Below are 229,762 nucleotides of genomic sequence, written 5' to 3'. Positions count from 1 at the left end.
TAAAAAGGTAAAGCAATAACAGCATGCAGAATATAGTGTTACAGTTACAGAGAAAGTGCAGGCAGACAGACAAATAAGGTGCAAGGGCCACAACAAGGTAGATTGAGAGGGGCAGCACGCAAACAAAGTTTTTCACTGTAGCTCGGCACACGTGACAATAATAAGCCAGTAATAAGAGCTTGGGATCAGACATGTTTTAAGTTGCAGAGAAGGGGCAGAGGTGGGAAGGTCTGAAACAAAACATGTTTGAATTCCAACTCTTCTTAGTTCTGGTGACCTGAGGCATTAACTCTGCTTCTTCTCCCACAGATGCTGCCTGACCTGCTGAGTATTTCCTGCATTTTCCTGAATTTGTTTCACATTTCCAGCATCTGCTTCAAAACTTAGAAGTTTAAGGAGGTTCAGCAGGTCATCAAAGACTCTGACAAACTTCTACAGATGTACAGTGGGAAGCATTCTGACTGGTTGCATCACAGTCTGGTATGGAGGCTCCAATGCTCAGGAACTCAAGAGGTAACAGAGAGTGGCAGGACTCAGCCAGTTCCATCACAGGTACAGCTCCCCCCCATCACCGAGGACATCGACAAGAGGCGATGTCTCAGGAAGGCGACATCCATCATTAAGGCTCTGCCCTCTTCTCATTGCTGCCATCAGGCAGAAGGTACAGGAGCCTGAAGACCCACACCTCAAGGTTCAACAGCTTCCTCCCCACGGCCATCAGGTTCTTCAACTGACCTGAAAAACCCTAATTCTACCTCAGACTATATTTCTCTCAACTTGCACTAATTTTGTTATGTGTATTTTAGTTTACTTTGTCATGTAGGTTATTGGTATTGGTTTATTAGTGTCACTTATACCGAGGTACAGTGAAAAACTTGTCTTGCATACCGATCATACAGATCAGTTCATTACACAGTGCATTGAGGTAGTACAGGGTAAGAACAATAACAGAATACAGAGTAAAGTGTCACAGCTACAGGGAAATGCAGTGCAGGTAGACAATAAGGTGCAAGGTTATAACAAGGTAGATTGTAAGGTCAAGAGTCCATCTCATCGTATAAGGGAACCGTTCAATAGTCTTTTCACAGTGGGATAGAAGCGGCAACGAGAGGTATAGACAGAGTCCATGGAGGGGAGGCTGGTTTCCGTGATGTGCTGAGCTGTGTTCACAACTCTCTGCAGTTTCTTGTGGTCCCAGACAGAGCAGTTGCCATACCAAGCTGTGGTGCATCCAGATAGGATGCTTTCTGTGGTGCATCGATAAAAGTTGGTGAGTGTCAACGGGGACATACCAAATTTCTTTAACCTCCTGAGGAAGTAGAGGCACTGGTGAGCTTCCTTGCCTGTGGCACCTATGTGGTCAGACCAGGACAAGCTATTGGTGATGTTCACTCCAAAGAACTTGAAGCTGTCAACCCTCTCAACCTCAGCACCACCGATGTAGACAGGTGCATGTACACCACCCCCTTTCCTGAAGTCAATGACCAGCTCTTATGTTTGTCAGACATTGAGGGAAAGGTTGTTGTCATGACACCATGTCACTAAGCTCTCTATCTCCTTCCTGTACTCCGTTATTTGAGATCTGGCCCACTGCAGTGGTATCATCTGGAAACATGTAGATGGAGTTAGAGCAGAATCTAGCCATGCAGTCATGAGTGTATAGGGAGTAGAGTAGAGGGCTGAGGATGCAGCCTCGTGGGGCACCAGTGTTGAGAATAATCGTGCCAGAGGTGTTGCTGCATATCCTTACTGATGGCATTCTGTTGGTCAGGAAGTCAAGGATCCAGTTGCAGAGGGAGGTGTTGAGTCTCAGGTCTCGGAGTTTGGTGATGAGTTTGCTTGGAATTATAGTATTGAAGGCAGAGCTGTAGTCAATAAACAATAGTCTAAAGTAGGTGTCTTTACTGTCCAGATGCTCCAGAGCTGAATGTAGGTCCAGCGAGATGGTGTCTGCTGTGGACATGTTATGGCGGTGGGCGAATTGCAGTGGATTGAGGTTGTCGGGAGGCTGCAGTTGATGTGTGCCATGACCAGCCTCTCGAAGCACTTCATGATGGTGGATGTCAGAGCCACCGGTCGGTAATCATTAAGGCACATTACCTTGTTTTTCTTAGATACTGGGATGATAGTGGTCTTCTTAAAACAGGTGGGAGCCTCAGACTGAAGCAGGGAGAGGTTAAATATGTCTGCAAATACCCCGCCAGCTGATCAGCACAATATGTGAGGGACAATATGCCAGGGACACCATCCGGAAGACTGATCTTACGTCCTTGACAGTGACCACGGGTTCAGTTGCATTGGAGGCTGTCAGGGTGGGTGGTGACAAACCAATCCCCTTCTGTTCAAAACGTGCATAGAATGTGTTCAACTCATCGGGAAGGGATTCGCTGTTGTTGGCGATGTTGCCCGACTTCGTTTTGTAGCCTGTTATAGCATGTAAGCCCTGCCACAACTGACGGCTGGTCTGGGACTCTGTTTCGAATTGGCCTTGTCTCTTGCCATCTCTGATAGCTTTACAGAGGTCATAAGGTTATGTATAATTTATATTAATTTCAGTTTATGAAATTTATGTTTGTTCTCATCTTATAATGTACTGTGCTCTGCTGCAAAAGCTCATATTCATGGCGTTTATACCTGGGTGTGTCTGCCCATGACATTAAACCTGAACCTGTCAGCTGCAGATTTCTGTGCTCCATCCACCAGCCAGCGCCTTTACTTTCTCAGAAGGTTAAGGGGGTTCGGCATGTCACCAAACACTCGAACAAACTTCTGCAGATGTACTGTTGAGAGTGTCCTGACTGGTTGCGTCAGGGTCTGGTACAGCAATTTGAATGGACGAGAATGTAAGAAGCTTCAGAGAGTACATCCGTCCCCACCATCGGTAGTATCTACATGAGGTGCTGCCTCAAGAAGGCAGAAGATCTGTCATCAAAGATAGATGGCCCTACCATCTGGGCCGTGCCATCTTCTCACAGCTCCCATCGGGCAGGAGGTACAGAAGCCTGAAGTCCCACACCACCAGGTTCAAGAACAGCTACTTCCCTTCAACCATTCGGTTCTTGAACAAACCGGCACAACCAAAGCACAACCTCAGTATGGCAACACCATGACCACTTAGCACTACAATGGACTTTAATTTTTTTTTGTTTTAATTGGTAATTGGTTTATTATTGTCACATGAACCAATATACAGTGAAGATCTTTGTTTTGTATGCAATCCGTACAGATTACTTCACCACATCAGTACATCAAGGTAGTACAAGGGAAAAGCAATAACAGAATGCAGAATATAGTGTTCTTTCTTGTAAAGACTGTGCATAATTTGTTTAATTTACGTTTTTCTTATGAATGCTGTGTATCTGATGCTATGTGCCTATGATGCTGCTTAAAGTAAGTTTTTCATTGCACCAGTGCACACACGTACTTGTGCACATGACAATAAATTGTACAAAGTCAAAGTTTCGTTTATTGCCATGGGTATAAATGCCATGAAAATGAGTTTCTTCCTGCAGCAGCACAGTACGTTACAAGGACAGACATAAGTTACATGCACTTAAATTAACATAAATTATACAAAGTCAAAGTCGAGTTTATGTTAATTTAAGTGCATGTAATTTATGTCTGTCCTTGTAATGTACTGTGCTGCTGCTGCAAAAAGCTAATCTTCCTGGCATTTATACCCTGGGTATGTGTGCCCACGATATGACCCAAAAAGGTAATCTTTGTGGCATTTATACCTGGGTGTGCATGCCCCCGATAAACCCCTGATATGCCCATCATATACCCACGATAAGCCCATCATATGCCCCCGATATGCCCAACCTATGCCCCCGATAAACCCATCATATGCCCACGATAAACCCCCGATAAACCCATCATATGCCCACGATAAGCCCCCGATAAGCCCCGATATCCCCCGACAGTGCACTTGCTCCGCAGAAGTTGCGGCTCCCTCCACCTCCCCGCCGGCTGTTTCCGGGCGTCCCGGGCATTTCCGGACATGGCCTGCGAGGAGAGCGAGGGCCGGAGCTGCGCCGTCCACGGCTGCACCAACACCCGCGGCGGCCTGAGCGAGTGGCGGGCGGCCGAGTGCGAGCAGCACCGGCCGCTGCGCCACGCCGACTGCCCGTGCCTGGAGCCCTACTGCTTCTACAGCTTCCCGAGCGGCGCGGAGGAGCGCGGCCGCTGGCTGCAGGCGCTGCGGGGCCGCGGGCTGCGGGTGGCGCCGGCACCCGGCCCGGGGGCCGCCGTCTGCTCGCTGCACCTGGAGGAGGGCACGCTGCTGCTCGGCCTCGGGCTCTGCAAGAAGCCGAGGGCCGACCAGGCCTCGCCGCCGCCGGGGCAGCCGCCGGCGCCCGGCCGTGAGACCCGAGCCGCCCGGGCCCGCAAGCGGCGCCACCCCGGCCCGAGGCCGTGGCTGCCCCGGGAGCCGGCGGCCGCCCCCCGCTCCTGGGAGCAGGCGGCCGTGCAGGCCATCATGCGGCTCCGCTGCAGCTCCAGCCAGCGGGTGGCCCGCACCCTGATCGCCTGCCTGAAGGGCGAGAACGACCACCTGCGGCAGCGGAGCCGGCAGCTGGAGGCCGCCCTGAGCGCCACCGCCCGCCGGCTGGAGCGGCTGCAACGCGAGTGCCGCTGCCGCCAGCAGAGGCCCGGCCCGCAGCCCGAGGCCGGAGCGCAGCCCGAGGCCGGGGAACCGCCCGAGCAAGTGCCGGGCAACGAGGTGACGCTGGGCTGAGGGGCTCAGCGCCGGCAGTCGGAGGGGAAGGTCACCCCAGCCGCTGCCTCGGGGCACTGGATGCTCCGCCACCGGGTCGCGTTGCCCCAACTCTCCTGCCAATGATAACAAACAGGATTTGTGCATTTTCACTGCAGCTGCCGTCCGGGATCCTTCCCTCCGCCGGCAAGTCTTCAGCCAGAGAGAAAGTGAAAGGACACCTTGTCCAGACGTGTTTCTGCATCGTGAGGTTGCTCTGGATGCTGGTTCATCTTCCAAAAAAAGAGACGGAGGGGGTTAGGGGCAAACTGACGACCCGGGAGGTGAGGGAGAGATTTCCTCGTCGGGGTGACTGCAGATTTTTTTTTAGCACCAGGTTGTGCTTTCTTCGACACTTGAATGATTCTTGTTGATCTGAATGGACCATGCAAAGCCCAGCAGAACACTTGGTGTACGACAGTTTCCTCCTGAGATTGGAATCCCTGCTATTGCTGGTCCCTTTCACGTCTATAAAATGCATGGCTTTAAGCAGGATGTTTAAAATGAACTTCTTTGAACTTGAATGTTGCAAAGTGATTACAGACATTGGAGAAAAGTTGAACCATCAGAGGTCACAATTACCATCAACTTGTGGTATCTGGATTGGTCACGTACCTTCTTGGTTCATACTGCATCCGTACCTGTCAGCTTAGCTTGTATTAGGTAGGTGATTCCAACTGAGGGGTGCATGTGTTCAGTGTTGGCACTAAACTAAAGCAATGCAGTCAGTACACTAGGAAAATAGCACTTTTATTCTCACGTGGGATACTGGATGTCATTGGTGAGGTTGAATGTCCATTCCTCCAGCCTGTTAAGGTATTTAAATGGTTTCTGTGCAATGCTGTTAATTCAAACCTGCTCACTTGCAGTTCTTCTATCGGTAAAACTCAAATGTTCTTACTTGACATTGAGAATTCAAATGGTATTGTGCCAATTGAGACTAAATTTAATATATTAGGGAGTGCTACCAGGGAAAGAAAAACTAAAGTTCAGTGAAGGAATGGAGTGATTTGGGTCTAGCCTTTAACTCTTGTCCAAAAGCCATGTTGTTGACTCATTCCAGTTCAAATAGGCCTGCAAACTGCTGACTTGTGAAGTAAAACAGAACTGTACCAGTTCTGTAAAGCAGAAGACCAGTGCCTAAGGATGGGCAAGAAATGTTGCTTTGTCAGTGCATTCCTAATTGTGGAGAAAGAATATTTGGAAGGACTAAATCCACACTATTACTGCCGTACTTTCATTGGTTGGGATCCTACCATCAGCCTGAAACCTCAATGACTTCACTAGAACACTTAACACTGAGATGTACATTTTCATGGCTTATTGCATTGAAATCATGATATCAGTGCACAGCAATGCACTATCAAAATGTTCTAATCAGTCTGGGAATAATTCAGCTTTCTTCAAAAATTGAGAAACTGGTTAAAGGTTTTTATAAAATTTGTACTTCTCTCATACTGTAGGACTTGGAGCAGAGGTGTCTTGTATGTTGTTGGGTGATGAGCATTGAGAATGGTGAGGGAGTGGAATAATCTGAAGGCAATGATGAGTAAAAATTGAAATACTTCAGTATACAAAATTGTAAAGTAAATTTTTAGCAGTTTTTGGCAAGAAAGTTTGAACGCTGCAGTGTGCTAAATTAATTTGTTTAAAATGTACAGTAAATTTTATTTGGTTTTGTAAAATCCTGTTGAAATTATTTTTTTAAAAGCTTTCTGTATCAATGAGACCTCATTAAACCTGTGCTGCAATTTTTCATGTGTTCTTGCTTCTGGTTCATGAACTAGTTCAAAATCAAAAATCCCCCAGCCACAAGCTACTTCATTACTGTTATCCAAGGACAGGAGTGGAAGCCCAGTGATCAAAACCAATTCAATAATTGCTTCCAAAAGGAATAGGCAGTATGAAAATGTAAGGATACAGGGAAGCAGTCAATGCAGAGTGATTTGAAAGAATTTGCATTATAAAACAAAAGATGCAAATGAAAACAAGTAAATCAGAACACAGTTCACTTTTTTAATAAAACATAACCATTTACATGATTGTTACACAACTTGATGATTACAAGAATCACACAATTAGCATTTCATCCATTTTGTAGTTCACACACGCCTCAGTTTTCAGCTAACCACTCAAAGCAGCAGTATATAAGTTCTGGAGTGGGCAGGGTACTGCAGAATTGGTACAATGATTATTTAAATACAGTAGATCCAAACTAGGTTACATGTATCAGATATAGATACTGATGGCTTGCATTTTCACAGAGAAACAGTCTTGTCATCAGCAGTACAGAATACAGAAAGCTATGTGCAGTGACTGGGTCAGTTGCTCAAAAGGTTTGATTGTTTAAGAGTTAAAAAAAGGCACCACTCACAATTCCAACCCCCCAAACTGTCAGACAAAGTCAATGACAGCATTTGAAAATAAGGCCATCTTCACCACTCAGGAATGTGCTATTGTAAAGGAAACCTGTGCATGCTTGAACAAAAATCTATAAAACAGCCCGTTTGTTAATTTCAGCAAGCAGCCACCTGAAATACCAATCTCTCTCTCTCCTTTCAGATGCTGACACTCACTCTGTGCAGTTCTAGAATCTTCAATCGCTACACAATACCAGTGTAGGGGGGCTGAATCCATTACCTTGGAAAAATTTCCTGTCCCTATTTACAGTAGAGAACCAAGTGGTTAGTAAACCAAACCTGTCCTATTCCTTTGCAGGAGTCAAATGTACAACTTTGGTGCCTAGGGGAGCACATTTAACAAGGACTTTCAGTAAAAGAAACTAGATATTTCAAGAAAGGTACATAAATGGTAAAAAATGTAAACGCTAATATTTAGGCTAGTTTTGAAAGCATTAATGCACCCTGGCATTCTGTACATCAAAAATATTTTAAGAGTCACATTGTGCTCTCTGTCTAATACTGTTAACTATACATCTACAATCAGGCACTTCCTTATCACTCTGGACCTGGGTTGCCATATTTTACTTCTTACCCCATCACCCCCCCTCTCTCCGCCCCCACCCACCCACTGTCCATGGTCTGGGCTGGCACAGAGAGAACAATCATGACAAGTTTTGTTTATTAAGATCATGGAATTCATGGTGGCCAGCATGGCCTGGGTGGGCTGAAGAGCCTGATTCCATGCTGTATCTCTACGACAAGGAAGTGGTTCGGTAATTAAACTTTATACCAATGGACAGAGCAATAAATGGGGAGGAAAGCTGCCCTTTTATTTTAAACTTACAAAGCTCACTTTGAAAAAGTGGTATGTCCAGCTTAATTAGCATTTCTGCAGAACTCTTGTAGTTAACGTCCTACTGGATTCATTCACAGGCCAATGGCCCTGCAAGTACGCATGCAAATTTTAAACATTCATGCTATAAAATACCATTTATCCTGCTAGGATTTCCATTGCCAACAATTTTGGTAGAGAAGTTTGGAATTCGATAAGTGTGGCAAAGTCTGAAATCCCCATTCCTTAGGTTAGTTCAAACAACCATATATCTTTGCTTAAATGAGACCATGAAAAAAATACTTGAATTCCTAACAAAATAGGTTTGAGAAAAAATCTGAAAGGATTAGCTGCTTATTTGGGTAAGATATTTGAAGTAGTTAGTGAAGTTGGACTGATAGACATGCCCTCTGTGTAGGAAGAGCATTGCTTTGAAAGACAGGAAGTATTTCTTTAGATTCTCATGTTCTGGGATAGCTTTTGGGTTAGAAGCAGGAAATGTGGGTGTGCCACATTTCTGAAAGAACTGGCAAAGCTCTTGAGGGAGGGCATGGGGATGCAGAAGTGTAGTATTGACCTAATGATTCATCATCATGAATAACCATGTCATTCTAGATCCTGCATGACTACCCTGTTGAGTTGGAAAGAGATTTCCCAGAACCTTAACTGCAATTGGTTACATCTTTTGTCCTACCCATGAAGTAGTGTTGCTGGTGATAGAGGGTGGAGATTAAGATTCACTAATTAAAAGCATTTTGGATTATCTTTCAGAATGTCTCAAAGCCAAAGTTATAATTTGGAAGTATTATTGTTGAAATGTAGCAGTCAGTTTGATATAGCAAGATCCCACGACAGCAATGTTGAAACCCTCCTCCCCACAGATTAAGACACAAGAGATTCTGCAGATGCTGGAAATCTGGAGCAACAAATACAAAATGCTGGAGGAACTCAGCAGGTCAGTCAGCATCTGTGGAGGGAAATGAACAGTCGATGATGATGAAGGGTCTCAGCCTGAAATATCAGCTATTTATTTCCCTCCATAGATGCTGCCTGACCAGCTGAGTTCCTCCAGCATTTTGTGTTTGCTTCCCCACAAATTAATGCACTTTAGATACATTGACTGAGAGATAAACAAAGGTCAGCCACCAGAAACAATGCCTCAATTTTTTTCCCAAATAGTGTTATGGGATCTTATACATCCATCCATCCAGAGGGAGATGTGACTTGCTTTAATGTCTCATATGAAAGACAGTGCCAGAAACACAATGCTCCTTTTGCACAATATGGAACTGTCAGCCTAGGTTTTTGTGCTCAAGTTACTGAAGTGTGAGTCTTGAACCTGGCACTCTCTACCTCAGAGGTGAGAGCACTGTTGATTCAGAGCTGGCACTCCAACACATACAGAGTATGGTAAGCACCACATTTTGTTACTCTTTGTCACTTCCCTACTTAAAAATGGAGTAAAATATGTAAGGAGGTTTAAAATAATAAAATTTAGCATCTGGCACATTGAAGTTAACCTGTTTTTAAGTCAACTACATTAAAGCCATATCTCATTGCATAAGAGGGATGTTGAAGTAACAAATCCACACACATTACCTACACCATGTGCTTCATCTATAGCTTAGATGTTTACGGAGTTAGACATAAACACCTTGAAACTATATCAAGTATCCTTACATGGTATAAAATTTCTTTTGCTGCCATTTTAATAAACGTTTTGACCTATCTTAAAATAGGAGCTAAAGGAATTTCATGGAACACATGAACAATATTCAAAGCTTCTGCAAATATAAGTGCCCGAAAAAACACCAACCTTTCCCTATGATCAACATCCTCATGGGGCAGGTCCACAATTGACAAGTAACAACTGGACCAGTGACATAAATTCTTGGCTACACAGTAGATCAGAAGGTAATATTCAATGGCAAGTGACCTCCTTCTCAAATCCCCAAAGCCTGGATGAGTGTAGCTCTAACACCACCAAAGTAACTTGGCACAGTCGAGACATGTCTGTTGCCTCCCAAATGTTCATTCCCTCCACCACTGCCACAAATATGTCCCAGCCACTCACCAAAGCCTCTTCAATAGCATGTCACAAACTTGTGTCCATTACTGCCTGGGTTAAAAGGCAGCGGGTGCATGGGTATACCACCTGCTACAAAGTTCTTTTCCAAGTCGTATACCACAATGATTTGAGAATATAGAGTTGATCCTAATCATCATGGAGGTGAAAATCCTGGAACATCACCTAACAATAAAATGGTACCTTCACCAGACACACAGCAGTGGTTCAAAAAGGCAACTTCTCCAGGACAATTAGCAGTGGGCAAAAAATGCTAGTCCTATCTGCAACATACACATCCCACTTAAGATGACAAAATAGCACAGCAGCAAACTGCTTAAACATGTGGATCAGTTTCTCTACCATAATACTGATTTTTTTTTCAAGTTTTAATACATTAAAATACTTCTTCCCTTAACGTGAGTGCATAATGATAAAAAGATATATTTCAGTAAGGAAATTCTCTCCCTCCTCCCCAAGTGCACAAACACTTCAAAGTACAAAAGCTTGATGGTGACAATGTGCTCTCACCAGGGTGGGAAGGCAATTCAGCATTGTGTGCTTGTTGGTTTACAGCTTCAGTCAGCTCATTGTACTCTGAACTGTGCGTTTATCATGCTGGGCCCAGGCAGCTTCCAAGCCGACCTGTTTCACTATACCCTTTAAGGGGTTGGGGGGGAGGGGGGGAAGATAGTGAAATTCATCTGAAACCATTTGTGCCCTCTGGCTATAGTTTGCACTACACATTCATGTGGGGGTCAACTCAGCTGAAAAGTTCTCAACAAAATTTCAAAGATATTGCCAACAATCAGGTCTTTTCAATCTTCAGTCACCAAGCTGTCTCTAAATCAAACTGTCCCAGACATTAAATAAACAAGCCAAATGATGCACTGTAACAATGCCAGTGTGTTCTTAATAAATGTTTGTTCATTATTATTAAAGATTAACAAGTGTTTTTTTACTGCATTAAAATAAACAGGTACAGGCAGGAGCTGTAAAATCCAATATAAAAATTCCACCACAACAGCACCCTGCTGAGTTTCATTATGTTCGACTAAGGTTTGATGCAATTACAATAAGTAACCGCAAGAAAGGCAGTTTGGAAGATTTGTCTAATTTCTAAAACTGCAATCTTGATCATCAACACACCTAATACAACACCCCTCCACTTTTTATTAACTCCGTCTTTTACCTTGACTTGCCTGATACTATTCATCTTACTTCAGTACAAAGATCAACCCAGGACAATGTTAGGGAGGGCTCCAAGATCTCCACGATTTCAACGAAATTCCTTAACGGAACACCAAAAATCCCACACATGCAAAACAGCAGACATTTCCCCCTTTCATCCAGCAGCCTTACCACGAATTGATGAATTAAGATTACGTTTATTTGACAATCTCTTCTTTGTGCAACTGACCCATTAATGCAATTTGAGCAAAGTGGCTGTAGTTTTTTTTCAAGGCATGATATAGGTAAACACACAAATTGTCATAGCTTCAAGAACAGACATCTGAGAATCCATTTTAAGAGCAAGTTACAGCTTGCTTATGTGCCTAGGGGGAAAAAAAAACAAGCATTTGTTGCTTATCAGAGGCATCACTTTTCAAAACGTAGAAATCTATTACATACACTTTAAATACTGCCATTTACAAAGTTGGAACATTTACAAAAAATTGCACATAAATCCAAATTTGGTGGGGAAGAAAAGGGATTAAGCAGCAGTCAAACAGGTTACTGGAGCTGGAGAAGCTTCACAATATGACTGAGGGATTCTACTGAAGCAAAGGCCAAATACTGACAGCAAAGCCAGACCTCAAGACTAACACTGCATTCAGTGTCTATGGCCTTTTCTGCAAATTTGATCATTAGTAGTGTCCGTTTTAGGTCCAGCCAGTTTTGCAATATGCTATTTCTGTCTGCATTGCTGCTGCACGATTTGAGTGTGTGGACCAGGTCATCTCTTGGTCCCCAAAGGAGGCACTGCAAGTAGACTTTGGCGTCTGAAATAAGGATGCGTTCTGAGGGATTGGGGTGCAGAAGGAGACCGGCCAGCTGCTGAAGCCCCTGGGAGTAGACTGAACGCTTAGGGATGGCTGGAAGGTCTATTCGGGTGTATTCCTTCTCTTTCAGTTCTGGGTTTTCTTCAAACGGATTGGGTAGGTGCAGCATCTCATAAATGAGGATTCCTGTTTGAAACTCGTCACACTTTTTATACTGGGTAATGGTGATGATCTCAGGCGCTAATCTTGACTGATCCCTCAAGACTTCTAGATCTACCACTTGGCTTTTCTGCTTGGCCTGAGAGAAGTTACTAATGATAAGCCTTGGCAATTCTGTGCCTGTATTTGCATTTTCTGATTCACAGTTTCCCAGGGCTCCGTGTCCACATCGCACCAAGAGCAAATTCTCCAATCTCAAGTCACAGTGCGTAACATGATGTGGCTTTAAGTGATTGAGACCAGCACAGAGTTGGAGCAGTAACAAGCACACTTGTCGCTCGTAGATATCCGGGTTTCTTGTGTGCCGAGGAGCTGATTCACGCACAAAGTCAGCAACAGTTTGGTATGGAACCTCTCGAGTAATGACCACCACACGACTTCTGTGTTTGCTGGAAGTTCCCTTGACATTGGAGCTGTTCCTTGTATCATTTGAAACTTCTGACCTATCTTCATCTTCCTCTTCTTCTAATACTGGGGCATTGGGATCCTCCCAGGGAAGCATGCGGACTGGTACCTCGGCTAGGAAGTGCCCGCAGTCTTGTTGGATGTTGAAGTGCACGGCCAGGCTTTGCCTTACAGCTAAACTGTGGTAATAGAGCTGCTGGGAGGCTTTTGCTTGACTTTTACATATCTGTAAAAGAAAAGATGGAAGTAAAAATCTAGGGCACTGTATAGGATACCATTCTTGGTGAGTGCAAGTAGTCTCTCCTGTAACTGCACATTTTCACTACTAGAAAGAGCTTCATGGTTTTCAGAGCAACCAAGCCATACAATAATCACTTGCATCAACCAAGAATTGCACAGAATCTACAACGAAAAAAGGCAGTGATTTCATTCCAGCTAGTCAGTGGCAGTGTTTATATAACACACAAGCCCCCTTTCAGCCATTTATTCTCCTATTCCATTTTTACATATTTATCCAACACCTGCTGAAGTACTCTCATCCTCTTCACCTCAATATCTTCCTGAGGGGGAACATCTGTATTCTAACTATTCTCTGAGTAGGTTTCTTTATTTAATTTATTAGTTACTATCTTATATTTATATCCCATAGCTTGAGATTCACTTTCAAGCTGAAAATTTTAAAGCTTTTGATCAGGCTTTTCAGTTCTGAGGAAAATTACCACTAAATCCACAATCCCACCTCCCCTCCCCAAAACCACCCACCCACACACACACACACACACACACACACACACACACACACACACACACACACACACACACACACACACACACACACACACACACACACACACACACACACACACACACGATTCACTGGGCATTAATCAAGCACAAGGATCCTTGCTGATTTACCAACCGTAACATATTAGTGGCTTTAACAGAGAAACAGAAAAAAAAGGTAGTTTTTCGTCTCATAAAAGGCCGGACAGTTTGGGTCTGTGTTCCTTTCAGTTTAGAAGGATGAGGGGTGACCTTACTCAAACATATAAGATCTTAAGAGGGCTTTACAGGGTAGATGTCGAGATGTTTGCACTAGTGGGAGAGTGACGAACGAGGGTACATACTGCAAAATAAGGCACCAGTCACATGAAACTGAGGTGTGAAATTTTCTAGTAGTAAATCTCAGGAATTCTCTGCCCTCTGAGGGTGGTGGAGGCCGGATCATTAAATATATTTAAGCTGGAGACAGATAAATATTTCAAAGGCGAAGGAATTCAGGGTTATGGGGAACTTGCACAGCAGATGAGTTGAGGCCAGCATAGATCAGCGATCATCACACTGAATGGCGGGATAGATTTGAGGGGCCGAATAGCCGGTTCTGCTCCTATTCTGTGTTCTTGTGGGAAAAAGACCTTTGAGCACTTGAGTGAAAAAGATATTGGGATGTGTAACCAAAAATGTGCTGAAAGATATGTATGGTGTTAAAAGATGAAAGGATTTCAGAGTGGGCATTTCAAATGCTGGGCACTTCCAGCAGAAGGCATGTATGGATAGTGAGCAAAGGGGGCTAGTGGGGGGAGGGGGGGTCACAGTGGTGGGACTTACAAGGGTGATCAGAGAATTCAATGAGAAAGTAGTTGTAGGGCAGGAGAAAGTTAGAGGAATAAGGTCGTGAAGAGATCTAAAAACCAGGATAAAAATTTAAAATTCAATACGCAGCAGGCCAGGTCCCAAAGTAGGCCAGGATTGATGGGTATGTGGCTATGTGGGGTAGAGTACACAACCAGTTGTGGGTGAACATACTTATGGAGGATGAGAATCCACTGTCCTTTTGGCTGGCATGGATTATAATCCAATGCATATGCTGAGAATTGAAAGGTGACAGACAAGATGTACTAAAACGCAAAAGATTGTATTCAGGTAAAGCAGGTGAGCCCCAACAAATGAGCTTTACTTACAAGGATTGTGAGAGGATGGGAGAAACATTTCTTTCTTGTTACAGTACTGCAACCTCACCTTCAACAAGCTTCCTGATGTATGGAACTAATTTACAGGACAAATGGAAAACTGTTCAACCTACGTCAAGCGGTGGCCATTTTGAGAGGGGCTGCTGTCTAGTCAAAGTGCTGCTGGTTGTCTAAGTATGGCTTGGTGAATACTGGGCTTTGATGAGGAGAGCAAGCAAAACTAAGGTAAGGCGAGGGTAGGTTCTTATTCCTTTGTCTCTTTATTTTTCCCTCAAAGCTTTTAGTCATGGCAGGTGAGCTCAGACCCATATCATGCTCCTCCTGCGCAATGTGGGAACTCAGGGAGGCTGCTAGTGTCCTTGATGACTGCATGTGCAGGAGGTGTGTCCAGTTGCAGCTCCTGACAAACCACATGCCGACACTGGAGCTGTGCATGGATTCACTTTGGAGCATCCACGATGCTGAGAATGTTGTAGATAGCACATTTAGTGAGTTGGTCACACCGCCAAGGGAAGGATAGGGAACAGGTGACCCATCAGACAGAGCAGTAGCGGGAAAGTAGTCCAGGAGTCCCCTGTGGTCATCTCCCTCCAAAACAGATGCACCGCTTTGGATACTGTTGGGGGAGATGGCTCATCAGGGGAAGGCAGCAGTAGCCAGGACCATGGCACCGTGAGTGGTTCTGCTGCACAGGAGGGCAGGAAAAAGAGGCAGAGCTATGGTGGTAGGGGATTCCATGGTAAGGGGAATAGACAGGAGTTTCTGTGGCCGCAAACAGGACTTCCAGTTGGTGTGTTGCCTCCCAGGTGCAAGGGTCAGGGATGTCTCGGGGTGGCTGCGGGGCATTCTGGAAGAGGAGAGTGAACAGTCAGTTGTTTTGGTGCATGTAGGTACTAAAGATATAGGAAAAAAGTGGAATGAGGTCCTACAAGCCGAATTTAGGGAGCTAGGAGCTAGACTAAAAAGTAGGATCTCAAAGGTAATAATCTTAGGATTACTACCTCTGCAACGTGCTAGTCAGCATAGGAATAGCAGCATAGTTAGGATGAATATGTGGCTTGAGCAGTGGTGCAGGAGGGAGGGTTCCTGAGGCATTGGAACCGGTTCTATGGGAGGTGGGACCAGTACAAACCAGACGGTCTACACCTGGGCAGGACTGGGATCAATGTCCTTGGGGGATTGTTAGGGAGGGTTTAAACTAATATGGTAGGGGTTGGGAATCCATGCAGAAAGACAGAGGGAAGCAAAGCAGAGACCAGAGTAGAAGTTAGAAAAGAGAAAAGTAAGAGTGGAGTACAGAAAAGTCAAACGCAAAGGACACAACGGTTACTAGATTCTAAAAGGACAATGAGTGTAAGGGCACTTTATCTGAATGCCAGTAGTATTTGAAACAAGGTCATTGAACTTGTGGCATAAATCAGCACAAAGGGGTATGACTTAGTGGCCATTACAGAAATGTGGTTGCAGGGTGGAGATGAGTGGGAATTAAATAACCAAGGGTATCAGGTAATACGGAAGGATAGGCAGGAAGCTAAGGGAGGTGGGGTAGCGCTCAATTAAGAATGAGATCAGGGTGATAGTAACTATGCTGCTATTCCTACTCTGACTAGCATAGTGAGAGACGATATAAGATCTAAGGAACAGAATGCTGAGTCCATCTGGGTAGAGATTAGGAATAGTAAAGGGAAAATGTCATTGGTGGGAGTTGTCTATAGGCCACCGAATAATAAAATTACAGTGACACAGGCAATAAACCAAGAAATATTTGATGCATGTAAGAATAGAACGGCATTTGTCATGGGGGACTTTAACTTCCACATAGATTGGGTGAATCAAGTTGGTCGAGGCAGTCTTGAGGAGGACTTCATAGAATCCATCATGATAGCTTTCTTCAACAGCATGTTAGTGAACCTTCGAGGGAAAATGCTACCTTAGATCTGGTCCTGTGCAAGGAGACAGGTAAAATTAATGATCTTGTAGTTAGGGATCCTCGTGGAAAGAGATACCATAGTATGAGTGAATTTCTCATACAAATGGAGGGTGCAGTAGTTCGATCTAAAACCAGTGTATTATGCCTAAACAAGGGAGATTACATGGGATGAAGAAGGACTTGGCTAGCGTAGACTGGGAACACAGGCTATATGGCGGGACATTTGAGGAACAGTGGAAGACTTTCAAAGAGATTTTTCACAGTGCTCAACAAAAGTATATTCCAATAAAATGCAAGGACAGTAAGGGTGGACAGAGCCAGCCTTGGATAACTAAGGAAATAAAAGAAGGCAGAAGGCGTTCGATAAGGTCCCGCAAAAAAAATTTATCCATAAGGATGTATGGAGTTGGGGGTAATGTACTAGCATGGATAGAGGATTGGTTAACCAATAGAAGGCAGAGAGTTGGGATAAATGGATGTTTCTATGGTTGGCAATCAGTGGTGAGCAGGGTGCCACAGGGGTTGGTGCTGGGCCCGCAACTATTCACGATATACATTAATGATTTGGAAGAGGGGACAGAGTGTAGCATATCTAATTTTGCTGATGACACTAAATTGAGTGGAAAAGCAAATTGTGCAGAGGATGTGGAGAGTCTGCAGAGAAATATAGATAGGTTTAATAAGTCGGCAAAGTCTGGCAGATGGAGTACAATGTTGGTAAATGCGAGGTCATCCACTTTGGAAGGAAAAATAGATCATTATTTAAATGGTGAAAGATTGCAGCATGCTGTTGTGCAGAGGGACTTGGAAGTACTTGTGCATGAATTGAAAAAGGTTGGTTTGCAGGTGCAACAGGTTATCAAGAAGGCAAATGGAATGCTGGCCTTCATTGCCAGAGGGATTGAATTTAAGAGCAGGGAGGTTATGCTGCAACTGTACAGGGTACTGGTGAGGCCGCACCTGGAGTACTGCGTGCAATTCTGGTCTCCTTACTCGAGGAAAGATATACTGGCTTTGGAGGTGGTACAGAGGAGGTTCACCAGGTTGATTCCAGAGATGAGGGGGTTAGCCTGTGAGGAGAGAGAGAGTCGTCTGGGACTATACTCATTGGAATTCAGAAGAATGAGAGGGGATCTTACAGAAACATATAAAATTATGAAAGGGATAGATATGATAGAGGCAGGAAGGTTGTTTCCACTGGTAGGTGAGACTAGAACTAGGGGACATAGCATCAAGATTCGGGGGAGTAGATTTAGGAGAGAGATGAGGAGAAACTGCTTTTCCTAGAGAGTAGTGAATCTGTGGAATTCTCTGCCCAGGGAAGCAGTAGAGGCTACCTCATTAAATATATTTAAGACACAATTAGATACATTTTTGCATAGTAGGGGAATTAAGAGTAGGCCATCTGGCCTGTTGAACCTCAATTCAATAAGATCATGGCTGATCTTAGCTATAATGTCTTTAAGATCATTTGATTTTTGGACAGAGACACAATCAGGCTTGGTTGTACTTCCCCCATTGGTAAGGTATTTACTTAATACAGTGCTTACAGAATTGTAATTCAACGTGACAATGTGTTTTCATAGCAAGTATGAAATTTAGAGATGTTGATAGAGATATGTAATTGATAGCAAGAACACTTTCCCAAACTGATCAATTATTTGACAATTCCTTTGTTGACACTAAGTTGCCAAGTGGGTCATTCCAGTATGGTCCAATAAACCTCCTCTCAACTGCTTCCAAATTGTCTGAATTGTCAGACTGATAGAAATGACTACACACTTTATCCTTCAGTCACTCAAACAGTTATACAGAATGGCAGTAGGCTCTTCAACCCTCTGCAACTGTGCAAACCATCAAGTACCCATCCACACTAATCCTACACCAATCCCAATTTTCCTCTCACATCCCTATCAATACCTCCCACCCCCATTCTCCTGCCATACACTTGCACTTGAGCAACTTACAGCAGTCAACCTACCACCTAGCACGTCTTTAGCAAGTGGTAGGAAGCCAGAGCTCCTTGAAGGAAATCCATGTGGTCACTGGGAGAACACACAAACTCCACCCAGACAGTAACTGAGGTTAGAATCAAGCCTGAGTCTGAGGCAGCAGCAGTCACTGCTGAACAACTGTGCTGCCCTCACAAGAACATAGAGTAGGCCACCAAGCCCCTCACATCTACTCCACCATTCAATATGATCATGGCTGATCTATGTTAACCTCAACTCCTCTTCTATGCCAGTTCCCCATAGCCCTCAATTCCTTGATCTTTCAAATATTTATCTATCTCCACCTTAAGGATTCCTAGTCTCCATCACCCTCTGGGGCAAAGAATTACAAAGATTCACTACCCCGAGAGAGAGGTAGTGTCCCTTTGTTCTCGACTCTCCTGCTAGTGAAAACTATTGAGTCTATAAAGTGTAGGTCTATCCCTTGGGAAGGCACATCACACACTAGACAATCTAGACAGTAACACAATCCTCTTCCTAAGCAATTCCAAGTATTTATGCCTACTATATGATAGGAATGCAAGCTGCGATCTTAACCTGTGGGTCTGTAACAGACCCAATCTCACTGCAGACAGGTGTCAAACAAGGCTGTACCACTGTCCTAACACTTTTCTCAGTATCCTTCTTTGCCACAATGGTGCAACTCACTTCCAACACATTTCATGTTGGAGTGGAGCTAATCTACAGATCAATTGGGAAAGTGAAGTTGGGGTGACCTTGGTTTGAAGTGGAAATTTAACGTTAAATATCACGCTGCACTATGAGGATAATGCTTGTGCATGTGCATATTTGGAGGCTGAGTTCCAAGTCGTTGTCAACTCATTCAATGAAGCATACAAGAGACCAGGTGGAATCTCGTTAAAAGTGTCAGAAAGCCTGAAGAATGATCCTTTGAGTGCGGAGGCCAGTGGGGTGGGAAGTGAGGACTAGGGAACTATAAGGAGCAAGGATAGATGAGATTCCACCTCCAGTCACATCTTCTTCTTCTTTCCCCTCCCTTTTCAACACTCCAAAGGGATGGATCCCTTTGGGACTCCCTGGTCCAATCTTCCATCTCCTCAAACTAAACCCCTTCTCCTGGCTCTTCCCATCCAATGTCGGGAACATGCAACACCAATTATTTCACCTCTTCTCTTCTGGCCATTCAGAGGCAAACAGTCCTTTCAGGTCAAGCAACAATTCACTTTCACTTCTTCCAATCTAGTGTATTGCATTTCAGTCTCACCACATGGTCTCCTCTACCTTGGAGAAACTAAATGCAGATTGGATGACCGCTTTAAAGAGAGCCTACATTTGTTGCAGGAGCAATCCTGAACTTCCAGTTGCCTGTCACTTTAATTCTCCATCACACCTTACCATAACTTATCAGTCTATTGCCTCAGGTATAACACAAGCTTGAGGAATTACACTTCTGGGTGTAATCACCTGGGCATGTCACAGCCTTTCAGACTCAATATTAAATTCAACAATTAGATAACTCACTTTCTCTGTTTGTATCAGAACTGGCCATTTCTGCTGTAAGTCACCCATCTGTAACATTAACTCAGTTTTTCTCTCTTTGCTAACTTTGTCTGATCTGCTGGGGATTTTCTACACCTTTGACCTGCAGTTCACAGATTTTACATATTCCTTTGTTTGTTTTTTTTTCTCTGACCGTCCTTTTTAATCCATCAACAAATGGCTTCACCAGCAGCTGGACTCACCCTATGAGCACTATTCCCTTTTTCCTGTCCATCCCTGCCCAACCCTCTTTGGAAATGCAAACTAACTTGTTTTCTCTGTTCCCCAGTTTTGGTGAAGGGTCTTTGGCCTTAAACTATTTTCTTACCATAGATGCAGCCTGTACCTGCTGAGTGCTTCCAGCAGGTTTCTGCTTTTATTTCAGGTTTCCGCTTTTATTTCAGATTTCCAGCATCTGCAGTTAGTCAGCCTGGGGGAGGGCTTAAAATGGCCCTCAAAGCATTTCTGTGGGTCGCGCCTGCCAGTTTCAGTGGAAGATGGCTGTGCTATGTTGGTCTGCAAAAATTCAGCTGGCAGTCAGCACCCTGAGGGAAAACTGTTCCAGATAAAAGCAAGCTCCAGGATCAGGAGACCAATGAACTCAGGTGGCTCACCAAATTAGCCCAAAATTTAGGTCCTAATTTTCAATGTTTGGGTTGGAATGAGCATTTAGGGGTGAAGGCATGAGCAATCTACAAAATGGACTAAACAAACTTTTTATTCTATATCCCCTGACACATCCTGGCGTGTGAGCTAATTGAAGAACAAGCACTTGATGCATCCCAGTTTGTATCCAACATGCTTTCTACAACATGCTCTAAGCAAAATCTTGTAGGAATAAACAGTCATCAAAATAAAAAAGGTGAAAACTAGAGACTAAGTATTTAAGGCCACCCAAGGCAGATATCCTAATTGAACTGCCAAAGACAATAACTAAGTCAGAACTAATGAGGCTACATTTTTGCTCATTTATTCACAGGGACCTATCCAATGACATGTGTTGTTAATTAGATGTCAGAATTTGAATAATTCAAAAAGAATGTGAATTATCAGGACATATTCTGAGAGAGGAAAAGTCAAACTCTTTAAAGTGCATGTCTGATCTTGAATGGCTACATTCCCAGAGGGACACAACAAACTCCCGGCCTTTTTTCCTCATCCATAAAGCTGTTGAGCAGGAAGTCTCAGATATCACTAATTATATAAATGCTGGTAGCCAGTTAGACATTCCAAAACATACTTGCTGCAGCAGTACTTAAAACCCTCTACACTCTCCTCATTGTGAGATCAGTATGAAATTTTGATGGTACCTTGATCTCCAAGAGCGGCGAGACATAGGCCTTTTATCATATTTAAATTACTGGGATAATTTACAAAATGTAAGTGTAGTGAAAAAGAATGAATGGACTTGCATAGCATTTTACTGATTATACATGTTTCTATCGGGCTAAGTGACAATTAGCTGGATGAAAACACTTCGGAATTTTGAAGTTGACTTGATGTTGATTTTTCTGTTCATCCAATAACCATCATGTTCATAGAGCATAAGTTATGTAGCAATTTTGGGAAAAGCAGAAAGTGACAGAGTAATGATGATTACTATCCCAGCACATTAGTCAGACCAGATAAGGATGGGAGATATTTGTGAACCAGATAGATTTTATAACATTCTCACATGACAATGGTCACCAATCTTGACACTAGCATTTTTTGTTCCAAATTGTCCAATTAACCAAATTTAAATTCCCCAGCTCTCCCAATGGATTTTAACTAGTGTCTCCAGTTCATTACTCAAGTAATTTAATCACAATGGTACTGTTCTTTTCCCCCAAGAGGTGTTAATATATGTAAGGATATGGACCACACATGAATTGAAGAGCACTAGAAATAAGCAATGTGGTTCCAATGCTTACAATCTATGCTTAAGCTCCACAGTGTACAACTATCTAATCCTTTTCCTCTTATTTGTATATTAATCTTTTCTTTAGTAAACTATACTAATTGTCTCTCCCTAGAATTCTGCAATTCTATCCCATTTACCATGAATCCTCCATGATTGCATTTGCTATGACTTTTTGGTGACAAAATTTTGGTACACCAAAGTGAGGTGGGAATCATTGCTCTAGCTTACCTTGATTGCGTATTGATTATGGAGGTCCTTAGCATAGGATGCTGTGTAGTAAACTGCATCACCTGCCTCACAGCAAGGTTTATCACTTGTCAGTCTGAAATCTGACCAGTTATCCAATCCAAAGCGAAGCTGGTTCTTTTGACCCTCCATGAACTTGTCCTCACATTTAGCTGCCAATTTCCTCAGAGAGTCAGTGTGAAGATTTCGAATCTTTATCACCACTTCTTCTTTGTTCTCTATCCCTTTGTACAGTGCATGCCTTTGTGGCTTCTGTATGCTTTTACCAGATCTTTGAGGGAAGCGATTTTTCTCAGATAACGAATCCAAGCTATTTGAGCACCTTTCCTTACTGCTGCTCATGGCGAGGCTACAAATGCTATTGGCTGTTGACGATGCACTTGCTTTTGCAGTTGACTTGCCCACTGCTCTATCCAGTGAATCCCCTGACTCATTGTCACACATCCTGGCATCCGAGCTGATTGAAGAACAAGCACTTGATGCATCCCAGTTTGTATCCCCAAGATATTCTACATCATACAGTGGATTTGCTAAATTTACGTTGTGTCCAGAATTTTTCACTTCTATCATTTTGTGGACATAGTCCTTTGATGCTGGATCAGTATTTGCTCGAATTATGGTCTTCTTTGGAAGAGGGGGTGGTGTTGGCTGTGTCTCAGTCATATTTTCCTGTTCTGTGGATCCCCCAAATGCAATGGCATCATCCGAAGCTCCTTTCACTTGCCTTGGCTGCTTCAGGGGTATCATGTTGGCCCGCGATTGGCCTATGCAATCACAAAAACAGATTTAGAATAATAGTACAGTTAGATACAGCAATTACTGGTGCATTAAAAAGGTGCACTTGGATTAAATATAATTTATGAGAACTAACTTCCAATATATTTGGGAAAAAAAATCAATGTTCAATATAAATGTTGGAATTTCATAGATCAGACCTTTAGAATTGAGACTGCATCAAGACTGCAAGCAAGAATTCTGATTAACAAATTACAAAGACCATAGATGGAGTATACTGGAGCTACACTGCAGTCATAGTCTATTATCCTGCTATAAATACAAAATCGTTGACAGTTCTGATTTACAGTCCTATTGATTCATACATTAGCACTGAGTTAAGTTGCACCACTAACAGTTAAAATCTTTACACCAGCAGACTATTAAGTTCATCAGCTTCATTCTCAGAATTCTTCAATTTTAGTGGGGTTTATCTGAATATTTTTTCAACCCTCCCCTCTGTTGGTAGTTCTTTGATGCTTCTGCAATGCAGCAAATAGATTTTTTTCTAGAAAAAGAAACAAATGTCTTCTGTAGGGGACTGGTTCCAAAATTATCATGGAATTATTGTTCTGATCACAAATTTCAAGATTATTGGGTTACAGATCTAGTGGTGGAATGGAAATGGTTAGTTACAGAGGCAGTTAGTAAAATGCTTATGTATCAACAATGATTTTCTAATATCAGATACGAGTCAGGCTCAATTATAAAGAGATTATAAAGGACGTTTTAAGAGAAACAGTTGACCAGGGATGAAGAGTCAGGAAGGGCTGAGAGATTAAAGAATTGTTGAGAGCAATAAGAATAATTTAATGCCTTAAGCAAGCACTATACTCAAATACAGACTTCAAGTGAAGAGAGAAGCTTTGCAAAGGAAAAATGAAAACCACAATTTAAGTGCCTTTAAAAGAAATAGGTTTCTGAAAAGCTTCATTTAAGAAACAAACATCTGCATAAATGCTCCAATATGCTTGTGTTTCTTGCATTTACTTTTAATTACCAGATGTTTTTCACCACATAGATTTGATATCATGTTTCATTCCCTTATAAAATATTACTGCCCAACATATCTCTCCTCCAGTAACCAGTCTTTAGTGAAGACAGACATTCTCCTCAAATTCAATGTTGCTATTGACAACAATTACATGTCTTGGCTAGTGATATTTAGTATTAACACAAACGTTCTCATAGCATTCCCTGTTAAACAATTACACATGGCTATACAGCACACATTTTCTTTACTGCAAGCAACAAAATGTGATCGTGCACAATGTTACAATGATGATCAAACATTGCAGGACTAGAGACAAACTATTTTCAATAATGATACAGCACTTCTATCCACAGTAAAAATATAGCCAAACCTGGAACTTGTTATATCAAGAATTAAAATTTTGTTAAATCCAAAAATCAGATAATTTAACTTACCAGGAAAAGGTAAGCACAATGTATGAGCTTTATAAAATGTACCAGCAACTGATAGTGATCAAACCTGAACAGATTTTAAAGGAGCTCTGTCTTCAATAGCCACCACAACCCGAGAAAATTTATAATCCTTTTGGGGCAGACTGAGTAAACCAATCCTTCAGAAATACAGGGTACGGTGGATAACTAATTAGTCTGCCTCATCTGAAGGCATAGGCTGTCACTGAAAACTTAGATGTTTTCCCAATTTGTCCAAAATGACAAGTAGGATGATCCCAACTGGACATAGATACCTCACAGTGCACTATAAAGGAATGATAGTTTAACCTGGTTAAATTTTATCAAACCCTACACAAGTTTAATTGTACTCTTAACCTGCCTGCAATAACCTGTCTGGAATTTGTCGAGTACCCTTACTTCTCTGGAAGGGAAGTGCTCTCTGCATTAGACAAACAATTCCACATCAGTGGATCTCTCTCCATTTCGATACTCAAACAAGATTCTCTCATGAAACATGCAGTGATCATGACAAAAGCTTTCAATGCAATTTTTTAAAACAAGGAAAGCAATTAGTGTTACTAGTGTGGTCGATTACTAATCTAACAACTCTTTTTGAAAACCACAAAACATTTAATTAGTACATATCAACAACTCCTTACAGACGTTCAAATGAATTCCAAACCATACCCACTAGAATAATTCCCATGGTTGAGGTGCATTAAACAAACCTGTGGATTTAATTCAAGCAAATAATCTACACTTGAACTTCAGGATTATACCCATGTTGGGTCTAGAACACATACATGTTTAGAACACATGTTTACACATGATGCAAAAGTTTCAAACTTGTGGTCCACTGAACTAACTTCTGGGGAACAAGTGTTTTACCACTGGGATGACATTCATTGAAATAAGGTGGCATATTTTTTGCAAATTAATCTAAAGGGAACTATATTACAAATCAGGGCAAAGATAATTATTCCATGAATGCTGCAAGAAGAATAATGAATGTGTGGAGATGTAATTGGGTGAATGTGTTGGATTCAACTGTTTCAAGTAATTTTTTTTAACGTGTACAGTGTTTAGTACACCTCAAGTGGCTGCACAAGGAATGGCTGTTTCCTAGCTTATTGGTTCATCCATCAGGTGAATAAGTGTTTTCTCATTGGTTGCTTTTGCCACAGGTATCTAATAGGTTTCCTGATTGGACAATTGTTAGCTAAGGCGTACCTCTTATCTCAGGTATAAAAGGTGTCGTTTTTTGTTAATCCCTCTCTTGCCTCTATCTTTCTTGCTCTCTTCCCACCCCGGCCCTAGCACATCTTTAGTTCCTTTTATCTCGGCTCATCTCCTAGTAGTAAAGCTAGTGCCATGTGCTCTATGACTGTTTCTTTGTTTTAAACTTTTCCTATAAAACTTTGTGAAGCACCAAGTTTTCAACTCATTCTTGGACTCCTGAGAGAACCGGCAGATTCGAAAATAACCGGATCCGACAAATCATAGAATCATAGAACAGTACGCACAATACAGGCCCTTCGGCCCCTTTTAAACCTCACCTAAGATTATCTAACCCCTTCCTCCCACATATCCCTCTATTTTAAATTCCTCCATACGCTTATCTAGCAATCTCTTGAACTTGACCAATGTACCTGCCTCCACCACCACCCCAGGCAGCGCATTCCACGCCCCAACCACTCTCTGTGTAAAAAACCTTCCTCTGATATCTCCCTTGAACTTCCCACCCTTTACCTTAAAGCCACGCCCTCTTGTATTGAGCACTGGTGCCCTGGGAAAGAGGCGCTGGCTGTCCACTCTATCTATTCCTCTTAATATTTTGTACACCTCTATCATGTCTCCTCTCATCCTCCTTCTCTCCAGAGAGTAAAGCCCTAGCTCCCTTAGTCTCTCCTCATAATGCATACTCTCTAAACCAGGCAGCATCTTGTGATCCTGGTAAATCTCCTCTGCACCCTTTCCAACACTTCCACATCCTTCTTATAAAGAGGCAACCAGAACTGGACACAGTACTCTAAGTGTGGTCTAACCAGAGACTTGTAGAGCTGCATCATTACCTCGCAGCTCTTAAACCCGATCCCATGACTTATGAATGCTAACGTCCCATAAGCTTTCTTAACTACCCTATCCACCTGTGAGCCAACTTTCAGGGATCCGTGGATATGGACCCCTACGTCCCTCTGCTCCTCCACACTACCCAGAATCCCGCCATTAACTTTGTACTCTGCCTTGGAGTTTGTCCTTCCAAAGTGTACCACCTCACACTTCTCCGGATTGAACTCCATCTGCCACTTCGCAGTCCAGCTCTGCATCCTATCAATGTCCCTCTGCAATCTTTGACAATCCTCCACACTATCCACAACACCACCAACCTTTGTGTCATCTGCAAACTTGCCAACCCACCCTTCTACCCCCATCCAAGTCATCAATAAAAATCACGAAAAGCAGAGGTCCCAGAACCGATCCTTGTGGGACACCACTGGTCACAGACCTTCAATCTGAATGCACTCCCTCCACCACAACCCTCTGCTTTCCACAGGCAAGCCAATTCTGATCCACACGGCCAAGCCTCCCTGGATCCCATGCCCTCTGACCTTCTGAAGAAGCCTACCATGTGGAACCTTGTCAAATGCCTTACTAAAAATCCATTTAGACCACATCAACTGCACTACCCTCATCAATCTGTCTGGTCACCTCCTCAAAGAACACAATCAGGCTTGCGAGACATGATCTGCCCTTCACAAGGCCATGCTGGCTGTCCATGATCAGACCATGATTCTCTAAATGCCCATAGATCCTATATCTAAGAATCCTTTCCAACAGCTTGCTCACCACAGATGTAAGGCTCACTGGTCTATAATTTCCTGGACTACCCCTACTACCTTTTTTGAATAAGGGGACAACATTTGCCACCCTCCAATCCTCGGTACCATTCCTGTGGACAACGAGGACTCAAAGATCCTAGCCAAAAGTTCAGCAATCTCCACCCTCGCCTCGCGGAGCAGCCTGGGGAATATTCTGTCAGGCCCTGGGGATTTATCTGCCCTAATACTTTCTAACAGCTCCAACACATCCTCTCTCTTGATATCAACATGCCCTAGAACATTAACCTTACCAACACCGTCGTCAGGGTCATCAAGGCCTCTCTCCTTGGTGAATACTGAAGAGAAGTATTCATTGAGAACCTCACCCACTTCCACAGCTTCCAGGCACATCCTCCCACCTTTATCCCTAATCGGTCTGACCTTTACTCCCATCATCCTTCTGCTCTTCATATAAGTGAAAAATGCCTTGACGTTTTCCTTAACCCTACACGCCAAGGCCTTTCCATGTCCCCTTCTTGCTCTCCTCAGCCCCTAAGTTCCTTCCTTGCTACCCTTTATTCCTCAAGAGCCCTATCCGATCCTTGCTGCCTAAACCTTATGTATGCTACCTTCTTCCTCCTAACTAGATGTTCCACCTCTCTTGTCACCCATGGTTCCTTCACCCTGCCATTCTTTCTCTGCCTCACCGGGACAAATTTATCCCTAACATCCTGCAAGAGATTCCTGAACAACGACCACATCTTCATAGTACATTTCCCTTCAAAAATGTCATCCCAATTTACACTCGCAAGTTCTAGCCTTATAGTCTCATAATTTGCCCTTCCCCAATTAAATATCTTCCTGTCCTCTTTGTTCCTATTCTTGTCCATGACAATGCTAAAGGTTAGGGAGTGGTGGTCACTGTCTCTCAAATGCTCACCCACTGAGAGATCTGTCACCTGACCCGGTTCATTACCTAATACTAGATCTAGCATGGCATTCCGTCTCGTTGGCCTGTCAACATACTGTGACAGGAATCCGTCCTGGACACACTTAACAAACTCTGCCCCGTCTAAACCTTTGGCACTAAACAGGTGCCAATCAATATTTGGGAAGTTGAAGTCTCCCATGATAACAACCCTGTTATTTTTGTACCTTTCCAAAATCTGCCTCCCGATCTGCTCCTTGGTATCCCTACTGCTACCAGGGGGCCAACAGAATACTCCCAGTAGAGTAACTGCTCATTTCTTGTTCCTAACTTCCACCCGTACTGACTTTAGAGAGGATCCTGCTACATTATCCACCCTTTCTGCTGCTGTAATAGTGTCCCTGACCAGTATCACCACCCCTCCCTATCCCTTTTAAAACACTGAAATCCGGGAATATTCAGCATCCATTCTTGCCCTGGTGACAACCAAGTCTCTGCAAGAGCCACAATATCATAGTTCCATGTATTTATCCAAGCTCTCAGTTCATCACCCTTATTCCTGATGCTTCCTGCATTTAAGTAAATGCACTTTAGCCCATCCACCTTACTACTTTTATACCTTATACTCTGCTTCTTCTTCCTCAAAGCCTCTCTATATGTTAGATCTGACTTTAGATGGTAGATAAAGAAATAAACTAGGTTAGTCAGAAAATGAAAAGAGGCCTAATGAATATTGTTAGAATGACTGGTGAAAATGAATAAAGAGCAAACTGCAGGACTTGTGTACACCTTGGGAAGGATGGGGGTGGGGTGGAAAGGAGGGAATAGAATAGCACAGTGTAATCCGGGGAAATTTACATAATACTGAGGAGGAGAAATATGGAGGTGGGATATTCTCTGGGTGGATCTAAAATTCTTAAGGGAAAATATTAGGAGCATACAAAAATACTTTAAAAAAATGGACTCAAAAAAGACTGTATTGGCAAGTCACATCAGTACACAGGAGAAACTTTAATTCTTTTGATTTATTTAAATAAAATGTAACAAAAAATTAGGGTGTTCAACCCTGATATGTACTAATTAAATATTCAGTTTAAACACTGGAGAAAGAGCTTATCTCAAAAATAAGTTGAGAATTGCAGAGTAAAAATGTCAATAATAAAAAGTACCGTCTTGGAAAAGATTTAGGATAAAGAAAGGTATAACATACTGAACTGCACCAGGAAGCAACATGATGAAAAAGTATAAAAGGCAAAGCAAAGGAAGCATACAAAACTGATGCGGTAGAAAACAGCATAAATACACAGATAAGAATTTATTTTTTTACCCAAATTGGAATCAAGCAACATTAGACCATTTATCATTGGTACTGTGATAATGTGGATGTGACGGAATTTCTAAATTACTACTTTGTGACTTTTAACTGGAGCGGAAATGAGAATAAAAATACTGTATGTGCCTCAGTTGACAGAGGAGTAGAAGGGTACAGAATATGAATATAATTGTGGATATAGAAAAATTCTAAAAATCCTTGGCATCTTTCTAAGATCATTGGTTTGAAAAGTAGCACAAATTATCCTCATGTTTGAAATGGAGATGAGAATGAACTCTTAAACTCCAGATTTTCAGTTTATTTGAAGAACTGCTTGAGAACATGAGAGAGTTATGGAAGAGAATACCATAAGGAATTATAAAAACAAAACCAATTTTAAAAAGGTGGCTGGAAGGGAGACAGAGACCCAGCAGTTCCAGATTACAGGAAGGAAAGAGATGGTGTTATTGGGCAGATGGTCTAACCAAAACAGGCCCTTCGGCCCACCATCTAATTGTCCTTACCTGTCCAAACAAATTATTAAATTTTAAATTACAATTCTTGATACTGATCTGAAAGGACAGTTAGTCCATCAGCATCTCTGTGTGTATTTATTAGATCACAATACAACTATTTAATCTGCACTAATCCTTTAGTTCACATGGTTGGAGAGCAAATGAAACCTTCCAAGTGGGGAAAGTAAAATCCAGCTATGAATGGATAAATATGACAAGGAGCCATTGCTGGACTCCACTGTTTCCTGCATACATTACATTATTTGGAGTCAGGGACAGAGACAAAGCTGTTCACAGATGATATATTCTGAAAGTGGAACTGAGAAAGATAAATAAAAATGGTCTGGCTAGATTAGGCATTTAATGTGGATAAATACATAGTAATGTGACAAGGGCAGTCGAAATACAAAGTAAACACTTTAGGATGAAATTCAGGTAAGGAATCTGGGTAGGAGATTTAACCTCATGGTGCTGTGTGAAAGTGCTATTCTAAACCAAGGGAAGATACTGAGGAATCTGGAATCTTAATCTGAAGACAGCTAGCTGGAGCTACACTAACGATTCTTGATAAATTGACCCCAATAATCTGAAATTGTGATTAATTATTACTTGGAAAAGAAAGGGCACATTTGGAAAGGAATACTCAAAGATGAAACAAAAAAAAATAGGTTGGAACCATTGAAGGGAAGGTTGATACTGAAGAAAAGGATCAATTGATAGATTTTGAAACATGCCTAAAAGAATATGGTGCCTTTTTCTGGTCTTACATCTTATGTTTATACTGTGATCAGTCTGATGTATCCCATCTTCTGGTTCAGTTCAGCAGGTAGATCAAAATCAATGAATTATTGTCTGTATAACAAAAAATAATTTCTAGTTCAAGTAAATCTCCTCTCTCTGCATGTGCCTTTTCACAAATATACATAATTGTTGTAATCAAGATTGATGCATCCACATTTAAAAATTTTACCAATGATGCTTCAAAGATATGCATGCATTTCCCTTTTGATGTTTCCATCCTCTCTTGACAGAGAGTAGAAACTCACTCAGTATTCAGAGAATAGCTCAGGGTCACTTACAGCCAATGTACTCCTCACCTGTGGCCCTCAGAAGAGGTGTTGTTCCGTATGTCTCTGAGCCTCCATCCACAGCCCGCCAGCTCTGGGATTTTACTGGGGCGATTACATACAAATAGAAAGAGAGAAAAATAGAGGAGAGAAGGAAAAGAAAGAAAGATTGGGACTGCCAGAAAGTTAGTGACTCAAATGAACAAATCAGTGCAATTAGATTTTACCACTCATGACTATTGTTTTCTGCACCAGTGCATGGCAAGAAATAATTTTATTTTAAAATTGGATATGAGCAATAACAATAAAATGAATATTTAGGACATAATAGATTGATTTTTAAAAGTGATTAAGAAAGCATACATGGTCATGGGGTTTATAAGTAGGGGCAGAAAGTTCAAAATAAGGTTAAGTTAAACTCTACAAATTAACTTTTGTTTTTGCAACAAGAGACTTGCATCCAGTTCTGGTCACTGTACTACAGGTGGTGCAGAAAAGATTTAGTAGAATGGCCCAGGGTTCAGGAATTTCAATTACATGGAATTCTTCACCTTGGAGCAGAGAAAATTGAACAGTGGTTTGATAGAAGTGTTCAAAAGGGTCTAGATAAATGAATTACAGGAATTGAGAGAAGGACATAGTTTTAAGGTTATTAGCAAAAGAATCAGGGATGACCTGAGGAAAAAAAAGTTTTCACATAGCAAGTAGTCATGATCTGGAATTCATGACTTGAAATGTAGTGGTAGTAGTTCAATCCTTATTTATAAAGGGAATTGAACAAATTCTCGCAGGAGAAAAATCAGCAGGGTGACGAGGGAAAGAGGTAGGGAATGGGACTGGCAGGATTACAGAGAAGTTGTACAAACTCAGTGGGCTGAATGGCCTCTTTCCCTGCTGTGATAATTCTACAATTCTAATCCTGTTCATCTGAGGGAAGCACCTGTGAAGGTGGCTCCAGTACTGGTGCAATCATGAACACATTAGTATTTCATTAAACAATGCATCACTGAAGTAAATTTTTGAAGAAAAAATTTTTAGGAATTGAGTAGCAGCAGCAGCAAAAAAATGATTTGTCACTGAAAAAATGTTACAAGATTACTGCAGGAAAAACTGAGAAAATCTCATATATACAATCCATCAGGGATGAGTGTGAACAGTGATTATTCTGGAATTATTTTAATCTGCAGGATTGAGAGTGATTTGGCATTATTATTCTGTAATTAATTCGCATGTATACAGGATACATGCTGATGGATTCTTGAAACTCTGTAAAAACTCCACCCAGTGACTCAGCATTCATATCACCTACTGTGTTTTTTTCTGTAAGAGTCAGTGAAAATGTTCTTTTCCCTCTGGTACATTTACATTCTGTGCAATGCAACCATCTGACCCGCTGTGTAAGTAAACAATCGCCATTCAGGCTGTTCCATGACGTAGATATGGATAACATATTGGGTGATGTGGACACTCCAGGAGGAACTCATGAAAGAAAGAGGAACTATATCATTAATCATATGAGGGGTAATGTGTGGAGATCAGTGAATGGGTAATCAAAATGGGGAGAATCCAGTTGGATTCTTTTTGGGCTCTTTGGTTTAGTCTACTCAAAGTAACCCATTTGTTCACTGATTTATTAAGATGGTTTCAAGAATACTTGCAATTCATGAAAAAATCAGAATTAACTGTTAAAAAGTTTCAGCATCCCAGTTTAGCATTTAAAAGATGACACTATATTTACCGTGGAGAAAGACATGGAAGCTCGGGGATTCAGCAAAGAGAACAGTGATGTCTTGAAACATACCAACATTACAGGGAAGGTGCTGGCTGTCTTAAAGCACATACAAGTGGATAAATCCCCAGGGCGTGACCAAATGTATTCTAGAACATTGTGGGAAGCTAGGGAAGAAAGTACTGGAGCTCTGACAGAGATATTTGTATTTTCATTAGCCATGGTTGAAGTACCGGAAGGCTGGAAGGTGGCTGATGTGCCTTTATTTAAAAAGGGTCGCAAAGACAAGCCAGGGAACTACAGGCCGGTGAGCATAATATCAGTGGTGGGAAAGTTACTGGAAGGGATTCTAAGAGAGAGGAGCTATCTACATTTGGAAAGGCAATGTTTGATTAGGGATAGTCAACATGGCTTTGTGGGAAATTGTGTCTTACAAATTTGATTGAGATTTTTTGTAAAGAGTTGACCAAGCAGGTTGACAAGGGAAGAGCACTAGACATTGTCTACATGGACTTTAGCAAAGCCTTTGACAAGGTCCCACATGGGAGGCTGGTCTGGAAGGTGATATCACATGGGATCCAGAGTAAGCTAGCCAACTGGATACAAAATTGGCTTGCTATAGGAGTCAGAGGGCAGTAGTGGATGGCTGTTTTTCAGATTGGAAGCATCAGTGCTGAGTCCCCTGTTGTTTGTCATCTATATTAACAATCTGGATGAGAATGTCAGTGGCATGATTAGTAAGTCTGCAGATAACTACAAAATTGCTGGTACAGTGGACAGTGAAGAAAGGTATCTAAGATTACAACATGATCTAGGTCAACTGGGAAAGTGGGCAAAGGAATGACAGATGGAATTTAACTTGGACAGTACAAAGTGTAAAGTTAAACCAGGGTAGGATAGACACAGTAAATGGCAGGGCCCTGAAGAGTGATGTGGAACGGAGAGATCTTGTGATACAAATACATAGTTCTCTTTATGTGGCGACACAGGTAAACAGAATGGTGAAGGCGCTTTTGTCTTCATTGGTCAGGGCACTGAGTACAAGAGTTAGGATATTAAAGCTGTACCAGACATTGGCGAGACTGCACTTGGAGTATTGTGTGCAGTTCTGGTTGCCTAGTTATAGGAGAGATGACATGAAGCTAGAGAGGGTGCAGAAAGGTTCACAACAATGTTGCTAGGACTGGATGGCTTGAGTTATAAGAAGAGCCTTGAAATGCTAGCCTGTTTGGCTTGGAGCATAGATGGCTCAGGGGTGACCTTATAGAGGTATATAAAATCATGAGGGTCATAGATAAGGTGGATGGTGAGTCTTTTTCTCAGGGTATGGGAGTCTAAAACTAGAAGTTATGGGTTTACGGTGATTGGGCAAAGACTTAAAGGAGAGTTGAGGGGCAAGTTTTTCCACAGAGAGAGTATATGGATCAAGCTCCCAGAGGAAGTGATAGAGGTGGGGACAATTACAATGTTTAAAAGATACTTAAACAGGAATATGGATAGGAAACCTTTAGAGGAATGTGGGTCAAATGTAGGAAAATGGGATTAGCTCACATAGGCAACTCGGTCAGCATGGATGAGTTGGGCCAAAGGGCCTGTTTCTGTGCTATATGATTCTGTGACTCTATCCAACAGGTGAGGTGAAGACGATCACAAAGATCCCCATTTTGAAGAACAAAATGATTATAGAGTCATTGACAATGAAAAATGTATATTAGAAAAATTTTTATAGGAGAATCTCTCCTGAATAGCAACAAAAAATATTCTGTGATACTATTTATACAGAAGAGCATCAAAAACTAAACTAAAATTGAATCGAGAAACTGAATGCATGACCAAAATGGTGGAAATATTGGACTGAAAAGATTTTACAGAGATGGAAAATTACAAAGAAAGCTAGGGATAGAAAACTTCTTAGATGGTTCCAAAAAACTGGGAGTGCAGCAAGTCCAGATTCTGTGGCCAGCAACCATGAGGGGTAAGGAAGGCAAGCTACTCAAAGGGCTAGAATTGGGGATTAAAGAATAGAGGAAGATATATGCCTAGTGACAGGATTAGGTTGCAGAGGAAATTGAAGACAAGAATGAAAATTTTGAATTCAATGCATTGGGTGACAAGCAGCCCAGGGATGAAATTATTCAAACTTCACAAACTGGGATCACATTCACACAGAGCAGAAAGTAGATTTAAGGTGGGTCTTGTTAATTCTAACATATATCCCTATCACTATCAAAACTGTGACAGATTATGCAATAGAAACAGCCATCAGCAAGTGTCAAATTTTAAGTTTGTAAGGATTGCATGGAAAGGAAAAAAAAATACCTTATTTTGTGTGGTGCCTTTCCTTTTTAGAACATCCCAAAGTAGTGTACAATCAACTAAGTGTACTCACTGTGTAGGTAATGTGGCAGTCACACTAAACTCTAACAAAGATGACAATATATGATAATATAAATGATAATATATTTTAATAGTGAGTAAGGAAAATATATCCAGCAGGACAAAAAGTTTAACTCTTGTGCCTGTCTTTCAGATTGTGTCGGGGACCATTTAATCCTATTTACGAAGCAAGTGGAATCTCAGTTCAATGTATCATCCAAAAGGCAGCACTTCTGGCAGGAAGGCACTCCCTCAGTACTCCACTGGGGCATCAGCCTAGATTTTAGTGTTAGAGTACGATTTGGACCCACACCTTTCTAACTCAGAAACAAGAGTGTTACATCTCAGCCATGAATGACCCCAATTATCAAACAAAGGTAAAGTCTAACATTTCCAAAGCAATTCCTTTATCTCCTTTGGATGTTCAAAGTTTGTTGATTTTTGCTCGCAATTAGCTTCATTAAGAAGAAAGGAAGCAAAAAAATGAGACTGTATTGAGTTGTCACCAAAATTACATGCAATGGAAGATTGGAACTGATTCAATCTTCCATGGCAGGCAGATGGTTGGGATACCTGAGTGAGGTTTGGGGACCACAGGTCCATTGTTGACAACTGGTTACAGATAACCATAAATATTATAACAAATAGGTTCATCGTAGCTCATGCAGCAGGATTACCTGTGCTCTGTACAGATGCAACTTGATAAGTTCTTCGTTTAATCCTGCCTTTTGCCTATGTGCACTTAAACATTGTTCCCAAAAGAAACGCTATGTACTCCACCAGATAAATAAAAATTCTGCTTGTGACTTTTTCTCCCTACAACATTTGGGGTTCAAGACTTGAGCATTTCAGTTGTTATCAGATACTTACTTGACCGGAGTAAAAAAAAACATTTTTTACACTTAAATATGCATTAGTCACAGGAGACCAAGAATTGCAAATTTCTCAAGACCTCACTTATTAGGGTAAGATATCAAATTTGCTAATGAGCCTAACATTCCAGCATTGTGCAGCTTGAAGAAAAAAATAAATGTTAACCTTGCAAAATCAGTAGATTAAAAAGGAATGGCATTAATGATTTTTGTAAATGTTAGCTTTTCATGATACACATGGAAAGAAGAATGAAAGCAAGCGTGTGCTATGTCTGAACTCGTTTGTTTTTGGTTAAGAAGCAAATTCGTGTAAACTCTTTTCTTAAAATAAAAGGGATCTCCACAGACTGAAAGCAAGACCTCAATTATTTGTGTGTTCCAAAAAACTGGTACACAATGAATGAACACCAAATGTGAAACAATAGAAGTACGCCTACCTTAGCAGTTAATGTGTTAAAACTACGCATTCCTGCCATATCACCCACAGCCTTTCTTTCTTCGCCCCGCCGTTTTAAATTAGATTACAGCATTCAACAGCATTTTTTAAAGAAGCATATTAACAGAATTAAAATGTTGCTGTCCTACCTTTAATGAACAGAGAGGTTGTTGAACAAGGGGACTATGAAAGCTACCGTCATTTTGACCCTTTTTAACACTGTATAGCATTTGATAGGGCGTTTTAAGCTTTAATCTAATCTCTTCCTGCTCGCTCTACCTAAACAGGATTGCCCACATTACAGCCGCATTCCTCACTCTGTAACCTTCAGAGCATATTGGAAATCAGCAGGGACACTCACATCAATTAAACATTTGCCTTACACATATATAGCTAACACTCCAAGACTTGACTGATAAATTTAATAGCTTTGGAAGTTACTAGAAGCCTAGAGCAAAGAGAAAGGAGAAATCAAATCCATTTCCGCCTCCCACACCCATTCTCCTAAAATACGGTAGTGTCTTACCCAAATTGCTGTAGGTAGCGCTGCTGATGCTTTCATCAGCTGACTCACTGCCCGTGTCTTTTTCATCCTGAGATCCCGTGCTGGCCAACACCAGAGTCATTGTGCCAGATGTTTCCTGGCTTGCTGATGCCGATCTTTGAACTTCTGATTCCTGTGGCGACATGTCTTCAATGGTCACCTCACCTGGAAGGTTGCTTTAATGAAAAAAAGTTTACTTCAGTGTTCATCATTCATCAAACATTCATGCAATTCTTGTCTAATAAGACTGGGTCAATTTTATTTAATGTGTGAATCTAAAACTATTTCTTGTTCTAACTCAAAATACTTGAAAACTGTGCAGTTTGGGAGTAGTTGAGTGTCAGTTGAAACGTATTTAGGACTTGCAAGAACTTGTGAGTTTACAAATCCCTGGGCAATTTTAGCTTCATTTTACACAGTCTTCAATTAATCTTGTTCCAAGATAAGATCTGGTAAAACAGGTTTCTCTAAATCTTGGGCATTTACCCTTAAAGAGTTCTGGGGAGACAGAAAGAATGTGAAGTTTATAATTCATTTCAATTTCTACACTGCACCATTCTGCAAACAAGGTTTATAGTTAACTAAGGTGTGTCACAATTGATAACAAGGAAAAGCTGTTTGTGTTTAGATTGCATTTGTCAAAAGGTAAAATGAAAACTTCATTTTAAACTAAAGTTTTCAACCATCTTTTAAGCACTGAGAATAGTATTTTTGAAAGTCACTCCCAAAGCAGTTTATTCCTTTTTACTCCAGCAACTCACTGAGCAATCTACTTAAAAATGTTCCAGTACAAAATGAAAAACAACTTAAAAGTTTCAAGTCAAAATCACTATTGCTTGAGACACAATTTATACTTCCTACCACCTAACTTACCCTACCTTAAAAGAGACACGAAAAGGTTTGACTGTTAACTTACCTGCTCAGATTACTCACACAACTCCCCATTGAAACAAATGTTTTGAATTTGCTCCTCAATTTCATAAACATGTTTTGAAAGTAGCTGATTAACTTCAGAAGTTGCTAGCTCTACGTACAGTGATATCATCAGCTAGACTGTCCTAACTCAGGCTCAGTGCTGAAAATCTGCCAGAGTTGTCTACCTATAGAGTTAGAGGTCACCAACTGAGTCAGATTTGTTAACACTTTGAGTGGCTGCACTCAATTTCATTGACTCAGATTCCATACAGTTAGCGAACAAAGCAAAGGTTTAAATTATTGTCCAACTAGAAAACCTTTGAAACCATCAATCCAACTTTTTAATTTGAAAGCATGTTATGGAAATATTATTCCAAATTCAGTTGTAATTTCTGGAATCTGAATACTGAAAATAATTTTCAATTTTTACAATAAGCAACATTAAAAAGAACTTCAAAAATATGAAAGCATTATTTTCCTCCCTCTCTTTTTATAAGCTGCGTACTTATCTCCCCATGTCTCTTGTCCAAAGCCCACCATAATCTGCTTTAGTTATGGGATAGGGGTCAGGAAAGAGGAGCTAAATTTTCTATGGTCCAGAACAAGTAAAAAAAACATGCGGAGTGATTCATATTTCATACTTTGGGATTAGAGGTGGGGAGGGTAGAATATGTACATCACTTTCTGTCTTTTCAGATAGCTCAACAGAGAAAGGATTAGAAACATCTAACACAGTTAACACTACTGATTGTTCTCTGTAGGTCCCTCTTGGGAAGTATTATGATATCCCTACAACTGAAGCTTTATTAAACTTCCATTTGAAACAATGTATTTTGCTATGTACCCAATAAGCTTCGATTTATAAGTAATTGCGGTTAAAAACAGCATCTGTCAAAGGGGCAGGGAAACAGGGAAAAATGACTAAATCATTTGGGAGAAGATAAGATACCATAATAGCATCAGTATTCTGTGTTTGTCCTGAAGAAAGTTCTTATTTTGAGCAATCTGTTGCAGGGACCTACATTTTTTTTATATGTCACTTGAAGACAGCCCTCTGTTCAGTGATGTCAACAAGCTAGCTGAGTGCCCAAAACACATTTCTCAAAATCAACAAACCAGGAAATAAATTGCTTTAAAAAATATTTTAAAATCTGTTATATTCTGGAATACCCAAGGACATTATAATTGACATTTGTGCATTAATTCTGGTTTAACAGAGTCAAAGAGTTTGCTGATTGGGGTTCAGATTACCATTAAAAACTCTAATCTTATGCACCAAAGCATATCCTAGTATTTACAATAAGAATAGATCACAAGTTACAGAAATATTTGCTATTTCACTGACTTTCAGAGACAATGGAGAAGGCTGCGAAACAGCATAGCCATGGAGGACTCCTGAGGATTCTTGATTGATAAGGGGGGCTAAGTGTTACGGGCAGAAGGCAGGAAAGTGGGGTTTAAAAATAAAATCAGTCATGATTGAATGGCAGAGCAGACTCGATGGGTCAAATGGTCTTATCAATCAATGATAGCCAATTATAATTTCTGCATTAAACTTTGCATATAGGGTGGTCCCAAAGTTGCTGTCCATTTTACATGTTGTCCCTCAACATTACAACCACAAAATCGTCTAGAAACTTATATTTACATAGTCTTTTATAATGAGTAAAGTACTACTGGAAAGTAACCACCGCTTTAAGTTTAGGAATTATGGTACATAACAAGGTCCCACAAACAACAATGAGATAAATAACCACATAATTTCTTTTAGTTATGCTGATTGAAGGACAAATCTTGGCCAGGACATGGGCAGAACATTCCAGACCTTATTTCTCATCTGAGAAACAGCATCCCAAGCAGTGGTAGCCCAGATGAAACTCTGCCTGAAGTAAAGCTTCAACACACAATCTATAGAGCCAGAATGCTCCCAAATGAGTCAATGCTGGCAAGTTCTCAGTTATATGTAATATTTATACATACTATGACCACAGGAAGTTGTGATTTCTCAATTTGTACTGAAAGCTGCAATTGAGGTAGAGAATGCAATTTTCTCAACCTATTGGATCACTCAGTGTTGACATCTTCCATTTTGCTGCCTCCCTTTTTCAATAATTATAATATCCAAACTAAAAAATGGAGAGTTGAGAGCTATAGCTTATACTGCACATTTAACTAACAAACAACTTGTTGTAATTATCCATTAACAAAATTGATAAAGTTTACAGGTTACCATTACCACCAAATGTGCGAACCTATGCAACTTTCCAGTACATGAAATGCATACGTGATATAAGGATTAGTTCACTTTTACTGCATCTTGATGGCTAATGAGTCATGCTGAATACCGATTAAGTTGATGATTAACGTACTAGTCACTACTTCTTTCACATGGATGGTGTGCCCCTCTGAGACTATCTTACAACACAGATTCGGTTCATACTGATGTTGATCATAAATCAGCAATAGGAAGTCACACAGACAAAAAATAAGTCATATATGCATGCATGACATTTCAGGTGGTTTTAAAAATGTAAAGTTTGTAATCGTAATATAAAATCTGACTATTATTCCGCTTAGACACATAAAATGTACTAGCCATGCACTTGCTGTCAAATCAAGTGACCAAAAATATGAAACTATGTTACCAAATCCTTGGTTGGCCTCATTCTACATGTTTTTAAATTCCCCCATGTCTGCAGTTAAAACCATTCAGTAACATGTACTTTATTATAATATTGATTCATGCAAGACATCCTGGAGACACAAAAGTTACAGAATGTAATCATTATGGATTGTACAATTCATAAACCATTGATCAGCTGTGACTGGAGAAAAAGATTTGGATCTATTTCAGACCTGGGCCACATTTAAATAGAACCAGCAGGCCACCAACACCAAATAGATATTCCAGTGAACATTCTCATATTCAATTTGGTCCAACATTAGGTGGCCCATAGCTAAGTTAATCTGCATCTGAGGAGCTGGGGAGCTTTGCTGTTATTGGAGGGGAATAAAGTGTACTAGATTATTTCTGGGGTCTGGAGAAATTCATGATCAACAACAGATTTATAAAGCATCTTTAACAAACTAAAATATCTCAAAACACTTAACAGGCAGTTCCGCTTTCAAAAAATATGGTACACTTTTGAGTCATTTCTTCCAACAATATAATCCCTGCCTAGAACAGTAGCGACCATCCAAATTCCTGGCAGTCTGTACAGTTCAATCGATGGAAGGGATGGAGCAGTGGGGCAACAATATCCTATTAAGAAAATGGGTTGTGTATATTACCACATTTATTTTTGATATTAAAGGCCTTTCATTCCTTCAGGTCTATGCTGGCTCACAAACCAATCCCATTACCCTACTAATTTCCCTGTAAACTATTATCCCCACATTTTCTCCAGATTCTATCACTCACCTACACATTGGGAGCAATTTACAGTGGCTAATTAACCTACAAATTTGCATGTGAGAGGAAACTGGGGTATGGGGGGGTATAAACCAGACAGTCATCTGTGTACAAACTCCACACAAACAGCACCATAGGTCATGGTCATCAGAGCCGTGGGGCCTCAGCTCTCCTATCTGCACCCTTGTGCCTTTCATGTTCCAAGATGTTCCAAAGCACCTTAACGCCACAGAAGTACCTTTAAGGTGTAGTCATTCTAACATATTTTAGCAAATGTGGAAGATAACAGATTACAGCAAAATTCCATAAAATATGTGAATGACCGATCAGTTTTAGTGACATTGAGTGGGTGATGAATATTGGCTCGGACACCGAAGGCAACTCCTCTGCTCTTCACACAAACAGTGTCGTGGGATTTTTTGCATCCAGCTTAGAGAGCCATTGGAATTACACTTTAACATCTTAAACAAAGGATCTCAGCACAACACTCCTCAGGTGGGCACTAGTATCAGCTTAGGTTTTTGTGTTTAGTCTCTGAAACGAAACTTAAACCCAATAGCTTCTGACTCGTGGCAAAAGTCAACCTGCTGAGCCATGACCCCCTTTTCACACATCCTTTGGTAGTCTATATAAATGTTAGTTGGCTAAGTTTATGAAGGCATTGTTTCTTGTAGGCTAATACTATTTCACATATAACATAATTTCACATTTTCTACTACACATTTCAACACATTAGAAGCAAAACAGAAATGGGACTTTATTTCAAAAGCATTCTTCTCAGAAACATTCCTAGTAATTTTAAAAACAATTACTTTTACTTTGTTTATAACTTCTCCCAGGCTGCTGGAGTCCCGCCCCAGAACAACTCACTCAAATTTGTTCAAGATTACAGAGTATATACTATATCCAAGTTTACACAAGTCACTGGGTAGCCCTTTCATATAACATTCCCACAATAGCAATCCACAGTTAAAAAGAGTCAGCAACAGTTTAGGACTGTCTGCTTTTGCCTGATTTAGAAAGGTTGTAGAAAGGCGAAACCCCTTGCCTAAATGGATTGCACCTACACATATTAAAACAAGTTAAAAAAGAAAAGCAAAGTCACTATTACATAATCTTGTATCAAAATCATTAGAAAACGAATTGATACCTACAAATTTATTGGCAACTGGTGCAATGCTTAATTTATAAAGAAAATATTTAAATTAATTGTAGACCAATTAGCTTAAAGACAATGGTCAGGAAAAACTAATGGAATGCTTCCTCAAAATATGGAGCAGAAAATGAGTAGAAACTCAAAGTATAAGAATAGTCAACAGAGATTACAGAAAGAAAGATTATGCTGGTTTTCTATTAATACAGGTAATTTGCTAACGTCAGTAGATAAATTCATTTCTGGGGGGGGAAGGGGGGGAAGCTTGAACCATTTACTCCTTGAAAACTTTATTACCTTGTGAACCTAGTTGCCAATCAGCTGCTGCCCTCCCTTAGCACCAGTCATCACTTCAGCAAAGACCAGGCAGTGGCTGGAGGAGCACCTGGTACTGATGGCACAGAAGAGTTGGGGGGGGGGGCAGGAGGGGAGGGAGGAGGGTAACGATGTGCTTGGCTCCCTTTCACATCTGGATTTGGGGGAAGCACAGCCCTATCAACCTGTTGCCTGCCCCTTCACTAAAGCTCCACAGGTAGGTCACCACCTTTCACACTCTCTGCTGAGACCCCCGCCCATCTTCCCCTCACACTGCTGGCAGAGAGAGAGAGAGAGAAAGAGCAAGACAGAACGAGCAAGAGAGAGAACGAGAGAGAGAGAACAAGAGAGAGAGAGAGAGAACGAGAGAGAGAGAGAGAGAGAACGAGAGCATGTGAGGGGTAGGTAGTATGATAACCAGAATAACAGAGAGCCTGGGCTAGGCCAGAATCTGTAATTTCTGCAAAACGGGAAACTAGGTTAGACCTTCAATATTACTTAATCTTTAATTGCTCCATTGCACAGATAGTGTTGCTAAATTCAAAACAGGGAAATTGCCATACTGATTTAAGTGATAAAAGTTCACAACTGGTTCTCAAGATTTTGTTGGCCCACCTGGTATTCTTAATGAATAGATATTGATTACACTAAGGTTCAGGTCTCTCGGCATTATTAATGGGAATTACAATTTCCCTGCCTGCATTCATTATGACATTACAGAATAAAGAGATCCCATGCAAACAGCCTCTAATCTACGACTTTAAAGAACAAGTCCAGGAGACAAATGTTGATGAGATGCACAGATAATAGATATTCCATTGCATATAAGCTAGAAGGTATATGCAGGCCAATTGAGAATAAACTCTTCTTTTTATCAAAATACCATTGCACAGAAGTTAAAAACGTGGCTAAATTTTACATTTGCTACCAACCTAACCATTTTTTCCCTTTGCAGTATATTCATCAGAGTTATGCATGGAAGTTTATAACTCCATGTTATGACAATGTGGCTTAAAGAGTAGATTATTAATAAAATGATTTGTTCAATTTACTGACAGAATAATTTTATTTTTAAAACTAGACATTACTCCCTAAATCTCTCCATGAACCTTAGCAATCAATAAGTCATTAGTAATCAATACGATCAATAAGTCCTCCAACATCAACATCCACCACAGACCAAAAACCCACCTGAATCAGCATAAATGCTGTGCTGCTACAAGAAGAGTTCAGAGGTTGAGCATTCTGCATAACTCACCCCATTTGAAGAAAACACAGTCTGCTGCAGATGCAATCTATCACTGTAATCATTCAAACCTTCCACCACTAGTGCACTCTGGAGAGAGTACGCACAATCTGCAAAATGTCCTGAAGTTACTTGGAAAGCCTACCCCAAGAGCCAATCCCATAAACTCTACTACTAGAGAGAACAAGGACAGCAAGTCTGTGGGAATGCCCTCATCAGCACTTGCCATCTTGGAATTATATCATCATTCCTTCAATGTAATTGGGTCCAAATCCTGGAACCCTCTCCCCAACAGCACTGTGGAAGTATTTACACAAGGAGGACTGCACCAATTCAAGATGGCTCACTATCACCTTTCAAAGGCAATAAATGTCCTTGCCAGCATAGCCCACATTCTATATAAGGAGTCAAGGATGCTTGAATTGGAAAGGTTAGAGGGATGATCTGAAGCAGATGAAATTTTAAAACAGGTATTGGTTGTCTAGGAGCTTGTAGCAGAGGAATAATATGTTCATGATACTTGGTGTAATTAAGTTCATGAGCAGTTCAACTTTCTGGGAGAAAGGAAAATGAGAGGCTTGCCAGGAGAACATAGGAATAGCAGAATCTGGAGGTGGTGGGGAACAGTAGATGGTTTTAGCCATGTAAAAAATATTCTTGGTTACCAGTGCTGCTTTCACGTGAAAACTGAAAGTTCCAACGTGTTTGGACAGTAAAAATTCCATCCATTCCTGCTGAATACCATTCAATACAAAATAATCTACATATATAACTTCTGTTATATTAGCAGCAAATTCAGACATGCCTTGTAAAGTCTTATAACCTACAAAAATCAATAGTTCACACTGAAACATGATGATTCAATATGGCCTGCTGAAAAATACGAACTTTCAATATCATACTTTGTTTAAAATTTATCATATATAAAAATGGCTTTCTTGCAATAGTTCAACTCCATTTATACCTTGTCATGAGTCATATAATTTCTTTTTGTTTTGCACATGTCACAGCAAGTGATTACATCCTTCTGATGCTGACAATAGGGATGAGGGTAATTAAATAAGCTTAGAAATGCAATGATTACTACATTTCAAACTATCAGACAATTTCACATAAATACAGGTATTGAGAAGTTAAAGATTGCATATCAATTTCATCATTCTCAGAATGAAATTCAGAATTGTCTTCTTTCTTTTACTGTCCAGGCAAAGAAAGCAGGGGAATAGTATTGGATAGTATTCAGCACTGATAAAGCAAATTACAAAGTTCATTAAACCCTAGATCTATGATTGAACCATTAATGCTGTAAATCCCCCTGCCTCCTCTTCCTGTAGAGAATGTCTATCCGTCACTCAGCTTGGGATGACAACTTTGAAATTAGGGAGCTACACAATGAAAAACTAGGATCAGTCTATTGCTCAATGATGTAGTGTATTAAAATGTTTCTTGGAATGAACTCCAAATAACCAAACTGCAATAGTGACTCATAAAAAAATGTTAATGCATACTGAATTCAAAATGTAGAGTCACTGAGCATAGAAGTAGGTCTTCCAATACTCTAAGTTCAGGCCAACTATCAAGCACCCTTTTACACTAATCACACACTAATTTCATTTCATTTTCCCCATATTCCCATCAACTTCTCCCAGATTCTACCACATTTACGGTGGCTAATTAACCTACCAACCCATATATCTTTGAGATGTGGGAGGAAAATTGAGCACACGGAAGAATCCCACTGGGTCACAGGGAGAAGGTATGAACTCCAGAGACCACTGGAGGTCATAATAAAACATGGGTAACTGGAGCTATGAAGCAGAAGCTCCACTAGCTGTGCCACTGTTCCACCCACAGTGCAGGAGTTACTTAGTCTGAAAAGATAAATTGTCAGTCTTATAAAGCCACACAAAGAAAGGAACACACCATCTTTAAGAAACTCAGGCACATTTGCTTGATGGCTTTTCGTTTCCTCCCACAACAATGGAAACTAGCTGAGGAAATCTGGTGTATAATGAACTTGTCAATTCAACAAAGAACAAAGGTGAATGATCCATGTTTCCTCATTTTTAGGATTGTCCACATACTAAGGAAGAATAACCTAAGAATAAATTTAGGAGAAGGTGGCAATTAGCAGGGAAGTCTTTGCAAAAGATATTTATCCCTGAAATTTAATTGAAATATATCTAAACATAAATGCAGTTCTAAAATAGGTTCAAAAGCATACACATACTTGGAAGGAGGATGACGGCAAAAAAGTATTCACTCTAACCTCTGACAAATGCAAGTTATAAATGAATTAAAGACAACACTTACTTATTAAATTTCTTTGGTGGAGGAGGTGGAGGAGAGCTTTGACTGTCCGGACGGCAGTTCTCTTTTCCATTTTCAGGAAGACTTGCTGTTGGCTTTTCATCATCATTCAATCCAGATGCCATGATCTGTGTTTCATTGAGAGTGGGGTGGATCTCAGTATCCACTGTAGCAATTTCTAATTTGCCAGTCTCAGCCTTTATATCATCCAGTCCAAGGTCTGGTTTGTAACTCAACATGGCAGTCAGTTTCTCAGATGGCTCTAATATCTTCTGTTCACTGCACAGTCGTTGTATGGGTGGTGGTGGCAGCATATGTATCACCCGTCCATTCAATCCAATTAACTTGTCTTTGTCTTTTTCTTTCTCCTCCTCTTCCTCAGTCTTACGACGACGGAAGAAGCTCTTGAAAGAGATCCATCGTTTTGGTTTAGACTCTTGTGAGCGTTGGCGACTCTCTGGGTTCAACAATGGACATTCAGTCTCAGTTGTTCGTACAGGACTTGTTGGCTTCCCCCAGTTGCTGAAATGTTTATGCAGTAGGTTGCTTGCATGATAAGGGGATGATGTCGAACGTGGTGGTGGAAATGGAGGCAGCTGTTCATTCTTCGGACTCAGACTAATTGCACCAGGTGATTGTACTGTACCTGGTTTAGATGTGGGAACAGTAACTTGCTTTGTAAGAATACTTTCTTTCTGCCCTTTTGTAACACTGCTGTCCATTACTTTGGAGGCTTCTGTTCCACTGTTTGCCTGTGTGGAGAATAATGACTTTGGCCGAGTATAAGGATCACCATTGCCTTCCGAGATGGCAGGAGGTTGAGAGTATAATTCTTCAGCACTGCTAGATTTTGACTGTGTCTGAGGAGTTTCAGGTGGCAGCTGTGGAGGCTGAATGGATGCAACAATTTGAGAAAGTACAGCATTGGCATTTTCTCTAACTGCTGATGATTTCTGCCTTTCTGGCGTTTCTTCTTTTCTGGATGGTGAATCGTGATTAGATCGCTGAATTCTAGAAGGAGAGCACTGATTGGATCCAAAGCTTTTGTGAGGTGAGGACTGCGACAGGTTTTGTGCTTTGCTTTGTGCATTGTTAAATTCCTGCACTTTCTGTGCAACTGTGCCAAGCACCTTTCGTTCTGTGCTGGTACTTGGAGGTTTTGCTTGTGGTAAACCTGCAGATTTCTTTTCTGCTGATCCAATTTCTTCATATGTATGGTTCATCACATTTTCTGAAGTCTCCTTCTTCATATGTGGTCCACTAGGACCCAAAAAGCTTTTATAAATGGCCAAGTTGTCATAAGCATTTGGATTAATTACTATTGGTACTTTTATAGCCTTGTGCTTTGAGCTCTGTGCATACGTTGGCTCATCATGTATGATGATAGGGAAAGGGGGCATCCCAGCATTGTTGTAACTATTAAACTTGATTTCAGACAGATTTGGCGACTTCACAGGAATAGTTTTGGAAGTAATATTTGTGTTAGTTGGTGAAGTAGGAGCAGATTTATGTGTAATCTGTTTTGGTGGTGGTGTAGGGCCAGAACCACTTGACATTAAAGCAACTCTGGGCATTTTTTGTCGAGGGCTCGTGCTGGAAGTCCATACTTCTTGATATCTAGTGATACTTGACTTTTTCTGGTTGTTCATCTGGCTTGGAGGTGGTGTTGGTGGGTTTGTACTCATCGGTGAAGTCTTTGGACCTTGAAGCAATTCAGGTGGACTGCTGGATTTTTTATTGTTCATTGCTGCTGAGACATCAACTACAGTATATGGTTTGCACATACCTGGTGGTTCCAAGTCTACAACTCTATATGGTTTTGCTTGTTCTTCCCTTGGAATAATATTAATCGTCACAGTTTGCCCAGAACTGTCTGTGGAACTTATATCTAAATCCTGCTTCTCACTTTGTAAGGCTATCTTCCCACCCTTCTCTTCCAACCTCAAAGCAAGAACTGCTTTATGAGTTTCGAGAGACTTTACTGCAGTGCCTCTTGCTGGTTTAAATGGAGCCTGCTTTATTTGGGGAACTTGCTCATTTTCATTAATGCTTTCATAATCTGGTTCAATTGATTTGGTGTTTTTGCAGTCACTTGGTGCAAGATCACCATTGCAAAGCCGTTGGTGTGTAGTTTTTGTCATTCCTGTTTGAGATCCCTCTGTCATCGATGAATCAGGAGATGTTGATTCAGAAGATAAAACACTTGGCAAGCTATCCTGGCCATAAGGAATCAAGGTTTCATCGCCATATCCATTTAGGATGTCATCATAACTGTCATCATAGTCAACAGCACAAATTCTCAGTAGGGACTGCTTTCGTAATGGCACTGTGTTCCACTTTTTGTCACTGCAGAATCTGACAGGAGACAGCGTATTGGCCCTAAAATTAGCAAAACGTGGCTGACCACGCATTCGTATTTCCATTGCCAACAGCTCTTCATCACTTTCATCCCAACTTTCTCGTTCTTCTGTCACATTCTCACTTGAATCATTATCTACTCTGCAATCGCTACTGAAGGAACAGTCTGGGTAGCAGAAGAGACCTCCTTCATTGCTGATAACCTCTGAGCTGTTGCTGAGCACAACATGCTTCCCTGCACTCTCTTTCATACCAGCCACAATACAGCTCGGAGGAAGCTTCCTTTCCAAAGAGCGCTGATAACATTTGTTGATCCTTCCAAGAAAGGTTTCTTTGTCACATTCTTTGTCTTGTAAGTGTGGTTCAGGCTCAAATCCAACAATTTCTTTCAATACATCAGTTAATCCATTATTGTTATTGTTTGGTTTCTTATTACTACTAACTCTGTCTGGACCACAAGGTCTCTGAGAATTGCTGCTGCTCTCTTCATTATTATTATTGTTCACTAATTTTCTGTTGATTACAACACCATTCCTATTCCACCCTACAAACATATGTTTATTTTCACAGCTTTCCATTGTCTCCATTTCTGTACTCACAGTTTGTCCATCTGTGACCATCATCGTGGGCTTCACAGCAATTGTTGGCTTCTTGGCAACAGGAGGTCGAAAGTTACCAGTGCCTGACCTACCCCGCTGGTTGTTACTATGGTTAGCATTAGTTTTTAAATTGTTACATGAACGAGGAGGAGTTTCAGAAGCAGTAGTCAAACAATGCAAACTTTTGGGTTTAAAACAGTTCTTACATTCACCAGGTTTCCATACGTGTTCAGTGAAGGTGTTACAGGCGGACATTTTTCATAGAGCTACTCATGAAACACACCTTGTTCACTGCATTGTTATACAATCATTGATTAACCTCCATCTTATCCACTACAAGGTTCTTAACTGATGCTCTGTGTCAACTCATACCTGCAAATGGAACAAAATATTCATTAAGTAAGAATGCAATAAAGAATGAACTTTTGCTTTAGATACAGGAGTACCAAAATTTAATCAGTTTGATTTTAATTTTAAATCTATCTACAAAAATCTATTTCCTCTCCAGCCCAAATCCCCAGCTGGGAATGTGATATAATTCAGAGTGACCTACACCTCCACAGGGATTCCATAAACTGGGAGACACGGAACAATGTTAGTACTTTTATTCATTTGCAGGTAGAATCCTCCATTATTACACCATACACTGTCAGATAAATTGATCAAACACTCCATCATGTAAGTTATACTGCAGGCTGACTTAAACCTATGGTTATCTGACCTACTAGTTATTTGACCACATGATCCAGAAGTTGAAAACTGTAGATCTGGAGTACTGAAAAGCAAGACTTTTCTTGTTCTTGAATAAAAAGATGTTTATCAGCATTAACATACATGGAATCAAGACTGCAGAGTTTACATTACTAGCAACAGAATACTTTCCTTAAAATGAATCCATTTATAAGGTGATGAAAATGTTTTATTTTGTTGAAATTTGTTTTCATTCAAAGCTACAGGACTAATTTAAAATAATTGTTCTAACGCTAAATATTAAACATAAATTCTCAATCTAACTGATAAGAAGCAAACTTGCTCAAGTGTACCAATTACCAGAATAGTCTGCATGTTTTCATTCGACCAATTGTTGATTGAATGCATATTTTCAAAAATCTATTGCCTCTCATTTTCATTAAATCAATGATTTGAAAAATCTAGAAATTACATTTTCTTCTCATATTAGAGGTTCTCTTCAAATAATTATGTTGCAAATTAACTCTCAGATATGCTATTTTCATTTTTTAACCAGGATTTCACACTGGACATCAAATAGTTAACTGAAATAAGATTAAATATGCAAAGCTTTAAAAAACTTATTGAGTAATGTTGCTAAACACCTGAAAACCGACATTCAATAGGGATCACTTTAGCTCTCAAGCCAAGTAATCCCTAAAATTCACTGAAGGTATCAAATGAAAAACACCTTGAACCAAAAATAACTTTCTTGCAATTACTTTCATAGAATGATCTTAAGTTGTAAAAATCATAGCCTTTATATTTTATGACTAAAAATGTTACCTTCAAAATTAAGAATGTTGCATTTGTGAACGTCTCACATTCAATCCTATGCAACTTTAATCTTACTGATATTTAAATCTGACATACTGCATTTCCTCAGAAGTGGGATAGCCTTTCAATCCATGCTGGACAGATAAAAAGCTATCCATATTAATCCCATTTCCTTGATCTCCCTCTGTAGCCTTGTAGGTTACAGCACTTCAAGTGCACATCCAAGTATTTCTTTTAAAACGCTAAGAGTTTCTGTCTCTATCATTCTTTCATGCAGTGAGTTCCAAAGCTACACCAGTCTCTGGTTTAAAAAAAACAACTCCCCTCTAATCCTTCTACTTGTTGCTTTAAACCTGATTTTTGACCTATTTGCTAAGGAACCATAGTTCTTCCTAACCACTCTATTTAAGCCCCATAGTTTTCAAAATGTCAATCAAATCTCCCTTCAGTGCTCTTTCCTTGCTCAAAGAAAACAAACTGAGACCATCCAATTTTCCCTAATACTGAAAATTCTCCAGTCCTGTTAACATCCTCATATATCCCCATAAAAACAGTAAAGGAACGTTCAATCTCAAAACATACAATTTTCGCCAGTTTCATTTTTTACCCTATTCATTCAGTCATGCCAAGGATAAATTTTGATTCACATCTCCCTGCCAGTAAAGGTAAGCAAGTGAAATTCCAAAGTATCAAAGTATTGGTCCATTCCAAAGGTTCTACCCGGGTGCTCTCCAAATTACATTGACAAGAATCCATATATTCTATAGAACCTGTGATCATTTTTGCAACTCAGTCTTTTGTCCTTCCATGTCCTCTATTACAAATAGCAAAAAGTTCATTTCTCAAGTGAATTAAACCGCATTTCAGAAAATTTAATTCAGCAGACACGCTGCAATGGTTGCATTCTTCTAAATGATAACTTTATAACTGTAACAGAAAATAGCATCAATACATGGTAATTTTAATCTCATCAACAGAGGGCACATCATATTCTTAAAGTACAACATGTCCTTGCATGAATTCATGCAATTTTCAATTGGAGTTCAAACCAACTTCAGAAAGGTCATAACTTTAAGATGAGGCAGAAGAGAGTTACAGACTGTGTCTGTTCTGGAAAGGTAGAAGCTGTACAAATAATATAGGCTTTTTCTAAATGAAACCAGCAATAAATTCCTAACAAAGGTAAACAGAACAACAGAATGAGTGGTTTAAACTGACAAGGCAAGCATTGAAGTGGGTAAAGAGCAAAAGAATAAGCTTTTCACATCCGAATAAGACACAGAGGGAGGTAAAGGAATAAATTTAGAGAAACAGGAACTTTCACTGAGATGGCCCATTAACTAGCAAACAGATGCAGAAGTAGGGAAGCATTTAACAAAATATATTATATCACAAATAGAAATAGTACAATCAGCACAGATCTATTTGATGTTCTGGTAATTACAGAGAATATTTTGAAGCCTGGATGAGACTAGGAGCTAAAAATGCCAAGAAATGTAATCACCTCACAGGACTCCATGGCAAAAAAAAGTGTCACAGCTTTGTGAATTACAACACTGAAAAGGTGATTCAATCAAATTTTCCAAAGTCAAAGAAAAATTCAGAACAAAGGGAATAGATTGAGATTTCCAAGATGGTTACAATGCAAGTCCAAGGAGACATTTTCCAAACAGAAAGTTGTTAAAATATGGAACACAGTGCTCTGGCAGCCATAGATACAAAATTAATTGGATTGAAATGGATATATGTATTTACTTGACAAAACGGAGAAAGGCAGTGAATTAGAATTAAAAACACACAGCCATCTTAACTAACAAAACAATGAATCATGAGACCAAGTCACTGCTTTCCCTAAGCAATCAGAAGAGTGAGACACACCTCAATTTATCTTGCAGATCAACAAACATGACTAACAAAGTAACAACATCCTACAATGCTTCTGTTAATTAATACATTACTAATTACAACAAAACAAAACATAGTCCAAAAGTATCCAACAGTTCACTGTAGATGCAAACATTTGAAAACAAGTATTGAAATTTCCTTAATGCTACACCACATCTGACACTTGTATAATACAGAAGAAAATAGTTTTAACCGTATTATTAATAGAACTACAATGTTGTTCTGGAGGCAGTTCCCAGGAAATTTGAAGCCATAAGCTTCCTTACTATTAGCTGTTTTGCTTGATAGAATACAATTCTTCAATTGCTTCTTTTAAAGAATTAAATTGTCAGAGCTTTTATTAAATACAAACTCTTAGCATGAACCAAATAACAATCAACAATAACAAGCATGCCAACATCTTAGTGAATCAATTTTTATAGTTTGAGCTTGTTAATAAGGGAGAGCCATTTAATTTCTCAAATAAAATAAGCAATTAATGCACATGGAAAAAAGATCAAGATTCGCCTTTCTATGCTTGGGACAAATAAAAACACCAATTATTTACATGTTCCTGATTTAAGATAAAGAAACTGTCAAAGTGAAATACTTTCAAATACTTATTTTCATTATTATATTCTGTAAAATTATCAAACATATTTAAATACTGTAATTTTGATTATGGCTTTCTCAGTCAATGCAAAATAATCCATATTTGATGAATGATGAAGTCAAGAACGGTTGCTTTTTTTTCCATTAAAAAAGATTTAAAATTGAGAAAGATCATTTCCACAGATGAAATTTATGTTCAAATCTAGTTCAAAATGGCAGAATGACCTCCAGTATATCCTAGTCATGCATCAGAGAAACACACCCTTCGGCCCACCAAATCCATGCTGACCATCCCATTTAAACTAGTCATACACTAATGCCATTTTATTCTTCCCACATTTTCTTCAAGTCCTTGTAAAGATATTTGCTACATCATCAGCCACTGAAGTTCCCAAAGGCTGTAAGGTGTCTAATGTTGTTCCGTTGTTTAAGAAGGGTAGCAAGGACAAACCACGGAACTACAGGCCAGTCAGCTTGATGTCAGGAGTGGGGAAGTTACTAAAGGGAATTCTGAGGGACAGGATCTACCAGCATTTGGATAGACAGAGTCTGATTAGGAGGAGTCAGCACGGCTATGTGCATGGAAAGCCATGCTTGATAAACCTTTTAGAGTTTTTTGAAGAGATAACCAAAAAGGTAGATGAGGGTAGGACAGTGGATGTTGTCTATCTGGACTTTAGCAAGGCCTTTGACAAGGTCTCACATGGTAGGCTGGTCCGTAAAGTTAGGTCCCATGGAATCCAGGGAGATCTAGTTAGGTAGATTCGAAATTGTCTAGGAGGTAGGAAGCAGAGGGTGGTGATTGAAGGTTGTTTCTTGGAATGGAGGCTGGTGACTAGTGGTGTGCTGCAGGGGTCGGCGTTGAGACCCATGTTATTCGTTATTTATATAAATGATTTGGATGCGAATGCAGAAGGCTTGATCAGTAAGTTTGTGGACGACATGAAATTAAGAGGTGTTGTTGATAGGGAAGAGGGTTGTCTTACATCAGTTAGGGAAGTGGGCCGAGGAGTGGCAAATGGATTTCAATACAGATAAGTGTGAGGTGATGCACTTTGGAAAGTCAAACCAGTGTAGGATTTGTACTATGAATGGTAGGACAGTTGGGAGTGTAATGAAACAGAGGGACCTAGGAGTACAAGTGCACAGTTCATTGAAAGCGGTGTCACAGGTAGACAGGGTGGTAAAAAAGGCGTTTAGCACACTGGCATTCATCAGTCAGGGCACTGAGTATAGGAGTTAGGACATTATGTTGCAGTTGTATAGGATGTTGGTGAGGCCGCACTTGGAGTATTGTGTACAGTTTTGGTCACTCTGTTATAGGAAAGACGTGGTTAAACTGCAAAGAGTGCAGAAAAGAGTTACGAGGATGTTGCCAGGACTAGAGGGCCGAGTTATAGAGAGAGGTTGGCCAGGCTAGGTCTTTATTCCTTGTAACGTAGGAGAATGAGGGGCGACCTCATAGAAATGTTTGAAATTATGATAAGGTGGATGGTAACAGTCTGTTCCCCAGGGTGGGGGAGTCCAACACTAGGGGGCATAGATTTAGGATGAGAGGGGAAAGATTTAAAAGGGACCTGAGGGGCAACTTTTTCCATGCAGAGGGTGGTGAGTATATGGAACAAGCTGCCAGAGGAAGTGGTTGAGGCAGGTACAATAGTATCATTTAAGAAGCACTTGGATAAGTACATGGAGGGCCAGGGCTTATAGAGGGGTATGGGCCAAACGCAAGAAATTGGGACGAGCTGGGTGGCACCGTGGTCGACATAGACTTGTTGGGCCAAATGGCCTGTATCCATGCTGTATTGCTCTATGAGTCTACACAGATTCTACCACTCGCTAAGGGCAAACTACATTGGATAAATGACCTACTAACCTGCAAGATGTTGGGAAATGGCAGTAAACCAAAGCAGCTGGAGGAAACCCACCACAGTCACAGGGAGTACATACAAATTCTACAGAGACAGCACCAGAAGTCAGTATTGAACCAGAGTCACTGGATCCATGAAGCAGCAGCTCTACTACCTGCATCACAATGAAGTCAGATAGTATAAAGCTGCTCTTAATTTGGTAGTAAATCAGTCATCTCACTCACACAAATTGAAAAGATGGTTCCCTAAAAATTGAAAATTGATATCCAAGTGATTGGGGAGAAAAGAACAATATTCCAGCAGAGTTCAGGGAACTTTATTTTTACATCTATTTAATGCCGCTTGCTTAATTCCAACAGTTGGCGCTTCAATGAAAAACAAAGTTCCAATCAAAATATTTTACTAGACATTAGTTTCTAGAGTTCTGATTTTGAAACAAAAATTATTTTCGCAGCCTTCATATTTCCCATTAGCAATTTCCCTGCTCCTGAAAACAAACATATATTCTCTTTCACCAACAACACTTACATTCTATATTGGTTCAAGAATCAGACTGCATACAAATACTGGTCTTCTGGTAGATATTAGAACTGAGCAGTACAATATCTTTTGTTACAGCAGATTTGACATTGTTATTTCTTTTTTATTGTGACAGTTTGGGATTGTCATGGCTACATTCAGAACTTTTTGCATCTGATTTACTAGTTACTTGAATACCAAAATTTCAGACTGAGTATTTTGCTTGCAGTGTTGTGCTGAAGCATTAATGACAGAAAAAAGAATCAAAATTCCTGTGGGGGAAAGAACGACCCAAATTGTAACGATTCTCAAATGTCAAATGTTATCAAAGAAAGGGGTACGTATTTAAGTCAAATAGCATAGTTGCCTTGGATCCATATAAATACACGAAGGAGAGAGGAAACAAAGGATATGCTGACAGTAAATTTGGAGGAAGCTTGTGTGCAGACAAACCAGTTAGATAGAATGGACCAGCTAGACAGAATGTTCTGTTCTTTGCTGTGAACTCTATGTAATTTATTACAGATATGCAGTAACAATAAATTAAATGAAGATCACAATGATATCTAACTGGTTATAACTCGAATGATGGATTAGGCAACACTATTTGCATTACGTGGGCCACATTGGTTACAGTGCAATCATAATTGGGAAAACCCATTTGAATCTGTGTTTGGAAGGCAGCTAAAGCCTGCTCTGATATAACATGACTTTCTGTACACTAGGTTTCTCAGGAATGTAATTATCTCATTATAGCAGAACTACCTGCATATCCTACCCTGTAAAACTCTCCTGACAGAATGTAGATAAATTGTCATCATACAGTCTCTAATGCTCCAAATCCAGATGCACTTCTATGTTCTTAATTGGCTGGAGTACTTTTTATAGAAGTTAGACTGAATGAGGGACAAAACTGGATTATTTTAGGATGCAGGGAAATTATGTAAAGTTACATACAGTATACATATCTAGTCATTAATGATAAATTAAGTATACTCTTCCTGAGTAAAACTACTTTTTAATTCTCTCCATCTGATGGAGCAATAAGAAATTTAAATATTGTAATTAAAATAGTAGCATACTGAAAAAAATGTCTGTCCTCTGATACAAATATACCATGCTGCAACTGTGATCTTACTATCTGGGTGCACAAACTTAAGTGCCAGTGTAAAACAGAATATAAACAAGGATAGCTGCAATACCATCTATGCTCATTATGTGAAAAGTACAAAGATTGGGTGCATAGGAAAAACCATAAAGTGATTACTATTACACATGAAACTTCAAGTGCATAGAATATACAGTACAGAAACAAGCCTGGATAATGCAGCAAACATTATGGGCATCATAAGCATGTAAATTGCACTTCCTGCCTGCATTTTCCATACAATTTCCATCCAAAAACAATTCTGACTGAATTAAAAGATCAATAAATCATTTTATGAGTAAGTTACATTTAGAATTGGTCAGTACTGCTTAAACCATCATTAACTACAAACAGTTTACTTCAGCTATTGGGATGGTGACACATAGGGTTTTTTCCTCCCAAAACTCCACATAATCATTAGTTCCCTCATATCTCCTCCACTATTTAAAAATTCAAAAGCAGTTCATTTTGTCTTCTGGTAATGCATTCAAGTAACTAAATGAAAATTAAAACATTTTGATAGAACACTCCATAGAAAATGAAGTTACTAAATGAGCTACTTGAAATGTCTTCTCAACTATCACACTTTATAGGAAGTGACCAGAGGCATCTTAGAATCACTTAAAGAGTTAAATGTCAAAGAGTACATTTTGTGTGGCATTTTTCAAATATCCGCTTTAGCACCATTTTGAACTTAATCTGTTTTAAGTACACAGCTGCAGAGGTAATCCAATCACCAGCACAATTTTTCTTACAAACCATTTTTTCAATCAAATAGAAAACATTATGGGGCTGAGATAATCAAATACATTACAACCTCTGTGCATGATTCAAGCATACAGCAAGTTTCAAATGATTATTAAAAGTCTTATGTAATGTGAAATTAAAGTGGATAATGAAGTCTGCATTGGATCATAACTGCTTCTGTAAATTCTTCCATCTGTCAGAAAATGAAAGGTGCCAAAATGTTCTTTTCTCCAGATGAACAGTAAATGGAAAATTCAGGAGAAAAAGACCAGGAGCTAAATAACACTGTGCAATTATACAGAGATTAATGAACACTTGCAAATATGTTCAGTGCTTTAATTGAGGCAGGGAATCTAGTGGATGTGCAAGTGAAAGAACAAGTGATTCAAATCTATCTCCAAGTTCAGACACTAAATTACAAAACATTATTTATCTTCAACCCACTGCCTAGTGTGTTGCAATGCTAATGAGTAGAGAGATCAAGCTATGAGAAAATGCTTCATGATGATTATACTAATCATGGGATGGCCTGCACAAATACAGTGGGCTGAAAAGCCTGTGTTTCCGTGTTGTGAGACTCCAGGACTCTATTAAAATAATCCATGTATTGCATTATAAAAATATTTGCCCACTTGGTACATATTATAATAACATTTAAATGATTGTGAGACAGTTGCACTTTAAGAGGGAAATATTTTGATTAAAGTTATTGGCAGCATCATGTAGCAATGCATGTAAATTCAACCCAGGACTTATTGGTTATCTTTCTATAGTAATTATTTTTAGATAAAATTTAATGCCAGCAATGCTACCATCAATACTACTTTAAATATAGTGAGCAGTGGCCAAACATAAGCAACTTGTTGTCTTCCCATACCAGTTTACTGAGGATATTGGGAAACTTGTCCTTCAGCCACAATTGTGCTGAAGCCAATTCCCTTTCCACCCACATACACACATTCTGCAAATCATCATTTAATCTCAGCACGAAAGACACCCATTTAGCCTACTGGCTATGTGAAGTTGTAACCGAATCTAGCTCATTCCTGTCACCCTATAACTTAGTTCCTTTTATTTACACAGTTACAGGATGTGGACATTGCTAGCAAGGCCAGTGTTTACTTTCCATCCCTTGTCACCACTGAATAGAGAGGGTGGTTAAGTCAGGCATATAGGTGGGTGTGGAGCCATAAACTGTACAGCCAAGGCATGTATTTTTTGGTTTTTGTTTTTAGTTCAGTTCAGGGATATAATTTTCAGTTTTTATTAGTGTTCAGCATAATCAGTTAAGATCACTTGAAAACATCAGTCAATAAGACGCATCAACTTCCAGTCTCTGTAAGCAAAGAAAAGATTGAAATAACAGCCATGAGCTGTTCTGATATGCTTATACATTGATTTTGCAACCATGAGGTGAAGCTATTCCATGGTTTTTACACATTTTTTTTTAAGAGGACAGCACATGCGGGACCTTGTTAAGCAAAGTGATAAAGGAAGAATTAACTCTATTTCTTGTATGGAGGCAGTGGTTTTCTTCATTTATGTTGGTGTTTTACTCAATCATGCATGGAAGCTGAAGCGATTTACTTTGCAATCTGTCAGGGAATGGATTTAGTAATGAAACTGATCCTGTTGGTCACAATGTCTTCTTGGTTTCCTTTTACCAAAGTTACTTGTGCTCAGTTGAACACTGGAGATTGTCCACAGAATTTCTGCCTATCAGTATAACCGCTGAAGATGGGATTAGTTTAATTTGGCATCGTGGTCAGCACAGACATGATGTACTGAAGGGCCTATTCCTGGGCTATATGTTTCTATACAACCTCTCTGACTGAACAACTTTGGCATGTAGTTAAACTTATCTCTGTTGTTTTTTCACTCCACTTCTGCCCTCGTTTACACTCCTAGAATTTTTTTCATCAATGTCACGCCACTAGCCAGCTCTTCATTGAGGATGAGAATGTTTATGGAGCCCCCACCTCCTGCCAGACAAAGAGATTTGTGAAAAAGTCTAGTTTTTATCCTTTGTGTTGGCTTTCCCATAAACTGCCTCAAGCTCAGTCTAGCAGCTATTTTGATAATCAGCCCTCTCGGTCAGTGGTGGTGCTACTGAGCACAAGGATAGTGAAATACCTCATGCAGAGTACATTTTAAGCCTTCAGAGATATTCAACGTGGAGGAGTACTGGTTCACCAAACATGGACCCAAAAGCTGAATTCTAGAAGTCAAGTGAAAGAATGACTGCCATTGACACCAAGGTAGCCATCGACTGAGTGTGGCATCAAGACACCCTGGTGAAATTCAAGTCAATGAACACGAAGAGGGAAAAACACCAGTGGTTGGAGTCATTGAATTTGTGATGGAGAAGTTGAGGCAATAGTTGAAAGGCATGATTCTATGCTTTCACTTAACTGATCAATGAAACAGCTTTCCCAAATTTTACACATCTTCATTTATTTTTGAGGAAGACTTGGCAAGGTGTGGGTTGAGACTGAGCTACTATTGAATATGTGGCATAAATGGTTATGATTATTGAGATTAATTGCGATATATTCAAACATGCTATCTGATTGTTTAATTGCCCATTTCTTTAACCTGGTGCGTCTTTTTGCAATTGTCTTATGCAACTGATAATGATAGGTGTCTGCTGGAGCCTGACATCATTAATACCTCACTGTTGAATTTCAAAACCATTCACCATTGCTTCCATGGAAATGTTTTGATTTCGCTAAAAAAAAGTTCTTTGATGCTGGTCTTAATGATACTTCAAATAACCCCTCTGCAACAATAGGTAGTTGAGAAACTATGAGCTGTCTTTGATCAAAAAGCCTAGAAATGCAGATGCTGGAAAGCTGAAATCAAAAAGAAGGAAACCCTGGAGCTACTCAACAGGTCAGGAAGTATCTGTATTGTCTTGCACAAGATTGCTTTACAAGATGAAAGGTTACTGATTTGAAATGTTAACTCTGTTCCCCTCTGCACAATTGCTGAGTAACCTGCCGAATTATCTTCAGCATTTTCTGTTTCTCTTTCAGCTATCATTGATGTTGCTCGATAGACTAATAACTAACTCTGGCAATTCAAAACTACCTCAAGCACTGTATTAGACATTCTCCGACTGTGAACAGAGGCAGATAAAATGCTAGAGGAATGGACACCAAAATTACCCATTGGTGTAGCAGCATTGCATGATTATTTTACATTGTGGAGTCAAATTATGCTGATGGAAATAAATGAATAAAAATAACTGCTGCTCTACACCTTCATGATGTACATAAGAACCAAGAATTGAATTTTGACAACTTTTTACCCAGTCTTTTGCTTAAATTATCTTTCTAGGACTGAAGTAGCAAATATTTGAAAAATCTGAAAATCCAGTTGAAACTTCAAGGACCATATTATTGTCCAGTCTTTGGGTTACAATATTGTGCAGACAGATACTTGGCAATATAAATGCAAGACTTGTTAGGTCTGTCCATTTACAACAGACCTTACATTTAAAATAGCGATATTTTGGAAATTCGGGCAATACTCGTTTTACATCAGGAAATTAATGAATTAGGAAGCCTTGGAAAGAGATCATTTCAACTTTGGTCTGCAGGAACAGAAATTTGGCAGATATATTCTGTAGTTATGCGTTGGTCGGCCAGTTCAATTGTGCTTGTTTAACTTGCTGCTGTGATTTTCAGGTGTAGCTTTAAATTTGTACAAGTTCAGTACTAATCTCATTAAGGAATCATAGTCTACACATGCAGATTTCACCCATTAACTCCAGGTATAAATGTCTGAATTAATACACACATCAGCAGCATAAAAAACAGGTACATACTAACATCCAACACCTGTTTAGCATTCTCCTTGTTATTTTCTTTCTTCAATGGAGGAGACGCCCAGCTCTTCAAAAGTACTACACAATGGTTGTTCGCAAGAGAAAATGCTCACTATCTTTTACCTGTGTAACTTGAAAAAATCAAGCAACGCTGATTTGTTTTTCTATCTTTCCCTGAAAAGATGCTGCAAAAGAAGCACACAAGGAAGAGCTACTTAAGACAGCACAATGGATGCCTTCATTCTTCAAGTTAGGTATTTAAATAATAAAGATTTAACTTGAAGAAATAAGACATCTGTGTAATGTCCAATTTATATTGACATTAGGCAGCTGTGGTGCTATGAAGGCTTGTGCTCATTCATTACAGGGCATAACTGAAAGAGCAATTAACACCAGGCAAAAAAGGAGTGAACATTCATCAGCAAGTATGACACATGTTGAACATTCAGAAACAATACAGTTTTTCTTTCAAACAACAACTATTTGGCAACCTAAGTGGCTATCATTCTTTGTAGGAGATATTTTCTGCATCTAGATACTTTAGTTGTTAGGAAACTTCACAGTTATTGCTGGTATGTAAAACAACTACTTACATGACCCACATTCTTTTTTGCATGATATTCACTACAAAATTTATAAATGCCTGTGTTCAATTAACTTCAGAATAGAGTCAGCAGGGATTTCACTTTCCGATTAATCCCACCAATGACTTTCACTGCAAGAAAGGCACTTTCTTATAAGAAACGAAGAAACAAAATGAGAGAAACAAGCTCTTATATTGCAGCTAATCTGGTCTTAAAAACATCCAAAAGTGCCTCAAAAACCATGAACTAAACAGTTTAATTACAATCTTGTGGAAAGCTAACAAACCTTGTTCTTTCAGCATACACGACTTGTGCACATAAGAACCATGATGCTTATATGAAAGAGCAGAGAAATGCAAGCTTTAAAATATTTTAAGTGGTAAAAAGATGACATAAAAGTACATTTTACTTGAGACTTGCAGAATCTAAATCTTTTGGTATCACTTAACAAGGTTTTCTTCAGTTACAGCAACATGCATTGCACGCCACATGTGAAATAGATCATCCAGTCATTGAATGGCTGGATTCATATTGGCTGGCGCCTCTCATCCTGCTAACTTTTAAAAAAGCATCAAAGAGCACCTGTTGTCAATTGAAATGCTTCACTAATTTCAGTCCAGTACTAGTATAAAAATAATATAGCCACTTAACCCCTTGGCAACTGCATTTCTTGCATGTTATCTTGCTCAATATCAATACATATCCTTACTTTTTGATTTGATTGTTTTCCCATGCCATCCATTGATATTTCTTCACTGGGTTGGTTTCGTCAAGAACAAAATTGGCACATTACAACATGAATCTAACAATTTCACTTAGGCCACTGTTCTCCAACGATTCACTAGATTTATCTACCTCACTGGTTAGCTAACCACACCTGGAAACGTCTCTTCCTGCTCCTGCAATTTACCTCAAGTTCCCCAAGGAATCCTTTGTTGCCCTTTTTTCTCATTTACGTGCCATCTTTCAGTGACACTACCCAAAAAAACATCAGATTCAAGATGGACACACGTTACCCAGCTCTACCTCATCATCTCTCCCAAACCTTCCATTGCCAGTCAGGTTGCCTGTTCAACATCCAGTACAGGGTGAGCTGAAATTTCTTCCAAATATTCGAAAGGACCAAATAAAATCTCTGCATCCCTGCCTGATTTTTTTTTAGTCAAGCAGCTTGACTAATGTAGTTTGGTCTGGCTACCGAGACACCACTAACCAATGGTAAAGCCATGAAGTAGGCCACAATTATACACCCAGTTTGGTGGGCTATGATCATAGCAAGCTGCCTGTAATGTGGATAAAACAGCAGGCCAACGTAGGTAAAATCTAGAAATTTTGAACAGATTTATTGTTTATACACTTTAGTTTAAAAGTATAAACTAGGTTACATATTAATCCATGGCATAAAATATACACTTTAGAAAAGAAACAAAACCCAAATTTAAAGAACTTTGCAGCACAGAAACCTGCAATGTGCGAGTCTTTGTCACTTTCTTTCCACATAGATTGTCTTCTATCACTCCTACTCATATCTTTGCATCCTTTAATATTCCTCTGTGGCAAAAGTCTAAATCTCATTAAATAAACGTGATTGAACAATGATCTGTGGCATTGAATTCCACATACAGCCCAACTTCTGAATATATGCAACACCTATTTACATCTGTGTCCTTCTATTTGCCACTCATCATTAACATTTATATGATCATAACCCTTTGTCACTTTGAAGACCTCCACTGGAACATCCATTAACAGTCACAGTAAAATCAGCCCTAATTTCACCCTTCATTCCTAGCACTCATTTGAGATTTGATTACCCACTCTATATGGAGTAAAACTCTTGACAATACGGCACCATCAGGATTCTGGTCATGCTGAACTAGCAAATTTTCTGGATCATTGGATATTTTATCCTATTATTACACCAACACAGTTTTAATTAGCTTTTTTTAAAAATGTTACACAGTAGTATGATAAATTTTCCAGTAAACAGGTATATTTAGAGAGAGTGCAGGAAAAAGGGACCCTGGTGCATTTAGAGCAAAGCAAGGGAAATGGGCCCTGGTTAGCTTCGAGGGAGTGTGAGAAACAGGCACAGTGAATTTAGAGGGAGGGCAGGAAACAGAGTTACTGAGTAAAATCAACTGTGGGAAAAAAAGTCCACTTAAAGATAAAATCTGATATCATCACAAAATTATTTTTAATCTTATAACAGAAAGAATATCGGCTTACCATTAAAAAGAACAAGTCAAAGCTACATCAATAGATATTGGGGAACTGGTTCGTTCAAGATCAAAGAACGGCAGAAATATCTTTAAAGAAAATCAACAAACTTTTAAGTACTAACTTAACTCCTCATTTCTCTTGACTATGGATCCCTTGGTTTTATAAAAATTGCATAATACAAAATGAAATTTCAGGGGAATTATAGCATACCTTGCTGAAAAATAAAAAAAAATTTAAGGATGAGTATTTAACCCATCTGACATAGCAGGTTTTTTTTCAATGAAGTCAAACTCATCTTATTTGTAAATGTTAACTCATGCTTTGATCTTCTTCTCAGCATGTGTGGAGCTTACAACACAGAATCAGGATGTTCAAAGATCAACTGGCATCAAACATATATCAAACTGTATATCAACATCATCACTTTCTGTGATTGAATCTCCAATCTGATATTGATGACCCGAGTTACCAATATTATAGTTAAGGAGCCATAATACAGTATTACAGTTTTCCTAAGACTAGCAAAGCAGCACATGTCAATGTTAGACAGAGGAAGATTGGACAAATAAGTTTGTGGTTGAGGCTTTGAGACAAGTCAGCTACAACTTTATTTAAAGGAATCGCCATCCTTTTTGAACTGCTATACCTTTCATGTACATTTCTCTCAATATCATTCAAGAAATGCATTTTGTTATCTAATAATGCAATCTGCATAAAGGGGAAGCCATTTTGCTAAATTCAGTTACAAATACAAAGCACTGTTAACCGAAGGCCGCAGCATAATTATGCTATAAATATCAAGAATTTAATTCAGTAGTAGAACACCAATTATTTGTCAATGGATTATCAGAACTAACTCCTTCTAAAAAATAATTGTGAACCCAACACCAAAGCTTTTGCCTAATCACTTTGAATGAACCTCCAGAATTATTTTTGCTTTCAAACTGAAAATCAGTGGAGTCATGACACGTGGATAGATTAAAAATAAACGTCAATGTAGCTTGGCACATAAAATACTTGCATTCCCACCTCTCAACAATTAACTAAATGATTTATATTTATGAACCTGCGGTCAGTAATGCAAAACTTATTTCCAGAGTAGCTTGGGGTGATGACTTAATGTGGGAGAAATAACAGCATGATTCAGAAAGCTTGCCTGCAGTATTACTGCGCACTTCGAAGTGTGGGAAGATAGTAATGAAATTATTCTGATACACTTCAGGTGAAAAAACTTCTTTTAACCTACATACAGCGACGTGAACTCAGGTCTCATAATCATTTAATTGCTGCATTCTAGAAAAATTAAGAGTGTTCTGCACGTACATTCATTTTTTTTTGGTGGAGTTCCTTCATCTGAAATTTAATGTTTTTACTTCACATGTCAAGTTTTCACTTTATTTCTCTTTAGCACAGTAATGAACCCAAATGCCGCAGATGCAAACTTTATAGGTCTGCTACATCAATGGAAAATATATCAACACTAAATCAACATTCAGTTTTCATACATTGAGGGGCTTTTCAAATTGTAATACTTCAATTCTTGATATAACAACAAATCAGAACCCTAGCTACCCACAGGATGGTCAGGTATTACACCAGATCCATTACTACAGTGCATGCACTATGGAAAGTCATAAATATATATTCCTCCAGCATGAAACAGAACTTTTCACTTCTCTCCATTTTCCTCTTACTGTACATAGCTAACTTTCTATCCACTGTGCTGTAGCCCCTTTTATTCCACAGACTTAATAACAAGCCTATTTATGTGGCACATTATCAAAAAGTTTATAGAAGTTCATATGTACTATAACAAACACATTTTCCTTGTAAACCCTTTCTGTTATACATCCAAAAACTTCTATCAAGATGGTTAGACACAATTTGCCTTTAACAAATTCATGTAGGCTTTCTCTATCTAATCAATCTATTCTTGTCCAAGTAACAGCAACTTCTGCCCTTGATTATTATTTTCAGAACATTCCTTGCCATCAGATCGACCGATCTATACTTAAAGGGTTTTTTGAATTTGCAATTTTCCAGCTCTCAAGCACTACTCCTGAATTAATAGATGTCTGGAATGTCCTCCTATACTTCCCTCAGGAACCTGGGTTGATTCCCAACTTGACCAGCTGGCTTAATCTATTTACATGCAGCTAGTTTCTCTTGTACCTCTACCAATTTTTAGTCCAGTCAGAATTTCAATGACATCCTCCTTTGCTGAGACTCCAGCGGCATCATCTTGTTTAGTAAAGACTGTAATAAAGAACTATAAGACAATTTCCTTTTTGGACTCTTATTTTCTCTTATAATCCTATTCCTGTTCACAAGGCTATAGAGTAAATTATAATACAGTAAAATAATACTATGCCTGATGCAAACAATAAATGACAACCTTTCACATGCTTCCACAGGCTAAGTTTGCAGATGACACCAAGATAGGTGGAGGAGTAGAGAGCATTGAGAAGACAGGAAGGTTGCAAAGAGACCTAGATAGTTTAGGAGAATGGGCAAGGAAATGGCAGATGAGATTCAATGTTGAGAAATGTGCAGTTGTACACTTTGGAAACAGAAATAAACGGGCAGATTATTATCTAGAAGGGGAAAAATTCAAAGTACAGAAGTACAAAGGGACTTGGGGGTACTCGTGCAGGATACCCTAAAGGTTAACCACCAGGTTGGATCGGTGGTAAAGAAAGCGAATGCTATGTTGGCATTCACTTCGAGAGGTATAGTGTATAAAAGTAAGGAAGTGTTGATGAGGCTCTACGGGGCACTAGTGAGGCCTCATTTGGGATACTGTGTACAGTTTTGGGCCCCATATCTTAGGAAGGATGTGCTGATGTTGGAGAGGGTTCAGAGGAGATTTACGAGGATGATTCCCGGAATGAAAAGTCTTACAATATGATGAGCATTTGTCGGCTCTTGGACTGTACTCACTGGAGTACAGAAGGTTGAGAGGGGACCTCATAGAAACATTTAAAAAGTTGAAAGGACTGGACAGAGTAGATGTAGCCAAGCTATTTCCCTTGGTGGGTGAGTCCAGGACCAGAGGGCACAATCTTAGAATTAGAGGGTACAGGTTTAAAACAGAGATGAAGAGAAATTTCTTTAGCCAGAGGGTAGTGAATTTATGGAATTCCTTGCCATGTACAGCAGTGGAGGCCAGATCATTGGATGCGTTTAAGGAGGAGATAGACAGATATCTAATTAGTCAAGGTATCAAGGGATATGGGGATAAGGCCGGAAATTGGGGATAAGGCCGGAAATTGGGGTTAGAATAGTTTTTTTTCCTCATTTGCCCCCCCATTTCTTTTTTTTCCCCTTTTCTTTGGAGCAGACTCGATGGGCCGAATGACCTACATCTGCTCCCTTATCTTGTGATCACCCAATGTGTGCCCCATGCACAACATTAAGCAAAAGTACAAAGCTGATACAAAATGAAAGAAGTAATTTATACATCACACCAGAGAATAGCCTTCAGCCTATTAATATGCCAACTTACATGGAGAAAATAAATAGTAATAATATTTTGATTTGAGTTCATCTATAATAAGAAGTTATTCAATGCATAGGTATCACCATAACATAATCTAACCTGCAGGACAATTTGAAAATCCAGTCATTTAGTTTTGCTAATTCATCAAATAGAACTGTTGCTTTGGAATTTCACTGAGTGTTTGTGAAGTGTAGACTTTAGCTTTTAACTATTAATAAAAGGTAAAAATACAAATCTACATGCAAACCTTTTAAGCAAACTGGTTATGTGTGAAGCAAATATCTGAACTAGATATAGATAGCATTCTTTTTATGAGGATAGGTTGAGGGAAGGCATTGATTGGTAGAGGAAGGTGAAAAAGGATAGGCAGGTGATCAGCATCGCTGCTTTGGAATCAAATGGTCGTAAGTATTATTTAACAATCAGCCAGCCAAGCTAATTAATGGAACCTGTGGTGGTAAAGCTGTCACTGAGATCTGGGATTATTTCACAAAGTCCAAAAATCAATGCCTCATCGAGTAGTAGCCAAACAGACTGCAGGAAGCTCAAGTCATCTGCAATGGCAAGCTGTGCAGTTTTAGCTCACTAAACTCCAGCATATGTCTGTGCACACACAGAGGTCTGGCCAAACTGTACTTAGTACGCTGAACTTAGACAGAGTTCCTAAAGGGAGAGAGCGTAATACCAGGTAAACAAAATTGTTTATTACGGATTAATTATGTTGGTTTGTGTGTTCGAAATTTGGTTGAGTAAAGTAAGCATTTTTACCAATTGGGTGTTGAATTTTCCATTTTGTGGCTCCAAAGTGAATAAGCAAAATGAGAAATACTTTAGCGGTGAAGTTTAAATTAATTTTCTGATTTTTGCAGAAAATTCTTTGTTTCTTTTTTGCCCACTTGACCAAACATTGAAAGAAGCAACCTTTGCAACCTAAAAAGATATAGATGAGCAGTTTAAAACTCGATCAGCTAGATGGTTTATATGTCAATTATGGCTTCTTCCCTAAATGGAAACTTAATATGTACTTTCCTTGCAGCCATTGCAGTTTTAAAATTTACAACATTGTCCCACAGTATAAAGAATAATTCTGTTCTGATATCAACATCACAAATCTAGTCCAGTATATACAATATGCATTTTGATATGAATAAAGTTTAAAATTCAGTTTGAGGCCAGTGTTTAAAGTGCAGCAATGCAGTCTAAATCTTAATCTTTCCTTTCAGCATTTATTGAGCTACCACACACACTGCAAACAGTATGATAATTTCAAGCATAGCTTTTGACCACAACTTAACTGCATCTGTTGTTCATAGACCTACACTTCAATATCATGAAACGCAAATGTAACATTTTCATATAATTTATTACAGCTTTCAATATGCTTGGCTATTATATTGTTTTCCAGTTTCTGGATTGAATGAGTATGTGCATCTGGGATAAACAGTAGTCATAAGGAAAAAATGTACTGTAAAAAGATTCTTGCTGTAGCATACAATTAATGCCATAGCAACATGTATAAAATATTAAGATCATACATTGGAGACTAAAACCACAAGCACATCTTTTCAGCTGTGTCACTTCAGCCAAAGGCAAGAATCTGCCATATCCATAACCAGTTTCAGACACCAATTATAGTTCTTCACAGTTACTCATATGATTTAACTAATGAAAAAAAATGCTCTCCATACAGGTCAGTTTCATGATTATATTGACCCCATGAAACCACGCTCAGCTGTTTGGTTTAATACAAGCCCATACAGCAACTTCACAGATTCAACACTTAGAGATTTGAATATGTTTTAGATTTATTAGATAGTCAATACTAGCCCATTTTGTATCATCGTATTCATTCCTTCTTGCCCCACCCCAATTTTTTTTCACCTATTGAATACACTAAATTCCATCGGTCCTACTTAAGGTTCTCTGCCCATAAATGTCATTTTGTGGGTGAAAACTGTAAATGTTGACAGTCACTTCAGCAAGGAAGACCACTTCAGTCTAATCTTGGTCTCTCCGGAAAACCGTGCAGTTTCCAATGTGGGTCAAATTAATGCACGCACCCTGGCTGACTTTTCCTTCCATTCTCTAATGCAGAAACAATGAGACTCACCTGTGGCTCCAAAATCAGGATCAGCTTGTTCGTAACAAACCACATACCAACCAGACTGTCAACCGAGTCTGTACGACTCATTATGACATCATAGGTTGCATTTAATCAAATAAATCCTTAAGAGCATTGTCATGCTTCAACAAATGTTTCAACTTCAAAAATCAATGCCACATGCCAACAGAAGGCTAAGACAATGAATAAAAGTTTCTTGTTTTGAATTGGAAACCTTTGGACAATTAAAACACTATTAGTCTAGCAGTGAGCATATATAACTGAGCACTCTCAATAAATCTGATTGTACAGTTAAATACCATTGCTTTTAAACCTTCATATAAACACAGGATTGTCATAAATACTTATTTGTCTGTTCAAGAGAGAAACCCATTATCATTACCCTGTCTAACCTATTTCTGACTCTAGAACTCTTGACAAAGGGTCTTCGAACTGAAACTTTAACTTGACTGGCTGAGTCCTTCAGCATTTCTGCTTTTGTTTAGAATAGGAAAATAAGTTGTGGAGAAGCTATAAAGGGATAGAGATGTTAAGAGATTGGCAAAGATCTGGCAAACGGGGAAGTCAATACAAAAGTAACGAAGTTGTGCTTCAGCAATATAGGGCATTGATGAAGTCACATGTGGACTAGTGTGGAAAGTACTGGTCTCTTTAAGGAAGGATATTAATGCATCGGAAACAATCTGAAGGAGGTTTACCAGACTAATACTGGAATGGGTGGGTTGATGCCTCTTATGGGAGAATCTAGAACCAGAAGTCCCCATTTAAAAATAAGGAGTTGCCCATTTAAGACAGATGAGGTTATTAAATGTTTCCTCTCAGTGCTGAGTGACTTTGGAATTCTATTCTTTAAAGGGAATTGAATTGGTTTATTGGAATTAGTTTAATATATCACTTGTACCAAGGTAGAATGAAAAACTTGTCTTGCATACCATTCATACAAATCAATTCATTACATAGTGCAATGAGGTAGTACAAGGTAAAACAATACAGAATGCAGAATAAAGTGTCACAGCTACAGAGAAAGTGCACTGCAGATAGACAATAAGGTGTAAGATCATAAAGGGGTAGATTGTGAGGTCAAGAGTCCAGCTTATTGTACTAAGGAACTGTTCAATAGTCTTATAACAGTGGGATAGAAGCTGTGAGGTGGGGTGGTGCTGGAAGTATCTTTGAATATTGTAAAGGCAGAGATAGATTCTTGATAAGTGGGTAAAAGTTACTGCAGACCGAGTTGAAGTTACAGTTAGATCAGCACAATCTCATCAAGTAGAGCAGGCTTGAGGGGCTGCTCCTAATAGCATGTTCATATGTCCTCCAATTTTTAAACAAAATTAGCAATCAGTTGTGATTAAATATGCAATGTCATTTTCCAAGTTTTCAGGCTGAGGTCATCCAGAATTCACCAATCACGTTGCAATTCACACAAAGTTGCTTTCAATGCAGCATCGGCTGACCTAACAAGCAAAGATTCTGCTTTACAATTTTCATCCTGGTTTCAAGTTCCTTCACGGTTTCACTCAACCATCTCTGTGGTCTTCTTCAATTCATTCTGGTCTATTGACCTGTATCTACACTCCCTCAGCAGTCAGGAACTCCCTCTCTAGGCCTTACTAGTAGTCCTTAAAAATGCTATTCGACCAAGGTTTTGTCATGTGCCCTAACATGATCACATTATTAAGTAGCTTGTTTCAAATTTTGTTTGCTCATACTCCTTTGATCTATTATATAAATGCACTTTATTGTGGTAATTACATGTTGATTTTAAAGAAGAGCCTCAGAATTAAGAGATCATTGTATAAACTCTACTGTGAAATAAATATGCCTAAAATTCGAAAAAAATAACTTTTTTTTTAAATTTTGTGTACCAGTTAAACAGTGGAGGTCACATTCCAAAGCTAAGGTCATTTAAATGTCAAACACATAATTTTATATGTATTCCTTGCAATTTTAATGGAAACCAGATTGAAGAACTCTATTTTCTGCATCAAGTAAAACAATTGCCAAGCACAAACATACCAGCATGTCAGAAAGTATTTGATTTGTACTGCAAAACAAAAGCCATGATTCATTTTTTAGTTCTATAAAATTATTTGTGCAAGAATATGAAATATTCTTATTTTGTGTGATAATGCAATTTTTCATGTGAGCGATATTAAAGAATGCAGTACAAGTAGTCCAGAACCTATGAATTTTTCAGTTTCCTTTTCAAAGGCTTCAGTACATAACTATGCAGAGTCATGTAGAACTGAAATTATATCATGTTACTTAATTCTTTTAAGACAAAACAAATTTTATAATTTTGAAAATATATTTTAATATGGGGGGGGGAGATCTGCAGCATAGCTGACAAGGACAGCATTTATTTCCTATCCATAACTGCCCTTAGAAAAGGTGATGGTGAACCACCACCTTGAACTGCTGCAATCCTTCTGGTGAACGCAATCCACCATATTGTTGGGAAGAGATGAAGAAGGAACAGCAATGTATTTCCAAGTCAAGATGGCATACATTTTAGAGGAGAATATGCCAGGAGTGGTGTTCCTATGAATCTGAAATTCTTGTCCTGATGCAGGGTCTCAAACTGAGAGATTGACCATCCTCCTGCCTCCATAGGTGACCAAGTGTGTCAATGATGGTTGTGCAGTTGAAGTTTACATAGTCTTCTGCAGGGCCTTTGGAAAAAGGTCCCACATGGGATACTGGTCCTTACTAATGGGATCCAGGGCAATTTAGTAAATTGGATATGAAACTAGCTTGGTGATAGAGAGTGATGGTTACAAGTGTGACCTGTGACCTGCCATGCACCACGGAAATAGGTGCTGCAACTCTCAAACACAAGCAGAAGAGATTTAGTTTAATTCGGCATTGTGTTCGGCACAGACATCATGGGCCAAAGGGCCTGTTCCTGCACTTTACTGTTCTGTGTTCTATGTATTATCTGAATGTGACTGTAGGAGATATGATTAGTAGGTTTGCTAAGATCACATGAAAAATGGTGTTTTGATAATGGGGTAGGTAGTCTTCATCTACAGAGCAAAATTAATGAGCTGGTAAAAATGGGCAGAGCAAAGTCAGATGGATTTTCATCCTGAACAATGTGAGGTGATACATTTTAAGAAGATAAATAAGGCCAGGCTATACACAGTGAATGATGGGACCCTAGGAAGTACTGAGGAACCTTGGTGTTCAAGGATCCCTAAAGGCAGCAGCACAGACAGATAAGGTGCTTTTAAAAAAAAGGAATAGATGCCTTCATTAGCTGCAGCAAACAGTACAAGATCAGGATAGTTATACAAAATATTAGCTATACCACAGTTGGAGTACCGTATGAAGCTCTGGATGTCACACTATAACAAGGATGTGATTGCACTGAAGAGATTGCAGAAGAGGTTCACTGGTACAGTGCACCGGATGGAGCATTTTAACTATGAGGAGAGACTGGATAGGCTGGGTTTCTTCTCCTTTAAGTGGGGAAAACTAATTGAGGTATAGGGTTAGGTAGAACGGACAGCGAGAAACCTTTCCCTTTAGCAGAACTGTAGGATGTAGGAAGTATGATTAGCAAGTTTGCGGATGACACGAAAGTTGGTGGTGTTGTGGATAGCGAGGAAAGCTGTCTAAGGATACAGAAAGATGTGGATCAGATATGAAGTTGGGCAGATGGGTTTTGGCAGATGGAATTAAATCCCGACAAGTGCAAGGTAATGTACTCTGGGAAGTCAAGTAGTGGTATGACATATACAATAAATAGTAGAGTGCTAAGGAATGTTGGTGAACTATATCGATCAACTCCATAGTTCCCTGAAAGTGGCAACACAGGTGGATAGAGTGGCAAAGAAGCCATATGGCATGTTTGCCTTCATAGGGCAGAGCATAGAAGGCAGGACTTAAGTTTCTAGAAGGGCTGTGCAGTGGTCACTACCATCAATGCTATCATGAACAGATGCTTTTGCCACAGGTGGACTGGTAAGGACAAGGTCAAGCAGCTTTATCCCTGGTGTTGCTTCTTTTGTTACCCACCACAGAGTCAATCTGGCAGCTCTGTCCTTCAGGACTCAGCCAGGCCATTCTTGGTGATGGATATTGAAGTTCCTCACTCAGAGTATATTCTGTGCTCTTGTTATTTTCAGTGCATCTTCCAAGGTGTTGTGGAATGTCACTGATTCATCAACATAGGGAGGATGATGGATGAACGTAGTTTCCTTGTCCATGTTTGATCTGATACCCTGAGACTATGGGGTCTGCTGTCAATTTTGAGGATCACCAGGACTATTTCCTTCTGCTTGTATTCCACTCCGCCCCCACCTCTGTTGGGTATATTCTGCCACTGAGACAAGACGCTCCCAGGACCTGTGCTGGAAGACATTGTCTGCAAGGTATGATCCTTTTTCACAGTTTACTATGGGCAACAGCCTCCAATTTGTAAGCATAAGTCATGGTGCTCATTCCTATTTTTACCACCTACAGTAAAGGAATACAGGCTTTCAGATATTTGGTTTTTGAAACACAACTGGATAACAACCATGTTTTGTTTATTTGCTGTTACATGTAGCAGTTGAAAAAGCCCGGCTGAGGCGTCCAGGTAATACAGTTTGTGCTGTGTTTGTTCATCATGGGGAACATAGTGGTGTCCATCTGGTGGATTTGCATATGCACTGCTCTGGGATTAAACACAACCCTCTCTGTCTTCAGGGTAAATCCTTAACCCATTCCAGAATCAGGCCTCCAAACATGCAGTCTTTAAATTTAACACTGATGCTGGAGATTTTTCAAATACTAGAGCTCTCTGTTTAAGACTAATGCAAATACCAATTTAATGCCATGAACCATATGTGCCAATCCTGGTCAAGATGTTATAAAAATTTAGCTCATTAAATCCTCTTTTTCTCTTGTTTACTTCAAGAAAGGGCTTGCTTATGCCTGATTGTTTTAAAAGGAGTTTCTATCTACGCAACCCTGCAATAGAAATGGTACGGATGAGGTTAACAGTAGGCAATGGAAGAATAGCATCAGAAAATAGTGCTTTTCTGTAGATACCAGCAGTTAAATGATAAGATCACAAAATTAGCAGTTAGTCATAAAGCCATTTTGAGCCTGCTTTGCCTTTCACAAAGAACATGCATGATCTTTTAACCTTAACTCTGCCTTCCCACTTACACAATTCCCTAATAGTGCTTTTGAGCTACATTCCTTTCTTTTCAACCCAATGTCCCATTCTTTGTTGATTTTCTTTTTAAATCTATTCAAACAGTTGTGGAAATTTGCTGCACAATTCAAATACATCAAATGTGCACTATGTATAAATTTTGCACTTCAATTGTGCTAAAATGTTGAATTGTATTTGTGAAAAAGTGAATTTTTATTGGAATATGTAATTTTGCTTGGTTTAGATGTACTGATCCAGATTTTTATGATTCTGGCCTTTCAAGTACATGCATTTGAGAAACCAATGAGTGCTGATGACATATTTTAAAGTCACTTGATGATGGTGTATTATTAAAAAAAATCTTTGCAAGCCAGTGGTGTAAACCAATATAATGCACATAGCTAATTCAAAATTAGAGTGTCAACAATGAAGCATCAGTCACTAAGTCCACACAATAAATTTGCATAAATGGTGCAACAAATCACCTCACGTATCCAAACTAACATAGACCAACGATACAAGCTACACCATAGTCGTTAATACCTGCCACTGGCCTAAGTAAATAGGAATATGAACGTAATCTTGATCTATTGTAAACAAAAGGCACCAGAAGATGGGTTAAATTACAGATTTTGCCAAAGGGCTTTCTGCCAGATAAAAACAACTCTAATGTTTTATGACACTGAACATTGTCCAATTATCTCATTATTATCACATCCCTTTTATTCTGTACATTACATATTGAAACATGTACAAAGTCTATGATTATTCATACATTTGGTGCATTGTTTCTTCATTGTAATTACCTAATTAATTGTGATATCTAAATCATGAGGTCTTTTATTTGGAGAGATAACCAGGTTGGTGGTCCCCAGAAAGAAACATAAATAAACACATTTAAACTTTGAGATATTTAATGGTTCAATGGTTATTTCCAAGGAAATCCTTTTGCACCTTCAATATTTCCCTTAAAAATGACCTTGCTCTTTTCCTTTTTTTCCAGCATCATAATCTCAATGCAAAGCTATATCATTGTGCTATAACACTCAAGGATTTAAACAGTTACATATGTGTAGATGTAATAAAATAAATTTCTGTGCTCATTGTTCAGTCATTACCAACCATTTCTTAATCACACAAGATGGCCACATGTGCAGGTACTTTCAATTTTTATTGCAATGCTACTGGTTGCAAAAATATTTCCACATAAACGACACAATGGAATGAAGGTTCCACTTACACTTCTGTCACATTTCATCCTTTACAATTTCCACAAAGATTCAATTAAGCCTTCTCTCTGTTTCAAAAATGGTTCTGAATTCTGTTTCACTCAAGAGAATCTTCTCTCTCTTCAATGGCCTCTTTACTGGCAATTATGAAACGAGTGAATGATGCTAACTAAATAGGCCTACGGTCAAATCTTCTTTTACTGAATACAGAAGGCTGATGTTAAAATCGCCAACTGTAGAGAGAGATTTCAAACACAGCACTCTCTGTATATTAGCTGGAACAAGTTACTTGCAGCCCTGTGTGCAGCCTCCTGCTTGATTCATTTCCCCCTTCTTTTCAGATTGCAGATTCATCCATTTGTTTTATGGTACAGGTCAATAGATGTAGTAGAGGTCAACAGCTCCACAAGAAATGAAGACGAGATTCAATCTCATTACTTCAAGTTGAAGAGCAATATTAAACTGAAGAAAAATGCAAGCTCTGTGCAGTAGTATGCACCATTACTTCTCAATAAAATCAACAGTTTAACACCGTCACAGAGATGGAGTGAAGCATTTTCAGCTCAGTTAAACTGACAACAGTTCTTGATGAATGTAGTTATAGGCCACTAGACGTTTCAGCTTGCACTGCTTGTTGACACCATATGGTGTAATCATTGCAATGACTTCGAGTAATAATCTTGAAAATAGCTAAGATTCCATGCAAGAAAACTCACCTAAAAATATGTAATTTAGTCAGGTTTAAAGATCCTGCATTTCCAAATACATTTCCATAGCCTGGAGATAATTACCGAACATTACCTTCACTAACTGGAGAATATTCGTCAAACAATTCCTAGGCATGAACTAATCATGCTTTCACAAAAAATTATGGCTCTATAAAAAGAATTACTTCCTGAAACTTAATTATATAAAGAGCTGTAGAATAGAAAGCAGAGCCACATAAAATTTTAAATTCATGATTTTATGGCATTTCGTAAAGAGTAACAAAAGGGAAGCATTCTTAATTTTATACATGTCGCAATAACTTTCCTGTTTGTGCACTGTGTTAGAGTACCTTATACAAAAGTGAAGAAACAAGATGTGGCTTCTCAATTAACATAGGTGCCATGTTAGAAGCACATTTTCTTACTCAAAACAGCTGTATGAAATTATAATTATCTAAGATTGTTTACATATTACTACATTCAGGTCATTACCTGATGTGACTAAAACACATCAAATTTAAAGGTAAAAATATTTTTGCACATTTCAAAAAATTTCAAAGAATGGACTCAATGGCCGTTTTCTGTTCCATGTTTACAGGCTCTTGCAGAACCTTTTATTGTTTTACTTATTGTTGCTTCTTGTTCTTTTTCTTCTTTGACACTCCCTTAGGATGAAGGACAACTTGTTTCCGCTCCAGTTCTGTGGTTTCTGAGATAACTGATGAAATTAAAGTGGAGCCCACAGACTCCCATCATCGGTGGAGTAGGAGGTGCTTGATGAGGCTGCTGGGTAGTTCAAAAACTTGTAACGAATGAAATATGGCAAAACAATCATTTAAGTGGTGTATTCATTTCATAGCGTTTTATTGCATGGAGTAGCACAGCAATGTTAATGAAAAAAGCTGAAAATGTCTCGATGCCACCCCAATTGCTTATACTTCATTTTGGGGATCTATAGGCCAGGAATTCACATGAGTCAGTGGGTATTTTATATCTTCTCAAGAAGGGTTTGAAAATATCTTTGAGCTATTTCTTTTGTCCATCTGGTAAATCTCTTGCTGTGATACAGCTTGGAAAGTGCCTGCTTCAAGATTCTGGTATCAAACATGCAAACAATGTGACCTGCCCATCAGAGGTGACTGAATATAATTAGGGCTCAATGCTGGACATGTTAATCTGGGAGAAGGCACTGATTTATCCTGCCTGTGGACTTGGAGGATTTTGCAGAGACATAATTAGTAACAAACTCCAGTGCTTAAGGTTGCTAATGTTGGTAAGTCAGTGTCTCAGAAGCATGGGAAGGAAGCATATGTAAGGTTTAGGAAACTAAAATCAAACAGGGCCCTTGAGGATTATAAAGAAGCTCGAAAAGAACTCATGAATTAGGAGAGCCAGGAGGGGCCATGAAAAGCCCCTGGCAGGTAGGATTAAAGAGAATCCCAAGACATTCTACACCTACATTGAGCAAGAGGATAACTACGGAGAAGGTAGGTCCACTCAAAGATGAAGGAGGGAACATGTGCTTGGAGGAGGAGGAGGAGGATGTGGGCGGTCCTAAATGAGTACTTTGTGTCAGGATTTAACAAGGAGAAGGAAGTGGAGGATAGTGAGATTAGTGTGGAGTGTGCTATTATGCTAGTGCATTTTGAGAGAAAGAAAGAGGTAATGTTCTCTTAAAGAACATTAAGGTGGATAAACCCCCAAGGCTTGATGGGATATACCCCAGGTTATTGAGAGAGGCAACAGATCAGATTGCTGGAGCCTTGACCAAGATCTTCTTGTCCTCTCTAACCACAGGCAAGGTCCCAGAGGATCGGTGAGTAGCTAATATTGTTCCATTATTCAAGAAGGGAAATAGGGATAAATCCCAGAAACTATGGACAGATGAGTCTGACATCAGTGGTGAGAAGCTATTGAAGAGGATTCTTAGGGATAGGATTTATGAGCATTTGGAAAACCATGGCATAATTAGGGAATGTCAGTGTGGCTTTGCACAGGGCAAGTCATATCTTACTAACTTGATTGAGTTTTTTTTTGAGGATAATGGTAACTGATAAAAGTAGAGCTGTGGATGTTGTCTGTATGGACTTTAGTGAGGCGTCTGACGGTTCCTCCTGGGAGGCTCATCCAGAAGATTAAGATGCATGGGATCCACAGTGAATTGGCTTGCCCTTAGGAGACATAGGGTAATGGTTGATGGGACTTACTCTGGCTAGAGGTCTGTGATGAATGGTGTTCCGCAGGGATCTGTACTGGGACCTCTGCTGTTTGTGATGTATATAAATTACCTGGAAGAAAATGTGGATGGATAGTAAGTTCACAGATGATACAAAGATTGGTGGTGTTGTGGATAGCGTAGAAGATTGCCAAAGGATACAACGGGATATAGATCAGTTGCAGATATGGGTGGGGAAATGGCAGATGGAGTTTAATCCGACCAAATGCGAGGTATTGCATTTTGGGAGATCAAATGTAAAGGGGCAGTATGCTGTTAATGGCACAACTCTTAACAGTGTTGATGTACAGAAGAATGTTGGGGTTCAAGTCCATAGCTCCCTGTAAGTGGCTGCACAGGTTGATAGGGTGGTAAAGAAGGCATATGACATGTTTAATTATTAGTTGAGGCACTGAGTTCAAGAGTTGGGAAGTTATGTTGCAACTTAATAAAACTCTGGTTAGACCACATCTGGAGTATTGCATTCAGTTCTGGTCACCCTATTATAGGAAAGCTGTGGAGGCCTTGGAGAGGGTGCAAAAGATGCTACCTGAATTAGAGGGAATATGCTACAAGGAGAGATTGGAGAAACTTGGATTGTTTTCTCTGGAGTGGCGAAGGCTGAGGGGAGACCTGATAGAACTTAATAAGGTTATGAGAAGCATAGACAGACAGCTGGTATCTTTTTCCCAGGGCTGAAATGTCTAATACTAGAGGGCATGCATTTAAGGTGAAGGGGACAGGTTGAAAGGAGGTATGTGGGGCAATTTTTTTTTGTTTATTTTTGTTGTTTCTTTTTACTACTCAAAGGGTGGTGGATGCCAGGATTAGTTTGCTTTGTTCAGCACAACATCGTAGGCTGAAGGACCTTTCCTGTGCTGTACTATTCTATAGTAGAAGTCAGGATTCACTGCTGCCTGATGGATCATGATCTTTGAGTCAGGGTTGAGGTCTTGATCTTCAAACACACTGAAGATGATGATGAATTTCGCCATGCTTGGCTGCCATTTTCCAAAATTGAGGAAACAGTCCATGTTTAAAGGTTTCACCATGGATATTGGCAAGTTGGTAGAGAACCTCAGTTTTTCTAAAATTAAAGCATATTAAAAATTAAAACTTGGAGCTCAGCCTCTCTGTACTGAACCTTTAGTGACTCTGGTTTTGGAATGGAGGTGACATAGGTTGAATAGTTCCTTATCTGTCCTGCAGATTAGCACTTCTACAACAGGAGGCTTGTTGGAGGCAAGGTTCAGCCTTGCAGCAAAGAAGATTGAGAAAAGGCCTGGGTCAATGATAGTGCCTTGCTTGACACCAGTCTGCACTCAGATTAGCTCTTTTTGTGCTCATGTTGATCAAGTTCATGGTTTGCGTGCCATTTATACTAACAGCCTGTGGTGTCACTGGTAGTAAACCACATGGGAGAGCAAAGTATTAAACCATGTCCCTATAAAGTTACAAAGTCTAACATATGACAATAAACTACTTTGGAAAAAAAATTCAGACTGGAAAATGATTGTAAATTTCAGGCTCCTCATCAGAATTGTTTATAATTTTTTTGTCAAACATTGCATTTATGATAAGTGTGATGGAAGAAACCATAATCTGACACACTTCCATTGAAGCATATTTTATCTAGTGAGCAATGTAGAAAACCGGATGTTATGGCATGCTACATACAATGTTATCAGGGTGGTCATCTGTGACATTCTGTGCCTGAATGTCAAATTGCTTTTTTAATAAATGGCATGCAATTTTAAATGTATAATTTTAGAGTGAACCAGCTGGCTTAATTTTATGTTCTTTTAGTTTCTATTCATAAATTTGTGCATTCATCTCACATTTAATTATATTTGTTACACTGCAAGATGATGGGAAATATTCAAGAATGGAAGTAAGGAATGGGTAAGGAAACATTCATATCATATAACCAACGACATGAAAGCAAAAGATGAAATAGAAGGCTGGGAGGCTGCAGGCAGGCAGACAGACATGAGGGTGTGTGGATCACACCTTCAAATTGAATGGATGCTTGATGTGGTACTGGGTAGGGGCGTATATCAAATGAAAGGATTCAGAGAAACTGTTCTTAGCCCTTTAACTTCATAAAGAATATTTGACTCTTCAGGTGAAAATTCTCAGGAGTATATAATTGGAATGAATAGATATCTGGGTTAGCTGACCTAAACTGAAGCTGCAGTTGGAATAGAATCAGTCATCAGTGCCAAGTATCTCATTCATTCAGCTTTTCACAATCGCTATTGATACTGAGGCATCAACTGATGGGAACTAACAACAATTTACTTTACCAACATTCCTCCCTGCATATCCATCCCCACCCCCCCCCCCCATGACCCCTCACCAACCCACTCAAGAACTATAGTACAACTACATTTCTGAAACAAAAGGTATTCCGCTGTCACTGAAACTCCAAATTTCTCAAAAGGTGCCTTGCTATATTCAACAGTAAGACAAAACAAACCTTTACTTGCAGTGCTCAGTGTGGCTTCAGAAAACAGAGGAAGCACTCTGACATTTAAATTAAAGAATCTAATTAAATCCTCAATTCTAAGACAATAACTCTATTTTGAATTTAAACCCAGTGCCAATATTTGCCATCCTATTTCAGGAAGACCTGAAAATACCAAGACAAATTAAGGACATGAAGGCAGGCTACTAGGTTGATAACTGTGTGTTGGGGAAAAAGGCTACAGAGCTATGCTTCAGATGATCTTTTTCTTAGGCAATCCCATGGACCAAACATGACTTGTTTCCAAACAGTTGTGTGCTGTTGCATACAAAACAACAAATTTTATGAGAGAAACAAAGGACTGCAAGATGCTGGAATCTACATTAAAAACACTATGATGCTGGAGGAACTCAACAGGTCAGGCAGCATCCGTGGAGAAAAGCAGGCGGTCAATATTTCGGGTCAGGACCCTTCTTCAGGACTGAAGATGGGAAAAAGGGAAGCCCAATATATAGGAGGGAAAAGCAGAGCAGTGATAGGTGGACAAAAGAGGGGAGGCGGGGTGGGCACAGGGTGGTGATAGGTAGATGTAGACAAGAGATAGTGATAGGCAGGTGCTGGGGAGGAGGGGAGATCAGATCCACCAGGGGATGTGTCAAAGGTAAGGAGAGAAAAAAAAGGGGGTTCAAAAAAGATAGGCTAGGAAAGGGAAGAAAAGAAGAGGCATGGTTGGGGGGGGGGGGGGGGTTGACTTAAAGTGGGAGAATTCAATGTTCATGCCGTTAGACTGCAAGGTTCCAAAACGGAAAATGAGGTGCTGTTCCTCCAGTTTGCGCTTGGAATTCTCTTAGCGGTGGAGGAGGCCGAGGACCGACATATCTGTGTTAGTGTAGGAAGGGGAGCTGAAGTGACTGGCAACCGGGAGATGCAGATCCAACAGCGATAGGGTCCTCCTTGTCCTCACATTTCATCCTACCAGCCAACGTATCCAACACATCATTCTCCGCCACTTACGCCATCTCCAACGGGACCCAACTACCAAGCACATCTTCCCCTCCTCACCCCTTTCTGCCTTTCGCAGGGACTGCTCTCTCCATGACTCCTGAGTACACCCCCCCCCCCCCAATCCTGCTCCCACCCCAGGAACTTTCCAGTGCTACACCTGCCGCTACACCACCTCCATCACAGGACCCAAACAGTCCTTTCAGGTGAGACAGAGATTTACCTGCCCGTCCCTTAATATCATCGACTGCATTCAGTGCTCCAAGTGTGGCCTCTTCTACATTGGTGAGACCAAACACAGACTAGGTGACCGTTTTGCAGACCACCTGTACTTTATCCATAACTGTGATCTGCATCTCCCCGTTGCCAGTCACTTCAGCTCCGCCTCCCGCACTATCACAGATATGTTAGTCCTCAGCCTCCTCCACTGCCAGGAGAATTCCAAGTGCAAACTGGAGGAACAGCACCTCATTTTCTGTCTTGGAACCTTGCAGCCTAATGGCACGAACATTGAATTCTCCCACTAAGTAATCCCCACACCCTTGCCCTCTCCATACTCCTCCCCCCCCAACCATGCCTCTTCTTTTCCCTCCTTTCCCAGCCTCTCTCTTTTTTCTACCTTTTTTTTCTCTCCTTACCTTTGACACATCCCCTCCTCCCCCACACCTGCCTATCACTATCCCTTACCTGCATCTACCTATCACCAGCTTGTGCCCACTCCACCTCCCCTCTTTTGTCCACCTATCACTGCTCTGCTTTTCCCTTCTATATATATTGGGCTTCCTCTTTTCCTATCTTCAGTCCTGAAGAAGGGTCCTGACCCGAAACGTCAACTACCTGCTTTTCTCCACGGATGCTGCCTGGCCTGCTGAGTTCCTCCAGCATCATATTGTTTTTCAACAAATTTCACGACATATGTCAGCGATAATAAACCTGACTCTGATCCAAAGTGACGCTTGCAGACTGCTCAGAAGGGGCAGGAAGTGCTTGATAAGGCAGATGGGTGGGTGGTTTGGGAGGCAATTAGATGCTGAATCCCTGGGGTCTGGCAAAATCTTTTAAGAACTAAAGTGCAGCACTAGCATTTTCCATGTCTCTAAATCAGATATGCAAGTTACTCCAAATCCCTTACTCAACACACAATAAACAGTTATGATTTTCAGTAGACCTGTAGAAGTTAGACATAATGGCAAGCATGAAATAATTTTTTTTTAAAAAAGAGAGGAAACAGGGAAGGAAGAAACTAGGAACTCTAATAGGTCAAATTAGCAGGGGATTGCATCTGTCAGGGTCAGTAATGAGCTTCAAGACTGATTATGAACAAAAATACTGCAGCTCTTGCAGAACACAGAGCAGCACAGCACAGGAACATCATTCAGCTCACCATGTCTGTGCAACCATGATGCCAAATTAAACTAATCCCATCCACCTGCACCTGATCCCTCTATTCCCTGCCTGTTCGTGTGTCTATTTAAATGCCTCAAATGTTGCAATCATAGGTTGAGCAGGCTAGGACCTGAGGGGCATAAATAGGGTCAATGCACAGTCTTTTTCTCTGTTGGGGAATCAAGAACTAGAGGGCATAGGTTTAAGGTAAGAAGGAAGAGATTTAATAGGAACCTAAGCTGCAACTTTTTCACCCAGAAGGTAAACTTATATGGAATGAACTGCCAGAGGAACTGATCGAGGCAGGTACATTAACAACATTTAAAAGACACTTGGACAGGTACATGGATAAGAAAGATTTAGAGGGATACGGCCAGGTGCGGAAAAGAGGACTAATATAGATGGGCATCTTCGTCACTGTGGACCAATTGGGTTAAAGGGCCTGCTTCCGTGCTATGTAACTCTACATCTGCCTCTCTTACCTTCCCAGCCAGCACGTTCCAGGCACCTACCACTGTGTAAAAAAAATTGCCTTGCAAGTCTCCTTTAAACTGTCGCCCTCCTCACCTTAAACTTAAGCCCTCTAATATCTGACATTACAACCCTGGGAAAAAGACACTGACCATCTGCCCTATCAATACATCTCACAATTTTAAATATTTCTATCAGGTCACCTTAGCCTCTAAAGCTCCAGAGAAAACAATCCAAGTTTGTCCAACCCCTCCTTACAGCTAATACTCTTTAATCCAGACAGCATCCTGGTGAACCTCTTCTGTATCCCTTCCAAAGTCTCCACATCCTTCTTATAGTATGGTGACCAGACTTGCACACAATACTCCAAATATGGCCTAACCAAAGTTTTATACTGCTGCAACAAGACTTCCCAACTTTTATATTCAATGCCGACCATTGAATACAAGTATACTGTACGCCTTCTTTACCATCCTATCCACTTGTGTTGCCACTCTCAAGGAGCTATGAAGTTGCAACCCAAGATCCCTTTGTACATCAATACTTCTAAGGGTCTTGCCATTAACTTTTCCCTTGCAGATGACCTCCAAAAATGCAACACCTCATACGTCCAGATTAAACACCATCTATCATTTCTCAGCCCAAATTTCCAACTGATCTGTATCCTACTGTATCCACTACAGTACTGTATCCTTTTTCAACCTTCCTCAATATCCACAACCCCACCAAGTTTGGTGGTCTTGCTCTTGCATCTATTTTATCCTGTGAGTAGGAGTCATTCTTCAAAATGTACAATTTTCTTTCCTAAATTATTTCCATGGATGTTTTCTATTTATTTCTAATTATGAACTTTGCACCACATAAGATGATAAATATACAGGCCAAAAGAACTTTTCATGGCAAGGCCATAACGTGGAAGGGTTTTCATCAGACCAACTTCCTGAAGCAGCTCAATACTTACTAACTTGGGTATTACCAGGTTGATTTACAACCCAATGAGACCTTTTGTGCTATGCTCTTACAATTTTTCACAGTCTTTGCTTTAATACCTCATTTACAGCATTAATTTTATGCAAACTACTTTCCTGATACACATCAACACAAAAAAAAGGTACAACTCTGAAGAGTATTAAGCACACCAAAGCTTAAGAAGCCGACCCAAAGGATTGTTTCATTGTGGTTTGAATGCCCAAAGAATTTACCATTATAGTACCGATGTGGTGGCTCTCATAATACATAACTAAAATATTACATATGCTGAAAATCCAAAATAAAAAGACAAAATGCTGAAAATACTCATTGGGACAGGCAGCATACATGGAGCAAGAAACAGAGTTGGCAGAATCAGAATTATTATCACTGACTTAGATGACTTGAAACTCACTGTTTTGTGGCAGCAGTACAGTGCAAAGACATAAAATTACTATAACTTAAAAAAATAAATAGTACAAAAAAAAAACAAGGTAGTTTTCATGGGTTCCTGGATCATTCAGAAATCTGATGGCAAAGGGAAAGAAGCTGTTTCTGAATCATTCAGTATGGGTCTTCAGGCTCCTGTACCTCCTCCCCAATGCTAGTAACGAGAAGAGGGCATATCCTGGATGGCACGGGTCCTTAGTGATGGATGCCACCTTCTTGAGGCACTGTCTCTTGAAGATGTCCTCGATGATTGAGGGTGGGGGGGGTGGGTGCTGGGGGAGTTGTGTCTGTGAAGGAGCTGGCTGAGTCTACAACCCTCTTCAGCCTCTTGCAATCCTGTGCATTGGAGCCTCTATACCAAGCTGTGATGCAACCAGTCAGGATGCATCCAGTCAAAATTCCAACATACATCTACAGAAATTTGTAAGAGTCTTTGGTGACATCCCGAATGTCCTCAAACTCCTCACAAAGTAGAGCCACTGGTGTGCCTTCTTCATGATTACATCCATGTGTTGGGCCCAGGATAGATCCTCTGAGATGTTCACGCCCAGGAACTTGAAGCTGCTCACCCTTTCCACACTGACCCTTCAATGAGGTCTCGTGTGTGTTCTCCTGCCTTCCCCTTCCTGAAGTCCACAATCAATTCCATGGTCTTGCTGACATTGAGTGCGAAGTTGTTATTGCAACGCCACTTAACCAGCCGATCTATCTCACTCCTGTACACCTCCTTGTCGCCATCTGAGATTCTACCAACAACAGTGTCATTGGCGAATTTATAGATGGCGTTTGAACTATGCTTAGATACACAGTCATGTGTAGAGAGAGTAGAGCAGAGTTCTAAGCACACATCCTTGAGGAGTGCCTGTGTTGATTGCCAGCAAGGAAGAGATATTACCACCGATCCACACTGACTGTGGCCTCCCGATAAGGAAGTTGAGGATCCAGTTACAGAGGGAGGTACAGAGGCCCAGATTTTGAAGGTTGGCGATGATTAGTAACCTTTCAGGTCAACAACTTTTCATCTAAGTTGTCTCCAAGACAGCAACTATTCAATACTATTAAATCATTGAATTAAAATCCAATTTTATTTTTTATTCTGACATGTTACTGTGAATTGCAAACATATCAAAACTTCATGTAAAGTGTATTTGTTTCAATGTTCTTTAATCACCAAATTCCAGATCTTCTGGAGCCAGTGAACAATATTAAGTAACAATAAATAAAGCTGCAACTGACAAAATCTGTTGGACTGATGGCCAAAGAAACCACTCTTTTTTCAGGTCTTAGCAATAGACACTAACCTGTGCTTAAAAAAAAGGCTGTAAATGAATAATAGTTTAATCAAGGCACACTTGTTTTCTGTTATCCAACCATGTATTTCCCCCATCTTCATCTTTTGTGCATCAATTGATATCTTGATGCAATTACAATGTGCACATGCAGCAGACAATCTGTCACAACTCATCTACACTGATGTGATTTAGCTGTTGGTAGCCTAATATAAAAGTGATTAAGGGCTGGGCTTCTAACTGTAATAAAAAGGCCCATAAAACATAAGCCAAGGAGTTTCAGTGCACTTAAATGCATGAGGTCAGAGCTTTCAGGTTCATCACACTTATCTGACATGACAGGTTAGGGTCAACATCCCACTAAGCTTATTTCACTGACAATTAAATTCTTTCATAATATGCACTTGCATTAAGGAATTAAATGTACACTAATGGAGACAAATCTAACATTGTGTTCAATGAAAGGGAAACCAAGTAAGAATACAATTCAACTTGGTTGCAAATTCAAATTCCACTCTAAAATTTCAACATAGCGTAAATTGAGGGGATGCTGCATTGTCAGAGGTGCCACATGAGGTTAATTTAATCCAAGTTTCTACCTGTTCTTTTGGTTCAGATGGACATTAGGGATCCCACGGCCTATAAGGAGGCAGAAAATTTTGCACAGCACTCTCCTCTCTATAAGCATCACTAAAACAAAGTTCGACAAGCATTTTATTGCTGTTTGCTATATAATTGACTACATCAAAAGTACTTTATTATAAATGAAATGTCTTGGTATGTATTGCTTCATAAATGCAAATTATTTGTTTTTAAATGGTATGTTGACAAAGAATAACATTTCTCCATTTCCTGCAGCAATTAAGTACAGCTCCCAATAGCGTGAAATGAAGCATTATTCTCTAGACAAAACAGAAGAGAGGCAGATAAAGCAAATAAAGCAATGTTAAAAATACAGGGGAAAAAGCTATCAACTTAGTTTCCAATTTCTTTCCTTGCTAACTTCTTGGTAGTCCACGTAGCAAATCACATCTTTTTATTTTGTCAAAAATCACACTGACAAACCTTTCTCCAGACATAGACTCAGAAATAAAACAAATATTTCAAGTTCTCAGAAGGTTACAGCTTTTATGATAATACACCCACCACTTGCATAGAAGGTTTCAATATGACAGAATTTTAAGGCTACATCTAAAGCTTTATGAAATTAACATAAATTATCTACGTACACCTATCTACTTGCAATTCATCCCATCCAAAATATTTCTTAAGCTTTTCATCTTAATCATCATTTGTGTAGAAGTGTGGTAAAATTGCTTCAAACATTGTTGTAAAAATGAAGCAGTTGTGGGCAGGCATGGTGGCGTAGTGGTCAGAGTAACAGTATTACAGTGCCAGCGACCCGGGTTCAATTCCAGCTGCTGTCTGTAAGGAGTTTGTACGTTCTCCTCATGTTTGCGTGGGTTTCCTCCGGGTGCTCCAGTTTCCTCCCACATTCGGGTTAGGAAGTTGTGGGCATGCTACGTTGGCGCTGGAAGCGTGATGACACTTGCGGGCTGCCCCCAGAACACACTACGCAAAAGATGGATTTCACTGTGTGTTTCAATGTACACATGACTAATGAAGATATCTCAAATTCAAACTCAAATCAAATGATACAAAAAAAAATGAGGGAATTTTGAATTAAAAGCAGAAAACACTGGAAACATCCAGTCAGACAGCCACAATGGAGAGAAACATAATTAACTTTTTAGCGTCAGAACTGAAAAAAAATATTCAAGCAAGTGCAGAAGCAGAGGAAAAGAACAAATAGGAGAGATCTGTAAGGGATTGAGGTGGAGACCAGGAATGCAAGCAAGAGAAAAATCATTATGAAACTAAAGATGAGACCTCATAAGGTATAATTAACTACAACAGAATTGCAGAGATCAGAACCAGAGGGTATAGGATATGGGGGCCAGAGCCTGGGGCAAACAAGCAGCAGACATCCCTCAAAGTTTCAGATTTGTCTAATATACAGTATAATCCCGTTCTATGCTGTGAAACAGAAATATTTGCATAGCACATCTAAACAATGACAAGAAGTTATTTACATTCCTTAACATAACTGGATGAAAACGATTAACAACAGATAAAGAAATCGAAACACTGGCTTGCCCAATCATATCAAATTATATAAATGCTTTGAAAAATATTGACATCTGTTATCCAAGGTATAATTTGGATTTGGACAGTGTGCATGTGATTTTTATTTGAATTTTCAAAAAGATTTGCAGGACTAAAAGCTCCAGACAACATGACAGCTATTGCATAAACTGTAAAGATTCATTATTATAGCCAAGATTGCACTGATGACATGCCTTTATGTACAAAAGGTAAATATCCCATAAAAGTCAGGACTCTTCTTAACATTTCAGAAAAACAAATTTTCCTTCATATACACAGATAACATTAATTAAATCTGACCAATATAAAGGCATTTCAATTTTTAACAAAAAACATTTGGCTTATATTGAAGTATTATCTATATATCTAAATCCTAGCATTGACTATGAAATGGAAAAGGAGCAATGAGCAAACAAATATAACAAAATAGATTACTATGGCTTGTTGACGCAAATATAAATCTGATGGTATCATGATTTACTTTCACTTTCATACTTAAATAACTTTGCAAACCTTGCCATTTTGGTTTCAATTCCACAAGTATAATCAATATTCAGCATTTCAGCATCCAATATGCTACATCATGAATGTATAAATATTCACTCAAACACACAAGCCAACAATAACCAATACCCACATTACCAAAAGCAACATTGTTTTGCCCTGGTAATCATTACTAATATTTTATTTATAATCATGAGGGAAACTTGTTACAGCAGACAAAATGTACCCCAAGCTCAAGCTTGAGTAAGCTTTGTCTATCAAGTTTTGAAGAAATTTAAATAGTTGCCTTCAGAACCTCAGCCAACATCCACCTTTGCTTCCCGAAGGAATTACTGGTTACTCAGCAAGAACCTGCATTCTGCATTTTTGCTGGGTTGTGTACCCATGTTCAATTCAGAGGTAACCATAAATGTTTTCAAGATTTACTTCACTGAAACTACAATGCTGACAAGTTTTAAGTGTTTCAAAATAACACAAATCTGGCACACAGTTCTGGCTATCTTGCCAGATTTTAGAGTATGATCCGAACAATAAATTAGTCCTATTTCTTGGCAATGAACAGTCAAACAAAGGTTGATTAAAAAGAACTGCCCAACTTAAACTGCTCTAGGATTACACACAAACTTTTCAAAACTGCAATATTTTATTAGAAATACCTATCCATAGACCACTTTCAAACTCTTAACAATATTTTAAAAACCTGAAGTCTTAAATATATTTGTAATTAATTAACATAGTGGGATATTCACTTTGTACATATAACTTTTCCCAATGCTGACAGTAAACCAACTATTTTGGGGAACAGATCTTATTTTTATTTGACTGGCAAGATGCAAGCTCAGAACCAATGCCCACTGGCAGCTCACGAATTAAAGAGGTTGAGGAATCTCTGCATGCCCTGGTGGCTTTCAGGATGATGCTGAAATCAAAAAGTAGTTGTCAAGAATATTATTGACCCAGGAAAGCTAGCCTCACAATAACAGAAAAAAAACTGGTGCTGAAGCATTTTATAGGCACTTTTAGGATGGCCAGTGCCTGTCCATTCGTAGACCACTAGCCAATCTACAAAATGACAACTGCCAGTATACAACATTCTGTTAATTTTATCAGGTACCCACAAACAGCATAGTGCCCCATTAATAGTAATCTGAAACTGAAGGACATCTAGCTGTGCCTTTGAAGGACAGATCAAAATGGTGTCAACCATGTCAGCAGTGATACAATGCAGGAAAATGGTGCACAATAATTTTCAGAATTCTATCGCCCCATTCCCAATGCTGACAATAAACATACTCCCTCTGCATCAATTATCATGCATTCCCAATCATTTTCTAACATTCTCCATTGAAGAGTACAGATATTTAATAGTCAATCATAATTACAATACATGTCATCCCTAGGTTACAGCAGGGTTCCAAAGGTAGTTTTCAAGTTGGAAATGCAGCAGCAAACAGAGTTCCCAGGCAGCAGAAGATGTCTTCAGCTCCAGAGCAGCCAGCAAATCCATCCCACTGTTTTCAAAACACTTGCTCATATGTGCACGCTGTACATACGTGGGGCATTCGTAAACTGGGGGAAACTGCAGTGTAATTTCGGAGTTATGCAATTTTTATTGCCCCCTGATGATCCAAATGTTATTAATATAATGTGTTAGCTACAGCCATCAATACTTATACAGCACTACAGTAACATTTGCTATATATAAATGCATACCACAAACGTTTTAAATTTGGACCCCTTGGATGTTTCATAGCTTTTGCCTGTCTGAAGGTTTAACTAAATATCCATTCGACAACAAAAGATTTCAATCTGAGTCACAGACTCACATGCATAATTAATTTAATAGATACTAAAATTCAATGACCATAGAAATGATAAAACAAAGTTTTGGCTAACAACTGTTCAGCATCAAATTACTTGTGTCTAGACAGACCAGAATGTGCTTTAATACTTATTGCAATTTGCATGCCTGCCTAAACAGTCTGATGGCCTGATGCCATTCTATAGTGATACCCGCTACCGATTCAACAGAAATATTAGTAACACATTTATTCTTGCAGTGCCAGTGACATCACATAATAGATTATTTCCCAGTTTTACCAGGTTTCCTTCCATGACACAAAACTAGGAGGCTTAAAAAGACAGGGTGGCAAATTGGTAGATAGGCAGCCAATGAAATTTAATGCTTAGAAGTAGTAAATTTTGATAGGAAAATAAGAGGAAGATAAACTAGATGGCACAATTCTAAAATAGGTACAAGAACAGATTTCAAGAGGCATACATGCATGGCTTTTTGAAGGTGGCAGGCAGGTTGAGACTGATTAAAACAGCATATGGTACTCCTAGGCTTTATAAATAGAATAGGGTATAAGTGCAAGGAAGTCACTATGGACCTTTATAAAACACTGGTTCAGCCACATGGGAAGTACTGTGGCCAAGTATAACTGCCACATTTTAAGAAAGGCTTTATAGAGTGTGCAGAGGAGATATAATAAAATGATTCCAGGAATAAGGGAATTTAGTTATGTAGACAGATGTGAAAACCTGATATTGTTCTCCTTGGAACAGAGAAGATTGCAAGTGGATCTGTTAACGTTATTTAAACTTATACAGGTATTTACATGAGTAGTTTCAGGGAAACTGTTATTGTTGGTAAAAGGGCAGAGAACATGGGACAAAAAAATCCAAATGCAACAGGAGATTTTTTTTAATTCATCAACTAGTCAGAGTCTTGGGTTTGTAGTAGATGTATATTCTAGTCATGGGTTTGTAGTAGATGTATAATCGACTGCAGTGTTCAAAAGGCAGCTGATCAGTTTCTGAAAGGAAACAATTTGCAGAGCATTTTGGAAAAGCTAGGGAGTGGGAACAGCTGAATTTTGTATTAAGCTAGTATGGACTCGACAGGACAACTAGCCTTCTGCTGTGCTGTAACCATCTCGTGATTCTGCAAAAAAAATCAAAAAACTGCAGATGTTGGAAATCAGAAACAAAAACAGATAATGTAGGTCAGGCAGCATTTTGTGGAAGGAGAAACAGAGTTAATGCTTCCAGTCAAAGGCCCTTTATCAGAATGGGAAGGATAGTTAAAAAAAAATTAGTATCAGGATGCAATAAAGCTGATTGGGGGGGTTGGGGAGGGTGTGGGGAAGGGAAGGTGTGCATGTATATGACAGAGGAAATATCTCCAACAGAGTGACTCAGGGTTGCCTTGGGGATAAGCTATAAATTGGGATTCTATTTCTGCCACATTAACTATTCTTGTGAAGTTTCTATAAGGAAGAAATAAGAGCACAAGAGAAAGAAATGAATAGACCATCTGCTTCCTTGAACCTCCTCCATCATTTGATAAGATCATGGATGATCTTTTCCCTCATGTCCATTTCCTGCCTAAAGGGAAAAATCCATGCACCTCAGCCTTTAATATAATGAATGACTGAGCAATGAAAGCCCTCTAGAATAAGAGATTCCAAAGATTTACAACCCCTTGTGTACAGAAATTTCTCATCTTACTCCAAAGTGGTTGACCCCTTATCTAAAACCACCCCTGGTACTGGACTCTCCAGCCTCTCAGTATCAGTCAACAGCAGATGCAATTTCTCTGATTCTTCACTCTGCTCTGAACCATCTGGACAACAGGAAGTCATACATCAGACTGCTGTTCATCGACCACAACTGGGCGTTCAACACAATCATCCCATCCAAATTCATCATCAAGCTTCAAGACCTGGGTCTCCTGTATCTCGCTCTGCAACTCAATACTCAACTTCCTCATTGGCAGACCTCAATCAGTGAGGATTGGTAACAACATCTCCTCCATGTTGATCATCAACACAGGTGCACCTCAAGGCTGCGTGCTTAGCCCCCTGCTCTATTCTCTGTCCACACATGACTGTGTGGCTAAGCATAGCTCCAATGCCATCTTCAAATTTGCCGATGACACTACTGTTGTTGGATGAATCACAGGTGGTGATGAGTCAGCTTACCAGCGCAAGACAGGACACCTGGTTGAGTGGTGCCACAACAACGACCTCTCACTCAACATCAGCAAAACTAAAGAGCTGATTGTTGACTTCAGGAAGGGGAAGGAGGGTGAACATGCGTCAGTCTACGTTGGAGGATTGGCATCAGCTTTAAATTCCTGGGCGTTAACATATCGGATGACCTGTCCTGGGCCCAATACATTGATGCAATCACAAGGAAATCTTTACTTTTTCAGGAGGTTAAGGAGGTTCAGCTTGTCACTGAACACTAACAAACTTCTACAGATGTACTGTTGAAGTATCCTGACTAGTTGCATCATGGCAATGCAAATGCACAGGAATGTAAGAAGCTGCAGAGAGTAGTGGACTCTGCCCAATACATCACAGGCACATCCCTCCCCACCAGCAATAGTATCTACAGGATGCACTGCCTCAACAAGGCAACATCTATCAAAGATCCCACCATTCAGGCCATGCCATCTTTTTACAGCTACTATCGGACAGGAGGTACAGAAGCCTGAAGTCCAACACCTGAAGTTCAAGAACAGCTACTTCCCTTCAACTGTTCGGTTCTTGAACCAATCAGCAAAACCCTAATCACCACTACAGTTTAGCAACACCATGCCCACTCTGATCACTTTGCACTAAAATGGACTTTGTTTTTATTTGTTCTAATTGTTTTTTTCTTGCAAAAATTGTGTATAATTTATGTTTAACATGGTTTTCTTGTGAATGCTGCTTATATTATGCCACGTGCCTATGATGCTGTTGCAAGTAAGTTTTTCATTGCACCTGTGCGTACATTGACTTTGACATTTACCGTCAATCTTTCTAAGATCATCTCCTTTTCTAAATTCCACTGACTATAGATCAATCTTAATAACCTCTCCTAATAGAACAACCTATTCAGTCAGGAATCAAATCTACTGAATTTACACTGCACTGTCTCCCAGCCTAGTAAATCAATCCTTCTGTACATAGCAAAAACTTCACACGGTACTCCAAGTAAAGTCTCTCCAAGGTCCTGTACAATCTCCGCAAAACTTCCGCACCTTTGTACTTTAATCCTCTTCCAATAAAAGCCAACATATCACTTGACTTCCTAAATTATTGCTGTGAACAGCATCCACCACAATTTCTGCCCCATCCCAGCCTCGCAAGACGATGATGTGGCCATCCAATAATAAAGTCTGCAGAACAGATGAAATTCCTGCCAAAGTGCTCTTTTAAAAAAATATGTATTCGTTCATGGGATGTGGACCTCACTGGCAATATCAGTATTTATTTTCTGTCTCTAAATGCTTCTGAACTGAGGAGTCAGCTAAAAGTCAATGGCATTGATGCATCAGGATTAACTAACATTTCTTCCCTGAAGGTCATTAGTGAACTAGATGGTACACATTCTCCCCAGGTTACAAACTTCCCCACTTACGTACAGCCAGTATATACAGAAGAGCATTTGGGAGACTGGCAGGATGGATTTACCAGTTGCTGTGGGGCTGCAGGCATTTTCTGTCACCTGGGAAATTGGTTCAAGACCAACTTGCGAACTGTCTGGGTTATGAAGAATTCACAGAAACGAAACCCTGCCATAACATGGGGTGGACCTGTACTCTCATAGTGCAGTTGGGAATGAATTCCAAGATTTCGACTTGGCAATTATATACTCCCAAGTCAGGGTGGTGTGGGACTTGTCAGAGAACATGCAGGGATTGGTCTTCCCATATGCTGGAACTCTTGTCCTTTCTAATGATAGATTTGGAAGATACTGTTGAAATAGGCCAAGTGAGTAACTGCAGCACATTTTGTATATGGTGCACACTGTAGCCATTGTACGAAGGTGGGAGTGGAAATGAATGTTCAAAGTGGCTTTTGGGGTATCAAACAAGGAGGCTAATTTTCGCTGGATGATGCTGAGCTTCTTTGAGAATCCAGGAGTGTACAGAGTATTCCATTATATTCTTGACTTGTGCCTTATTGATAGTGAAAAGGCTTTGGGGGTGTCAGAGCAGTCATTAATCATAGGAACTGTTCTTGTATTCACTCTATTTATATGGCTGGTTACTGGTGACCCCTCAGAATTTTGATGGTGGGGGATTCAGCAATAGCAGGCTCTTGAATGTCAAGGAGGTTAGACTCTCTCTTACTGGAGACAGAGGTAATATGGAAAATAATGAAAAATCTTTTTCATTTGTTCTTTTTACGGTACTTTTCATACAAAATCTATGAAATGCTTATCGGGAGAAGACAAATCTCTGTTGGTAACTAATAGAATTTTTAAAAAAGTAATTTCAATCAACAATTCCCTTATTATACCAGAACTAATTTAAAATACGCTTAATATAGTTCTACCACCCATAACTAAAATTGTAGTTTCCTTGACACAAAAAATTCTGCAGATGCTGGAATCCGGAGCAATACACAAAATGCTGGAGGAACTCAGGCAGCATCCATGGAAGGAAATAAACAATCGACATTTCAGGCCAAGACCCTTCATTGGGACTGGAAAGGAAGAGGGCAGAAGCCAGAAACAAATTTCCTTTCTGTATGAACCAGAGGAGATATTTTTGCAGGCCACATCATGTCTTTCATAGTGTCAGGGAAAGACAACCTACAAACCTTCTTACTCAACATAATTAATCTATATGATAAAAACTGAACCTAGGCATTCTACTTATTAAATGAAACATACAGTAACCTGAATGGCAGAGTGTATCTATATGTCAAAGTTAAAGGCTTCCCAAGAGTGTACAGAAAAGTTTGTCTAGATTGTTTAACATCTAGGGATTCAGTATTAGTACTGTTTTGCACCATATTTAAGTTTCTAATAATGGATGATTCAGTGATTCTGAATATTCAATTTGTTCTGGGACTTGTTGTCACCAGCTTTATCTAACACTTTGAAATGAAATACAACTTTAAAAAAAATTATCTTGTTCTGATTTAATAGACACTTCACTTACCATGCAACAGGGTTTTTCCAAACTGCTCCCTTCAGACGTCAGCACCTCTACGGACAAACCTATAACCACCAGAGCTTCATTATCATCAGCAGTGAGTAGAGGATATAATTACCATGACAATTATGCAGGCAATTTCCATTATGAATATGAAATTGTCAGTTTTTATAATGAAAATAAAAGTACAGAAAGATACCTTTAAGGTGTGTTTTAAATTTTACCAATGGCTGTTAGGCTTTTCCCTCTAATCTCACATTACCCAAAGGTTGCACATACAGTTAGCTTTTCTGTGACAGACACACTCAACGATTCCAGCACTTAAAAAGAGGACGGAGAATGGAAGAAAAAGCTGACGTAAACAGAAAAATTTAAGATGCAGATGTAATAGGAAAAAGCCCCTTTCAGTCATATGGTGACAGAAATAGGCAGGAAGACTGAAAGTTAGAGACAGCTGTGCACTTTTTTCCTTTTCATAAGCATTAGTACAAATCCATTATGAAATTATAGCTTATATTTCAACTTTCCTGCCATGTCACAGTCATCATTGGGCTGATATTTTTATTCATAAGCAACTGTCTCATGTTCAAATATTTAATTAACCCACTGACATAATTTCTTCAGAGGAAGAGGAGAAGACTAAATAAAAACACTGGCTGAGGGCAAAACTGTATCTCTGGGCAAGATATATTATTAAAGTGAATCCATATCCATATTCAACCTGCCTGGGATCTTGATATAATTTTGTAGCTTATAAAAAATGACTCGCAAACAAATAAATCTCAGTGTCACAGAGAGATAAGGAGTCTGCGCTGACCATCAAGCACCCATTTACACTAATCCTACCCTAACCCACCTAACCCATTTTATTCCCATCAACATTCCACAGACTCTACCACTCACTTACACACTAGGGCAATTTACAGTGGCCAATTAACCTAAAAAACAACACATTTTGAGGATATGGGAGGGAAGCAGAACATGGGGGGGAGGGGGCAGGTGGAACCCATGTAGTCACAAGCAAAAGGTGCAATCTCCACACAGACAGCACGAGAGGTCAGGATTGAACCCAGGTTCACGGAGCTGTGAGGAAGCAGCTCTATCTGCTGTGCCACTGTATTGCCAGGCATAGCAACAAAATTGCCCCTGGTGTGGGCAGGTGGTAGAATCTGGGGCGAGTTGATGGGAATGTGGGGGAGAATAAAATAGGTTTAGTTTTGGATTAATGTCAATGGGTGCTTGACAGTCAGTGCGGATTCTGTAGCCAAGGGACCTGGTTCTGTGCTGCCTCTCTATAACTCCAGGACAAAACAAAAATTCTCGTATATTTTCCAAATTGATCAAGAACAGGGGCAAGGGGAAAGATTTTTAAAGCTGCAATTTTATTATAAAGTTGAAGCTTGGCTGGCATATTATACACATTCACTTGTGATTTGAATTTCAACACGTTTCCTGCTGTTCAGCTCCTCAGTTAGATTCAAAGCATCTGGAAAACATTTCCTTTATTCTCCCAAAATCTGGCAACTATAATCCAATTTTTCAGTTTTCTGGAGCCCCACAGTTTTGAAAACCTTCACATCAACAAAGGCATCCCCTCTCTTTATATGATAAAAGAATATAGTTTGAGAAAAAAAGACTCAGTGTGGAAGCTCCAGTGCCAACTATCCACCAGAAAATACCGGCCTCTCCTCTTCCTAAGCCAAAACCTGACATTTTTCATTTGGATTTGTTGCTCTGCTTAAGCATTTCCTTTACCTACAATTCTGCCAAATTTTCTGCAGTTAGCAGTTCAACTGCTGAAGTTAAAAATCCATTTGAGCGGACTACTCCTCAAACCATTGATAACTCACTTCACCTAGTCAATTAAGCAGGCAGGTATGTAGTACACAAATTTCACTTTCAACCATCACATACAAGCAATGTAAGAGAACAAGTAAATTGCAAATATTATTAATGAACAAGGCATTATAGTTTTTTATGCTTTGCCTAAATAGCCCAGCAAACAAGAAACAAACCATGATTGAGTTAAATTAAAGGAAACCAAACAGCGTAGGGATTTCAAATATTCTCAATGTGATACCTAGTACAGCACTTGAAATAAATTCAGCACAAAAGTACAAAAGAAAAGAGCCATTAGTCATAAATTTTCATTACAATATTGTATCTTGCATGCACTACTGGCTACTTCTTAAAATATCCTTTCTAACATGGATAAAGATAGAATCTACTTTGTTCAAGAACTATAACTTCACTAAAATTGGTTGATCAATTTCTCTATGTTGTAATTTAATTACATTTTTATTCATGAAGTTTGATACCATGGATATATGGAAATAAAGGAAAGCAAGATAAAACTATTTTGCAGTTATCCTGAACAAACATACCACAAAGAATCACTGACAATGTGATCATATCTTGTTTGCCACTGAATGTTAACTTATAATGGAATTGCAAATTTGTCTATACCGAATCATGGTTTAGTTAACTCCAATTAACAATCACAGCTGTAATAATTAAAAGCATTTTTCAAATAATGAAGTGCAAGTCATAGATTATATCAACAACTTAAATTCACTGTTTGAACTTTTGTATAAATCGTATTTACACCTAAAGCACCTCTCAGACTATTTATCAAAACATATTTTAAAAATGATTTAATTAAATTTTCAGCTAAATAGCTCAGTACTTAACATCTCAATCTACTGCAACAGAAGAACTGATTTAAGGTTGCCATAGTTACCACAGTGGATGGCCTTGTACAAGGAATTATGAATTTTGTGTCCTCAATACCAAATCCATGAATAAAGAGAACATGGCAACAAGACCACCTATAGTCATGAATATTTCATAGCTTCTGGATCATATTGCTAGTTTTATGTACGACTCACAATTACAAGATGGAAAATATCAACAACGTAATTTCTGAAAATGGACATTTAGTGTGGTATTTAAAGAACATTTTATTAAGTTACAAAGTCAAACTGGGAATACTGTTTAGTTGGGCACAATTGTACCTGGAACTGAAGGCACTACAAAATACAATAAGTAGTTGACATATTGTGCAGTCAAACAATAAGTCCACAAAGCGACTTTTAGAAGTCCCTATTGAATAACAAACTTCCTGTTATTCAAGCTCCACTCCAAGATTCGAAAACATAATCAATACACCAGTGATCATGTAATACAGGTTTTCAATGAGAACATAATTTGCAGGCTCATTTATTAATGCCCACATACAAAGAGAAGTATCTCAATACAACATAAAATTTTGCAGTCCAACTATTTAGAGAAGTGTAATTATTGCCCTGAGCCATTAGGTCAATTATGCCAATGCTAAATAATGCAAATTGATCTGGATCATTGATTTGAAAGTACCATAAAAAGTAATCTTCTGTACGTTTGCTTAACAAACTTATTTCTCTCACCGGAATTAACATGGCATCTTCAAATTTTTTAAACTGAATATGTACTTTATTTCTTGCATTGCTTCTGTAATTTTGTCATTTTCCAATTATAATCAAGGAAATATAGCACACATTCATATTATGACATTGCCATTCAGCAGTTTTATCAATAAAAAAATTCTCACAATGGACTTTCTTTTCAAAAATCTCTCAAACTAAATTGCAATAAAAATTCTACCTTTCCCAGTTGTCAGAGTCCTATGGGCATAATAGTGTAATTCTATAACAATACATTTCCTGTAACATGCCTTTAGAAGGGTCACTTAGTCAAAAGCCCTCAATTATCAATAAGTGCTTCACATATCAAGTACTTTTCAGGAAATGGATTGAATAAATATTAGATGCAATCAATATGGGCATGAGCCTTTTAAACCTCTAAAGTACATATGTTGGGATCAATATTCTCCTGAAATTTTACAAAATACCATTAGGGCTAATGTTTAGCATATGAATGGGAAGGTTTTGTGTGGGGAGAGACCAGCAACAAGAGTAAAATCACTTCAAATACCTCAGTGGATTCTATAAATGGATGTTGAACTTTCAATGAAAGAAGAATATTTAATTTAAAGAAATGATTTCTGCTTTATTCAAGTCAGGACATTTCAAGGCAGTGCAGAAAGCATCAATGGTGATATGAAGATACATATTCAGTCTCCCCAGAAGCATTGGAATGCACGAGTTAGATCAAATCAATAATAGGATACAATTTATTCTAGGTGGCTGCCTGATAGAAAGCTTTCACTTAGCAATACCCAACTCTTCTACCAGTTTTGTTTTCACCATATATTCAGGCCTGAAATGACCTGACATGACAGAAACTAGGGCAATCGATTTTCACGCCCAATTCACAAATCTCAGTTGAGGATTTATAAAAGATGTGATAATTGCAATAAAGTCTGGAGTTAACAGTTTCACTTCTGCCTCAGCTCTCAACTGTTGATCTGCAAGCTTTTTCTTACATCCATTCATTAACTGCCAGAGGTGAAATCATTCATTTCCCTTCCCGCTGTCCAGAGACATGTCAAATAACATAAAATAAACCATGAGATCAGGACAGTTCCATTTTGGGCAACCATAACTAACATATAAAGAGGATGAATTTCCTAGTCAAAGTATCCCACATGAAGAAATAGATTAGAATTTCATAAACGCTCTACAATACTGTTCTACTCCCAAACATTGACAATAAAAATAAAATTTCATAGTATTCATTTTAAGATATCATTTCACCCTTTGAGTCTACAACAGTCCTCCTGCACCAGATTTTTAAAAATATCCAGACAAAGATTACAAAAGATTACATAGTTTATTCAACACATACTCATGCATCATTTTCTACACTTTGGACTTTAGACACTACCACAAATAAAGGTAAAGGACAGAATGTGATAAGAAATGCAAGTAGACTTTTGGTCAACTGATTACCTGTCTTAAATTAGTCTACAAACCTTTGACCCAGATCCAAATGACAAAACTATATATAGACTTAACAGTGATTTATATTTAATTCAATAGCCTTCTGAACTAACCATATTAAAGACAAGAAAGAAGAGCAACATATCCAAGAATAGATACAACAAAAAAAACCTAAATTTTGCTCTACTTTCCACTACTGCACAGAAACAGGCAAATATATTTAACATTTAAGGTATAGAGTGCAAAAGGCTCAGTGCTCTTGTACAGACAATAGCTTAAATACTAAGCAGATGTACCATGCAAACTAATTGTCCACTTTAAGTCAAGGCTCACATCATTTGTCGTTCTAATGCTGACCTCACAACATGAACTCAACCCTACTCTGATCTGCAATTCAGTACACAAAGCACACCAAGATACAGATAGTCAAAGTAATATCACACCACAGTCAATAATTTTATAAATCAAAAAATAGAGCAGAGCCAATTCCTTAAGCATGTTAAAGGCTAGATTCTTGACTGCAGTGATTTCTCAAACTCAAGAAAATATAATTTTTAAATAACACCAGGAGAACAGAGGCTTTATTTATTAACAGTTTATTAACGGAAGTGACCAAGTTGGCTACATTTAAGGACTCAAATTATATTTGAAACAAAGATATAGCAATTAGTTACATACCTTCCTTCTGCAATCTGTGTCCTGTGCTACATGACACAACAGCTCAGCATAATGCATGAATAAAGTGCCCCATGTAATGGTAGAAGTAGATTCTCCCCAGTGATTCCAAGCCCCATTAACCTTCACTCATATGGAGATGGATTTATTCCGTTACGATTAAAAAAATCTAAATTTAATTTGCTGTGATTTCCTCTTAACCATAAACCCAATTTTATATGTTCATATTAGTTTGTAATCTTTTGATCACATAACTGGCTCTAAAATGCATCTTTCAGAATTTTTACATGGATTCTACAAAGGGGAATTGCCAATCACAGAAAAGCTTCTGAAAGAAGCTGTTCTTTAAAAATAATTTTTAAAAATGAAGTCAAAGCAACAAATATCAAAACTCACCCAACTTTATTGCCTTACCAACGGTTTTGATTTTATTTCCCTTTGTATATATTAACCTGATTCATGTGACTTCTTTTATTCTGATTAAACCAGACAGTATCGGCTAGGCAACCCATAATATCCCACAATTCCAAGTAATCATACCAACAAAAATGACATGCCAGGCAATTAGCAAATACAGAAAACTTAAGAAATCAGAAGATCTGTTGAAATCCTGAAAGTATCTGACTTGAAAATGCATGACAAAACTGGATCCAGCACATCTCAAATAAATGACTACTTGTTTTTTGGTGTTTGAGATGCACATTTACTTTTCTTCTGAGGTGTTCATCACACCAACCATCGCTCAGCAGTTTGTACAGCTATACAGAGTCAGAGAGTCATTGAACATGTTTTCATTTGGCCCACCATCTCCATACTGACCAGTGGGCACCCATCCATATTAATCCTCTCTCTCAGCACTTGGCCCATATCCTCATATGCCTAGGTGATTCAAATGCACACTTAGACACATCTTAAATGAAGTTAACCTACTGGACATGTATGTATGGCTACTCAATATATAGATATCCAGAATAGAATTAAAAATCAAATCTTTCAAATTCCTTTACATCCTATCAATATGCTAGATATCATGTTTTTTTTAAATTTTAAGAAAAACATTTTTCTTCTAATCCACTGCACTGCCAAACGAAACTAGGAATATGACAACAGATACAGCACAAGAATTGAAGCTTTCTACCACCACTTGAGTAAATTCAGAAAACAAACAACAGCCTTTATAACCGCCAGCAATATTTCACCCACACATTGTAGCAGCCAAAAAAAATTAAACTGGAACAGCATGAGAAACAGTAAACATGTACCCAAGTACAGCTAACATAGATAACTCAGCATGTCTTATCTCTATGGAATTGCATCAAAGAATTGTAGATGTACATGGGCAGGTGGCACAGCTAATAGAATTGCTGTCTCACACTTCAGCAACCCGTGTTCAATCCTGACCTCCGGTGCTGTCTGTGTGGAGCTTGCACGTTCTCTGTGACCTCAAGCTCTCTGGTTTGCTCCCACACCACAAAAATGAACCAGTTGATAGGTGAATTGGCCACTGTAAATTTCTCCAACTGTAGAAGTAGTAGTAAAATCCGGAAGGGGTTGATGGGAATGTGGGGGGAAGAAAATGAGTCAGGATATGTTTATATAAATATAGGTGCTTGATGGCCAGTGTAGACTTGGTGGGACAATGGGCCCACTTTTGCCTGTCTTTCTCAATGACTCTAATTCTCCACCATCAATGTTGTAGAGGGTTAAGGTTAGGAAGCAATAAACAGCTGAGTGTTGCAGCATTGTAAATTACTGTCATGCTCCTAAGAAGTGTTTGTCAGTACCTCCACGGGTCATCTAATCAGTGAATTATTATGTATTTTCTACTTGTGAAATTGCTCTTTCCGAATTCTGATTAAATTTTGGAACTTTACTTTCTCCCTAAATTTGGATTCTTTTTAGATGCAGATACCTGCTTTTTATGTCAAAAATAGAATAATGGTCAGTAACTGAATAGTCCAGGATTAATCAGCAACATTTTTGAAAGAGAAAAGCTGTTAAAAGGATAGCATCATTAGTCTGTCCTCAATGCCTCAAACTATACAAAACTTTGTTCAGACATGACGTGGGCAACTCAAGCTGTTCTGTAATGATGCACATTGGTACTCAGAATGTGTCAAACCGCTACATGAATCACATTAAAATTGCAGATCTAATTTTCCTGGTTTAAAACTAAGGTTCCTCATTTTTCATTTAAGTCAAGACATAATAACCTGATCTTTACACTTTAGTTACATAACTGGTATTTAATTAAGCCTAAATTAAACCTTTGCTAATTAAGAACACTGGCAAGAAATGTAGTAGAGACAGAATTATTTCAGAAATAACACTGCTGCAACATAAGTTTAGCGTAATGACAAAAAGCTTTGAAAATAGTACAAAGCTCTCCCCTGCCAAGAGATTTTCAGTGGGTCTTAACTCTGAAGTTTAAAACTACCAACCTTCAGTTTGGTGATGCAAATCTTAATGATAATGCACCATCGAAGAACAACAAACTGATATGCCAAATGTAGATTTTTCTACTTGTGATGAAATTCCTTTATGCCAAAATCATTTAGTCCAACTTTATCCTTGCTGTGCCTCCATGCAGACGTGAAGACAGAAACTGATACGACTCATATTTGAAGGAACATGCTGTACCTTCAGCCAACTGTGGAAGATGTAAACTTATACAACCTATATTTGAAGTTGTCATCATGAGGATATCGGTCACATTGGTGAATGGTTAGTTGGAGAAACTCATCACAAAAGAGTAGGAGCCTACACTGATGTACCAGCAGGACTTTAAACAAAAAAAAATGCAGTTGTGGATCATGGACAATTTTGGACATTACATAGCCTCTTCTTGCCTGATTTCTAAATTAATTGGAAAGCAGTTCGTGAGATGTCATTTGATCCATTTTGTATGGTTCATTAAAGGTTATGTTCTATAAAAGAAAATGAAAGCTTGCCTGAAGCATCTTTTATTGTGGCCACAGTAGTTTGGAAGTCAATTTTCATTGTGATTGTAATAAGTTTCTTATCAGATCATCAGTAGTGACATTTCTGTGCATAGGGGCAGTAAAAGACAGATTTAAAGAACCAATAATGATTCTATATGAATACAGGTCATCATTCTCCCTTGATCAATATGTTATTCTCTGTTCTATGTTAGTACATTATATATTGGCACAATAAATTTCAAAGATTTCAGACACTGACATGGAAGTAGTAACTAGAAATAATCCCCACCTTTAAAGTTCTCCTTTTATTCTCCTGGCAATGATAACGTGCTGAGGAACATTCCTGAGACACTAGCAATTCAATAATTTCAAGCATGGTGATGCCAGCAACCTATCCAGCCGGAATATGCCCTCTTCTCGTTACTACCATCAGAGAAGAGGTACAGGAGCCTGAAGACCCACGCTCAATGATTCAGAAACAGCTTCTTCCCCTCTGCTATCAGATTTCTGAACGGTCCATGAACACTACCTCATTGTACCTTTTTTTGCACTATTTATTTTGTAATTTATATTAATTTTATGTCTTTGCACTGTACTGCTGCAACAAAACAACAATTTTCATATCATAAGACAGTGATAATAAATCTGATTCTGCTAAGTAGGAACGCTGATCTGTTATTTTAAGTTAACTCTAAATTCTCTAGTCCTCTGGCAAGGTGTGATCAGCAAGGCTAAATCCAACAGTGTCCTGCTCCTGATAAAATGACTGGAGCATATTCTTGTCATGACCAATATCCTGTTTCATCAGAATGACAAGCATAAAACTCAGGGAAACACAGATGGTCCAGGCACTGGCACCTATTAGATTATGTCGTGGGACTTGGCCTTTTCAACTTCTTATTGAAGTGTTCGAAACATCTGAAATCTTCAACCTAGATCATTAACTGTTTCTCTTTCCACAGATGTGCTGACCTGCTGAGTGTTTCCAGCATTTTCTGTTGTAATTTTTCTAATATTTGAGCAAGTTCTTGCTCCACCAATGGGTTCTGTTAAGAGTCCAACAGTGAAGCACATCTGGGGAATGGCTAGGAGAACTGAGTAAATTGCTTGTGTGAGAGTCCCACAATGTTCTGGCACTTACAAAGAAAAACGTTGCCAGCAAAATCCAAACTATTATTTAATGCTAGTTCACATCTTTGGAAGGGTGAATGCCTTATTTTCTATTAAGTTTGCAGCTTGGTTGAGACAAGGAGTGCAAGTCACACCCACTCACCTGTGAATGTGCAGAGAGCAATTAATAGTTAATTGCGTTAGTCACCACGTGTGGATGAGATTTTTTTTGTGGGATGCAGAAAGAGGCAAGAGATCAGCCAGTAACCATCATGATGACTACAAACCCGGAACACCCATGTGCTAACTCCATGTAACTAGAATTGGCTTTATTGACTAACCTCACACTTGTCACTTGCTGAGCTACTGCATTTTAAGAACTTCATTGGGTCTTGCACAGGGCTAGCCATCAACATTCAAGACAATGAAATTTATAATGCTTTGTGAGCACTGACAATATCGATCCTATAGGCATGTAACAGGCTGTATTGGTCAATAATAAAAAATAATATAAATGTCTCAAAATCTATCTGGTAGTAACACAAGGGCAATGAATATAATTAAAGCACAAAATTCAGCTGCTGCCCCTTTAATCAAATGGAGATGTTCTGGAGAACACATGGTTCATTTTGTAACCTTAATCAATGTATCACCCAGAATGTACAAGGAGCCTCAAAAACAAGAGAAAGTAACAACAGTAAAGTGAAGTACTAAATCAGTGTGTTGTTGCAAAACAATTCTCCATGACACCAATGCCCTTTTAGAGAATATTGGACCTGCTTTTCAATGAAGTCTTAAAACATTGCCTGTGCTTTGCCACCCTTAAAACTTACTACCCATTGTTACTGAATTCAAATGCACCATTTTAATGTACTGTAGAATCTCTTCAATTATTGGTTAGCAAATGAATACTTCTCTATGATTGTTTAGCACACAGCTAAATGAAAAATATTTTTTTTACATATGGTATAGCATACATGTTACAATATAAACAAAACATATGCTATATAGCTTAAGGACCAACACTTCTTAATGCAGTGAGAAGCTTATCATGTTCACCAATCATTGAATTTTCAATGCATTTATATCTACCCGTGAATCTTAAAAGGGAGATCATGTTATGGAGAATATTTTACATTCATTAGCCTTTAATACAATAACACTTATCCTTTCTCTCAATCCTGAATTTAATTCAGCAGTTTGAATAGACTTTCCAAAAACAATATTGGGCACCTAGCTTTCTCAAGTTATATACAATCACTAACACCCACAATGTTCAACAGGAGTATCATCAAACCAAATTTTACAGTGACCCATATAGATATTTGTATGGATGACTGAAAAATTGGTCATAGGCAGGTTTTAAGGAGTGTGTTAAAGGAGGATTGAGATGTACTGAGTGTCTTAGGAAGGGTGTGCAGCTGACCAATGATAAAACAACAGAATAGAATTGGAGAAGCATAGCGATTACGAGGGCTTGCAGGGCTGGTTGAGGTTACAGAGGTTGGGTGGGGGGTAGACCAGGAGATGCAAAACCACAGAGGAAGGCATAGTGGCTCAGTTAACAGAGCTGCTGATTCATGGCTCCAGTTCAATCCTGCTGTCTGAGCAAAATTTACACATCTCCCACTGACTGCTTTAGTTCCTCCCTCCCCCACCCCTGGTTGCTCTGCTTTTCTCCCACATCCCAAAGATGTACCAGTTGGTAGGTCAGCTCAGCACTGTAAATTGTCCATAGTGTATAAATAAGTAGTAGAATCTGGAGGGGTTTTGTTGGGGGTTGGGTGTGGGAAAGTGGCATTGAAGGGAATGGGGAGAATAAAATGAGTAACGGTAGGATTAGTGCAAAAATAGCTCAACTCAAACTCGATGGGTCAAAGGGTCTATGCTGTGTGGTATCTCTCTATGATTCTATGACTTGGTAATAAGGAACAGGATTTCAAAACTGAGTTGTTGTGTAGTAGGCTGTGTAAGTTAGCGAGTGCAAGGGTAATGGATAAACAAGACTTGGATTGAGTTAAGTACATGCCGCAAAGTTTTGGATCAGAGCATTTACATGGGGTTGACAATGGGGGTGCAACACAGGAGGGCACAGAATTAGTCTAGATGTAAAAGCATGGCCAAGTGTTTCAGCCACAGACAATCTGAGGCAGAGCTGGAGCTAGGCAATGTTACTAAAGTAGAAAAACAGCGCTGGTAATGAACAAAATGTTTTCCTCCATATATCTGCTCCATGACAAACACAAAAGTTGTGAAATCATGGTCAGAAAACAGTTTGTGACAGAAAATGAAGACAATCACTTCAGTCTTTCCCATGCTTGGGGGAAATATCAGCTTATATAAACATTGTACTACATGTGGGGCAGTGCAGTGATCCAAAGAGTGGGGATATGATAAATTTGAGCTGCTTCAGCTATACATGAAGTTTAATAGCATCATTCAATGATATATCAACAGATAGCATGCAGATGAAAAAATGGGATCCACATATAGATGCTTGGTACTGCAAGGGCATTAGCACAAGTGACTTGCTACTATTCAGTAGATTACAAATTGAACCATAAAGAGAAACCAGAGAAGAAAAGATTTGGAGAATAGAGTGGTCAATTTTGTCAAAGGCCACAGACAGTTCAGGACAAATGAAAGGAAGAATTTACCATTGTTAAGGTTGCAAAGAATGTAGTTTATGACTTTCCTAAAAGTCATTTCAATACTGTGACAGGGCCAGAAACTGGATTGGAGGGTTCAAACATAGAAATGAGGGAAAAGTGAAGATTATTGAAGGTGATAACAGGATGAGGTAATGAAGGAAGCTTGGGGATGGAGTCGTTATATGGAACAGTGATGTCAAAGTTTCTTGAGGTTTGGGTGGGGCACAATCACAATATCATTTAACATTAACCTAGGAAGGGAAACTGGTATTCAAAAACTTGGTCAGAGTAAGATCAAATGAACAGGAGATAAATCTCATGGACAAAACAAGGTTAGATAGAGAATGCCAAGTGATAAAATAGAATCTGAAGAAGGTATTTCAGGACAGGGGAAGGAATGGACATTTGGGAAGGTTTGGCCCATGGGCAGAGGTAACTGAACCAACAAAAAAAAACCTCCATGAGCTCCATTCATTAGTAGTTCAAAATTAAAAGGAAGAACCTGATTGTGAGCGAGTGATTGACTGAGTGAATGAGAGTAAAATAAAGCCATGTCTTGAGTCCTTTAATTACTTTAAAGACAACTTGTAGCCAATGTACATTATGGCAGAATCTATAAAATGTTGGTGCATGGATACAGTTGCTATCTGGTGTCCAAGAATATTTTTCACTTAGCCCAAGAGTCTCACTTGCAGTACTTATGTTTTGGTTCAAATAAAAAAAAAACTCAACTCCAAGAGATGTGATACACCATGCAATAAAATAATCTGCAATCCAACAAGAAAATCACAAGGTCACAAAGTGAATTACTATGAGCAAGACTATTTATCCAATGTTACTTTGTCTATCCAGAAAAAAAACACCACTCCATTCTAAATTAAAATAGTTTCTTAAATAATTATCCAACATTTGCCACTTTTTACTTTCCCTGGAAATGCATGTTATGGGTATGAACCACAAATATGTTTTACCACTTCAGCTTAAGCAACTTCAACATCAATCATACTACTTCTTGTTTAGTGCAAAGATTTACTCAGTTCATAAGAAACATCATGCCATTACCTAATCATTAACATGTTTTAATCAACAAATTTGTTCTTTGCCTTGTTGCTTCCTCTTATTTGGTATTTGCGAATTTCATTCAATTTGCATTGAGTTTCAAGTCACTGATGCAAATCAAAAATAGAGGTGGTACCAATAACATTTCTTGAGATATACCAATTTGGACTTCCTTCAAACTCCATACAACTCCTCTTCAAAAAAATTACAGCTCAGATTCAATCCACCTGGCAATTTCTCACCAATTTTTAGTACTACCTCAAACACATAAATTTCTATTCAATTGTTGAGATTGGTCATTTTTAAAAATAAACATATCTAGGTACACCACATCATAATACTTTCCACAGTCTACTTGGGATAGGTCTTAAGTCAAAGAGCTCATTCCTACTGGACTACCATTTTTCAATCCCAAACACCGCTGTTTACTACGAATAATGGACCAGATTATCAGTTCCAGAACTTTACATGAGACTGAAGTAAGATTAACAAAGCTATATATAACTTATTTTTTGCATTCTCGGAAATGGACATCATATTAAGCTATTAGCAATTTATGCACATCTTCCCCATGGTAGATTTCCTCACAATTATTGCTATCAACTTACAAATATTCTTCTCTGTCTCTTCCAGAATTCCAAGAAAAGTATTATCACTGAGGACTTACTAGTGTCAGTTACATTGTACTTATCAAGTCCAGTGACAACTAGTCATTGCTGTTTCAGTGTCTTTTGCATTTTTTATGACTGCTCTCCTTTTTGGTAAAAATTGTTCTGCCCCAATGTTATTTAAACTTATACGGCTCTCTTTGGTCTTCTATCCACCCTTTGCTAAGGTTCTGTGAGCATCCATATTCATCTCAGAGAACTCTATTCCCCTCTGAAGGACCCGAAGATAATAACCCAACTTATTTTACTACTTATTTTAAAATTTCTGGATTCCAGCAAAAATCCAAATGAAAAATCTTAATAAGTTGCAAAGCATGCATCAAAATTTACAATCCTCGACACTTGCAAAAAATAAGTAAACAATGGCATTAAATTTCCCATATATATATATACTTACACTAATCTTCTTTTAGGAACAGGATGAATTCTTGTAAATATCTCAAATAAGGCATCTAGGGAGGGAAAATACAGTTCTGAGTAAATGCAGTATGCCACACAGTTATTTAAATTATTGAAAGGATGGTCAAAGGAAATCCAATAGTACCTTTCTAAAGGAAATTAGTTATACTAGGGCATTAAAGTGATAACTAAATAGCTGACATTGCAGAGCAGGCCAATAAAGATCTTCAGAACCTAGGTTTGACCTCCAATTTAAATTGAACCAGTTGATTCCACCAAACCCTTGATTGGAAGCACAAGAGATAAAAGTAATAAGGGCCTTCAAGCTTGCTGCACCATTCAAACAAGATTTTGGCCAATTCGAAGCCTTGTTTTCCTTCTTCTCAATCTTCATATCCTCTGATGCTCTTGATCCAAAAATAGTCTTAAGCTTTAAACATACCCAATGACTGAGCATGCACAGGTACAGAATTCCAAAAATTAATAAAGGAATTTCCCACCATCCAAGTCCTAAACAGCTAGTCCCTTAATACTGTACTCCCTAATTCTAGGAATACTAGTTTTGCCTCAATGCTCCTGGACAGGTGAGGAGTGATACACACTTTAAACAATTTGTGAAACTATATTTTGAAAGGCAATCCCAACATAAGTAAATCAGGTGTAGATATTACTAAACACTTGTGGGAAAAAAATTAAATGTTCTCAAACAAAATAAAGCAAAAATCAGTGACAAAAATAGAAGCATGCGTGCTCTTAAGATGAAGAACACAGTAATAATGTTGAAGACCGATTAATATTGAAGCTGAGTAGTTTAGAATTGAGTTTGCGAAGTACAAACAGTTAAACAACATGCAAAATGATTTCTTATTGAAAATATTCAAATATTGTAGCCATAACATATGGAAATATTTCAAATTCAATCAAAAATCATAACATAGTAGAATTTTGCACATTTAAAATCATATTCATACTTTTGAATTCTACCAAATCTCAGATTCTATTTTACATGTGAAATTCTATGCTCTATTAACACAACTCCAGATAATAAAATAATTAACAATGTTTTTAAACTAAAGTGAACATAACAAAAATCTCTGCAAGATCACCAGATATTCAGAATCTGTTTCACCATTCACAACTTTACAAATGATCCGAATACCATGCAAGCATTTGAAATTCTGACCAGACGGTCTGGATTATCAATTAGTCATTTAACTAATCCACTGGATTTCCTCACATAAAGCAACAGTATGAGAGAAAGAAAGGCACACTTTAAGCCACTGGTGCCAGGCATTCTCATGTTTATAAATCATATCGCTACGTTGTTTAAAATGCTCAGTCCACCATGTTGTACACATTTGTACATAAATCCAGCTACATCGGTATAGCAAAACTTAAAAATTACAGGAAACCAGTTTCTCCATCAGAACAACTGATGTATCAAAATTCAACTAACTACTTAACTAGAAAGCCTGTATAAATCAGGAAAAAGCAACATATTGCTTATCAGCAAAGCTGCAGATTGTTAAAGTTACAAATAGTTCAGTTATGAGAGAGCATTTTGAATGGAAAAATGAAGCAATGCTACATAAAACTAAGTAGCATGATTTTAAGAGGGTCACAGACAGAGAAAGCAAGTAAGTAATTTTAAACACTAATGAATCAGTAGTTAGGCTTCATCTGCTGTACTGTGTCCAATTCTGGGTAAGATGTTTCAGAAAATTAGAGGAGGATATATCATGTCAACGGTCTTTTGGGGACATGGGAAGAGTTCAGAGGAAATTTTGCACAGTGAAAAGGGGATGTCCACAGAAGTTAGCAAAATTCCTACCGCAAAGATGGTTACAACAAGTTTAAATACTCAAAATTATATGGTGTTTTGAGAGAGAAAATTACTCCATTGGTAAAAAGGTCTGGAACTAGACGATACAGATTTGTTATGGACATAGATTTAAGGCATTTGGTGAAAGAATGAGAGGGGAGAGGAGGAGAATTTTTTGCATTATACAACAAATTATAATCTGCAATGCCAGGCTTAAAGAGGTCGTGAAGGTAAATTCATTACCAAGTTTTCAAGCTGAATTGTACATATACTTTAAAATGAAAAAACATTTGTAAAGAATGGGACGAGGTAATAAACTGAAGAGGCCTTTTTTTCTTTAAAAAAAGGGAAAATTACAGTGGGCTGAATGGACTACTGTGTGCAGTTTTGGTCACTGCACTATAGGAAGGATGTGATTGCACTGAGGAGATTCACCAGGATGTTGAATTCACCGGGAGGACTAGTCATGGGGAGAGATTGAATAGGATGGGCTTGCTTTCCCTGGAGTGAAGGAGGCAGAGTCGTAACCTGACAGAAGAAAATAAGATTAGAAGAGGCACAGATAGATAGTCAGAATCTTTTTTTCTCATGCCAGGAGGTTTTAAAAACAAGAGGGCATAAGTTTAAGGTGAGGGAGATAAGTTTTAAAGGAGATCTGTTTTGTTTTAAAAACAGAATGTGGTTGATATCTAGAATGCAATGCCAGAGTTGGTAATGAAATCAAATACAATTACTACATTTAAAATGCATTTAGACACTTAAATAGGCAAGACATAGAAGGATATGGTCCCAATGCAAACAAATGGGATTAGTGTAGTTGGACAAAAAGTTTGGCATGAACATAATGCGCCAAAGAGCCCACTTCTGTGCCGTACTTCTGTATGACTCTATGAATGGCCTCCTCCTCTGCTTTGTGATTAAATAACAGGAATATTTATATTACTGCTGCAAAGGAATCCAAATTACAATACAGTACAGCATTAACATATGAGGAACTCCAATGGATGTGGACTGCAAAACACAAACTGTAATAAAGCTACAGGATTGTAAAACTAAAATCATAAAATGATGAAGCACGGGTGGTGGTTATTCAGCCCACGGCACCTGTGCCTGCTCCTTAGTAAAGTAATCCAATTAGAATCAGTCACACAGCAGGGCAATAGGCCCTTCAGCCCACCAAGTCTACGCCAACAACCAACCTAACAACATGTCAACACCAAGCGTCCATTAATCTAACAACTCTGGTGTTTTCCAATATCCTTATAATTTTTTTTCCCTTGGGAAATGTACAACTGAATCTCCTCTCATTAGAACAGATCACAATGAACTCCATAAACATTTTCTTCCTCATGGCTGCTCATAGATTTGCCAATCATCAGTCTCTTCTGGTTAATGACCCTTCTGACATTTTAGTTATATTAAAAGCCTTTCTAACCTGACTGATCCATTATACAGAACTGGGGTTCTCCAAAAATCCCTGATATATGACTTCACATGATAAATGTTAAAAATATATGGCTGCAGATAATATTTTCCTCTGGCTTGATTTACAATATCTCAATGTTGTCCTTCTTCTGCTAAAATTACCTGCTTACATCAGGATGTGTTTCTACAGTTGACAGTGAACACCGCCCCATTCATTCTATAATCTCTTCCCTTCCTATCTGGCCGTTTTTGTTTATATATACATTAACTGTTCATCCTTCACACAAGCTTGGTCATTGATTATCAAAACAATCACAACAGAAATTGATTCTCTTCAGGAGCTATACACATTCCCCAAAAGTGATCAGGATGGTTATGAATCATTCTTCTTTTCAACCAGGACCAGGAAACTGGAGACTAAAGCTCGGCATTGGAATGGCTAGCTCAGAGTCCAACAACAGGAATTTTTTTTTATATATATCACTGTAGTTTAGCACCACATCTTAATACCATAAGGGTATACATACAAATCAAACCATTATTTAAACAGATACTTCTAAAATAACCAGATAGTATGCTTTGTGAGAATTAAGATCCACATGCAAAATTCAAGGAATATTACAGTAAATTATGGGTGTTTAGAGAAGCATAAGCCGATTAGGGACAGTCAGCATGGCTTTGTGAGGGGCAGGTCACGCCTCACGAGCCTGATTGAATTCTTTGAAGACACAACAAAGCATATTGATGAAGGTAGAGCAGTAGATGTGGTGTAGTGGATTTTAGTACGTTTGATAAGGTTTCTCATGGAAGACATTCAGAAAGTCAGGAGGCATGGGGTCCAGGGTAACTCGGCTGTGTGGATTCAGAATTGGCTTGTCCATAGATGGCAGAGGATGGTTGTAGATGGAGAGTATTCTGCCTGGAGGTCGGTGACCAGTGGTGTTAAGCAGGAAAGTGTTCTGGGACCCCTACTCATTATGATTTTTATAAATGACTTGGATGAGGATGTGGAAGAGTGGGTTGGTAAGTTTGCAGATGACACAAAGGTTGGTGGTGTTGTGGATAGTGTAGAAGGTTGCTGTAGGTTACAACAGGACATTGATAGGATGCAGAGCTGGGCTGAGAAGTGGCAGATGCAGTTCAACCCAGAAAAGTGTGAAGTGATACACATTGGAAGATCAAATTTGAGGCAGAATACAAGGTTAATGGCAGGACTCTTAGCAGTGTGGAGGGACATTTGTGGAGGGTTTTTCTCTCTCCACAAATGTAATCTGATCTGATGAGTATCTTTCAGCATTCTCTTTTATTTCAAATTTCTGCATCGCACATTTCTAGCAACGCTTTTGTTTTTCTCTCAAGTCCATATCCATAGATCCCTCAAGGTTGCCACGCAGGTTGCTAGGGTTGTTAAGAAGGCATATGGTGTAGACACCATGGTTACAGACAGAGCGCAGGTGTTCTGCAAAACGGTCACCGGCGTATGGTGTCTTGGCTTTCATTAGTTGGGGTATTGAGTTCAAAAGCCACAAGGTAACATTGCAGCTCTACAAAACTCTGGTTAGACCACACTTGGAGTATGTGTTCAGTTCTGGTCACCTCAGTAATAGGAAGGATGTGGAAGCTTCAGCGAGGGTGCAGAGGAGATTTACCAGGATGCTGTCTGGATTGGAGAGCACGTCTTATGAGGGTAGGTTGACAGAGTTATGGCTTCTCTCTTGGAAGCGAAGGAGAATGAGATGTGATTTGATAGAGGTGTACAAGATGATAAGAGGCATAGATCCAGTGGACAGTCAGAATCTTCTTCCCAGAGCGAAAATGACTAACACGAGGGGGCATAACTTTAAGGTGATAGAAGGAAGGTATGGGGTGGATGCCAGAGGTAAGTGTTTTTGGTGTGGTGCGTGGAATGCATTGCCAGCAGAGGTGGTGGCAGATATATTAGGGACATTTAATAGACTCTTAGATAGGCACATGAATTATAGAAAAATGGAGGGCTATGCGGAAGGGAAGGGTTAGATAGATCTTAGAATAGGAATAAAATGTCGGCACAACATCGTGGGCTGAAGGGCCTATTAAAAATGTAATGTTCTATTAATGCTGTATCTATTAAGTTGTGCTTTTTTTAAACCAAGATTGTTTACATGCTGCTGGTGAAAGTTTTAAAAGCACAATTATCTCTGCCAATTCTCAATTCAGTTCAATAGTTTTTAGCAGTAAACTCCACTGAAAGGTTTTAGGAATGAAAGCTAACCAGCCTATGACTCAGACATGATTATGAACGAAAGAATTTTGCATAGAAGTTTAATATTCAATATTTACCCAGAATAAGAAATTTAAAATATTTTAGCTGGCTATTTCAAAACATTTACTGTGTAATAATCTAATCTCTAACATAAATTCACATCTAAGAATAACACATTTATGGAAATTAATCACAGGTTTCTAACAAATTAACTTCCAAACATCCTGACTGAAGTCACATTTAAATCTTATACGTAACACAATTTTATATGGACTAATTACTAAAATTTAGTTACCATTAAAAATACTTTCTCACAATTTTCAGCATATAGATTTCACATCAATCCACTTTACACTGTGAATAGTTGTTAAGGTAATAAAGCATTTAATCAGATACTAAACCTACAGAAACACTATATGTTTCGATGTACATGTGACTAATAGAGATATATCTTATGTAATTTCTTTAAGAATAGCACTTTAATGAGGATGTAGAATACTAGTCTACTTGTTAATATTTTAAAAACATTTAATCATCAAAACAATATTTCTCCTATTATGTACAATCAATCAGTTCACACATCATTCAATTCCTTCCAATGGATACCTAAACTTCAAAGTTCTGCAGCATTATTCCGAGAAGTACAATTCACAATCTACAAATGTTTATTATGGAACCCTTTGCTGGGGGAAGGGGGGGGGTGGGGAAACTTTCTTCCTGATATTGTACTTAAATAATAATGAATCTGCAATCACTGATGTGCAGCACTGGATGGATACATTTGGAGTTTTGTTTCAATTTTTTTCAGCCATAAAAACTTCATTGTAAATTTCAAATGTCAAAAAACTGTGACGTTTCTTGATAAGATGATCTTTTGTTGGTTTCTACAGCTGGTTTCCAGATATCCATTTATGTTGTTACGAACCAGCAACAAAAGAAACACACTGAGTCATGATTTAGTGTTAAAATTTATAATAACTTTATTAATAACTACTTATGATAATAAGAAAAATAAAAGTAAAAATGTTAGAATGTTAGAAGTAAAAATGTTAAACCTTGAACATTAACCCCAAAACTAAACTTGTTGTGTGTGTGTGACAAAGTCCCAAACCAGGAATGGTTATTACAGTTCAGTTCCGCAAGCCATAAGGCGAAACATGAGCAAAGGCTTCTTCAACAACTACCGTTGTCTGAAGATAAAATGTAGATGTAGGGAGAACATAGAGAATAATTATGAAATCCAAATGTTCCACGATGGAACCCAAACGACACCTCAGCGTTTACTCGGTAGTGACCTCCTCACCCCGAAAAGCATCCGTATCGTGGCCGTCCACACAAATACCTGTTTCCCTCTACAGGTCAACAACAAAGTGAAATCCACCGGATTACTCCCAATTTCCATATGTGGATTGTAGTAACAGATGCAGTTATTGTTTCTCATCCATCGATAGAGAAAACTAGCAGGCTGGTGTCTCTCTCTCTTTTCTCTCTCTCTCCTCTGACTGACTTCTTCAACGTCATTACGTCCTTTATCTTCTGTTGACGTAAGCACGCCACACACACACACACACCACTCTGCTCTACCTTAAAGGAACATTCACCTAGTCCGTAACACTGTTCATTCAGTGTGCATGGGTGATCCTGAGTCTACAAAGCTTTAATTTTTTAATCACACTCTGACCTGTGTTTGTCCTCCTACACTGTTCCATCAATGTCCAAAGCTAACTCAAGGAAAAGCACTTCATCTTCCATCAAGGCACACTGCAAAGGCACAAGGCCCTTGGGAATCAATATTTAACTCAACAATTTCAGACAGTCAACCTTTCCTGTTTTTGTCACAACTAGTCAGTTGTGATGCCAGGTCATCCACCTGTAGCATTAACTCAGTTTTTCTCTCTCCACAGATGTAACCTGATCTGATGAGTATCTTTCAGCATTCTCTTTGATTCCAAATTTCTGCATCTCACATTTCTATCAATGCTTTTGTTTTTCTCTCCACTGCCCTCCATCATCTCTATTTACATTCCTCCAGAGAGATCAGCTGTGATTAACACACACTCGTCATCCTCCATTAGAAATCATCATTAGCATAAAACAAACACACAACACTGGAAGAACTCAACAGGTCAAGCAGCGTCTGTGGAGGTAAAAGGTGTAAGGCAACGTTTCGGGTCAAGACCTTCCATCAGGGCCAAGGGAACAGGAAAGAGTGCCAGCATATAGCAGTTTTCTCCACCCCTCTGATTCTCAGGATTTTAAAACTTTTCCAGTTCTGAGGAAAGGTTATCAACTTGAATGTAAACTGCTTCTCTCTTGAGATTGCTTCCTGACCTGCTGAACACCTCCAGCATTTTCTGTATTTAGTTCAAACTTCAAGCATCTGCAGTTTTTGCTTTTTGATCCATTTATCTCTAATGGGTGATTTTTTTTTAATCCCAGGGAACATTAGCACTGATTTCTGTTCAAGCATAGTCTCTTGGCATCCTGCATTTCATACAATCATCTTTAGAAAGATATTTATGCCAATTGTTTCCATGGACTGGTGGATCTTGGGACTGTATCCATCTAGGTGTTCTTTTAGCTAATTAAAGAAACTGCCGATGCTGGAACTCTGCAAGTTAAAACAGACAATGCTGGAAACATTCAGCAGATCAGGCAGCATATGTGAAGAGAGAAACAGAGTAAACTTTTCAGTCAATGACTCAGAATCATGGGTCTTCGACCTCAAACATTAACTCTGCTTCCTTTTCCATAGATGCTGCTGAACCTGTTGAGTGTTTCCAGCATTTTCTGTTTTCATTCCTGCATCAACTTAATGGTAATTCTGACAATCTCAACATTTAAAGACAATACTTTTTTTAAAAAAGCACTTAAAGAATTGGAAGACAAATGTTAATAGCTGCAGCTCTCCACTTCATATTTGCTTGTCACAGGCAAGGTCTCTGCTACATGTCAGTGGTACTGTTGATTTGCCTTCCTTACCAGCAAGCAATATCAAGCCCCAAACAAATTCACTATCTACAAATATATATTCTACACCAAGATCTATTCTGAATTTGCTTTCATCGACATGCAACACTGAATGGACAAATTTGCCGGTGTTTCAGCTTTTAATGCAGGAACAACCTCCCTTGAAATGTAAATTTATTGAACTTCAGAGCACACAGCTACAGAATATAGAGTGAGACACTTTTGCAATTCAAATATTATACACATATTTAGTGTTGCTTGCGTCATTTCACCAATGGGTTGAAGGTATTTCAAATTTTCATTGGTAAATTGCAAAATCTTAACAATTTTGAAGAGACCAATGCATAAATTCCTTATGTTACCTGAGTAGATTTAGTAGTACTCTTGGATTACTGCGAATAAGTTCCAACTATCTATCTTCATTGATACAAGATACACAAAACAACTGTTCAGCATTTGGCAAGTTGTTAATCAGTAAAACACACACACAATTAAATCCGGAGGCTAATCAAATATTAATCCTTCTAAACAGTCATTTGTTATAGCAGGAGACAAAATAGATACCATGCAAAATCTCTGAAACACAATCAAGAAATTCCAAATTTACTTGACTTACAATGTGAACAAGTATACTTTTCATCTATGTATGACATTTATCCCCCACTTTGAAACAAGGAAACCCACACCAAACAGAAAATGCTGCAAAGGGGCAACAACTGGTACCTTGGAGATGCAAGGAGAAAACAAAATGCAATGTTATCAGTCAGGAATTTCTCAGCCAACTATTATTCCACATTAGCAAATGTTCAGAATTTGATCACAAGTAGGAATAAGCTTAGCTACAATGCCCCTCTCTTTGGAGATGGAGATAAACTGTCAATATTCATTGTCAAGCTTTACACAAGCAAGATATCTAATGACATGGTCCCCCTTTTCAAGAAAGGCAGTTGGAAAAAGCCTGGTAACTACAGATCTGTGAGCCAAACATCAAAGGTAGGCAAGATACTGGAAAAAAATTGAGGGAGAGGATTAATGATCAGTTGGAAAGGCAGGGACTAATCAGAAATAGCCAACATGGCTTTGTCAAGGGCCAATCCTGTAATGACCAATCTGACTGAATTCTTGAAGAGGTAACAAAATACCTCAATGAGTGCAAGGCAGTAGATGTGATTTACGTGCACTTTAGTAAGGCTTTTGAGAAGCTGCCACGTGGAGACTGGTTCAAAAGGTTTGGTTCAAAAGATTAGGACTCATGGGATCCAGGGCAAGTTGGCAAACTGGATCCAAAACCGGCTTGGCAATAGGAGGGAATGGTGGAGTGTTGTTTTTGCAATTGGATGCCTGTGACTAGCAGTGCTCTACAAGGATTGGTGCTGGGACTCTTGCCATTTGTGATATTTGTAATGACTTGGATGTGGATGTAGGATGTGGATGTGGAGGCGTGATCAGTAAGTTCATGGATGACACTAAGACTGGTGGAGTTGTTGATAGTGTGGAAGGTAGTCAGGCTGCAGAGAGATAGCAATGTTTTGGTAAAATGGGCTGAAAAATGACAGATGGAGTGTGATCCAGACAAGTGTGAGGTGATGCACTTTGGGAGCACTAATGAGGCTAGGACATACACCACAAATAGTGGGATCCCTAGGGAGTATTGAGGAAGAGAGAGACTTCAGAGTACAAGTTCATAGATCCTTGAAGTTGACAACACTGGTAGACAACATAAGGAAGGCATAGAGAACACTGGCCTTTATTAGTCAGGGCACTGAATACAGAAGTAGGGAGATCATGCTCCAACTTTATAAAATCTTGGCTACATCTCAGCTGGAGAACCATGCGTAGTTCTGGTCACCACGCTATGAGGAGGATATGATAGCACTGGAGAGGGTGCAGAGGAGATTCTACAGGAGGTTTTCTGGGATGGAGCCAGTTACGAGGAGAGACTGGAGAAGCTAGATTTGTTCTTCCTGGAGTGGAGGACATTAAGAGGCAACACGATTGAGGCATATAAAATTATGAGGGGTACATAGATAAGAGTCGTAGAATAATACAGAACAGAAGCAGGCCCTTCAGCCCAACTCGCAAATGCTGACCAAGATTCCCATCTAAGCTAGTCCCATTTGCCTGTGTTTGGCCCATATCACTCTAAACCTTTCCTATCCATGCAGCTGTCCAAGTACCTTTCAAATGTTGTTATTGTACCTGCCTCAACTATTTCCTCTGGCATCTCATTCCACATACACACCAACCTCTGAATGAAGAAGTTGCCCCTCAGGTCCCTTTTAAATCTTTCCCATCTCACCTTCAACCCAAGTCCTCTAGTTTTGATTCCCTTTCTCTGGGATAAAGATTGTGTGCATTCACCCTATCTATACCCCTCAAGATTTTATACACCTAGATAGGGTAGACTGCAGGAAACGTTTACCCATATCAGATGTAGATAAAACTAGAGGACATAGGTTTAGGCTTAGAGGGAAGAGATTCAGAGGGCAGTTGAGGGGGACCTTCTTCACCCAGAGTATAGCAAGTCCAAGGAATGCAATGCCTAAGAAAGTGGTTGAAGCTGGGTCAATGACCACTTTAAGTGTCAATCTGAACACTTGAGTTGCTTAGGCATGGAAGGCTATAGACCTAGTGCTAGGTGATGGGATTAATACAGAAGGGTGCCCACTGGTCAGCGTGGACGAGGTGGGCCAAATGGCCTATTTAAAAGCTGCACAATTCTATGTTGATAATTAAGGCAAGATAAGGGGAAAAGTCAAGCAATTGTGGAAGTCACCATCAAGGAGTATTGGTATTTATTGGCATTGGTTTATTATTGTCACTTGTACTGAGGTACAGTGAAAAACTTGTCTTGCACACCGATCGTACAGGTCAATTCATTACACAGTGCAGTTACATTGAGGTAGTACAGAGTGCATTGAGGTAGTACGGGTAAAAACAATTAACAGTTCAGAGAAAAGTGTCACAGCTAGAGGAAGGGCAGCGCAAGCAGACAACAAGGCACAAGGTCACAACAAGGCAGACCGTGAGGCCAAGAGTCCATCCCACTGCACAATGGAACCATTCAATAGTCTGACCACAGTGGGATAGAAGCTGTCCCTGAGCCTGGTGGTATGTGCCCTCAGGTGTCACCAAAGACTCTTGTAAATTTCTACAGATGTACAGTGGTAGAAAACCATCAAGGAGGAAATTCAAGAAAAATCTGAATTTCATGCTTGTTGCCCAATTTACAACATGACTATAAAAATGTATATTTTACGGCCAAACGACTCAGTGATTTTCCAACCTGATTAAGAAACAATGTGTCTATTTCTGAGAACAGATGCATCAACATTTCAGATAGACTACTCCAAATATATGTTGAATTATTTGTGGGTATAGACTTTATACATGACCCCAAATTACATTAATCCATTCAACTGTCCAAGCTATTTGTTTTCAAAATAAAAATGTACATAGGCAGTTCATAATCAAATGAAGAATGCACTCTATGGCACGTGTTGCATTAAAAATGCAGAGCTGATTAAAGGTCCTCAGACTGAAGTGATAATTTGATGCCCTTTACTGTTAACCAGTGCACTTAAGTGCTTTGATTCGCTCGAGTTTAAACAGCAAAACTATGTCTATTCGGTACTCACACATTTTCCACCAAAAAGATGCCATATATTCTATATACTTAAGTTATCTGTCGTGACCTTTTGTCTAGGTACTCTTTACTCCTTCATTCTTCAACATATCGACTGAAGTACACTTTCAAAGGCTTAAGAGCACTCTCTTGCATCTGCCCAAACAACCATTTTTCATATTCATCTGGACTATCACTATTTTCCATATTCATTTGGACTATCACTATCAAATATGAATAATGAAGTCCAACATTACTATCACTGGAAGTGCATGGCATGTTCTAGCAGGGGGGTCAATTCTCAACCAGCAAGAGGATGAACGTTATTCCCCTTCTTAGCCCAGAAGCACTTAAGTAAAAATACACCTCCACAGATTTAATTAAGCATGAATATTAGGGAATGCAAATGAGATCTTCTGATCTGCTTAGCACACCTGAGCATTACTTTTGCCCATTAAGTTATTGAAGGAAGTTACTTAAGATCCAGTCTGCACACTCAGGTAACCAAGTTCACCAAGAATTCTAACAAGACTGTGCACTTTTAACATCAATTTATTGAGAATATGTTGACAACAATTCACAAATAGCCATTATGAGTATATGAGCACAAGTAATTCAGAATAATGCAGTCATACACGAGGATTCCTTCAATGAGAAGTCCATAACACATCAATTTTTTGTAATATTCTCACTGGTTACATGACATTTGATATTGATCTCATATTGTATTCATTCACTATCACAATTTTCTTTTTCTGTGCTTCCTGTTTAAATTTTTTCTCCTCAAGATTCTCAGATAACATAGAACTGGTATGATTATGACCCTGTTAGACTGAAAATTGCAAACAGCACTTCAAATTCTAAATTATGAAGTTGTGGGTTCAAATCCTTAAACTAATTCAAGAATGTCATAAGGACCACTTAGCTAGAGTATTGAAGAAGTGCTGCTCTGTCAGTGATAATGTCATTGTTAAGAAACATATAACAAAATAGCACTGGGGAGATGCAAATATAAAGAGAACAGGGAAGTAAGCCAAAAAAACCCTAGGGTTATAATGGAAGATTTTAATTTTAGTATCTCTGGGATTTGTAGAAGCAGAATGCCTTCAGTAGTAAATATAACAGATTCGGAAGATGTATTCGAGACAGTTTTCTGGAACTTGGATTCATTGGAGACGAATCTGGATTAGTGCCTGAGGGAGATAGGAATGGGTGCTAAGACTCACAGGGTTGGACAAAAAGTAACCTACAAAGAACATGTCAGTATTGACTAGGTGAACCAAACAGACTGCTTCTGTCCGAGAGAGGTTACTCCATTACTGCCCTTAGTCACCTGGTGCTCCTTGAGCAGACTGGAAGACATGTAGTTGCTATCAGTATCTAAGCAGGAGGTAGTGGCTTCCAGTAAAATAAAAGTATAGATGTTGAAAAGCAAATAGAAACATATTCTTGGAGACTTGAAATGAGGCACAGCAGAGTAGAGACCATCTAACAAGATCTGAGCTGTCTGTGGTCTGCCTACATTCTGCCAAAACATTTGGAATTGAGTGGGATGCAAGCCCAATTCAGCAGTTAATCCAGGTCAACTTGACTCTGTCAACAGGTGACAGAATTGATGAGGGATTTGGACCAGAAATGAGGATGATGTGAGTTTCAGTCTCAAACTTGACTCATTGTCAACAAAAATGTGATCGGAAAGCACTTTCCTGGCTGTTAGCTTTGTTTACCTCAGTACCATAGTCAGGTGTGACATCCACCCATAAACAATGGACAGTGGACTTCATTGTTATAAAGTTAGATGCCAATCAGTATCAGTGCCCAGGCGTGATATTCTGCAAGAGTCTCTGATTCAGGTAAGGAATAAAATCAAGTACTTCTCTTCTGGTCAGGGTTCGGATCAGGTTTTAATTCTGTATCTAAGACCACCAACACAATGCTCCAGAACTGGAAGAATAGGGAGGTCAGAAAATAATCAACTAAATTTCTAATTTCATATTATGTAATGTTTTCTCTTTCTATTTCTATGCCATCTTATGAATATCTCCTGTAAATGCCAAGTTCTTCCTCTGTGAAGCATCTTCTGAAATGTTGAAATGAAATACATAAATTACAAGTCTTTGCATGAACTGTAATAGAAAATGATCCCACTTTGGAGTCGATCAGTGACAAATTTCAGGGCAGAGTCTGGACCAGATAAACCAACAAAAAATTATACTAACATAATAGAATTGACAAGCAAAGGTAGGAAAACATCAATGCTATTGTTTTCAGACATACAACAGAAACTGGTAAGATAGTAATTCAGAAAATTTGAAGCAGCTTGCCCTTCTGTTCACCCATTAGGAAGTGAACTCTTAACTAATAACTTTGGAAAATATTAATCCTGAAGTTCAGTCCATGTTTATGGAATATGGTTCTTAATTTACTTTGAACGTTTTGCATTATTAAATTCTGCACGGATGTATACTCATCTCTATCAGTTGGTTCAGGCAGACAAAGTTCCTGAAAGATTTAAAAAGCAGGAATCACGATTATATATTTTTAAAAATTGAAACTGCGGTACAGTCCTCAAAATATTATGGAATCCTCTTCTAGGTTCACTTGTTGTTTTTCATTATTCATTGATGTGCTGTCAGCAGATCACAAGGTCGGCGCTGGTTCCATCTCAAATATACCCATGTATGTGTATACATTAAGGAAACATTCATGGCCCATATGAATCAATTTCCAGACCAGAGAGCAGTCTTTACATACACTACTGCAATTTTTGATTTCAAAACTGATCACTGCTTCTAATTATTAATACATTCAAAAGAACTATAATGTTGCCTAATGTCATTTCCTTTAGCTATTCAAACATCTTTGTTTATTAATGAGTGCTAATGCTTTATAACATTATAGGGCATTTTTATGTTTGGGATGTATATTGGATACCAAAGAGGGGGCCTTAGAGGTATGCGTTTTTTTGTTATCTATGGTAAGTCTATGCAGACAGCAAGGACTTGGTGTACACCTTTCTTGCTGGTTTATGGGTCAAGATCTTTCCATTATAGTCACACCACAACCAAAAAAGCTTAAATAATTTCATAATACAATCTTAACATATGTGCTGTACTGAAAATGATTGGGGTGATGTTACTTGCAAGTATCACAACATGCAGTTCATTGTACTCAGTGCTTGCTGCAAAAACCGATGAGAACTACACATTCTGATAGGTGTCCATGTAAGGAATGCATTCCTGTAGCTCCTCATCTAAAATCCTTTAGTTGAATGCTGTATAAAGTCATGTAGCTCTAAATGAAGACAGTAAGATTACACATACTAACTAGGCATTAAGCCTCAAGAAACAGTTAAAAATCCAGTTAACAAGGTTAGCAATTCATGAATGATGCAATTTTTTTCTGGAATAAAATTATTAATTCAAAACACTTTCCTCAATATCATTATATAAACGTTATAATCATTGTAATGTTCAATGTTTTCAGCACTGTCAATGAGTAAATTATCAGCCAATTGCAGTAACTGAGCCACCAATATCACAGTATTCAAACCTTTAAAACCTCAGTAAAAGATTTATAAAACATTCAAAGGTAATTGGTTAACAGACAACATGAAATTGAATCCAATAGCTTTCAGACAGGCAAAAAAAATCAAATGATTTATATTAATATCTGCATGATTAATTTATAGTTTGGGGAGTATCAAAGACTCAAATTTGCATTCCTTATTGATTCCACAAGCCATCTTTGAAGTTGATAAACTGAATTGCACAGATTGTATTTTTGACACAGTGTACAATGAATTACTATCAATTCAGTGCATGCAACAGATTGGACATAAACACAGTAACTACGACTGACATGATTAAAATTCTGTAGATCTTCGAATTATTTCAACCCACGCACTGGATGGCTAACAACAGAAATGATTTTATGTAACCGTTTTTCTATCTTACTATTCATAATGAAGAATATTTAAGCCATTTTGATGTACTGATGTGTATGCTTTGAAAATTAAGATACTGTGCTTGTTCTGTACCCAGCTTGCACAACAGATAATAGCTCTTACCAAGACTTGGTAGAGGAAACACAAAATCTCATTCTTCTCCAAAAACAAATCCACATACATGCAAAGCTCAAAAGAATTAGAATAATTTTAAATATTATCCATCCAGTTAGAAGTGTTCACTTGAGGGCACATGACTAGGTTTTACATAAAAATTATGTTAATATAGTCATCAGATCACTGCAAATGATGGAATTATAAGAAACAAATCATCTGTATTTAAGATGACAACAGTTATAGCTTATAAATAATACACTATGTAATCTACAGTGTTTACAATATATTTAGTACTTGAAAAGGTTGAGAATCCATCATTATCATTAGGATTTCAGTAAAGTGAAATAATTGCAACATGGCCACAGAACTCTCATCTACTCTGAACAGCAACAAGGCATCTGGAGCAGTGAGGATGTCCAGTCCCTGAAATAATCATGACAGACAGAAGAGCTGAAGGCAGAGCTTTGAAAGCTGTAATTGATCTCCCCCCCAACCCCCAAAGAGTTGTTTTTAAAAAAATGTCTGACATGTAAAGTCCAGCGGCAGAGCAAACTGACGAGTCCGCTCCATGCATTAACGCTAGGCTTCCACATTTGACAAAGCATGTTGGGACTTTCTGCAACTTAAATGCCTGAACACAAAAAGAAGTTTTGTGTAAAACTGCCAGCAAGACCCCCGATTTAACATTGAACTCAACAATTTCAGGTAACCAGTCTTTCCAGTTTGTGGCAAGTTCTGGTGATAGGTCATGAATATGTGACCTCTGTTTTTCTCACTTCAGAGATGCTATCTAACCTACAGAATAATTCTCAGGATCCAAAGTGCTTGGTATCTCACAGTTCAAGTATAGTTTTTAACCTCTCTCTTAAGGATTTGGATGACAACAGTGTTAACATGGTTAGTAAGTTTGCAGATGACACCAAATTGGTGGTGATGTGGACAGCGAAAAAGGTTATCTAAGATTACAACAGGATCTGGATGAACTGGGGAAGTGGGCCAAAGAATGACAGATGGAATTTAACTCAGACAAGTGCGAAATATTGATTTTGGCAAGTTAGATCAGGGCTGGACTTGCACAGTAAATGGTAGTGCCCTGGACAGTGCTGTAGAACAGAGAGACCTAGGGGTACAGGTACATAGTTCCCTGAAAGTGAAGACAGGTAGACAGGGTGGTGAAGAAGGCATTTGACACACTGGCCTTCACCCATCAGGGCACTGAGTGCAGAGATGGGACATCATGTTACAAATTGTTGGCAAGACCACACTTAAAGTACTGTGCGCAGTTGTAGTCACCCAACTATAGGAAAGACATCATTAGGCTGGAAAGCGTGCAGAAGAGATTCACGAAAAGGTTACCAGAATTGGAGGGCTTGTGTCAGAATAGACTGGGACTTCTTTCCTTAGAGCATAGGAGGCTGAGGGGTAACCTTACAGAGTTGTATAAATTCATGAGGGGCAGATAAGGTGGATGGTCACAGACTTTTTCCCAGGGTAGGAGAGCTTAAAACTAGAGGATATGGATTTAAAGTGGGAGGGGAAAGATTTAAAAGGGACCCAGTGGGTGGTGGGTATATGGAACAAGCTGCTAGAGGAAGCTGTAATGAAAAAACATACAATAAAAGACAATTACAATGTTTAAAAGACACTTCGGCAAGTACATGGATAGAAAAGGTTGAGAAGGTTATGGGCCAAATGCAGGAAAATGGGACTAGTTCAGATAGACATCTTGGTCGGCATAGACAGGTTGGGCCAAAGGGCCTACTTCCATGCTGTATCACTCTATGGCTGTCTCTCTCCTCAGTTTTCATTCATTTTCTTATTTTAACATCTCCTCCAAATAGATTAACTGTGATCAAGAAGCCTTCACCACCCTCTCTTAACCAGCACCACCATCATTTGTGTCATTCAGTCTCTCTTGGTCACCACATCACAGATATTCTGTGTATTCTCTCCAGTGCCACGCACCCCCCCCCCCCCACTGTCCCCCTCCCCCCTTCTCTGCAACTGAAAACAAACCTGATTTCTAACTTTTCCTAGTTGAATGAAAGGTCATGAACCCAAAATGTTAATTCTGTTTATCACCAGAGATATTTTTTGCTGCCGCAAAACAACAAATTTCATGACATATGTCAGTGATAATAAACCTGATTCTGATCTACTTGTGTATATTTTCTGCTTCTATTTTTGACCTAGCCCATGCATTCAAAGAGGGCTGCAAGGATCCTGCTGTGTCAGATGCAATCCTTTCCCCTAATAGTGAATGAAATTGTACTACCAAGGAATTTGGCAACAGACTGCTTTTGCCCAGAGGCATTCAATCAACCTTAGGGTTGTTAAACAGCTAACAGGAGAAAAATACTCAAAGAATACCCCCAACCTCAACAATGGCAAGGGGGAGAATGCAAGTGCTAGAGAGAAGGCTGAAACAGTTATAACTAAGTTTAGCCAACAGATGATCCATCTAAGCTGTCTCCTGAGTCCCCACCATCACGGAAGCCAGCCTTTGGCCAATTCAATTCACTCAAAGTGATATCCAGAAGTGGCTGACAGTACTGAAGAACCGGAGTCTGGTGTCAGGCATGCGAACAATGTGGGCAGCCCAACAGAGCTGAATAAGTGCAATTATGGCCTCACTGATGAGGATATTAGCTGGGACTAGACATTGACATTGGTTTGCTTATCCTTCTAGAGAATTTGAAGAATTTTGTAGAGGCAACATTGGTAATATTTTTCCAGTGCTTTGGGTGCTGTAGGTAGTTCAGGGCTCAGAAGTATGTAGGAGGGCAGAGGTCACTGCTACACGATAGACCATGAGTTTGATCTTCAAATACCTTTTATTCAATCAACCAAATACTGCACTGGAAGAATGAAGATAGCAGTGAATTTTATCGTCTAATAGAGATATGGGAAATTGTTCACGCTACCCAGAGTTTCACTGCAAACCTTTTTTGAGGGAGGGCAGTACGGTACAGTACAGGCAGGGTGGTAGAGGACCACTCCCAAGCCAATGTCCTCAGCAACGAGACCATAATTACACTCAGTTGACCACGTTGGCCACATTGTTCACAAGCCAGAATCCCGAAACAGACACTTTATTCTAAGATCTGTTGTGGGAGGAGATTACCATCAAGAAAGAGGAAAAGATTCAAGGACGTGCTCAAAGCCTCATACAAGAAATGCAACATCCCTACTGACCCAGAAATCTCTAGCCCATAACCACTCAAAATTGAGGAGGAGCGTTCAGGATGGTCAAGGCCACGCAGAGATCACACAGAAGCCTTGTACAAGAGGTGAAAGGAGTGGATCACCTCAAAAACTATTCATCCATCTACCTGTCAGGTGTTGTGTCCGAGACCCTTCCTCTAGTATGCTTCAGTCATAGAGCTGACAATGGCTTGGAGCTCATTATCTCCACGCTGCAGTCTACTCTCAACTATCAAAAAAGTGACAGGAGCGGTTTACAGACAATGTTCTCAAACGGCACTCACTGATAACCTACTGCCCATTAGGGTTTCCCCAGGAAAAATTGGCTCACATCGCAGCTGGATTTCAAACACGAAGAAACTAGGTTAATTCGAAAAGTGATGTGAAAGTGAATGGGCATCAAAGGGAAAGCATTCCAGTGACTGGAGTCTTACCTCTCACAAAGCAGGATGATTGTGGTTGTTAAAGATCAATCATCCCAGTCAGAGGACATCACTGCAGGTCAGAAGAAATGACGTTTGCTAAAGAATGCACAATGTTCAATTTCATTTGTGTCTCCCAGCAAATGAAGCAATCCTTGCCTGTATGCAGCAAGACCAAGACACAAATCAGCCATGGCATAAGAGGCAAGTTACATTCAGTCCACAGCAGTGCCAGGCAATAAGCATCTCTGACAAGAGGTTCTAACCAACTGCCCTTGAAGTTCAATGGCATTAATATCAGATGAATCCCCCATCATTAGAGTCACCCTTCCCTAAAAATTCAATTGGACCAGCTACATAAATGCCATGACTACAAGGGCACAGTAGAGACTGGGGATCCTCTGGCAAGTGACTTGCCCCCTGACATCCTGAGGCTTTCCACTATCTACAAGGCACAAATCAGAAGTATGATATAATATTCTTCACTTGCCTGGATGAGAGCAGCACCAACAACACATAACACCATCCAGGACAAAGCAGCATACTTGACTGGCACTTCATTCACTAACCATTCATTCCCTCCAACACCAACATACAATAATTTCAGTAGGTATCATTTGTAAATAAGTACACACTGCAGTTACTTGCCCAGGCTACTCTGTAACACCTCCCAAACCCACAACTGCTACCACCTCTCCAGGTTCCCCACCAACCTGACTTACAAATACAAGTCCTTCATTGCTGCTGGGTCTAAATCTTGGAACTCCCTTCACAAGACTGCAGTGGTTCAAGGCAGTGGCTCAGAGCAGTTAGGGATGGGCAATAAATGATATCCTTGCCAGCAGTGCCCAGATCCTGAAAATGAATTTTTTTAAAAAAGTTTAATTGCCCTGAGATGCCATGCTTTGACATAATTAATCCTCAATAAAATCAAACACACTTTATTCTTGTGGGTTACAGGCAAAGTAAAAATATTAATAGCAATGGAGTTTTTGGAAGTCACAATCTTCAGCACCTTTCTTTATTCCTGTCCAGAGTCACACCAGAGAAAACCATAAAAGCAATTTGTTGATCAGCAATTTTCATTTAGGTTAGTGCAGTTTTAAAAGAAATGTGGGCACTTTCAACTGCTTCAACCTTGTAACAAGATCAAATTTCAAACCTGTTAAGCAACTGTCAATCATCTACGGGAACTAGACTTTCTTCTTGATGTTTAGTCGGGAACTAAATACAAGGTCGTTTTTGAAGTGGCTGATCTATGATGCAATAACTGAAACAGTTCCAAATCCTTTGGCAAATTCATTCAACTTTGCAGGAAGATGAGATCAAAGGTCTTGGTTGTGGCTACTAAAATCAGGTTGAATTTCAAATAAGTACCAGAACTCATTGATCAACATCCATTTAGAGCGAAAATTCAAAATTAACAATTAATTCATAATAACTTGAACAGATTTTCAATGCATTGATAACATTATTTTAACTCAAACATAACATAATTATACAAATATGGAGTCTATTGCAATGCATTTTAGAAAGTTGTTTGCAAAAACAAATCTTTGTCCTGGGTAATTTGCATATCATACCTAATTTTGCAGGTAATAACCAGACCACCATTTAAAAAAGACAGAGGATGGGAAAAATCACATTATGGATACCAGGGATATTTTTCCATAGAACCATACATAGAACCATAGCACAATACAGGCCCTTTGGCCCACCATGTTGTGCCGACCTTTAAGCCACGCCCAAGACTATCTAACCTCTTCCTCCCATATATCCCTCTATTTTAAATTCCTCCATATGCTTATCTAAAAATCTCTTGAACTTGACCAACGTACCTGCCTCCACCACCACCCCAGGCAGCGCATTCCATGCACCAACCACTCTCTGGGTGAAAAACCTCCCTCTGATATCTCCCTTGAACTTCCCACCCATTACCTTAAAGCCATGCCCTCTCGTATTGAGCATTGGTGCCCTGGGAAAGAGGCGCTGGCTCTCCACTCTATCTATTCCTCTCAATATTTTGTATACCTCTATCACATCTCCCTTCATCCTCCTTCTCTCCAATGAGTAAAGCCCTAGCTCCCTTAGTCTCTCCTCATAATCCATACTCTCCAAACCAGGCAGCATCCTGGTAAATCTCCTCTGCACCCTTTCCAATGCTTCCTCATCCTTCCTATAATGAGGCGACCAAAACTGGGCACAGTACTCCAAGTGCTTGAGAAACAACCATGAGATCTAGTACATTTTTTCTCATCTCTGAAAATGGTTAACTATTGGTGAGTTTTGTTTCCCTGGCCCAGGTTATGTTATATGTTCTGAATTCACAGAGGTGGCACTTGCTACATGAAAATGCACGAGCAATGAACAGCTTCCTGGCACTGATTTGATTACGCAATGTAAATGCGAAGTGCAAGACATTTCTCAGAAATTCTTTATTTGTTTTATCCTCCCTATTAATAATCCAGACTGATGAGCAAGGTTTCAGAATCCTGCATGTGTAAAAGGTATTTTAACAAAATGAAGTTTTATCAGCTGTGCAAAGCACACAGAAAATAAGTAAAAGACTTGGGGAGATTGGCGAAAGGCACGGATAAAAGGATAGGCTTTAAGGAGGACTTAAGAGCTCTGAGGAACATAAAAAGATTTGGGGAGGGAGTTCCAAGAGGGTGAAAACGACAGGTGAAATCAACAAATGAGGAATTATGCAGGAAGAGATAGGGATGGGAATTCTGGGGTGGGGAGGCAAGAATGTGATGTACAGGAACTCTAGCGTCTCTTAGGTTCATACTGTAAATACGATCCAGGAGATTTCTTGGGTACACACACTGGATATATTACAAAGAAAATCAACAAGTTTCAGAAATTTGCTAATATTTGATCTACAGCAAAGCCACGCTCAACATGAGTTAATAACCTGAATGCTGTATTTTTTTAAGGAACAATTGTCACCCAAACTGCATACATGTAATATATAGGTCATAATCATTTATTTCTAATCCAAATTTTTGAAAAGAGAAATAATAGTTATTTATATAAACATTTGTCAATAGCTAATAAACATTTATAGTCAGCATGTACAGAACCTGTATCGAGCATGTATAGTCAGCATGTATAAAACATGTATAGTCAGCATCTGAAATAAGTTTAAAGTGTGCTCACCAACCTAAACTATATATTTCATTATTACAAATGCTGTTATTCTAGAATGTTGTCAGCACCAAACTACTACTAACCCTGTACAGACTATTCTATCCATAAAGAAATTGGATGAAATATGGACAACTTAGAGTCATAAAGCAATACAACACAGATACAGGCCATTCAACCCAACCAGTCCATACCGACTATGGTACCCAACAAGCTAGTCCCAATTTCCTGCATTCAACCCATATCCCTCTAAGCCCTGGCCCTCCATGTTCCTATCCAAATGCTTCTTACATGATACTATTGTACCTGCCTCAACCACTTCCTCTGGCAGCTCATTCCATATACTCACCACCCTCTGGTCCCTTTTAATTCTTTCCCCTCTCACCCTAAACCTATGTCCCCTAGTTTTGAACTCCCCTACTCTGGGGAACAGACTGTTACCATCCACCTTATCTACGCCTTTCATAACTTTAAACATTTCTACAAGGTTGCCCCTCATTCTCCCACGTTCCAAGGAATAAAGACCTAGCCTGGCCAACCTCTCCCTATAACATAGGCCCTCTAATCCTGGCAACATCCTTGTAAATCTTTTCTGCTTGCTTTCCAGCTTAACGGCTTTCCTAAAACAGGGTGACCAAAACTGTACACAGTACTCCAAGTGCAGCCTCACCAACGACTTATACAACTGCAACATAGTGTCCCAACTCCTATAGTCAATGTCCTGACTGATGAAGGCCAGCCTGCTAAATGCCTTTTTCACCACTCAGTCTACCTATGACACTGCTTTTGACAAACAATGCACTTGTACTCCTAGGTCCCTCTGTTCCATTACACTCCCTAGTGCCCTACCATTCATTGTACAAGTCCTACACTGGTTTGACTTTCCAAAATGCATCATCTCACACTTATCTGTGTTGGAATCCATTTGTCACTCCTCGGCCCACTTCCCTAACTGATCAAGATCTCCCTGTAATCTACAATAACCTTCTTCACTATCAACAAAACCTCCTAATTCTGTGTCATCCACAAACTTACTGATCAAGCCTTGTACATTCACATCCAAATCATTTATATAAATAACAAATAACAAGGGTCCCAACATCGACCTCTGCGACACACCACTAGTCACCAGCCTCCATTCCGAGAAGCAACCTTCAACCACTACCCTCTGCTTCCTAACTCCAAGCTAATTTTGAATCCACCCACCCTGGATTCCATGGGGCCTAACCTTCCAGACCAGCCTACCATGTGGGACTTTGTCAAAGCCCTTGCTGAAGTCCAAATAGGCAACATCCACCAACTTACCCTTATCTACCCTTTGGGTTGCCTCTTCAAAAAAAAAACTAAAAGATTCGTCAAACACAACTTTCCACGCACAAAGCCATGCTGACTTCTCCTAGTCAGACTTTCCATCCAAATGCTGGTAGATCCTGTCCCTCAGAATTCCCTCCAGTAACATCCCCACCACTGATGTCAGGCTGATTGACCTGTAGTTCCCTGGCTTCTCCTTGCTACCCTTCTCAAACAACGGCACATTTGGGAAAGTCAATTCCAGAGCTGTGGGAGAGGGAGAGAGCAAGAGGATCAGAAGGTGCAGACACGTGGTGGAGAAGATACAGCTTAGGACACTTGAGGGAAAACCGTGGGGAGAAGTGGTGAATTGAATGCACATACCTGAGGTGCCGGCAGGGGCCAAATTGAGATCCCTGGAAACAGAGTTGGAAACCTTGCAGCACAAGATGGTGGCAAAAACAAGCACTGAGGAAGGACATGTGGGTGTAGTATCGAGTCTTGGTGAGAATATGGTCAAAGAGCAAGACAGCAGTAGAAACCACAGAAGGGGAGTAGTGAAAGAGGGACTCACAGAACTTCCAAAGAGAGGAGGAAAACTTCTTCAAAATCTCGAAAAGACTTTACAGTGGAGTAGTAAAATGGAGACAAGAGACTGCAGATGCTGGAATCTGGCTCAACAAGCAAACTGCTAGAGGACCTCAGTGGGTTCAACAACCTTTTTGAGGTTTGGGAAAGGGGTGAGGGTGGTAAGAAATTGTCAACATTTCATGGAGAGATTCTGCATCAGGATTGATTTTGTAATCAGATACTTCATAAAACATGCAAACTCATTTTGCCTATTTGATTCCATAGTCAGAACAGATTCAAACAAAACAGTAAGCTCTATTTTTATGACTCACATAATATAACAAAATATTTCACTGGAAGATGGACAAGCAATTAGACTTAAGGAATGAAAAGCTTAAAGTATTTTAGAACAGTGAAACATTAGCAACAGGGAAGGCCAACTGAAGGTAGAGAGGGAGAAGGTTATGGAGAGTTACTACACAAACTGATTTTAAATTGTGAGGCAAAGATCCGAATATTAGCCCAGGTCAAGACAAAGGTAATGCATGAACAGGAGCTCGTGTAACTTAGGATACAATAACTTAGGATATGTGCAGCAAAGGTTCAGCTGGAATGATTTATGGTCAGCGCCAATGGGAGAGTAAATCAGGAGAATGTTAGATTTATTGACTTATGATTAGCATTACAACAGTAAAATGGGTGAGGTTTTCTACAAACAGATGGGTTGAGGCAGAAGCAGGGAAAAACAATATTAGGAGATGAAAGTACAGTCAAACTCCATTAACGCAGCATACCCAGGACTTTCCAGTCTATCAGATGTTATTCTATTAATATTACAACATATTTAATTCACTATTATTTTAGATTTTACACAGTAGAACAATGAATTTTCCAGTGAACCTGATTAATTTAAATGGAGCACAGAAACTGGGGCCCCAGTGAATGGAAGGGAGCACAAGAATCAGCACCCAGTGAGCCAAATGCCAAACTATCAGGATTTCCAAATAGTCATATCAGTAAAAATCCAATAATACATTATATGTAGTTATTTTTTATAATAGAGGCAGATTTGGGACGGAAGATTCAAACATGACGTTGAGATCACAAAAAGCTATATCCAACCTGAGACAGGTAGAGTGAGAGAATCAATGGCTGGCATAAAGTCGAATGGCTTTAGTCCACCAAAGTGCATTTAGGAAAGCAGAAAAAGTCATAATATAGATCAAAGAGCTCACGGATGTCAAAATGCATGTGTGTGCCAAGTCGTAATATGCAAACTATATGCTGAATTTGCATTGTTCACAGAAAATTGAGGCTGGCTGACTGCACAAAATCTACAATCTCTGAAGCACCAAAGATAATAATTCGATGGTAAAAATTGCCCGTCTCATAACTTTATCGGGCACCTTTATTAATATGAAGCCAAGGAGCTAATATTTGGATCAAGACCTCCGCAATATCTTAAATCTCCTGCACTCAGGAGGGCCAAATTTAAATCCTGCACTACTAGCTTCCTGTCACCAGAGGGAACTGTATAATTTCTACAGAAGCTGGGTTTAACTTAGATTTGTTTCAGAATAATTTTATACTGGTCAGTGTATGAATCTTTTTTAATCCAATTGATGACTTATTCCAGTAATATTCAAATTTTCCTAATGATGGTGGAATTTTGCATACTGTATACATCGGACACAGGAAACATTATAAACCTAATTTTCTGCCGTGTGAACCCTAATCTTGCATACTGAGTCCATTATCCTATTATGTTTGAAGCATAAAAAGATAGGTGAAATATTCCATTTTATTAGGTTCCAGCTGTAGTTGAAATTCCAGTGGCGGAAGTAAATCTATTTGGTGATGGAACAGCTTAAAAAAGATTGCAGCTTTTCTTGGTGCAGGAGTAATTATTTTGGATCAGGAACCTTCATTAAACTGACCTTGAGGGAAAACAAGGCACTTGAGACCACACAAGCCCAAGTATGCTGAAACAATCTGGAACTGCAATATTAACAAGGGGCAAAGAGCTCACCTTTCCCATATAGGACAGGAAATCAGTCTTTTCATTGCAGGGCAGTGAGATGTTAAATAGGCACTGAGGACTGTAGAATCCACCCTGCACCGTAAAATGAGAAATTCCACAGCACCATTAGCCTCACCTTAAATGTTACACCAGGGATCAAGATATACACACATGAATCTCCCTTTATTAAGTTCACAATTGGAAAACTATTTGAAATTTCAATGAGAGCTATTGTACTCAGGCAGGATTTTTTCCCCTGTTGATGCTCTGCCATGTATTTGCAAGTAGACCAAAACACTAATTCCAGAAACTCATCCCATTAGATAACATGAGCTGTAATTAGAAAGACCGTTTCATTCAAATGTCATTGTTTTTAAACGGACATCCTTACCCAAATAGGTTATCACAAGTTACAACTTTGTTCCCAGGTCATAAATATTTAACATACTTTTAGAGATTCTAAGATAATGAAACAATTACACTTTACTCTGTCAAACTGATTAAAGCAATTAAACATTTCCTGACAATTCTTTATATTTCCTTCAACACAGCACCTTTCCTAATCTAAAATTCGTGTGATTTTTTGAAAAAATGGATTGCAGAATTACATTCAAACACTGACTCTCCATACTCATACCAATTAGTTTCCTTGCCCTAATAGTACTGTATACACAGACTTTGATCATTACTTTGCTGATGAAAATAAATTGTTGTCCCTTCATCATCACTGGGTCAAAATCTAGGAACACCTCCACTATGGGACTGCAGAGATTCAACAAGTCACCTCACCACCATCCTCTCCAGGACAATAAAGCATAGACAACATATGCTGGCCTTGCCAACACCACCCACATGCTGCAAATAAATAAAAGGGAACTGAAATGGACCTCAAAGATAATGAAAATGACTTTTCTGAAGAGTTGTGGGGAATTCAGACAAAAACAGATCTGACAGAGGAGTCTTTTGTTGAGGCCTAACTTTTTTTTCTATTATATTATTGCCATTTAAGTGCTGTCTCCTTTGAGAGTGAATATCTATCTGCTTGGCATTTGGAGTACCCATTTTATTCTGTTATGCTATTTCACAATTTGCATTTTGGTATTAGACCTCAAGTTGTGAAGGGCAATTCATGTTTGAAAACATTACCAGTGCTCCAAATTATTACCTTTATCCTCTGAGCAGCTGACCTGCTGAAAATCAGAAATAAATTAAGTTCAATCCTCAGTATTTCATCCAGGGTAGCATAATTTGGAAGGGCTTTGGTTTCCTTACATCAGGCATCTCTATGCCTGAATGCAAAGGAGTGAAAGCTTTTGTGAAGGCCCATATGTACATATAGGCCATCCTTGGGTTATGAATGCCTGACTAATGTACACCCACTACATACAAATGAGCTCCCATATTATTAAATTCAAGAGTCCAATGTACGTAAATACGTTTGTTCCTACAGATGGTAGAACTAGTTTCCTCGCTCCCTCCACTTTTAGTAATCGTTCTTTCCTATCAGACTTGTGCTTGTGATGCCATTCAATACAATACTATGGAGGTATAGTTACCATAGAGTGATTTTTGTGTATTTTCCGACTTATGGATAAAATCGACTTATGAACGTCTATATAAAAAAACAGAACCCATTCATTACCTGGGAACAGTCTGTATTGGGAAAGGATACAATTAGGCTAATGACCCACTCTTCAAATTAATAATGACTATTTGTGTGAGAAAGCTAGACCCAATGCTATGTATCAATATCATCAAGGGAGGAAATGGGGAAGGAGAAAATACTTGTTTAGAAATACTTGGGTTATTATTTGCAATGTTGCACTACTAAAGGTTGAAGAGCAAGATCAAAAATTACTACTAAATTTCAGCACATATGCTGTTACCAAAATACAAATTTAGCATTGGAAATTCAACTTAAATGCATAGAATTATGAACCAAATTTTTTACAGACCAGACCAAAAATTTAAAACTGCATTGATTAAATAGTCTGCATAATTTTCAATGACACAAATAAAAGCAGGCAGTATTTCCATTCCTTCCCAAAAAGGTCATGGTCAAAAGGATGTTAATTCATCATCTCTTAACTATTATTCTTCAGCAATGCAGGTGTGGAGACCTATAATGCGTCACATTCCCAAAGCACAGACATTCACAGGAAAGAAAGAAAACATGGAAGTGCTTAGTCTTACATTTGAATGGATTAGGTGCAGGAAAGAACTGGTCAGGAAGTAAGAACAAGATGTCTCAATTTTTAGCACAGAATGGATTAAACATTAATACTTTCAATAAAATATCTAATCAAATTAATGAAATCAAAATGATTTACTTGTTTTGTGTACAACCAGAATATGTTATATTTTCACTGAAATGGTTGTATGCAGTATCTGGGGTAAATAAACTAACGTTATCCAAACAGCTCATTCGAAAAATGCAGCAAAACAAAATGCAGAAGCTTGTAGCACTGATTTAGCTAGCAACATCACATGGAGTAGAAGTTCTCAGATTCATTTGAATCCATGGCTCACAGTTCAGCTCCACTAGGGCGCCAAAACTGACTTCAGATATCTGGGTGAGGAAAGAGTAAAGCAGTCACTCAAGTGATAATATGTCTACACTTAAAGTGAGAGTACAATCCAGATTAGCTGTGATGGCCTCCAACAATGAGCAACATGCTGACATTCATCTCCTTTGGACATATGACAATTAGCCACTTAGGAAAGACAACAGGCAACATTCACAGAACCTATGGAAGTAATTTTAAATAAAATGTCATATTCACAAAGTGTGGCCTGGAAAATATTTAGAGCAGAGAATGATCATTATAGCCTTGCAAGAGACATCTTCAGAGAGAAGAAAATCGGAAAATGAGCACAAAATATTAATAGACACAGAGCAAAGTATAGGCAACTCCCAGAGAGAAATGGAGAATGGAAAAGAATAGTAAATGAATCCCTTTCTGCTGTACTCTGAAAATGTGGCCTGTGCAAGACATCAATCATCTTGTCAAGCAAGCAGCCTGAATAAAAACAAACCAAGTTCCCAAGTTTCCTTATGCTATAGCAGATGAGTGTAATGTGGTCTACGCAATCCAAAAGGGTGGACATTAAAGGGGAAAGAGTGAGGAAGGAGAAAAGGATGATTGAGACAAGTGAAAATATTTATTACTAGAAAAAAGGTTTAAAATCAGTGCAGGGTATTTTGTTTCTTCACTGTAAATTTAGATTATTTAATCCGCCCCACATTTCACTGCTGATTGAGGTTTAAATCTACCTTAAACAAAAAGGATAAACAGTTAGTTGTAGATGCTGCCCAAAGGATCCTGAATGAAATTCAGATGACTATCACTGAATAGGACATTGTAATATGAAAAAGGTAGATGTCACAACGGCCAATGGTCTGAAACACTATTAAATTCACACATAGGATGTGAACATTACTGACAAGAAGTTTATTGGCTATTCCTGACTATCCTCACGGAGGTGAAAGCCATCTTTTTGAACCACCTTACGCTATTGGTAGGGGAGTACCAGAATTTTAACCAGTGAAGAGAAATACAGGCAACCCCCACATTACAGCCATTCGGGTAACAGAAGTTTGCCCTTGCAAATCACTACCCAAAAATTTATGTTGGAAAAAAAAGTAAATAAACTTTTTATTCAACTCGATGCATGCAGAAAATTGTGATACAGACATTTTCTAGGTATACAACCCCCTCCGTAATGCAGGACTCACTTGGAAATACACCATTCTGACTTGGAAATACAAGTCAGAATGGTGTATGCCCAAGCACCTGCTACCCTTGTGCTTCTGGGTGGTGCAATGAAACAGCACAGAAACTGGCCCTTCAGCTCATCATATTTATGTCAAATATCAAACACCTATCTATACCATTCCCAGTTATTAGCATTTGGTCTATAGCCTCCTACACCAGGGCAATTCAAGTGTTCATTCAGCTGTTGTGAACATTCCTGCCTCCACCACCCACTTAGGCAGCAATAATGACAGAGATTACAATTTTTGGGAGTAACTGTTGATGCAGTATTGGAGAACTGTAAATGGTACAACCGTTGTCACAATCCACTGGTGATGGTGGAAATGAATGTATAAACTGGTGGCTGAATTGACAATTAAGCAGTCTGCCTATTGGAGCTGCACATCACCCCATATGCACTCCTGACATGTACCTTATGTACAGTGGAAAGACTTTGAAAAAGCAAGAGATAATTAACTCACAGAGTACCAGCTTTATGTTCTTGAAGCCTCTTCCTCTTAGGCAGTCTCTTGGGATCGAAGATGACTTGTTTCTGCTCCAGTTCTGTGGACACTTAGGTAGCCAATGAAAGATCCACAGATTCAGCCACAGGTGAAGCAGGAGGTGCTTGATGGGGCAGGTGGATGGACTTGCACCTCTTCCCAAATGGCCTTTAGGTTCTCAGTGCCATCATAAATGCTCTTTATCCATTTAGGATTCCCACAAATTGGTACGGAGGTTACAATTTTTTTTTTAAATTTTATTTACAGCATGGTAACAGGCCCTTCTAGCCCAACGAGTCCATCTTAAACCCCCAAATTAACCTACCTGTACATCTTTAGAATGTGGGAGGAAACCGGAGCACCCGGAGGAAACCCATGCAGACACGGGAGAACACACAAACTCCTTACAGACAGTGATGGGAATCGAACCCCAATTGCTGGCGCTGTAATAGCGTTGCGCTAACCGCTATGCTACCGTGCCGCCCCGTTTCTCAAAGAGGTTCAGAGAACATTCATGGATCTTTTCCCTCGTCCAGTGATAATTTCTTGCTGTGGCAGTTCCAAGTAGAGTGCCCATTTGGAGAATCTTGTGTCATACACGCAAGCAGTATAGCCCACCCATTGGAGCCAGCTGTGTATAACCAGAGTCTCAATGCTGGGATTTTGCTAACATTAGTTTGTTTATCTTCCCTGTGAATTTGTGGATGCAACATTGGTCATTCCTCTCCACTACTGAGATGCCTGCTGTAGGAAGTCATGCCTCAAAAGCACATAGAAGGTGGGGACCACTATTGTTCAGTAGCCTTAATGCTGGGTCTATGGTCTTGATCTTCAAACACTTTATACTTCAGAATGCCAAAGACTCACCTGGTTCTCTAAACACAACTATCAATTTCATCACCCACTGCTGCCTTTATCGAGGGGTAGCTCATGAGATATGGGAAATAGCCCACGTTTTTCATGTTTTCGCACTAGACCTTTATTGTCAAGAGGCACTAATGTGTGGCAACAGCAAGTTAGAAGAGAACTTTTGTTTTGCACATATCAAGTGTAAAGCTCTTTCCCTTTTATGCTTCAAAGGTGATTTGGAGCTCAACCTCCAAACATGTGTGTAAAAAACACCATCTGTACACTGCAGCTCAATGTTTGAAGTCAAGAGCAATATTAATTCTGGGGGGAAGGTTACACAGCCACAGTATGCACATATTTGGTCCAGTTGTAGGGGACTGCATGAGGATGGTAAGCGGTAATTTCTGCCAGTAAGACAAGATGTACCCAGGGACAGTGTTGGAAGAGTCTAGCACACAGTTGTGCTCACAGAAAATGTCAGGCTGTTACTTGGCCAGTTTGTGGAACAGCTCTCCTAACTTGGACCCCAGTCCCAAAAGTCATAGAACACTACAACACAGTACAAGCCCTTCGGCCCACAATGTTGTGCCGACATTTTATCCTGCTCCAAGATCTACCTAACCCTTCCCTCCCACATAGACCCCTATTTTTCTATCATTCATATGTCTATCTAAGAGTCTCTTAAATGTCCCTCATGTATCTGCCCCCACAACCTCTGCAGGAAGTGCGTTCCATGCACCCACCACTTTCTGTAAAAAAAAACTTACCCCAACATCCCCCTTATACCTTCCTCCAATCACCTTAAAATTATGTCCCACTGTCACTCTGGGAAAAAGTCTCTGACTGTCCACTTGATCGATGCCTCTTATCATCTTGTACCCCTCTATCAAGTTACCTCTCATCCTCCTTCTCTCCAAAGAGAAAAGCCCCAGCTCACTCTAAGACATGCTCTCCAATCCAGGCAACATCCTGGTAAATCTTCTCTGCACCCTCTCTAAAGCTTCCACATCCTTCCTATAATGAGGCGACCAGAAATGAACTCTAAGTCAACTGGGTTGGAAGCTACTTTGCTGCACATGAAATTGGTGCTCACAATGATGCCTGTAGTCCATTCATTTTTGTCCTATTTTGTCAACTACAATGTCATGTATAGACTAGACTAGGCAAGGACAGCAGATTTTATCCCCTCGAGGATATTAGGAAATCAATATCTGATAGTTTTGTGTTCACTTCCACATTATTTAATAAATTGAATTTAATTCAGCTATTTCTGGATTACTAGTCCAGGATGTGAATTTCTTGCCCATCAATTTAAGCACTGTACCACCATCATATTTTTGGCTCCTTTGACCTTTCCCTCCATATCCAATGATCAGTCCTTAACAAACGCCATAGCAGAAAGAGAAAATGAAGATAGATCAGGAGAAAGGCTGGCTGGCTTACAAACAGAAGTTGTTGAGTTTGAAAAGCCCTAGCTTATGGCTCAACCAATGAAGTAGTCTATATTTACATGCAGTAATATCTGGGCACTTGAGACCTGTGCTGATAACAATGTGGAGCAAGGTCTTGATCTGGTGATAAAAGAGCCTAAGACAATTGGAGACCCAGGCTTTGAAGCATCCATATGACTGCTTACACAGAAGTTGACATATGTGTAGGTGCTGCCCATTTATTAATGTTAAGGGTGAATCATGCTTCACAGAGCTATTACACGACTGACTTTGGAGATGCAAACTAATTTCAGTTTGGTATCATTCTGGAATTGAAAATATATATAAAAAATACAGAGAGTGGTTCTGATGAAGGATCTTCGACTTCAAATATCAACTTTGTTTCTCTTTCCACAGATAAAGCCTGACATGCTGAGTGTTCCAGCAATACTGAGAGTGAAGCTGCAGACACAGCAAATTAAGGGAAATTATCTGGGGAGGACAAGAATACTGAGAAAATAGAAAAGATTACATGAAACAAAGTGAAAGAAGAATGTTGAGAATTGAAAATACAAATATTGTGTAGGTGCATGGGAGATAAGTGTGCGAAGGAAGAGAAACTCAAAAACGACTATAAAACCATTAAATGACAAATAAGAGCATTAAAGAGCGAATGCAAAAGCAGAATACTGGAGGAAAGCAGCATTTGCTAACCTTTTCCTTAACATGGCCCCATTTAAACACTGGATGTTTTGTAATCCCAAAATGATGCTCACTAAACTCACTGATAGTTCAACCCTCCTCCAACAAAATCATGACCCACATGGCCAGTACCTGCAAGACAGATTCTAATCTGACTTCATGTCATCTCTGGTGAATTTATCCATCATCAACCTTCAACCTCACAACTCCCCACTCTATCCAGCATATGTCTGCCAAGATCCGTAAACAAATAGATTAGGACCACCGAAAAATTTCCTCACATCTCCATTTTATCTTTCCCCACCATGTCTAATCACAACCAATTAACAATTCCTCCAAGTCCTTTTGACACATTACAGTTTTTTTGATTTCAACCATCTTTTCTTCATAAGCAACCGGACATTTGTTTATAAAAAAATTAGATGGAATGCCAGCTACCGATAACTATCTGCCAGCAATTCCACACGATTAGACAAGAATGTGCAAGTTCTCCCTGTGACCACATGGCTTTCCTCCCACATCCCAAACCTGGTAAATTAATAGGCCACTGTAAAAACTGTGCTATAGAGCTGAGTGGTAGAATCTTGGGGGTGGGGGGAAAGAAGAGATGAGAATGTAGAGAGAATTAAAAAGGATTAATATATGCTTAGTGTAACTGGTTAGTGGGCCTAAGGCCCCATTTCCATGCTGTACCTCTGACCCTGTGACTCTAGATCCTAACCAGTCTAATCCAACGATAATGCTCACAAAAGTAAAAAGAGCCTGATTATCAATAAATAACTCCTTTGCCAAAATACCAGAAGATCACCAGTACCTACTACATACATGAACACAGTTAAGTCACAAAATTCAATTTGTGAGAAACTTAAACAAAACTGCTTTCTTTGGAGGAGATCGTTTAAAAGTAATGTACACAACTGTGATCAAGCAATTTAGAGTTTTTGTGAATGTCAACAATATTCAATAAAAGTGACAGCTTTAGCAGCCAAGGGCAAGACCTGCTGTCATAGCCTTAATGTCAGTTCATTTAGCTGGTTATGCCAAGAAGGGCCTTGTCCTGTACCTTGAGGATGTGTTGTGAACCAGGCACCCTGTGGAATATTGTGTCTCAGAACACAGAGGAAGAAACAATTTGGTCCAGGAGCAGACAGTCAGGAATCACAGTTATAAAGAAAACCTGCCCGAGATGTCAGGTGTCCCAAAAAGGACAGTCAGTTTCTCACCATTCACAAGTCCTGTAACCAAAATATCATCCTCCTCTTAAAATTAATTAGGATAATATTTAGCAAAATAAAAGCTTTTCATTGAATTCCTTGAAATAAAGATCAACAGACAAATAGTGTAACAATGCCTGGGAACTGTTTTAATATAACAGCATAATGTACTACCATTTCTCACCAACCACAACAAATACCTGAAAAGCCTTTCCACGTTGAGATAAAAGCTGTTACATTTGCACACAGGAACCAGTTAAGAGACAAACCAACGTGCATCAGAACTTGTAATCTAATGGCAGGGTTAACAGATAAATCATCATTGTACTACAAAACCCATAGAAAATAGAAAGAGGAGTCATAACATTGGAGGCTACTCTGCCATTCAATATGATTATGGCAGATTATCTATTCAATACCATATTTCTGCTCTCTCTCCACACCATGATACCTTTTGCATCTAGAAATTTATCTGTCTAAAATATATAAAAAGTATATTCAGTGACTTAGCCTCTGTAGCCCTCTGTAGTGGTTACTCTCTAAATCGAGAGAATTTAAAATGGCACTCTCTCAATGGGTCTATTGGCTACAATAGTGAGTGATTGCACCCTAAGGTCTTGGGTCAAATCTTTGGACTGTGGTAAATTAAACTAGCCTCAACCATGGTAATTAAAAATTATACAAGTCAAACTCAACCATTTTCTGGGTATGAAAGAGGAACAAAGTTCTGTTTCCATTCTGTGACCCTTGCTGTAAGCTTCCTGCATGTTGGTTGAGGACACAATTAGACTCTACCATGAATCCCTTTCCCCACATGCTAGAATAATATAATGTTCACAACCTAGGGAAAAAGAACAATAGTGGAGAATTCAAATTTTGATGCTGACAAGGCTAATAACAGCAGAGCAAATTTAAGTGCATACAGATACACAATTAAACCTGGAAATAGGATTTCAAAGGTAAGCTAAATAACTAGCAAACCAAATAACTAGGGCTAAAAGCTTGAAACCAAGTAGTTGGGGGTGGGGGGGGGGGGGGAAGTGGTGAAGAGGAGTTCTGGTGAGGGGAAATTTAAAAGGTTACATATAAAGGACAAGGCAAGGTAATGAAATAACAATGAAGGGAACTGGATCAGTAAGGCTCAGAACACACAAACAAAATTATACCTCTGATTACAGTCAGAGCAGAAAAAAATTAATGCTGAAAAGACAAAATTGAAGGTTTTATCTTAATGCACAAAGCATTCATGACACGACAGATTAACTAACAGAACAAATGAAAATAAATGGGTGCAATCTAACAGCCATAACAGAGATTTCGTTGCGAAGTAATAAAGGTTGTGAATCACATATTCCAGGATACCTACCCTTTGGAATGGATAGGGAAAATGCAAAAGGGGGAAGGGTAGCTCTGATAATAAAGAATGGAATAAAAGAAACAGAGTGAAAGGACTCAGAAAATCAAAAGCATCACCATGCCCAAGTCCTCTACCAGCAAGATGCTGGGAGTCACCATAGATCAGAAACTCAATTGGAACAGCAACATAAAGCCAAAAGAGCGGGTTAGAGGCCACTATAATGCAATGCATGACTCACCAAAGGTTTCCACCATCTGAAAAGGCACAAGTCAAGAGTCTAATGGAGAACACTCCACTTGTCTAGATGGTTGCAATTTCAACCACTCTCAAATATTCAAGTAGCTCATCATCATCCAGGTCAAAGCAGTTTGTTTGACTGATATGCCTAAATATTCACCCTGACCACCATCAACGTACCGTAGTTGCACAGTATCCAATGTACCACATGCAAAAAACTGCAAATACTTTCCGACTTCAATACCACCTCCCAAATCCACAGTTTCTATTATCAAGGTGGTTAAGAGAGAAGGAATCTGGCAACATGCCAAATAGACATTCACCCCTCACCAGTAATTCATCATGACAGAAATATATTGCCATTCCTTCATGGTCAGTGTGCAAACTATAGAAATCCCAAACAAACACAAGTGGGGGTATGGTTTCACCATAAAGAATGCAACTGTTCAAAGTAGATTCAAGCACAGTTGGGGCTGATTAGTAACACTATCCTCAACAGGATGCCCTGATCACAAATAAATAATAAAAAAAGCTTAATTTAAAGATTTTCATCCATGTTGAGATCTTATCCTGCCCCATTTCTGTAAGCATCTTCAAACCACTAATACATCTAGTATCCTACAATTCTGATCTCTTAAGTAAACACAGTTTTGAATGCTTCACAAATTGTGGCTATGCCTTTTCCATCCTAAATCTAAGCACTGAACTTCCCTCCACCATACCTCTCCAGTTTATGCTTCCTTAGAAAAAAAAACAAACTAACATAATAAGCAAACATATTGACATTTAGTATGTATTTGCAGCACTCACATGGATTACAGGATCCAATTACAAATGTTAAGAACATAAGACATAAGAATTAGGGGCAGGAGGAGGCCATCTGATGTTGTACCAGCATTAGAACATAGAAAAGAACAGCACAGGAATAGGGCCTTTGGCCCACAATGTCTGTGTCAAACACGATGCTGAATTAAACTAATTCTCTTCTGCATGTATATGATCCGTTTCCCTCCTTATTCATGTGTTAATCTAACAGCCTCTATCGTATCTGCTTCCACCACTCCCCCCGCAGCCTGCTCCAGGCATCTACCACTCTCTGTGCAAATAACTGCCCTGCACATCTCCTTTAAACCTTCCTCCTCTTGCCTTAAATGCATGTCCTCTAGGATTTGATATTTCTACCTAGGGAAAAAAGATTCTTACCACCTACCCTATCTATGCCTCTCATTCTTAAAAACTTCTATCAGGTCTCCCCTCAGCCTACAATGCTCCAGAAAAAACAACCCAAGTTTGTCCAACCTCTCCTTATTTCTCATACCCTCATCCTGGTAAACCTCTTCTAAGTCCTTTCCAAAGCCTCCACATCCTTCCTCTAATGGGGCAACCAGAATTGCACACAGTACTCCAAGTGATTCCTAACCAAGGTTTTATATAGTTGGATACCCGATCAGCACATTTTTTGCTCTCTCCCCATATCCCTTGATTCCCTGAAAATGCAGAAATCTATCGATCTCTGTTTTGAAGGAATTCAGTGACTGAACCTCCACAGCCCTTCGTATTAGGGAATGCCAACAATTCACCAGTTTCTGTGTAAACAAATTTCTCCTTATTTTACCATTAAATGGCTTAACCTTTATTCTGAGACTGTGATTCTCTGGTTCTAGGTTCCACAGCCTGTAAAGCCCGTTTCAATATTCATCCACTAACAAACTTCCAAAATAGTCTTTTTAATCAAACAATCTAAGGAGAGCTGCAGCTGTAGCACTGTTTTCTAAAATAAGGAGGTGCTGCTTCCTTTAAATAATCCAACAGATATTCTAGCATTATTTGTGGCTTATATGAATGATCAGGGAGTATTCAAAACACTGAAGTGATCCCCTGTTGTTGGAAAATAATATTGCAGAATACCCTCATCAGAAACAATAATAAATCAACTTTTTCTTTTCAACAGATCAAGTACTGTCATATTTTATGATGGATAGACAGTGTTCTCTGTCGATTTCATCGAAAGAACTGCCATTGATTATTCTATCCCCCATTTCTGCTCCCTCAAATCTATTCCCAACAAACTACCAACCATCCAATTCCCTTTCTGGTCGCCATGTGGGCTAATATCGTTAATGGTTCCTTCAGATACTGTCAACACTCTTCTTTAAATCTGTCATCATCACCACCTTCCTCAAAAGCAGTCAGTGACGCCTGTCAGTGCTTACAAACAAGCACCGCCTCTCTAACTTCCCCTTCCTCTCCATGGCCCATGAATAGATTGTAATATCCAAAATTTGTGCCCATCTTAGCTGGAAATCCTTAGTAAATCTGCAAATCAGGATCTTGAACCGGTCACAATACTACAACATCTCTCAAAGTCACAAATGACATCCTACAAAATTGTGACAAAGATAAAGTATCTCTCCTCATTCTCAAATTCCCTTGTTGCCAGTTGTCTCCAACACCTCTTCACCAATATCCAGCTGGATAGGACTCACCTGGTTTATTCTGACCTACCCAGTCCAAGCCAGTTATATATCCAACTCCCACACTATTATTCCTGATTTAACTTTGACCCTCCCTCCCATTTCTCAGCTAAATGCTGCCCTTTGGCAACTTCATTTCTACACTAATGACATCCTCCTCTATATCACCATACTTCACTTGGCTCCTCACTTTTCTGAACATTCCTTTTTATTAGTTGTGGATGAGCAAAGATTTCCTCCACTAAACATTGGGAAGATGCAAGCTTTTTTTTTCAGGTCCCCATCATAATCTCTGCTCCCTGGCCACCAACTATATCCCTCTCCATGGCAACAGGCTGAAACTAAACCAGACCATTTGCAGCCTTGGGTCAAAGTTTCAGAACACATTGTTTCCTTAACCAATACCTATTTCCTCTCTGCTTCAACTGAATTGCTGGTAAAACTCCCATCCATGCTTTACCTCCCTCTGACTCTTCAAGTGCCTAGTCAGCCTCTTTCTTTCTACTCTCCATAAAACTGACACTATCCAAGATACTTCTAAGCTCATCCTGCCTCGTGCCATGTCCCATTTCATCCATCAGTACTGGTCCTGCTCATTTAGACTCCCATATAAAAATTCTCATCTTCATTCTGAAAAGACTTTCTCGATCTTGTCCCTCCTCATTTCTGTAAATGTAGCCAGCCATACAATTCTCCATGATATCTGCCATCCTCAAATTCTGCTCACTGAGTTAAAACCCTCCCTCACTGGTAGCTCTGCCATCAGCGGCCCTAGGCATTGAAATTCCCTCTGCACAAGTCTCTGCCACCTTTTTTTGGGGCGGAGGGGGAAGAAAAAGGATAAAAGAAAATGCTCCTTAAAAAAGTCATCTGCCCTAATTTCTCCCAATATGAACAGACTGATTTTGATCAGTCTGATAAAAATCAGACTATTTTACTGATTTTGTTCTTAGGGATGTTTGACTATGTTAATAATTCAAAACAAATTGAAATTATTCTTGAAAAATGTGATGCAATAACTAATAATTCTTTTCCCCCATCCACCCCTTCCTCTTGAAGGACCAAGGGAATTTCTTGATCTGTCCAGGAGGAGGGGTTGAGAGCAGACGTGTGGGAATCAGTTAAAATGTAGTAAAGAGCTCTGTCAACTGTAGTTCAGGAAGAAAGAAGAAATTTCACGGGCACTTGTGCAGAATGTCTCATCGTCAGAGTAAATGTGATGGGGGTTGAGGAAATGGGACAATAGAATGCAGTCCTTAGGGTGGGAGGAAATACAGTTAAAATAGCTATAAGAATCTGTGAGCTTGTAATGAATGTTTGTGGCTAGTTAATTCCCTATGACAGAGATGGAAAGATCCAGAAAGGGAAGGGAAACATCAGAGATAGACTACATGAAAGTGACAGCAAGGCAGAAATTGGCAGCAGAAGTGATGACATTTGAGAGTTCTGCATGAATCCAGGAAGCAGCACCAAATGTGTCCTGGACTTGCAATGTTGACAGTTTCTCTTTCCACAGATGCTGCCTGATCTGCTGAGTGCTTTCAGCGTTTTCTGTTTTTATTTCAGACTTCCAGCATCTAGTTTCTTTATTTTCAAGTTAGACTGAACCTCCATAAACACTGGTCCAGCCACCACTGGAGTTTTGCTTTCAATTCTGGTCCCACATAAGAAAGATGTGAAGGCTTTAGAACAAAAGATTAATGAGAATGATTCATGGGATGAGGTACAACAGGGGTAGATTAGAAAGGCTGGGTCTGTCTAAAGAAAAGGCTGAGAACCACTTGGGGGTAGAACGTTCCGAAGGTTCAAATGAAGAACTTGCAATTGTTTTGATTCTTAATACATCTCCCAGGAAAACCGAAAAATACTTTTTGATAGGTGATTCAGCAGCCACACTGTGCAGTTATGTCTTATAAACAAGTAACTGAATTCGACTGCTAAAAATAAAAATGGGAGATGGTGGAAATGCACATCTGAACTTGACAGCCCTACTGTTCAACACCAGCATTTCCTGGTGGTTCAGATCTCCAAAAGTTTTATTAATCTGTATTGCTGAATCTGCTTGTTAACCAGTTAAGCAATGCCTTGATTTTAAGATTTTCACCAGTTTTCAAATCCATCCATGTTCTGAACTCACTCTCACCATAATAAAGCCCAGCCAAAAAACCCACCATAGGATACCTGATGTCCTCCAATTCTCGTCACTTGTTCATCACCAAATATCACTACACTACCATTGACAGCTCCCTCTTCGACTGCTAACATCTCCATTTCTTTTGTCCTTTCAGATGCTCCTTCAAACCTACCACTTTGATCCAACTTTTGGTCATCTGTCCTTAAATTTTATTTCTGGTCCAGGGTCCAATTTGAATTAATAATGCTCCTATAAAATATCTTGTAACATTTTTCTATATTACAGAAATCTAACTTTTGTATTGTTTTTGCTTGAATAATTTGCATGAAGAATATCAGGGTGTATGGGGTGGGTGCAGGAAGGAAGAGAAAATCAGCTTCATGCTCTCTCTTGTTAATTTCCACTAAAACCCCAAAGAATGGCAGATAAATTATATGGCTGCACTAGAGTGTGTGCAGAGGAAGTTACGAGGGCATTGCCAAGATTGGAAAACAGTTACAACAAGAGACTGTAAGCAAGCTTTGTAATAGAAGCTGAAGGAAGACTTGATGGAAATGGATAAAATTATAAGGGACATTAAAATAAGAAGGACCTTTTTCATCACTTTCCCCGTTCTGATGAAGGTTGCTGACCTAAAACATTGACTGTTTCCCTCTCTAGATGCTGTCTGACATGCTGAGTATTCCTAGGATTTTCTGCCTTTGTTTCAAATCTCCAGCAACTGCAACTTTTTTGTTTCATACTCATACATGTGTTTGAGACATAACTTTCTCTTGTTTACTCTTCCATTTCTAATCTCTAAACAAGCAAATTAATTTAAAAGCCTGCTTTGATAAAACAATATATTTGCAGGGTTAGTAATTTTTATAAAAGAATCAACATTATTATTTACAGGGAATTAGCATTCCATTGTGAGATATGTTTCAATAGCATTGTGTAAATACATAACAACCAGGAAAAACAAATTAAATGTAATTCAATTGTGAAACTGTATATCTGAAACTATGCATTTCTGAAAATCATGTACCGTTTGAAATATCCCATGAATGCCTAGAAAAGAATTCCACACGGAGACATAACATGATACAACCTTTAATGCACTGTAATTTGTTTAAATCCACCAATACTTACATTTTATTATAAATTGGAAAATGATCTAAATCATTAAGATTAGAGTAAAATAAAACTTGTATTTATATTGCACATCAAGGTGCTTCCAAATATGGCATATTGCCAGAGGAAGAGACATAGGCTAGGTGACCAAAAGCTTGGTTAAAGAGGTATATTTTAAGGACTTTCTTAAAGAGAAGAGAGGTATTCCAGACCCCAAGGGACTTGGTAGCTTGAGACACAGCAGTTAATGTCTGAACAATTAAAACTGCAAAAAGAGAATTCTAGGAGCACTCATGTCAGTCCATGATAGGATTGAACAAGATCCCAGAGGGCTTGGCCAAAAAGGCCAAAAATCTGCTAAATTTGTTTTAAATTTGTTAAATTAATTAAATTTGTAACTTGTTTGAAATTTGTTTTCCAGGATGCAGGGTTCACTGGAAAGACTGGCATTTAATGCTCATCCCTCATACACCTTGAGCCAACCTGAACCATTGCAGATCTTCTGGTGAAGGCACTCCAGAATGTCGTGGGGTAGGGAGTTCCAGGATTTACACCCAGTAACAAAGGAGGGATGGCAATATATTTCCAAGTCAGGATGCTGTGCTGATGGGAAGAAAATATGCAGGTAGTAATGACACAAGAGACTGCAGATGCAAAAAACAAATTACTGGAGGAATTCAGCAGGTTGAGCAGCATCTGTGGAGGGGAAGGGATAGTCGACATTTTGGGTCGTGACCCTGCACCCGGATGCTGCAGGTCAAGACCCGAAACATCAACCATCCCTTTGCCTCCATGGATGCTGCTCAACTCGCTGAGTTCCTTCAGCAGTTTGTTTTTTGATACAGGTAGTAGTGTTCCTCTCTTGTCCTTCCTGATGATAGAAACTGCAGGTATAGAAGGTGCTGTTGGAGTAGCCTTGGTGATTCCAGTGTATTTTGTAAATGGCACACAATGTACCATAGCATAAAAGGCAGTGGAGGGAATGAATGTTCAGAGTGGTGGATGGAGTGCCAATCCACCAGACTGATTTGTCCTGGATGTTACTGGCCTTCTTTTGTTGTAGTGCACTCCTCCAGGCAAGTACAGAGTGGTGGAGTGAGGTGACGAGTCATTTGCCACAGGATACCCAACCTCTGATCTGCCACAGTATTTATGCAGCTGACTTGCTGAGTTCCTGATCAATGTTGATCCTGGCTGGTTGATGGTGAGGGATTCAGTGATGGTATTGGCAATGAATGCCAAAGGTAGATGGTTAGACTTTCATGTTGAAGATGGTCCCACCTGGCGCTTTTGTGTCACAAATTTTGCCGTCACTTATCAGTTCATGTCTCAATGTAGTCCAGGTCTTGTTGCATATTATCCTAAGAATAAATCCTAAGAAAATTAAGCATTTCATTGCTGATGACTGCACCTCACCACTTTTGATGGAAGTTGCTCAGGTGATTTGTCCTGGGCCAATGCTCTGAGAAATTCTGCAGTGATGTCCTGGGGTGAGAATGCTTGACCTCCAAAAACCACAACCATCTTCCTTTGTACATAGAATGATTCCAACTATTACGGCATTTGAACACAATTCAAGGTATAGGTCATTTGGCCCCTTTCAATAAGATCACAATGCCAATTTGACTTCAGTTTTACCCAGACTCCTGGTGTCACACTCAAGTCAAATGCTGTCTTAATGCCAAGGGCAGTCACCATTACCCCAGCTCTGGAATTCAGTTCTTCAGTCACATTTGGGTCAAGGGTACAATGAGGTCTAAAGGAGTGTGAAATTGCAAATGCCAAACTGGTCATCAGTGAGCAGGTTATTAGTGAGCGAATGGCTCTTGATATCAGTGTTGACCCCTTCAATCACCTTGCTGATGATAGACTGATTGGACAGTAATTAGGTATGTCCTGCTTTTTGTGTACAAGGCAAATTTGAACAATTTTTCATTGCTTAACCAGAAGCCAATGTTGTTCGGGGATGACAGATGTATAGAGTTTGTTGCAAGTCAGGACCTAGACTGTCAATCTTTTGACGAGCTCAAATTTACAGAGGGCAGAACATCAGAGGCCAGCCAGGAATGTGTCGGAATAACCATACCCAGTGCACAGAAATCACTTAGTATCACTACATGACCCAAATAATGTACTTTTCATGAGAGACTTTGAAAACTGCCTATATTTAATCTGGATTTACAAAAAAAACCATTGCAAATTATTGTTTATCACTTGGTGCCAAAAGCCCTCAAGGTGTATTACATTTAATGTAATTCAACCACTGATATGTGCAACAATGAGTAGTATGCCATGCACTTGCACTTAAACTGTTCGTACAATATAATCCCTCCACTTCACGTCTTTGCGTCTATCAAAATTACATCAGTTTGGTACAGATTATATTTATTAGAAATTTATCCATTTGAGATCCCTCAGCAGTTTGATCGGTTATTCTCCCATGTGGTTTTTGGAACTGCAAGTAAATTCTGTATCCTTCAGTCTGTAAACCTCAGCCTCTCCTGACTCTTGTCCACTGATCCATGGTGGAAACGTGTATGGGGAAAAAAAATCAAAAGCATATGGAAGTAGGTTCTGATGAAAGGTCATTGACCTGAAAATTAACCTTTTTGTCTCTACACAGATGCTGCCTGACCTGTTGAGTACTTCTAGCATGTTTTGATTATGTCTAATTCCCAGCAGCTAGAGTACATTGTTTTTATTTTTCAAACCCTCCAAATATAAAATATAAAACTAAATATGATTACAATTTATCATAGAATTCAAGAGTTTATCATCATAACTTCCTTCTTCACAGACATATTATGATATACAGCAATGAACAATAAACCCTATTCATGTCATTTTAAGAGCAGTGAATTAAAGCATAATATATGCAAGCTATCACAGTATCAAATGCATAGTTAGGATAATGAACTTATCAGCAGGAAAGCTTTACAAAAATATGTTGTTAAATGTCATAGATGAACTTCAGCTACATTTGCTTGATATCTACAAATGGTTTAAATATTGATCAAGTAGATGAACATGTTCTCAGAGTAAAACACAACTCATCAAACTTATTCTGATATATATTACCAGACAGAATGCAAGGAACATTGGTGTTATTTTTCTCTCATTAAAAAAATCATTGAAATCTTTCTGCCAAGCCCAATGCAAAGTTCTGTGTGAAAGGGTGGGAAATGGTTCAATTTCTCCACTGTATTTGTGGAACTGACCAGAATTACAGTCCACCTACTCATAGCACAAATACTGGATCCCAGGACAAATTCTTTTCTTGTTGCTGATAATAGGTGGATACTGTTTTCATAACTGTACTTATTTCTGTAATGTAGACAATATCAAATATTGTGTGGCAAGCTCGCAAGGAAAGAATCTGCTTTCAATTATTTCCCTAGCATCTAAGATTCAGAAGATCAACCAGTTTAACGCAAATTAGAGTTTGAAGTGATTGTATTTTTATCTTTCCAAAATATAAAATTGTTGTGAAAGCAACATAATGCCTTTCTCCTAATTGGCAGTACTAGATCAAACTCAAAGTATAACAGAAGTATTACATATATAAATATAAAGGACCTTGGATAATACAGAAATATAGTTTTGCCCTTTGGTTTCCACAAAACATTTATTTCTAATAGTATTAATACAACTCCGCTTACCTTTATTTCAATAAAACCCTGTCATTATGCAAACAAATTAAAATATGAATTGCATCGTTCACACCCACAAGTATACGATGTTGAAGCAGCCCGAGAAGGGACAGCATGGTCAAGGAACTCATACGTCCTGCCCACAAAATGCCTCCTTCCACCCACTCGATTTATTTTTGCCAACCAGTATTTTTTCCCCACTATCTGCAGAGGCGAAAAGAAATCAAGGTCTTTCTCTTTAAACTACCACAAGAGTTGGGCTTGAGGTCTGTCCGCCATTCAAGGACTTTCAGTGGAATAGAACTGCGGATTAAAAAGATAAAATGAACCCGAGAACCTTTCTCCCACCCCCAGGTTGCATTGTGAGGTCTCATACAAAAGGGTTAAAAGAAAAGTTGAGGAGGAATCATTTAACTTTGCAAGGGGAGATGCAGTTGGCTCGCAATTTGCGGCCAGGCTGCAAAGTTTCTTTCCGATAGGTTTTTTTTTATTTTGCATCGTTCAAACCAGGAAAAGAGAGTAGATCTTGAAGATCAGGGTGCTTGTTGCACAGTTTCGGCTGCATCTTCGTGCACACGGAGCTGCCCGCACCGGCAGCCGTGCACAGGGGCTCAGAGGCGGCAGGGCTGAGACAGCCGCTCCGCCGCTCGCTCACCCTCGGCTCAAACTTATTTTTTCCCCACATCAAACGTCTAACAGTCACTTTCACCGAGCTCTATAACAGTGGGTACAACAGAGCCGGGTCTTACCTGTCGGAGGGGGGGGGGGTGGTTGACAGCAGCGCCGGGTGGAGGCGATTTGAGGGTAAATACCTATATTTTCTTCAGGATCTTCCCCCGGCCGGGTGCATTTCCCTCACTGCGCTCTGGCGCCGCTGCTGCGACTGAAAACACTCGCGCGGGCGGGCGCCAGCAGCGCGCGCGCACACGTCCGCGAGCCCGCGGCGGGATTGGCCGTTACCCGCCCTCCGCCGGCTGGCGCGCAACCGGTCGGAGAGCGGCAGCTCTCAACGGACCTTCCCCGGGCAGAGGAGGGAGGCAGCGATGGAGGGGGGAATGGGATGGAGGGGGGAATGGGATGGAGGGGGGAATGGGATGGAGGGGGGAATGGGATGGGGGGGAATGGGATAAAGGGAGAAAGAAAATATGTGGGGGGGGGTGATAGAAAGAAGGGCAATATAATAAAAGGGCAACAGAATGGATGGGGGCATAGAAATTAGGGTAATCTAATAAAGGGGCAATAGGATGAAGCAATAAAATAAGAGGGGACGAAATAGAGGGAATATAGGAAGGGCAATGTAATAAAGGGGCAATAAAATAGATGGGATAGAATGGAGGAGACAGAAAGAAGGGCTAAAGAATGGAGGGGCAATGGGGTGGGTGGACAAATAAAATGGAAGGGAATGAATTAAGGGGATATTGAAAGGTGGGTAACATAATAAGGACGCAATAGAATGAGGAGCAATAGAATGCAATAAAAAGGGGACTGAATGGAGGGGACAAAGAGAAGAGGGTAATATAATAGGGTCAACGGAATGGAAGAGCAATAGAACAAAGGGCTATAGAACGGAAGGTAAATAATAGAAGGGGATGTAAAAATGAGGAGGCAACCAAATAAAATGACAATGGGGTAACAGAAGGAAAGGGCAATGAAATGGAGTAATAGAGATAAAGAGGCAAAGAATGAAGGGGGAAGGAATGGAAAGGAAATAATGGAAGAGACAATGAAGTGAGGGGGTAATAGGATGGACCAATAAGTGGGGAAATAGTAGAATGGGGGTGGGGAAGAAAGATTGGGGTACAGGAAAGAAGGGGCTACAGAATGGCAACTCAAGTGAATGGAAAGAAAAATAGATTGGGGGCAATAGAATAGGTTAGCACATTTCAAATCATTTGTAAACAGTAGTATAATCAGATCCAGATCTTTTTTATTAATAACGTTGGTTGAGGAATAACTATTAGCCAGGAAACTGGGGTTTAATCCTTTGCTATTTAAAAATGCACCATTCACTTCTGTATTGGAGATTTTTGTGCTCAAATCTCTGAAATGGACTTGAACTCTAATTAGAAGGTAAGAACATTACCAACTACATCATAATTAAGCAGAGTATTTATTTATTTTCAGAATTTATTCCTTCCTTCTAACCACCCCCATCATCACCAACCCACACACAAAAGTCCCGCCTGGCTGCCTATGGCGTTATATCAATGGAAATAGATTTAGGAAGCATGTCAATGCAGAAGTAATTACCCAACTTACTATGCACATTAAGATCCCTCCAGGAAGCCGTTTTGCAATGAATACAGTATAACTTCAGCACGATTAACATCCAGTTTCCAGTGCCAATTTTGTGAAAATAGTTGTTTTTCATTGTGTTCAGTCTTTCCCATTGGAATTGTTGACATACTTTTGAGAGAAAAATGAAAAGCCACTGAAAGTAATACAATTTTCTCCTGATATATAAGCTGTTCAATACTTTCACATGCTCAAAAAAATAAGAATGTAAGTGAATTGTACTCATACTGTTTGCCACATTTTTAGTTAGCCCGAACAATGTTGAGGGAGATGATTATTGGCTCCAGAACAATAAATGTTAAAGAGCAGGTGACACAAGATACTGGAACTTGGAACAAAAAACAAATTGCTGGAAGAGCTCAGTGGGTCAAGCAGCATCTATGGAGGCAAAGGCATAGTCAGCAATTTTGGGTTGAGAACCAGCATCATCACCACACCAACCAAGAATGTAGATGCTAATTTTGATTAGGAAAATTTTCGTGGTATGTTGGGGTGGAGGGAGCAGTTTGGAGGAAGTAAAACACAAGTTGGGATATCTATAAGGGGATTTACAGGCATGAACCTTTCACTGTTGAACAGCTTCCTAAGATTCATTGTACAAATATCGGGAAGTTGGGTTATAAAAAGCTGATAATTTGTGAAACCATGGCTCAAGATGCTTTCAGGACTGCAATGGGAAAAAAATCTAAATATTTTCTGGATAATATGAGCAAAACTATTCATCACAATCCAGGGGACCTATATTCAATGCATTGGGTGGAATGTGAAGAATTTTTACATAGAGTGGTTATGATCTAGAATTTTGCCTGGAAGTGCAGTGGAACAGGTCTTTCAAAAGGGAATTGGATAGACATTTGAGTAGAAAGAAGTTGTAGGGCAACAGGACTGAACAGATTTCTCGACAAGAAACCTGTATTGATTCAGTGAGTCATAAGTCCTTCTTACCATACAGATTCCCTGCATCAAATATATAAATTAGCATGAAAGAAAGAGAAAAAGACCAGTGATGAAGCTCCCACTAGCACATATGCCAGATACATTAATCCACCAATTGCTGAGCCTAGATTGTACAATGTATATCAGCCAGGACAAATGTTCAACTTGAAAGTGACTCAAAAAAACTGTTTACTTGATGACTACTTTAGACCTACACAAGACAAAGTAAATTGTGAGTTGGTGTCACCTTTAGTTCTACTACATTATATTCTTATCAAATCTAGAAACTCTCTGCTTCCAAATAATGGTTATTAAATGCAAGAAAGGAGAACTAAAATCTCAAGTGACATTTTCAAAACAATGAACATTGGTGATAATGTTACAGTATTTACATGGTCTGCCTGTGCAGCATTTCTTACAAATTACCCTAATGGTTCAATTGCAAATAGCTGTTATATGTCAAATGCTAATGTCAACTGGGTATGTGACGTTACCATAGCCCAGTTGACATTAGCATGGAACCACAGTTGGCATCGTCTTGCAATGGGAAAAGATTCCTCATAATAGCTATCTGGTAATCTATGGATATATGGATGGGGAATGAGGCCAAATCATCTCCCATCCTTATGATAATTTCCACATTTCAAGAGCCTGCTAGCATATTGATTTCAGTAAATAATGGAGACATAGCCAAGAAAATGAAATTCATCAAATCAGCATGGGTCAGTGCTTTCAGGAGGTAAAAAGGAATAAAATAGGTAAAAGAAAAGTCATAAAAATCACCATGCTGCTTTCTATTCCAGTTCAGGACAAAACTTTAAATATTATTGCAATTTCTCTCTGCGCAATCTAATTTAGCTGTTGCTGTGATGCAGTGCTAATCGACTATATAAATCAAAATAAAATAAAAAAGCTTGTCCAGAATGGAAATGAATTAAATCAAGACGTACATAAAGCAGGTTAACCATCAGATCATAACTGACATTCTAATTACATGTGTGGCTTGTTTTGTGAAGCCAATCAGGAAATAACAACAGTTCCAGTGACGTTCAACAGTGCGCAGAAGAGAAATGCATATCATTCATTGACTTTCACATATTAGATGTGCATATAACACATATAATTAACACATTGATGCACAATCTAATATTTAATTTATGTCTATTGATATCGTCTCTGAGAAACACTGCAGAATTTTTTTTAATCAACCTGGTCACCTCATCTCAGAAATAACAAAATTTGTTACAAAATTTGCCTAATTTCTACATATTACCATCAGTGTTACCACTGTGTGCATTTTTCAAAAGATCTGTTGAGAAAGGCATGTAATGTTAAAGCAACACAGCAACAACTTATGTTAGTGAATTGCTTTTGACACAGTAGGAAGGTACTTTGTGGAAGTTTTATCACATTGACTTGCCACCTGAGGGTCTGGTAGCATTGAGATTGTTATTGGTCTAACAGCAAGAAGCCTAGATAATTGATCCAGAGACACATGTTTGAATCCTGCATTGTTAGCTGGGGAATTAAATAAATCTGTAATTTTAAAAAGTAGTATGAATGAGGACAATCATGAAGCTACTGGATTGGAATAAAAAACAACTGGCCAATAGTATCCTTCAGGGAAGGAAATTTTGTATCCTTTTATATTCCCAGACCCAACAGCATGGTTGCCTGCAAACCACTCAGTTTGCAGATGAATTAGGGATGGACAATAAATTCCAGCCAGAACTTGTATTAAGTGTAGCGGTTAGCATAATGCTATCACAGCGCCAGTGACCCAGGTTCAATTACTGCTGCTGTCTGTAAGGAGTTTGTACGTTCTTCCCGTGTCTGCGTGGGTTTCCTCTGGGTGCTCCAGTTCCTTCCACATTCCAAACACGTACAGGTTAGTAAGTTGTGGGCGTGCTATGTTGGCGCCGGAAACGTGGAGCACTTGCAGGCTGCCCCCAGAACACACTGCGCAAAAGATGCATTTCACTGTGTGTTTCAATGTACATGTGACTAATAAAGATATCTTATCTTATTAGTGGATGATGCACCAAATTTTAGCTTTCAATCCCAATCTGTGCTGAATTTGCTGATCACAGAGAAAAAAACTTGCATTTATATACTGCCTTCTCAAAGCATTTTGTATCCAATATTTTGTATAAATATTTTTGAATTGTTCTCGCTGTTGTAATGTAGGAAATGATAGCAGTCAATGATAGTACATACTAAGTTCTCAGAAAGAGCAATGTGCTAACGACCAGATAATTTGTTTTTAATGATATCGATTAAGGGATAAATATTGGCCGGGACACCAGGGAGAATGCTGCTCTTCTTCAAGATAGCATGGCAATGCAGCAGATAGCACGGCTGCCTCAGAGCTCCAGGGACCACAGTCCGATTCTGACCTTGAGAGCTGTTTGTGTGGAGTTTGCACGTTCTCCCCATGACCATGTGTTTCTGCTGGGTTCTCTGGTTTCCTCTCATATTTCTAAAGATCAGCTAGCTACTGTAAATTAATTTGTAAGTAACCCCTTAGTTTAGGTAAGCAGCAAAAATAGTCAGAGGAGTTAATATCCATAAGGAAATATAAAGAGCAGGGCTCTAAGGGAAATGAGAATAATTGGATTGCTCTGCTGAGAGCTGGCATAAACCTGGTAGGTTGAATGGCCTCTTCCTGCATAGTAATAAATAAAATGTTGATAGGGAACCTTTAACATCCATCTGAGAAAGCGGATGGGACCTCAGCAAGTGTCTTATCTGCAAGATTACACCTCTGACATTGCAGCAATCCCTCAGTGCAAAGTAACATTGGCAGTGTTGATTTAGATAATGTCTTAAATCTCTGAGAAAGGATTTAAACATCCAGCCTTGTATCTGAGAGGTGAGGATGCTATCAACTGGGCTATGACTGACACAATGGGTACTCTAATTATTAAACTTGGTACTGAAGAGGGAAAAATTGAAGGCAGCTAAAGTTTCTGCTTTATTACTTCTGAAGGACCAATTCTGTAGAATTTTTCATACAGAATACTTTCACTGGTTCTATTTCAGCCAAAATGCTGTTTGTGATCATTGAGAAAGTGGACAAAATACATGATAAAGCTGGGTCCTAATACTCCATGGTTGAATAGCCTAATGTCACTTTCTGCCTGGTCTCACAATTGAAATATGTGCACAGATAAGATATGGGCAGACAATATCCATAAATCACTTTTCCAGCAATGATCACCATCTGTGTTCAAAGGGATTATGAAAATGTGTCCATCTCAAAAATCCATGTGTTAAATAGATCAGCACCTACAATATTCCCCTGTGAGAGGAGAAGCTGATTTTTGTCGATAAATCAATTACTGGAGTAGAGTATCAGTTTTACTGTTTACAGCATGTCTGAAATGTTTACTAGAAAAGAGAATGTGCCTTTATAGAGCACTTCTAGCAACCTCATGGCATTCCGGTGTCTCACAGCTAATTAATTACTTTTGAAGGGTGATCAATGCTGTAATAAAGGGATAGGTTTTGGCCAGTTTGTGCACATTCAGTTTCAAGCAAGCAAGAGGACATGGCCAGAGAATGAAAAGGTATCCAAAGCATCCCATCATAAAAAGTTACATATACAGGCCGTCCCCAGGTTAAAAATGCCCAACTTACAGACCACCCTGCATACAAACAAGCTCCCATAATATTAGTAAATTCAAACGTCTGACATATGCACATACATTCGTTCCTACAAATGGCATAACTAGTTTCATCTCTCTCTCCACTCTTAGTAATTGTTCCTTCTATTCAGTCTTATGTGCTTTTGATGCTATTCATTACAATACTGTGGAGGTATGGTTACCATACAGTGATTTTTGTGTATTTTCTGATTTACGGACAAAATCGACCAATTTTGACTGTAAAAATGGAATGCGTTAGTTACCTGGGAACGGCCTATATTTTGAAGTTTTAAGAAATCAGCCACTGAAGCAGATAAAAGAAAGATGCTGATATATGTTCCCTGGGTCTATTGTCTAAAACAAATCTTCTCTTTCTATATCAATCTTAAATTTAATCAATGTAGTTCTGCTAACAGATATGGGCAATTATAGTGGCCAGGATGGACTACAGGATGAAACCACTGTATTAATCCCTGCATCAAAAAGCCGATCTTAACTGCTCATGAAGCGATGCAGTATGAACAACCCATTAAAGTGCACCCCAGAATGAGTCAACATTACTGTGTCAGAGAAAGGGGTCCAGTGAAATAGCCTGAGAGAACTTGAATTCAAAATGTTCTGACCCTCTCAATATGGAGAAAAATAGTTTACATCACTAAATAAACTATAAAGTATTTGCATTCATGTAGTATCCTTCATATCCTCAGGATGGAGTCACAATTTATCCCTCACAAAATGCTGTATTTCAACAGGGTGCCACTGGCCTCTCCATCTTGTAATGGGACAAAGAAATTCCCACTATTACCTCCATTTAGCTCTGATTTCTTGCTAAATATAAACCATGCTGTTTGTCAATCTAACAAATATTACAGCAAAAAAAGCTTCTGTCACTACCATGAAATACTTTAATATAACTCTCCCTCTAATTAATCACAGAGTGATTACAGCATAGATGGATCAAGTATGTTCTAGCCCTATGTTCATCCTTTCTCCATACCCCTGCAAATCTTTTCCTTTCAGTTACTTATCCAACCCACCTTTGAATGCTACAGTTTAATCTGCTTATACTGCTACTCCTGGCATTGCATTACAGATCCTAATCTCTAGTATATTAAAACAAAATCTTCATGTTACTTTTGGTTTTTTTGCCAGTCACCTACATTTTATGTCCTTAGGTCTTGACTCTTCAACAATTTCAGAATGCAAAAATTAGAAGCAGGAATAGGCCATCTGGGCTGATTCACAATTCATTAAGACCTGTCTTCTATCTCAGCTCCATTTTCCTGATGTCTAATGATTCCCTTAATACAGGTCCTCCCCAGGTTACGTTGCTGTGAACTGTTCACATCCCGAACAGTTTGGAACCGCGAACCAAGTTCTCACAACAGAAGATGCCTGAAGCCCTGCAGCAGCTGGAAATCCATACCGCTGGTCTCCCAAAAGCTCATTCAAATGTACGGGCTATACATAAGTTGGGCATTTGTAAGCTGGAGAGGACTTGTATCGAGACATCCATCAATCTTTGTTTTGAATTAACTCACTGCTAAGTCTCCACAGTCCTTCAAGATAGAAAATGCCAATGATTCATCAACCTATGAATGAAGAAAATTCTCCTCATATTAGTATTAAATGGCCTACCTTCAATTCTGAAATTGTCCCCATGTTCCAGGTTCCTCAGCTGGGAAACATCCTTCCTGCATCCAGCCTATAGTCTGTTTATCTCTATCTGCTCTAATATCAGCTCTTCTCTGTTCTAAGAACGATAGCTGCTCCAGTCTATCCACATAAATAAAGTCCCTCATGCCTGGAATCATTTTGGTAAATCTCTTCTGCACCTTCTCCAAAGCCTTCACACCTTTTCCTGAACTATGGTACCCAGATCTGGACACAATACTTGTAGCTGAACAAGAGCTTTATAAAGTTTCATCATGACACTCTGGTACTTGCAGAGCATACCTCTATATAAAGACCAGGATTTCATATTCTTTTCTTAAAACCACTTTCTCAAACTGCCTTGCATCTTTCATCAAACTATGTATATTTTGCAAGACGGAAGTGTCAAATACTAGAAGGCACAGACTTAGAGTGAGAGGGGAAGAATTTAAAGGAGATTTGTGAGGGAATACGTATCTGGAACAAGCTGCCAGGGAGAGGGTGACAGATACATAAAATTGCAACATTTAAGAGATATTTAGACAGGGTACGAACCATGTGCAGGCAGATGGGGTTAGTTTAAAATGGCATCATGGTCTTAAGGGTCTGTTCCCGTGCTGTACTGTTCTATGTTCTATATGCCCTCAGATCTCTCCGTTCTTGTACAACTTGTAGAATTGTGTCCTTTAGTTTATATTGCCTTTTATTCTTCCTACCAAAATATAATAACACGTCACAGTTCTCAGCATTAATCTGCATCCACCTGCACATCTGCTTCTGCTTGATCTATTACTATTCTCACAGTTCACTCCCCCTCCAAGTTTTACTTCATCTGCAAATTTGGACACTTTGCCTTCCTCTTTATATTACCCTTGTGATGGTAACATTATGAAAAAAACAAACATTTTTGGGGCCATAACTCAATGCACTACACAAGTACAGAAAGTTTATAAAGTAATTCAGAACACGAACACAACCTCCTTTCTGCCATTGCCACTGTAGCACACCACGCATTATGGGAATGTAGTTTTGCTTAACCTTTCGAACCCATCTAAAACCGGGCCAAAGACGGACGTGAACTACAACTCCCGGCAGCCTTCTCGGCGGTCGTGGTGAGCCGGTTAAAAGACACCACTGGTAGTTCTACCGCCAACATTAAAGAATCCGGCTGATATTTCAAGCGCGAGTCTAATATTTAAAAGTGTTACACACATGATTTTTAAAATTATCGCAGTTTCAGTAAAATATAATCTGACGCCAAACAAAATTTGTTTCTGAAATTTCTGCGGGGCTGCGTTCGGCAGTTGAAAGTAGTTCCGCCTCCCCGTCCCCTGGCACGGAGTGACTTTGCAGCCGCTGTCTCGGTGAAGCGGCACTGGAGGGTTTCACGCCATTTTGTTCATTTGTGGAACCCCCCCTCTAAGGAGCAGAGTGCAGCCAATAGTTGGAGGGCGGGCGGCCCTCTTGCAGGTCAGTGTGAGCAGGGGAGTGGGTACATGCAGAGCAATGTCCTTCACTGTCTCTAAACTTTCTTTTTGAAATAAACCTGACATTCAATCAAGAGAGGGAGGTTTAATGGGGAAAACTCCATTAATTGTTAAATTCAATTTCTCCCACATATATAATTCTTGGCTTAAAAGCTGACCAAATTATTTCCCTTACTTAGAGTTTTCTCTGATAGTATATTTCTGCGTTTTATGCCCCACTGTTCTGAAACCATGCCCTTTTTTTATATTTACTATTGTGCCTGTCACTACAAGGCCAGCATTTATTGTCCATCCTTTAAAATGGAGGTGGTTGTGAGCTGCTTTCCTGAACTACTGTGGTCAGTGTGGTGAAGGAGCTTCCACAGTAATGTTGGTTTGGGAGTTTCAGGGACCAGAAACAATTAAGGAACAGCAATAGATATATATTTCTAAATCAGGATGCCGTGTTATTTGGAGGAGACCTGTTGTTCTTAATCGCAGGTGCCTGTTGCCTGCAGCCCTCTTGATGGAAGAGGGCATTGACCCTATGTGTAGAAGTTGCTGAATACAAACATGGTGGTCATGGACCACTTGGCAACTTGATCATGGATGAAAGGTGACGCAGCAAGGTCAGTCTTTTTGCATTGGAGTGTGAGAACATCCCAGTGCAGTAGAAGTAAATCTTTCCAGTGTGGCTTTCGGTCTACTTGACAGAGCTATCTCACTTTTGTTCTCTGGCTTGCCTGTGCACCACAGATTGGTGCAAGGGCAGTATAATGGGGTCTGGCCCCATTCTTGTTGTGACTGTCCTGTTTTGTTACTAGCACCCTATCCCCTCATATCTGGGTCATCTGCCAAGCTGTTTTAGAAGTTAGCAAACTTAAGTGGCCATTTGTTTAGATCTGCAGCAAATTGTATGCAAATAACTGGATAATATGGTGGCATTGACCAAACCAGTGTTGACCAGTATGCTTGCCAGATGTGGCGAACTGCATTTTTGATTGAAATAAAAATGAATAATGTACTGTAATTAACCGTGTGATCTCAATGCTTATGTTGACATGGCATTTGGTTATGCACTTTAAGCTTTTTGTGTCTTTTCTAGAAAAGAAGTACGATGCAAAACAACGTGCAACGTTTTGTTTGATCGTTGTGATTGCTTGGTTACTGAATAATGGTGGATGTTTGAAGTAAATATGCATATGTGTAATTTATTACTTTCACTGCATTGCAAGATATTTGCTCAAGTTGATGCATGAAAACTCAAGGGCATTGTTAGATATGTGTAGTTGTCAACCACAAGTCCATTGTAGGGAAATACAGATCGATACACTTGAAACATGAGGAGCTTAGACAAGGTGTGTCTTTTTTTTATATAGACCACCCCTCTGCACTAATAATTACATCATAAGTGATGTTGCACATATTTAAAGACACTACACTTGTTCCCTTCTATTTTAAAATGGAACTAATTTGTGAAATAGAAGCAAGACATCCTCTACACTAGGGTAATGCCTAAATACAAGATGATTTATGGATGCTTAAATATCTTCATTTTTTTTCCAGGAACTTTTTAAACAAGGTTGTGAAATATTTATGCCAAGTATATTTTTCTAATCCATCCTTGCCTCTTACAGCCAATTTCTCCTTTGCAGTGTTCTTCTGTTCACCTAATCTGCCACTATAATTGCTCACCTGGCCTTTTCCCCATTACAAAGTACAACGTGTTTCATTTGTACTAATGTTTTTAGGGTCTTGCCAGAATGTCTTCTCAACTTTAATATGCTGCTTTATAAAGGCACCTTCTGGTGTCCTTTCCTTTGATGGAGGAATCAACAGCTATATCAATGTTAATTCTATGCCTTGATTATCAGTCTTGAATTTAATTTTGAAAGTGCTCTCTTTTTTTTATATATGTAAAATCACTATTGGCAATATATGCTCTGAAAAATTCAATCCATGCATTGCTTATCCATCTCAATGTTACGTTGACCTCCTCTGCATATCCACCTCAATATTCTATATAAAAAAGAAAGCACTTTCAAAGTTAAATCCAAATTAATAATCATTGAATTAACATGGATATAGCTGATAATTGCTCATGAAATGTAGTGGTTGCATATCGCTATTACAGCGCCAGTGACCCAGATTTAATTCCGCCCCTGTCTATTAGGAGTTTGTATGTTCTCCCTGTGTCTGTGTGGGTTTCCTCCAGGTTCTCTGGTTTCCTCCCACATTCCAAAGATGTACAGGTTAGGAGCTGTGGGCATGCTATGTTGGTGTCAGAAGAGTGGTGACACTTGCGGACTACCCCAGCACATTATCAGTAACACAAAAAGACTCATTTCACTGTGTACTTCAATGTACATGTGACAAATAAATATCTTGTCTTAAATCACCAGAAGGCGCCGTTATAAAGCAGCACATTAAAGTTTAGAACGTATTCTGGCAAGACCCTAAAAAAACATTAGTACAAGTGGAACATGTGTGATTTTTTTTTCTCTCCACTATAATTTTTTTCTTCCCATTTGGACACTGCTTGACTGCCACTACTTATACTAGCCATGCTTTGCTTGGCCCTGCATACAGAGATGATGTGCTGTTGCTCCCTCCAATTAAAACATCTCACTGCTTTGAACTGACAGACATGTACAGAGTGATTGCAATGGCAGCAGACTTTCCCACCAGATCCACTTTTCATAACAGTAGTGCTCAGCTGGCCTGGACTCGATGTAAGAGTCCTGCCAATATTCTTCTCTTGGTCTATTTACAGTGATTATATGAACATTCTGTGCCAAATGAAATTCCTGCACACTTTTAAGAGGCCGTTTCCATGCATGTACAGTGTACTGTCAGCCATCCAGCATCCATGGGGAATGGGGGGTGCTAATTGCATGAGATTTGCTCAAAAAATCACACACTAGTATTCTATGCATAAACCTTTAAATAAATTGCCAAAACCCCATATCATTTCCTTACCTTTCTAAACAACAATATTTTACAATGCATTTCTATATTTTAAGGCTAAACATTATTAATGTAAAATGCAGCAAAAATAAATCAAATGAATTTATGTACTTACTATTACATAAAGTGCCAAATCTTCAAAGAGGATCTTGCTTATCAGCCTACAACTGCACTACTCTTCTGAATAGATGTCTTTTCACATTTTATTTTGCTTAAAATGAAATTCACTGTTTGAGCTTATTTTCATTTGCTAATGTTCTTAGAAATTGCTTAATATACTTCGAAAATGTTGCCGGTTGCATGAGAATTCCAGATGCATAAATACCAGATAAACAAGAGTTTATCTGTTTGAATGTTAGATGTAGTGTGTGTAGTAACTTGAGCTCGATATGTCATCTGGCTGCATGTCATTTCAACTTCCCACCCCATTCCTACACCAACCTGTCTGTCCTTGACCTTCTCCACTGCCATGAGTGAGGCTAAATGCAAACTAGAAGAACAACACCTCCATATTCCATTTGGGTAGCTTACAACCCAATGGTATGAGCATTGAATTTTCTAATTTCGGGTAACCCACACCCGAGTGAGTGCTCGCAAGTATTTAGCCCCTGCCCTGTTACCTAGCTTCATTAGCCTTCCCTACCACGTTCCATCTGCTCATCACCCACTCATCGATCCAGCTGGTTTTCTTCTCCCAGGTTCTACCTTTCCTATTCTCCACCACCTGGTTCCATCTGTCTATCATCCCTCCCTCATCTGGTCCACATCACCTTCCAGCCTCTGTCTCTACCTGGCTCCATCTGGTCATTATTCCCCACCTCACCAGGTTCCTTCTATCACCCACCAGTCCCTGTCTCACCCCTCCCTCTCACCTCTTTATACTGGCAATCTTCCCTCTGCCCTGGAGAATAGGAAAGGTAGGACACGGGAGAAGAAAACCAGGTGGATGGAGGGTCTCGACCCAAAACTTCGACCATCCCTTTGCCTCCACAGATGCTGCTTAATCCACAGTTTTTCTTTTGCTCTAGATTCCAACATCTGCAGTCTCTTGTGTCTCTATGTTCATTAGTTATTCTGCATCCATCACTAAGGACCCTCACTATCCAGGATATGCCCTCTTCTCATTACTACCATTGGGGAGGAGGTACAGGAACCTGAAGACCCACACTCAATGGTTTAAGAACAGCTTCTTCCCCTCCACCATCAGATTTCTGGAAGGTCCATGAACACTACCTCATTTTGTTTTTGCACTATTTATTTATTTTTGTAATTTATAGTAAATTTTATGTCTTTACACTGTAATGCTGCTCCAAAACAACAAATTTCACATAGTACTTCAGTGATAATAAACCTGCTTCTGATCTGATTCTGACATAAACCTGTTTTGCAATATGTGATCCAAGAAGGCACTGAAACTCCAGTGCCAAGCAAACTTCTTAGAACAACTAGACGGTTACAAATTGTCTCCCCTGACCTCTGGTGAGTTCTGAACCAAGCTTTCAGTCTCTGGTGCTATGTTCAATTGATTTTGCTGCTTTGCTATTACTTTAGTGGAACATCAATAGAAAGTAAGTTTGCAGACATTGTATAGGTATCTGGATCTATTTCTACTAACCGGGTCACCATCTTGCCTTTGTGCATGGCCTCATTGCAAGGATTTTCACAGTCAGATTCTAAAGATGTTATTTGCCCTAAAATTTCCATCCATTTGATGTTTGAATTGGAAAAACTCTGGGCTTCATTGTTACCACTGAGATTTCCAATATATTTGGTCAGGGATTGGACTGCCATTTTGTACAGTCTTTCACTTGCCCAGTTATTAGGTTTGTCTTAATCTCAACAATTTTTGCAAATGCAATTTTTCCCCACTCCGTCCTCAGGTCTGCACCTCAGACACTTCTATCAACACGATGTAAGCACTTGACTGTCCGCAGCGTCATTGTCACTTATGGTGGTTATGTTTCTTTGCTATTGCATCTTTGTCATCGACATAAGTTATGTGTATTCACTGAGTTCTTAACCTCCACAAATTCATTGCAGAATGTATGGGCTGATAAAAGTGAAAGACATTAAACTCAAATGAGGCTGTCTCTAGTGTGTTCAAAGTTCTCCTCAGACCGCACCTGCAAATTGGAGTACGTGATATAATACATCATAAATGATGGCATTTATTTTAAAGAAAATTCCATACGGACAATACCTACAAATTGACAGCAAAAGTAATTTGGAAAAGTACAGGGACCTCCATTTTAAAAAAAAAACTAAGCTGTTGTGATATTTAGAATAAATGTCCAGCTTAGCTGGAGAGACCAGAATCTTTGGGTTAGTATTGGTTTATTGTCACATGTACTGAGACACCATGAAAAGCTTTTATTTACGTGCCATCCAGATAGATCAGATCATTTCATACATAAGGGCGTTGAGTTGGTAAAAAGGAAAACAGAATGCAGAATAAAGTATTACAATTACAGAGAGAGTGCAGTACAAGTAGACAAAGTGCAAGGGCCACTACAAGGTAGATTGGGAGATGAGGAATTCATCTTTTAATGTATGAGAGGTCCGTTCAAGAGTCTGATAACAGTGGGATAGAAACTGTCCTTGAGCCTGGTGGTACGTGCTGTCAAGCTATTGTATCTTCTGCCCAACGGGAGGGGGAGAAGAGAGAATGACCGGGGTTGGAGGGGTCTTTAATTATGTTGGTTTCAAGGAATAGGACAGATTATTGTCAGCAATTAGGATTTGGCGTTATTGACACTAGCCAAGAGAATATTGCAGCTAGGTTACCTAGATGGCAGAAAGTACTGTGCTTGAAAGTTACTGGTTAAAATTTCCCATTTATGCCATTGCTGCTAAAGAAAATGATTTTTAAAAATACTATTTACAGTTCATGTCAACTTGAATTTTAATGAGCTGTAAGTTTGGTGTTTCCTTTTGAACTATTACCAAGGGCTTAGACTATTTGATGGCTCATTGGGTGGGTGTCTTGTTTGAACCATGCAGACCAAATTCAGTCACTTTTTCTCTGGATTAGTGAATTGTGTCATTGTGGCAATCTGTTGAATACATAACTCACTGGCTGAATAATTTTCAATCTTTTTACTGTTATTGTACCTAGATCGTTACTGTTGGAGTCACTATTGACAAAATGGGCAAGTTACGTTAACAATATTGCACACATTGTAAGTGCATCAGGTCAGCACATGATTGGGCTTTGATGTGATACTTTAATGATACTGTCTGCACTAGCTGCCAATGGCAATACTGCTGGATCCAAACATAAGCCAATAATGATTGAAGCACGATTTTCTACAATCTGTATACTTCTCTCAGCTACTGGGTGAAATGTACATCTTTGTAAACAATAGCTTACAATAATTTCAGTGACACAAATGTAATGTCTGTAATCTTTAGGACAATGATAAAAGTCCTTACCTCTTCCTCCCTGTTTCAATAACAACTCAGAATTCCCAAGACTGTAGATTACATTGCTGGAAAGAATCAGAATGGCTGATTAGAATTGCAGAGGTTTCTGGCCTTTGTTGCTTGCTGCTCGCATCGTTGGTTGTTACCATCTCCAGTGCATCTCTGCAAGGCCACTGATTTCATTGCCCTTGAGCGTGATGTCTTGTATTTCATCCTTTTTTGCAGCTGCTGAGATCTTGACTCTTATGCCCTATTTAGCTTGAAGGTTACTTTTGCATGCTTTGTAATAAAAAAAAATAAACTATTATGGGTCCTATGAAAGGAAAGAAGATTGGTGTTCCCCTTAATGGGGGTGGAAAGGCATGTAGTGGTCTTAAAATAACCAAATACAAGGGCATGTGCAGAAATTTACAAGGAGGACGCAGATGTGTCCTTAATGTTATGGAAAAATGAGTGAGCACAAGGCCACAACTTCAGTTCTTTAAATGATTATTGCGGGTGGAGGGTTAATGTGCCCCTGCTTTCTTCTCCCTACCAACCTCCCCTCGTGTACTCTCCTACACAAATGTTTATCTGAAGATTTTAAAGGAAAACGTATGAGGAGAGGTTGGCTGGGATAGGATTTCTTTCTTTGAACAAAGGAGGCTGGGGAAAGATTTAATAAAAATGTATTAAATAATGAGGGGACTGGTCATGATAAATAGGAAGACCCTATTTTTCTCCAGATTAACCAGAGCACTTGTATATAACATAACTAGTAGAACAATTAGAGAGGGATTGAGAGAAAAATATTTGCATTCAGAGAGAGGTGGGGGATCTGGAACTCATTGCCTGAAAGGCAGAAATAAACTGAAAAAGTTCCTAAATGAGAATTTTATACCACAATCTATGGACTGAATGCTGGGAAGCGAAAGTTGTCAGAAGTTATCAAAGAAGTTGACGTTCCTGGACCAATGAACAAATGGCTCTGTGTCGTAAACTTCCATTTCAACACTTAATACAGTTTCAGATTTTAAGATTCAGTTTTCTTCATTGGCAGATAAAACTTGATATTGCCACCGTCTAATGTGGTAGTGTTATGTTATTTACTTAATTATTATAGCATAAGATCATTTAGCCCATCGTGTCCACAACAGCTCCCAATAAACAAATCCCACCAGTCCAACTTCCCCTCCTTTTTTTTCTCCATAACATTGTAATGTAGTCTCTACATGCCCATCATTTCCCTGTTACATTTTTTTGCCATTTGAAAGAAAACAGAAAAACTACAGCACGATTCAGGCCCTTTGGCCCACAAAGCTGTGCCAAACATGTCCCTACCCTAGAAATTACTAGGCTACCCATAGCCCTCTATTTTTCTCATCTCCATGTACCTATCCAACAGTCCCTTAAAAGACCCTATCGTATCTGCCTCCACCACCATTGCCAGCAGCCCATTCCACACACTCACCACTCTCTGAGTAAAAAAACTGACATCTTGACATCTCCTCTGTACCTACTCCCCAGCACCTTAAACCTATGTCCTCTTGTGGCCACCATTTCAGCCCTGGGGAAAAGCCTCTGACTATCCACCCAATCAATGCCTCTCATCATCTTATATACCTCTATCAGGTCCCTCCCCTTATCCTCCGCTCCGTGGAGAAAAGGCCGAGTTCCCTCAGCCTGCTTTCATAAGGCATGCTCCGCATTCCAGGCAGCATCTTTGTAAATCTCCTCTGCACGCTTTCAATGGCTTCCACATCCTTCCTGTAGTGAGGCGACCAGAACTGAGCACAGTACTCCAAGTGGGGTCTGACCAGGGTCCTATATAGCAGCAACAATACCTCCTGGCTCCTAAATTCCATTCCACGATTGATAAAGGACAATACACCATATGCCTTCTTAACCTGCGCAGACGCTTTGAGCGTCCTATGGACTCGGACCTCAAGATCCCTCTGATCCTCCACGCTGCCAAGAGTCCTACCATTAATACTATATTCTGCCATCATAGTTGACCTACCAAAATGAACCACTTCACACTTATCTGGGTTGAACTGCATCTGCCACTTCTCAGCCCAACTCTGCATCCTATCTATGTCCCGCTGTAACCTCTGACAGCCCTCTATACTATCCACAACATATCCAACCTTTGTGTCATCCGCAAACTTACTAACCCATCCCTCCACTTCCTCATCCAGGTCGTTTATAAAAATCACAGAGTAAGGGTCCCAGAACAGATCCCTGAGGTACACCACTGGTCACTGACCTCTATGCAGAATATGACCCTTCAACAACCACTCTTTGCCTTCTGTGAGCCAGCCAGTTCTGGATCCACATTGCAATGTCCCCTTGGATCCCATGCCTCCTTGCTTTCTCAATAAGCCTTGCATGGGGTACCTTATCAAATGCCTTGCTGAAATCCATATACACTACATCTACTGCTCTCCCTTCATCGATGTGTTTAGTCACATCCTCAAAAAATTCAATTAGGCTCGTAAGGCAGGACCTGCCCTTGACAAAGCCACATCGACTATTCCTAATTATATTACACCTCTCCAAATGTTCATAAATCCTGCCTCTCAGGATCTTCTCCATCAGCTTACCAACCACTGAGGTAAGACTCACCAGTCTATAATTCCCTGGGCTATCCCTACTCCCTTTCTTGAATAAGGGAACAAAATCTGCAACCCTCCAATCTTCCGGAACTTCTCCTGTCTCCATCAACGATGCAAAGATCATCGTCAGAGGCTCCGCAATCTCTTCCCTCGCCTCCCACAGCAGCCTGGGGTACATCTCATCCAGTCCCAGCAACTTATCCAACTTGATGCTTTCCAAAAGTTTCAGCACCTCCTCTTTCCTAATATCTACATGCTCAAGCTTTTCAGTCCGCTGCAAGTCCCCACTACAATCCCCCAGATCTTTTTCCATAGTGAATACTGACGTAAAGTATTCATTAAGTACCTCTGCTATTTCTTCCGGATCCATACACACTTTCCCACTGCTGCACTTGATAGGCCCTATTCTTTCACATCTTATCCTCTTGCTCTTCACATACTTGTAGAATGCCTTGGGGTTTTCCTTAATCCTACCCACCAAGGCCTTCTCATGCCCCCCCGTCTGGCTCTCCTAATCTCCCTGTTAGCCTTATACTCTTCCAGATCTCTAACATTAGGTGAGGTGAGGAAAAACTTCTTCTCCCAGAGGGTTGTGAATTTGTGGAATGCACTGCCTCAGAGAGCAGTGGAGACCAATTCTCTGGGCACTTTCAAGAAGGAGCAAGATAGGTTTCTTATAGATAGGGGAATCAAGGGATATGGGCACAAGGCAGGAACCTTGATTGTTGAGGATCAGCCATGATCTCAAAATGGCGGTGCAAACTCGAAGGGCCGAATGGTCTACTTCTGCTCCTATTGTCTATTACCTAGCTCTCTGTAAGCTTTCGTAAGCTTTTCCTTTTGACTAGACTTATTATAGCCTTTGTACACCACGGTTCCTGTATCCTCTCATGACTCCCATCTCATTGGAACATGTCTATGCAGAACTCCTCACAAATATCCCCTGAATATTTGCCACATTTCTTCTGTACTTTTCCCTGAGAACATCTGTTCCCAATTTAATCTTCCAGTTTCCATGCTTTTGCCAACACTATGGTAATTTATAATTACCAGTAAATCTCCTAGCAAGTTTTTTTGGGATGTGGGAGGAAACCAGACCTCCTAGTAGAAACCTACGCAGTCATGGAGAGAACATGAAAAACTCCACATCTAGTATCCAAGGTCAGGTTCAATCCTGGGAGCCCTGGAGCAGTTCCCCCCCACCACCCCCTCCTTCCGATCACCTCTTATCCTCTCTTGTCTCCTTTCTCAAACCCTCCAGCCCCCCTTCAACCATATTCATCCCCTCCCTCTCTTGGTTCCATCTACCCACTACTCGCACACAGTTCACCCACAGGTTTCCCACCCCACCATCTGGTTCTGGTTCCAAATCCCATTCACTTGTCCCCTAATGGTTCCCATTCTCACCTCCTTTATCAGAAGTCCAGCCTTGGTAGCCCTTGTGTTCCTGCTTATCTCCTCCTGCAGCTTTCTCCTGTTTTCACATTCCTCCCCCCCCCCCCCCCCCCCCGATCTTGCTCTGTTTTTTTTTCCCCTTTTCCTCTTTCCTCTCTTTTTACCTCCACCTATCGCTCACCTGCCACTGTCTCCCAACTTCACGCCCTGCTCCGCTCCCCTACCTGGCACAACCTGCCTGTCATCTTGCAACCCCTCAGTCCACCGATCACTTCAGACTCCTTTTCACCACTCCCCTCTCCTCTTTATACAGGCCATCTCACTTCTCCAATCTCAGTTCTGAAGCAGGGTTTCGACCTAAAGAAGTTAACAATTCCTCCCACCCCACCCCACCCACAGGTACTAGCTTGACTCGCTGAGTTGCTCCAGCAGACTGTTGATACCAATTACGGTGCTGCTGTCCCACCCAGCTGAAACTGAATTCTGCAGGGGATGATGTTCAGGATTAGAGTCAGGTTTATTATCATTGACATAGGTCTGAAGATTTGTTGCTTTGTGCAGCGGTACAGTGCAATAGAAAAACCACAGCAATAAATGTGACCGCTTTCTTAGACGCTTTGTTCCCCTCAGAAAATGCAGTCTCTGAAAATCAAAAGTGCACGCGGAATAAAAAAAAATGACTGAAATGAAGCATTTGAAAAATATCCAAAAACTGATACAACAAACCCAATGAATTTGCAGACTCATCAGCTATTGATTAAATATAGTTGTTGAACACTGAGACTATTAAACCTTGGATGTTTAAGAAAGTTTTTGCTGAGTGCCAGTTCATTGTCTGATGTTTTGTTGAATGAACAGCAGCTTGAGTTTAGATCACATTTCTAAATAATTAACCTGAGAGTTGCCCAGTTGAGTAAAGTGAAGATCAGTACCATATTTATAATCACAAGATATTAGTAATTTTCTGTGGATTACTTGGGCTAAAAGTTGATTGTAATCTGCCATGGATGAATTTCATTTGAGAACACTGAAAAATTGATGGCATATGCAAGTTCACTTTGGAACTATTGAAGAACAAACAGGAGCAACTACATTTTCTATACCTGCAGCCGCTGCTTTTAGAACCCAAAATGATTCAACTTTGAGCGCTACTTTAGACACCTACTTCGGTTCTTTCCGAAGCTTGTTTGCATGGATCCTACCGGCTTCTGATAGAGTTGAACTGTGACTGGGAGTAAGTACCCTGTCAAATTTCTGAAGTGGTACAATTTTATTGGGGGGAAAAAGTGATTTTTCAGATGTCTGGAGCTGAGATTTAAAAAAAAAGTATTGGAATTCATAGGCCAACGCCGCTGTCTGTGAGGAGCTTGTACATTCTCCCCGTGGGTCTGCGTGGGTTTCCTCCCACTTTCCAAAGACGTACATGTTAGGTAGCTGTGGGCATGCTATGTTGGCACCAGAAAAAATGGTGACACTTGCGGGCTGTCCCCAACGCAATTCTTAGTAATGCAAAGAGACGTATTTCACTGTGTTTGATGCACATGTGACTGATAAATATCTAATAAAAAACATTTTTGACCCAAATTCAGACTGGTATATCAAAAGAATTTCTGTAGTGCTTTTTATAACTTTGAGTTGTTTCATAGAACTTTGCAGCCAATGGAGTACTTTAGAAATGTAGGAACTGAACAGTCAAGTTGCACACAGAAAACTTGTCAAAAACGCAATGTGACGATCACCAGACTGTCCCGTTTCAAGTAACGTTGCTTGAGGCACAAATATTGGCCAAGTCTCCGGGACCATAGCTCTCCTTTTATGCATGCTCCGGAACTTTTGTATCTGCCTCTGAGACCAGATGGGATCTCAGTTTAATATCTTGTGCACCATGATGCTGTTCACTTTTTAGCTTGTCTGTATCCCCTTGAAACCTCTACAATCCTCATTACTACTCCCATTTCCATTTAGTTCATGCCAACAACAAAGCTGGAGACACTACATTTGGTCTTCTCATCCAAATCATTGAAACAGATTGTGAATAGTTGGGTGCCCCATTGGCATCTCAAGGCACTGGAAAAAATGCCACCATCTCTGCGAAATACTCCAACTCCACAGAAAGGATATACGACCAATGTTCGTAACCTCTCCCTGGTCAATATCCCATTATTGAGGCCCTAGTTACACTCAGTTGGCTATGTTGGGCAGGAAGATTCAAAAACACCATTGCCATTGATTTCCCTCCCCCCATTTACTCAATTAGATAAGCCAAATGTTATTTCTTTTTCACAAATCCATATTGACTCTGCACTCTACTAACTGGCATTATTATGTTCTAAGTGACTTGAGATCACATGCTTTATTTTTGATTCCAACATTTTTCCAACTACCCATGTCAGGCAAGCAGGTTGGTAGTTACCTGTTTTCCTCTGTCTGTTAACTGCTCTCTGTTTGATTACCTGCAACTTGAGAGAAATTAAAAATCTATGTCTTGTGAGAAATTAAATTGGGATCACTGTTTGCAAAGCAGTGTTAAATAAAATCATCTATCAGAAATCCTTTTGAGCCCTCTTTGTCCTTTCCTTTGAATGGTGAGAGGTTCTTGTGGCAGGATCCAAAGCCCTTTATAAATGGTTTCAGAAGCTGGATGGTATGGGCTCTTCTAGCATCTCTCTCTATGGGGAGAGAAATTAGATGAACCATGCAACCCATGAGATTCTGTCTTTGATTTACAGTCGAGTTGAATTAGTTGATCACACTTAGAGTGGTGATTGGTGTGGCAATACTTGATCAAGACCCATCCATATAGACATTCCAACACTTTGTCATGACCATTTGCAGGCAAATGCTTGGGAAAGAACAGCATGGTATCTTTGATCTGCTAGCCTCTAAACACTCCCTATCCAGGCTTAAAAGGAAATAAAACATTTCATGTCTTGTGCAACCTTTCAGAACATTCCAAAGTACTTTGCAACCAGTTAGATGATTTTAAGTTGTAATTCCTGCTTTAATGCCAAATCATGGCTACCAATTTGTACTTGGCAAGCTCACCCAAATAACTATATGATACCAGCTAGGTAATCTAATTTTTTTTTAGAAATCAGATAACATTGTCCAGGACTCCAAACAAAAATTCCCATGCACTTTGAAATGGTGACCGTTTGATCTTCTGCCTCTACCCGAGAGAGGATGTGGGGCCTTGGTTTAATGTCGACTGAAAGGTGGCACCTCTGCTGGTGTAATTCCCTCACTGCTGTGCTGGGAATGAGTGTAGTCAACCAAGCACAGACCAGAAATTAGGTGCAGGTCCTCCCCAGCTTATGAACACACGACTTATGTACAACCACTATGTACAAACAAACATTTGGCAGACCGGTGGGATGGATTTGCCGGCTGCTGTGGGGCTGCAGGCATCTTCTGTCATGTGGGAACTCAGTTCATGGCCGCATTTCCAATTTGAGAACTGTTCAGGTTACGAATGGTTCACAAGAACGGAAGACTGCCATAACCTGAGGAGGACCTGTACTTTGTTATCCTCGAGAATTGTTCTTGTCTACAAGACTATTGTGAATTTTAGAACTTTCTAAAAAGTTTCTTAAGTTATTTCTTCATTCACTGGCTCAGAGATAACTTGCTATCCTTTTTGCCTTGACTTTTGTAATGGATGTTATGTCATTGAGTTTAGTTAATGAGATTTGGGGCCACCACCCATACATAATTACTGCTTGCATGTACCCACCTGAGCCAGACTGAAGACCTTTTGAACTGATCTTCTGTACCTGAATTGTGACTGGTAAGGTGTAGCAAAGCATTTGTGGTAAATAGGTTCCCATGGCATAGTGCTGAGGCCCTGCCCCGAGACCCACTGATATTTTCTGGTTGGAGACAAAGATGGCAGTACTTTGCCTCCATTCATGGCTCTCTAATAAATTTGAAATATCCCTGATATTCGGAGGCATTTAAAAAACAGTAATGTCATTCAATCCAGTGGAGTAATATTTTATTGCATTATTGGTTAACAGTAATTAATAGAATATTCACTATTTAAAATAATTAAAACACAAAATAATCAACTAATTGAAACAAAATAAGTAATTATTTTCTCCCAATCTCAGGCCAGGAATCCTCATTTGAACGAACACTCCAATCTTATGCTAAGTCTGACCGACATAGAATTGTACAAGTGGATGACCCAGCAATGTGCTGGGGAATCCCAAAGGACTGGTTCTACTGTTGAACTATGTAGAGGTGTAGTTGCATCAATATTGGTCACTCTGCTGCATCTCATACTCTGCACAAGTCTAGAACTTAGTTATCTAGGAGTGCCTGAAGATTTTCTATTCTGCAAGCACAAATGGGGCTGTAATCATTTTCCTTCTCTCTTCCCTCCATCCACCCACCTCTGATCAAGCAGCCTGCTTGAAATGAGGATCTCGAAGAGCCTTTCCTATTCTGTTTCTTCCTGAAATTGTTGACTCATTGGCACATGCAGGAACAAGGGTTACAGCATTTCGGTTTCTCAAATCAAACTTGGCAGTGAACAGTACAATTAGAAGCTGTTGGGGATAATGAGAATTGAGGAGTTGTGTGAATCATAACATTTAATGAACAAAGCAATGTCAAAAGGAAAAGATGTGCGGGAATACATTTAATGACAAACATCTGGAAAGTAAATGGTTCTTTTGATAAAGGAAACACAACAGTCTCTAGTCACTAATAGGAGCTAAAAATAAAACTCGGTATGACCAGAAGCATTCCTGAGGTAGATTTGCAAACTTGGCCACACTTTCCTCAATGTTTATTATCATTGTCCGATATCCAGAGAGGGCTGTTCCAATGTAGCTTCACTGTTCATTGTATTTGGTTGCTAATCGCAATTGGGTGGTTAAGGCTGTACAATTACATTGTAGCCATGCTGGCACTGCCAAAGACCTTTCCTATAGTTTTACAAGATTCAATTTACTTTGTTCTTAAAGAGCAAATACCTGTGAAAGGTCTTGGTTGCATCCTGAGTTTACAAAAGATATTATAAAAAGTGCATTTTTAAAAAATATATGTAAGACCTTTTGAGCACTGAGGATAAAAATTTAAGGCAGTGACAGAACAATGGATAGCTGATAATGGCATCCAATCCAATGGAGTAATGTTTATTGAATAATTATTTTGCATAATTTTTCCCAATATGAAAATAATATTTGCATGTGAGCAACATTTAATAAATTGACCACAGCTAAGATGCATCCAGTCCTCATGATACTCCCATCCCTGTACTTCAAGTAACTATTAATTTGCAAATGATAAGTAAACTTGGGTTAGGTAGCAAAGGTTTTGAATTTCTTTTGAAGGTGTGGTATAGGGTGAACAAGTGTCAAAAATGAACTCCACAGGATGGGAGGTAGTTTTGTAATTCATAATAGTTGGATGGGAAAGGGAGACAAATAAATAAAGGTGGAATGTGGCATGGTTCCCAAGTGTTGCAACCAGGGTAGCTTTTCACCTGTATGGAAGGGATGGCGAGTTTTGTATCTGAGTTTGAACATGAAGCACAGTAAATTGTGTGTGTGGAAGCAGAACGTTACAAAAGAGCATAAGTAAACTAAGTGAATGGGAGAAAATTGGCCAATACTGTTCATTGTGGGAAAGCGAGTTTTGGATCCAAGCAAGATAAATCAGGATATCTCCTCAACACTGATAATTTATGGAGAAACAAAGTTTTATTTATGCCTTTTGGACAAATCATTGAAAAACTAGTTCTGAAGGTAAATTGAATAACTGGTAACTTGGATATTCAGACCTTAAGAGAAATTGTTATTCTTACAGGTACAGTAGAAATCACTAGAGTTCTAATCAGACAAAAGGTTATATTATTGCATAAACTCTGAGGGAAACAGATAAAAGAGGGGGAAAAATAAGGAGGGAGCAAGGGCAGTGCATTTGTGCTTTATTGGCTTTTAGAAAGATACTACAATTCATTTTACAAATAGACAAAATGTCAATGTTCCCAGTCACTGGAAAAGATTCAAAAGTAGCATGCCTGACAGGAAACTGTTGGGACCAGAGCAGATTTCATACTGTGCCCAGTTATGATTTCTGGTGAGGAAATGCTGAAAATATTCAGCAGGTCAGGCAGCATCTGTTGGGGGAGAGAAGTTTTCTCAGTTCTGATGAGAAGGTCGTGGACCAGAAATATTAACTTGTGATTCTTCACAGATGTCTCCTGACCTAAGTATTTACAGTATTTTCAGTTTTATTTAACATTTCCAGCACTTAAAGTATTTTGCTTTGGAGATTAAATTACCCCAGCTAATTTTAAACCCTTCTTTGTCTTTACAGTATTCGTATTTGAATATGATAAGCTTAAAATATTTAGAAGTAAAGGTATTGTTCCTTTTTGTTTTTTTAAAAAAGTATTGTTTTAAAACTTTGAGATTCTCTATACCCTTCGTGTCTAATTCTGCTGGGTCCTTCAAAATTGTTACTGCAAACATTACAATGCTTTAAATTATTAATATTTCATAAGATCTGTCTCCCTGAAGGAGAAATATTCCTTTTGCTTTTCTATTTTGCTGTGTGATTAATGGGTATCCTTACGATTGAGTGCCATTCAATGTGAACTGAAACTGTAATTAGGGTTTCTGCGAGCAAAGTGGCAACAAGTTGTACTTCTGTTGTTCTTTTCAATTCCCTATCTCTCTGGAAGAATTGACAATGGGTAATGATTCTGCAGGCATTTGTCTGTTTTTGGTGTCCAGCCCAGAGTTCCTGACTACTACTTCATACTTATGCCTACTTTAAGTGCACATTTTCAGGCATAAATTGAGTACACAATTTGTTTTGGCTCTGCTGTCAAATCACCTGGTGATGTTCATTAATTTGGCATGCATTAATGAAATGGTGTCTGTTAATTGTGGAATAAAAAATTCACCCTTGTGATCATTGCATCTGTTTGGGGGCAAAAAAAGACAACTTTAACCTGAGAAGACTCCCTACTCCTCTTCATTGTACAAACTTGGAAGGTCTAAGATTCAATCCCTGTATGTGATTTGGTGATATTGTCTTGGAAGCAACAGTGATATAAATGCTTGTTCATCCTTCCAATAGGCTGCAGACAACCTCATTAGGTTTAAGCACTGTGACTAAAGTGTCTATTGTGGAGAAGGTTTGGTTGGGTGTTGGGCCTTGCAGCCCCTGACAAGTGGGGCTAGCTGGTGTAAAGGGGGATAGCACGTGAGGAACAGTTGGAGCCTTTTGAGATGGTGAATGTGAAAAAGCTTAGAATAATCTTTGTGCCTTAGAGCTGTAACGACTTTTTTGTCTGATAACTCAATTAGTTCAAGGTCAGCAATGATAAATATAAATAAAACAACAAAAAATACAAAAAAACTTAATGATTGTGCCACAACTAAAAGTTGATTCTGTTTGCCAATATATTTAATTTATCATCAAAACCTTAAGAAATGTAAATAAATCTTCAAGCTAGTGGAAATTTCTGTCATGGGCCTGATTCCATGCTATAATGCTGTGCAATCTCCTCAATACGTGAAGTTAATTCCAATTTCACAATTGAAATTGTGTGGTAAAAATAGCATTTTGGGTTCAAAGTGTGGATGCAGGAGCTTGCTGTGTTTGGCTTCTGCTGTGATATCACCTGCCAGCCAAATTGAAAAAAATATTTGCAGCAAGAAATGCAGTGAGACCAATCCTCAAAGGCACCTGTATGTTTATGCATATAAATGACACAGCCTTCAGGGTAATGATGCATCTCAGGAGATTGAACATGGATTACTTATTCAAGTGGTGTTCCCATGCCATTATATCCCCTTTGGTTACTACATTTTGCTGCTTAATTTACATGTCTCATTCATTGTTCCCAAACACCAAGATACACGTGTTACCAACATTCTATTTCCATTGGAAGGCTTTTGGTCTTGTTCATTTTTATTGAAAGTGGGCATTGCTGGCAAGGGCAATGTTGAACCTTGACAAGTTGGTTTGCCGCCAAAGAGTGGTCAAAAACTGATGGTCATCCTAAGGCCACCAGCCAACTGGGGATGTTACATATATCGTATTGATATTTCAGCTCCTAATTTTGGAAAATATTGTAGTTAATAAGAGAGATGAAGCAAACAACTTTGTAACTCATTTTCTGTTAATTTATAACCTTCCTAACTATTGTGGATGTTGACAATCATAGCAGATGCTGAGTAGAGTGTCTGATTTTTGATCTATTATGGAAAGTCATAATAAATGCTATCTTTCCACCTCACATACATGTAGTTAGATCATCTTTGATGGCCTGCCAAGTTTCACCCTAGTCTCAAACTATGGATCGTCTCTTCCTTGCTGATACCTCCTCCGTATGATGTGTGTGAAATACTTGATGTGAATTCTCAGCACAGAGCACCTGTTCACTGCTGCTAGGAGTCCACTGGTAAATATTTAACAGCCGTAAATAGTACTGCAGTGCATTCCTGTGGTGTGAGCCAGCAGAATCAGCTCATTCTTTGCTGCTGCTATACTGAAACTACTTGTGTAGTGAAATCTTTTGTCCTGTTTAGTCTCTCTGTGGCATTCTTTTGGAATGAGATATCTTGTGCTTTTGACCAGTTTGAGTATAAGCTATTCAAACATTTCAACCAATTGTGAAACTTATGACCACATTGTAAGAAAATGTTGGTTCCTGTCACAAATCCTTTTTGATTATGGACTAAAAAGGATATAATTGATGCTTCATTATGAGTCTGAGGCAGTTTAGGTTCAGAGAACTTTGAACCATGATCAGATGTTTACTGTCTTGAATTATTATGTTTCCTCACTATTTTTCCCTTGGGACATGCCTTCCCACCACATCACCCCCCCTCCCCCCACCCCCCCAGCGTTTAAGCAGTCATTCTTTGTATGCAGTTTGACTACTTTAATATAGAACATAGAACACTACAGCACAGTACAGGCCCTTTGGCCCACAGTGTTGTGCCGACATTTTATCCTGCTGTGAGATCTATCTAACCCTTCCCTCCCATATAGCCCTCCCCACTAAATATGAGGTCATTTAACTGCAGAAGAATCACAGGTGACCCCGTTGTCCTCGTACATACACAAGCTACATGATGCTCTGGAGGGTCAGGAGAAGGAAACCCTGTCTGATTATATTTCTTTTGAAGATTGCTACACAGCTCCACCAGACAGACTGCAGTGGTTTAAGAGGGCAGCTTGCCAGCATCTCCCCAACGCTTCCCAGACCCCCACCACCTGCTTCCTAAGGGTAAATAGGAATGGGCAGTGACTGATGGCCTTGCCAGTTATGGCCAATTCCTGAAAAAATATAGTGAATAAACACATGCAAAGATTAATTGTAGCATTTCTATATTCAGCTAACTTCAGATAGGAATCAAAGCTGGAACGGTTTCTGACCTTCTCTCTTCCTTGAACAGTCAGTTTTGTTTGCAGTGGCATTCCATTGAAACTTTACCCGTTGCCTCTTTTCATTCATGAGTCAAGAGGATGAGTGTCAAAGTGGGAAGTGTTCCTTTGGTTATGGTATTAGCCTGATATTCATGCATGTGTACTTTCTCCCCAGTGGTCAGTCATGTTTCTAAATCACAAAACTGCTTTTAGTCGTATGCTGACCCTCTGATCTTGTGTTCCTGTGGTTTATCCCTGTATCCTACTTGATATTGAACATCAGTTTACCAGTTGGCTCCTGCCCAAGAATAACTAGTTAAATACCACTGCCATATTGTAGCATAGTAAATAGATCCCAGCTCGGGTGCACTCCCTAGATTTTTTTGTCTACAGTTTAATTTTAATTCTGGAACCTGAGTGCATCTACTGCTGCCTATGAATCCATGCAAAATGATCTGAGCAAATTCTCCAGAGTAACTGAAACCTCAGCTGAGTGAAACATCTGCATTTCATGGAAGCACAAGTTTTCTATAGTGGACAGCATAAACAATTGGGTACTATTTATTTTCTACAAATGCAATTTAATTCAGTTTCAAATGTTTTGTCTTTAAATGAAAGTAGACTGATAAACTTGAACTTCTACCATTCTATGTACTGTGAAATGTGACCACCAAGATTGTACACTGTTGTTTATTACTGGAACTGTTGACTTGGAATTACCAGTCATTTCCTTTCAAGTGGTTATCAGTTCCCTGCTAACAATCATTTTCCTGAAGACTTGCATAGAAATATCTTGACCTTGGGACTATCTAATAAACTCAGTGCTTGCCTCCATTTTTTGTTCAATAGCAAGCAGTTCCTTCATTATCTGTTTGTGCTAATAATTTCTTTGAAAGAACAAATTCTAGCTGAAAATAGGGATGGAAAGAATTAAATGTCGTGCCAGATAGAAAAATAGCTTAAGACAGACATACCAAAAGATAAAGTCAGCATTGGGTTCTTTTACTAAATATGGCTATTTAGCTCAATCTCATGCCAAGGTATGCTTGTGATTCACTGATTCTCAGCTTCAAGCAGACTCCCACTGAGAAATATTTCCATTTTCCTTTGCAGATATTCTTCCTTTAACCCCTACTAATTGCACTGCCATTTTAGAATGGAAGTTTTGTGAATCCAGCCGTCAGTTCCAGAAAGCCATTTCTCAGCTTTTATTCTGGCTGTGATAGTTTGTCCTCTGCCAGCACACAGCAAGGTTTGTATCAGTATGGATAAATACCAAAATAAGTATGCTCTTTTTAATCCCTGTTCTCTTCTCCTGAAAGTGGTGGTTCATATTGAGATCTGTTTTAATAAATGCTGACATCCTTGTGTTTTGCTTGTGAAAGCCTAAAGAGAGTTAAGAATAAACTATGTGGGGCAATGCAGTGGGAATCCACACAAATGCTACCATCCATTTACAATCGGTACAAGAGCTCTTGTTTGCTTCTCCCCATTACTTTGGTGTATTGAGGGTAATTATGTTGTCCTTTTTTGTTACTTTGGCTAAGGTCTAAATAGTTTGCTTCTGAATGCTATCTAATTCAAGCTGAGAGCCAGAGGGCTGGGAAAGTAAGTTACCCGCCAGCCATTCTCTTGGGAATATTACAGAAGCTTTATTTCGATAAAAGGAAGACAAGTAAATTCTGTCCTGGGGGGAGGGGGGGTGGAAGTTACAGACACATTGCAATGAAACAAATCCATAACACTTTCCCCCTACTTCATATCCTTGATGACGAGTTAACTTCTAGAATTGTACTGCTGCCAGACACAAGTACAAATGAAGGGAATGAGTTGTTATGTGATTTGAGAAAACATGAACTTTGTGTAAATGCATTAAAGGAAAAAATGGTTTAATTGAGTCCTCGATTCGGCTCTGTTTGGTTACAAAACTTCTCCAGCATTTCCTCATATGCCTTGAACTGTCTGTTTGCTTTGGTGGTGTTGGTCAGCCAGATGTTACTGTATGGGAACTGAATTAAGAGCTCAGCAGGAAAATGGGAAAAATACTCTACTCTGCATTTATTCCAAAACAAAAAGGCTTATTAAATAAGAGTATCAAAGTCTGCCATCCCTACCCCACTGTCTCTTTCACATCTAATTGTCTGTCTCATTTAATGCATGTTTTTGATGTACTATTTCCCAGTCGCAGGAATCCAGTCTTCTACTTACAAAATTCTTATGTTTTTCATGTTCTCCGCCTCTGTCATGCAGCATTCCTTGGGTTTTAGTAGTTGGTTGTTGTTATTCTGGAGGCGAGTGGGGCAACATGTATGCAATATGGGGCCCTGGGAAACAGGAATGACTTATTTTTTTCCAGCAATTTATTCATGTAAAACAAACTATGACCATGAGCATAAATCCAGCATAAAGCTTTGTGGTTTCACAATTGTGTATTTCATCCCAGATGTTACATTAACTTATGATAGACCTCATTGAGACTTTGCCTTTTTTTCACTTGCTATGAATAGGGGAAAGCATTGAATTTTATCAGTTTGAGGTGGATTTGCGCCTAGTCATGGAAATAAAAAGGCATTTTTCTAATCTACTACATCATTGATCCATTTAGCTACCAGAAAATATTAAATGTATGAAGTCAAAGAATAGAAGGCTTTCATTCCCACTCGCATTAATATTTCAGAATGAAACTTCATTGTGCTGATCTGATTACCTGCCAGCCAACAATATAATGCAACAAATACATTTTGAAATTCACATGTATTTCCTGATACTGCTATATATGCCTGATAACTAGCCAAATGCCTTTCATTCCAGTATGCAATTCCATTAACAACTCCTCCAAATGAAGCAGTCTGCATCTGCATGCAGCGTGACCTGGACGATGTCTGGTCATTAGTTGAGAGGCAAGTAATGACTGTTAGGAAGGAACAATGTCAAACCAACTTCCCTTGATATTCAATGGCATTAATAGTGCTTACAGTTGTGGAATCTTCTACCACCACCACCATCCTGGAGTCAGCACTAACCAGAAACTTAACTGGACAGGTCACAAAGATAGGCCACCATCTGATTTTTCACTATCAACAAGTATCAAATCAGAATGTTCATAGAAACTTTCCACTTGCCTGAGAGTACAGATTCATCAACATTCACATAGCTTGTCAATCTAGTCCAGTTGATTGACCCCCCTCATCAATTGCCATAGTATTCACTCTTCTACCACCAATGCACCTTGGTTGCTTTGGGTTCAAGAAGACAACTCACCACCAGATTTTTGAGAGCATTTAGGAGATGGTCCCATCCCATGAGAATTAAAATAAATGTCTAGTGTTCCTACTGTAGAGATCCTGGTTAAATTTATAAATTTGATTTGTAATTGAGAAAAATTCAATGCACTACTTCTCTAGGTTAGTTATTGAAGATATTTCATCAAAGTCCATTTTAACCAAAGGTCAGCTATATTTTAGAACATAAAACAGTACAGCACAGGAATAGGCCCTTCGGCCCACGATGTTGTGCTGAACTAATTAAGGTAATGACACCTAATCTCTTCTGTATGCACATGGTCCATATCCCTCCATTCTCTGCATATTCATGTGCCTAATTAAGAGCCTCTTAAATGCCTCTATTGTATCTGCCTCCTCCACCACCCCTGGCAGCAAATTTTAGGCACCCACCACTGTGTGTGCGTGTGTGTGTGTGTGTGCGTGTGTGTAAAAAAAACAATTGCCCCATGCACCACCTTTGAATTTTCTCCCTCTCACTTTAAATGCATATTGTGATGCAGTTCACATACATTCCTCTCCAGTAATGTCTGAGCAACAATTCTTTCCAAGTATCCTGGCACCTTACTTGGTTACAATGGTTTATTTGACTTAATACAAATACCAACTTCTTACTATTGACCAGTTGACAGGATGTCACACAAAGGTGCAAGAATGTAACACAGGCTGATTTGCTCTATTCACTTTTGAGTGTACAAAGATTATGGTCAATTGCTAATTATAAAATTCAGCATTGTTAATGGCTTCAAGAATTTCTGGAATTAATAAAAAATGAAAATTAGGCAGAAGAACTTTCAAGGCTCTAAACTGAAGATTCTGCTGACAGACTTAATACCAGTGAAGTTCTGAGTGTTTCTTTTTGAACTACCATCAAGACCCCTACGTAGTTCCCTGTATTCTGTCTTCCTCTCCTGAAGACATTTTGTCTTGTGCCTAGACAAATTTCACAGGTAGCAATAATTCTGCTTTCTTTTGTCAATTGATCTTTTATGAAGCATTCATCTTTTATGAAGCTGTTTGCACTTGGCCAAATGTGTTCACAATCCAGGAAGATTACTGGGCTGATATCTGAAGCAGAAACAAAGTTCTTTTAGTTTTGTCTATTTTTACCACCTTTCAAGTTTGGAGAGGATAACACTGTAGTATATCCACTCTTATTCCCTGCATATCAGTGAATGACAAGGACTAAATCAGGGCTTTTATAATCTGTCTGGCTAATGTGATAGATTCACCATGAAGGCATCTGGGGATATCACCAGTCGTCTTGACATGGAATGTTCGAAGGGAATTCAACTCCATGGGCAAATGTGATTCCGTTATTTCCTAATTTCCATCCTTGCCGACCTCCCAGCTTAATGACTGGATAATGTCAGGCATGAGACTTTCCGCCTGGTTTATAATGCTCTTTCTAACCCATTGCATTGAACAACATGTAACATCCTGACTGCCAGCATCCCTGAAATTAGATTGATCAACACAGAGTAGACACTAATGCATTGCTGTTCCCTGCGATTCAGAGCTAACCATTCACTGCCCTAGGCAGGTAGAAACAAACTTACTGCCCAGTTCATACTCATGAAGCTCCAGCCACTATCTCCAGCTGGATCTAAAAATGAGCAGACAGAGACCTACTTGTTTCAACTTTACGCACACTCATCAAAGTCCAATGCAATTATCTGGAAAGAATGGGGCTTAAGTGAGCAATTAGAAGCTCACAACAAACTGAATTCTTGATATTTCTTTGAATGGTTTACTTTATGCAGGTGTTCCTCTTGGTTCCACAAAAAGAAGTCACAGGCTGACTTCTGGATATCAATTTTCCACTTCCACTGCAGTAGCACCCTTATTGCCGATTCACCTAAGAGCACAAGTTCTCGGAATCTTAATTCCATCTCTCTTGGTTATTCCGTTATTGTCACTTTAGCATTTCTTTTTGCACTACTTTAGATTTCACTACTGTTTTGCGCTTGTCGCTGTATTTATTATTGCCATGTACACTGTTTACTCTGTGAGCTTCACGTGAGCAAGGAATTTCATTGCACCCTGGTGTATATGACAATAACTAATCTAACTCTGAATTTGAACTAATCTGAATCTGACATGAGCAAGGCGCGTCTTTGAAGAGGACTCGTTATGCTTGTTGAGGACACCAGAAGACAGCTGACACAATTCAGCATCCTCTATTGCCTTAAGCACACTCAGTCACGAAGAATTTGTCCAATTTTATTATTGGCCTATCCTAGTCATGTAAGTGAATATTGGCAGTTGCTGCCATTTCAGTAAAAAGATTCCAATCAGGTTAGGATTAATAGTCTCACTACATCATGTACCCTAATTTTTCCACTATCTAGTGTTGCCTGACACTATTCTAGTTTACAGTATTAGTACTGCATAATCATGAAAGATGTTGACAGGAATAGTTACCAACAGCCCTCTGATGATGAATTGTAGTCTATCTTAATGAACACTCCATTGTTTAATTCTTAACAAATCCTTAGCTGCCTTTGATATATTTGGTACAGTGTCTGATATCTTGGTTGATCTGGCCACTGACTCATCTAGTCATTTAAAAATTCCTGTTGGCAGAGTTTTGATAATTTCATAGGAATTTCAAATATCTGACAGAAACATAGAAAAACCTACAGCACAATTCAGGCCTTTCGGCCCACAAAGCTGTGCCAAACTTGTCCCTGCCCTAGAAATTAATAGGCTACCCATAGCCCTCTATTTTTCTCATCTCCATGTACCTATCCAACAGTCTCTTAAAAGACCCTATCGTATCCGCCTCCACCACTGTTACCGGCAGCCCATTCCACACACTCACCACTCTCTGAGTAGAAAAACTTACCCCTGACATCTCCTCTGTAGCTCCTCTAGAGCAAATATGTTTTTTTTTAATATTTACCAAAGAACATATGAAAGTAGGAGTAGTGCACTTGGCCCCAGAAGTCTGCACCACTATTCAATATGATCATGGCTTATCTGCCCCAGGCCTTGTCTCTTGTGTACCAGTTTCCCATAGCCCTCAATTCCTTGATCTTCTAAGAAAGTATCTACTTGCTCCTTGAATAATTCTAATGTTCTAGCTTCTACACCACCCATAGTAGAGAATTTGAGATTCACTACCCATTGCAAGAAGTGTATTTTGGTATAAATTTTAATATTTCATTTGGAAACACTAAGAAAGACTGCAGATGCTGGAAATCTGGAGCAACACACAAAAGACTGGAGGGACTCAGCACGTCAGGCCTCATCTGTGGGAGGAAAAGAATTGTCAATGTTTCAGGTCAAAACTGCAGTTGGGGAAATCTCCACTCTCAGTCCTGATGTAGTGTTTCAACCTGAAATGTTGACAATTCCTTTCCTCCACAGATGCAGCTCGACCTGCTGAGTTCCTCCAGCAGATTGTTTGTTGCTCCAGGTTCCAGCAACTGTAATCTCTTGTGTCTCTGTAGTGATATATTTGCATAGAAACATAGAAAAACTACAGCACAATTCAAGCCCTTCAGCCCACAAAGCTGTGCCGAACATGTCCCTACCCTAGAACTTACTAGGCTTACCCATAGCCCTCTTTTTCAAAACATTTGGGATTTTATTTTAACATTCAGTAAGGACCTGAAAAATTAATTCTGCAGTGACATTTTTTTTCATTTTGCCCTGACTTTGAAATTGAAGTATTGAGCCATTTGATTTCATCATACTGTCAAAAAGTGAAACCTTAGCAGCATTTCCCCTACTGCAGTGTTAGTGTGATCTCATGTTCAATTTAGTACTGGTAGGACATTGTGTGTTAATCTCTTCAGTAAGTTTCATTATGAAGAAGTGAAATCAGGCTTGCTAGAGCCACAACAAGTGAATGCTTGGGTTTGGAACCAAAACATTTCCCCTACTGATGAGTTCTTTGAAAAATCAGGGTAGTTTGGCAATAGTTGTATTTCCTGCAGTGAATCCTGAGAATTTTGGGCCTTTGCTGTGGGTCACACTGATCCAAGAAACAATACGAAAGAGAGACTTTATATAGTACCTTCCATGCCTCTCTTGAGATGTTTTTATTTATTTCATTTATTCAAAAAGGTGTGGCATCACTGGCTAGGCCAACGTTTATTGCCCATCCTGAATTTTCCCAGAAGTGAGTGGTTTATTTCAGAGGGCAGTTAAAAGTCCACCACCTTGGAACCTCATATTGGCCAAACCAGGAAAGGGTAGAACATTTCCTTTCCTAAAGACATTAGAGAGCCAGACAGATTCCTGTGACAATCCAGTACTTAAATTTACATTTTAGTTGAGAATTAATTTAACCTTGCACTCCTGTGCACTCAAATGAGTACTTTTGTTATGTACTCATGTTTGCAATATAGGGAGAAGAGAGAAGCCAATTTACATAGGAAGATCGTGCAAGCAATTGATAATGATCAGAAAATCTGACTGAAGGCTAAATCATGATGACATGTGTCCTTTGAAATAATGTCATGAAAGGATATCTGAAGGAACAGGTGGGGCCTTGGTTTAATTACATAATTCCTCTGACAGGCACTACTTCCTCAGTGTAGCATTGGAGTATTATAGTGGACTTTTTGTATTCAAGTTTGTGGAATGTGACTTGAATCGAGAATATTCTAGCAATTACCAAGGTACAATTAATATGAAAATCTCATTGTTTTGAGTATTCTTCTAAAAGTTAAATTTAAGTCACGATGGCAAGTGTAATCATCTTGGGTCTCCATAAACATTCATAGATCAACACAGTATCTTAAAGTGACATGTTATTTCCTCAGAAACTATAGCAACTTTTCTTAATAATAGCAGGATAATTTATCCAGAAAAATGCAATGAGTGGATGTTTATGAATATGTTTATTCGTATGAAACTAATCTCCATCCTTAAAGCAGTGTGGGCGCCAGGTTTGATTAATGAGAAATTACCCAGTAATCTCCACTCTGGCTGCAGTTGCAGGAGCAGGTGGATAGGTTTCACATTGCTACATCAACTCATGATCTGCAAGGTAATGGTTTGCTGCTTTGTGCTTCTATCTTGCGCACTTTAATAAACTATATTCCACCATTTCCAACCCACTCGACCCCTTCCCCCCCCACCCCCCCCCCCCCAAACCAAGCAAAGAACCACCAACTCGGATTGTACAAGGTGTGTTGTAGCTGAAGGTGTCATCTTCACTACGTTTCTGAATTTAAGTAATTAATATGAATGAGTTCCACTATAAAGAACAGCAGATAAAAGACCCCAAGAGGCCCTCTGTGTAGCCCAGTCATTTACAATTCCAAGTAAATTCTCATGGCTATACTGTTGGCTGCAAATAATCTGACTGGTTGTCCTGTTTGATCCCAGACAGGCAGTCATTAATTTACAAATGCATTTGTTGAATCAAATGACAATGATACACTTGCAGCATTTGGTGCACCCTAGGATTAATATTTTACATTTTCAAACAAAAGACTCCTGATTAGACTTCATTGTGGTGACAGATCGGCTGAAATTTGGATTGAAATCTTAATTGATCCTGGAGGCTGCTCTCAATGAATGGCACAGAAATGCTAGCCAAACCAGTTTCATTTGAACTAATATTTTAACCTAATGAACTAATTGATGAAGTAATCAGTAACATTATTAATTTCCAAAATAGAACCTTCCTCTGCTGGAAAGAAACTAAAACATAATCTTTCTCTCTTAGAGAGATGGATGGACTCGTATCAAGCACAGCATTGCCTCCACTTTTTGCTGACGATGATGTATCAAAGGAGAGCGCAGATCTGACAGTCGATGCTGGGTATGTCACACATTCTTTTACTAAAAGGCACTAAGATATTGTGCATAGTAGTCAATTAATTTGAAGGTAGTTAATTAATTGAATTAATTAATAATTAATCTGGATGGTAAGCCATACCTATATTTTTATTTCTAATCATTGTTTTTTTGCCTGTGGATGGTTTAAGGATGGATCAACAGATGTTGATAATCCACCCCCCCCCCCATTAATTTACCAATTGGTATTTTCTTGATTTGTGCTAACTTCGGTTTGGAGCACTCTACCTAATCCTGTTTAAGTCTGAGTTAGCCATTGACCATAATTGATAGCTCCTGCTGAAGAGTAGGTGGCAAAAGCTCCTCATTATCAACTGGCAGTTAAGTGAAAATGAACTCTGGACCATTTGAGTTGCTCCCCACAACTTCCTAACTGACTGTCAAATTCAGAAATGAAGGTGACTTGGTATTCATGTTTGCTGTCTTTGGCATGTACCCTGGGAAGAATATTGATAGTCAAAGTCAAGGTTATTGTCATATGTACATGTAAGCACAGGTGCAATGAAAAACTTACTTACAGCTTTATCTGAAGAAAAGTTAATGGGCTCAAGACAATGGTAGAATTTTTCCCTATCTTGTCCTTGGGTGCATTTTGTCCTCAATGGGAATCACAGATATCCAAAACCTTGGGAATTGAGTTATAGCACTCATTCTTACAAGGTATAATTTTACAGTCTCTGGACTCTCTCAGGATCCTTCTCAGTTGTCCATTCTTCGGGGGCAGCCAAAATGAGCAACAATACTGGGTTATTTAAACATGGAGCTATCAGAAAAGTAATTCTTGCTCAATCTGTGTTGAGCAACTTGCATTCAAAAGCAGTAAATTTTTAACAATAAATCCTGTACTCAACAATTTGTGCATCTTCTTGTCAAAGGTTTGCTACCTTTTTTTAAAGTCTTCATTTGTGATTGCTACAAGTATATTAGTCTATTTGTTCAATCATGGTTAAAGCTTCAGTTTCTGTTTATTGAAACTTAGTGAAGTGTGTGCATTGAGAACAGTTTGCTCATTCCCAAATACTAGTTTGTAAACGAGTATCAACAGTCCTATGAACAGACAAATAGTAGGGCACAGATAGTAGGGGTACTGTATCTGATCTAAAAGAGTGATTAAATGTGAAGTATTTGTTGTTTGACTTTAATCAATGCAGTCAGTCGGTTTACTTGTTATTACAGGAATGCTGCAGAATAAAATAGAATGTATGAATGTTTATGATACCTGCCATCAACAATTTTGAATTAATTTCATCAGTGCCACTGCTGGTGACAGTCTTGGAACTGATAGTATTTTTGTGTTGCAAAGTTGGAAATACATTTCTCAGACCAAATCCAAACTGCAATATATAAATCTGTCCTTGCAGTGCTGGGTGCTTGCACAGTTTAAGTAGACTGAAAATGTGATTGAAATTATTGTAAGTAGAAAAGAAATAATCTTTCCAAAGTCTATTAAATGCATTAATATATTTACTGAAGGGCTGTCCTTGGATGCTCTTACACCTACCTTGTGGCAGCTTTTCATAATTCTCCAGTGCTCAGCAATTAGCCTGGAATGCACTCAGTAACCAAATCAAACAAGTTTCTGGCAGAATTATTTATTAAAAGTGCACCATCAGCATCAAAGACACCAAATGTCATGAATTTTCTGTAATGAATATCTACAGGCATTGGCCTAGACTGACCTGAGAACAGGAGAGGTGCATATTTGCAGTGATGGACAAATAAGCATCTGAAATTTTTCAAGCCAGGATGTAGGATTTCAGTAAGGGGTATTGGTGTGTATGTGAATTGTTTGTACTGTGTTACTGTACTCTTGTGGGAAACATCAGTAGAGCAATTTTGTCCTTCCAGAGTTATGGATTATGTCGAGAGAAAACATCAAGATACTTAATTATAGGATGATATCATGGTGGTGATGATGGTGGGAACAGTTTATGATGGCAAAAGAAGAGCAATGCTTAGGATGCATATTTAAGTGCAATTTTTGCTGTAGCTTATTTGTGCCAGTTCATTAAACAGGCCTAAGGACATCAGTATGCTTGCGGCTTCTTTGAACAACAAATTTTAAAACGTTCCTTTGAATTCAGGTTTTCAGGCCCAGAGGGCTCGTACAGTTCAGGGGTCTCTCAGTCACTGAACAATCCAGAGTTTGTGGAGGATCTGTCTCAGGTGCAGCTACTACAGAACGAGTCCCCTCAGGCAGCAGATACCAATGAGCAAAGAAGTGAGGAGGAGGTGAGTGGGGAAACCATCTGTGTTCATCCTTTGGTTGTTAAACCACACAGTTAAAGCATTGTGTCCTGGAGAACAAGCAATACTATTTTGTTTTTGCACAAAACCCACACTTCTCTGACCATTAATTTGGACTATTGAAGTTCCATATTTTATGCCATTCATGAGAACACATGGATTGCAGAAGCTGAATATGAAGCAGAAACAAAATAAGGATAATTTTGTGTGGGAAGGAGGCAGATAAAGAACATCACAGAGTGGGAGGCAGTGGTGTAATCCATTAACTGAGTGTTGTAGAAGAACTATATGCCTGCACCAAGTTATTAACTTGACCCTTCTCTCAATCTATTTTTTCCTTCCAGATTTCTCACTACTAACCCCCCACAAAAAAAAAATCTGCCTTCTGGTTTCTAGGGTGACGTGTCCCTTTGTACCTCACCCAAGTCACCAAGGTTCCGTCATAACTTGATATCTGTGTGTGCATACTCCCTACGCAGTACTTAGATGCAGAAATATGGGCTGTCTAGACACAACCGTTGGTAGCATCCTTTTACTGCTCTCCTACGATTGGGTATCTCAATGGGCTAGGAATCAAATGGCCTTCTATGGTTTGAGTACATAATGTTATCAGTGCATTAAGCAATCAAAACTATTGGGCCACTTGTTTATTTCCTCAGTGGTAGAATTAAGAAGATCCATATTTTTAAGTCTCTCACACAATATTCTGAAAGAAGATCCATAATTTTTTGACATTTTTTTTAAAGTATTAAACAGGAAATAGTGAAAATTTTCAAATCCAGTTGTATGTGTCACAGACTATTTTTCTGAGATGCTGTACTATTCCTTCCTGAAGTTACTACACTATGATTGGCATAGTGGCATGTCCAGGGTGATTTTTTTTTCAGTGAATTACCAACCAAGCCAATGGTCCCAAGGGAAGTTGTGGTGTTGTAAATGCACTCCTGGTTGAGTTCAGCTACTTCACTCTTGTCAGACTCTGTCTCCCAAGTTACATAATTATTGTAAATTATGAGAAGCTAATTCTGCATCTGAGCTGTTGCACTTCACCACATTTTCACAAATAAGGTGGAATCAGTACCTTTCAAGCTGGCATCTTAGTTTATTTACCTTTAGATCTCCTCTTTAGATAAGTGAGCTGGCATTGGCTCAACTGAATGGAGACCTTGCATCACCTTTGACATGAGTTATTTGGGAATTGGATAATAAAATGAGCTGGGGACTGACTCTTGTTTTGAAATCCAACCCAGGTTGGTGGGATGAAAGTCTCTGTCTCAAGGCTGTAAGGATCCCACGTGAAATGAGTTAGGAGAGTTTCAGTCAAACTTGCAGCACAAGATTTTGTTTTGTTTGGCACTTAATTAAAAATAACTTCAAGTGCCAAAGGGTTATGGCGAAAATGACACATTGGTGCAATCAGATTGGAGCTAAAGCATCTTACTGTGCTTAACTCTGCTTTACCTAACTTGATGTTTACATTGTGTGACTGAAATGATTATTGCTCTGTTCTCCAGTACTGATGTCTCTTACAGCGATGAACACAAAGTTCACACCAAAAAAAGTCACGTAGTTTCATTGTGTCACTATAGAAAAAAGCAGTGTTGAACTTTTCAAATATTATGCACTGTAAGCCTTTTGTTGTTTAGTACAGTGCAGGTCTTTGTATTTAAAATCACAAGGATGACCTCATGGTTTTCACCCTGGTTATCTTTCTTTTATGTCCAGAGACAAAGTAATATATTTGCTGCCTGCCAACATTATTATGCGTAACATGATAGCCAGCAAGAATAAGTTTGGGAAAAGTTCAAATACAATCAGAGAGACAGGTACAAAAATAAATCAATCACAAAGTTAAGACTTTATGTAGGACTAGAAACCTCCTCCCTGTGGGGATCATACAGCTAAACATCTGAAAATCTTATTTGTGGCCAAGGTTTGGGTTTATGAATACATATAAAGATTACACACATCTTTGTAATATATCTCAGTCTATCAGAACATTAAGATGTAGTGTTTGCTATTTGAAGTAGTGGCTCCTTTTGCATGATGGAGTCATCTTCCCATATGCTCTCCCCTTAGTTATCCCCTGTAAACCACTGTAAATACCATCCCATTGACTAATGGGTGCCTTCACAGCTGAGCCTAATGCCTCTTTTGCTCAATGTTTACCATCCCAAGACTTGAAAGTCAAGGCTACCTGTGCCACTTCCAGCTGAGGTTAGGTAATTCAGCAAAGACCATGAATTTGAGATTCTCTGCCCTTTACCTTAGTACTATATCAGGCACTGTCTTCGCTGGGTGATAATGTGTATGTACTGTATACGAAAAAATCTTAGACAAGTTTCTCTGAAACTGAACTGGGCAATCTAACTTTGTGGCTGAAAAGACTGGAAATATTTCACCTTGTATGGAACAACAAACAGATTGGCGGTCAAAGAAATGCGTATTAAACGCCATAATAAGATTGTTGATAGATTAAAGACCAAGGCAGAACAATACCAATGGAACCCCCTTATTGAACCACATTTAAGGGATGATGGCGGTGCACTCTGGAAACCAGATGTAATCTTTGTTAAAGGTAACCGGAATGACAAACAGATTGGTTTGATTCATGCCAGCGGTAGTAATTATCCTCTGTTGCATTAACTGGCATCCCATCCATTGACCTCATGACTAATGCACCATGGCTGCAGCGTGCATTAACAACATAATGAACTGCATTTACTCCAGCAGTACCTGCTGAACCTGTGACCTTTATTTCCAAGAAGGTCAAGGGAAGCAGGAATGTGAGAACATTACCACTCGCAGACTTCCCTCAAATCAGATACCATTCTGAGTTGAAAATTTGTTAATGATCTTGTTTTGGATCTAAACTTTGGATTTTCCTAACTAACAGCATTGTGGAAGCAACTTGAGCAGAAGGACTAGAGTGGTTCAAGAAGGGGGCTCATCACCATCCTCTCAGAGGTAGTTAGCAATGGGCATAAAGGTAACATTAACAACATCCACGTCCTGAGCTTTCTAAACAAAAAATGTCACAGTAGAAATGACGAAATAAGTTAAGCTGCTGGTTTGAATGGAAGCTGGACAAGGAGATGTTAAAGTAGGGTGATTCTTCTGGTAAAGGATGAGTCAAGTCTGAGATGAACATTAGCTTTCTGTTTTTGCTGGTGTTTTGGGAATGTTGAGTGTAATATGTTTGTGGTGCTCAGAAACTGAAGTACCTTGTAGGGAACCTCTGTAGTGCCTCCTTTATCTCTTTGACCTTGTATCGTTAAGCAGAAGATTTCCAAGAAAGGGGGCTGGCCCAAAGGAAGGAAAAGGAAAAAAGCGACCAAGGACAGCAATGCTCCAAAAGCCCCACTCACTGGGTATGTGAGATTCCTCAATGAACGTCGGGAGCAGCTTCGAGCACAGAGGCCAGATGTTCCGTTTTCTGAAATCACACGAATGTTGGGGAATGAATGGAGTAAACTGCCTGCAGATGATAAACAGGTATTGAGAGATTGCGTCACAAACCAAGTATAATGTATCTGAACTGCCACCACTGTAGAGCGTATGGATGCAATCTCTGAACACTTACAGGAGAAGAGCTTTTCCAATAATGTGATCAACAGAGCATGCAGAAATATATGGGATGGTGGGTATGAAGATGTAATTCATTGCTGTAATGGTGTACTCTGTCAGACATGTAGATACAAATGTGTAAGCTTGATTTCTCCTGCATGATAAATTCACATTCAATTCAGTTTGTAAATCTGGAATGGTTTCCTCTACCTCACACATTCACACCTAAAGTTTTGGGGACTAACAGTAAAAAGCCAGGTTCCATATTGGAATCAAGGTAAAGACTAAGATATGAGATGTATAAGAACACAACCATCATCTGATACCAGACAGAGGTTTTGAAAACTTTTAAGGAGGTGAAGAACAAGACTTCTATGCAATATTTTGAATTAAATCAAAACTTCATGTGGGAATCATTGATCTCTAACATCTAAATTTTTAATACAAGGACACACCACACCCCACAAGATAGTCTGTTTGCTTGTATTTAGTAATATAGCTGCCCGCGGTATTGCGGCTGACTAGGGAATTGATTTGGTTCATTGCAATTCTTTACTGGAATCGTATGTTCACTTAGATCAGCAAAGATATGCTATCTGTAGTCAGGTATTGTTATTTTTAAAAATCATGAAAGGACCAAGCAGAGATTGTTACAAGTGCACTGTGTGCAGAGATTTTTAATCAACGTGTACCCTTGTGGCTACACAATATGTCTGTCTGTTGTGCTCGGCCTAGATGCTGTCTAGGTGAATAACTGATCAGTTTGTGTTCTTTGCTTCGCATTATCCCTGTAAATTCCTAACGCACCCCATCCCTAATCAGTCTTTTCTGCGTATCCAGCATTATTTAGATGAGGCAGAGAAAGACAAAGAGCGTTACATGAAGGAGCTGGAGCAGTACCAACAGACTGAAGCTTACAAAAGGTTCAGCCAGAAAGCAGATGACAAACGACGGACAAAAGGGCTTAGCCAAGGTAAAAATTGTGAGACTTGGTTTAACAGAAATTGTGTCAGCAGTTTCATTGCTGCTGCAATTAACTCCTGAAAAATCTGAAACTTGTGTCATTTTTCACTATTTTTTCCTCAAAATGTGTTCCTTTTTGACAATGTGAAGGCTTTTTTCTACGCTAAAAAACTGTAGCCAAGTGCAGCCACAACTCCCTCGGTTGGCTGTATACCAAAATATAAAGATTGGATTCGGAGAATTAACATCCATGTTAAGAAGAGAAGGATAAAACTAACCCAAAGAAAACATTATGTTCATGTTGTTCTTTGACTTAAACCAGGGAGCAAACTGAGGTTAGAGTCTGACATTGTAAATAGATTGATTTCTCTAAGTATTAACATGTGGAATGTTATTTTTATATCTCCCCTGTCCTTTAGATGAAGGATCTCGAGCCAATAACATTCCTGTTACCGAGGTAAGATTCTTTATCATTTTTTTTCCAACATAACAGCTAAGCGACAATAAATTTAAAAAGAAATAACACTAATAAAAATTAATTTTGATGTTTGATTGAAGAAAATAAGCCGCATGTTAATATCCATCTGAACAACATCAGCAAGTGGTTGTGAGAGCAAATAATTTTGCTGGCTCCTTCTACTGAAAGCACTGATTGGGCAGCAGCAGTCATCCAGTATCACACCCAGTTGACCATTTATGATCTTGATGGTGGCAGTGGAAGGCACTGAAGCCAGGAATAATTATTTTGTATGACATTCACACACATGGACTTTCTGGTTGGGGGTCATTGGATACCAATTGAATGCAAGAGTGATGGTTTGTTTGCCTAGCCTAGGGATGCTGAAACTAATTACAGTCTTGCTAGCATTGCAACTAGGTCATCATTGCTCAGTGGTGTTTTCATCATTCAATCACATGGGAATTTCACAGGATCAATTTCCATTCTCTATGGGGAATGCCTTGATCATGCAAGATACATACCCTTTGATGCAATTGTAATTAGGATAGAATTGAAATACTATACTGTAAAATGAATTATACAAAAACTTTGTAATTTTGACAAATAATGACTTGCACAAGTAGCTGACAAATTTTTATTCCACTGAATTTTTCTCAGTTTGGAAGTACTGTAGTTGTTTGCACGGGGGATCAGCTATAGGCTCTGCATTTCTTAGAATGATATGAATAGTGCTTCAACGAAAGCCCTGTGGATTAAAAGATGATATTTCACGACCTTGGCAATGACAGCATCTCCATGGGGGAATGTGCTATTCCTGAGAAAACAAGCAAAGATATTGCTTTCTGGGCATTATAATTGTATATTGGAATGATTTTCTGGATCCGTGCTCATTAACTGTTGCCATTTGCCAGAATTGATGTTATACAAGTAAACAATGGAACGTAATGTGTGAGAGTTAAGAGGCAGGAATGACTCCACAGATACTCACAGCTCACTCAGTTATCTGTAGGTTTGATCTGCAAGTCTCCAATGTTTTTCCACTGGAATCGAGGCTACCCTTGTCAATAAACATAGAGTCATAGAGTAATACAGCATGGAAACAGCCCAACTCGTCCATGCCAACCAAGATGCCCATCTAAACTAGTCCCATTTTCCTGCGTTTAGCCCATATCCCTCTAAACCTTTTCAATCTATGACCCTGTCCAAGTGTCCTTTAAATGTTGTTACTGTACCTGCCTCAACCACTTCCTCTGGCAGCTCATTCTATATATTCACTACCCTCTGCATGAAGAACTTTTCCATCAGGTGCCTTTTAAATCTTTCCCCTATCATTTTAAACCTATGCCCTCTAGTTTTTGATTCCTTTTCCCTGGGAAAAAGACTATGCATCCACTCCTATCTATGCCCCTCATGATTTTATACATCTCTGTAAGGTCATCCATCAGTCTCCAACACCAAGGAATAAAGTCCTAGCCTCCCTAACCTCTCATAAAACTCAGGCCCTCAAGTCCTGGCAACATTCTTGTAAATCTTCTTTGTGCTCTTACCAGCTTAATGATACCTTTCCTGCAACAGAGTAACCAAAGCATTATTCCAGGTGTGGCATCACCCACGTCTTGTACAACTGCAACACAAAATCCCAACTCCTATACGCTATGCTCTGACAGATGAAGGCCAGCTTGCCGAACACTGCCTTCTCACCCTGCCTACCTGTGACGCCACTTTCAGGGAGCTATGTACTTGTATTCCTAGGTCCCTCTGTTCTGCAACACTTGCCAGTGCTGTTCACTGTGAAAGTCCTACTCTGGTTTGACTTCCCAAAGTGCAATACCGTGCACTAATCTGAATTGAATACTATTTACTATTCCTCAGACTACTTACTAAAGCATTCTAAAGGGATGATGAGGCAACCGTGGCTGACAAAAGTCAAAGACAGCATCAAAGCAAAAGAGAGAGCATACAATATTGCAAAAATTAGTGGGAAGCTAGAGGATTTGGGAAGCTTTTAAAAACCAAGAGAAGGCAACTAAAAAAGCAATAAGGGGAGAAAAGATGAAATATGAAGGTAAGCTAGCCAATAATATAAAAGAGGATACCAAAAGTTTTTTCAGATATATAAAGAGGAAAAGAGAGGCAAGAGTGGACATCAGACTGCTGGAAAATGACGCTGGAGAGGTAGTAATGGGGAACAAAGAAATGGCCAACGAACTGAATAAGTATTTTGCGTCAGTCTTCACTGTGGAAGACACCAACAAGCCAGAAGTTCGAGAGAGCCGGGGGCAGATGTGAGTGTAGTTGCTATTACTAAGGAGAAGGTGCTTGGGAAGCTGAAAGGTCTGAAGGTGATAAGTCACCTGGACTGGATGAACTACACCCCAGGGTTCCGAAAGAGATTGTAGAGGCATTAGTAGTGATCTTTCAAGGATCAACAGTGAGGAATGGTTCCAGAGGACTGGATAATTGCAAATGTCACTCCACTCTTTCAGAAAGGAGGGAGGCAAAGACAGGAGACTATAGGCCGGTTAGCATGACAGGCAGGGTAGTCAGAGGAGAGTCAGTAGATGTTGTTTACTTGGATTTTCAGAAGGCCTTTGAAAAGGTGCTGCACATGAGGCTGCTAAACAAGGTAGGAGCCCATGGTATTACAGGAAAGGCACTAGCATGGATAGAAGATTGGCTGACTGGCAGAAGGTAAAGAGTGGGAATAAAGGGGGCCTTTTCTGGTTGGCTGGTGGTGACTAGTGGTGTTCCACAGGGTTCGGGATTGGGTCCACTACTTTTCACGTTAATGATCTGGATGATGGAATTGATGGCTTGATGGCCAAGTTTGCAGATGATACAAAGGTAGGTGGAGGGGCAGATAGTGCTGAGGAAGCAGGGATTCTGCAGAAGGACTTAGATATGTTGGGAGAATGGGCAAAGAAGTGGCAGATGGAATACAACGTAGGGAAGTGTATGGTCATGCACTTTGGTAGAAGAAATAAAGGCGTAGACTGTTTTCTAAATGGGGAGAGAATTCAGAAGTCTAAGGTGCAAAGGGACTTGGGAGTCCTAGTGCAGGATTCCCTAAAGATTAACTTGCAGGTTGAGTCAGTAGTAAGGAAGGCAAATGCAATGTTAGCATTTATTTCAAGAGGACTAGAATATAAAAGCAAGGATGTAATGCCAATGCTTTATAAGGTGTTGGTCATACCACATTTGCAGTATTGTGAGCAGTTTTGGGCCCCATATCTAAGGAAGGATATATGCTGGTGTTAGAGAGAGTCCAGTTTACGAGAATGATCCCAGGAATGAAAGGGTAAAGGGAGTGTTTGGTGGCTCTGGGCCTGTACTCGCTGGAGTTTAGAAGGATGATAAGATGAGGTATCTTTTTTAGTCACATGTACATCGAAACACACAGTGAAATGCATCTTATGCGTAGTGTGTTCTGGGGGCAGCCCGCAAGTGTCGCCATGCTTCCAGCGCCAACATAGCATACCCACAACTTCCTAACCCATGTGTCTTTGGAATGTGGGAGGAAACCGGAGCACCCGGAGAAAACCCACGCAGACACGGAAAGAACGTACAAACTCCTTACAGACAGCGGCCAGAATTGAATCCAGGTCGCTGGCGCTGTAATAGTGTTACGCTAACTGCTACACTACCGAGGGGGGGAATCTCATTGAATATTGAAAGGCCTGGATAGAGTGGATGTGGAGAGGATGTTTCCAGTAGTGGGAGAGTCTAGGACCAGAAGGCACAGCCTCAGAATAGAATGACGTCCCTTTTAGAACAGGAGGGAGAATTTCTTCAGCCAGAGGGTGGTGAATCTGTGGAATTCATTGCCACAGACGCTGTGGAGGCCAAGTCATTGGGTATATTTAAAGTGGATGTTGATAGGTTCTTGATTAGTAAGGGCGTCAAGGGTTATCGGGAGAAGGCAGGAGAATGGGGATGAGAGGGAAAAATAAATCCACTGTGATTGAATGGCGAAGCAGACTCAATGGGCCAAATGGCCTATTTCTGCTCCTATGTCTTGTGGTCTTACCTAGCTGATCAAGATCCCCCTGTAATTTTCTTCATAAATCCACCTATTTTAGTGCTATCTGCAAACTTACTAATCATGCCTTATATATTCTCATAAAAATTTTTATATAAATGACAAACAACAATGGGTCCAGCACCGATCCCTGTGGCACACCACTAGTCACAGGCCTCCAGTCCGACAAGCAACCTTCCACTATCATCCTCTGCTTCCTATCATCAAGCCAATTCTGTATCCACTTAACTAGCTCTCCCTGGATCCCATGCAATCTAAACTTCCAGACTAGCCTTTCGCGTGGGACCTTGTCAAAGGCCTTGCAAAAGTCCATATAGACAATGTCCACCGCCCTGCCATCATCAATCCACTTGGTTACATCTTCAGATAAAGTCAAATCAAATTCATGAGACATGATTTTCCCCACACAAAGCCATACTGACTATGCCTAATCAGTCCTTGTCTATCTAAATGCAGATCCTCTCCCTCAGAATCCCCTTCAGTAGCTTAGCCACCACTGATGTTAGGCTCACAGGCCTGTAGTTCCCTGGCTTATCCTTACTGCCCTTCTTAAATAATGGAACAACATTAACCAGCTTCTAGTCTTCTGGAACTTAATTCATGGCTAAAGATGATGCAAATGCCTCTGCAAGGGCCTCTGCAATTTCTTCCCTAGCTTCCTACAAGGTCTCAGGATGCACTTGGTCAGGCCCTGGGGATTTATCCACCTTAATGTCCTTTAAGACTGCCAATATGTCTTTGGTAATTCATATATGGTCCAAGACATCACAACTTGTTTGCCTCATTTCCTTAGCTTCCATGATCTTCCCAGTAGAAACTGATGAGTACCTCCACAATGATACTTGTATTTTTTTTAAATGGATTTCAATGATCATGCAGATTTAGCACCAGATTAAGTCAATGGTTTAAGTATCATTGTCTAGTACAATGTAAGGGCATAGAAGTGACATTGATAAGGCAAAGACCAAAATATTTTAAAAGTAAAGACTTTTGTCTGATAGATCCCCATGATGACTCAGTTTGAGTAGTTGCATCATACAGGCCAGGTAAATCTACATTTCATCTTGAGATCTCAAGTCAGTGTTAACTTAGCTCATCTACACAAGGCAGCAGTGGGTATACTTGGACTGCAGGGAAGAGTGCTATTAAAATAAAAAGTTGAGAATGTCACTGAATTTCCATCTAACAGCTGCAATTGGAAAGTGAATGTTGCTTATGATCTGAATTGCAATCAGCTGTGATGCCTCTTCTGTATTCCCAATGAACAGATAGTTCATCTAAGTTTGTTCAAATATAAAAACTGTTATTGCAGTTTATTGTCTCATTCTTCTTGCAGTTTGCTGACACACTTTGAGATGCCTTCAGCTGAATGCTGGAAAGTTGACAGTACAAAAATTTGCTTTGATGAGAAAGAGGAGGATTGAGAACAAATCTGTACCTTTTGATTTTTAAGTAGATCTTCTATTTGTTCCTATTATAAAAAATGTTCCTGATTTTGTTCCTTTGTCTTGCAAGTGTTCTGTAAAGCATAAAAGTGAAATGCTTCTTCACTGAGAGGTGCAGTTAAAGAAAAACATCAGAGAAAAGTGGGATATCATTCAACAGTGCAGTGGAGCCCTAAGCTGGTTCATGGCTTTGGGTTCATAGCAATGTACTGAAGGCACAGAGTCATGGAGGGACAGCACAGGAATAGGCCCTTTGGTCTACAGAGTCCGCTCTGACCTTCAACCACCCATTTACACTAATCCTACATTAATACTATTTTTTTTACTCTCCACTCATTCTCATCAACCCCAACCCCCATGATTCTACCACTCAGCTACGCACTAGGAGCAATTTATGGTGGGCAAGTAACATATCTAATCAGTCCTGATGAAGGGTCCCAACCCAAAACGTCGACTGTCCATTTCCCTCCATAGATTCTGCCTGACCCACTGAGTTCCTCCAGCTCCTTTGTGTGTTGTTCCAGATTTCCAGCATCTGCAGTCTCTCTTGTGTTTAACATACTAAATCACGTGTCTTTGGGATGTGGGAGAAAGCCAGCGCACCCAGAGTAGACCCACACAACCAGAAGGAGAAGGTGCAAACTCCATACAGACAGGACCCAGTCAGGATTGAGCTCGGGTCTCTGGCACTGTGCGACCTTTGCATTGTTGGAGAATGACAAATCGGATGTCAAGAACTTCCTGAGCAATGTACAAACCCTTCAGACCCTCTCGCATATTTTCTGGTAACCTGTTACTGAGCAGCATGAGCAGTGCCCAGGAGAGGTTCTCCAGCTGGTCTAGTTTGGTGAGTAAATGGTAGGGTAGTGGAAGGAATCATTTGTCTGAAAATATATAATAGCAATTTTTTACAAGTGCCTGTAGAATTTTTTTTTTACAGAATTTTGATTTGGTTTCTGCAGAATTGGTTCTTCAAGTTGTTGGGACTCTTGATAACATCAATAGATTTAAAGCTCGGGAAGAACAGTATACTTATTGGACATTTGGGAAACTTTTTTTTTTACAGAAGCAGGGTGACCCGAAGGATCGATCTGTGTTGGATATTCCTATTTTCTCTGAAGAATTTTTGGATCACAGTAAAGGTAGGAAGACCCACTCTAAATATTCTAGAACTGTTCTTTGAACTTGGGGTGGGAGGGGGAATAAGAAAAAAGACACGTAGGAAGAATTTGCAGCAGTACGAAAACAGGGCATTAGGCTCATACTGACTATTTTAGCAAGTAAATTGTTCTATTCATATTTAACCATACTGTTCACATATCTCTTTAACTGCCTTTGGTTTATAAACCTGGTCTAGAATTTTGAAAGCTAACCCAGGATTCTGCAACTTCATTATTCCCTATGTGGAGACATTTTTTCCTGCTTTGGTTCTAAGTAGCTCAGATTTAAACTTATACTTAGTCTTTTGTTCTCATAATAACTAGAAACAGCTTCTGTCTACCCTGTCCAACCTTTCATAATTTTAAACACTTTTTATTATTTCATCCCATAATCTGAATTCTAAAGAAAACCATTTTTTTTCAGGTTTTCCCTTATATTTATATTTCCTCAAACCTCAAAACCAGATTAATAACAATCCTAGGAAGAATTTCTTCTTTCTGAGTTGTGTATTTTTGGAATTTTGTACCCCATGTAGTCAGGCAATATTACCTGAATGTTGAGTCATTGAGCATATTTGTGGCTGAAGCCAACCGTGTAGGATTTGAGAATTATGAGGATCAGGCAGGAAAATGAATGGTCCAAGGTTGAATTGGGCTTCAGGGGCCATTTAGCATACTTTTGATATTTCTTATGTTTTATTCTGCATTACATTACCCTGAAGCCTCTATCTTTTGCTGCACACAGTACTCTGCAGTTTTAATTGTAGAGGCCCACCATTAAATGCTTACTGTTATGTTGTATGCCTCTTGAAATAAAACCTAGAATTCTATTAATTTCTGTGTGTAACCCATGACTACAAGTTTCTCTGCTCTTCCACACCAAAAGACTATCAATTCAGTACAATTACTTTTTTTTCTATTTCAAGTTTCTGGATTTGCTGGTTGTCTCCTCAACGCTAGCCCAATTTAAAATGTAATCATTTTATTTTTCGATATGCAGCTCGGGAGAGGGAGCTTCGGCAGCTGAGGAAATCCAATATAGAATATGAAGAAAGAAATGCAGCTTTGCAGAAGCATGTGGAGAGCATGAAAACAGCAGTCGAGAAGCTGGAGGTTGATGTGATGCAAGAACGAAACAGGAATGTTGTCCTTCAGCAGCACCTGGATACCTTGCGGCAAGCACTGACATCCAGTTTTGCCACTGTACCGTTGCCAGGTACTTAAATCTTCGTGGATTCGGGACAAGAATCTTTTAAGATGGAAAGGTGAAAGCATTTCCAAGTTAGAGTTTTGAAAATAGAGACAGACAATAACCAGGCACCAAGGATTTTCTGATTACTATTGAAAAACATGATGCACTCTTTATGCACTTAAGAGTGAGGCAAAATGAATTTGGTCTGGTGTATGCACAGATTATATATTCTGACTAGGAGTTGGGGCAGTTCTTTATGTGGATCCCTTAAAGTGATCTGTTACCAGTTCAATTCCATCAGTAGGCACAGAATATCCTTGAAGAATTAAGATGATTCCTCACTACCATGTTGTACTGAAGACGACCATCACATTTTTAGTGACATATGAAATCTAATATGCTAGAGACAATACAGGTAAAGTCTCCAGTTGCAAATTTCATTTTGAAGGCAGATCAGAGACTGGGTTTTATGTCCTTTTGCTTTGAGGATCAAGAAGATAAGGTAGGTGTTCACTCATTGACAGTCATTGATTCCTTTCGGCGAATAAATGTCTTAGAAGATTCTGAGGGTCTTGCAGAATTAAATTGACAATGGAGATCTGATTTTGGTTATCAAGAGATGTTTGACTTTGAAAGTCACAGGAATAATGGGATTTTAGAAATGTACAGGAAATGGGCACCCTATTTTGGATGTATGTACGAAACAGGAACGTTGGTAAAATCAGATTATGCTATTTCCTGAGATCTGAGCTTTCAGCAATGGACTGTGATTACTCCCTATGGATTGTATTGTTCTTCAAAAGGATAACAACAAGAAACTAGCAGGGAGGATCATGGGGTATGTGAAGAACACACTGTTTCCAAAATTCTGTTTCACACAAGATAATCAAATGGAACATCAGAAGCAGAGTTCAGGGTACAGCCATTATTGTGCATTTAGCGCATGCAGTCTAGGTCTAATTTCCATGCCATAGTTCTAATAAATGGTGCGGTGCAATTTCCGCTGCCTCTGGAGTGCCAAAGTGACACGTCAGCACAGATTCTCATTCATAATTTAACAGTGGGTTTGTAGACTTGGCCAGACTAAGAGGGATGGTTGGAAAAAGATTACAATGGAAAGATATTTTAGGCCACTTCCAAAGCACTGTGTCAGGAGTGATTATAGGCAAGAATTAGAGCATAGTTTCTGTGTACTCTGTATAGATTAATTTATCAATTAATGCACAACAGGAAAATCTACTTTATAATTGTCCCAAACGCAACTTATAATTTTCTTCCTAAAAACATGTATTATCATAATCTAACAGACTTTATTTTGTCTGGTGAAGTAATTTAATTTTGCAAATGTTTCCTGTCCTGAAGGTGTAGATAGAGCTTCTACGGTAGCTCACATACCAAAGTGACCATTTAATGTGAACCCTAAAGTGTATCACAGCTGAACCATCCCTCAATCACACGAGGAAGCCACGTGTAAGAAATATGTGAACCTCGGAGAAACGGGATGTTAGGCATGATTAAGATTATGCTTGATAGTTGAATGTTCTCCAAATGCTTCTCAACAAGGCTGTCACAGAAAGAGTGATCACTTGGAGGAGGTACCAGAGGTATTGCAACTGGAATTGATGCTCTCGGGGGAAATGCCAAGGCAATTGTCAAGGACAAAAGATAATTAAAATCATATCTAAAAATATTCTGTAAGTAGAATGTTTCCTTTTTTTATGTTACAGGTTCTGGGGAGATACCCACCCTGGATACCATTGATTCCTACATGAGAAAACTACATGGCATTATTCTGTCCAACCCCCAAAATAATGAGAATCTCATTACTACTGTGCGAGACTTAGTCAGCCGACTTGACAGGTGAGGAGCCAGACACCCTGCATCAAGAAGCACTTTGAGGTGTCTCAAATGTTGAGAGGATTCTCTGTGTTTGTTAGTTAATTTGATTTTAAATTGGATCTTTACATGAAAGAAAGTTTGCAGGAGCATTGGTTGTGGACTGTAGAGCTACGTGGTGCAGACTGAATTGACAATTATGTTAAGAAATAACATGAAATGTCTGTGAGATGATTATCACCTTAATGGTCATCGCAGCTCTTTAAGCAGAAACCAAGGGCATGCATGTTCCCTTCAAGACGACCTGTCTGCATCCACCCAAAAAGGCCACAAATCATTTGAAGTTGTACTCAAGTCCGGAAGGCTGCAACGTGCCCAGACGGAAGATGAAGTGCTGTTCCTCAAGCTTGCATTGGGCCTCATTGTAACAGTACAGGAGGCTACAGACTGATAGGTCAGAGTGGGGTAGATGATTAAAATGGAGGCAATGGAAAGCTCAGGGTCATCCCTGCAGACTGAAGGCTGGCGCTCCGCTGAGCGGTCACCCAATCTGCTTACTATAACTCTCGGAACCCTTTGCGTTCTGGGACGCCTGCTTTTCCAGCCATGAGAGGAAGTGGGGCTGCGATTTCCATTGCATGCACATTCATTTTCGTCTCATTCTCTGGAAGGTATTGACCTTTTTATTCCTGGTCAGGGAAAAATAACATTTAATGCAAAAGCTGTAGGTGTATTTTGAAAATATGATGCATTGAACACACACCAAAAATAAAAGCAGAAGTAAGAGAAACAGTATAGTATTAACTTGCCTGGTGGGTTGCAGTTGATTCATTGTGTGAAATGATTGCACAGCCCAGGTTGTTAATGCCATTACCTTGCCAGAGGAGCAATAGGGAGGAACAACAAAATGGAAATAAAAGTTTCTCTTTGAACCTATAACATGACTAATTCAACTTATGCCTTTTATTTTAAATATATTGATTGAAACCATAGGAACTTCAAAAATCTCCTGCTCCATAACGGGGATGAGGTTTAGCAGAACTGCTGGCACCCACAGACCTTGCTCCCTCCAAGGAATTGATTCCATCATGGGAGGAAGACAGAATATTGGAGGAGGAAAGGAATGTTTATTTGACTCAAAGCACATCAATGTAGAACTATTTTGGGTTTTAACATCTGTTTTCAACAATATTGCCTGATAGTGGCAGAAACCAGATGTGAAGGAAAAATATGTTGGATGATTAAACTGAGTGGTTTTAACATCATTCTTTCAGTTCTGGCTAGATTATTAAATCTTTGTCATGTCGTATATCTTAGTGGAACAAAATGTTTTTTAATTTAACATGGGCTCTTTCTCTTCTTTTGCTCCCTGCACATAGTTGAAATGGTGATTGGCTCTGGAGGTATCAACATCTGTTCACACAGCTGGGCAGTATGAAATGGAAGGCACCACTGGATTTGCATTGGAAATAAAATGTCTATGGCCTTGCAATTTAGCCTGACCTGGAAAAGGATTATTCCTAACCAGGTTCTCTTTCATTTTAATAGGCCAAACATTGAAGTGCTACAGGGGACTGCTGTGTTGTCTCTTGCTAGTCGGCAGCAATGATGTCTTTTAATTCCTTCATGATTGTCTCATGCCAAATTTTCCTGTGTTAATTGTATGTTATGTTGTGTGGCATTAGAGGCCTCGTGCTCAGTCAACAAGGTCATTTATTTAATAGCTTTTTAAAAAAAATGTTGTTTTCTCCCTTCTACATATGTGGCAATAAGTAATTTGAGGTTTAAGGAGCTTATCCAGTCGTTTTCAGAAACTCTGGCTGAAATGCCAAGTCCAAGATGTTTTAAAAATATTAACCGAGTGCCACATTGATTGAATTAGTAATGATACTGCCCAGAATAGGATAGGAAGGACAGTATCATTACTCCCTAATGTCAACTTCCAAATAGCAATATCATAGAATCGTAAAAAGTTGTAGCATGGGTCATTCGGCCCAATGGAGCCATGACTGGCGAAAAAAACTACTTAAGCTAACCCGTTTCCCAGCCCTTAGTCAGCTGCTGACTTGAGTGCATCAAAATAATCCTCGTATCCCCTATATTTTAGCCACTTACCTTAAATCTATGCACCTCATTGATTATCCATTGAAATATCTTTCCTGTTCATCCTGTCAAGGCTTCTCAAAAGTTTATAAACTTGTTTAAAGCTTGCACCCGTTTTACATGGAAAACTAAGACTACCAAAGCTTGTAAACCTTCTAACAATAGGGATGCTATGGTTGACTCCGGCCTCCTTAAACTTGGGAGGAGTGAATTATTCAAGTTTCCTACTCCTGTCCGAAATTTCTCCTTCAAGATACATCTTCAGTAGGAGGAAAGCACCTTTAATAAGGAACTAAATCAATCTAATGAAAGGCCATTACTATGAAATGTTAAGTTTGTTTCTATACAGATGCTCCCTGACTTTCTAAGCATTTTCTAACATTTAGTCATAGATTCATGTTTTTATTTTAGATTTCCACTGGGTACATTGTTTTTGTAAATCAGCTTTCTTGCATCTCCCAGTAAGATGATGTTACTGCCTGATTTTTCTGCACTGTCCCCACCCCTAGCCCCACCTCTACTGTGGAATAGTTTGCCTAAACTCAGTGTAGGTTTCCATGAAAAATGAGAAGTAAGTCATTTAATGGGCTGGCATATCCCAACAACACCTTAATAAGGGGAAAGAAAATTGCAAACAACTGATATGCTTTGCAGTATGTTAAAGCCTGTACCCCAAAATAAGTTTGACGATGCAATGAGTATTGTAAAGTATTAATTACAGTTAAATGACCCAAAGAAAACCTTTGTGTTTTGTACTTTAGGAACTACAAATGGAACTTAACTATTGAGAATACTAGCTTATATCTGTCTGACATTTCAACTAAGTATGTTTTTATAGTATTCTTCAGCTCTGCAAGGAGAGGCAGTGAATTCTGTTGCTTTCGCTTGAATTGCAATCAATGCAACATGTGGAAGGGCTGAAGAAACATCTGTAGGTAGGGCTGCCCCAGTTATTTGAGTGTTGGACTCTAAGCCAGAGGGGGTGTGGAGTAGAGACACAAGAGACTGCAGATGCTGGAATCTGGAGCAAAAATAAAATAAACTGCCAGAAGAACTCAGCAGGTTACGGAGGCAAAGGGATGTTCAACGTTTCTGGTCGAGATCCTATATCAGGACTGAGAGAGTAGAGGGATAATAACCAGTATATAGAAGTGAGAGGGAGCAGTTGGGTAGAGGCTGGTGGGTGATAGGTGAAAACAACATTTCCTGAAGGAGGACAACATTTCAGAAGTGGAAAGCCTCATCTCGAGAACACATCCCAGTTCCCAGGTCGATTTGGTTGACCTAGCACTAATGCATTTGATATTATATATAGTAACTCAGGTTTAGGGTATGTTCAGAGTTGTACCAGCCTGTATGGCTGGCACCTGTAACACTGAGAGTATCTCGCTCAGTACCAGCAAACCTTCTGTTTGGAATAGGTGGAAGTTGTGCCCCACGTTGGGACTGTCCTCGTTCCTGAACAAAAGTGGAAGGGTACAATTCTGAAATAATATCCAGTGCTTTCCATTGGAAAATGCAAGTGGATATCAGGTGGTTCAATGTGAAATGTGGACCCTTGGCTAGTCAGGTAAAGGAGTGGAGTTAACATTCCATAACATTTAAAACTTTCCACAAATGGATATCAAACCAATGTCATTATGAAATTACACCACAATCTCCAGTGAGACAGGTGGTCTGTATAGTCATTTACAATTTTACCCACAAGTTAATTTTATCTTCTCAAGTACTAAGGTAGTTCCGCAGGTGTCCAGCTTACCTATGCTGTTTTGCAAATGGCCATTCTTGGGTGGTAGCTGGCAGACTAAATAAAGCATTACAAGTGAACTTAAAGCTACATTCCCCGAGTATCAACATAAGGATGTTCCCAGTGAGGGTGGGTGGAAGCACTGGAGAGATATCAGAAGAAATCCTGGCTGACCTCTGAGGTGCTACAATTTCCCTTTAAGAAAATTTGGTTCCCATTTCCTCATCGCTCAGGAACTCCAAGTGGAAGTATGTTGATTGCCTCTTCTTTCTAAGAGTCCATAGATGTTTGTCATGTTATGTTTTCCTATGAAGAATAATAATTTGGACTGCTACTGCCACTCATGTAATTAGATCATAGCTAAAGAGAAAAAACAAAATGATGAAAGATTTGGTGCCATAAGTACCGCATGCCTGACTATCTTCACTTAGTATTTCACCTTTAAGTGCAAATGTGTATAGAAATTTGGCTTTCCCTTTCCGAGTTCTGTTGTTCCTTTATCCTGTATAGATGTGAGAATGCAGTACGGTACACCAGATGAGAAGAAACACATTCACAATTTTCTTAACAATCTCTGGTCTATTTCCGCAGCTCAGTCTTGTTTGGGTTTTATTTAATCCCTTAAAGAGCAGTTTTTACATTTTGTTTGAATACAGATTAATTTTGTGGCCTAGAAACTTTAAAGCAAGGGGGTTTAAACTACAATATTTCCATTTTCAGTAATACTGATCTCTCAATATTTTTGATAAACTGTTTCCTGAATGTTGTTAGGAAACACAGTCTGAACCAAATCATTGCCAATAGACATGATGGCAATAAAGAGAATAGTCCAGGATGTTCTGTAGAAACAGTACAGATGTTATTTCAAAGTGTTAACTAATGGAGCAATTGATGTATACGGATTGCATTTTGATGGAGTTACAGTGTAACTGCAGTTTTAAATGAAAGCTGTATTAAATATTTATGAAAGATTTCTTCATGTGCCTTTTTTTAATATAAGAATTAGTATTATCACTCCAAAGACCAGATCAGAGGACTGGATAAGATCACAACAAATCCACTTTGACTTTTAAGGAATCTTGCTAATTATAATTCTTAACATCATAGACAGTTACTGATAGATATATCTGTCCTTGTGGGGAAAATAACAAATTGAATTATACCAGAGCAACTTCAAGAATTTTTACCAGAATTTCTGTCAAATTCCACAGAGCATAACCTACTTTTGTCTGAAGTTTTATGAAGGTGCTGCCTATTTAATTGACATTTGCATTGAACAACTCCATGACATGTCTTGATCGGTGAAGTACATGGCCTGTTATGGTACTGAGGCAGTCGCTTCAGAAAGATCCAAGGGTTCAGTCCCAATCTGTTCGGTTTGACCTTTTGTCTGACTGGGCTAAGAGTAAACTACTGATCTTCATTCAGTGATTCAAGCTGGAATGTTTGCAGTGTGGCCAGCAGTGAGAGTGGGCTCATCGCCAATTGAAATGACACTTGCAGCTGAATTGTGTGCCAGCATTTGTTGTCCAGGTTCCCACATGAGGAATGGGCTTTTATCCTAGGTACCAGGCAGTGCCCATGAAAGAGAGCTGCAGGAATGCATCCTCTCTTGTTTGAAGTAAAGGAGAAAGTTAAATCAGGATGCCATCTAAATCGTGTATTCTATTCTATCCACATGTCTTTTATGTTAAACTGTAGAATTGAAAAGAGAGATTGCCAATGTAATAAGAGCCACAGTACTCTCGTGTTGGGAAAATATTGGTATTGGTTTATTATTGTCACTTGTACCAAGGTACAGTGGAAAAACTTGTCTTGCATACCGATCGTACAGATCAATTCATTACACCATGCAGTTACATTGGGTTAGTATAGAGTGCATCGAGGTAGTACAGAGTGCATTGATGTAGTACAGGTAAAAAAACATTCTTTTAAAACAAAAAATTTTCCAAACTGGCATTTTAGTTATTCCAGTCCATAATATGCCAGAATATTTGTTGAGTCTCCCAAGTTTTTATAATGCAGTTCTGATGAAGAAGAAACTGGAAATATTTATCTGGATGTTGGCTTAAAGTCCCATCATGTATCTCACTGTCAAATTATTTTACTCAAAGCGATAGGTTTGAAAAGCATTTTTTGTGTTTAATGGCTTCTCCCAGACAACCAGAGCATCCACTGTTCAAAAAGAACAACAATTAGTTTGCACAAGCACCACATTCACAACAGGGCCTGAGCATTTCTGCAGCTCTAATCATTCAGTCCAATCAGTAGCGTCCTGTGACTACCATGTGAAAGCAGCTCCTGACTAGTTCACAAACCCTCTCTTCATTTTCCAGTGGCAATTTACAGTCAAGTAACTATTTTTATCATGGCACTGAAGCCATTATACATTTCTTAAGATGGTTTTCTTTATCAGATTTTGTTTGTACTAGGTTTTCTTTCTCCCCATTGGCACATTTCCACGGGAATTTAGAGCGGTATGTTCAGCATTGAAATAGTACGGCTGTTACTGGAGTCTGATGTTCCAATAAGACTGCTGCTCTTACTCTGACTCAGCCACGCTGCTTGTTTCCAAATTCGTTTTGAAATGGTGCCTCTGTACTTAAGCACACTGTCCTTAAACCACTTCATATTTGGTTTAAACGCTTATGCAAGAAGTGTTGACTTTTGTTTTGACAAAAAGTCTCGACAAAAACTTGACAATGACATTAGTTTCTACCGTCCACTGTTTTAATATGGCAAGTCAGTGTTTCTGTTCTCCCAACTGAGTACCAAGATGGTGCTCTGTAAACATAAGTTGGTGAGATAAATCTTTTGTCCTCAGCATGCAGTCTTCTGGTGATTTGAGTTTGCAGGTGTTTCCTCCTGCTGTTAATTCCATAATTGCTCCCCCTCAACTTTATCCAAACCCCCTGTTGCATGACATTCTGGGGTCCAGGGTCCATTAATGGACATAACATTGTGTGCTCATCTTATAAGAGGGTGCTTTCTATCTTCTTTTCCAATCCCTGTACAAAATTTTTTAATATACAAGCAGTAATTTAGTTTCTGTAATGAGATGTGATAGATAATAGTGGAATGGAAGAAATTTCACTCTGCCGTCATTAATATTGCTCAAAATGATCAAATCAGAGCACAGGATGCCAACATACTCATGCTAGTTCATTAACTGTTCTTTACTCTTAATTCTGTTTTCTTGTTTCCTTTCATGTGCTTTTGTTTCTTTCCAAGTCCACACACAGCTTCCTCTGCCTCAATTCCTTTTAATGCATTTGCTAATAAATTGCTTCATCCTACATTTGTCTAGTGGTAATGGTGTGTTTATGCCATGCTGTCCAAAACTGGAAGCAATTTTTAATTGTTCAATGCTCAAAAGTTTAAGAATTTTTAATATTACTATCATGATGGTATAACCATTATTTTAATCTTTCAAACTAAGCTTTAATTTGAACAATATTTTATATGCCCTACTCTGGCACAGTGAAGGAGATGAGGCTTGGAATAGATCAACCATGATCATATTGAATGGTGGGGCAGGCTAGAGGGGCCAAATGGTCTATGTTCTTGTACCGTCATTCTAATGAATCTTAGCTGCATCTATCCAAGGGAATATGTAACTTTTTAGTAGGTTGACTGGAAAAGTACTGGCAAATAATCTTGGGCAGCAGTGGGGAAGAAAAGCACAGGGTTAGATTATGAATGACAAGTTTAAAGCAGATGACAAGGTAATATTTTTCTTTGTAGATTAATCAACAAAAAGCCAAAAGATCCTGTGCTTTTAAAGCTGCCATATGCTTTAAGAGAGATAGGAGAGCCATTTTATTACACCTGAGCTCCTGACATGACAACATGATAGGAGCAGGAGGAGGCCATCTGTCCCATCAAGCCTGTTCTGCCATGCAATAAGGTCTTGCTTGTTCTGGCTGTGGGCTCAGCTCTACCTACCTGCCTTTTCCCCATAACCCTTAATTCCCCTACTATGCAAAAAAACTATCTAACTGTGTTTTAAATATATTTAATGAGGTAGCCTCTACCGCTACCCTGGGCAGAGAATTCCACAGAAATGGATAAAAGTCTTCTATGCGGCACCTTATTGAACGCCTTCTGGAAATCCAAGTATATAACATCCACCTGTTCCCCTCTATCCACTGTGCTCATTATATCCTCAAAGAACTCCAGTAAGTTTGTCAAACAGGACCTGTCTTTCCTGAATCCATGCTGCGTCTGCCCCTTGGAACCACTTCTATCGGGATGTTTCACTATTTCTTCCTTAATGATAGCTCCAAGCATTTTCCAGACTACAGATGTTAAGCTAACTGGCTTATAGTTACCTGCCTTTTGCCTACATCCTTTTGTAAACAGTGACGTGACATTCGCTGTCTTCCAATCTGCTGGGATCTACACAGAGTCCAGAGAATTTTGGTAAATTATCACAAACATCTCTACTATAACATCCTCCATTTCTTCAGTGCCCTGGGGTGCATTCCATCAGGACCAGGGGACTTGTCTACCTTTAGGCCCCTTTGCTCAGCACTACTGATAGCGATTGTATCGAAGTCCACACCTCCCATCGCATCCATAACATCTCTATCTACCTAATCTATACCCCTCATAATTTTGAATATATCAGTTCCCCCCTCCGCTCCAAAGAAAACAAATCCAGCCTCTCTTAAATGAAATGCTCCATCCTGATGTATCTCCTTTGCATCCTTAAAGGTACAATTGCATCCATCCTATAGTGTGGTGACCTGAACTGTACACAGTACTCCAACTGACTTTAGTATCCACATTGGAATGCAGAGAGGGTTTTGCTTTAACATCCTATCTGAATGTGCAGTTCTCTACTGCACTGTGAGCTTAGAATACATGCTTGAGACTCTGAAGCAGAGTTTGAACTTTGTTTTCTGCTTCAGAGGTGAGAATGCTAGTAATTGAGCAACAACTGACACCGCTTGTTATCAGGTTACGTGAATTGGATGGTCTCAGGTCGGCAATGGACAAGGGGAAAGAGTGGGAATGAGATGGGAACTATTGTAGCTTCCCAACTGGGCTGTTTCTCCAGAAAGTTGTTTTCCAAGGCAAAAAAAAACAGGAAATCTGAAAAAAACAAGATAGTAACTCCTCTTGGTAGGTTAGTCAGCATCTGTGGAGAGAAAAACTGAATTATCGCTTCAAATCAATAATCTTCCAGCAATTGATCATCCACCCAAAACATTAACTCTGTTTCTCTCTCTACAGATGCTCCCTGACCAGTTTGTTTGTTCCAGTATTCTTATGTTTTTATTTCAGTTGTTTTCAAGCCTAGTCTTCCAATTAGCTTGGTTTTCTCTATTACGTTGCACAGAGACACAGAAGCTGTATGCTCGTCACTTTTTACACATGCGTATTCAGTATTGCTGAGCAGCTGAGGGATTTCCTGCTTTGTGTCATTGTTTCTTATACTCAGGTCCTCATTACAGATTTAACATGCCTTCATCTGTCAGCACCGTATATAAGGTGCTGAGAATGTAACTTAGAATAAAATGGCCAAAAACACCTTGGTATCTTTTGGTTCTCCTCACTGCTATCATACTAAGACATCCTGAGATGCTTCACAGGAGAATTGGCAAGTTTCCTGTTGTGTACAACAGCTGGAAAACTGAGATGAGAAGGGGACATAGTATTCTCCTACTCTGCATCACTCTCCTCGGAAACACAGGAAAGCAGACTACCGCTGAGAGTGAAGAGGACTGGAAAATGATTAATGTTAATTTGTCCTTGCAGTGAAAATTACAATTTCCCATGTTTCCCTTTGGATTCATGTCTTAAAATTACCGTTACCTCAAATTCATCCATTGAACATGAGATGTTATCAGTTGCTTCGCTGGGGACTGTAGTGAAGGGGTTTGCATTCCATATTTAATCTGCTAACCTAAACATTTGGTTCTGTTGCAATCTAAGGAATAAAGGCGCAGGACTAACTACTGGCTAAATGATCAATTATTAATGCGCAGGGAGGGGGAGGCTCACTCAGAGCAGGGTGCAGGGAGGGAGAGACCTGGTGCAGGGCGCAGGGAGGGAAAAAAAAATTTATTAATGCAGGAAATGACAGAATATGGACTGTGTATTTTACCGACTTTGAAGACTTCTATCTGCTTGATCTGGAGACACAAGAGACCGCAGATGCCGGAATCTGGAGCAAAAAGCAAACTGCTGGAGGAACACAGCGGGTCAGGCCGCATCTAAAGAGGAAAGTGAACAGTCAACACTTCAAGTTGAGACCCCGTACCTTGAGTCCAAGGTGGGGGATCAGCCATGATTGTATTGTATTGCGGAGCACACCCAAGGAGCTATAGATCTTGGAACAGAGACTTAGAGATGTACAGCACAGAACCAGACCTTTCAGTTGACTGAGTCTGTGCCAACCATCAAGCACCCATTTACACTAGTCCTTCATTAAGCCCATCTTTTGTTATCTGCTATTCTCATCAACTCCCCCTAGATTCTATCACCTATCTAAACACAAGGGTCAATTTACAGTGGCCGGGGAGGATATTCAAACTCCACACAGACAGCACTGAAGGTCAGGATTGAACCCATGTCTCTGGTGCTGTGAGACAGTGGATCTACCAGCTGAGCCACTGTGCCTCCCTTCTGCTCATCTCTCTCATGCATTAATTTATTATTCATTGATCAGATCATAATGTGTCATGATATCAATCAACGTATTGGAAACTTCTTCAAGTGAAGCCTTTGACAACAGCCGTGATCTTAATGAATGGCAATACAGGCTCAAAGGGCCCATTGACCTACTCCTGCTCCTCGATCCTGAATTAACAAATTACCATCAAAGCTTTACGTTTGCTTAATAGCTACATCTCGTGGGCATTTTGTGCAGGTTTAATTCACCCTTTGATTCCATTGTCCCTCAAATTATTTTGTTTTCATCATCAGCTACAATCTGTATTCAGTACCCTTTTCTCACCTGTTATTTATAAACTAAGTTGGCTTCAGCTTCGTGTCTGGTGAAGGACAAAGTAACCTCTCTGGCAATCTGCTCTGAGCTAGCTGATCTGACTTAGAGTCTTGATCCAATACATCACGGGCACATCCCTCCCCACCATCAGCAGTATCTTCAGGAGGTGCTGCCTCAAGAAGGTAACAAGGATCCCCACCATCCGGGCCATGCCATCTTCTCACAGCTACCATTGGGCAGGAGGTACAGAAGCCTGAAGTCCCACACCACCAGGTTCAAGAACAGCTACTTCCCTTCAACCATTCGGTTCTTGAACCAACCGGCACAACCGTAATCACTACAGTTTAGCAACACTATGACCACTTTGATCACTTTGTACTAAAATAGACTTTGATTTTCTGTTCAAATTGTGTTCTTTCTTGTAAAAGTAGTGTATAATTTATGTTTAACATGTTTTTCTTGTAAATGCTGCTTATCTGACGCTATGTGCCTGTGATGCTGCTGCAAGTAAGTTTTTCATTGCACCTGTGTACACGTGGACTTGTGCATGTGACAATAAACTCAACTCGACTTTAATGGCAGCAGTCTGTTTGGCCACAGTAATGTAGTTGCTTCATTGGATATAAGGTCATGAAGATGTTTCTATGTGCAGAAAGAGATGAATCCAATGCCTTTAAAGGGAACTATGGTCAGTTATCAAAACTTTTAAGTGCTTCTTTCCTCACTTATGAAGATGAAACAGTAAGTATGATTTACATGACATTATAATCCTTTGCATTTCAAATATCTGTCCATTAATGGGGAACCATGGAAGAGTGGTTTTCATCCTTGAGGCACTGCAGATTTTAAAGATCCAATCTAATTCATCAAGCTCGATTGGAATAACAAATCGGTTCATTATTGAACTTCCTTTGGGATGCCCTTGGGTTGTGAAGGGCACTTTCTCGATGGCCTTGGATTCAGCCGTGGGACAAAGTAGCCACTGAAGCGTTTCACTGTCAAATAATTCATTGATTCGTGTTGTCTGGGCTTAGGTGTGAGCCTTTTGAGATGGGAGGATGTTATCTGTACCAATGGAACCTTTTCTCAGCCCCTTCAGAAAAGCAGGGAAGAAAAATAAAAACTTCCTTAAAAAAATACCTAAAACTTTGCAAATGAGACTCTACCTTTGATAGATTGCCAGCAGGTTTTTGAGTGAAATGGTATAGAGTGGAGGTGGAGCCTGCCCACAGAGAGTGCAATCCACATGGGTGTAGCTGTCCTTCAGTTGAAGCAAGCAACCACAAAAAAATGCAGGAAGCTAAATTTGGATGGAATTAAAGAGGTTATTTGTTTGCTATTTTTCCTAATGCTTTAATCTTTCCAATTTATCTCTGATTCAGAATTTAATAAATTGCAAGTGTCAAAAGGAACTGAATGTTTTTTTAAAACAAGGTTTAATGAAGAGTCTTCACCAACACGTCAGCCTGTCTTTCCCTTTCAGATTCTGGTTCGTCTGCCATTTCAAGGCTCTGCAATTGTTCCATTTTCTGTTTAACTTCTCCCTTCCTCCCATTGAAGATATTGTTCATAACTTCATGTGTGGCGAATGGTCAACGATTCTTTTGTGCATGTTGTTCAACCACAAGGTTCACAGGGGAAGGAAGTCTCCCATGTTCATATGTTTGAATGGATTTATTTGGCTGATACTGAAAATCTTTAGTCTCGGTCTATCAACCTGGAGACATTGGTTCAAACCCCACCAGGGCAGGGGACTTCAAATTCAAATAGTTATAGAAATTGTCATGGTCACAGTTGTACAGCAGAGAAACAGGCCCTTTGGCCCAACTTGTCCATGCCGACCAGATGCCCATCTACGCTAATCTCATTTCCCTTCATTTGGCCCATACGCCACTATTCATTTCCTATCCAACTATGTCCAAATGTTTTTTAAACACTTAGTATATGCTCATTCTATATACCCACCACCCTGGGTGGAAAAAAATGCCCCTCAGATCTTTTAAATCGTTCCCCTCTCATCTTAAACCTATGCCCTCTAGTTTTAGACTCCCCTACCCTGGGGAGAAGACCAACTATCTATCCTATACGTCTCTCAAACATGTGGAACTAATTTCTCATTTCCTCATCCAACAGATCTCCATCACACTGTCTCTTTCCCCTCCCCACCCTCTCCCTCTTCATCTGCCCATCACTCACACACCTCCCACTGGTTCCCCTCCCCACCTCCCTCCTCTCTACTCCATTCCTCCATCCTCTCCTATCAGATTCCATCATCTTCAGCCCTTCCACCCATCACCTCCCAGCTTTTGACATCCTGCCTATCACCCGCCTCACCAGGATCCACCTATCACCTGCTAGCTCTTGCTCCACCCCTTCGCTCCACTTTTTTTATATTGCAGATCTCCCCCAGTCCGGATGAAGGGTCTTGACCCGAAACGTCGACTGTCCATTTCCCTCCACAGATGCTGCCTGACCCGCTGAGTTCCTCCAGTGTCTCATGCGTTGCTGTGGAATTAATAAATTGGTATTAGTAATGATGATCATTAAACTTCTGCATTGCAAGGAAGGGACTCAGAAACATAAGTCTGTGGCTGCTTCTTAACTGCCCTCTGCGGTGATCTGGCAGAACTCACAATTCAGGATATTGAGGCATGTGCAGTAAGTACCAGTGACTGTCACATCCTGTGAACAATAAACACATTGTTTGGCTTGGAGTGAGGCAGGCCTGGAATGGGGTTGACTATGACAAATCCCTGTTGTTTTTGGACTCTCCTGGCTGGGCGTGATACTGACAATTGGAGCCAGTGTAACAATTTGCCCTCAATGTAACCAATGAGCACCTTCGGGGAAAAGTGGGGTAGGGGCAACCTCCATTAGTCTGCCTCCTTTTGTTGTACAGTGGACTGCTGGTAGATCTCTCTTTTCCTTCCAGCAATGTTAAACCCTTGTCCTATTGCTTAAAGCTGATCAGTGCTTGTCTCTCTATTCTTGGCTTCCAGGAAACCTATAATTACAAGATGTTAATGAGTCTGCAGGAGATTAGTTGATGCAGCTTGACAAAGTAATTAAAGAGGGTTTGTCATCTGGTAAATTACATTTCAAGGGAATTCAGCAGGTGAGTGAATGGAAGGAGACACAAAGGCACATTTAGCAATGCAGTGTTTTACCACACAAATGGTGTTATGAATAAGTGTTCTGATAAATTCCCAAATTCCTCATTTCTCCTGTCTTTTTAGGCTCCAGACCCCATCCCATGTGGGTGAGGTGGCCAGTTGATATGGGTCACAATCATAGAGATGTATAGCAAGGAAAGAGCCCCTTTGTCCCACTGACTCCACCTGACCAACAAGCATCCAGTTAAACACTAATCCTACCCTAATGTATTTTATTCTCCCCACATTCCCATCTATTCTCCCCCCCCCCTTCCCTCATGTTCTACCTCTCACCCACACAGCAGGGGCAACTTACAGTGGCCAATTAACCTACTGACTCACAAGTCTTTGGGATGTGGGAGGGGACCAGAGCATCTCCAGTGGGGAGGGTTGGGAAACCCACACTGTCACAGGGAGAACATGCAAACTCCCAACAGACAGCATCGAGCTGGGGTAGCTGGTGCTGTGAGGCAGCAACGCTACTAGCTGTGCCACTGTGGAGTTGGTCATTGGTTTATTATTACTGAATGCAAGCTGTACATACAGATCATTTCAAAACATGAGGACATTGAGGCAGTACAAGGGAAAAGCAATAACAGAATGCAGAATATGGTGTTACAATTACAGTTACAGAGAACGTGAAGTGCAGGTAGATAATAAGATGCAAAGGCCATGACAAGGTAGATTGTGAGGTCAAAAGTTCATCACTAACATGCAAGTGGTGCATTCAAGAGTCTTATAACAGTGGGATAGAAGCTGTCCTTGAGCCTGTTGCATGTTTTCAAGCTTTTGTATCTTCTCCCCGATGGGAGAAGGAAGAAGAGAAAATGTCCAGGATGGGTGAGGTCTTTGATTATGCTGGCTGCTTTTCCGAGGTAGAGAGAAGTGTACACAGAGTCAATGGAGGAGAGGCTCATTTTTGTGATGTGCTGGGCTGTGTCCACAGATCTCTGCAATTTCTTGCTGTCCTGGGCAAACCAGTTGCCGTACCAAGCTGTGATGCATTCAGAAAGGATGCTTTCAATGGTGCATCTATAAAAATTGGTGAAGGTCAATGGGGACATGATGAATTTTCTTAGTCTTCTGAGAAAGTAGAGGCACTGGTGAGCTTTCTTGGCCACGGCATCTAGGTGGTTGGACCAGAACAAGCTAGTGGTGATTTTTATACCTCGGAACTTAGAGCTCTCAACCTTCTCCACCTCAGCACCATTGATAAGGAACGGGGCATGTGCTCTGTCCTGCTTCCTGAAGTTAATGACAAGATCTGTGCTGCTCCCAGTTGAGTTTTGTCTTAAGCTGGATTGTCAGGTCATCTGATTAATACATGGCGATTCTGTGGGAGAACTTTAAGATATTTGGCTTGTGTGCTTTTCCAGTTAACTCCCCTCTTTTCCTGAAGAATTTTGCAAGACTGAATTACCACAGACCGCAAGAAACTATTTTTCCTGTTTATCACAGATGGCGTCAGGGTCTACAGCATTGGAGAGCATCACAGGGAAATCCAATCCAATCTCTACAAACACCTTGTCCAAGCAGAATATTGCCACATTGCTGACAGAAGAGGTTTGCAGCAAAAAGAAAGTTGGATAATAGTCAGGAGTGGGAACTCAGGCGAAGATCCCAGTCCCTCCCCTTCTTCCCTTTGCAGTTAAAACCACTGAAGCCAATAGCAGCATCTGCTTAAGCTCATCAGAGACTTGAAGTGAAATCTGTCACCTTCTGGTTGGTCTGGCCTGTTGCACACCATCACTACTGTGATGTACTGTCAGTAATGACGTTCAGTGGAAGGTGTCACAAGGATAATCTGTCCCTTCTTGTACTGCTAGACCTGTCTGCAGTCTTCAATGTGGTTCTTCACACCACCCTTGGTCAGCTCTCCACTTCCCTCCACCTGAGTAGGATTGCAGTCACCTGATTACATTCTTGTCCATCCAGAGAATTCTCAGCTATTGTTTCTCTTCCTTTGGCTCCGGACTCCCCGAGGAACCAGAGAAGGAGCAATGAAGGACAGTTCCCATCCCCTCACAGATGCTGCTCGACCCACTGAGTTCCTTCAGCAGTTCATTGTTGTTCCCTCAGGAACCACCCTGTTAGATGCTCAATTAAATACTGCCCCTGCAGCATCATTCAAAAACATGGCAACAGTTTCCACGTGATAGGTTTGGATTGCTGATAGTTGGCAAGTAACACCTGCGCCACTCAAGAGCCAGGCAGTGACGATATCCAAAAGAGAAAGTCCACCCCCTGACACTCAATGGCATTGCCATCATTGAATCCCCCACTATCAATATCCTGGGGGGGGTTACTATTGTCCAGAAACTCAAATGGAGTCGCCATATACATAATATGGCTACTAGAGCAGGTCAGAGGCTAGGAATCCTGCTAGGTGTAACTCCCCAAAGTTTGCCCATTGTCTGCAAGGCTCAAGTCAGGAGTGTGAGGGAACACTCTCCACTTGCCTGGATGAGGGCAGCTTCAACAACACTCAAGAAGCTCGACACCACACAGGACATTGCAGCCCGCTTGATAGACATCCTATCCAAATCCATTCACTCACTCTACACCAATGCACAATAGCAGCAGTTTGCA

At 39.6% G+C, this 229,762-nt stretch overlaps 2 protein-coding genes across 9 annotated transcripts; one reads left to right on the top strand and one right to left on the bottom strand.

Annotated features, from left to right (window-relative positions):
- Window positions 1-11,026: 11,026 nt before the first annotated feature.
- Window positions 11,027-158,388, bottom strand: peak1 (pseudopodium-enriched atypical kinase 1). Its single transcript, XM_052042635.1, has 6 exons — window positions 158,187-158,388; window positions 111,215-111,269; window positions 46,392-49,717; window positions 37,020-37,213; window positions 22,223-23,004; window positions 11,027-12,905 (listed from the first exon to the last, which is right to left on the bottom strand). The coding sequence occupies exons 3-6, from the start codon at window positions 49,598-49,600 to the stop codon at window positions 11,787-11,789; spliced, it is 5,304 nt and encodes a 1,767-aa protein (XP_051898595.1). The 5' UTR covers window positions 49,601-49,717; window positions 111,215-111,269; window positions 158,187-158,388; the 3' UTR covers window positions 11,027-11,786.
- Window positions 158,389-159,424: 1,036 nt separating this feature from the next.
- hmg20a (high mobility group 20A) lies at window positions 159,425-218,030 on the top strand. 8 transcript variants are annotated; one of them, XM_052042728.1, is made up of 11 exons: window positions 159,425-159,507; window positions 188,323-188,461; window positions 196,177-196,272; window positions 198,392-198,539; window positions 201,837-202,049; window positions 202,962-203,094; window positions 203,504-203,541; window positions 210,095-210,170; window positions 211,189-211,404; window positions 213,108-213,240; window positions 214,210-214,582. In XM_052042728.1, the coding sequence occupies exons 3-11, from the start codon at window positions 196,181-196,183 to the stop codon at window positions 214,250-214,252; spliced, it is 1,092 nt and encodes a 363-aa protein (XP_051898688.1). In that variant the 5' UTR covers window positions 159,425-159,507; window positions 188,323-188,461; window positions 196,177-196,180; the 3' UTR covers window positions 214,253-214,582. The 8 variants fall into 8 exon arrangements, with proteins under 8 accessions (XP_051898688.1, XP_051898689.1, XP_051898690.1 ...); XM_052042726.1 differs by lacking the exon at window positions 159,425-159,507 and adding an exon at window positions 167,347-167,438; XM_052042727.1 differs by lacking the exon at window positions 159,425-159,507 and adding an exon at window positions 186,094-186,238.
- Window positions 218,031-229,762: the final 11,732 nt, after the last annotated feature.

Source organism: Pristis pectinata, chromosome 32 (genome assembly GCF_009764475.1).
Source record: "Pristis pectinata isolate sPriPec2 chromosome 32, sPriPec2.1.pri, whole genome shotgun sequence".
NCBI classification, from domain to species: domain Eukaryota; kingdom Metazoa; phylum Chordata; class Chondrichthyes; order Rhinopristiformes; family Pristidae; genus Pristis; species Pristis pectinata.
The sequence above is the reverse complement of the archived record's forward strand: the minus strand, read 5'-3'. Positions and strand labels throughout refer to the sequence as shown.

Excerpts from the sequence above, each read along its gene's own strand:
- peak1 (XM_052042635.1), bottom strand. The coding sequence starts at position 49,600 with ATGTCCGCCTGTAACACCTTCACTGAACACGTATGGAAACCTGGTGAA. Across the intron at positions 37,214-46,391 it reads CCACCAAAGAAATTTAATAA|CAACCTTCCAGGTGAGGTGA; the intron begins GTAAGTGTTGTC and ends TTTTCATTAAAG. Across the intron at positions 12,906-22,222 it reads ATAATCAATACGCAATCAAG|ATATGTAAAAGTCAAGCAAA; the intron begins GTAAGCTAGAGC and ends TTTCTTTTACAG.
- hmg20a (XM_052042728.1), top strand. The coding sequence starts at position 196,181 with ATGGATGGACTCGTATCAAGCACAGCATTGCCTCCACTTTTTGCTGAC. Across the intron at positions 203,095-203,503 it reads GACAAAAGGGCTTAGCCAAG|ATGAAGGATCTCGAGCCAAT; the intron begins GTAAAAATTGTG and ends CCTGTCCTTTAG. Across the intron at positions 210,171-211,188 it reads ATTTTTGGATCACAGTAAAG|CTCGGGAGAGGGAGCTTCGG; the intron begins GTAGGAAGACCC and ends TTCGATATGCAG.